Here is a 276,257-nt window from a genome sequence, read left to right on the forward strand (position 1 = left end):
GAGAAAACATGGTTGATCATGCTCAAGTTTCAGCTTTGGAAAGCAAACAACCCTGCAGCTAAGGCGGATGAGGGCGCTTACAGTGGAATAACTGTACTGTAATTAAGCTGCTAATTTTCTATCCTAAGCATCTTTTTGTTTATTTAGCCATATTTGATAAGTTTGAAAGGGTTAACAATTTATACACCCAAAGTGAGACACTTACAGAGAACCGCAGGCACCAAATTGTCTATCAAACGTGATTAATACAAATAAAAGGTGCCTCTGTAACACACGTCATTGAAAATGTGCTTATAATTTGTATACTACTAAACACTATCCAAAAGACGCAGCCCAAAAAGGGGTAAAAATAATTTCTTTCGGTGACTCCAGCAGGAATCTGGCACTGGAATGAAGGCGCTGCTTTCCTGCGCCCAGAGGGCCGACTGCAGGACCAGGAGCAAGGGGCAGAGCTGGGACGTGGGGCGCAACACGAGGTATGCGTGGCCGAGGCAGGCGAGTCCAGCCCAGCGCTGGCTGGGAGCGCACCACGGAACCCTCCGGAGGACCTGAAGCCTTTCCCCTGGAGCTCGCATGGCCGTTGGAGAGCCTCTCCCTCTCAAGGCATTTCTCCCCAGCCTGCGGCTGCCCCGTAAACCTCCGCCTCCAGGTCACCAGCACGGGGGTCCCAGGCTCCACCGCCCCCAAGCCAGGCCAGCCCACCCCTTGGGCAGCCACGCCACCCACGGCTGTGCCCGAACGGCAAAGCTGTCCGGTCGGACAGCATCCATTCTCGTCCCGCTCAGGTGCCCAGCCAGGAGACCTCCAGGCCCCACCTGCCACCACCCAGGGGCAGGTGGAGATCCCTGGCCAGCAGTGACCTTGAGAAGGTGGCACGACACCTTCTCCACAGGCACGAGTGCACCTGAAGCCAAACAGGAATTTGAAGGGAAGAGGTGACCATGTACAAGCGGCTGCTTCAGACCAGCCTCAAGCCTTCCCTGCCCTAAGGTTCAGCACACAGAGCCAAGGCAGGCGTTGGCACCTAGGACTTGGAAGATCCCTCTCTGGAGTGTTCCCTAGTATCAGAGAACCACAGAACGGTTCGGGCTGGAAGGGACCTTAAAGGCCATCCAGTCCTACCCCCCTGTCACGGGCAGGGACACCTCCCACCAGAGCAGGTCGCTCCCAGCCCCATCCAGCCCGGCCTTGAGCCCTGCCAGGGAGGGGGCAGCCACAGCTGCTCTGGGCAGCCTGTGCCAGAGCCTCACCACCCTCACGGTGAAGAACTTCTTCTCCCTATCTAACCTAAATCTACCCTCTTTCAGCTCAAAACAGTGACCCCTCGTCCTGTCGCCACACCCCCTGATCAGGAGTCCCTCCCCATCTTTCCTACAGCCCCCTTCAAGTACCAGAAGGCCGCTGTAAGGTCTCCCCAGACCCTCCTCTTCTCCAGGCTGAACCACCCCAAAAATCGCGCCACATCCTTACACTGGACAATGCAATACGCATGGACAGGAATTCCTACAGACAAAAGGGCTAAGAAAAAAGTCTGCTTTAAAGCAAGAAGACTGATGTTGCTTTTCCCCAAATCACTTCACGCAGGGACTGCAGTAACCTACACTCAGTTTTAGAAAGATGCACTCATCACTGACGGAGCCACGACGAACAGCCACGAGGCTTGGCTCTACACTCACAATGAATACTGTTGTTCCTGGACCCGCACCCTTCAGCCCTCTCCTGTGCAAGGAAGTTCACATACCACTGGAAATCTGTGACACCAAAATGCTGAGCGGCAGCAAACGGCTGCTTTCCAAACCGCTTTGTTACAGAATCGGCACAGCCACACCGCGGGGAGGGCACGGGCACGCTTCGCCCGGTGTGCGCCCTACATTCAACACAAACCACAGCGCGCCCTCACAAGCCAAAACATTTTGCTTGAGGACACCCTAAGTCAAGCCCTCCTGAGCCAGAACACACGCCCCGTGCTGGCAGCCCACCAGAGAGGAGCAGCAGCAGCTCATCTGCTCGACGAGGGCACCGTCAGCACGGCCTCTTCCGCAGAGCGAGGAGCCTGTGCGCCAGAGCTGCTGCTTCCAGAGGGACAGGTACAAAGTCCAGCCGGGCAGCACACACAGAGCAGACAGCGCTGGAGCTGGCAGCAATTTCCACCAGGAATTACGGGGAATACACAGAAAAAGAGCTACATTGCACACCATGGGATTGCAGAGGTTCAACTGCTTGTAACATCAGCTGCTGGAACAGCAGGACCTCCCACTCCCACTTTGTCCACACGGGAGCTCTAATGACCATTCTCACGCCCCCAATACAAATGTATTGAACTGGCGTTCAGCTAAAACGCCAATTTGGACGTGGCTTCAGATCTCCTTCAGTCCAGGCACGCAACACAGGAGCAAAACCACCTCAAAGACCACACACCAGCTTCCAGTTCAGACTTCTTCAGTGAATGATGGCATGAAAAGAAAATGTCATTTGATAAAAATAACCTTTCACAAATGTCCCATGGTAAAACGCACAGAAAACAGGTTCTGTCTATTAAAAGACAGCAAACCAAATTAGCACTAGCTACCAGAATTACATTCTTGCTGGAAGAGCTGTTACAAGAGAGGAGCTGACACAGTGCAAGACCTTAATACAGATAAAACCTTAAACAAATACTTCAACATCAACATTTCAGGGAGTAATTTAAGTACTACAACATGAAGCAAGTCTTATCTGCTCTGCTGGATATAGCAAAAAATAATCCAAGAATAATCCAAGTCATACATTTAAGAAGCAAGTAATGCAATCTGCTTCTTGTTGCTGCAATAAATGAGACTGAAACAATACCCGGGAGAAGAAATGCATCGAGATGGTGGTCACGTTCAAGTCTAAAAACAGAGTCCAGGGCACAGAGTCCAGCATATCGTTAAAACATGCAGGCTACCGGCATTGCTTCTGGGTTGCATGACAGTCATTGGGACAGAGGGAGGGTTCTACTGCAGGGGGGGCTCACGGTCACACTGACCAGAGCCCCGTGGACCCCCAGCTCAGCTCCACACACCCGCTGCCTTCTCTCCAAGGTGCCAGCTACCCCCAAGACACTTCTCTCCAAAGCTTGCTGCAGATGAAAAGCACTCGCGGAGCAGCAACGTGCCCAGCAGACCTTGGGGCAAGGCTTCTTGCAGGGTCACCAGCACATCAGCTCAAGAGAGGAGGTGGAACAGAGCAGCTCCGAGTCACTGCTCGTTTGAGGGCTGTCCGCTGCGGTGACAGACGTACAAACACGTCTGACCACGAGCCAAGCCTGGAGAAGCTTTGCCACACAAGACTGCACGACAGGCAGAGACCTCATCCAGCAGACAAGCGTGCCCAGCACACTGCCCAGCTGCTGCACGTCGTGACCTACACAGATTGCTGCTGGACGTAAAGGATATGCACCACATCAATAAAAACTCACGGAAACAAAATAAAAACATTACACCGCATGTATATAAAAGGACTTGAGGAATCCACCTTTTAAGAGGAATCTTAAAGAACTTGAGGAATCTCCCCTGTAAGAAGGGCATGTAAACAAAGACGTCACTAGATGTAGTGTTTCAACCCTGATAAGAGACTGTCGTCCAAACAAGAACGGGGATCGCTTCGCCAAGAGACGCGAGGCAGCCGGCCCCGCCAGGGCAGGCGACCAGCACGCCGAAGGGAGGGACGGAGCAGCGGTCCCGAGGGCGTGAAAGCTGCTCCGTGGTATCTCGGTACAGCCCCCCCGACCCGCACGAAGAGGCTTGTTCAAAGCATGCTCAGAGAAGGCGGAGAAGACAGGACGACACTCGGCTTATCTAAACATTACTCCTATAAATAACGGATGCTATAGTCACACCACTACGATTAAGCATCTGAGCACATTAGGAAATGCTTCTTCTCAGGAGTTTGAGCAGGGGTCCTACCAGCATCACCGCCCTTCAGGTGCGTGAAGACGGCTCTCCTACGGCACTGCAACCACCTCCTGCCTAGCACTTCCACAGGTACGAGCCGGCAACCAGCTGCTGCTTGGTGATTTCTTCTGTTGCTTAGTATAGCGTTTCAGAAGACAGAAAGTAATTAAAAGAGGATAGGGTAGAGGTCACCTTAGGTATGGACAGAGTAAAACTCCTCACAGACATAGCAACAAAAAACCACAGGTTACATTTCATGGAAAAAAACCAAGAACTTTCTGCTGTTGGAATGCAAAAATGAAATCTCTTACACAGACACGCGTACACACAGGTACCTTTCTGTCCATCCACTAATGCTAGTCCCTCCTATACTGGCTGAGTATATACCTGAGAAACAACATTAGTGTTGAAATATTGCCCTTTAGAAAGCTTGAAAAATGGAGGGGAGCAGGGAGAGAGGGTTGAGAGAGAGCATAAAGAAGCGGCAGTCTCTCCTTTCCAGTTTCCTTCGCATCCTCCACAGCTCAGAACAAGGCCATAGACCAGCGTGGCCACAGCCTGCTCAGAACCAGACCAAAGGAATATCAGTTCACAGCTCTACAAAGCACACCAGTGTCAGTACAACCAGGTTTCAGATTCCAGACCTCGAATCTGAAGAAAGTTGTTGCATTTTCTACAAAGAGACGCCTGTACAAGTGCTATGGGACGGCTGCATTCATGTTCAACGACTCCAGCTAGACTACTTGCATCAGTGCTGGCTGCCTGTGGCTATTTGGTTTGATGGCAGAATCAAAAGGCGCTTTAACAACTTGCAGTTAACTTCTCCTCAAAACATACATTAGGCACATGAACAAAAAAACAAGAGCTCAGAATAAATTAGCTTCTCAGCAGAAGAAAAGACACCTGGATTGCAGCATTTCACTGAGGTTCCAGAGAAGGCCATACAGACACCTGCATGCTGGAAGGTAATTTTTTCAGCGGCTTGTCAGCAGACTGCTTGCCACCGGCAGGAGGAGACTGGACTCTGGGATCTGGCTGGGAAGACTTAGACTTGCGACTGGAGAGCAGAGAATGTTTGTTGGGTGTGGCATCTTTTGGGACAAGTTTTTCTTTTGCAGTGACGTTGGCATTGGTTTGAGAGGCTGGTGGGACAACACCTTTCTCTGATTTGTCTTCCAGCACGTTTTTACTGCCTGACTTGGAACTGCCACTCCCTGTCTTTTTTGAGAGCATCGTTGTCTTGCCCAGGTCTGCTGACCTCCGGGTCTCCTTCTGCCTCAAGGCCGATTTAAAGAAAGACAATCCTTTCTCTTCTGACTTGCTGTCCCTCTTCAAACCAGAACGCACACCAACGTTTGGAGACCGCAGGTTGGCCATGGAGGAGCTCCGCACGTGCTTGCTGTCCGCCGCCCTGCTGTCGCTCCTGGAGTGGCTTATCCGCGGGGAGCTCGTTCTTGAGCTGCTGGTAACGCTCGCTTTATCCGACCCCAGGCTCATCTTAGAGCCCTCCCTGCTGAGGCTTCGGTCTGAAGTCCGGCTCTTCCCAGCAGAAGAGCCTTTAGTCAATGAGCCTGATGGGGTTTTCTTGGCAGCTGTGGAGGATGGAGAAGAACCTGACTTCTGCTTCTGTTGAGCCGACGGGACAGCCACCTCAAGGGGCTTCGTGCTATGGTCCTTCCTAGCTTGAGTGGGAGCAGGAGACCCGTGTCGCCCACTGGCCCTAGAGGAGTCCGCCTTACTTCTAGACCGGGAAACTTTCTGGGAACTCTTTAGAGGAGGAGAAGGGTGAGAGACTTTGGTCTCTTGGGTAGATAAGACTGTCCTTCCCTTCCTCAAACTTTTGTCTGGCTCAGAAACTCCCTTGGAGCTGTGAGCCTTCTTAGGGGTGCCATCTGCCTTCTCTGCAGCCAGCCCCGTCCCACTGGGGGCTTTCACCTCCTTGACCGGAGAGCTATCCACAGAATCACTCTGATCAACAAAGGCGATTTGATTGTTGTTGTCAAAAGGGTCCAAAGCAGGGCGATTCCTGTCTGGCTGCACAGAGCTTTTGCCATATCCATCTGAGAGATCCGAGCTCGATGTCCTTACCACAGACTCTTCCCTGAATGCCCCTTCCATGACAGCCAGAGGAGCTCTGCGAGCCGTCCTGTGCTCTCGCCGACTGCCATCACAGGGTTCCAAGTAGCTGCTGGAGAGATTCCTCAGGCTGCCGAAGCAAGAGGTGGAGACTTTATCATCAGCAGCCTCCCCAATCTTCTCCAGGGTGGAAGCAGAAGCATGTACAGGGGAATCTCCAGAGAAGCGCGACGGAGAGTTGGAGCGCAACTGCAGTTTGGCGGAGAGTGACCACGAGGGCCTGACACCGTTTTCACTCACTGCCAGTGGGCTGGTGACAGAAGATCTAGATGACAAGCTCTGACGCTGGACGCTTCTTACAAATGGCCGAGTTGAAAATCCTCCTGCAGAGAAAGCAAGCGACATCCTCAGGACAAAAGCCAAGCCTGCGGTCGGTTTATCCCACCCATCCCCAAGTCAGACAGCCACCTACACCACACTGCATGCCTATCTCTTCATGCCTGCTGCAGGCACAGCATCTTACATGAAAGTTGAGCAAGGAATTCAACAACTGTTGTTTGCTAGTGGTCACCCAGAAGTCATTCTCTGAAGCCTTAACTGAAAATCCAGATTTTCCTCTCATTCTTGAGCAGCAGGAGATCAAACACAAGTTTTGGACCTTGGAAGTCCTTGAAACCAGCAGCAAGTTCACCAACTATGATTATGCTCCCAGAAATACATTTTTCTGTATTAAAGAATATTTCCCATACCATCCTGTAAAAGGCAAAGTAGGATTACTACTCCTTTAGATAAAGCAATGCATTTCTATTTACAAAGACAAAGTACAATAAGCATTTTAGAAATGCAACTACCACGGCTAGATCTGACAGTTCTCACAACACTGCTGCAGGGACCTCTCTGTACCCACTTCAAAACGCTCAGACCGACCCGTAGAGCTCCACATTTTCAGAAGCTGTAAGTCACTACGTAGAGGAGCGGAACACTACGTGTTCAGGAACAGAACAGTTATTTGCACACTCAAGTGAATTTGTCTTCTCACATCCCTGGGAGCAGTCTACAGCACGACAGCAGACAATTAGTACCTATGCTAAGCTGCACTGATATGTCAGCCTCCCTGCTGCAGTGAAACCCAGAAAAATCACAAGCACAAGAAGTTCTTGAGAGGTTTCGTTGACCGTATTTCCTTTCTCTGAAAGGCTCCTTAAAGTCCCTGCCCTGCTCTTCTCCATCCTTTTGTACCAGAACCCATCTGCTCCTGCCGACACAGTGTCTGCCTCCCCAGCTGCTAGAGTAACTGTCCCTTGTAACTACGTATTTTGCAGCTATTTTAGCAGGGCTCTGGTAACAGAAAGACTAGCAGCCCAGTACTCCCCACGCACCGCAGTGTGGATACACACCATCATCTTCACTCCTTTCCCCCGTTAGCTCCACCGATTCCGAGAGCGAAGCCAGAGACGTGCGCCGCGACGATGCCGCCGAAGCGATGCTGGGCTGCTTGCTCCCGGGAAGACGGCTGACCCAGTGCTCACAGAGCGAGGAGCTTGTGGAGCCTGCAAGGGACGAGGCACAGCCATCAGGCAGCAGCACGCAGCTGCGGAACACACGAAACCTTGGGAGGCCACGGAGAGTTGGGTCCGTACTGCACTGGCTTCGAGAGACGCCTGGAGCCGGGCTGCACGGCCACTGCATCCAGACACTGCCAAGAGACTAAGTCTTTACTCTCACAAAATAGAGACCGAACTGCACTTGTCCCAGTATGCTGTGAATCAAAAGAATCAGTGTAACAGCCCGCAGGCAGAGGGCAGCGCTTGAGCTGCCCACAAACGCAGTGCAAATCCGACCCTTTCCAAAGGCGAGTCCCCAGCTGTCATTCAGCTGACACATTCACTGCTGGCTGCCCACCCGAGGGGTGGAGGGGGCTCCCCCATCTCCAGAGCCTCTCTGCCACCAGCAGCCTTTACAGAAGAGACAGCGTTTCCCACGGCCTCAGACACAGCAGCAGACTCGGACGAGCCTCGCTGAGTTCTGGGACAAAGAGCGGGGGCTTAAGCAGAGCTGGGCAGGAAATTCTTCAGAAGGACACACTGTCCATGAAAGACAAACTGCAACCGCTCCTTGAGAACGCCAGCAGGGCTTACCTGCCACAGAGCTGTTAGCAGACCATGATGGGATTGCTGTGCGTCTCTGGTAGAAAAGAATGTAAGCTGTCTGCTTGCAGACTTCGTTTTCAGAAAGCTGCTGAACATCACTGTCATCGAAGCAGTACCACTGGCCATCAACCGAGTTTTTGCAATATGCTGAGAGAAAATACATCACTATTAGACTTTCCTCACTCCTACACTCAGGTTTGCTCTATGACAACTTAAACATGACCTTATCTGCTATGCTGGACTCAGGGGAGAATGGAAGGAACAGATTTATTCATGTAACACATCCTCTTCCAGTCTGACTGGCAAGATGGGGGCCTGAGGCCACCACAATACAATCAACAGCTCGTGTTTCAGGACTTTCTTTGTCCCCCACACCACTGCTCCGAATGAACACCCTTTGGAGTGGCTCCATCCACTTCACTCCTGTTACTCGTGGCAGTCTGCCTCCATCAGCAAGTCTCCTTCCGACCGAGCCCACCAAGGACAACACAGCCCAGACACATACATCAGAGGGCAAAACCAGACACACACATTTTCTGGGTGGCTGTGTGAAGTTATACAGATCCTAAGAAACACCAAGCAACTCTGTCTACCTCTGGCTGCTCTGGGAGCTGCTGGAACAAGTAAAGAGGAGTTCCTAAACTGGCTGTGCACACAGACAATGTGCAAACACTTCCTACGTACAACAGCCTCTTGCAACTACAGCAGTTCTGTGTTGAGTGGCCAGGACCATTTCTGAAATATGAAAGGCGAGTTACATTACTCTGAAGGGGAAATAAAATAGCAGAGAAAGAAATGTACAGCAAGACATTTGGGGTCAACAGGTATTGTTCCATTCCTCAAAGTCACAAAAGTTACCCCTGCGTATTAGGCAGCCAGCCCTCGTTAGCTGGGTTAGGTCCTTTTGTCAAGAAAGATGAAGTAGTTATGGACACTCAATAGAAAAATACAACTATTTTCTTTCTGAAAGGATCCAATATACACAGCATTGCAGGATACTTGCCTGTATAGTGTCCCCCTTGCATGGTGCCGTGATGATTGCAGACAGCATACAGGTCATAGATATAGTCCTCAGGATCCCTCCCGAGGCCATAAGGTCTCCTCCAGGGTGACCAGTGAGATGGCAGACTCCAGCTGCTCTGACTGCGCTTAACAACATGAGGAGTCATGTCCAAGCCGCTGAGGGGGAATTTAACCATGTTCTGAAGTTTCATCCTTCGGTCTCCTTCCTGCGTAAACAGAGAACAGCACCAGCTGCAGCGAGGCCACCGTGCTTGGGGAAAACAAAAACGCACAGGGCTGAGCCACTTCTGAAGAGATGGTCTGGTCAGGTCACGCCCTGGCTGAGCAGCAGCCCTCCAGCGTCACTGCAGACACCCTTACCTGTCTAAACCTTTTGAGATGTATGATGAGAACATCAGGTAAGGTCCAGAGGCTCAGTGTGATGCTCCCCTGCTGCAGCTGCTTGCAGTGTGGGCACCGCCACGCGTCATCCGGGGCAAGCTGCGAGGAAGAGGCATGAGTGGGTGTTAGCATTCACATTCCCAGGCAGCTTTCACTGTTCCTCTGCTGCGCTGGGCCCACTGCAGACACTGACCCTGCACCCCATCTACCCCCAGCGTGCACCAAGCTCGTTGGAAGTGCAGGGTTCTCCATGATGCTTTTCAAAGCAGCGAGAAGCAGAGACACGAGCACCTCACGCAGGAGGCACCTCCACTGTGAGACAGAATTCAGCTGGTGCTGCTGTGCAGAGAAGCTATTCCCACCTTATAAACCCCTCACCCTTTGAAACGGGGGAGAAGAAAAAACAAAGGCAAAAAGCAGGTAGGCCTGGCACCCGCGTAAAAGCATCCTCACAAGAAAACCAGCAGCAAAGAAATAATCAGAACAGGAAGATGACAGGCGTGCTTCAATTTCATCTGACACCTCGCTGCCCTCTTCCTCCTCACGGCCCAACGGCACAGACTTTCAAACCGCAGAGAATTTCATTGTCCACCAAGGAGAACGTGTCTTTTCAAAGACGCAAACATGACATGAGTTTCCCTCCACAGCCCAGTGCTCAGAAAACTCTGAAGCCAGAGAGCTTTAATTTGTCAAACAACTTTTCCCTCACCTCTGAAAGAAGCGACAAGAGAGGCTCCAAAATTATTACAGCCCAATCACAGGTCCGCAGTCCACCTCTAGGACCATCCCTTTTTCCAGCAGGTTAAAGACCTCTGGCAAAGGAATGCAGATGCTTACACGTTCCAGGCAAGGGCCAGATCAGGCCCATCTCTCGCCTGCCCCGTGGCACACCTTCACTCCTGCCACTTCAACGTCCTCCCACCACGAGCAGAGCTGGAGGAGGAGAACGGCCACACCTCTGGAGAACTGAGCTGAGCGGTCCCTGTGCTGCCGTTCGGGGGGGTCCCACTCAGCGGGGGTTGCCTCGAGCCCACCCCAGCCCTGCTCAAGCTTGGAACCACAGAGCTGCTCCAGGACAGCAGTGAATTCCCACCAAGCAGCCACATTGCTCTCGGCCTTTAGAAAGTAGGCCAGCAAAAGACATCGCTACTCCACAGGGAGGAAACGGCAGAAAGAAGAGTAAGTCCTCACATCAACATTTAGGGGGGCAAAACCACCCAAAAGCGGTACCTCCCACAACTTTCTCCTCTGTCAGGACTGGTAACTAGTGCTGCGTTACAGATTTATTCTCCTGTCTCAACAGATCTGTCTCTCCAAAAACAGCTACTCTGCGGAGTACAGGAGTTCATGCAGCACGTGGACCCCAGACTTTTGAGTCCTGGCTGCTGCAGTGCTACCCCTACCTGTTCCTCTTTGGTGTACAGTTGGAAACACTGAGATAAAGTGCAGGTCTGAGGTTGATGATGAAGCTCTCTCTGCTGGCGGACGCTTTCAGAGTCTGGAATATACTCCTCTTCTGTATTCACAAACAAGCTGCATCAGGGGAGACAACACCTTTACCAGCACATCCACCCACTCCCCACACTGCCCAGGAGCCGTTCTGGAGGTAGGATCAGCAGCTCCTTCCTGGCTTTGTCCCATTACAGGTGAGCGAGAGCGGACTGGCAAGAGATCCTGCCAGGGCACCACAACTGAACACAGGGGCTAACGGCTTCAGTGGGCACCTGCTCCGGTTTCTCTCAGGCAGAAAAAGCTACTCACAGCCCACAAACTTTCCCACACGAATACGATTTGTGGGGGAAGGAGCCACAGGCGAGATGCCTACTCCACAGTGCAGAAGCCCAGTTACAGAGAAAAGGATTCCAACTGGGAGCAAGTCAGGGCACTGAGCCCCAGTCTGTCCCTGCGGACAGGGGCCAGGGCACAGGGCGGAGTTTGAGGGGGTCTCGTGTTTGCTGAAGGGTGCACAATTCACACAAGCCGCAAGCATCAGTCTCGAGGTGAACACGCTTTAAGGCTTTCTACTTCATACTTACTAATCTTTCGTTTCTTTGTCCCATTCTACCACTAATTTCACATGAGCAGTTCCCCCCTGTCCACATGACTTCAATGCCCTGGAGAGAGGAGCAGACAGCAGTTAGACCACCTTTCAATCTGAAGCCTCTTTTACCCTTTACATGCATCTAGCTTCTCTCCACTAGCCCTTCATCCTTCCTCCCCTCCCACAGCTCAAGTTTGCAAAGGAGTAAAAGGAATTCATACAGCAAAGAACACGGCAGAGCTGGCAAGCTGCCTTTACCCAAGTACATTAGTTCTGTAAATAAGAGTACTGTAAATAAGAGTACACTGATTTACAGAACTGGCATCAACCAAAATTTCTGAAGAACAACAGTCACTAAAAAAATATTAAATAAGAGGAGTAATACTTTCGTTCTGTTCTCCATTTCTGAGGAGGACAGACTCCAGCTGAGCATCCTCACACAGTTCTTGAGGATGCTCAGTCGTTTCCCTGCTCCTCAGGGAATGTCCATTCCACACATCCACTCTGAGACTGTCCCTTTCTGCACGGCTACACACGGAGGTCCCAGCTGACAAATCTCTCTCCGCTCCCAGGAACAGGGACCTACTCACCTTTCCACTGTTGGATGGCAGAGGGGTCGCTCCTCCTGAGGTAGCAAGTACGTTATGCCCACAACGCTGACCACTCGCAAGCTGAATGGGCAAACCTGCAACCAAGAGCAGAAGCCAACTTGGTGACCCGAACCCAACTCTCCTATGTGCGAACCCGCTCTCAGCGCGGGCAGACACATACTTTATCCTAGAATGTGTGCTTTACATGAGGAAGTAAAAGTGCAAGGTCTCAAACGTGCCTACATCAAGCAGCTAACAGAGGGGTGGAGAACAGCAACTGAGGCTTCATACCCAACAACTCCTCTACAGTGGCCAGAGAAGACCCCCCTCTTCACCCCTCTGCTCTCACAGGGGGCTCTCATCAGAAGCACCCAGCCCCTAAGCAAACCTTCCAGCTTTTCTTTTAGGCAAACACCACCAACCACTGGATTTCCAGTGCAGACAGCAGCACTAATCTCTCACATACTTCTTGGGGACAAGGAAAGAAGCGAAGCACGCGATTTCTTCACCCACCGAGTCTAACCTTACCTGCACCTTTCAGCAAACAGCAGACAAAAGCACCAAAGAGGTGCAATACCAGGCCTGGACATTATTGCACAAAGAAATATTGGGAAGCCATCAGTTCAGCGTGTTTATTGCTCCAAGTAACCGGCTTCCCCTTTAGCTCACACCCCACAGAACTGGAAGACTGAAAACAGACGAACCATTTGCCTCACCTGCAAGCAGGCAGCAGGCCGCAGGAAATACTGCATCTTCTCCAGAATTTCCTTCTGCAGAATATCCCAAGCAATTGTTTTTTCCAAATGCAACACAAAGGGCAAGCCAAACCTACAGGAGGAAGCAGCATTTGAGGGAGCAATTAAAAGATTATTCTGTTCAGCAAGCGGATCCCCAAACTCTGCCACTCTTCTCCTCGCTCAGCACCTACGGAGCTCAGCACGCTTCGGCTGAAACTCCCCAGAAACCAGGCATTGAAAAATTGGTCTCCAGAGGAGAGGTGCTTAACTTTGAGGAAAGGCTGTTCCAGCTGCAGAGGGCCCTTTGTAAGGGGCTGCAGCCCTGCTCTGTGCTCGAGCAGCTCGCTTCAGGCGGCAGAGCTTCGCAATCTGCCTGGGAAAACCTTTTGTGAAAAACTTCAGCAGCCCAAACAGTTCTCAGTCCGCGGTTGGTACAAATGCTTTTGCCATGGTCATTTCTCACCTCACACCCCCCCCCGCCCCCCCATTGTTTGCACTCCAAGATTTCCACACGTCACAAGCTCTGGTCAGACGTGCTTGCTGCTGCCTGAAACCAGACAGCTCTACAGAGGTGGTACGTCCTTCCAACCGGTCTGCATTCACCACCTTCCAGTAACACTGCGCTATTTGAAGTTCACCAAAATTAGGGATACTCTGCTGCATTCGTTCATGTTCAATGATCATGATCATGATCAACGTGTTCTTTAGCCCCTAACGCAAGCTAGGAAGCAAGCTGCCGCTCCTCCACCTTGTGCTTTCACTACACGGTGAGTAAAAGCCAGGTCAACTAAGGAAGCAGCCAGAAGAGTAACTAACTGTGAAGCTGCCAGTCACCTTTTGCTCTGCTGGCCAGTGCACGCTCTGTTACACACCAGCAAGACAATCTTGTCGTTGGCTGCTGGTTTAGTAGAGGACTGTTCCAGTTTTCCAGACTTCACTGTTCCTTGAGAGTAAGATATTGTTCGGGAGTGCTCAGTGCCATATTTCAAGTTATTCAGGTTATTGTTCACATTTATTCCTGAAAAATTAGGAGAAAGGAAACATTTTGTTATGTTATCTGCCTTTAGTGCCCTGATGCCCCCCTCAAGAAACCCTCCTTTGGCTGCAGAGGGGGTCGATACGGAATCAAGACCATTTTTATCACTTGTATGAAGGCTTCAAAGAGCAATTCTTCTCATAGTGACTGTTTCTTTACAGAAAGAATTTGTATGCAGGTGCTCACCTAACTGATCTTTCACAGCAATTTGCACAAGCACTCATAGCTTTGTCTACCAGTAAGAAAAGCTAAAGTGACAGAAACCCTACTTGTCACTTCCAATAATAAAATTGGCCTTTGATGACGCTCCACCTACCCAGGATGCAACTATTCCCTTTCACTGAGAGGGAGATGCAAAGAAGCTGAGGTCTTTGAGCTTTGAAAGTGTTTGTTCATTCCTGAGGTTGTTTATTCATCACTGGCAATCTGATTTTAAATAACACAATTTCAGTGGCTTCACCCAGTCCCTAGCAGGTCTTTAAATCAAGCCTGACAACAGCCTTCACATTAAGCCAGCCTGGTCTGCAGAAGTAGCCCCAGGAAGAGGAAGAAAGGAGTGTACATCGCTTCTTGATAACCTCCCAGCTGACAACACCATCAAGTCTGCTGGAACGAGTCTGGACAAAGTCAGAGTTGAAATCAATACTCCAAAACATCAACTGTTTGTGGGACTTTTATTCTCAAGTACATCCTTTTCCAAAACAAGCCTCCCTCACCTGTCACCTGAGGTGGGCATCAAGCGGAGTTATCAACTCACCTCTCTGGCTGAGTATACCCTCGGGCCGAAAGATCTCTGGGGTCTCAAAGGCAAAAATGCAGTCGCTTTCATGAATGGTGTCCAGGTCATCCGTATCACAGAAGGAACGATGAAACCCATCGTAGTACATCTCCGTCAGCACAATCTGGAGTCAGCAGAGGCAAACAGAACCCATTAAACCACCTGTGCCTGGTCCGGCTGAGCTGCTCCCGTCTCTCAGCTGGGATTCTCCTGCTAAGGGACGGCATCCCTCAAAACACCCTGGCATCGGCCAGGAGCAAGGAACAGGGAAAAGGACTGTGATGAAAGAGAAGCTGGGGAAAAGGTAGCAGATGGAGAGGTTTTGGTGGGATCCAACAGCTTTCCCGAAGCTCTTCCTACAGAGGAACTCCCCACAGGAGCCCGATGGTTCCCTCACTGCCAGCATGCAGGAATCACCATGTGATCAGGCAGAAGGCCTGCACGCTCCACTGATGGTTAACCCAACGTCAGCAGGTTTCAAAAAGCCAATGGACAGGGAAAAGCACGATCCAGATTACCGCTGCCCTGCTTCCCGTTCAATCACAGGCAGCAATTTCAACTCCTGCATACCCAGCACGGGATGAAAGCCTCCGCGCTCCCTCCCGCCGAAGGCAGGGCAGGAGGGTGGCGAGACCAGCCCGTTACCTGCTCCGTGGGAATCTTGGTTTCCGAGGAGACAGCCTCCCGCAGCCTGGCCACCGTTCCAGAGATGGGCACCGCCACCCCGATCCGCATGCAGTGGGAGCACTTCCCCTGGTACACCACGGTGACGTAGAGCGGCCTGCGGAGAGCACGGGGGGCACTGCTGGGGCTGGGCCGAGCACTTCTGGGCAGCGCCCTGAGCAGAGCCAGCCCAGCCCGGGGGCCTCCAGGCCGCCCATAAGCCACAGGGCCCTCGGGGCAGTCCGGAGCCACTGCACACTGGAGGGACACGCGGCTGCAGCCACGCGAGTACGCTGGATTTGCAAAGGCTCCTTTCTTACTGCGTGGACTGGTGGCGCTTGCTCCCACAAGCAGAACGCCTTCTCAAAAAGCCCCACGAAGTTCAAAACAAAACTCGCTCTGACAAGGCAATCGTCATTTCCCAACAAGGATCCTGTCACGCAGCTCCAGGGCGGCCCGAGGCAGCACCTTAAAGCACTCGGCGAGAGCTCTGCTGGCAACAGCCGCCCCGGGTTGCCTCTCGACCCTCAGTCCCGCCTCCGCCGGCAGCCAGAAGCACTGTCTCGGGAAGAGTGGGGCAGCCGGCCTGCCAGGGAAACCTCCCTGGAGAGCCCGCTCAGCCCGCACTCAGGTGTGGAGCAGGGACTTCTGACCCAAAGGTGACACAGTCATATTTACCATGGCCTTTCATTACTTTCTCCCATTGCTTCTTAAACCCCTACCAGTGTTCTGCACCCAAAACACCAGGTGAAGGAGTTGCTTATTTATACAATGGGTAGCTCTGCTGTGCGTCTCTAGCTTCATCCTGAACTTTTTACCCGCATGCCCCCCGCCCTGGAGCTTTTTCCTTTATTGGCAACAACTGTCTTTCAAAAAAAGCAAAACATTTTGCATGAAAGCTTTTAACTTTCTGAAATTGCAGTGATCAGTGAGACTGTCCTAAAGAAAGCAAAAACGAAAAAAGGGTTTCATCCTTTTCCCCTTTTTAAAGTGCTATAAATTAAATCAAAAGCAAAATATTTTGGTTACGTGAATCAAAGATTTTTTTCTCTCAAAAATTAATTCTATAGGAAGTTAAGGGTGGGGGCAGAGGGCCATTCTGAAACAAGTAAAAGGCTCAATTTTCCAATTTACCTGCAAAGCAAAAAATTAAAGCCCCATATGGTCCTATCTATCTTTTTTAAAGACTTAGCAGAGAGATTTTGCTGACACCTCTCTTCCTCCTGTAGCAAATTAAACAATACTACATGCACGGGAGGCAGCCAACGTTACGTGCAAGGCAGTTACATACCGTGTATGAGGCAAAGGAATCGGCAGAGAGATGCAGAGAAAAGGGTCAAAGGTGTTACTCTGCTTCTGGCAATGAGGGCACGTCAGAGAGGACCTAGTACAAATATCAATCATAGGACAGAGTTATTCCTCATTTCATCAGGAATGGATAAATCATTAAATCACAAATGAGTGCCTGTGCAAGTCAACCTGGCTGCCCCTTTCTACTCTTCTTTCTCCATACAAAGCAGCTCTGTGCAGCGGCTGTACAGACATAGCTGCTGTAAATGCTGGGCTCCTGATTGCTACATCCTTTTAAAGTAATTAGTCTCAAAGTTCATTAGAGGGCATGCCAGGAAAAGACTTCACTCCGGTCACTGAATTTGGCTCTTAATAAACATCAGATGGAGTCTCCATCCCTGGAGGTATTTAAAGACATGTAGAAGAGGCGTTCAGTAACATGGTTTCGTGTTGGACGTGGCAGTGTTGGGTTAATGGTTGGACTGGATGATCTTAAAGGTCTTTTCCAACCTAAATGATTCTGTGATTCTACGGCCACTGCAAAATTAATAATTCACCAACAGTAGCTCCAAGATGGAAGGCCTGGAAGGGTTTTGTCTTTGAAGAGAGGTGAAGTGATGGGAATGAGACAGCAACAGCCAGCACTGCAGGTGCACAGATCTCTCACTCAGAAGGGAAGAACTCCAGCCAACACACCTCTCATCCAGAATTAGCCTGCACCTTACACCGGCTTCGTTTTTACACCAGGCTTAAGGTTTGTCCTTTGCAAAGGAAGCCTTGGCAAATATCAGGGAGAAAGCCCAGCAATCACAATTCTTACAGCAGCACAGAGACAAGCCATCGAGGAACATGGGGAATTAGGCTGGTTTCTTGTGTTAGCTCTGAAATTAGAGAGTTCACTTCCCAGGAAGTATGGGAAATTCATGGGAAAGCCCCGAAGGGACAGTGAAAGATTCAGCTCAGAATTCTCAAGTGCCAGGTAAGAGGAACTCTGCAAGATGCCTGGGATCTGTAACTCCCCAGCAGCCTCCAGGCACCTCCAGATCTTGCCACAGGCTCTTGCCTCTGAACAGCCAGGGCTGTCCTGAGTCTCTGCTCCACGAGCACTGCCCTGCTTCCAGGGCAGGTGAAGAAGTGGTACACACCGCACATTTTCACAGAACATAACCAATTTGAAGTAATGAAATTCTCTCTCCGCTCTGGAGTTCAGATTTCATTCAGCAGGAATTCAGAAACAGCTGCTAACACAACGACACCAGTCTCAACTGTACTGGGAGCTAGCGTCAGGGTAGAATTATGCTGGGGTCACCAATACATGCAATAACGCCTCAAAATTCAGACTGTCATACCTGTACTGGGCTTGAAAGAGCTCCTGCACGAAAGTACTACTGATGGGAAAGGCCGGTCCCTCGAGCAGCACATCATCCTCCAGTGGTGGCTGAAAGAAGAATAAACCCTAGAAGCACACCCAGGCGTGGAGGTGCACCACACCAGACGGCTTCAGTACTCCTAGTCAAACGTGTGCCCTCCTTGCCCAAACCCACCAGAAAAACGTCACCAGATTTTTAAATAACAAGCGTGCTCTGCTCACACGGGGGGCTGTGCAGGAACCAGCCCGTTGTCCCCTGCAACACCTCCCAGCTGGCGCAGAGCAGTACGTGACCAGTCACAACGGTTGTACCGGGGAGCACTCGCCAGGGACTAGGGAAATGGCTAGTTACATTCACAGGGCCAGAAACAAACAGTACTTTAACCCAAGCTTGTTCCAGCCCAACTATGGGAGTTGAAAAGCCAACAGGGAGATCTGATTTAAAAAGACAGACTATATGCAAAGTTACAGCTACTCGCCCATGTCAGCTGCCAGCAAAACCCCTCACCTTGAGCGGAGGCACACCGCTGTAATTCACCACGTTGTTCAGATCTTCATGGACTCTGTCCAGAAGCCAGAGCAGGAACTCCTGCGCATCGTGCTGGGCATTCCCCCGGTACTGCATAGCATTCTTGGACACGATGTTCTGCAGAGAGACAGAGAGGGCGTCCAGCGAGAGCACAAGCATCGAGCTCTTCCCGTTGCCAAGCCCTCGCAGTCAGACAGGCAGAGCTGACCACGCACTCAAACCCAGAGCCTGCCGAAAGCTCCGGATGGGGCACTGCCGCCCCACGGCAGCTGGGGACAGGCCAGGACACCCCACCGCACGCGGGACCCACGCATGACCGGAGTTAAGGCAGCAGCTGGTGCCCTGCTGGCCAGAGCAACTGCCGCTGGCTCTCCGGACAGACCGGCAGGTTACGGCAGTGGTTATGGAGGAACTGCATCGTGGTTCAAACAGAAACTTAAAGTTTAAACTTGGGGCTCAATTCCAATGAGATGAGCACCAAAACGACCGGTCTACAGCTCTTTCATGCAAGTCAAGAGCGAGGCAAGCTCCCTGCAGCACACCGACAAGGGCCGGCAGTACTCGCCGTGCTGACAGAGCCGAGGCTGTTCGTAATCACACCTATCCACCTACCCCATGTCTGAAACTGTTCCACTCCTAAAATCTCTATTTGCTCAAGCTGATGCAAAACAACTAAGAGTCTCCTAATGCCCATCACCTGTCTAGCGCATTCCTGCTTCGGCAAGGTTTTTCCCAAAAACTAGACGCAGATGCTCAATACTAATATAGGCACACAGTTCCAGGAATCAGCCGAGATCAGTGCATCAAAACTGCGGATGCTTCTACGAGCTGATCATCCCAATAACATACAGGTAGAGCGGACTTACCCACAACAGACACCCTCTTAAGCACATCGGCAGTACAGTTGCCGTGTCATTTCCTCCACGAGGTGTCAAGTGTCCACTTTGCACAACTTCCTCACCCTAAATACCACCTTCTATTGCCACGACCCAAAACAGAAAGCTTGCTTAGGACGGGCGACCGAGCAGGAGGAAAAGCACAGTTTGCCCCGGCACCGCACACAGCCACGAACGACTGTCCCGGCCCGGCAGGCGCAGCTTCCCCTCCAGCTGGAGCGAGCACAAGGAACCCAAGGCCAGAGCAGTGCGGGACGGGTGCTGCTGGACCGGCCAACTCCAAACCAAGGAGGACTCGGCCAGCCACAGGTGCCATACGCTCAACAGGCACTGCTTCGGATCGTGCCGAGAGCCTGGGGAACACACCTGACTGACTCCTGAACGACCAGAAAAGCCGTCTCAGAAGGACACCAGCACACCCAAGGGGTTTGTTCAAATCTGTTGTTCTTCTGGACACAGACAGGAAGGGCTCGAAGCTCGCCAACAACCAAAATCTGTGCTTCGCAGATCTATCCTTGCCCTGCAGCTCTTTCACAACGTTGAAGCTTGCACTGAGCCCTCCAGCCAGGCCACACGCGTCCCTTCCTCAGGGCAACATCTCCTCCCCCTCGAAAAGCCAACGGGAGCCTACAGTAGGATTCGGAAGGGCATTTTGCTCACCAGTAACCAACATCAGGAAACACTTTCTCTGCTCCAGCTCCCTGACCTCGTCTTTACCTCCACAACACCACCCGAATGGCCGGCCAGCACTCGCTGCTGTGTACCAGGGGACATGGCACGGGCTTTGGAGGACAGCAGCCAGGCACCAGCTTCTGCGTTCAGCACCCCCAGCATGAATATTCCCTGGAGTAACGTGGAGCAGCGTGCTGTGGTGGGCTGACCCCAGCAGCTGAGCCAGGGCTCCTTCCCAAGCAGCAGACGCCGTCACTGCCATAGAAAAGCCAGCACGTTCTGCTTCTCCAAGGAGGCACCAGGCTGCGGCCAGCAGAGCCACACCACTCCTCCTACTGCTCAGGGACAGGCAGGACATTCACCTAACCCTTGGTCACGGGTCAGCCAGCCCCACGCTCCCACTCCACCCATTTTAACCGCAAAGTCCCTACCAGGCTTTTCTCTGTAAGAAAGAGGCTCACAGCAGAGCTCACGTCGGCCGCAGAGCAATTCCCCCACCTTCCTGCGCTGCGCACCACCGGGAAAAGCAATCCTGTTTGGGATGTGCCACGTTAGCACCCACACCTGCCCGTACACCCGCGGAGAGACAGAAAGAGCTTATGCAGGACTCAAACTTGTTTGAGGAGGGTCCTCAAAAAGGGGCAGTGGCACCAGGAGACCGGAGTGTACCGGCAGGGCAAGAACCCCCTGGGAAGGCTGCAGCAGACCAGCCGCCCCCAGGAGCCCCGAGGGGGACGAGGCAAGCTGCACACATGCACGGTACCGAGCTCCTCCATTTCTCTAATCAGACTTTGCAACAGATTTGAGAAATGAGGTTGGGCTGCTCGCTTTATCCCTCCAGAAAATGGGGTCACCAGAAGGGGGTGGGGGTGGTGATGAAAAAGACAGGAAAGGGCTGATAAACATATATTCTCTATCCTCTATAATCTGTCCACCTGCCTCAAGGCAGCAAAATAAGGGAAAACAGAAATAATCTGCTCTCATTACATATGTGCAAGCCCTTCTGACAACAGATTTACTGCCTTGCCTGCACAGCGACCAGCACCCTCCCACACAAAACGTGTAACCACAGTTTTAAACAAGTTCACAGCAAATGCTCACCTCTGCACCACACAGGCACGAGCCCAGCACACCCCTGCTTGGCGCTCAGCATAACATGAGCTCAGGCTGCAAGCCAATTTATTGGGGAGAAAAATCTGAAGTAGTCTGTAGGGACTCAAAGATTAAAGAGGACCAAACAACCTTCTCTGCTCCTCGCTCTCATTACGCAAAATAAGATCCATCACCAGGAAAAAAAATGACAAAACATGATCTAAAAAAATTATCTTAAGCCTCCTCAGCTATCAGTCTGATACCTCTTGCCTTCCTTCAAGCAGAAAGCCTAGTGAACTATTTGTGTGGCGCCCATTTATGAAATTTAACACTAACCCATGAAAATACAGTGAACGTACTTGCAGATCCTGGCCCGACACTTAAACACGCGACGTTCACCCAGGACAAGGCATCAGGACAAGATGGTAACGACCCAGGGAAACCTAGTTAGCTGTGCCAGAAACCCACCGCCCCCGAGTCCTGCCTAAAGACAGAGCCGTGTCGCTCCACTGGCTGACAGACAAGCCTCGGGCACAGGCGCTCTCACAACCCATCCCTCCTCCGCATCGCTGAACATCCCTCCCCTGAGCGCTGCAGCACAGGGTCCCGCTCCCACCAACACCATTACCATTCCTGGTCTTACACGGCTCCCAGGTGATTCACAGAACACCAGTTCCTGGATCAGAGCACCTCACATCCGTTTGTTCTCCAGAAAGCTCGGGCTGATCCATCTTAGGGCACTCACAGGGCAGCTCCTCGCTGCTGGGTACCAGCGGGGCCCAGCAGCAGGTCTCAAGGAGCATGGATCCGCAGACCCAGGCCCTGCCTCGAGCAGGGGCCTTGGAGCTGGTCACCATCCGGCCCCATGACACCGTGACTTCAGTCCGTGGTCCCAGCTAACAGCTAGCCCTTGCTGATGGGATTTAGTGGGTCATCTAGAATCAGGAAAAAATTAATATTCCAAAATATTCAAAACATGTGTAGCAAGGACAGAAGGACGATACTCACAGCTGCTGTGTTTAGCTGAACGCACCCAGACAATGGTGTAGGGAAGAATTGAAGACATCCATGTAGAGACTTCCTTTGCAAACATTGTCTTTGTTCAAAAAAATTACACGGAAAACTAAATTTAGCCCTTAAATTACTGTGTCAAGTTCCAAACTGAAAATCGATCACTGACATGTGAAGCGGAGATTTTAGTCCAGTCTTAAGTGGTTATCTCACTACACCTTTTCTCTAGAACTGCTACCTGTGCCTCCACAGCAACACATTTGCCGTTTAATGGCCTTATTCTTCCCTCCCATTCCCTCCTGCACCCAGCTCGGCACGCCAAGGTGGTAATGCCCATACCACCACTGAGGGAGGAGGGCCCCCGAGGCAGCATAGGTCACAGCAAGACCAACCTCATTCTTCTCCGCAGTGAGTTGACCGAAGAGGGCCAAGAGAAAAGAGAGGTGCTGAAACACACCCCCGCCACAGCAGCACACGGTCTTCCCTGCACTGAGATATAAAAAGGCACAACATCATCAGGCCAGCATTAACGCTCCCCAGTCGGCACGCTAAGAGCTGGCTGCCTTATCTGGTCGAGTTTGTTTTAGTGAAGTCAGCCAACGGGTGCTACCACCGCACTTTAAGTCCTAGTCCAGACAGAGTTGAAGATAAAAGGGTCTGCAGTATCTCTAGGCAGAAGTGAATCTGGTATTTCAAGTAAAAAAGGGAGTGTGGGGGGATTCTGTATGGAAACAGACCTAAGCGAGGACTTCAGAAATCCAGGCTAGTACTTCTTATCGCCTCTCTCGCAGTGTCACCAGCACATCACTCCAGTCTAGGCCCTCGCTGGCTTTTACGGACGTGTGGTCCTGGTGATGTGCCATCCTACAGCAAGCCACACAAGCCCCTAACAGCCCACAGCAGAGCGAACCCCAGGGATTCACAACCACCACATGCCTTGGGCTGTATCTGTGTCATTCCCCGTCTCAGAAGCATTTCCATGATAACTGTTCTGGTTTCCTCGACACTCTTACAGCCTGAGTGGACCAAGGATAAAGAGCTGCCTGTGGAGACAGATCACAAGACGCTGGAAGCGATTCAGGAAGCACTACAAAATATCAGATGCAATTCCCTCACAAGAGGCTCCGCTACAAAAACACTCCAGCAATCGCAGCGTGTTCCCAGCGCTACTCACGCTTCCTGCCATCGCTGCTCAAGAGGGTTTGTCGGTACTTAAACCTCTGCATCTGCTGCTCTGTGAAGAGCCATGTGCCTCCCTCCCAGCACACCGCGAGGTGCTGGGGCAGCAGAGCAACCCCAGACGGGCAAGGTGTAAAGGAGGAGCCAACAGACATGCAGTGCGGAGCAGTCAGAGCTGAGGAACACACACCCAAGCAAGAGACAGAGGTGCTGATTCAAACAATTTAACACTTTCAGATAAATACCAGGAGCTCCTCAAGTGCAGCCTCAGCTCTAGGACAGCCTGGCCATCGAACATGGCCCCTCCTGCTTCTCTGCCCCAAAGCCAGCCCTCTCGCTCAGGCTGGGGGCTGTATGAACAAGCGGTGGGGACCCTACAGCCCTGTGCAACCAAAGGGGAACTGACACCTCTTGGACAGCCAGACCAGCAATTCCTGAGCACCTCCAGTGACATCTGACAAGCCAGAAGATAGAGCGAGCAAGTATCTCGCCACTAAGCATCACCCATCCCGAACTGCTCCGCAGGTATTTTCTGAGACTCCCCTTCCAGCTCCTGTGCTGCAAAGCTGCCACCCGGGGCAGCGGCTCTCCGGCCCGTGACAGGGATGTGTTCTGGCCTCCTCCTGGCACCGGGTGAAGGTGGTTCAACCCGGCCGGTAACGGCGCGGTCCAGGGGACCTCCACACAGCTCAGGCAGTGACCTCGGTTTAGGCAAGGCCACAAGGGCAACGCCCCCTCCCCAAGACCCCTCTCAGCCACCCAGGCTGCAGAAAGATCACTGTACACAAAGACAGGTATAAGCCAAAACATAACCCCAAGCTTTCTCTTTCGCTCGTCGAGTCAGAGAAGACAACACCTCCTTTTGCTGGTCCTGCTTACACCGAACGTGCTGCAGTAAAGCAACTGCAACTGGCTGCAGGTACAGAGTTAAGAAGCAATTGGTTTAAAAAACACAGAAAAGCACATTAAACCCACCACATTTACCAACCCCCCATTGCATTTAATCCTCTGTCCCTAATCTGGCTTTGTTGCAAGTATAGGTGGTGCATCTGAACAGCCTCCATCCATCACCAGAGGGTATTGAGAACGGGTCAGGAGCAATTTTGGCATTTCAGATGCGAGACATCAGGAGTGGGTACAGACTCTGAAGCTCCCTCCCAACACCCTCCCACAACGGTACAGCCGTGCCCCTCCAGGCCCTTCCTCAGCCCAGCCCCTAAGAGCTCGGCAGGAGAAGGAACAGATCTTCCCTTCCCCCAGCACGCAGGCACCCTGAATGGAAGTGGCACCATCAGAAGAGATAAGAGGGGGAAAATCATAATTTCATATCCATCGCATACACTTATCTAACACCCTAATGCAGGGCCCTATAACCAAGCAAGTCCCTGTCCATCTATAAAGCAGATTTACAGCAAAGACGCATTATCATTTTTATCGGCCCACTGAAAGCTTAATAATCATTCATCTATCGCTCTAAATAGATGCAATAAATAAATCCAAACATAGCTGAACTAGTGGCCTCTCTTTTGCTGCTGTATTGTTCCAGATCACAAAGACAACTAAAGGAAAAATGTCAGTCTGCTATTTTCCAGTGTGCCTCTGGTAGGAAGCAGCTGTGGAAAGGTTTTTGTACACGAACGGATGAAGCCAGCTCGTCAGAGCCCTGACACAATGACACACGTGAGCAGGAAAGAAAGGCTATTCTTTATCTTTCACTGAACATCACCAAGTTACGCTCAACCAGATTTTTTTTTTCCTTTTTTAAACCCACAGACATAGTTCTATGTTTGGGCAACTTCTACAGCAGGTATCTCACAACGAGAGTTTAACCAGATGACTCCCTCCACTCACACAGAAATAGCAATTTCCCCTCTCTGAAGTGAGCTGTTCTTCTCTGGGGAAAGCAATACCTGGGGAGCAGTGCGGTTCAGCCCTTCTGTTCTTCCCCAGGCCTGGGGACAAAGCCAAGGCCAGCAGTGACCCTTCACCCAGCCGAAACTGCCAGCAGGGACCATGACACTCCTCCCTGGCCAGGGCCCTGCCGCTGGCTGCCGCCAACAGACCTGCACAGCTTCCACACTTGGGACACGTGGGCTCACACAACAGAAAAAAAGAAAACCAGGGAGACTCGGCACAAGGAGCCTCCCTGCTCTACAGAGGCTCGAGCAATGCCGGCTGCCTCCCCGCAGCAGCGCCGGCACAGCGGCACACCCGGCAGCCCACCCTGGCTGCCAGGAGCCGGGATTCGGTGGCAGAAAGCTCCCGCAGCATCGCCCTGCATGCGTAGAGCCCAGCGCTGCTGCAGAGGCACGGCTGGGCTCGTGGCCCCCCGAGCTCAGCACTGGCCTCGGGGTTCACCCACCTGCCTCCCACGTGGCACTGAGGATGAGGCGCTGGTCAAGCCCAGGACAGAAGAGATCTCTGCTGGCTGAGCTTTACCACAGCTCACCAAACAGGGGGAAAAGGGCGTTTTGAAGACAGCAGGTCTCTTGAAGCAGCCACGACAGGACAAAATGCTCCTTCTTTGCCCCGTGGGGCATCCCAGAGGTGCGGGGGCTCTGGAGGCAGGACCCCATGGGAGAGCACGGTGGCTCCATGGGCACCCAGCCATCACCAGGGCCAGCACAGAACACTCCCCTTGCCTGCCTCAGAGGGAAGTAAGCACAGCCATTTATTACCGCACTGCCAAAAGTAATAACAGGAGGAGCCTGGCAGAGCACGGCACGCCAGGACCAGAGCGGGTTCTCCGCTGCATTTAACAAGCCCGGACAAGAAGCATCACCCCACCGGCCCCTGCCTGACATCCTGCGGTAGCAGCTACTCTCACCCTCACAGGCTGAAGCCTTAGTTAATCCTGATTAACGACCTTTCTTCAACACATAAGGAGAGAGTGAAGTTTGTCAAGATGACTCCTTCCAGGGCGGCTGGGCGCACACGCGGTGCTCCCTCCTCCACGCAGGCACCGGTGGGCAGAGTCGCCGGCAGCTCCCCAGCGCTGCGGAGCACAGCAGGAGCGGGCAGAGGGCTCGCAGCCGGGGCCAGCACCCCTCACCTGCTTCTCCCACGTGGGAAAGGAACGCAGACACGAAGGTGGGTTGTTGGGTGCTGCACTCCCAAACAGGCGTGCAGCCACGCCTGCCGGAGGGCACTGCCAGGAACCGGTGCTGACTGCTGGGAGAATTCATCCTTACAAACAGCAGAAAGCCGATTTTGTTCTACAAAAAGACTTTGTTCTCTTACTACACTAGCAGAGAGATAGCAGGGATTCAAAAGAGCAAGGGATTAAGGAGCAGGGGAATGCCACACGTGTGAAGCAGTTGAGTAAAGGAGAGTCAAGAAATGCTGGTGCTGTGGACAGACTCAAGCTCGCGCTCCAGCTGCATGCCCGTGCCTCTCCCGCCCTCTCCAGGTTTTGCCTCAGGTACCAAGTGAGAGCACGGGCCCCTGAAATGGGGATCTGATCACTACTGCTCAGAGAAACGTCCCCGGACACTTCAAGGATGCTGCAAAACCAACGTTACCTTCACTGGCACAATCACATGCAGAAGAGCTCATTAAAGCGGCGCTTTGCAGCAGTCCCGCGTTCAGATGGAAGCACAAAAGGGGTTTACTCGCGACCAAGCGTGGCCGTTGACAAACGCCAGGGTGCAAAGCGGGGCAGGGAGCAATGCACAGGTCCAGCTGAGCTCCTAAGGACACGCGTTCCCTCACCCCTTCCCAAGTCGCCAGACACAACGCGGCTTCCGCACTTTCACCGTGCGCACTCCTGCGGAGGCAGTGTGGCAACAAGGACCCCGGGGCTCAGAAGACAGAGAACGTGTTCTGGCAGCGATTGCAATCACCCTGACAGCCCCAGAGAGGGTCCATCCAGCCCTCAGCCCCCAGGGCCACCTCGCAGTGGGGCTGCAGAGCTGCTCTACGCTGAGATCTCTTCCCCCGCCTCCCGCTCGCCCTTCCCTCTGCTCATCTCCAGCACTTCTGGAGAGGAGCAGCCCCACCACTTCTGCTTCCCCTCCAGCAGAACCCCCTCAGCAAACCAGCGTCCAGCCTCCGGACCCTGCAGCTCGGCTCTCTGCTGCCCGGGCACTTCAGAGTCCAAAGCATAACGCAGAAATCCCCAGAAAAGTCTTTGGAGCTGACAGGTAAATCAAACCGCTGCTTTAAGGCAACCAGGATCTTGCTGCAGCAAACTCTTCTCAGGGGGTTTATATGAGAGGGGGGTGGGGGAAGAAGTATAGAAATTGTAAGGAAATACACACAAAGAAAAAGGTAAAATGAAACAAAACCAACCAAAACCACCCTCACACAATAATGGACTTGCATCTTATTGATCATTAACATTAAAAAAGAAAAGTCTAACGTGGAAGGACTGCCAAAAGACCTTTGTGATCCCAGTGAAGAGAAACATGTTCCCACGATGTCAAGAAATGTCACAATAATAATGCAGAAAATTCATAACTTGCTTTTTGTTTCAAGTAAAGTGTGTCAATTCCAAATCCCAGAGCAGCTCTAGGACAAGTCCCGCAATGTCACCACTGGGAGCACCTGGACTGAACGGGAACAGGCACTTCAAGACCCCACGTTACCTGGCCCCACTCACAGCCTTCTCAGATGAACACAGGAACCAAATCACCAGGAACCAAGAGACAAGGGGCCAGGAGGGAATGGTGAAGGGTCTTGCATTTCTTCTTTCATGTCTGATTCTTCCAGCTCTTCCTGTAAAGGGCAGATGGTCTGCTCCCCACAGAAATACTTTAGGAATAAGCAGTTGACACTGTAAAGAATAAAATAACTGATCACTGTGCTAAGCAGAGAGCCAGATAATTAAAGCCAATCCAGGGGATCCCATTTCACACATAACTGGCCCCATTAGCAAAGCACAAGGGCTCTAACGAGCAGAAGAGCCCACGGCTAACAGCTCCGGGTGCACGACTGGAGGCTTCCAATGCCCAAACTGCACCAAGCAGCCCCACGCTGTGGACGGCTGTCATTTAATCTACAACAGGAGGCAAAGATGCTGAGCACATCAATACTTCACAGAGGCTCCTTCATAACTCAGAAGAGTTATTGATTAATTCACAAAGAAGTGACCCACACAGGTGACAGACTGCTTGTCCCAAGCACAGTATTTACACCAAGTGCATTTCCAAAACACGAGCACCTTGAAACTGTAAGAGTTACCTACAGCTACTACAAAATTTTACACTAAACACAGGCTTAAAAATAAATAAATAAAAATGAAAGCAGCACTATTAACCTGGCACAACAATCCCTGCTCTACTAACGGGGATTCATTCAACTCTGACAATCCAACTCAATCAAGTTGTTATGATTCTGCTGTATTTGCTGTACACCTGCAGGTCATAAAAATAAGGCAGTCTTCATCCTGTGGGACAAAAAGACCGCAATCAACAGTTCTGGCATACAAAGGGGCTTGTTAAACATCGACACGCTTCAGTGTGCAACTGGCTTAGCTACGAAGAAAGCCTCAAAAGAGAAAACAGCCTCATCATCATCACCCACAGAAGACCAGAAGTCCAAAAAAGGCAAAGATAGAGGCTTTGGATAAGCACATACAATTTTTCAAGCCCAATTAGTTTAAATAAAAATCCTTCTCGCTTAAGACCCCCATCATCACCTCTGATTGTCACAGACCAGTTCCCCATCACAAAGGGCGCTCTGTCCTCTTATCTAACACTCCCAGGAACTTTGCAGACAGAACGGGACAGCTCCCTGGAAAAAAACAAGCCCAAAGCACAGCTACACTTACACAATAGATGTTTGTCACCATTGTCACACCATCACAAAGGGGAAAGAGGAAGCACAAGCTGCAATATTGGCCCTTGTTGTGAAAGCAGCAGCTTTGTTCAGGCAGGAAAATAAAAGCCACCGAGCAATCGGAAGAAAAGGATTGTTAAAACAAACTGCAAATGAGCACAGGACCAATGGGCAAGTCCCCCAAAGCAGGGACAAAAAAACATCCATCACCTCCACCACGCACTGTCTCGCTGGGGAGGGCGGCCCGAGCTCCCCTCTGCTCCCAGCGCCAGGGCTGCCACCCGAGGAACCAAACCCTTCTGCTTCCATGTCCCAGTCTCCTCCTTCCCTGACTCTCTCCTACTGCACAGCCTTCTACACCGCCTGCTCCCCAGCCGCTTCCGACGTTCCTCCAGCTCTCGTGAAGACCTGCTGCCCCGCACCCTTCGCCTCCCGCACCCGCAGCGGCATCGCACGCACCCGTGGCAGGGACAGCGGGACACACACACCGCTTCCCCGGCACCTCCACCTCCACCACAGAGAGCAAGCGCTCCCGCAGTCTTCCTTGGCGCCCTTTCCACAGCAGATCCTTGCCCCGAGGGCAAGCCGTTGCAAGCACTTTAGACAGTGCTCTGCACGGAGCTGTGCTGCAGACCGGGAGGAAAAAATTATTTTAAAAAATTTCTTGTGGCAGCAAGAAATGTCAGGTTTAAAATGCAAAAACTGGCAGAGATCCTTGTGTTTCCCATGGATCCGACCAGAGAGGATGTGCTGGCCGGGCGAACACTTCACCTCCCCTCACCGTGCATTAGCTCTCTCTCTCGGCCCTACCATTACAAGATAAACCATTTTATACAAACCACTTGTTTTAATCACGTCTTTCTCATTTTCAGCAGCAGGACTACAGGATCCATGAACCTGTAGGATGGGTTATTTCTCGAAGACCAACCTAAAAAGGTAGAAAATACTACCAAGAAAAAACAGCTAAGGGTAAAGAGCATCTGAAAACTTGCCCCCTCAAAGGCCTCTGTCCACAAGGACTCAGGAGACACTCTCTTAGAAAAGTTTCCTCTCCCCCAAGAAAAAAGCCTACAGATATGAGAACAAACAAGAGGATGAGTGTTATCCTTTATCCTAAAATAGGCTTAGCGCCGGCAGATAAGTATTCAGGAATCAGGAAGTGTCTTTGCCCAATTATATTCAGTGTCAAAAGAGCAAAGAAAGCAAAAAACCCAACACACGAGGATTTCTGAGCACACTTACTCAAGAGCTTTTTGACTAGCCAATAAACGTTACTGTCAATAGCTATTACTGTTGGAGTGAAGGCATAAAATGACTGTCCTGAAAAATACTTTTTACCCTTAAAAAAAATTAAAGCCATGAAGATAGGGAATGTTCTACCTTCTATCCAAACCAAGCTTAAGGAGATGTTTTTCTTGTTTTGGGGAGAAGCAGCAGTTTCCAGAGTGAGAATGCCAATCTTCACCGTTCTCAAATCTAAGCCTGTTGTTTACATCTTTGAATTAACTGTGCAAATCTGCTGCTGAAAAAAATTTTCATGAAGAACACTGAATCTAACAGCAGGTTCAGGCTACTTAACTGTCTTTAGAGGCGTTAACTTACTATTAAAAGTAATTGACCCCTGTAAGGAAACAGCCGAGCACTTGACATAATGACAAAGTCGCTCCCAGTAAGGCACGGGCTGTTGACGCTGCGCAGCACTGAACAGGGCCTACTGGGACAAGATCCCCCGCAGCAAGATGCTTTTTAAAACCCCCGGGGGACCTGGCAGGCCGAAGATTGATGGGCTCCAGCTACATCAACAAGGAGTAGAAAAGCGTTGGCTTACCGTCAGTGACGCCTGCAAATAATCAAAGAAAGTTCCACTGTGAAAACCTCTGGGAACATGGCCTTGATTTAATCTACAGACCCGCTTCTCCTCCTCCTCCTGTCACTCTTCTCTGAACACCTCTACCACAGGCCTGTATAAACAGCACATCCTGGCCTAGAAAGTGGTCTGCGTTCCCCTTTGATTTTATCAGTTACGCTGGCAAAAGATAATTCTGCTTTCGCAGCCTTTTACTGCTGCTGTTACTCACGAGAAATTCACAATTTCTCCTCCTGCCAGAACGCCTCTAGAGCGGCGAAGGAGTAGGGTAAAGGCGAGTGCCCCGCAGTGCTGCCAGGACTGGACACGCCAACACCGCAGCCGAGCAGCTCGGCTCCCCAAGCGCTCTTCCATCAGCAAACACTTCCAAAACCACCGGAGTGGCACACGGTCCCTACCCAGCACCCGCACCGGGCATCCTCGAGAGAGAGAGCTGGCACCTTCACCCCAAGGACAAAGAGACAGGCTCCCCAGGGAACACTGCACCCAGCTGCAGGTGAGGGTGGACGCAACCGCCTGGAAACACAGAGGAGAAGCAAAGGGAGGAGGCGGTGGCCGCGTGTCATCCAAGTGACTGAGGGTGCCAAGGACCGCTGACACCTCAGGAGCCTCCCGGACATCCCACCACCCGACAGACACAGAGGGAGAGCAGACGCTGGTACCCACCACCTCCGCTTGCTGCCGCGCCCCACCTGAACTGGAGGCAGAGAGCCCGAGAACGCGCGAGCTACGTTCTTGCCATATTTTCGTGCCTCTGTGCATCCCCTCTCCAACTCACTCTGCAAGAAAAATTCTCTGAAAGCAAAGGTCTTCAAGTTAACGGCATGGAAGCTACCACCTACCCTCTCCTCCTTCCACACAGCCAAGCAGTTTTACGTGCCAGGGAATTGCTGTTACAACAAAACTTTACAACATTCTCTTCTGAGAAGCAACGTAGGCCTGGAGTGCTTTTAAAACAGTTGTGTCTTATTTCATCCAAAAGCACAGCACGGTGTTTTTAAACCATAGGCGCAACGACCACGTCCTCTGTCACAACGCTTCCCGGGGCGAGTGCATCGGCCGTGGCCGGGCCAGGCAGGAGCCAGCACTGCCGGATCACACCGCCCCAGCGGGGAGAACGCCACGGTGTTAAACACGAGTTCGTACAAGCAGGAGGTTACGATCTCATACTCCCACAACACGCTCCCCAAGTCACCCGAACTCCCAAGCGCTCGGGGAGACTGCAAGGCACGCCTCCCGACGGCCACCCCCTGTGCACACCCGCAGCTCCAGCGCCACAACCACGATTGGTCGCAACTTTTCTAACGGCAGCACCACAGAGGTATGAAACAGCAAAATGGACACTTTCACCAGGAAAAAGTGGCAGAGCCATCAGCTGGCTTTCAACGCTGTCAGTAGCGAAGGCAGCGGCAGTGCCCCGACCGCAGGCGCTCACCCCAGGGACAACGAGGGGTGGCCACCGTAGCTGACGGCGCGGGCACACGACACTGTCACTTGGCCAGACCGGGCGCGGCCGGGGGTCTGCTGCTCCAGAAGGGTGCCGGGAAGCCGGAGCAGCTCCCCAGAGCCACGGGCGAGGCCAGACGGCTCTTCACACCGCGGGGGCGCTTGGCCCAGCGACGAAGCCCCGCTGCGCCCCAACAGCCCGAGCATGCAGGCGGCCTGCGGCACCCATGGGGAACACACGTCTTCTGGCGTCGCCACCAGCGCAGGCCAGGTGGGCCTGTCCCGCCGGCCCCCGCGGTGACACACAGAGCCCAGCCCCAGCACGGCGGCCGGGCAAGGGGCACCGACGGGCCAGGCCGCCCCCGCACCGGGAAGGGCAGACGCTCGGGGGCCGGTCGCGGGCTGCTCCCGGGCGGACGAGGCCTGGGCCGTGCGGCCGCCTCACGCTCGGCCCTCCCGCCTCGAAGGGACGAGGCGGCCGCCCCTCCGGCTCAGGGCCCCGCCGGGCCCGGCCGCCCCGCTCACCTTGAAGTCGCGGCTGTGCTGCGGGGTGTACTCCAGCGTCCAGAGCGCCCGCACCAGCTGCGCCAGCTGCTCGGTGACCTCGCCGGGCGCGGGCGGCGGGCCGTCGGCGGCGGGGCTGGGGGCGGCGGGGGGCGGCCCGCCGCGGAACTGCTCCAGCGCCAGGAACTCGGCGAAGAGCTCGGTGTTGCTGAGGCACTGCAGGATGGCGTTCATGAAGCAGGTGTTGCCGTGGTTGCGCAGCCCCGCCACGCCGGGCACGGCCTCGGGGCCGCCGGCGGGCCGCGGCGGGGGCTCGGGGCTGCGCGGCGGGCCCGGCGGGAAGCAGCTGCCCAGGCCGCCGGCCGCCTGCGGCGGGGGCAGGCGCGGGGCGTGCGGGCCGCGGGGCTCGGGCTCGCTGCTGTAGTGCGAGAGGGTGGAGAGGGTCTTCAGCACGCGGCTCATGAACCCGCCGAGCGACCGGCCGGACGGGGCCGGGGCGGCGGCGGCGGTGGGGGCCGAGCCCGCGCCGCCGCCCGCCGCCCGCCCGCGGAAGAGCCGCTTGCTGAAGGACCGCTTCTCCTTGGCGCTGCCGGCCGGCCCGGGGCCGCTCACCCGCGACATGGCTGCGCGGCGCAGCGCGCATCCCCGCCCGGCCGCTCAGCCCGCCGGCCGCCGCATCCCGCCCGCCCGCCGGGCCGCAGCCGCCGGGGCTCGCCGCCTCACGGCGCCGCCATGCAGCGGGCGGGGCGGGGCGGCGCCGTCACGTGACCGCGCCGCCACCTTAGCGGCGGGCAGGCGCCATCGCGGCGCCGCCATCTTTGTTGCTGGCACGGCGGCGGGGCGGGGCGGGGGGCGGTCCAGGCCCCGCCCCGGCCCCGCCGCCGTCCCGGCCCCGCGGCGCGTGGGCGCGCGCTGGCACCGCGCCGTGACACCCGCGGCCACGCCCCGGGGCTCCCGCCGGCGCTTGCCGCGGCCCGCCAGGCCCCGCCGCCTCTGTCAGCCCCGGCGGCCGCCGTGGGGCGGCGCTGCGCGGCCGCGGAGCGGGGGCGGCGGGCGGCGGGCGGCGGCGGGGCGGGCCGGGGCGGGCCGGGCGGGGCGGGCGGCGGGGGTAGGTACCGGGGCGGCCGCCCGCCGCGCCATCAGCAGGGGCGCCGGGGCCGGGAGCGCAGCATGGCCCCGCCGGGCCCGGAGGGCGGCCGAGGTGAGGAGGGGCGGGGGCGCCGCTGCCAGGGGCTGCCTCGGCGGGCGCGATTTCCCCGGGAAAAGGCCGGTTTACGGCGTAGACACCCGCCGGGGAGGGGGGAGCGGGCTGACGGCATCGCGGCGCGGGGGCGGGCGGGGGCAGCTCGGGCGGTGAAGGGGGGGGGGGGCGGCGCTGGTCCCTCCGCCGCCCCCCGCCGCGCTGAGGCGCCCGGTCCGTGTCTCCGCAGCTGCCGCCGGTGCCATGGCCCCCGGGAAGAAGATCACGGCCCGGATCAAGAGGACGCTGCCGGTGAAGGGCCCGCAGGCGCCGACGCTGAGCGAGCTGATGCGGTGGTACTGCCTCAACACCAACACGCACGGCTGCCGCCGCATCGTGGTGTCCCGGGGCCGCCTGCGCCGGTTCCTCTGGATCCTGCTGACCCTGAGCGCCGTCGGGCTGATCCTCTGGCAGTGCGCCGAGCTCCTCATGAACTACTACAGCGCCTCGGTCTCTGTCACCGTCCAGTTCCAGAAGCTGCCCTTCCCCGCCGTCACCATCTGCAACATCAACCCCTACAAGTAAGGCGCTGGCGGGAGGAGAGGGTGGTCCCCAGCCGCCGGGGGCTCCAGGCGAAGCCACCGTCCCCTCACCAGCCCAGCCCCAAACCCCTTCCCGGGCTTAGCCTGCTGCTCCTCAGCAGTCTTTCCCAGCCGCGGGTTTTCCCTCCACCGCGTATCATCCACCTCTGTGCCGATGCTCTTCGGGCACATGTGGGTTACAATCACGCCCGTCACTTGCTGCCCGCTGAGCTGGACTCAGTCGGTTTAGCTTTTTTGCTCCAGACCGTCCCTGGTCGGCTCTGGGGTTCCCTTCAAATTCCCTTTTGCCCAGGACCAAAGTTTCAGGATTACAAATAGCGGTGTCTCCTGAAAAACAGAAAGGGAACAACTGTCACTGCTCTGTTGCCTCTTTTTTCCCTTATAGGACGCTTTGACATTACCAATCCACAATACTTTTTCTCCTGCCAAATTACACTTTACGCTGTTGTCTGTTCTGCTGCCAGCTATCCACCCTGGTCCCTGCCACCGATCCAGCTCTCTCTCGTCTCTTGGCACAGTGGCAGAAGTCTTATTTCCACATGCTCTGCCTCCTTGGGCTTGCTAACACAACCTTCAAGGAGCTTGGGACTCTGCGAGGGCTTTCTCTGTAGCTGCGTCTGCCTTGCTGGCCCTTGCTCTGAGATCTCTCTGGCAGCGTAGCTGTGTCTGCCCACGCTGGTGTAAACTGGTGTGGTAGTAAGAGAGATGGATGTGAGTCCGCGACTGAGGATTCTGTCCAGAGCGATGAGATTCGCTGTGCAGCAGGCGGAACGCTGCAGCTCGGCGGGAGGTGAGATGGGGTGTCACTCTCTGTCGCCTTGTCTCCAATGCAGGTACAGTTCCATGAAGGACTATTTGTCTGAGTTGGACAAAGAGACCAAAAAAGCTTTGGAGACTTTCTACGGATTTTCAGAGGGCAAGTCCAAGGTGCGCCGGTCGGTGGAGGAGTGGAACAGCACAGCGAGTGACTTCTTCACGCAGATCCCTCTGCTGAAGTTTGAGGACCTCTATAAGACAGCGACTGACCTTCGCAGTGGCCAGAAGAGGAAAATAGAGGGCAGTGTCTTTCACAAGGATTCGTCCATAGTGAACTCGGGGGATTCAAATATCATCGGCTTTCAGCTGGTGAGTGTCACTCTTCCTTGGCCAGCAAGTTCCTTGGGGGGGAACGAAGGGATGCTTTGGGTTGGTATCCTTCCGGCCAGTGTGGCTGCTCGCTTAGGTGGCTTTGCAGTGAGTAACGCTCCACCTGCTCTTTGGCACAATCTGCCGTGCCGCCGTGGCTGCCTGCAGATTCGCCTCCAGCTCTCTGGAAGAAAAACACCTTCCTCGAGTCTACCCAAACAGACGTAGTGCCTTCCGTGACCTTTCCTTTGGGCCTGAAACATTTGATCGCATCAGCCCCGAGTGAAAGGTCCTCGATGCCCCTTTGTGCCCCTACAGCTTCAGCACCATCACGCACACCTTCAGGGACACGTAATTTCATTTCAGCTGAAACGCTTTTCCCCTTTGTCATTATCAGTGCGATGCAAACAACAGCAGCGAGTGTGCACTTTACACGTTCAGCTCTGGTGTCAATGCTATCCAAGAGTGGTACAAGCTGCATTACATGAACATCATGGCACAAATTCCCCTGGAGACTAAAGAAAAATTGAGTTACTCCGCTGATGACCTTCTGCTGACATGTTTCTTTGATGGCCTATCTTGTGACAAAAGGTCAGTGCACAGAAAATACCTGCCAGCTTAACAGCTTGCTTCCAAACACATAGTATGTAGGAACTGAGTATTTGATGTTTGCTGAATTCCAGCAGGAACCGTTTCCATTTTTAATTGAAAGTAAACATTCGCGTCTTTGTGAGCTTTAATTACGCTCTTTAATTTGATCTGTGTCAGCGTTCTGCTGTCCACATTTCAGATAAACCCCTGGGTTTTGGCAGAATCAAAACTACCGGCAGATGATTGTGGCAGTGCAGTTCTGGCGTGTCTGGGCAGCGGGAGAGCCACCCCTTCATCCTGGGGACAACGGCAGAGCTCCCCCGTGCAGCGGTGGGGATAAGTGCGTGAGCGGGAGGGGACGTTCACAGAAAAGACGTGAATGTGCTTGAGTCACGAGGCTGCGTCCTCAGCCTGCCCTGGGTGACAGGGGCTGTGACATCTTTTCTGAAAAATGAAGATGTGCTGTAGACACTTGGCTGTCAAATGAAAGAGAACTCTGTGTCCCCCCCGCCACCTTCCTGCGAGTTCTGTAAATCTGCTTCCCCCATGCTCTCTGCCCCCATTCCCACACGAAAACCTCCTAAACTTTTCATTTCCTGATGCTGTTAAACCAGATCCTATTTCCATGTAGTTTCAGGATATTAAGAAAAAGACCCACGCTTTTCAGCAAAAGAAATTGCTTGCAAAAAAAAGTAAATCCAAAAGAAACGTCTAGTCCCGCCGTGTCTTTGCCAAGACGAAACAGCCCGAAACTGCTGATTTTCTCCCACAGACAGTTAAAACTGCAGAGGGCAACGTAACAGTATTTGGCTTCTTTCAGGCACTTCACTCGTTTCCATCACCCCCTGCACGGCAATTGCTATACCTTCAACAGTGGAGAGAACGGGACGATCCTGAGCACCTCCACGGGCGGCAGCGAGTACGGTGAGGAAACGGAGTTTGCAGAGGAACTATTAGATAACGAGTGGTTCAGCGAACTGGATCCTGCTGGAGAGTGATTGATGTGTTGGCTCTAGATGTGCAAGCTGATTGGGGAACTGCTTGTTTGAACTAGTGCAAACTGTTGCCAGAGAATACAAAGATAATATCGTTGCATCACTAATGTTTTCCATCTGCCATTACTGCTTCCCGCTTATATAACTCCTTGGAGTGAGTTTCAGCCACGTTCCACGGGGACATTGTTTGTTTGCCGGACTTGGGGCCGCGCAGGGACGTCGCTTGCTGCAAGTGTCTCAGTCCAGCACTGCACAGGCTTTGCTTGGTCCTTACAGTTCCGCTTAAGGCCAGGCGACTTGAAAGGAACCGTGCTGCCCTCCCTGACCAGGAAAACCAGCTCTGGCCTCTGGTGTAACTCTGCTCCTGCCTTGTCTCTGTTCTTCAGGCTTGCAGGTGGTTCTGTACATAGACGAGGCAGACTACAACCCCTTCCTGGTGACATCCACAGGAGCCAAGATCATCGTCCATGACCAGAATGAATATCCCTTCATTGAAGACATCGGCACGGAAATCGAGACTGCAGCGGCCACCTCCATCGGGATGCACTTTGTGAGTGACAGCCTTCTCCTTGCCAGGTGCACGGCACCGCGGCCTCGGAGCAGATGTAAATATGAACCCGTAGGATGTTTGAACGGTGCTGGAAGGCATCTCATACCTCACACTTGAGCAGCTGAAGTGCCCTGAGGAAAATCCTGTGATAGCACTTTTCTGAACAAAGTTTTCCTTTGCCCAGAGGCTGTTGGAAAATCAGGTCTTTATAAACCAAACAGCTACTGGGATTTTGTTTGTTCTCCCTTTTCTCCAACCCCTTGGCTTTCCAGGGGATTTTTTTGGTTTGTTTTCATAGCAAAACCCACAACCACAGAAACGTGTTGTCAAGTGCCTCGTTTCGCTTTAGCAATAAGCAGACGAGTTTGCATCCCACGCAGGTTCCAGGGGCGGAAGAGAGGGAGCTGGAGCTGCGGGTAACCCCCGTTCGGGTCGGGTCCGTAGAGACGGCTGCAGCGCAACCCACGTAACTGTTTTGTGGGTGTTAAGTCTCATTTTTCTGGGTTTCTTGCTATCCCAGCTGTAAAAAAAACAACCCTGGTGGGCAGTGAGTCTGCCTTTGCCAGCTCAGTGAAGCGGGTTGCCGTTGCTGTCAGGCAGGGCTGGGAGGGCGGCAGCTCCGCATTTCACCAGGCATTTGACCCAAGGGGCTGCTTTCGGTGGTAGAGCAGTGAAAGCAGTGCCACCGGGCAAGCCAGACTTTCCCCTTTCATCTGGATGGGCTGTTAAGTGAGCAGTTTAGTTCTGCCTTTTCTTCACCGATGGTTGGGTCAGACGCATCAGCCAGTCTGCTTATCTGTCCCGGCTGGGCGTGCCGATCTAGATAGCCTGTGCATTAGAAAAGACCTTAAAAACAGGGCTGGTGTTTTTAAAAGGTGCAGATAGTTAGCTGTCTTCCAGCCGTCTGGAAAACTGTGGCAGCAGCTGCTGGGTCTAACCAGCGGGATGAACGCCTCCTAATAAACAAAAAGTGGACAGGAGGAACCAGAGCCGTGTGAAGGGGGCAAAGCCTCGCAAGACTATTTCCTTTAGAACTCTTTCCCGCACAGCAGAAAGTCGCTGCAGGCAGCGGCTCAGTATTTCATGTGGTATTTTCCTGGCACAGTAGATCTGGACTGTTGTGTATGGTACAAAACCCAAGACTGGACCCCTCTCGGAGGTGGTGTTGAAAAGATTTGGCATGAGGAAGTGATCTGGTTGCATCCTAACGCAACAGCCGAAACAGAAGCTGGAACCATTTCTGGCCTCAGAACAAAGGCTGGTGATCGCTGTGCTGCCAGTAAAGGAAGGCTCCAGAGCGCCAGCCGAGGGGGGTCGCGATTGTCGGGGCAGGGCTGCGCCGCCGAGGTGCCGGATCGGTCCCTGTGCCGCGTCCAGGCACACGAAGGGGACACAGGGGACGTGGCCGCACCCAGCGCTGCTCGCACCAGGCTCGAGCGTGGCAATCGCTGTTTTCCAGCGCGAGCATCGGTGTCTGGGTATCGCTCGTGTATTTCTGCTGTGTACTAGGACTCCCCCCCCCCCCGCCTCCAAAAATATTCCAGGGTGTTTGGAATGCAAACAAGGCATTGCTCGGTAGGAGTTTCAGTGCTGTAGTTAAATATTTAGTTTGGAAATTATTTCAGTACCTGCATGAACAAGTAAGCTTTTGTAGGAGTATAAGCCATGACAAAAAAATTCTATGCAAAGGATCTATCATCTGCGAGAAGATAGAGCAGCGGGCTGAGGCAGGTGTCCTGACGTTTGATTGTCTGTGGAAGTTAAAAGCATATTAAAAGCTGATTTCATTCCGTTATCAGGAGCGATCCATCTCTGATATTGAAGTCGCATATTTCTGTGTTCCCTCCAGAGAGGGATGTCAGCGTCTTTCTAAAAGAGCTGACACACACCACGCCTCTTGCTGCAGACAAACCTGGTCGTGCTCGCCATCGGGGCTGACCTCAGTAACCTGTAGATCCATAGCCAGGGCCTTAGAGGTGATCAGGAATTTCTCAGGTTCCTACTAAATGGATCCTTTGGAGGATCAGCCCCTAATGTTAAACGCTGTAGAGAAAGATAGGTGAATGGACTCTTGAATGGATGACATTTCTTGTGGTTTCAGGCCACTTTCTTTGTTATAAAGCAGATAATTACTGGAGAAAGATAGTGAGAGTTTAGGGCTGAGCGAGGTAAGGCAGTCTGCAGGGAGCAGACGTTGTAGCCTGAGTCCGGTCTTGGGAGCTGGAGGGCTCCCAGCCCTGGTTTCAGCAGCCCTCGCAGGCACAGCACTTGGCACGTCAGAGCTCGTTTCTCTGATTGCAGATTGCAGAACAGGAAAAGGCGTTCGCATTCATCGGAGAGGAAGGGTCAAGGCAGGACCTGGAAAAAGTCCCGAAGGAGATACATTTGATTCAGAGCGATTTTAGAGAGGTGCTGTGGAGCACTAGCAGAGCCTGAAGTGCTGTTTTACCCACAGAACAGGAGCAGCCAGTGCAGCAGCAGCTCAGGAAGGTGTGGGTCCTCACAGAAAACAAAACAAAAAACCCAACCAACAGCCTCCCTTCGCTCAAAACGAACACACATCCAGGATAAACGATGCACAGCCTCTGGGACTTGGCAGTGAGGGAAAATATACATGTGAATTACTCTGCTTTGAAAAATCCTCACTGTTATGATCACACCGGCTCGGCATTCCTGCAGAGGTTTTCAGCTAAGACAGCAGATAATCCAGCCAGAGCAGTGCTTTGGGGAATGGGTGTTACAATCAAAAAACCCCTTGTTTTGACAAGTGATTGACAAGTCATTTGAGGTGGCAAAAGGTGACCATGCTGCTCAAACCTGCCCCATCTCTTACAGTTTCAGAACTGTGATGAACTGCTGCTAAATCTTTTGGTTTCCCCATGAACTCCAAAAACCAACATTTGGTCTTTTCTGGTTCTCAGACTCGGTCTCGCAAGCTGAGCAAACCCTACAGTGACTGTACGGAGACTGGTGCCGACATACCCGTAGAAAATCTCTATAACAAGAGCTACTCACTCCAGGTAAATCTGTTACATTTGGTTTTGTCAGTCGCTTGAAAACTACCTTCCTAAAAAGCTTTACAATATTCTGTAGTTCAGGACCCGAGATTGTGAAGAGTCCAGGCGTAGGGTCTCTGCTTTTAACCACAGCACTTTTTAAAATCCGAGTTTTATTCCTAAGTGGCTGATGTTTGAGGTTCCCTTAGGCGCCCTGCTAGATAAAGAGAGAACATTAGCTCACTAGGCAATTTTCAAGCAATGTGAGACTGGAAAATATTGGCCAAGTAAGTGTTGCAGCTTAGTAACCCTTGAAGCCAGAAATTGTGACCTTTAGGACTCCACGAATAACAGATACCATCTAATCAGTATCCAGATAGCAGGATGTTTGTTTACAGAGTAAGTTTCCACTAATTTTGCATGGTTTCTGTAATTGGGTCCTCTTGGAGAGTGTCAGTTGTTCTGGCACTCGCCACTTGAAGAATTGTAATTATATTAACTGCTGCCTACTGCAAAGCCTGTGCGAGGCTGGATTTTTAGTTCAGGGGTTATTATACCCTGAAATCTGCTGTGATGTGTTGCCACACAGACATTATCTCAGGTTTTTAATAACAGCACTGCACCAAAACTCAGTGCTCAGGAGGACTGGGACCAAAAGGCTTGACGGCTGGGATTTCAAAAAGAGAAGTTCAGTCCCTGCTTGCTCCATCTGATGAAGTGTTTTAGCACAAAACACTGACTCTACTGTTAATCCTTACAACTTCAGGTCTCCAAATATGCACCACCACAATTTGGTTGAAGGTGTGAACATTTTCACCAGTGAGGCCCTTCCCACACCCAGCTGTTGATTCACGGACCACGTGCCGTGGCAGACCGAAAACCTTGGCTGTGGAAAGAGCAACTGCAGCACTGAAGCTTTTTGATGGCTATAGGGGACGTGGGGGCACTCACAGAACACCCCCCTCAGAGAGGGTTATATTCACACTTTCTGCCTGTATTGGTATTCACTGGCAGCAGAGCCTGAAGGCGCAGGGAAAGGCCGTTCCCCTCTTACTGCTGCTGCCATAAACAGGATGGTTTTGGGTGTGTAGGAGCCTGGGCCTCGGTGCTGCAGAAGCGCAGCGGCCTGTGCTTCGCAGACACCAGCTCTTGGTGTGTCTCCCCCAGATCTGCCTGCACTCCTGCTTCCAGAAGGCCATGGTGGACTCGTGTGGCTGCGCCCAGTACGCGCAGCCCTTGCCCGCCGGGGCAGAGTACTGCAACTACAAGAAGAACCCCAACTGGAGTGAGTATTCAGACCCCTCCCGCACTGCCCGTCCCTCCGCAGCACCGTCCCCGGGGCAGCACGGCCCTGCCTGCACCCTGCACCTCCCCAGCCACGCAGCGCGCTGGGCAGAGGCGAATCTCCCTCAGCCCACGTAGGACCCCGTAGTGCAGAGAGCCCAAACCTGCCTCTCGTTTAGACTGACCTGTTTCTGACAGTTGTCCTCGTGGCTTGTCACCTGTGCACGCCACAGAGGTGTCGAGTGGAGGACTCGACCGGGTGAGGCAATTGTTCATGCCTGTAGCAAGTGCCAACCACTTCTCAGAGTGTTTTGCAATATTTATAGGGTAAATCTTTTTATCCCCACCACGCAGGTGGTGGCTACAAAGGCCACCTACACCCCAGAAGCCCCACTCCAGCACAGGTAGCAAAAGATCATTGCTTTTCTTTCTGGCTTCTCATACACGTCCTGCTCCCGTCTTGCAGTGTACTGCTACTACAGACTGCACGAGAAGTTCGTGAAGGAGCAGCTCGGCTGCCAGCAGATCTGCAAAGACGCCTGCAGGTAAGTCCTGCCCACGACCAGAGGTGGAACCCTGCGAGTGCGTGGGAGTTGGGGCTCACAACTGACAGCCTGCCTCTCTCCCCAGCTTCAAGGAGTGGGCGCTCACCACCAGCATCGCCCAGTGGCCGTCCGCCGTGTCAGAGGTCAGTTCCCAGTGCGCGCCACCATGACGGCAGCACAGCACAGGGCATTAAATAAACCCAGAGGTTCAGCACAGAAGCAGGGAGCCTCTGGGGTATTCGTTAGCACCTCAACTGTGCTCCTCCCACAGGCTCACTCCGCAGTGTCCGGGTCAGGGCTTCCCCTCCAGGAGTTCACCATTAAACTAAAATTTGGCTTATGGGCTGGGCAAGCCCCTCGGGGACAGCTGGCCCGTCACACGCATTCAATTCTGGCACCCAAGCTGGTCCCCGAGGAGGAGGTGTAGAGCATGAGCTGCCTTTTCAGGGGGTTTCTGCAGAAGCACACACGGCTGCAGCAGTATTTTCTTTTTCCCAGGACTGGATGCTTCGAGTTCTCTCTTGGGACAAAGGGCAAAAAATCAACAAGAAGCTGAACAAGTAAGTTTCCATGTATGTGTTTCTAGCTTGCACCTCCAGCTCAGATACCATCTCAGCAGCCCTAATGATGGCAATTGGGGAAAAAGCTCCCTTAGAGCGGCCCGGCCCTACTGGTCCAACTGGTTATTTGCATAGGTTTCCAGTATGTTTCATGTTATTGTTTTACTAAACCCTCAGCCTGCCTTCTGCTTCTCCTCTCAGGACGGACCTTGCAAACCTCATGGTGTTCTACAAGGACCTGAACGAGAGGTTCATTTCGGAGAATCCCGCCAACACGGTAAGCGAGCGCAGCCGTTCCCTGCTCAGCCCCGGGAAGACGCGGCTCCTCCTCCCGCACGGGCTGGCGGTTTTCACCTGGCCAGGGGAGCGGTGCCACCCGGGCAGGGGCAGGAGACCCTCCTCAGACGGTGCACCCAGGGGTGGTGCCCGCTCCTGCCCTTTGCAGCCCTTTGGTCTGGGGCCGCTTTTCAAACTGTCCCGTCCCAAGCCCTGCACCCGGGCAGCCTGCGGTGCGCAGCGCCGAGCTCCTGCTGAAGCAGAGCAGCAGAGGACAACGTGGGCAACAGAGGAAGGACCCACGGCGTTTGGGAGCGCTCACAGCAAACCCTGGGTGCCCCAGCCTGGCACGGCCTCCCCGCGTGCCGTAACGGTGCCGCGGACACATGTCCGGCACCCGCGGGAGCCGGTAACCGTGTGCTCTCTTCTCTTCCAGCTCGTCATCCTTCTCTCCAACTTCGGAGGCCAGCTGGGCCTTTGGATGAGCTGCTCAGTCGTTTGCGTCATCGAGATCGTCGAGGTCTTCTTCATCGACTCGCTGTCCATCGTCATGCGGCGCCAGTGGCAAAAGGCGAAGAAGTGGTGGAACGACCGACAAAGGGACCGGTCGGGGAAGGCTCCCCAGGGCGGCGATCCGGAGAGGCAGGGCCATGATAACCCCGTCTGCACCGATGAGGACCTGCCCACCTTCAACACCGCCCTCCGCCTGCCGCTGCCCCAGGACAACCCCTTGCCCAGGACTCCCCCCCCCAATTACAGCACTTTGCGGCTAGAGACTGCCTTCACGGAGCAGCTGCCCGACACGCTCGAGGTCGGGCAACACTGATGCTTGTTCACCCACCCATCCAGGTGCCAAAACGAGGGGTGGGTGCTGGACCCACGTGCCCGGGGTGAAAGGCACACATCCAGACGAGCACTGAAGGGCTGTCGGGTCAGACCCTCATTCAGGGATTGAGCTTGCAGTCAAAGCTTCTCTGAGCAAAGCTCAGACACAAAAGCCGAGGGCTCAGAGACATTCGGGGCTTCAGGCAACACCGACTCTCAAGTTAATCATTGCAGGAGGCTGGAGCAGGATGTGGCACCAACCTGGGGTGTCTTGCCAGCCAGAGGCACAACCCACCACACACGCCCCATTGTACGTGGGCAGGAGTTGCTCCACAGCAGCAGATTGATGCCACTTGGAGTGTCAATGCTAATTGCTGTCTGCCATGTGGCTTCACTGGTGGGAAAAACCCGGGGCTCTCAGGAATGCAGCACGGCATTTGTAGGAAGGGGCATGGCAGAGGTTTGGAAGAGCACAAAATGGATGAAAGGAAAGCTCTCGAGTTCTATGTTGATTAGGAACCTGATTCCGAAGGCGGCCTGAGGAGGTCTTTACTCAGAGGTGAAAAGTTAGGACAGCCATAGATGTGCTTGTAGGGCAAGTTGTTACACAGCTTGAGTAGGGGAACCCAAGTCATCCCAAAGGCATCGTCTGAAAAGGGCATGAAATCCACTTCAGACGGCGGTAACGAACTGCATAGTCCGCAGGCCCGTTCCGTTTCACACCGCTCAGTCCGGCCACTAAGTGCCACCTCAGAGGAGCTCGTGGCGCAGCACGTGACCTTGGCCAGACGTGACTTCCCAGAAGCCTCGAAGCGACCTTGCTGCTCTTTTCCTGCTCAACCCCAGGCCAGGGCTTCCCTCCTGCGGCCTCATTCACCGCCCCGGAGCTGGCAGTGCCTGGGGAGGTGACGGAGCCACGCGGGGCCAGAGCTGCCCTGGGCTCCGCACGCAGCCCTGACGGGAGGTGGCCAGAGGGTCCATCTGCCCCGCCGGTGTGTCGTCCGCCTCGCTTACGCCCCTTCCACTCCACAGTGCCACCTCAGCACCCCGCGTTCTGCCTCCTGTGCCCCGTGCCGGAGCCTCCCCGTGCCCTCACGGCTGCCGGGGGCTTGTGGGGAGCCCTCCGGGGCACCCAGCTGTGGCAGCAGCTCCCTTCCCCTTGCTCCCAGTCCTGCCCCCGACTCTTTCCTACCGTAGGTGATTGTCAGCTGCCTCGGGCACACGGCGTGGGTGTTGATGAGCACGGCCTGCACCGGGCTGGCTGCTGGGGGGTTTTGTGGAGCAGGAGTGATTCGGAGCGTGTGTGTGTGCGTGTGTGTAATAAAGTCTCTCTCTTCCTTTCTCTACATAAGCTTATTTTATACAGGACAGTGAGAATCCAGAAAGGTTCTTTAACGTGCAATAAAACATATTTTAACTGAATTATTTAAATAGCTGATGAACTAAAAAAAAATAAAGCTATATTTTTGAATAACTACTTTGCTTTTTTATTTTTTTAAATCAGCAGTAGGCAAGTTAGTTTCCTGCAGGCATCCTGAGAGATTATGGGACTTGCCTATGCCTGCCCCGGGGCCGCTGGGTGCTCAGCACCCCCAGCACCCCGGGTTCCTCCGCAGAGGTGGGGCTGTGCTGCAGAGTGCCACAAGACCCGGCTGGGAGCAGGCAGAGGAGAGCCAGGGGTGCAAGTGGGTGCCTGGTGAAAACGCCTTTCAGAAAGCGGCGTTAGCCAGCAAGGTGACCCAAAACGCTGGAACCCGAGGTGTCCCCAGAGAGCTCCACCCCTGGACAGTCCTTTGGGGACCATAGGAGAGGAGAGAACTGGGTTTGCCTCAGAGCCCCTGCTCGAGCGCACGAAGGTGGGGTGCTCAGAGCAAACCCCGCTTGTCCCCATCGCCTCTCACACGGCATCAAACCGCGGTGACACTCGTTACACTGGACTCGCCCCATTTGTGATGGTGGCAACAGGCCTAGAGAAGGACGGAGCAGCCCACGCGAGCCCCACGCGAGCCCCAGGGCCCCCTCCCCCTCGGCGCTGCAGGTGGGGGCTGCCGTGACCGCAGCAGCGGTGGCAACAACAGCAAACCAGAGCGAGACGACACAACAAGCTCCTTCCCCGCCAACTGGAGCCAAACCAGCTCCTACGTAGAGGAGGAACAGTTACACCCGGCTAAGGGCCTCTCTCCAGATGCAGGTAGTTGCTAGGGGCAGGTTTGCCCCCAGCTCCCACCGAGCACAGCCTCCGGCACCGGGGGAACCTCTCCCTGGGACAAAGCAAGCAGCCGCCGCAGAGCGGGACGTCCCGCAGCTCTGGCCCTCATCGGTACCTGCGCGTGAAGTCTCTCCGGTCGCCCGCTCCTGCTGGCCGAGGAGGGGCTGGGGGATGTCTCGGCTCCTTCCCCACAGCTCAGCCTGCTCACACAGGGACTCCTCTTCCCCTCAGGCTGCTTAAGTGGCTGCCCCGCTCCCAGCCAGCCCCCAGCCCCGGGAGCTGGGCTCAATCAGCAGGTGCTAATTGTGCGGTCAGCCCCTTGAAGGGAGGAAACCCCCCGCAGCTGCTGCCCGAGCATCGCAGGGGCTGGGGAAGCAGCTTGGGACGGGCTGAGGGGGCACAGCCTCGGAGGGGACCCGTGTCCCCGCTGCCCATCGGCGGGCACGCTTCCCGTCACGGTGGCAGCCAGAAGCTGTGTCAGGGGATGCCGCAGGCTGGGTCCCCGAGATTTCTCTGGGACACGTGGGAGCAGGCAAAGCCTTGCAGGAACAGGTTCGTCAGAGCAAAGCCAGACCTCGTTGAGAGCTGTGAAGCGGGGGATGCTTCAACTAGTGTTGTCTTTAGAAAGTTTGGTGTTTTTAAAGGCTTCCAAGAGAAAAAAAGACTTTTGAAATAAAAGCGGTGCCAATCCTGCAAGAAAGAGTTGTAGCAACTGATCAAACTTTATCCCCGATAGCTGCAGTTCTAGTACGGAAAATATCCTTTGGCAGAGAGCGGGGCTGCTGAGGCGCAGCATCCCCCTGCCGCCTGCCTGCAGGGCCTCCCTGCTCGGTAACGCGGGACGTGTGTCCTGCCGAGCGCTTTTTGGAAGGAACACTCACTTCGAAGTGTTCTGACAAGCACAGGTTTTCTGTGGGTGCTTCTCGCATGTACTTCTCAGGGCAGGCACAGCACCTTTTCTGCTTGTTTGAGTAATCCTCGGGAGGCAGAAAGCCACGGAGCAGCTACAGGAACATATTACTTCATCCTTCATTACTTCATGAGTTAAATACGGAACCCTACTGAACTCCTGAGTCACCTTAAACACAGAAAACTACCCAGGATGGTAAAAGAATCAGCTCTGACACACACTAAACATCATAAAGCGTTTTAGAAACTTGGCTTGGAATTTACAGGAACAAAAGGCAGCAAAATTGTGGTTCAGTGATATCCCCTCCTCTGCCGCCGCAGCCTCTGCTCCGAGGGCCAAGTGGGAGCCCTGGGCTCTTCCCAGTACTCCCAGGAGACTCGTGGTGCGCGGTGGGAGCCCGGCCAGCCCCAGGCAGCCCCCCACTCGCCAGCAGCCCCCGGCTTGTTCCTGGCCCTGGGAGGGACCCGCAGGAATCTCTCACTGCCAGACCTGGCTGCGGTCGTGGTGCCCAGGCTCTCGGGAGGGGATGGCGACGGCCCCAGCCCCACAGCCCCACGGCTTCGGCTCTGCAGCACCGCAGGGCTGCCGGGGAACAGCTGCAGCACCCGAAGGTGCAGGCAGCACCGCAGGCACAGCGCTGCCTCAGCGCTGGAGCGAAGGACGGGCTGGGAGAGGTGTCGAAGCAAACCTGCAGCGGGCAGGTGCCGGTGACTCACCGGGAAAGGCTGCCTGCACGCCGGGACCGGCCCTTGGGAGCCGAGGAGACGCAGTGGGTGAACCTCGCTCAGCTCTGCCCCGGCTCCCAGCAGCAGCCGCTGCCGGAGGGGAGAAAGTTGTGGGTGACAGAGGAGCTGCCGGGGGGCTGAGGAGGAGGAAAATCCGGCTGCACGGAGGTTTGCCGGACAGCAGGAATCCGCCGGTGCCTCTCCCAGCAAGTGGTGCCCAGACAGAAATGGGGTTTGAAAACACGGGGAGCCTGCTGGCCCTTCTCTGGGAAGTGGACACGTCCATGCTCCATGTCACGGAGGCTGCTGGCCACGGCCAGGACGAGCTTTGTCTTGTTTAACACACAACTGCCCCACAGCATCCATCAGGGGCATGGACCAAATCTGTTTTTTTCAGAGAAATCTTCCCAGCCAACCCTAACCCAAACGGCTCAGGCGTTTGGCTTGTGAGGGTGCCCGACCTCTGTAGCTGCCTGAGCTACCCCCAAAGGAGCACTGCGGGGGCTGCGCGGGCTCTCGTCCTGCCACGAGGAGTTGGGAGAGCGGTTTGTCCGAGCCTTGGTGGAAGCGCTTACAGAGCATCAGTCCCGCCGCTGGCCTCGCCTGCTGGCGGCTGCCCCAGTGCTCCCAGTTCCCTCAACACAAGTGTGCAAACATCTGCCATGAAAACTGCGGAGAGGGGCAGGTTTGCAGAGACACTGCAGTGGGACTGGCTGCTTCAGTGCTTTGGAGAGTCAAAACTGCTGGGCAAAGGCTTTTCCAGGGTGGAAACCAGGACTCTCACCCTGACTCTGCGTGTTCCACTGCTTGGCATGAACACCCAGCACAAAAGTGACCCAAGTGCGGGATGGATGTGCGGTTTCCCCAGCAGACAGAACTTCACCTGGTAATCCAGAGAAAAATGGGAGCATCCAACCTCCCAGTTGACTGGGATGAAAAACTTGCCCAGGATGTGACAATGAACAATAAGTCACAGATTCCTTGGAAAACGTGTCTGAGACGCAGCCCGGCCCCATCCCGACCCCAGCTGGCCGAGGCACCGCGTCCCCAGCCCCACAGGGTGCAGCAGCCCAGGGATGTCAGCCTGGAGGGGTGACGCAGAGTGAAGGGGTGGCTGCCCAAAGCTGCTCCCAACAGATGCAGCTGGGCAGCACCGACAGGGTTAAGGGCTGCCCGGGCCCCCTTCCACGCTGGGTGACATTGCAGTGGTCCACAAACAGGTTTGGGAGTTAAATGCCTCATTAATGTCAATGGGGCTGGGCTGGGGAAAGGCATCTCCAGCACATGCCTATGGAAAACCCTTTCAGGCTCTGAGCCTCTGCTGGTGCCCTGCCATAAGGCGCCACTGCTCTGGGGAGGCCGGGACAGGGCAGGAGATTGTGGATGTTTTAATTTTACTCTTTCACCTCCAGGGCAGGGTGAGCCAGCCCCACAACTGTCCGCATCGGGAGGTTTCTCCTCCAGATGCCCATGAAGGGGCTCGAAGGGAGGCAGCTCTGCTGTGGTGTTCTCCAGCCAGACCCCCCAGGAAGCCGCCAGGAGAGGGGCTCTGCCCGGCGAGAGCCCACCCTGAGCCCCCGGTGCCCCCCACCCAGCCAAAGCCCCACGGTCTGGGACATCGGTGCTACCTCACCAGAGCAGCCACCACCATATCCCAGTAGCCCACTCACAACCCACTAAAGCAGCGGGCGTCCTCGACACACAGCACCCACCTCCCTCTGCTTGGAGCCGCGGGCAGAGAGCCCCAGACCAGCGCTGCTCCCGCGGCCCAAACCGGGTTGGGAGGCAGTGGCCGGGTGTGCCCTACAGAGGGTGTGGGCAGGCGGGTACTTTATTGTACAAAATCGTTGCTTTGGCTTGGAAGCCCCACCGCCCGCGCGGCAGCGGTGAGCGCCACGCCGGGCAGCTCCCCGGAGCAACCCCACTGCCAGACGCCAGGTCTGAGCCGTCCCCACCAGCTCCGCCTGCGCCCGGTGCTTTGCGGATCCACCGGGAGCAGCCTCGGCCCCGGGAGGGCTGCCGGCCGCCGGAGCATCCCGAGCACAGGCCCGTGGCAGCACCGGGGCGGTTTCAGGCGACGTGAGTCAGAGGTTAACCTGGGACTGCGGCAGCCGCCCTCTGCAGCAACGTGCCGTGACGCGGCTCCGGCTCTAATCCTGACGCTGGCATCTCCCTGCAAACAGGACGGACTGGGAGGTGCGGAGTCATCGGCAATTCCCCACGCCGGCACATGTGGGGCTGGGCAGGCGGCGCTGGTTGCGGCTGACGAACCGCAGGAAGAGCAAGAGTCAGGGCTGAGTGTGACCGATGCCTAAGGAGGGGAAGGAGAGAAGAAATCCCAGGCCAGACTACGCAATCCCACCCGAAACCAGGCTTCCCTCCTCTGCAGGGGAGCCTGCTCAGCCACTCACTAGATTTACTCCTAAATCACACAATTGCTCCCAAAATGAGCGCTGGCCTGCAGCTCTCAGCACCCCACACACTCGATGCTTCCTGAAGCAACACCACAGTTACGAGCCACATCGCTCCCAAACAGCTTCTCTGTCGGGACTGACGCTGTCTGGCAGCAAGCGCATCCTGCTCCCTTGGGGTTTTTTTATGAAATCTCTTTCTCCATCAGCCCCTCTTCTTCCCAAAAGCAAAGGCTCTTCTCCCACATCCTGCTCACCCCGCTCATCCCTCTCCAGAGCACTGGGGGCTGAAGATGCCCTGGCCCTGGGAAGCTGGGGGTGGCACTGGGGGCAGTGAGGGGGAGGGGGTGGCATTGGGGGGGGTGGTGGCAGTGGCCAGCGGCTCTGCCGGCCGTCCCCGCGGTGCCGGGCGGGATGCCGCACGGTGAGTCCCTGCAGGGAACTCTTTGCTTTGGGAAAAGGGGCTCCCTTCCCTTCGGCCCAGGCAAGAGCAGCCGCAGGCTCGGGGCACTGACCCGGCAGCCGTGCCTGCCCCCCAGCCCGAGGTATGAACAGGGAAATGCACCCGCCCTCGGGGCCACGGGCAGCGTGCCCCTCGTGTTTCGTCCTCTCTTGTATCATCACCCGTGCTTTGGCACTTCCCTGTAACGCTTCCGCACCGCCTTGTCTCTCCCAGTCTTACGCTCCTGCCTCAGTTTCCCTTCCAGAAGGTGCTGGGTGAGAGCGTGTCCCCCGGCGGGCCGAGCCTCCCCGCGCTGTCGGCCCCACGCAGCCTTCCACGCGCTCCCCCAGCACCGTGCCGCAGCAGCCCTGCCCGCCGGCGGCGCTCCCAAAAGCAGCAGGCTGTGCAGCGCGGGAGGGGACACTCGCCAGCGAAGCCTTTGTCGGGACAGGTGACACGAACCCGTGTCACCCCCGACCTGCCTGCTCCTGCCCAGCTGAGAGCAAACCTCCAGGGTCTCCAACCACAATCCCAGCCCTGCTGGTATGGGGTCACTTCTGTCTCCTTCCACCCCTGTCCTTTGTCCGAATGTGGTTCTAGAGACAGAAAAACGTGTGTGTGTGTTCACTGGATTTATTCTAAGTCTAAAACGCGCCGCAGCCCCAGCGGAGATGCGATCGCGGCGAAGCGTGGCTGAATGCAGGTGCTGGCCGGAGCCACGGTGAATCACTGCTTTCACAACGCCTCTTGCTGCGGTACCTTCCTCACCGGCGTTTTAAGACCTTCTCACCCAAGTTTACATAACGAATCCTGAAAGGTACAAGCTGTTCCCCCGGATCGTCACACAGGGTAATCATCCCCGCTCTTGTTCTTGTTGTAAAAAGTGTTTGGTCACAAAATATCCACGTTTCCCACGGAACATGGGCGAGGACCATAAAGCACGGGCCCACGGGGATCTTTATGGTGCTCAGTCCCGGCCGGCGCCGCGCTGGCGCTCCCTGGCCTGTGCCACAGCCGCGTGGCATCCCTGGGGCCAGACCCCACCCGCAGCGGCCACATCCTTGGCCGCGGGAGTCAGGGCAGGCTGGCTGCTTTTTCCAGGAAATTTCTACGGCACAGAAGGCGAACGAGTGCGACTAATCCCCCGTCACACCGATGAGTTACGGAGCGGGTCTGGGGAAGCCCCACCGGTGACGGTCGGCTGCCTGAGCACGCAGCCTGCCGCGGCCCCGTGCCGAGAGCCCGCTCGGTTTCACGCCCCCGGAGGAGAGCGGCCTCGGTGATGGGTGTCCTCGATGCTCGGGCCGAAGGGAGCTGCGCCGGAGCTGGGCTTTGCCCCGTCCCTCCCGTTCCAGAGCCGACAGCTCCGGGGGTGGTGGTACCCGCGCCCCGGCAGCGCGAGCCCCGGCACGGACCGAGCCCCTCGGCCAGGCCGTGGCCACCGGCTGATCGCGCCGTGCCGGGCGTGCAGGAGCCGGGCCCGGGGGAGCCGCTTCCCTCCCCTCTTCTGCCGCTTGTAAAACCAAACCAGTCTCGGTTTTACTGCCTGATCTTTGTAACGCAAACAGAGGTCAGTTAAAAAGGTTTTATACGCAGCAGTTACCGGTGTAGGTTGGCTGGCGAGATGCTCACCGTCATTTGATTGTGACTTTACTGGTCACAACTAAATTACTGTGTTTTGTTTAGTGACAGTGTGTCTCCGAATAAACCGATAAACGGAGCAATTAAAGTGCTGAGTGAGCCTGTTTGCACCCTGCACGGGAACGGGTGATGCCCGGCTTCCCTCGGCAGAGCGGAGCAGGAGCAGACTCCCCACTGCCGGCCACCAAGACGGGGCGAGCGATGGCAGCGGGGACTGGTGTGCTCCTCCCGGGCAGCCGGGCTGCCTGCGAGCCCCAGAGCTGTTGGACTGGAAGCCGGGCTGCCGCAGACGTGACTAACAATTAGCATGTCCATCTCGCCGCTCCTGCTGAGTGTGGGTCTAATGAGCGGGTGCGGGGGCGCCGGCGGTGCCTGTGGCCAGCCACGGGCAGGGAGAGGGGGCTCCCGCAGCGGCCAGGCAGGTGACGTGGGGCAGCAAAGCCACCGCACCCCTCCCGTTTCTGGAGCCCGAAGAGCCTTTCCAAATCCTCACGGAATCCCGAGGAGTGACCTCGGGTCTGACAGCCACCACCATGGCTGTGCTGGGCTGGGACCCCCCGCCAGGACCTCACCCCCTCCACCCACCGAGCCAGAGGGTATAATTCGGCCAAAAGCAAAGCAGATTCACGCAGGACCGGATATGAACGAGTCATATGTTTTTTTCCGGTGACCTGAACTCAGGCCTACTAACGGGGTTGTAATTTTGGGGTGATTTCCTCCCCGCAGGGCTGCCCTCGGGTCTCTGCGTTGGGCTCCAGCACAAGCACCTCTGCTCTTTGTCTTTATACTCAGGCCTGAAAACCAGCCCAGAAACCTTTTCAGCCTCCTTTGTACCCACTCCAGCCACCGATAAAATATTTTCCTTTTACCAGACAAATTGAGGGCCAGCTGATGTTTTCGAAACACCACAGATCAGACCGACGGTGCCATTTTGGGGCTGTTTTGCCCCATGTATCCAGTTTCTCAGCTGTATTTAGCTGCTGTCAGTGGTGCATCACGCCAGCACAACAACCCGACTCTGAACACAATGCCCGGGGTGTAGAGGAGCTTTCCACAGTGTTTTTCAGCTGTATTTTTAGCAGGAGGTTTTTGCTTATGAAATAAACTTTCTGATGAAGTGACAACAGAAAGTCAAACCAAATTCAAGGTCATTTGGCTTCCCTGGCTTCACAGCCGATGTTTCAAACCGCTGGTGCTCTGTGCCGCCTGCCCTGTTTTCAGGGTTAGAGCTGCCAGTGGTGGCAGCAGACATTGTTCTCCGGGGAAATAGGCAGCGACAGAAGGGCAATTATTTTGACAGGACAGAGGTTAGAAACTGGGTAAGTCCTGGTGCTCCCCATCGAACCTGTTCGTTCTAGCTTCACGTGGAAATCCTGTTCAAACACAAGCCCGCATTCCACTTCTGGCATAATGGCAGGAGGTACGCTGGTGCCATTTGAAAATAAAAATCCCTTTTGTTCCCAAACAACCAAACACGGGGACATTTGGGAAAGTCTGACCCAGTCCTGATCGAACAAGAACCTGTGATTACTTTTCCTAGCAAGAGGCAATCGTTACCGTTTTACAATGCTTTGCTGTGATTTATAGTTCCAAGGAAGTTTATACACATGTACTGTTCTGTTGTGAGGAGTCAACGCCTCCACAAGCGCTCAAGATGCTCAAGGTTTTACCTCTAAACCGTGTTTGTGCAGCAGCGTCGGCCTTGGGGTTCCCACCCCACAGCACACGGCGTGCTGGCCCCAGTGTGGGAAAACGTGGAGAACAACTGGGGGGCACACGTCCCTCCAGCCCCCCGAGGGGTTAGTTGTGTGATCAGTGGGAACCTGTGTGCAGGACACGTAGGGTTGAGGTTAAGTCGTAAAATCCCAAAGTGCACGTGAAAGCTGCAGAAGTCGGGCTGTGAGGGGGCTCGTGGGGGCACCGGGGCTGTGAGGGGGCTCGTGGGGGCACCGGGGCTGTGAGGGGGCTCGGGAGGACACCCATCCCCAGCCCAGCCCCTCACCTTCCGCCCTTGGAGGCCAACAGCTGCCTTGTCTTTTCGGTTCATGGTCACATTGCGGGAGCAGAGCCCATTTCTCCCAGCAAGGGGTCATCCCTGTTCGGCCCCAGCCTGCCGGTGCCGCCGAGGCAGAGCTCGGCCCCTTCTGTCTAAGCACCAACATCTGCCTCCACGCTCCAGAGACGCGCCGTGTACAAAACACTCCCGGGAAAGCATGCCCAGCAGCGGTCTTGATAGTAAACACAGCTGCTGAGGGAGGCTTTTTATAGAAAAAAAGAAAGATCTTGTATTGCTTTTTTTAAAAAAAAAATACTATAAGATGTTTTTTTAAAAAAGATTGTAAGAACTTTTAAGAAAAGGATTATAAAACTGTTTTTAAACACCAGTGCAGTTCTCCCGCACTTATTTAATCCACGTCAAAGGCCTGTGATGGGGACACAAGGGAAGCCAAGCAGCGAGGGGATGTCCCGGCGCCCGGGCCATTCCAAACCAGACCGAGACACACACCCTAAAACCCCCAGGGCTGGCGTGGGGGCAGCGGCCACAGGACCTGGTGCTGCTCCCCGCACCTTCCAAGCGACTGCCCGCACGCCAGCTCAGACCCACGCCCGCTATTCTAATGGGATTTTGCCCTCTTTTGGGGGAAAAAAAAAAAAAAAGAAATACAAGGGCAGGGCTTGAGCAGCGGGGTGGAGGCACAGCTTCCTCGGCATCTGGGGCACAGAAGTAGGAGCAGCAGAAGCGGCTGCAATTCGTAGGGCGGGGAGAAAATTCAAATTACCGGGAGGAAAACAAACCAAAACAGAACAAAAAACCCCCAACAAAACAAACCCCCTAAAGCGAGATTTCCACCCAAGCCACCGCTCCGCTGGGAGAGACTCCAGCCGAAGGGAGGGTTCAGATGCACCGTCGGGGAAAGGAGAAGGGGCGGGTTGGGGCGGGACCGGCACCGGGGGGTGGGAGGCGGCGGGGCCGGGCTGAGGACGGGGAGAGCTGCCGGAGCCGAGCAGGTACGGGGTGGGGAGAGGGGTCGGCGGGGCTGGCCGGTCCTTTCGGCTCCGAGCCGCCGCCGGAGGGATGCCCGCGGGCGTTCGCCCGCGGGCATCCCTCCGGCGGCCGCTCGGAGCCGAAGGGACCGGCGCGGTGGTGCATCCCCCTCGCCGGGATGCTGGGGATGCTCCTTCTCCTGGCCGCCGGCCTCAGTGCAGGTTGAGAGAGCTGTGAGCAAGGCGGGAGCTGCTGGAGGGGGTGGTGCGGTTGGTTTTGGGTTTTTTTTTTTTGCTCCTTTGGACATGCCGGGGTTGCCCAAGCCGCAGAGTTTAACCCTCAGCTGGATGGCCCAGGAGGAGCGAGGGTTGGGCTGGGGAGGGGGGGGAACAAAGAGGCAGGGGGATGCCAGCTAAAACTTCCAGGCTGGGAATAACTCCTGGAGTGCTGCACGCATCGGGGGTAGAGCCACGGAGGAGGATCGGGGCGGCTGCGGGCGGCCAAGCTGGTGGCCACTCGCTCTGCAGCCCCGACAGCAAGGCGAAGCCTCTGCTGGGCACGCACTGACCCCAGGCTCGGGGGCTGCTCACCAGCACGTTACTGCTCCCTCGTTTGGTTTGGTTTTTTCCCAACTGCCAACCTGTGATGTAATAAAAAAAAAAAAAAAAACCAAAAAACCAACACTCTAATTTGCAAAAATACCACTAGATAGCGTAAGCGCTTGCGCTAGGAGAGCAAAGTCTTTTCGTCAGGCTCTGGAGAAGAAGGCAGGCGAGCAGCTGGTGATCAAAGAGGAATGACTGTTGTGTGTCCCAGCAGAGAAAGTACTGAATAATTGCAGTATCAGTGTTGAAGTGGTTTTGCAGCCGAGGTACCACCCTGGAGCTTCCAGGACTGTGCTGGGTTTTGCTTATGTCTTTATTTCCTTTAAGTGGCAATTGCCCCAGGCAAACCTCAGAGCAGATTCAACACAGTCAACACGATGATTTCGTAACGTGGGAGTCTGATCTCACCCGTAAGGTGGAGGAGTTTCACCCGGGATGATGCTGGGGTGATGCAGGGCTGGACTCGCGGCTGCTGGGGGAAGGTGAGGACACCTCCTGCGCAGCACAAAGCGAACCACACTAGAACCAGGAGCAGGTTGCTTTTAGGACGGCTTCAGTCATCACAGGGATGTGGGAGCTGCCAGGAGAGTGGCACCCTGTGCCCCACAGAGTGTCCCTGCGGTCAGCCCCTGGCAGGCGTTTGAGATGACACCGGTGTGCTGACAAGCGGCCGCCGAGAGCAAAGCGCGGCGTGGGGCGGTGGTGAGGGCAGCGGCGGTGGCTCCCCAGAGCCACCTGCGAAGGAGACAGAGTCAGTGCTCGTCTGCACATTAGAGACCAGCTCTGCTGGTGGAGCAACGTGGCAGTACGAAATGCCAAGGAGGGGGAGCCTGGGGGGCGCGGGGACCCCTTCCCTGGCCGGGGCCTTGGAACTGGAGCAGCCGAACACGACATAAACCCAGCGAGCGGCAGCCGGGAGCTGCCAAACGCCCAGGCCCTGGGGCTTCAGGCGCTGTGCAAGCCACGGGGGATTAGAGGGCGGCAGCAGGGACAGACTTTGGCACCGCGGCCTGCCCTGCAGGAGCCGGGCTGCGTGTCCGTCAAGGGGAAGCACCTTCGGGGTCCCCAGCCCTGGTGTCCTCCTCAGCTCCTGTCCCACCGCAGCCTCCACTCCCTTTCCCCAGGGGGGTTTTGGGAAGGGGTGACGGTCACTGTGTACCGACGGAGGGTGGGTCTTGTCCCTCATCTGTCACTTCTCTGCCCGAGGTACAGCCCACTGATGGGGGAGAGCAGGACAGGCGCCAGGCTGGCACCAAAACCGGTACCAAACCCCCTCCAAAGAGCTGCAGCATCCGAGCCCTGAACCAAGACATCTATTTGGAAACATTGTGGAAATAAAGGTAAGAAGAAAATTATTGAAGTGAGAAAAAAGATTGAAAAAACGTCATCCAAGTATGGCCAAGTGCAGCTTTTGCTTAATGCCATTTCTGTTATCAAATGACTTACTTAAAACCACAGCTTATGCCTAAAGGAAGAGGAAACCTGAGTCCTTCGCTCTGCTGCCGTGTTAAGGTGTCCCCACAAAACCCGGGACTGCCTGCTTGGCTGGATCGCCAGCAGCACTTGCTCAGCTGGGTTTTTAACTTCGGGATCTGTGTGTCTCCATGGCGGGGCGGGGATGCTGCAGGGACCCCGCCTGAGGATGCTCTTCCAGCCAACCCCATCCCCGTCCCTGTCCCCATCCGTCCCCGTGCCTGTGCTCCCGCTGGCTGGTGCCCCGTGGGGCCGCGGGATGGAGCAGCGCTTGCAAAGAACCGGTCCCATAGCTTTGACATTGGGGAGAAATCGATCTGAATCAGTTTAAAGCACATCTAAACACTTCTTTAATCTCATTTTCCACAGTGTGGCCTGAATTTAACTTAAAAATGTGAAAAGGCTGCCCTTCAGCACGGTGTTTTTATGGTTGGTGAGCTGAAGAGATAAGGCGAGGTAGAAGGCACTCTAGTCTGGGCTTAAAGCTGATTTGGAGCTGATCTTCCACTTCTAGCACAGCATCTTCCCCTTGCTATTGCTGGCAGCATGCTGTGACTTTAACTTAGGTGGTTAAATGGAAATAAATTCAAGGTGGAGAACAAGTGTATCGATGACTTCTGCAAAACCGTGAGCAAAGGTAAAGCAGCATCGAAATTAGCCGTTCAGAATCTTTAACTTCACTCGGTGATGAAAGCAGAGCTTTCACTCTGTGTGTGCTCCGCAGCCCATAAGTGTGTGTCTCAACATGGCCATCAGGAAGAAAAAAAAGTTTAAATTCAGCTTCAGGAAACAATATAGAAAGAGATAATTTCTTCCGGCAATGTCAGGTTGATGAGCAACCCTCAAAGATCCGTACGACAAACTGGGAGCCTTCAGTGGAACTGGGAGCCCTGGGACTCTCGGCAGGAGCCCATGCTCCGTCCCTGGCCGGCACGGTCTGCAGGCAGCAGAGCAAACAGGCTGCGGGGCGTGCGGCCAGTCAGGTCCAGCCGGGCTGGATTTTGCCCAGCGCCATGTAGTCGTGTTCTAAATTTTAATCTAATCTAAATCTTTCATTGGATTTCTTAAAACGTGGAAAATATTTACTAGTTTGCCTTGCTGGTCTCTCCGGGTAGAAGTGTGTTTCGACGAGACCGTTTCACAAAGCAGAGCCCCGTCCCGCGGCCGTGCCCGGGCGCTCGAGGTCCGGCGGGCGGCAGAGGGCTCGGGCAGCGCGGCCGCGTCTCACACCTTCCCCGCAGCCGGGGCGATTGCGCAGAGGCCGAGGTGGCGGCTCCTGGTTTCGTTACGGTCCTGCCCAAACGCCAGCCAGCGCCTGACACAACGTCAGCTCCTTCCACGGGCAAACCCTGCTGCGGGCAGCCGGGGGTGGGCACCTCTGGGGCACGGCGTCACGCAGGACGAGCCAACGATGCGCGGGTGGGTCGGGGGTCCGGGAGGTCCGGGAGGTCCCAGTCCCAAGATACATGTTTATTGGAGACCAAAACGCTTTCACACGGGGGTAGAGGCTGCCCTCGGATCTTGGAGGAGGCAGCGGGGGTTTCTTCTTGCCAAAGCGCCCTCCCGTCGAGACCTGACGGGGCTGGGCCACGTCTGACATCACAGGTAATGGGGTGCACAGTGAAAATCATCACCTCTCGTTGCATCACAGAGCGAGACACCACAAAATCTATTGGTTTTATCCTTTTGTCAAACACTGTCTGTACTACTCGGGATTTGGCAGATCTGGCCAATAAATCAATGAATCAGTATTACCTTTTTTTTCTTTTTTTGGGGAAGGCGGGCAGGACACAGCTGCTCCCACTCCCCAAGTGGCCTGTGCACACCCCTCACCTTCCCTTCGTGCCTGTGCTGGCCTGTCTAACAGTAACCCCGCGTTAATCTAGTTTCTGTCTTGCTGAGTACCGCTCGTTATTGAAATACTGCTGGATTATTTCAGCACTCTGTCTTCTGGGACGCTGAGTTGTATGCAGCATTAATCTTTAATTCTGTTCCCCTACAGCTTAAATTTGAAAAATGTTCTAAGCAGCTGTTTTGAAATCCTGCCTCGGGATATTAAGATTTAGTAACACAAATTCTCACCTTAAAATAGCAGCACAAAATGTTCTATTTACTCACAATATGAATGTAAAATATGCAGCATCCCTCACATGAGCAGTGGAAGCATACCGATAGTATCTGAAAGACAAAGGAATTTGGTGGAAAAAACCAATCCGTTGTCCTTCCTCCGTCGGGCAGCAGCACTGAACAGCACGCCTGGTCCTGGGAAAGGGGCTGCTGGTTCCAGGTCCTCTTCTGCTGCCCCCTCCGATAGCCTGGCGCTCTGCAATACTGTTTTCTCGTGAGAAAAATGATCTTAAGCCCTGTATTAGCTTGAGCACTAGACGCTGTTAGCCTGAATTCCACCCGAAACCAGCTCACGTGTGTACCGCTTGGTCCATCTAGCGTCGGCCGAGGTTTCGGAGGATGTTGCAGCCGAGGCGTTTGCACACAAAATACCGACGTCCTCAGGAGTGACCTGGCTGGTTATTGCAACACCCGCAGGGCCCGGGGGCCAGCGCCGGCTGAGTCACGCAGGCAGAGCCGTGGCCAGCAGGTCCGAGGCACTCGCCTCCCGCGGGGCCAGGAGGGACCCCAGAAGCGACGTGACACAAACGTTCGCCACTTTCGGAACGGCGAGGCACAACCCTCCCCCTGGCAGCCCCCCGGGAGGTGAGGGGCTCTGTGCCGTGTCACTGCCACGGCGTGGCCCTGCGGAACCTCTGCTCTGAGTTTCTCCTGGGGTGTAGCACCGCGCCGCGCCACCGGCTCCGCTCCGCTTGCTGACCACACCGGTGCGCGTGGCCTAACGCAAACCCTGCCGTGTCGATTCTGTCTCCCACCTGCAGACAGCAGCATGAACCTGAAGAAGTACTTCATTCGGGCGCTGCACCGCCTGCAGAAGGGCCCTGGCTACACCTACAAGGAGCTGCTGGTCTGGTACTGCGACAACACCAACACCCACGGCCCGAAGCGCATCATCAAGGAGGGGCCGAAGAAGAAATTAATCTGGTTCTTCCTAACGCTGCTCTTTGCGTCTCTGGTCTTCTGGCAGTGGGGCATCCTCATCAACACCTACCTCTCCTACAACGTCACCTCGTCTCTCTCTATTGGCTTCAAGACCATGAAGTTCCCGGCAGTCACGGTCTGCAATGCCAACCCTTTCAAGTAAGTTTTTCTTTGCCTAATTTACCCCGCCACGCTCTAACGCCCTCGGTTCTGCCGCTGGCATAAGGTGCTGTGACCTGTTCCCGTCCCGGCTATCGCATTAGAAGCATCAATGGACTCACGAAGTGTCACTAAAAACCAAGTAAAGGAGAACAGTATGAAGATGAACGGCTCAGGTCCAGAGGAGGGTTCGTGTGCCCGAGTTTGCCTGCGTCTCCCTACTGTATCCGTTAATCTAATGGTGGTCGTTGCCTCCCTGCAAACTTTCCCTGGCTCAGGGAAAACTCGAAGTTCAACTCACTTGTCACAACCAAAATCAGTCTCTCGATCTTTCCCCACAATTCCTTTCTTTCTCCTTCCTCACCGTGAACGTGCCTCTTATCGCTCACACTCTGGCCATTAAGAGCTGGTTAAACAGTGGTATCTGCTGGGAGCTGCAGTGATATCACTCGATCGTAATTTCAAAGGAGCGACTGATTTTTGTTGGAGTGCTTTGAATTTACATCCATGCAAGAGCGCAGCCCAAGGCAAGATGCTCTCCACCAACACACAGGCGTTACTTTGGGGTGGTTTTTTCTCTCTGCTTGGTAGAGACGTTTTGTGTAAACTGCAGTGAATTACTGAATTGCAGCCGGCTGGTGCTGCACTGGCAGGTTCACCACGGCAGCACTGTCTGTTTATCCCCCTGCAAGTTTCCCACCCGGTGGCAGGCTGCTGGGATGCCCACGTCCGAGCTGGTCGTGCTCTGCACGGAGGCTCCCATCATTCTCCAGTAAATCTTTAGGCAGCGATCCGAGGTCCCCAGGAAGGTCCAAGCCAGCTGTGTGGCAGACGAGCTGCTGCACGTCCCCCCGCCTCGACACCACCCGGTAACCTTCTCTGTCCTGCAGATACTCAGAGGTGAAGCATCTGCTGAAAGAACTGGACAGGCTCATCGAGGCGGCGCTGAAGAGGATCCTGCAGCCCACGCCAGGGAACAGCAGCGAGAACGCCTCCCCGCCGCTTGACCTGCGGCTCTGGCACCAGATACCCCTGGTCCTCATCGACGAGCACGACAAAGACAACCCCGTCATCCTGGACATCTTTGAGAGCGACCAGACTGCGGGGGGCAACCAGACTGCTGGGGGCAACCAAACCGCTGCGGGCAACCAGACTGCTGGGGGCAACGAAACCACTGCAGACAACCAAACCTCTGCAGACAACCAAACCTCTGCAGACAACCAAACCTCTGCAGACAACCAAACCACTGCAGACAACCAAACCTCTGCAGACAACCAAACCTCTGCGGGCAACCAAACCACTGCTCCACCTGCCCCAGCCAACATCATGTCGGAAGAAAAGAAGTACAAGCTGGCGGTGAAGCTGGTGAGAGGGACCTGTGGGAGGCAGCCGGGGAGGGGCGAGGGACGGGCAGCGCTGGGCGCCCCGGCAGCGATGCAGCACGGAGAGCGGCGTCTCTTCCCCCCCAGCTGCCCGCAGCCACGCTGCCTTGGGGCTCTGGTCCGGCTGTGCCGGGGCCGGGGGCTGCCTGTGCCGGCAGCACCCTCGGTACAGGGCACACGAGCCCGTGGGCAGTTTGCACGTTGCGGTGCGTTATTTCACTGCTGCAGCGCTGGTCGCTTGGGGTTTTGAGGATGGCAGCACAGAGGTATTTTTAAGGATTTTTAGAATTTCGGAGCAGGGTCTGACCCCCTGCAGGATCCCCCACCTGTGCGCAGCGCCGGTCGGTGGAGTCTGCCCACGGCGCCGAGGGCAATGCTCTACAGCCCGGGGGTCGCCCGGTGCAGCCCTGCTGCAGGGAGAGCCCGGGGCAGAGCCGGGGCAGAGGTGCTCCACGCGGTGCTGCCTTCACCTCTTCCTTGGGTCTGGCCCCCAAAATGCGGGAGAGGCTGCGGCCGCCGTCCCTGCTGCAGTCCTCACGGCAGAGGCACACGGTGGTCCCGCCACCCCCCACCCTCTGCTCCCACAGGGGCTTCAAGGACCGTGCCCGGCCAGCCTGTGGAAGCTGGGGCAGCTCCAGCCTTGAAGAATTGGCAAAAAAAGTGATGTTTTCTGTACGCTTGTGGCGGTAACGCTGGGACCGATGGAGAATCCACCCAGCTGGGGAGTCTCCCTGGGGAGGGACCCGCCGGGGGACACCGGCAGAGGTGCCAGCAGGGCAGGGCTGGCAGCAAGTCGAGCGCAGGGAGAGGGGGTCCGTGCCGTGCGCCCCTCCTGCCGTCCCCGCCGCGGGACGGGCTCCAACCTGCCGGCTCTGTGTCCCCAGTGCAGCCACCAGGGCTCCGACAACTGCACCTACAGGAACTTCACCAGCGCGGCGCAGGCGGTGACCGAGTGGTACATCCTGCAGTCCACCAGCATCCTCTCCAAAGTCCCGCTGCAAGAGAGGATCAGGATGGGCTACCAGGCAGAGGACATGATCCTGGCCTGTCTCTACGGGGCCGAACCCTGCAACTACAAGTAGGTGCCTGCCGAGCTCCCTGCCCTTTTCTGTCGCATCAGGAACGGCACAGGACACTGAAGGCAGGACAGCCTCGTTCTTTTCTCTCTCTAAGGTGTAGGTCAGCTAATGAAAGGGTTTCTGCTGGTTCTTAACTCTAACAACATTTGCCATGGAGGTTCTGGATGTGATCGTGGCTGAAAGGGGTTATTTTGGGGTAGTGCTGGCATGAGTTTTAGTTTTGGATGGGCCGTTTTGTTCATGACACATCGAGACTAACAGCATCCGTGGGACCTCCCCAGGGTATTTAGTGATAACCAGCTGCAAAGAGGGCAACAGAGAAAAGTTATCAAAGAACGAGATACAGCACCAGCCAAAACCTGTTACCGCAGTTCAGATCAAGCCATTCTTCCTCTCAGCTGTGTGACAGAGAATTCCTTTCTTTTCCAACAAAGCATTATCCCCAGTGGCTGCAGCTCAGTACACACCAGTACCTTGCTTTGCTTTTTTTTTTCAACAGCAGATTGATTGAAATTATATCAGCTGAAATTTCTGTGCAGGCATTCGACAAACGAAGCAATCTGAAGTGAATCCTCGATGTAGCTGCCAAGCACCGGTCCCACCGGGTGCATTATTGTATAACCCTTTAGTCCTTCCCGAGAGTCACAGTTTTATGTGCACGATTCTTCCAGGAATTTCACCCAAATCTATCACCCAGACCACGGTAACTGCTACATCTTTAACTGGGGCATGGACGAAGAGGCTTTGAATTCTTCCAACCCTGGAGCTGAGTTTGGTAAGAGAGAGCTCTGCTGGGGAGGAAGGGGCCGAAGGAGCAGGAGTGCCGGGAGTTACTCTGTCTCTGAGTACCCATTTCTGTCAGATATAACAGAGTTATGATTTCGGTGTCTCTGAAGCACTACGGCAGGGAGTAACAGTTTTCCAGGAGGGGATAAGCCCCCAAAAGGGAAACGTGCCACACAGAAACAAGTGATGTGACTGAAGATGTTACTTCACAGAGCTGTAACATCTGGATAGCCAAAGTACCTGAGGCAATGTCTGAATATTCACTCAGACATTTCCATCCTGTGCATTCACCATCACGTGTATTTATGCGCACACGAGGCTGCCGTGACAGCCAGACCCCGGCTCTTCCCCCAAGGATGGAGATTTTCATGCACAGCGGAAAGAAAATAGACTATATTTTCCAAAGACTCGTGTTTTGACACAATTCCTATTCTGAGTGTTTTGTCCCAGGGCTGAAGTTAATTCTGGACATCAGCCAGCAAGACTATATCCCCTACCTGTCATCCGCTGCCGGGGCCAGGCTCATGCTGCACCAACAGAAGAGCTTCCCCTTCCTCAAGGATCAGGGCATCTATGCGATGGCCGGGACGGAAACCTCCATCGGCGTGCTAGTGGTATGTGTGGCATTCCTCTCGAGCAGATTGTCTGAGAATAATGTTATCTGATGGGACTGCAACCAAGTTTGTTTTAAGTCTTGGCTGAACTGGCTCAAACCAAAAGAGTCAAGGTATACGCTAGCTGTGGGCTGGAACGGTTTATGGAGACTTTTATGTAACTGTCCTGGCAAAGCGCTTTATTGGAGCCAAAATACTGAGCTCGGGTCATTGTTCCCTCTTCCTTTGGCGTGTCAGAAGGCGCTTTGCTACAACGTGCTGCTCTTGAACACCCTCATCTGCCCTGATCCGCCCCAGGGAACGGGCTGCATCTCCTTCAGCTCGGCCGCCTGCGGTTCTCCGGTGGTTTTCAGAGCCAGGCGGGAACGCAGGAATGACAGTGTCTCATTGGCACCAGGGACCTGGGGAGGAGTGACAGCTACTGAAGTTTGCTGTTTTGGTTTTCTTTCAGGATGAACTGGAACGGATGGGCTATCCCTACAGTGACTGCACCAATAACGGCTCCGATGTCCCTGTGAAAAACCTCTATAGCCAGTACAACACTTCCTACTCCATACAGGTAACACACGTCTTTAAATCAAACAAGGCTGGCTAGGAAAAACTGTCAAAGCAGATAAAACCTTTGCTTAGCGTGCAGGGTTACGGGAGGATCAGCAATGCTGAAGTAGAAAGCATGACCTAGACACGAGAACCTTCTTTTCTGGTAATAAATCCGCACTCCAGTCTGAAAGTGCAGTAGCCCCAGGTTTGGGAAGGATCCCAGTGGATCCAGTGGAAATAACTGTGTATTGCAGGAGCAAGACCTGACGATGCAGGTATTAAAACTTGCACCAAAAGATACAGGACGTTGCTCCGGCAGGCAGCACAGATCAGCGCAATCTTTGGGTTTCCTTCTCACACCGAAACGGCTCGTACGGCCAGGAAAGGGATCAGCAGTCACTGTTCCCTTAGCCAGGCATGAGTTTTGTTTTGGTTTGAGAGGATGAAAATAGTAATTTCTGTAATTTTCCCAAAAGCCAAAACACAGCAGACCCCTGGGATCTCTGCGGCCGCAGGGCCCCGCTAGGAGCCTCCTACCAGCAAAGCGCCAGGTCACAGACAGAGACACGAACATTTCTGCCCCCGCACGTGAGCGCACTCCCATGCTGGTCCTCTCCTCCTACCCTGGCACCCCAAAGCAGAGCCTCTCATCCTGAAAACCAGGCAGGGTGAGAGCAGCCCAGGCCCTCGGTCCCTGGAAAACTGCCGCTCCTGCCGCTTTCCCCCTTCGGCTCCCGGAGCTGCCCCGGCTGCCGTCACCCCCAGCTCCGTTACCGCCTCGGCTCGGAGGGCAGAACCGCAGCGCCGGCCAGGGAGACCTCGCGCCCCCGTCCTGCCCAGCCATGGTCCATCCCTGCACTGGTTCCACCGGGAGTGCTGGGGACCGCTGGAGCCCTGGGGTGACAGGTCCGGGAGCCAGCCCCCTCCTCCGGTGCCGGGCAGAGGGTCTGGAACAGGCTGAAACCCCCGACAGCTCTGGCGAAAGGCAGGTCCTTATTATCATGGGAAACACTGGGAAAGCACCTCCTCCAGTGTGCCCAGTTGGGAGCACGGAGCTCCCTGTCCTCCCCGGGGACCCAGGTGGCCGCAGGCACAGCGTCAGCCCCCGGCACCCCCTGTCCACCCAGCCCCGGGCGCTGCAGAGCAGTTCTGCTCCTTCAAAAGGAGAAACTGCTCCTGCCGTGGCATTAGGGCAATTAACTCCCTTTCCAGCTGGAGAATGCCTTTTTTCCCCACGATTTCTGTGCTTGGCCGAAATCTTTCACTTGTAGGACGATCGGCCGGCGAGCGGTCGGCTCTGGTGGTCACCCGTGCCCAGCTGCCCCAGGACGGTTCTGAGCCGTCCCCGCCGCTCCGTGTCCTCGTGATAACCGGGGCGGCAGCGCCGCCCCGTCCCGCGGCGTGACCGGTCCCTGCGGCCCTGGGAAGCTTTCGCTGGGATGTTGGGGTGACGCCGCTTGTGAGGGTCGGGGGGCGGTGGGTGCCCCGAGAGCCAGCGGGCCCCGGGGCGCCCTGACGTGCAGAGAGCTCGCGTGCCGTGGGCACAGGGAACGTTCATCCCTGACAGGAGAGGAGCACACAGGGGGGGTTCCTCTCCTGAGCCCTCCTACGCTTTTTCATCCTTTTCTCTAAGGGAACTAAGTCATTTTTCACCCTGGAAATGCCTGCTTGTTTTGTATGGGAAGTGCAGACAGACCTTTGCCTTTTCTTCACTTTAACATCGGGATGAGAAAGTGGAGTGTTTGTAAACCTTGAATCTGTAGAAAAATAGAGTGTAAACATTAATAATCGCTGGTTAATTTGTAACCGGCCGTAAGAGAAGGGAGAAGCATTTCAGGAGGGTGAGATCTGGCAATAAGGAAAACATCAAAACCGTTTTGGGGGTTATTTACCAAAGCCTGAAGAACACACCCCGGACAGGTGGGAGGGCTTTGGTCTAGCAGGGGGTTTTATATTTCTGCCTTTATGTAATTGTAAGAGTTGGACCACTTTACCCTGCTTTTTAAGGTGCTTGTATAATGTTTAAGCAAATACTTGAAATGATTGCATTATTACTTAAAAGTTGCTAAATGCTGACGGGGGTTCTGTGTCCGCGTAACCCACGTCACTTCAGAGAATTCTCAGCAAAGCCAGGCGTTTCCACCACCTCCCGACTGCAGTTAACTCTGTAAGCATCTCATGTCACACCAATTCTCTGGTTGCTCTACCTAGCTGGAGCTGTTAAATTTAATCATCTTTTCATAGACTTTGTTATTGCTTTGTGCACTGTTTCATCCAGAATCCCACTCCCATCTCGGATGATTAACTTCATGCCTCGCTGCACTAATGGCAGCGCTGCAGCCCGGCTCGCAGGCTGCCAAAGCTGCGGCTGCAGTCCTTTCAAGGAGAGAAGCAGATGCACAGATAAGATGATTCAGATTTCTCAAACCTGCTCTTTATGTTGAAGTATTTTTAGAGTCCTGGCTTTAAAGTGGAAACCAGTCCTTTGTCAGTCTGCCGTGTAAAGCCTGGAGACAACAGCAGTGTCTGTGGGTGCAACAGAACATTTTAATTCCTTTTTGGAAACTCCACATTACTTCCATGAAGCCCTAAAATAGTTCAGAAATGAGCAGTTCTTGTGCGAGCAGGAGCAGGCACCGAGTTCCCTTCTGCTCCTGCGAGGTGACTGACCCAGGGCAGCCCACAGCCGGGACGTGCCTTAAAATCTCCAGGAGCGGCAGCGAAATCGCATCCTGAAGGGAACCGTCGCCGCGGTGCAGCTCTGCCCGTGGCAGCTCACCCACCCATTGCCGCTGCGAAGCCACCGTGGCTCGTGCCGGGCTCCCGGCGCGATGGCGATGCTCGGCGGGTGCCGGAGGAGGCATTTGGGCAGGGACAGGCTCTGGCAGCTTCAGCCTTCTCAGTGTGCAGCCCCAAACCCATCTGTTCTGTGCAAAAAGAGGGAAAATACCCCGGAGCCGAGGAAACCTCCCAGCCAGCGCAGCTCCAGCGGCACGGGGGTGGGCAGGGGGGGTCGGCCCATGTCCGAGCATCTCCTTCCCTTTCCCCAGGCTTGCCTGCGCTCCTGTTTCCAAAACCACATGGTTGAAACCTGTGGATGCGGCCACTACATGTTTCCTTTACCCGAAGGGGTGAATTACTGCAATAACGAGGACACCCCCGGCTGGGGTAAGGCCGTGAACAAAACCCATCGCACGCGGGAGGGCGGGAGCGGCCGCGCGCTCGATGCTGTTGAAAATCAACAGGCGACTGGCTTTTGCCTACGGAAGGGCTCCCCCGGGTCAGCGCCGGGAGAGGGGGCGAAATCTTGGTCCTGGCCACGGGCGGAGGGGCCCCAGCTCCCGCGGGAGCCTCTGGGGACCAAAGGGAGAGGAGACGGGGAACCGCTCCAGGCCGCCTCGCCTGAGGAGTTCGGGTCCTGACCCGAGCCGGGCCGGGGCGATGGGCTCCTGCGAGGGAGCAGGCGGGGGCCGGTGGCACGGCTCTGCACGGGCAGCCCCGGCGGCGGCCGCCCTCCCACCCCCGCAGCTGGGCCGAAACCCCTGCCACGGGCCAGCTGACTCCAGGGGAACTGTCTGCAGAAAATTAACGTTTATTTTTTATTTATCATGAAATTGTCTGACCGCTTTGCCCGAGCTTCTTAAGGAAGGGAAGGTTAGAGGGGAAGACAGCAGACTTGTGCAGCAGGCTCCTACCTAAATCTTTATTTTATTAAGTGAAACAGATACAGTCCAGTAAGCGGGGTCCTCATCTAAACAGATGCTTTGATCTTTTGTTTTCTCCAAACAGCATATTGCTATTCATCACTGAGATCAAGTATAAGGCACAGGCAGATTTGTATTGACTCTTGCAAGGAAACGTGCAAGTAAGTACCTGAGCCAGGGGCAGCCGTGGAGGTGGAGGGGATCCCGCCGGTCGGGTCCCATCAAACGGCAGCAAACCAGGGGGGCGCTTTTCTGCGAGAACTGAAGTTCCAGTGACTTCAGAGAAGGGGGAGCTTCTGTACCTACGCTCTCCTTTCCTCTCTCCAGCGACACGCAGTACAAGATGACCATCTCCATGGCAGACTGGCCGTCTGAAGCTTCGGAGGTAACGCTGATCGCTTGTTTTGAAGCATTCATTAGTAATTCCCTGTCCTTAACCATAGGAATCACTCAGTATTTTCAGAGCTAACGTCCGGGTAGCAAGTGCCTCTTTGCTAAATTACACATTTTCAGCGTGCAAACAGACAGTGGTGCCGGGGACACCCCCGTGGCAGCTCTTCCTCCCCCGGGATCCTGCGCCCAGTCCTGCAGCTCCCTCGGGTTCCTGCCCCAGCAGGCGCCCAGGGACGATGCTCCTGCTCCCTTCTGAATGAGTTCTGTTTTCCTAGGACTGGATTTTCCATATTCTGTCTTATGAGAGGGATATGTCAACAAATGTGACTCTGGACAGGTAAGGGAAAGGAACAATCCCTTTATCTTCTCTGCTGAGCCTGTTAACATTAGATTAACATGAGCCTTGGCGATGGGCCAGAGCACACGTGTGCTAATGCAATGGCAGGACAAGACTTGGCACATGTTTGCCTGGAAGATACATAAAGCAAACCTGAAAGGCAGTTCATGCACATCCACCACTCTCCATAGTGGCAAACTGGGTCAGACAAACTCAAACGTGCAGGTAATTAAAATCAGCGTTAATGGCAGCACCTCCGATCCGAGGCACGTAGGAGTCCGGCAGCTCTGAGGCTGTGAACTGCCAGGATCCAGCTCCTGGATCGTAACGTTCGTCCCTTCGTGCTTGCACCTCTGGATCTGCCAACAGCAGCAGCAGTAGGGAGGATGCAGCAAAATTAGGGTAACGGCTGAGTTACCCTTTGAGAACCCGAACCCTGAATTAGGGGGAAAAGGAGGAGGCTCTTCCCCAAGGAAACAAAAAACTAGAGAAGCAGGGAATGGTTTCCCAGATGGTGGCTGATCTGCACACGTTAAGCCCCTGTAACGCAGTCGGTCGTGATGCAGCCGCTCTGCCCGTGCCCACAGGGCACCAAGGAGGGGTGACGGCCCCTCCAGACCAACCAGGGGGATTGGGGAAAACAAAGCCAAGGGCCCCAAAGAAGCTTCCAGGTGCCCAAGCGCTTCTTCAGGAGGAGCTTCAGAACCACGTCTCTCGCCCCTTCGCAGTTGGGGGCACTTCTTGACTTCCTCCACGTGCCAGACAGAGGGTTCAGCAGCCACCCGTGAGCAGCTCCGGCCGGGCTGGGCGCAGCCCTTCCCGCAGCCCGCCTCTGCGCTGAGCTGCTGCCGTTTGTCCCTTACAGAAACGGGATCATCAAGCTGAACATTTACTTCCAGGAGTACAACTACCGCACCATCTCGGAGTCTGCCGCCACGACGGTGAGTGCTCGTCCCTGCCCTTCTGCCCCGTGCCGCCACGCGCTGCCAGCGCCCGCCGAGCAGACGCAGAAACAAGTCCCCCCCGGACACAGAGGCCGGGCTCAGCTCCTGGAGCCGATCAGCCCTGTCCGGAGATGCCCCTCGCTGGGACAGTCTGCCGAGCCCCTGGGTGCTGCCGCTTCACACACCTGCCGCAGGGAAGCTGCCTCTGCCAGCCTGTTCTTCCCCTCCACCTCCCATCGCTGGTCCCTGAGAAGCAGCAGCAGGGAGCACAGCCCCGCGGGGCAGCACCCGGGCGAGGGACCCGAAGGCAGGTCCCGGGGGCAGGAGGAGCAGGGGCATCACTCGGCTCGGCACCGGCACGCAGGGACAGGGGTCTACCGCCCCGGCTCACTCCGCTCTCCTCCCCACAGATCGTTTGGCTGCTGTCGAGCCTGGGAGGCCAGTTCGGGTTCTGGATGGGGGGCTCGGTGCTGTGCCTCATCGAGTTCGGGGAAATCATCATCGACTCGCTGTGGATCACCGTCATTAACATCATCGGCTGGTGCAAAGGCCTGAAGCAGAGGCGGGCGCAGGCGCGGTACCCGGACGCGCCCCCGACGGTGTCGGAGCTGGTGGAGGCTCACACCAACCCGGGCTTCCAGCATGAGGAGGGGGGCGCCCTCCCCAGGGACGAGGCGCTGCCCCCCGAGCCCGGCACCCCCCCGCCCAACTACGACTCGCTGCGGGTGCAGCCCCTCGACGCCCTCGGTCCCGACAGCGACGCAGAAGCCGAGTGAGCAGCGCGCCCCATCCCCTGCCAACAGCAGGCTGCCCTGGCCCTGCCCAGGCTGGCCCTTGCTGAGCCACCTTCTACCCTCTGTCAGAATCGGGAGGGAACTAAAACGCCCTGCCTGTCCTCCCCTCCCCTCCCGAGAAGCAGCTCTGTCTAATAAACCCTGTGATAAACCTCGTAGAGTCGGTGTCCGGCTCTGGCTTTAGCACGCGGCTCGTGTCCATCAGGACTGCTGCACAAACGTCCGTCACCGCTCGTTTCTGACGCGGGGGCAGTGGCGGCGGCGGGGGGCTGTGGCCGGGGCAGGTCTGGACATCCCGACGGTGGATGTTGGCTGCAGCCGGGCGATGCTCAGCGTGTGCTGCAGCTCTGCCGCCCCGCGGGTTGGACCTTCTTTCGGCTTCCGAGGTCCCAGCGTTTCCACCCCTCGACAACAGCAATGGAAAGAACGGAAAAAAAGCTCCCTTGGCCGGCGGGGGCCGCGGGTGCCCTGTCTGTGGTCGCCGTCAGGGTTTGCCAGGGCTCGCGCCGCGGGTGGGCACGGCTGTGAGCGCGCCGGAGAGAAATACTCCAGCCCCCACCGAGGTTCAGGTGGGGGAAGGAAGCGCCCGGCTGCTTAACAGCACCACTCTGGGCGATAAATAAATGAATTTACAAGTTGCCTCCGAGTTTCCTGTTGGCAGCGGGTGCAGTTCAGCGCTGGCAAGAGGCGGAGGGCAGCGGCTCGCCAGAAGGGGAGGTGCTGTGCTCGCCCCGAGGCAAGGGCGGCCAGGGGCTTCGGTGGTCCCCGCACGGGCAGCGAGCTCTCCCGGCCCCCAGCAGGTCCCGGCCCCCGCCTCTCCCAGGAGCCCCCCACGACCCACCGGGAGCTGCCTTGGTGAAGCACTTCTGCAACACCTCAAGAGGAAACACAACCGTGTGGTCACCCCACGTGACGGAGAACGCGATGTTCCGGGCAGGGTGCCCGAGCAGGGGGTGGCGGGGGCGGCAGTGAGGGGGGTCCCTGCTCCTTCTCCGCCCGAGGCACCCCGAGCACGGGGCGCGGGGGTGCGGAGCTGCCGGGGCAGAGCGTGGCGAGGGTCCCTCCATCTCCCCTCGGCGGCGGCGGAGGGCCGAGTTGCTGACGACCACCCCGAGCAGGACCGAGGAAGAGGGGGCAGCCTGCCAGACGAGATGCCGGCACGGCTGATGACACGGGGGAAATTCTGCGCTCAAAGTTCATTGAAAAAGTCAAACCCGTCACAACCGGCGGATAGCTGATCCAGCGCTGCTGCAGCACAGCTCCAAGATAATAATGCGTAGAGTATTTGCAGTCTTAATTTTAAGACTGGATTAATGAATTTTTAAAATTTTATGGTTACCTCCAAAAGTAATAGCAACCTAAAACAGAGTTTTCATTTTCTGTTACTTCTGATACCTGAGTTTTTACAGATATTTTCCAATCTCACTTGGTGATCATGAGAACAGGAAGCTTAACCACTTTTTTAAAATTAAATTCAGACTCTTAAACATCAAAACATTAAAATAATCACATTCTGAGCCTGTTTGGGTTTTCTGCTGCTGAGATGGAGGATCAGGAGAGCCGCCGTGGACCCGTGGTGAGCTCCTTCACATCCTCCCGGGTTCCAGCTCCGTGACTGCCATCCCAGCACCTCTCGCCCAACACCTGCGGGGTGCTCAAAAACGGGTGAGTTCACGGATCCTACAGAGCCAGAGCAGATCTAGAAACCGGAGCCGCAACGAGCAGCAAAGGCAGCGGCGGGTCTCGGGCTGCGGAGCTGGCCCGGCCGGCGGCACCTTCCCGAGCCTGCGGGGCTCGGCCTGTGAAAGGCGACAGCAGGAGGCAAAGGACAGCCCCGAAACTCCCCACCTTCCAGGGCCAAGGCAGGCGGGTGGGAGAGGCCCCAACGGCGAGATTCACCCGTCTCGCAGCGCCGGTAAATCAGAACGGCGTGTTCCCCGGCAGGACACGGACCGTTTGCTACAGCAGTTACGGCGGGTTTATAGAGGGCGTCTGACAGCTAATAAACTGGGAAGTGTCTCAGGTACCTGACTTCAGCTCTTTACCCGCGGGCGCTCTCCCCAAACGGACCGACTGCAGGTAAGTGCCTCTCCCTGCTGCGGCAGCAGCGCAGCCGCGGGAAGGCTCAGCCGAGCAGCGCGTGGGACCGGCACGGAGCTGGGCACGGAGCTGGGCACGGAGCTGGGCACGGAGCTGGGCGGGGGAAAGGCTTCACAAATCGCAGCCAAACGAGACACCTGAGACTCAGCACAGCAGCAAATTTCCAACTCACTTGGGGAGTTTTTTTAACACTTTTCATACTCTGAAACAAAACATCTAACTGAAAACCCTGCCAAGGAAAAACCCAAAACATTCCAGAAAACACATTTTACTTCCCTGCTCTGGAATTTCTTTTAGGTGCCAAAACTTGCAAAACCCAAAACCTGTTCATAAAGCACCTCTGCTCTCCTCACCGCCCCAAACTGCGGTTTTGGCAGCAAAACGTCACCAAAGCCCAGCTGAGAACAGCAAAGGAACCTCAATGTCACTCAAAACCCATCCTGCTGGTAAAACACAAGCCTGTACCAACACATCACATGTGCTACAAAACACAGAAAAGATGTTGATGTGGCAAAACCAGGCATGGGACTGCCCAGAAGAGAGGCAGCTCCGGCAGCCAAGCACGCAGTCACACTGGGAGAGGACATCAGGCTAACGAGTCCTGAGAGGAGGACAAGGAACAACGGCCGTCCAGGGGAAAAATGGCCAAAAAGCAAAGACAGCAGAGATGTGCGGATCGGGCTCAGCACTGACCAGAGCAGCCTGACCCAAGTGAAGGGAAGACGAGAGGAAGACGCGGGCACCCGGAAAAGCCTTAACCCCCTACGGCATCTGGGGGTGGATGAGCGGAGGAGAGACCCGCAGAGGCAGACAGAGGTGAGGGGCAGAGAGGTGTCCTTTCCCCGCCACAACAGCGGAGCTTCCACGGGGGTTTATCCAGCGGCCTCACAGCCGGCACGCCAGTTTGGGGACCTCTGCCTTCTGTCCCGTTTTCTCCCAGGAACGCAAACTTCGGCTAGACAGCTGTTTTACAAAGATCGATGTCCCGAGCTTTAATAAATTCTACAAGAAAGCAACACTTTCATTAAATTTCTTATAAATGTCGTAGCTTTCGGTAAATATATTGACCGCACAAGGAACAACCTACAAAACTGGTTTTACTCTCAGGGTTGAGCTTGATCATGCCTCATCTACTAATTAATGAGACTGTCTTCTTGCCTTTGTGAATAATGACAGACTTGAGCAATGACGACTGCCTCCAGGTAGGAGAGCTTCCAATCAGTCAATCTTTGTTGCACCTACCCCATAATTTTAGATTCAGAATTGATTAAATTTTCTGAAAAAGCCAGTCATCTCACCGCCATGAACTTCCCAGCAACCAGCAGAACATTTCTAGTCAGAAGCCAGCGCTGCTCAGCCTAGTCAGGGTCATCCAGACGGTTTTTGGCACACCGGGCTGTAGGACATCTTTCCTTATTTCTAAAGAAGGAAAAATGGAGCAAGCTTTTCCTAGACAAAGACATTTATTAAAAGTTATTCAGAATAAACTCCCCTAACCCCCAGAGAGATTTTCACTGTCCTGGCAAAGTTGATAGGGAAACAAAACCAGCCCTTGAGCAGCGTCCAGCAGCAGGGCCGCAGAGCTAACACTCCAGGCCTCTCATCGCAGCGATGCTGCTGGCCATTCGGCGGGGCACGCTTTTGGCAGCCTGACGGTAGTCCTCTGGCTTCGCCTTCAGCAGAGTTACGATATTCTGCAGTGTTCTTGACGGCTGAAGGCCGAGGGCATCCATCACGTTTATCAGATAATCTGTAAGTCGAAGGATAAACATGTGTTTGAGCAGGTGACACACACCGTGCAAATGGACGAAGTTACCTTCCTTCTCCACGACAGGCAGAATCCCATCACTGCTAGCTCAAATCCGCAAAAACCGGCAGTGGGTTTGGAATCTAACTGTGCTGACCGGTATTTTTGGCTTCCCGTACACCAGTTCGGACACCCGTCTGTTTTGCTGAGAGGACCCAGACACATTCTGCCACGTTTCGGTACCTGCACAGGCCACCCTCGGGGTGGTCAGTCGCGGCGGTCACAGATGCAGGATCACAATCGCACTTTCAAAGGCAAAGAGCCTGCAATGCAGCTGGGAAGTCCTGCAGGGGTGAAGGGCTCTCAAGGCAGGAGGGAGTTCCAGCTCACTGATTCACAGTCAGCTGGGGAATTAAGGATGGCAGGGAGAATGCCGAGCAACCAGCCCCTAATCCACGGGCTTGATTTTAAGCAATGCCAAAGCAAAAAACAAAACCCAAAACGATTCAGGCTGAGGTCGCTGGCATTCAAGCACACTTGCAGGCGAGCTGAGGAGATACTGTCTGTCCCCTTATCTCTGAGCTTGGCCAAGGGGAAGTCAGCATCCATGATCTACAGCAAAGAAAGGACTAACTGGTGTTTACAACAGCTGTCGTGGTCTCGAGGTGACACTTTTATCTGCTTTGGGCAAGAAAACCCCATCTTTCCCATATCCTGCAGAAATGCCCTCCCCAACACTCTCCAACAGCCTCCCTCCGTCACGCCGCAGGGAGATGCCCAACACGGGCCAGCGATCTCCCAGCACACGCTGCGTACCCCCGCAGGGCCGACACGGGCAGCGCAGAGCACGCGAGATGGCAAAGAGCAGCGCCACCTCCAAACGCTTGTACCCAGATCTGTCCTGCCAAGGCTGGCTCGTGAGGGGCTCCTGTCTGTCCCCAAGGACTTTGTGCTTCTGCCTCTGGAAGTCAAAGCCGTGAGGAAGCAGGAGCACCTGCCGCAACCTCACGCTCCCCCCGGAGAGGGCTGCGGCAGAGCGCCCAGCTGCGAAGCACCCCCACGCCGGGGGTGGGACCCCCACGCTCCCGACTGCAGGACAAACCCGGCCGCAGCGCCTTCGGATCCAACGGGACGGCAGCGCGGCTCAGGACAGCGCGGGCGCCGAGCTCACCCATGTCCGTGGCGAGCTGCTTCGCCGAGTGCCCCGTCAGCTCCGGGATCTGCAGGACGACCTCGCAGTACGTCTGCATCGTGGCTCTGGCGATGGAGCCCAGCCAGTAGTCAGCCATGTTGTCCAGCTCCGGCAGTTCATCTCCTGGACAGCAAATGCTCATTAGCTGCCGGGCCTCACCTGCCTCTGCTGGTTTTGTAACAAAACAACTCATAAATGGGTCACTTTCTTCCACAGGACATGGGGGCGTTCGGAGTTTATCAGCTGGTTTTGGGGTAACCAAGGCAGTTACAGATCCTCCCTCGTACTCCACAACACCGTGAGTTAGCTCAAGGCCAGAACACCTCACTTCCCTCTGTTACGTCTCCGGGCAAGTCATTTCCAAAGGGCTGGCCGGTGATCAGGCTGGGATCAGGGGCGCTGCCTGGCACGTTCTATAGGATCACCTTCCAGGAACACGTTACAAACTGCTGCGATGACAAGGATTCACAGGGGGTTTTTCAAGCCCTAAAGGCGTTCTGTGTTCACCAGTGGTTTGAAAATTAGCAAGCTATGAAACACGGAAATGCTTCCAGATGACAAAATAAGTAATGCAAAAAGCTAAACTAAAGAGCGCGCTCTCAGAAGGCTGCAGGAAGACTGTAAATACCAAGCTCTGCACTTCCTTGAGTATCAGTGGAAACAAACACCGAGCAGAGATTAACCACAGCAAAGCGCCGTGCGCTGCCAGCCTGCTGGGAAGCGAGATGCAGCTACTGCTGTTCACGGCAGCAGGAGCGACGACACGACAGGTAAGCGCTGTCGAACGAACGTGAGCCAAAACCCAGCCTGCTGCACCAAACGAAGGAACAACCCGCAGAAAGACCTCCTTGGCGAGTTCTGGGGAGAAAGAGGCACCGGGGCTGTCTCAGACAGCAGCTGCCTGCAGCACCCAACGCACTGCCCTCAGCACCGGGGGTTTAATCATTGCGGTATTCAACCCCCACAGACCTGAGTGGCATTGGTGGTAGCGGCGGAGCTCCAATGATTTTTCCGCTGGAGTTAACATAGGATGAGAAAGGAATGTGAATGAAGCAGTCAGCATTCCAGAACCTGTCCTTACTGAGCAAGAACCTGGCTACGGAGCCTCGAACACGTGGCTGGACCCTTAAGAAAAGAAATTCCCCAAGATGCAAAACCCGTCCAAACCAAGACAGACAGCAGACCAGTCTCTGACCACGGGCTCCTCACCTTTGTAAGAGATGGGCATAGGGTTGCACGTCACACAGGGTCTAACTACTTTTTCCTGGATTTACAGCGAAAAGAGGCAGAGGAAAAAGCTGTTTACAAGTAAACAGCATTACTATCCTGCTTGAGAAACTATCTATTCCTGAATAAAGGAACCCAGTGGCTCCTCTTTTTCTAGCAACAAATTCAGGGCTGTGGTTCTCAGCAAGGCCACAGAGGCCTGCCTATTTTACACTACAAGTGACTGGAGTAAAATTAAGCTTACGGGACATTCTCTCCAGATTTCACTCGGGCCTGAAGCTGGAAGCTTCATACCAGGTTAGCTCCCGGCAGCAGCTGTTGCAAGCATCCCAGCTCAGATGCTGCCTGGGAATGAGAACACCCTGTATGATCCCGACGCAGGGCCGTTTTCTTCAGCAGATGGGGACATCACACGAGCGGGGCGGCCACCCAACAGCTCACCACTCTAAACACGGTCAGAGGCTGCCTCTTTGCCTGGGCCTTGCTGTGCCCTCCTGCCAGCTCCGTTGCACAGCAGACCTCTGAGAAAGTTGATTTAAATCACGTTGCTGACACATTTTTGAGAGACACTAGGCCAGAAAAAAAAAGGAATACCTTTCTGTGGGGTTAATGAATGGAAATGGCCCTACCGTGGAGCCAGCAGGAAGGAGAGGGCAGGGGGGCAGAGCTGGAGCAAGACGCCCCCTTGGGCAAGCTGTCGGGCAGCCCACGCCTCTCGGCAACTGCACTCCAAGGGACAGGCTGACGAGCAGCAGAAGCCACAAAGGCTAACTTGAGAAGTCTTTCAGGCTAGATGGTCCAGCGGTTCCCTTCAGAGTTTGGGAACTGACCTCACGTACCTCCTGTTCACTCCCTGCACCTAGGACATTAAACACAGCTGCAAATCTGAAACTAACACTTCAGACCCTGCACCCAACCATGGTTTTAATGAACACTAAACTTAGACAGACCAAGCTAAAGCTTCTGATTTGATCAAAACTGAACACTCATGACTTAAGAGGCTCCTCCTGCGCATTACCAAGAGACTCTTGGAAGAAACGGCGTGACTGGACGATAGGAAATGGATCTCCAGTAGCTTTGTCATCATAACACATCACACCCACGTAATGTCAAACGGGAAAGCTTTCCCCCAGACACTTCAAGTCTTTGGTTTCACCCTACCTTGTTCTGGGGGGTAGGGCAGTTTTCCAGCATGTAACGCCAGTTCCAAAGCAGAATCCTCTTGAGTGACAAATGGCTCAAGGTGGAGAGGAAGCGACATAATATATTGCCCAATCTAGAATAAAAGCACAAAGAGCTGAGTCACTGAACAAATGTGAAGCAAGTACTTTGCTACAGAAAAAAAGTCAACTGCAGTAATCCCCACCCGAAAGCAGAAAGCTGAGCTTGACAGCAGCTCACTAACCCACCCTGGCTCAGACACAAATTGGCACTTGCTCATCAATACGCTCTGTACAACAAAAGATTTTTCACAAGGTCAGAGGACCAGTCATTGAAACAACCGTGTGGAGAAAAAACCTGTACAGGGAACTGTTACTCCAAGCAAATCTTTGATCTCTGGATCTTCCTGGCAATTTGTTTCCTAGGGCAGAATCTAAGAGACTGAACCACACAAAAACACTAAGGAAGAAACACATACTCAGGTGACAATATAATAATGAATTACAGAAACGTACCACTCCCGAAAAGGGACCACGCTTGCAAACCCGCACACGTGAGCTACGCGACTTTAGGCCCGCGGCAAACACCGCACTGCTTATAAACCCTCAGCTGCTGCTACAGGGAACTGCCCAGGGGCAGGCGCAGTTCAGAGCACTCTGACTCCCCACCAGTGCACGGTCATTAATAGCTTTTTCCTGAGCTCACATCACCTGCCTTTCCTTCTACGCACCACGAACGCCACATGGATTTGTTTCTAAACTCGAGTTTTTTCAGTTTTCAACTTTACTGCACAATGCAGCAGTGCTATGCCAAGACTGCCCAAGAGAAAGCCTTGGCTCAGCCTTGGCCCACCTATCACCCAGCAGCAGGGTGAAGGGTAGATCTGAAAAGATGTCAGAAAACCAACGCTTTGTAGCTGAAATTTTCCAAAGTTCCCCTTCGCCTTGGACAGGCAGAGATGTCCTTCGATTCCGCGCAGAATCAAGTAACGATCACACACATCTCAGGTTTAACTTCCAGCTGAAGGGGCAGGGGAGCAGATTCAGCCTCTCACCAACCATGCATGTGTTTCTTGGCGAACTGCGTTATCACAAAGCTGCTTAGAATTCCGTAGCAACCTGCCCTTGAAGTTTTACCTTATACACTGCCCATGAGCTTTCTAAACCTCATAAAAGTCTCTCCGATAGCTAAATTCAAACTACTCACGATAAAATTCTCCCACAAATTGACTGACTACCCACTCCTATACTTTTTTTTTGGCTCTAAAAGCAGAGTATAACAGTTTGTAGGCCATAAGTCAGAGGAAACCAAAATATGAAAAGCTTTTGGCTGCAGCCTGTCCTTGGAAAATCCATTTCCTGTGCGATACACAGAATGACAGTAACATAAAAAACTTACTTATCAAATTGTACTTTCTGTTGAGATTATAGTAGCAGCTAATATTAATATCTGAACTACAAATCTGCAGCCACTTGAAACACCAGCCAGGGGAACGGGAGAGCAATTTGGATGCCATTCAGCAGCACGGAACTGAGGGTGCCTCGTCAGCAGAGATGAACAGCTCGCGCTCCTTCTCCACGCAGACACTCCACTGCCAGGAAGGCTTCATCGTTATTCCATCAGAAAGAGAAACCAGGGAGTCACACGGGGATCACACGGGTCAGAGCTCAAGACATTCTTAACTCCATAGCACGATTAAATCACTCTGACACACGGTGCAGGAACTCCTCTGCTACGTGAGCTGCACTACAAAGACACGCTCAGCATCCTCCCCTACAAACACCAGTTGGCATCTCCCATCCCATGACAGGCGGTAACAGCGTGAACGGTGCAGCTCCCTGGGGAAGAACCTCTCCTTGTGCTCCCAACCTTCTTCCGCTATTCCAGAACTTGGCAGGGACTTCACAAAAGCCACAATGAATGGCACAACCCAGCTGATGAGGGCCGGACCACCGAGAGCATCTCTCACCAGCATGTAACCATTTTAACAAATACTACGATTTCTCAAAAAATTGGGGAAACGCAGAAGAGATTCCCCCAGCACTGGGCTTCCAGTAAGTACCCCTGGATGCTCTTACATTGCTGATATATTCCAGAGGAGTCAGGCTGAAGGTTGGCAGGTCATCTGTCAGGGTCTCACCAATGCCACCAGAACTCCAGCCCTGTAAGGCAGAAAGCGCAGAACGAACCCGTGACCTTCTGGAGCCCGACGTCTATCGGTGTTCCAGCAAGGGGCCACCCAGCGACACGAACTGCGACTACCCAGGGACTTCTAGAAAGCAGAACATGGACAGCCAGAAAACAGCTTCCCTTGTCCTCCCTCAGGCCCAAACCCCACACGCCCTCTCCACACACCTCCCTGTGGGAAACACACGCTCACACCGGCTGGAAGAGCAACACCTCAAACAAACACCAGACTCTGCAAACAGAGCTGTCTGTTGTGAACGCTGCGGGTGAAGGGAGGGAAACTTTGCCACTGCCTGTGGCTCAGGGAGGAAACGTGATACCAGCAGGAACCATTCTGAAAGGGAGAAAGGTGAGCGACACCGAGCTGGGCTTCACCCGAAGGGATCCCACGGGTGAACCCTGCAAACCTCGCCAGTTCAGATCAGCTCGATGTACCCACTGCTCACCTCCATCTTTGGAACGAGCAAGAGCTGTTGCTTGATGCGAAGAAAAACAGAATCGAAAGCCAAGTGGTGTGCCAGCTGGTTGAGGCGGCTCAGGGCAGATCGCGAGGAAGACAAGAGGTTGTGGTTGCTCGTACCTTTTTCCTAACACAGAGACACAGAAAAATGTTCACATACAGAAGCCATTAAAGTGACCACAGAGAAGCTATGTTAATAACCTTAAAGAGGTCTTTATTAGGCCATCCTCATACAAAAGAGCTTTCCTCTGCAATGGCACAGCTTGTCTCCTTTGGGATGCCCTATGCCCACCAGTTACTCAAGACAGAAACTGCGCACTGCTCCCTGAAATGTGAAACAAAGCATCAGCATCACCCTGGCCATGCCAGGCTCCAGTACAGGCTAGATACTGAGAAACTTGCAGAGGAGATGGCAAAACTGCCTGTTATTCAAAGGGCAAAACTGATTCCCTGCAGGGAATTAAGCGGAAGTTTTACCCGAAGGGTTCCTACGGAACTTGACTATTTAGCAAAGGTTTGAAGCCAAACACGTAACACTGAAGGCAGAGCTGCACAAGCTGCAGGTAAATTAAGTGCAGAAGAAATCAAAACATTCTGTGGAAATAAGAGAGAACTCATAACCTTGACTTCACTACTACATGTGACCAACGATGGCAAACATAACTTAGATCCACAGGAAGATAACTGGAGTCATTCTACCCTGATCATGCATGAATGATCTTGCAGAATTATGTTTCAGAATGGATATGGCAGCAGAGCATAAGTGGCAAAGAAAGTCTTGATAAGGCAGCATGGGGGCTCCGGGATTTGAGACGGCGCTAACACAACCTTCCCGATGCGTTCTGTGACAAAGTCTCCCCCATCTGAACTGATAAGGGCCTGTTCACAAGACACAGCCAGGATCTGGGGGTGATGGAATGAGCCCAGACTTCCTGGGTTTGGACATTTCATCCTTCCACAGATGAACCGGTGTTCCCGTGGAAGACTCAGAACATAGCCCATTGAAAGGCCAGCGCTCCAAGGGAAGGGTGATCAGGCTGTAGGGGGAATCCAGGTCTCATCGACCAAATGTGGGCCCAACAGCACCCTGGGACAGAGGCAGGCTCTCCCAGGCCTCAGAGCTACCTTCAGAGTGTAAAGTGTTTCCATAAGGCTGGCATACTCAGATGGATTCTCCTTCAAAAGATAATTGTATTCCTGCCAGGGATTCTTTGCAGAGCTCTTCTTTTCTGCAGAACTGGTATCCTGAAAGCCAGAAAAACTACAAGGGCTGTAGGAGTCCGAGAGATACTTCCCAGCAGTTGATAAAATCCTGAAAACAAGTACATAAGTCACTTTATGTTACCTTCAAGGCAGACACTAATTACAGCCAAATCTCGCGTCTACTGCGCAACTCAAAACCCACAAAAATACCGAGATGAAAGAGAGAGGACTGTGCTCTCAGAACGTCTAGCTGAGAGGAACAAACCCAGCCTCCCGTGCACTGCAGGCCACCGTGTCCTACACACAGCACGGGCACCAAAGCACTTCAACGCACGAGAGGCCGAGCAGCGCGCCGCTCGCGAGCCAACAAGGGATCTACGTGCTGCCTGTGCCTGGCGCTCCTCAGGTTACAAGGAATCGATCAGTTAAGGCACACCTATATTCATTTCAGCAAGTGATTCATGTCCCATGTCACAGGGGGGGTGAGAATCTTGCCAATTTGATCTGGTGGAAAATTCCTTCCTGACCCCAACCTGGCAGTCCATTTGGTGGCCAGCCAGGTAGCCGAGAAAAGGGATTCTTGTGACTGCCTCAGGGCCCACGACCGAGGGGAACAGTCTGTGACCCATCTCTGCCATTTCAAAAGATGGGGAGGGGCGGTGGGGTGAAATGGCAGTGGCTCTGCTTTCCCTCCATGGTCTCCGCATCGAAAGCATCTTGGGGTTTGTTTTCTTTCAACTCGGTACCTATGTTGACAGCTCATGAATTAAGTTCTGCAACGCTCACCTGTTGGCCAGCTGCTGCTCAAAGTCTCCACACTGACGAAGGAGCTCACCACAAGTAGTAATTATCCTGGGAAAGAACAAGACAAAACACACATGTTGCGAGATTTGAGGCAGATAATGCCAGACCCCCCCTCAGACACGTGTCACGCAATTGTAAAATGCCACAACCAACCCACAGCCCACAGGGGACACATCTGTCAACAGCTGATTTGCGGCCATTTGATAACACACTGAATTTTTTTGCCCAACGGCCTCATCCACATGCTCCTTCTTGTCATCATGGCGAAGGCCAGCTCAGTGTCACTGGGAAAAATTCTAAGAGCTGCTGCTATTTCAGGTGATACGACATACAGCCTTGCTCCAGACAGGGTGGGGAGCCTCACAGCACTTACCGTGCCAGCAGCAACCTGAAACCCAGTCACTGACACTACTGGTCCCAGCAGCGCTGCAGCTAAGTGAGCGCAGCCCTGCACTCTGCACCAACAACCTGTGTAAACTGACCCAAGTAATTCCCTTCCAACTTGGACATGAAAACCAGTTCTGAGCCGGGCAAAAAGAAATCCCCTTTACCGGACAGAGTTTTGGAATGCAGTCCAGTCCTCCTGGAAAAGGGAATCTGACAGGACATCATCCAGTTTACATTTCTTTCGTATAGACTGCAACGTGTTGGTGAAGTCAGATGTGTACCTGCAACGGGAAACAGAGACGAGAGAAGCACCAGCGTAAGAGAACAGGCTGGAGAGCACCGTAACTGCACGTCCTGCGATTCGCTCACTCAGTCCTCTACAAGGGCCAACGGAGAACCAGAAATACTAGAAGAAGAGGAGTTCAGAAGAGACACTTGTTCCTGTCCAAACACATGGATGGGAAGAATTGATCAGCCACAGCCCTCTCCGGCCTACACTAGAAGACAGGGAGAAGCCCAGAGTAACCACCACTGTGTGGCCACCTCAATTTCCTGCACATGGGTTACGAGGATCTCTCCACTCCCCTGAGAAGGTGTGAGTAAGACATTTGTGTTACCACTACACTAATCACATCTCCTAGGAAAGAAAAAGTTTATAAGGCTACTGCTACTCCAACATCACTTGGCCCTTACTCCAGGAACACAGTGACAATAATCTCATGAATTTGTTTTCTCAGCTACTCCCCAGATGAGAACATGGATAAAAAGGAGAACACTTTGTTTTCCACACCCCCCTTTTTTTTTTTTAAATAATGCCCATAAGCCAAAGGCACGCACACTGCTATGTAATTGCCTATAAAGAAGGTGAGATCTGCCAAGCGTGCTTTCCTCTTCCCTCTTCCCCACAGGGCACCCAGGTAACAGTTTGATTTATACCCTGTGAGCAGCTCTTTCGATATCGGGAAAGAATAAGGCGGTGATCAGTGCTGGAATACTACCCAAGTGGGCTGCCAGTGATACTTCAAGACAAAAACTTACAGTGAATCCCTCGCCAGGGTATCTCGCGCTTACAGGCAGATTCTGTTTGTGAGGTCACTTGTCCCAGTAAGTACGTATCTTCCCACTGAGATCGACTTTCATCAGCTCAATCTGCCTTTGTCTTATTCTGTTTTGGGAAATATTTTCCCCTCCTAAAGTATGTATTAAAAATCAAAATTCAGCCCTACCAGAAGAGAAAACAGCTGAGAAGTCTTCGATTCAGCCGTAAAAAGCTTCCATTTTTCCCCAAAGAAATAGTTTCTGCCTGAACGCAGAGGTAGGAGGGGACACCAGATGATTCATATTGTGGTTATAGATAATTTCCACTCTCAGACGTTCTTCATAAACTACAAAGTCCTTGGCCACAAACCGAACGCTTGCTACTCCCTTAGGATGAATGCAGCAACGTAACTACAAGCACCTTACTTTGAGAACAGAGCTTTCAGGGCCTTGAGGAGCCCACACACTCCCAGCCCATCCGTGAGTTTGATGCAGTTGTCGATGGCCCCAGACGCCAGAATGAAGAGTTTGTTGACCGAATGGTTCAGCTCCTGGACGCAGTCGATTACTTCCCAGTGCTCCTAAAGAACAACAACAGCACCACAGGTGAGCCTGACTCTTCTTTCAGTGAGTGTCCAGGCATCAAAGACCAGACCCCTGGTGTAACACATCATTCTCTCAGTGTCCTCCAACCTTGAGAAACACTTAAGGGAGAAGAACAACGCTGGTTGCTTCCAGCCTCCTGCACAGTGACTGCCAACAACAGTCGGGCTGCCAAATCCTGTGTTTACAAGGTCTTCAAGGAAAAACAGTTCTGCCAACAACAGAATCTTCTACTAAAAGGACTTTCCTCCCCCAGATCCTGTTCTTAATAAATTCTATCGAACCTGAAGCAGGCTCTTGGTTGGCGGGAATATTTTGGTAAAGGCTTTCTCCAGCAGACCCACACAGTGCCCGTTATGGGTGAAGGAGAACAAGAAAGGTACCTCCGATCTGACAGGGCTGCTGAAATTAACTTTATTTCTTAAATAAAATTTACTTAACAGTAAAAAATATACTGCAAACAGGAAATATTACCAAAAAATTACAGGAGGAAAGAGAGCAACAACTACAACAAAGACCCTTGTGTTTAGTAGAAGCTTCAAGCCTCTCCACGTAGTTGAGCAAAGACTGCTGCATTACCAAGGGCACTGCACTGATCTGAATGAGGAGGTTTTCTTCTTCCAGGTCTCCATACTCAAGCTGATAGGGCTTGTATGGACCATACACCGCTTCCACCAGTTCCATCACTTTCACCAGGTTCTGCTCCTCTACAAAGAATCAGATGTTTAGTCTACAAACAGATGCACACGCTACTAAAAACCTTGTTTCAAGCAACACACAGCAGCTCTTCCATTAGAGCGTGCTGCCTACACAGGCTTGGAATGTTGCCCAACAGCTTTATGTCTCAACTACACAGATTATTATTTTTTTAAAAAAACAAAGTTATTATCTCCACCTGCTTCCTAAACCCAAGATGTTCTACTTCTTCACGTGCCTCAAGAAAATTATCACTCACTGCTCCAAAACAGCCTGGGTGACAAGAATCTATTCAACATTCCAACCTACAGCAGAAGGGAAGTATTGAAACCACTCGAGAGTGAACCACATTACTCCCACAGCTTAGCCTGGATCATACTTAAAATAACTGACACTCACTCAATTCACCTAGCACTACTGCTTCACAGCGCTCATCAACCAGAGCTGACCGTGAACCGTGAGCTCGGCAGGGCAGTGCCATCCCGTTGAGCACGGAGCTGCCAACCCAAGCAAGAACCAGGTCTGAATGATTATTTCTCAAACCAGAACTGGACACCAGCTGTTATCGGGAAGCTTCGCCGAACTCAAACTGTGATTACTTGAATCCTGTATGATGTAAGAAAAAACTTTTACACCCTAAGGACAGACAAGCAATGGAGCAGCTTGTCCAAAGCCTGGGCTACCTCCACACTTGGACGTTTTCAAGACGAGACTGGACAACACACTGAGTAACATGGTCTGACTTCATAGCAGACCTTGCTTGGAGCAGGAGGTCGGACTAGATCATGCCACGAGGTCCCTTCCAACCTGAATTATCCTGTGAATCATAACTGAACCCTCCCCTCCTATACACATTTGTAGGAACTGGTTTGAGATTGTTCTGCTGAGTCACCTGGTCTTTTCATTCTTGAGATAGTTCTCTTCCCAAGCATCTTACCCGACAGCAAAAGAAATGGAAATAAATTTTTTGGTGGTTTGTTAACACACTCAGGTAACTGTTCAGCAGCTGTCTTCCTGTTCCATCATCTTCAACAATTTGACATCGTTTTTCCAAGTGCTTTTTAATCATTTCTGTTACAAACCACAAATCAAGCTAAGCCAGAAAATGACTGACAAGAGTACACAATCACAAAGACAACAAAAACAGTCACACTCCCTGAAATTGCCCAGCAATCATAATTTACACGGTCAAGTAAGAATCTGGGTGTAAGCAGCTCAAGACAACGTTATGAGGTACCAAACACAGGAAAGCAGCAGTAGGAATGCTCCATTAGCTTTAATTTAGGATTTTCCCTTACCCAGTCTTTGAAGGGGCCCTACCAGGTTAACAGAGGACTATAAATAGCCAAAAGTTCAAGTCAGGCAGAAACCTGTGCAAACACAGCACCTCACTACTTTGTGGTTTGCAGGAATTATTCCTCCAGTCATGACCAAAATGCAATGACAAACATCACAGGGTAAGGAAAGCATAGGTTAGATTTTGACCGAAACACTGAGGATGCTGCTGGGGAATAAACTACCAACGGTTCAGAAATAGTATTCGGCCCTGCATTTTTACTTGGTTAAAACATGAGGCTGTAGACAACAGAAAAACTACAAAATAAGATTTAAGCATCCAATGGATGCAGCTTTCAAGCAGGTTTTCTCCTGTTTAGTAAGGTGTGACTTAATTCCAGGAAACTCCTCAACTTTTATGCTTTGTGAGCTTTCACAATGGGTTTCACAGATAGCTTCCCTGGAGACATTTCCTCATCCGTTAGCCAGAAGAAACAGTAATGCTTGTAAAAGGAAAAATGCTAAATATTATTTACCCTAGACAGCAAGCATGCTCAGAACAGGTCTGCTTCAGTAAACTCGTTCAGCACTGTGTCAATATCTTTAGTGTAAGATATACACATATATGTACACACAAAGGTGCAAATGCCACCTAACTGGTCAATACTGTAGAAGAGAGAATCCCTCCCTCCCTGTAAAACTAAACAAAATCCCACAGTGGAGCTTTACAAAGGAGCTGACAGAACAGAATGACAAAATTCAGCGCGAGAGCCTTACTCAGGTTTGGCAGCATTGCTACTTCCAGCCCTTTGGCGAAGTGGATGGTGGCATCATAGAGCTCCAGCAGCTTATTCAGCTTGGTTTCTTGGCCCGTTCTCTCCATGGCAGTGCTGAGGCAGACGGGGATGGAAGGCACCAACGCTCCCAGAGTTTGAATCAACAATACAGTTACAATTTCATGGGGGTTCTTGAAAACCTGCGGTAGCAGAAAAGCTACTGGCAAAAGCACGTTATCGCAGCGGAACACGACAGGCAGCAGAGAGCAGCAGGTTCCAGAGAGCCCCACAACGTACAAGCCACAAGCCACTGCCTCAGCAAAGACACTGACAGACTGTCCCGCTCCAACCTGAGCGGGTCCCACCCGTCCAGGGGCTGCCACCTTCTCCAGCCCTCCCGAACGCGCGCTGCTGCCCTGCTGGCAGAAGCAGCTTCACACAAGCAGCACCACTCCCCAGGGGCCATCGTGCCCACTGCAGCCTGCCTTACGCCCTCCTCACAGAGACCTGGGCTCCTGAAACAGAGGGACAGAAGAGGCAGAACAGACGGGTTCTGCTTTACTGGGGAGTGAAGAGCTGGGAGAGAACACAGCAGCCCGACCTGGACTTTTTCATGCCCACAGAAAACTGTGCTGGGCGTGTGCCTCTTGCTATTAAGGGATGGATGTAAATTTACCTATTGGTGAGAGACAGCAATATCAGATCAAGAAGACATTCCGTGCACTAATAAATCACAAGAGTCCTCAGATGACATCAGCTCCCAACCAAAGGGGAACAAGAAAAACCTCACAAGGGGTGAAAAAACTAAAAGAGGTTTGCTAAGAGTGCACGAACCTCACCGACCCAACACATGGGGCAGCCCGATTACAAAAGTCTGGGTCAGTACACATTTACTGCTGAAACTGTGCTTTGAATACAGCACCAAGGAACGGGAAGGCAGGTAGAGGTCAAAACCTGAGCTCAGCAGAACAGACACCACAGTAATTCGAAAAACCACCTGGTAGAAAAAGGCACCTGAAAACAGCACTCAGTTTAGACAGGCGTGTTGGGAAAAACCACATATATCGGTGAAACATGAAGAAACAGTAGGGTATCACGAGCCAAATTACTGATCAGATAGGCAGAAGGCAGTACTGGAAAGGCCAGAAAGACTGTGATCAGCTGAGAACTTCTGTTTACATGCCCACCCTCAATTCCACTAGCATAAAATGCGTCTCAGCCTTTTACTGTGACTTTTTTTGTCAGCTATTCTCGCTTGTCTGCTTTGAAAGCCGCAATCACCATGAAAAAGGCCCAAGAATTCCTTCAAGAAAGCAGAAGCAACACCGGAGACTGAGTGACAGGAGCTTTGCCCCACGTGCCTCTTCTCCCTCACAATCCCGGTTCAAAGGGTATCTGCTAAAATGTAAACTGACATCTGACCTGTAATCCACATCGAATCATTAGGCAGAAAAAATACATTTCAAGGAAACACCGAGCTCCTTTGCAATGCAGGCCTAGTGCTTGCACCAGGCTTTGTAACGTGAAGATAAGAATCTCTTACCCTTCATGGATGAAAAACTCTTACAGGCTCAACAATATGAACTTATTTCTTCTCTTCACTAAAGGACAACAACTTTTTGGGATCCTACGTTATTCCTGGCAGGAAGAACAAGCTCACAGACTGCAAGGGATGACAGGAGAAGCTCTCAGATATCCTACCCAAAGTGACACGAATCAACTCAATACAACCTTGAGGGCTTCCTCCAGGCCAAGTGATAAAGGAATTCAGGCATTTCAAATGTCTTGCAACAGAACCCATTTGCAACACCAACAAATTAGATTTAACTTAAGATAGAGATGAAAGTGATAGAGCAGCTTTAATGTCAATAACATAGCAACCTTGCTGTTGGTAGAACACCAGAAATCAGATCTTGTCTGCAAGGGCTGGACAAGAAACAGAAAGTGGGTCACAAGCCCTGTCTTGCACTGATAAGGCACAGAGCGTAACTCAAAGAGCGAGCACTGACAAACTGCTCTGGGCTTTACGGAAATCAAGGGAGCGCGCTCAACCTCATCCTCTCCCACGCGCTGCACCGGTACCGAACAGCCGCCGCACCTGTGTGGCCCACTGGAGTTGGGAGTGCCAGGTCCCGAGGAGCGTGTCGTACAGCTCGGTCAGCTGGCGATTTAAGCTTACGTCGCTCTGGCAAAGATCCTGCCACGCTGCCACCAGCTGCACCTGCAGGGGTCAGAGGAACCGTTCTGAGAGGAGAACCGACAGTCCGCAGGTCCAGCTTTGGTCGTGTCAAACCAAGAACTTCCCAGGCAAAGCACTTCCGCTAAAACACGCTGCCCACCCTTACCCCTCTCTCCGGATTTCAGCATAACATTTTACTATAATTCAGCACCACAGAAGGAAAAGACTTTCAGCATGAAGCTCGAGGCTTCTTAGTTGATTCCAAGATTTAATTAACATCGGTATTTTACTCATAAAATGAGACTGTAACGGATACCCCCACATAATAGTTGAAATACTTGGCAAGCCCCAGCCTTGAACTTAATCCTCAGAAGTCACAGTCATGAGAGAGATCTGAGGATCAGGTTATGGCTACAGAACTGTCTGGAATTCCAACTTTTAATCTTACCTGAAAAGAGTTTACAGAAGTCAGCAGCTGGCAAGCTGCAGCGCTAACGTTATTGCTGACATAGCCACATGCAAGAAAAGCAAAGCAAAACAGCAAGGCCCAGAGAAACCAAGCAGCACGCACATATCCTATGTCTACTGCAGGAAGAAACACAAAGCCCTGAATGGAGAATTGCTCCTGAAACATGGGGAGTAACCAAAGCTGTTACGAGCCAGAAAGAGCAGCCAGAGAGTGAAACATGGGGAAGAGCAGGTTCCATCCCCCTGAACAGGAAAGGTGACATCCATGATGTAGCAGCTCCCTCTACAGTCCAAGCCAAACAAGAACTCGAATTTTCATTCCTCCCCATTAAAGTATTATCAAAATACTTACCTTGTGACATTTGTAATAATAAGCAAGAAGCTGGGGCATCCGATCAATTTCGGTGAAGACTTTAACAAACGTTTTTGCCTGATCTGAACAAAACAAAGTAACAGGCAGTTAGCAGTCAGTCTCAAGGCTGAGGGTGAGACATCAGTCTGAGCATGAGAACTCTCTTACGGGAGCACGCAGAACGGCCTAGGCAGAAAGACACGCTTTCACCTCCTGTTTGCTTATCTCACCGAACAGGAGCAGGACTGCCCAAAGCCCACACTCAAACAAGAACAGGCAGCAGACACGAGGATTTCATTTAACTTCTTAAATTTAACTTCTTAGCCAGCAAATGTATCCAGTAGTTAAGACACATAAAAGCAGAGCATTTCCTAGAAGGAAATAATTATTTTCCAGAAACAGCATGATCTTTTCACCCAATTTTTAAAATCCAAGCCAAAAATAACTCCCATAATATAATTATCAATGGCACTCATCTTTTATTTCAAAGGGCAACATTATATGTATATTTTTTTTCCTCCAGGTTCTAGTAGAGATCGACCAAGTGAAATCTAGAATGCAGTTTCCTTCCTAGAAGGAAATAATTATTTTCCAGAACTGACACCTAAGCCAGCTGCCTCCAGACTGACTGACGGGGCAGTTCGCTCCTACACAAAGCTTTGAAATCCAAGTTCCTCAAACGTCCGCTCTGTACTGTAAGGGGGGTGACTGTAGTGCTGCCCACAAAACACATCTGGGGTTAGAGAACTTAGTAACAAGACCTCACTTTTCAAACAGGACCCATAAGGCAGAGAAACTAGAACACGGAGTGTCCTGAAGTGCTTTCAGCGTGGGAGTCACCAAACACAGATTCTCCAGGGACAGGTTTATGGACTTGCGTGATGTTTGCAGGAGCTGAGCTTCAGGAAGAAACACGACTTCACAGTAAACAGAGAAACTCTCCTCAACAGGAAAAAAGCCCACGTCTCCACATGCCCAGCAGGGATTCTGAAGGACAATGCAAACCATGCCCACGGCGAACTGCCCGAGCAAGCGACCTCGTACCAGCAGACCTGCTGCCAGCAGCTTTCTTGCCCCTATACGTTTTCTTTGGTGCAGAACTCATAGAACACACGAATATTCAATTCACTTCCATCCTAAGCAGAGAAAACATTCCAAAACATCCTCCTTTATCTTGAATTTGTCTGTAAAGAGTAATGCACCGCAACAGGAACAAAAAGGCCTGGGACCTACTGTGAAGGTGATGAGCACAGCCCAAGAGAAAAAGGAAGCCGTGCAAAGAAGCAAAGCCAGAAGAGAGATCTGTGCAAAGGATTAAACACACTTGTTAGAAGCCCAGCACACGGAGCTTCTTCCCCCCTCCGCCCCCTCAGCTGCCTGCAGCCGCACGCTGCCGCGCCTCATCTTTATGTAGAGGAGAACCCCAGAGCAGCAACAGCACCACAGCCCCAGATCCCCACTGGGACCTCCGGGTGCACGCAGAGAGGCAACAACCAGAACAAGTACTTTTCAGAAGTGCTGTGACAGCAGGAGAGGGAAGCAGGACCAGAAACAACAGTCCAGGAAGTGACATTTTCTAAAGAAGAGTTTATAAAACAGCTTTTACAAGGTAGTAAGGAGTCAAGAATGTTTCCAAACAGATTCCCTTCTTGATGACACCACCAGGCTGTAACAGAAATGCCCAGCTGCACTACGACAATGCAAACCAGAGGCCTTCTCTTACCTGAGCAGCACTTCCCACTTGGAGAGCATCCACGGCACAACCGAACTATGACGGCAGGGCAGCCCTGCCTCAGCACCCCCATGCCGCACACAGACAGGGCTCACATGATCCTGAGCTCCCATAGGGGCCACAGGCACGCAAACTGTGGGAGACCCAAAGACGCACCAGACCGCAGGAGCCGCGGAGCACGTAACGTTTCATGGCATCTGGCTCCGCCAGCAAGCGCAGACAACCCAGCGCCAGCAGCCTCCAGGAGACCAACCCCGCACCCCGACCGCGCTTCCCTTCCAAAGACAACAAGCTCTGCACCAAGACTTACTGACCTACAGACTGGGAGTTGAAAGCTGCGACAATCTGAGGGCTGGCCATGGCCTCAAGTCGGTTCTTCAGGGCCTCAAGGTGCACGCACTTCTCGGAGTAATCCGGCGTGTCCACGAGCATGGCCAGGCTGCTCTGCATGCTCGTTAGCTTGGCCGAAATCACGGACACATCCTGCCGCCAGGGAAAGGCAACCCCGTTACCCAGCGTGACCTCAGAAAGCATCGCTGCCTGTTTCGTGATGGCGTTTGCAAACACACACGTGTTTCAGAGTCGCTTCAAAAACCTACTTTTTTTTCCTTGAAAAGCTGAAGGCGCAAAGACCAAAAAGAGTAACAGGATACCTACCTGTGTTTTAAGGGTCTCTTCGATATCTGCACTTAATGTGCTCCACTTGTCTGCTTCCTGAAGTGACTCGGCAGCCAACTGCATTCTGGATTTCACTCGGTCAATCTCCACCAGAACCTGGAGGAAAAAAAAATAAAATATAATGTTGCCCTTTGAAATAAAAGATGACTGCCATAGATACTTACACTACAGGAGTTACTTTTGGCTTGGATTTTAAAAGTTGGGTGAAAAGCTCATGCTGTTATAAGGAGGAAAGAGTTGGCTGACAGAGCTAGAGATGTTAAATCAACTTCCAAAGCGAAACAACAGAAGGTCAGTTTGAATTCTGGATTTGTACTTTTAGTATCCATTTTGTCTGAAAAATGCACCCTAGCTAACAACAGGCAGAAATCTGGGAAGAAATCAGAGATCCTGTTAAAGATAACACGAAATCTGAAGAAGACATAGCTCAGTCAACGCAGGTGGGTCCTTGTCTTAAGAAGCAACTCTGAACCAAAACATGATCAGCTGTTCAAAGGAAATGCAGATTGCACCACTCTGTGTCACACACAATTTTCTACAATTAATGTTAAAATAAGTGTTTTTGTCTATCTTGAGCTCATGAGATTGTTTGATATGAACAAGCCCGGAAACTCCAATTTCACAAGTTGCAGCTAAATACAAAGACAAGGACCCACCTGCATTGACTGGGCTGTGTCTTCTTCAAATTTCTTGATATCTTCTTTAACAAGGATCATTTGCTCCTTCAGGAATGTTGCCTCCTGTTTCAAGACTTCCACCTCCCGGAGGACTCTGGGCATGTTCTGGAGGGCCTGGTGGCTTGTTTCTACAGAAACACCAAGCAGGACAGTGAGGGGGTCTGAGAACCCTTGCAGGAAAGGGGGAGGTTTTCAGTAACCTCATGCAATCTTCAACACTTAAAAAAACACACCGAAAATACCAAACAATGAAACTTTTAAGATCTTAAAGAAACATTTAATTTTTAAAATTTAAATATGTACTTTATCATAGAACCGTTTAAGTTGGAAAAGACCTTTAAGCTCATTGAGTCCAACCATTGACCCAGCACTGCCAAGGCCACCACTAAACCACGTCCCCAAGCACCACATCCACACGACTTCTAAAGCCCTCCAGGGCTGGTGACTCCACCGCCTCCCCGGGCAGCCTAGTCCAGCGCTTGACAACCCCTTCAGTGAAGAGATTTCCCCCAACATCCACCCTAAACCTCCCCTGCCAGGGGCAGCCGTTTCTCAGCGTTTAGAACAGCCCTGCCAGCACACAGGGGCTACCGCCGCACTCGGGCCAGCGCCGCAGCAGGAGAGAGGGTCACCCCAAGCCACAAAACCCTCGTCGGACCCAGCCCCGCACATTGACGCGGCAGCGAAGGGGAACCCCCGGCCCCGGCCCCGCCGCACCTTCCACGGCGTTGTTGACCTCCTGGATGAAGAGCTGCAGCTTCATCACCAGGGTGGCGGCGTGGGCGTCCACCTTCCCGGGGGCCTCCTGCTGCACGGCGCGGAAGGCCGCGTTCACCCAGCTCTTCACCTCGAAGTCATCCGAAAGGAACCGGGAGAAATCCATCGCCGCCGCCTCACCGCCGGGGCCCGCGGCGGGGCACCTGCGGGGGCGAGCAGGGCGGGGGTCCGAGCAGGCCGGGGGGCGAGCAGGCCAGGGGCGGGGGGGGGGCGAGCAGGCCGGGGTGGGGGCGAGCAGGCCGGGGGGGGGGCGAGCAGGCCGGTGGGGGGGGCGAGCAGGCCGGTGGGGGGGGCGAGCAGGCCGGGGGGCGAGCAGGCCGGGGGCGGGGGGGGGCGAGCAGGCCGGCCACAGCGGCGGCCCCGCAGCGCACCAGGAAACGCGCCGCCAGGCCCCGCCGGCCACCGTACCCGCCGTCCGCGGGGCGTTCCCCGGCGGGGGGGGAGCTGGGGCGGAGGCGGCGGGGCCCGGCCTGCCCGCCGCGGCTGCAAGGGGGCGAGACGCGGCCCTCGGCGGGGAACGACCGGCCGGGGCCGGGGCCGGGGCCGGGGCCGGGCGAACGCGCACCGACACAGCGGCCGGAGGAAGGGCCCGCGGAGGGTCCTCCGGGACCCCGCCGCCCCGGGGGCACCCCCAGCGCCCCCATCCTCCCGGCTCAGCGCACCTGGCCCGGTGACACCGAGCACTAACACAGACCGGTTCTCCTCCGGCACAGCTGGGAGCGCAGCGGGTCCCACAGAACACCATGGCGAGGGGGGGCTCGGCCCGGCCGTGGGGTGAGGCGGGCACGGGGGGCGCTCTCTCAGCTGAACCCCCCCGGACGGACCATCAGCCGGTACGAGACAGGCTGCGGGGCCTGGGCACGGGCGAGCTGGGGGCGCTTGGTTGTTTTTTTCTCGCAGACGGGCCCAAAGCCCTGCCCGTCCTTCCTCTCTTCACTCCGTTTGTACCCCCCGTCCCTCTCAGCCGCCTCCCCCGAGCCCAGGTAGCCCAACTCCCCACTCCTCACGTTCTCGCCTGCACACCGGCACGCAGGCCCCGCTGAAAAGAGGGCGGTAGGTGCCTGGAACAGATCCTGCCCCAGCTCCAAGCAGTCTGGCACAAGGGCTGATTGCTGGTACAGGTTTGCTTTTTTTAATCCAAAAAGAAAAAATAATGGGGAAAAAGAGAAAAGTGGCCCAGAAAGCAGCAAGAAACACTTGTGTAGAAGAAGCATTAAGGCTCGGGGGCTCTACAGCAGTCTCCTGTAAAGCAGGGTCAGGTACAGAGACAGGCCGTGGCAGAAGCAGCCAGTTTACACCCCTCCTGCCAGACACCTGCACAGAAACCAGGAGGAGGCAGGAGCTGGCAGATCCCAAGGAAAGGAGCCATTACAGAGCACAGGCCGGTGTTGTTGGCACGCAGTCCCTCCCCATCCACCGCTAAGGCAACGTGGCAATGTCCAAGCCTGCTGAACTTCAGCTCCTGCCCCAGAGCTCTGCTTCTGGGAAGCCAGTCACCTCTCCCGCCTCACTGAAGGGCTGCACGCCTTGCGTGAACACCAGTTTGTATCTCAGTCGGATGGGATCCTGTGAGAAAGGAGCAGAGGGGGGCACATCATGGCTGCAGGTTCCCGGGCCCCCTTCAGCCTCACCCCTCACAGCCTTGCTGCAGCAAATCGCCCTCAGAAAGGGCAGAGTAATGCTTCAGCCACATGGAACCTCTGCACAGAACAAGACCTGGATCATCATAAGATACATAATGAGTGACTGGGAGTGACTGGGAGACCAGTGCAAGCCACCGAGGGCATGCTTGGCGGCCTGGCCAACCTTCTGAGTGACAGAGCGTTCCTTACACCAATCTTCAGTCTCATAATCGTTCACCAACGCACAGAACTGCCACCCATCGCTTGTGCCTTGGGTGGCCTCATGCGCCATCAGCTGCAAACATCTGCACAGCATCTACCAGCAGCCACCTCTGCAGGCAGACTGAAGCAGAACTGTGCAGGCCCTGCAGGAACTGCCCATGCGATCCTTCAGATTACAGCTCTGAAAAGCTGTTTCAGTGGGAAAAATGTCTTCCCAGCACAGCCCAGGCTGCTCTGTCTCTCCCCTGAACCTCCCCACTAGTAGTACTCTCCCCATCCTTCATGCAAACACCCCTGGAGTGACCTCCAGGGCATTCCACCAGCAGACTCCATCACCTTGTGCGGATTGGCGAGCAGCAGGACCTGGGATACCACCACGGGGGGGAGGAGAGGGCTGAAGGCAGGCAGCTCAGAACCAGATGCTGGCTGCAACTTTATTTTCATGGTCTGAAACAGAAAACACAAGGAATGCGAGCCATGCCATTTCCAATAAGCAAGGCAAATCCTAAGCCAGAAATGGCAAACCTTCTCCTTGGGACATTTCTGAGTGGTCCCACTCTCTGCTGCTCATGACAGACTTCTCACCTTCGGGACTGCAGCCTGGAACGCTATGTCCTTAATTGGTTGAGCTGACGTGCTCAGCATGGAAAGGACCATCACCAGCACATCTGGTCGGCCAGGAGCCGGGTCTCTGGAGAAGTGGAGCATAGCCTTGAAACCATTCCTATCATACACAGTAAGCGGACAGATGCGGCCTGCCGGAGACAAAAGGAGAATTGGAAACAAAGCATGGATCCCCCTCGCTTCTGAGGGCAGAACAGCCAATGCTGGATAAGGAACAGCAAAAAAGAAACACACACACAAACTTTTACTTCCTGCAGCAAACTGACAGACCAAGCAGCACAGAGCACCTGCCTGTGGTTTACATTTCGCCTCTAAGGCAAATAAAGGAATCTGAATGTCTAAGTTAGAGATGGGGAGACTAGCAGGTCAGATTTTAAAAGTCAGACAGAGATTTCAGGTATGAATCCAATACAGATACAATGGGAAAGGTAAAATATAACCTTCAGCCCATACAAGACTTAGCCTCTTATCACCATGGACTGGTAAATCCACACCTGGCTATCACCATCCAGCCCTTCCAAACTCTGGTAAAACCTTCACCTGAGAGACTGAAGGCAGGAGACAATCCGGTCAGAATGTCTTTCCGCCTGTCCTCGTCCAAAAGCAGCGACGGCCGAGGCTCTGCAGTCCTCTTAACAGGACGTGCCCTGCTCCGAGACACGGGGGTACCACGTACCCAGGGCAGCACCCCATGAGGTGGTTGCAGGGCCGGGCCGACAGCGCTGAATCAGAAAGCAGAGGTGGAGAGAACAGCTCTGCTTCAGGAAGCGGGACAACTCCCACCCACAGGTATCTTTTAAGCCTCTGGAAAAGAGCAGCTTGAAGCTTCATTAAAGGTGCTGAGGCCACAGTACAATCCCTAGCGCTTGCTCCAATTCTCAGATACATTTAGTCCTTCATAGAACGGTCATTACTCTTCTCCAGCCGACCCAAACAGCATGAAGCTACTTTGGCTTGCTCCCCTGGAAAAACCACAGAAGAGCTCTAGTAAGCCTCTAGCAAGCAGAGCTGGGGCACAGAAATCATTGCACTTACTCAGTGTAATTGAAATTAAAGGGACAAAAAGGTTTTCTAGAGAAGCATCATGGGAAGCTGGATGCAAAGAGGCAGCAGGCTTCAGCTCGTAGCCTAGGCTGGAGAATGAAGTGTCTGCCATTGAGCTATTTGGAAGATCTGGAAAGGGCAATTTCATTGGTGATAAATCCCTGGAAAGAAAAGCACGTAGAAAGCTTAAATTAACTGGGGAGACTACGAGGTATGTACCATCTTCTGCTGTGTCCATTTGTGTTCCAAATCCCTCATCCCTTTTAGGTATAAAGAAAGTACAAGCTTACACTCTCCGAGTTCTTGAGAAATTCAAAAACTGTCTCTATTTTATAAGTTTCAGCATTCATTAAGGCAGACTCTAATTTCTGTTACTATCACGAAACTGTTTCAGGGCTTTGGAAGTCTACTCTCCCTACGCACGGCCTCTCTGGAGCTCTAGTCAGTGGCATTGAAGTAAATTCTAGCTCAAAGACAATGCACAAAGCTGGGAATCTCCAGCAAACTTTCTTGCCTTGTACTGTGGCAGACTGGATATGTATATCGTAATGGTCACCTGCTCTGAAGATCTGTGGGTGATTAATTCGGTTCACGAACTGTTAGGCTTCCACTGCGTGCCTGGAACCTACTTTGTCACACCCTGCATAAAGCTGGGGAAAGTATTTTTTGAGTCACAGGTTATTATAAAAGACCTGACTGTAAGGGTTTTGCTGCTTTAGCTCAAGCTGACCTTGTACCTAAGTCATGGCATTTGTCTCCCCAAGTTTCTGGCCCTTGGAGGGTCCTAGTGTGCAATTACAAAGTGCAATTAGCAGGTGCATAACTGCTGCTTAAGAGCCAATGCGCGGGTGGATCTTGCCATCACTAACCGGTTGTAGTTGAAAGGTTTTCCTAAACCTCACTGCTGTAAAACAGCATCCCTCATCTCCAAAGTCAGACTGAATTACACAGAGTTTCCTTACAAGGACGATTTCTTGGTCCTGGGTGGTGGGGAGAGCTGATCAACCAGGCCCTGAACTTCATTCCTCTCCGAACAGCTGTCTTCCCCGCGCTCCTGCAGTCCCAGCCTTTGCACACCATGTCCGTTGTGTACAGCAGTCTGAAAAACAAGGCACTTCTGGTTCACACTATAGAACATCAGCAAAAAACAGACCTGTCCTGTGGGAAAGAACCTCGTTTTTAATAACACTACTTAAAGTAGAAATAAATATGAGTAATCTGTTTGCAAACTGCAACTGAGAAATTCATTGCAGAGCAGGAAGATTCCAGTTCCCCTTCAGAACAGAGCGGTGTAAAAAAAGGCTGCCAGAGAAAGCTAGATCAAGAATCACGTCTGATTTTTGTCCTTTGTACCTGATGGACTAAAGTAGCTGAGGCTCACTCACCTCTGCTAATCCAAAGTCAGGTGGTGGTTTCTGTACAACAGGTGAGCTGCTGAGATCTAAGAAAGATGCCAAAATGCCACAGATCAATTAGAGAAAACAAGAGTTTTCCATAAGTTCTTCCTTTCTTGTCTAACAGCAGTTTGACTAGCCTAACACCATCAAAGAAACAACATTCTTGGAAACTTATGACACAGGCTGAAAGGATTTCCTTTCTCTTAGGACCCACATTAAAGTCCAAGTTCTCCTAACTTCATTAAACGCCACGAGCTCTAGTAACAAGGGTAACGCTGCACTGAATGGCCCATACAAACCTAACGTCTGTAACTCCTCGTCGAGCAGACAGGCAGAGCTCGTGCTGCTGTGCCGGGAGGCGCTGGTTATGTTTGCAGATTGGTCTGTAGGAGCCTGGGATGTCGCCTCCAGCTCAGAGAAGTCAATCAGTGTATAGCTCTTCATGCGTCTTGGGGCTGGCCGGCACGCTTTGGGAACAGCAGAAGGAATTAGAGGGAAACCTCCCGAAAGGAGCAGGGTGTTCATGGGTACAGGTGTCCCCAGAAGGACTCACAGGTGAAGAACTTCAGGAATATTTTCTATCAACCATATGTAAAACCAAATGATGGTTACACAATAGCTTTCCTGTGTCATTTTCTCCACATTTGTTCTCCGAGAAGCACTTCCCTTCCAAACTCCACTCACGCACGACACGCAGGAGCAGAGCTGTTGAGGAAGGCTGCAGGACGCCCTTTACCTGGCGCATCAGCCGAGCCGGTGGCTGAACCTCCTCCACCACCGTTTTCATGGCTGGCTACAGCCTGCCTGTACTGTGCGAGCGCCTGCGTGAGCTTGTCGTTGGCCTGAAATATCTCAGCTGGAAAACAAGAGAAAACCAAAATATTGATGTTCTAACACGAGGGGCAGTTCCACGGCGCTCTCCAAACGGCTCCTGACAACAGGACAGTGCATCTAAGGACCTCCCTGGAGCAGTGTGGCGGGGCAATCTGCCTTAAGCTCCTGACCGGTTTTCCCTCCCATTTTCTGAAGCGCAGCATTTTGCACACATACCTGCTGATTTCAGGTTCTCTCTCATTTATCAAGATGACTTTGAAATCTGATCCTATCTCTAAAGCACTTTCGGTTCCTGACATCTTTGGTGCACGTTGTGGTTCCCCACAAGTTTTCCAAGTGTACTCCGGCCTATAATCCAGCATTCCACAGCTGAAGAACCCTGGCATTCATGGGTATGAATGAATGAGGCACAGCTGAGCTCTTACAGTAGCTGTTTAAGATGTCTATTCAGCAAGGCACCACCTCAGTCAGGTTTTCACGGCATATGGGTGAGACTGGGAAATGCAGTCCTCTGGGAAGGGCTGAATTTCACAACTGTGGAATTCAAAGGTTCTGCTCATATAACCCTCCTCAAAATATTACTTAAATTCAAAAATTATTCTCCCTTTTGTGTTGATAGACAGGGAGAATTTCAATCTCTGCAGAGGAAAGACCTCAAACACCAGAACTCCACAAACTCTGAAAACCACTTTGGCTGGAAGAAACTGGATTCACTATTCAACTTTGGGCTCCAAGTGAAAATTTATAGCTTCCTTGGAGAGGAGTGGGAGGACACTTACGCCACCTCCCATGGGCATGGTTTGAAGGTGAATGTGGAAAGCTTTGCCAGAAGGGTAGCAAGTGCCTAAGCATTCCCCCTCTCAGAGGAAGGGCACACCCCACTTGTCAAAGCACAGGCAGACGAACTCAACTGCAAACAAGTCCAAGGACAGCGTCGGCTCTTACCTAGAGCCTCATCGTCATCAACTGTCTCGCTGGCGAGGCGAAAGAGCAGCGGCCTGAGCTTCTCACAGCGTTGAAACAGAGTCTATGGAAGGAAATGTTTCACGTCATTGCTCAGGAGATCCCAGACACTCTCATGCTTCTCTGTCTCCGTGATCACCTGTAAGCGATGCTCCCTCTAGAAGAGGAAGATGCCCAGGTCCAGACAAAGGGTATCAATGCTGCATCTCGCTGCACTCTTAAAAATCCACAGTGGCCTGGAAGTACAGCCACGGGAACAAGGAGGCTGTGCTGGTATCTCCTCAGCAACCACATCCTCTCTATGCACACGGGTGTAAGACAGATCAGTGTAAAGTTACTCGATTTAAAAGAAAAAGTATCCAGGCACGAAGAGATCGATCACCGGGGGAAGTATTATGACCGTCAGTTGCAACTACCGCTGGCCAATGCAAAGCCGCTTACGGCTCTCTTCTTGGTGCTTTAGGAAGCGAGGAGACATGGAGGCAGCCACTTCAGGAGGCACGGAGGCAGCCACTTTTTCAGTCTGAAAGCAGGGTCTCTTCCACCTACAGCAGCAGCCCTCCCAACAGCAGCTAACTCCAAACTCTGCTGCCACACATAGCCAAGGAATAGTTCTTACCTACAAAAATTCAGTTGTCTAAAGTTTGGGGTTTTTTTAATTTGAGAGTCTGGCAGGCATCCTAGTGGAGTTTCAGGTATTTGGAGGCCATAAAGCTATTCTGACAGCCCTGTTAGCGTTTCCTCAGTTCACTGATGCTTACGAGCAGCAGCAGACCAGTGAACTCTGGGCAGAAAAGAGGGAATCACAGAAACCATAGCACAAACTGAAGAACCCGCAGCTGTGAGCTTCTCTGGTCAGATCTCATCACAACCGCCTAAGCATGCCCGGGCTCATGGGGATTCCCGTGTGTCACGTCACGGAGGAGGAAGAACCATTTCCCCATAAGATGCCACTAGAAGAGCAGCTAACCTGGACAGAAACTCACAGCAGCACAGCAGAGGATGGTTCCAGTCCAACTTCCACGACACTGATGGGAGGGACCGTTATTCATCAGGTAGGTCAGAAACCTTTTCTGCCGTGGTAATGCCGCTTCCCTGGCAGAGGCTGAGTGCACCGTGCTGCCCCTTGAGTCCTGTTGCCCTGGGCCCTCCCAGGCATAGCCAGACAAAAGAGCCTCTTATACAGGAAAAAGAGCATTTACCTGTAGGGTCTCCTGGTCAGATCTGGATAATTCTTGTCGCTTGTAGTTTTCTACTAATTCGTCCATACGTTGAACATTCTCAGAAACCTCCCTGATGGTATTCACTCTTCTGGATATCTTAGCTGACTTTTCTTGTTCCTTTGATGAAAAATGAAGCAAAAGTAGATGAGGACTTGGTTAATTCAGCAAGGGCACGTGCTTGGCTGGGGCATTGTGGATCACACTTCCTACGAACATCTTATTGCAGGTAGAGGAGGCACAAGGCAGCACAGGTAAGGACTCGCCCCCCAGCAGCTCCAGTATCAGTGCTGCACCACACCTCCCTGTTGTGGTGCCTGGAGAAGGGCGCCCTGGCCAGGTGCTGGTGCATATGGAATTCATTTCACCACAAGCACAAGTAAGATGTCAATTAGAGTTGGGAGTTGGTGGCTTCTGCCATACAGGACTCTTTCAACACGACCGCAAGGATTTTGTTAAACCAGACCAAAGCCCCTATTTACGCAGGGAAGTGGGGTGCTCTTTCAGATGGAAAAGGAAAACAGACATGCCAGACATGCACACACACACTGTGTGCTGAAAAGAGGCAGATCTGCACAGATGTGGCTTTTTTCCACCTGGGAACCGAGTTTATTTTTGGAAATTTTCTATCACTAGTGCTGTACTACTGCCAGATCCCACTAACGTGGAAGCGTCCCATCACACAGGCTCCTGGGTAGGCATGCTCCCTCTTCCTGGCAACAGCGTATTTTAGGGAAACAAAACAAAACAAAACAATCCCACACTGTAACTTTGGAATATCAAATACGGAAAATCGTCCCTCCTCTGGGGCAGCGTTATGGAGATCGGCAATCACGGGCCCCTGTCAAAAACTGAATTGCCCAGCGCCCTCCCGGCTGCAAGCGCAGCTTCTGCCCCAGGAGCTCCCTACCTCTTTGATCATGCTCTTGATCAGACGGTTGGCAGCCTGCAGGTCGTCAGAGCGGCTGCTCTTCAGAAGCCTTGCTAAGAGCTGTGGAGGGGAGAGCACCGGACAGCAGTGAGCAGCAGTCCCTCGGCACTGTGCTACAGGCACCCAGCGCCTAAGGGCAGGTATTGAGAGACACCCACTGTCACAACGCTTTCTGTAATCCTGGCAACATGCGGGCTCACGTCCCATCATCTAATCCAGATTATATTGCTGCCTGCTACAGCTGCCTGCACACGCTGTCTGGGAATAGGAACTGTCTGGCTCTGCAGAACTTCAGTAAGACCAGGAGAAACCGTCCCTCAGGAAAGTTTAATAGAAACCAATGGTTTTGTGTAAAAAAGTTTCACTTTTTACTAAGCAAAAATTTCTGACAAAGCATCAAATGATTCTCTAGCTGTTGTACAGAAGTATTAGCATTGTTCTGAAGATACTCTGTCTGAAACAGCAGAAGCTCCCAAAACATTCCTAAGCCTGTTTTCTCATCAGTACAAATCGGGGGGGGGATAGGCATGAAAACCCTAAGGTTTACCTTGGATTTCTCTTCATCTGTGTCAAAAATAGAATTCTGAGGTCTTGGAGAAGGGGGAGGTAAAATTTTGTCTTCTGGCAATTTGGGGTCTTCTTTTACAATCCCTGGAATGGGCAACAGTATTTGTTGAGTGATGCCTGAGCAGTTAACACACCGACACTCAAGAGTGCATGGTGGTCTGCCCTCATTCCCCCACTCCCTGGAACTTTGCAAAACAAGGTGGAGAAGCAAGGAGGAGAGGCAGGGATGGGGAGGAAGCTTTCCACTGCAGGACTGGAGGGAAGGCTTGCAAAGCCCTTTGATGCTCAACGACGTACAAACCAAACCTGGTGGGAAGCATCTAAACAAATTCCCTGATTCCCCTGAACTTCCACAGAAAGTATTGTGGAACTTTCTTAGTTAAGCTGTGATACTTATTACCTGGGATATCAAGATGGGACTGGACAAATTTCTGGATTACAGTTACCACTAAAGACTACTAAATATGATGGAATGGATGAAAAATCCAGCTCAGGATCTCTCTGAGCCCATCCCTCACAATCCTGGGAGAGAATTCCAGGGCAAAGATCGCTCGGAGCTTGTCCTGCACCTTCTCCCTGCCCAGCAGCAGTGAGCATTGTGTGCAGAGGCCACGAGGCTGGCTGACCTTCGACTCATCAAGGCTGTGCTTTGGTAAACCTCTTTAAAGAGTTACACACAACCTGGAGTACCCAACAGCCTCCTAAGCGTGGCCTTCATCCTCTCCTCCTCCCACACAGTTTTTTATGCAAAAAGCTGAGTCACAAGTTAGAGGACAGATATCTGTGGTCTGAAACCATGTGACTTGGGAAGGCTAAAAAGGAAACTGAAATAACAGAACTAAACCTTGTTTCTTCAGCATCTGATAAGCATCCCGGATTTTAACTTCCTCAGGAAACCAGACCGTCCAACTGAATATTACTTCTGTGACTCTTGACTTGACTTTTTCTGAAGACCAGGTTCCATAGTACTGAAACCAAAACACAACAGAAAAGTAAAGTAAGACAAAAAAATATTAACCGCAAAGAATTAGTGCCAGATATGGCGTATGGGTCTAGCCCCAAGTTGTTTGGGTGCAGAGACCAAGTAGCAAATGGGTTCCTGACACTTTATTCACAGTGTCGGCAACTGTGTGCCTTGCAGTATAGGAAACAGCGTGTACAGCTGGGCTGTAAATACAAGGAATGCTATTAAGTGTATGATAATTACATAAATATTACATGACAATCAAATGAAACCATTTCAGAACTTCTCTGATCAGTTATTGAAGCTGAAACCTAAAGCAGGTTGCTTTATTTCAGTGAAAACAGTTGTGCTTGACTTTAAATACTTCCCTTAACTGCCCACAATGCAAATAGCACCGTCGGCCCCAGCCAGACCCAGACACGTGAAAACAGAACAAAATGAGAAATGGAAGTTATTGTCTTTTTTTTCCAACATCTGGATGTTTTCTCTGATGTCTCTCATTATTGCCTACAACCACTCACTTTAATGTATTATAAAAACATCAGGAAGAACGATAAAAGCCACACCCCTCCCTCCAAAACACTAGGTGTTTGGAACTCATTAAACGATACCTGTTCTGTCAAAACAGCAACCAAAACCCTCTGCAGTGGTATAAACTTTGTTGTTTCACTGAAATACCTTCACCAAACCTGGGACTGAGAGAAAAGGTTTTGCTGTTTGGTTAAACATTTCTCTGAAACCAGCTTTTTGCACCTCTGCCATCGAGGTGACGTAACGGAAAAGGGAGGCTGTACAAGCGGTAAACGTGTGCAGGACCCACTAAAAAGAGGAATCGATCACCGAGTTGCTGAGCATGGTATTTAAGAAAGTCCCAGGCCTGCTGTTGGACGCCGAGAGGAGCAAGGCGTGGAGACCAGGCAGTCTCTGATAAAACAGGCTTCCATTTTTCATCCCGAGAGGCACTGCCGGGGGACCCAGCGCATCCCTCTGAACTCACAGCTCACGCAGCTTCTCAGACTAAACTTCTCATTTCTGATGGCTGCTTCTCTTCTCAGGAGGCAGCGATTGCCCTCAGAAGCAAAGTGCTCCTCAGCAGGGAGCAGGAATGAACATATTGAATACCTTGAGTTAATATAGCGTGAGCCGGGGAAGTGGAGCAGCAGGAAGGGACTTTGCAGCTTCCACGTTAGCGCGGCTGATCCCTTCCAGCTGACTGGGGCCGTCGCTGCCGGGGGGCTGGGAGCCCTCTGCCCGGCGGTCAGGACACCTTCGGCAGGACCCCAGGGGGCTGCAGGAACGCACGGCTGCCCGGCGACGGGGGCTGCGGAAGGCCAGGCCCCCCTGCCGCTACCCAGGCTGATCCTGCCCCGTGAACAGGGCCCAAACCCTGGCTCCCCTCTGGCAGGGGAAAGCGAGGAGAGCAGCCTGAGCACAAGGGGCTGAGCACAGAGCATAAGAAATCCTCGTGGGAGAGGCTCTGGGCAGCTCCTGGCATCTCTGTCCTCTGCCACTTCCCCGATCAAAGTTCTGTAAATCACTGAGAGGCAAAAAGGCCACAGGCTGAGGGGCCCCACCAACAATTTCAAGCTCCTCTAGAGCCCCTGACTGTCCCAGCAGAGTTGGGAGAAACCACAAGGAAAAAGCTTTTCGCAGAAAGAGCCCCTGGCTTACATTTTTACAGGGGGTTTCACATCCAGTCCTTACGCTTGGAGGCACAGAATGAATTCTGCTCTGCTCCTATGTGAGATTAATTCCAAGTTTTCGTATTTGGTGTGAAATAAACAGTGTGTCCCACCTGCAATGTCCAGCACAACCACGGCCACCTACCTTTGGGGAAAGCACTTTAATCAGCTCATTCAGAAACCTGAATTTTGCTATTTCGTTGTGAAATCTTTCACCGCAGTTATTCACACAGGTCTCCAGCACCTGCAGAAAATAAAACAGTACCAAACAGAAACCGTACACGCAGGTCCTGGGGAATTTTTAAAAACATTACCATTATAATACTAAATCTGAGGCTTTCCGGCACTGCATTCACAAACACAAGATACTGAGAAAGTTGTGCAGCAAGAACATGTGTTTTTCCTTCATCCAACCTTCTTAAGCAGCAAATTTAAGACCATTTGCTCTGTTCTACCCATCACTAATAACTTTTGGGCCACTGACCCAGTGGTGGGACCACAGGCCGAGCAGCAAGAGCTGCAGACCCCTGAAACACCTCAGCAGAGCAACGTGGGGAGGAACAGCAGCAGTTACTCCCTGGTTATACCCTGGTTTCTGTATTTCTCGTGTAATGGAAAGTTAAAAGGAAGAGACATCTAAGAGAAAAGGAAAGGGAGAGACATCTAAGAGAAGAGACAGCTACACTGTCTCTACTCCCCAAACTCTATTTCCAAATTACTGCTGCCTCTCTTTGCGTGCGGATGAAAGCACTTACTGTGAGAGCATGGAGAGCTTCCGTCTCCTGAGGTGACTGTATTTTATGTGCCAGCAGCCTCGGTGCAAGCGATGGGCTGGGGAGTAGCAGAAGCAAGTCAGACAACGCGCAAGTTCCCAAGAAAAGCAAACGCTGCTGATTTTGCCCTGCAGAGACGAGCAACTGCCGGATTCACAGCCTGCTACAGGACAGACCCCCTTCCTCTGCCGGAGTGCTGGCCTGAGGCACTCACACACGCACAAGGGGCAAGAGATGAATTGAAGCAGCTTGTGTGGCCCCAGTGCCGTCCTCAGCCGTGTCCAGAGGCTGGGAGGGAGCCGACTCTGTGCAGTCGCAGGAGCTCTGGTGCCCAGCCCGAGCCGGCTGCCTGCTCCTGTGCACGGACACTGCTGGGGAGGTGGGTGCCTCTGAAGGCACAGGCGTCTGCTCTGAAGAAAGAGGTGATCGCTAAGCTTTGACACGGCATTTGCTTAATTAGTCCCCGCTCCTTCCCACAGAGCCCAGACTGTCAGCTGGAAGGCGGGGGAGTCCCAGCAGAGGTCTCCCACCTCTCTGAATGGAAAAGCTGAGGCTGAGCTCACTCAGGGCTTCCCTGCAGGACCCCACAGCAGGAATCCTGGGCCAGTCTCCCAAGAGGCTGCTGAGGGCTGAGCAGGCAGGACCTGCTGCCTCGTGGGTTGCAGCAAGGGATGTCGGAGCCCGTTCCTAGACATCGACCTCCACCGCATTGGCAACTCACTGAGACTCTCCGGAGCAGCGGAGCCCAGCGAGCACTCGCTCCCAGCTGCCTCTGCAGGCTCCCCACACCACAGCTTACAGGTCCCGTTCCCCAGCAGCCACGAGAGCAGCGCGGAGCCAGACACCCAGCCCAGAGCGAGCACAAAGAGCCGTCTGTCTGCCTTACCCTTCTATGTCGGCATTCACCCCGTCACAGAACCGCTGGATGCATTCCCAGTTTTCCTCGGGGATACTTGGGTCAGTGGCCTTATCTTACACAGGAAAATAAAATAATCAAGAAAGAAAGAAAAACCAGCCTCAGTGCGAGAGGTGGCACAAGGCAGGAAGCGGCTCAGACCTCACGCTGCCACGAGCTGCTTTGGGGCTTTTTGTAAAAGAGGCAGAAATGGAAGATGCAGGACAAGCAGGAAACAGCTGTTACTGAAATCTGCCTAAAAACACAGCCCCGCGTACACACTCCTAAAGAGTCAGAGTCCGGCACAAGCGGGGGTGCTGAGAGCAGCGACAGCACGATGTCGCTTTTAGCACAGAGCCCGAGAAACTGTCAAAAAGCATTGACGGGCAGCTCCCCCAGGACCGACGGCAGACCCCGCTGTGCTGGAACACAGGTTTACCCTTTTGCAACAGGGCTGCACCAGTGCCCATCCCAAAGCTCTGCCTGCACGGCTGAATTGAGGAAAACACTTTTTTTTGGCTTTATCCACTCAAACAGGTTTGGCAGGACTGGGGACGAGGACGGACAGGTTAAGACAGCACCCATGAATATCATCACCCTAAAGGGGCTCCGCGGAGGAGACAGACCCTTCCCCATGGAGCTGAACCTGCTCCAGTGCCCACCCAGTCAGGGCTGGCTTTGCCGATCCGCCCCAGCCCCCCGGCCTGCAGCCCCACTCACTGAGCCACTGCTCCAGCTCCCCAGCGCCAGCCATGGGCTCTCGCTCCGCTCCGCCCCGAGCAGGAAGCAGATCCACCCGCCGCCGCTCCTTGCCCGCCACCGCTCGGCCCCGTGGGAAGCCCACGCGATTTTTCGCGGCGTGGAAGCGGCCGCTGTGGGCGTGGGTAAAACATCCGCCACCCCCACCCACCCCGGCTGCTCCTCCCCTCGTGGCGCGCAGAGCGAGCACGCACTGGTGAGAGCGGAATGAAAAGTCACGACGTTAATTTAATAGTTAAAAGGTCGTCATCCAAAAGAGGAAAGATCCATCCCAGTCTCCTGGCTGGGGTACTTTTAGCAGAACCACGCGCGTGACGCAGTAGATGGTTCCCCCTCTCCGAGCAGCTCGCTCAGCCCAGTAGGACACTGGGGCAGCCAAGAAGGCAGCAGCTATAATACACGTATTACACCATATATGTGTATTTGTACATACAAAAACACCCTCCCCACAGTATTTGGTGGGGCTCTGTGTAGTCGTAGCTGCAGGTACCCCGACGGTGAGGCCCTCTCCAAAAAGAGACCGGTTGCTTGAGACGAACCATGCTGGTACCAGAAATAACATTACTTTCTGTCCACGTGATCTGAGTTTAAATTCTGATAAACACCTCTTTCTCCCAACCTGGAAACCAGGCTATTTGCCCGAGATGAAAGTGGGAAAGACCTAAATCTGTATTTGGTTCCTCTCCCAAAGTGGCTTATGCTTAGTGTAGGTACATCAACCTGGAAATACCTCGGCGACACCTGCCTGGCCTAAAGCCCAGCTCATCTGATCAAAGATAATCACACAGAGATCAAAAAACACAGGTCTAGGACAACGACTGTCACTGCCTACACCATCTGAGTCCGTGGGCTGGCTGTCGGTGCTGTTTCTCTCGTATTAGCTAGATAGTGCTCTGTGTATTCGTCCACACACTTCTTTGGGTCCCAAAGTCACCATCATCTCAGCAACGCTCGGTCCATGCTGCAAACACAGAAGAAGTCATTGTACAAATGGAAACTTACACTTTTCAGCCCGTGTTTATGCGTCACCATGACGGAAGTGACAGAGTGATTAGCTATCAGATTGCTGTTAGACCACGGGTGGGGGTTTTGTTAGCAATCTCAAAACAAGGGTTTGGGTTTTTTTTCTCCTCCTGAAGTAAAATGCTAAGAATGGTCAAACCGACCCAGAAGGGTTGATGCCAGAGCGTGAGCCAGGTTTAGGCTTTGAAGAACTTGTGTAAAACTTGGGTTTGAACTTTGTCACAGCAGATTGCACATAAAATCCTAGTTTTGCCCAAAACCTACAAGCCGGCCAACACTCCCTACAGCTGCTCCAGAGGTTTTTCTGCCTTCAGATTTGTGACCAGCATATTCACGCTTCGGCAACTGCTGCCCTTTGGCACTTTCAGAACAGCTTTCTTCCTCAACGGCTGTGGAACGGTACCTTCGCTCACAACAGAAACTGCTGTCAGTTCTGGCGAGACGTCCAAATGCCACTATCTTCCTACCAGAGAGGAGGTAGCTGTTAAAACCCAAAAAGGTCGCAGAATTTTTATTTTTTACCTGCTGCCCACTGAGAGCCAAGCGAAGGAGCTGCATGATGCTGCTGTACTTGGTCTCTTTGGTTTGCTTCTGGAGGCTTCTCAGGTCTTTGTTCAACTCCTCCATGGTCAAAACAGCTGCCTGCCTCGTCAGGAGCCTTTAGGAGAGAAGATGTCCTCACAGCCTAGGGACGTACAAACGCAGGATTCCTACCCAGAAATTACTAATGACCTCAATGACTGCCAGCTACCTCGGACTGGTTTTGCAAAATCTCCTGGCCACAGCAGCAGCTCAGGGTGAGCTCCCCTGCCCGTCAACCCTGCCCTGTGCCAGGGCACTCCCTGCTCACTGCGGCATCGGCCGTGTACACGGCTGCCCTCCCGGGCTGGCAGGCAGGACTGCTTTGCCTCGACGCTGCTGCAAAACCACACCTTTCATCTACTTCAGCAGCACCAGAAGCAGAGTTTGTTCAGAAAAGCAAACATCAAGTTTAAATTAAGCCAAGGACCTGGAAAACCACAGGAAAAGCAATAATTCCGATTTCATTGTTAATTATAAGATTTTTAGAGATGCAGGAGGCGTCACTGCGTTTCAGAGCAGACAGAACTGCAGACTGCAAGCTTGGGACAAAGACATGGAAGCAGGAAAACCCCCCCAGGGATGAGCTTTCCAGAAGTGACAGTGATTCCGGCTGGACACGCACTGTTTTCGTTCCAGAGACCCAGACACCTCCTCACATAATCTGAATACACGTTGACCAAAACCACCTTGCACTTCTCCAGTTCGATGGACAAAAGACAAAAGCACGGGTGATCAGGTGGCACGGGAAAACCCTGCCAACGCCACGGCCTCACTAGCACCACGCTGTGCTTGGTGCTTCACAAAACCCAGGTGTGACAACTCTTGCTTGAGAGCACTGGTGTGAGCTTTCTCACTGGCAAGCAGCCCTTCCATTAAAAACATGGAACTTCTCACCAGTTATTAACTACAGCACATTTCCAAGTAGAGCAAATTAAATACGAGCTGTGAGCACGTCCAACATCAATGTAGCAGCCAAGAGCAACGCTCTGGGGTGGGCAGGGGGCTGTGTACAGAGCTGGGAAGAGACACTTACCCTAAGACTCGTTTTCCTATTTCATCTGCTTCTGCAGAAATCGTTTGGAGCTGCTCTCGGGACACCGAGGGCCTAACCCAGAGGTAAGAATAATCACCCGACACCAGATTCTTCAGGAAGCTTATGTGACCCTGCAGAAAGAGCAAGGCTGAGGGTTAAGCTGTGGGGGAGCAAACTCATTCGGTCTGGACTTCACAAACAGTTAAAGAGGGTCCCAACACCCCACTGCCTCGTACTTTGACTGCTCAGAGGAAACATGAAGCGCTGATGTTTAGGGACCGAGTTTCTCGCCCCCGTAACCACCTGGTGCCAGCAGGGACGCAGCGGCAGCCCCGAGGGCCGGGGCCGGACCCGCGCCGCGGGGCCGCGCAGCCTGACTCAGCGTCAGCCCGGGGAAGCGGCTCGCTGCGCTCATCTGCGGCGCTCGGCAGACGGCGGGAAGTCACGAGTCCCCCGTCCCGCTGCCACAGCGCAGCCTTCGCACTGGAGTGCTTGGTTCCTTCCTGCCCCTACAGAGGCGGCTTTATTCCTCACAAGGAATCCCCCAGACACTGCAGCAGCATCCCAGGGGCTGGCTGGGAAGCAGCTGGGCCCGTCCTGCTTCCCGGCACTGGGAAGAGCCACGGTACCGCAGCGGCACTCCGCCACTTGACCGAGACCAGGGCTCCCACAGCACAAACCCCACTGGTTTAGCCAAGAGCTTCGCCTTCCTCTGCAAACAGACAGCTTTGACTTTGCTTCCAGGGCACGGGGCAGCAGCGAAGCAGCAGCGCCTTACGCTGCCCAGTCAGCAAGGCTCGGGGCAAGCCATCTCCTAGCCCGAGGGGCCCCGGGGGCTGGAGCTTCCCACCAGAAGGCAGCTGCATCCCAGGCTGCAGGAGAAGCACAGCCTGGAGGTTGTCCGCTCCTCTAGACAAAGCCACAGCTGACCTGATCCAGCACTACTGACAGGCCTGCTCTGAGCAGGAACCAGAGAGGTCTTCCAAGACATGTCCTACAGTTCCTTGATTCGCCTCCACGGCAGGGCCACGTCCTCCCTCTGCCGAGGGAGCTCTCTGCTGGCTTGGCAAAGTACGGATGAGCTTATGGCTCTGAAAAGGCCACCAAGACCTTCACCGTGCCTGTTCCTATGGGCCAGCTAACTCCACCATGGGATGCGGGCAGTCAGCACGCACACGACCACTTGAGCTGGCAGTGACAGCCAGTGGCCGTTGGCAGGCTGCGGAGCTTCAGAGCTCAGATCAAAGCAGTGCCCAGCACTCAGCTGAGTCTTCACCCAGGAATCCCCCAGAACCGCAGCTCACCAAGACGGTGACACAATGCCAGCACTGCCCATACTTTTCTCAGCAGGAGGACTCGCTCCACGTATTCCTTTTCTAGAACCTCTGGATCCACCTGTTGATCCCCATAGACGTGTTCCACCAGCAACTGCAACTCTCTAATTAGCTTCTGCCGCAGCCCGTCGTTCTCAATATGACGGGTGAGATGAATCCTGTAACAAAGAAAACCGCCTGTGGACTGCTTTGGGTCAGACTGAATCTAACCATCCCAGCCTCACAACATCTACCATTTAAAACCGTAGAACTGTTAGAAAAGCAACATCAAACTGCAGACAGACATTCTACCACAAAGCATTTGGCTCTAATGCACCACAGCGAATGGAAGACGCAACTCTCAGCAGCACAACGTCCCTGTAGCACAGGGCTGCACTCGCCGAAGGACCTTCTGGAAGCGTTGCCTCTTTTTAGATGCTATTTTGAAACTAAACTTAAAACCTTGCATCCTTCTACCTACGCCCACCATCTGCCTAGGTTTTACAGGGCTCCCGAGCACAGGATGGGAGAGGAGGCAGGAACGGTGCAAGCAGAAACTTGCACTTGGCTGTAGCACAGCTAAAAAGCCGCTGCGCTGGGACCACGCTTGATCCAATGAACAAAATCTCCTGACAAAGCCAAGTGCTAGGAATACATTCTCACTCACGTACAGATTATTCATTTTAAAGTTACCACTGATGTTTATACCTGTTGAATTCTGGCAGTTTTTCAAGATCCAGGAGGGCAGAGTGGGTTGTAATTCTGCCTATTTCAAACTGCGAGACCAGCTCCTCCAAAGTCCTCCCCATCTGTTTCTCTGCAAAATAACCCCACAAGGGAATAATACACATGCACTCTCCTGCAGAGAACAAGGGTCACTGCGTCCCACTGCAAGCCTCAGGCGCGGGGCTGGGGCAGCAGCACAGCCAAGGAAGAAGGGACGCAGGAGAGCCGCGTTTCACAGCGCTAACCAGGAGGGAACCTGTAGCAGGCACCCGCGGGAAGCTGCCCTCTCCCTGAGAGCAGGCTCTGCCAACTACTGGCAAGGACCTGGAAACTGGGACGTTCTGCTTGGCTCCTCAGCGGAACACCCCTTGCATCAGTCAGCCAAAAAGAAGTAACACTCAGCTGGGAGGCTCTGCTGCCCAAGAAGGGTTTTGATCCCAAGCAGAGTTCGCGAAACACAACTTAATTTGTGATCCCCACACAGCAAGAGCAACAAAAGGAGTCATTGACTCAACTTCTCACGGTCTTTCAGGTTAAACGAGAAGTGTGACCAATGTAACACACAACACTGCCATTATTAACCACAGAACACAAGCTTTCCCAAGAGTTCACAGACAGTTTCTTCACCCCGAGATGAATGTTGTCCCAGGTGGGAACCCATTAAGCATCAGACTCCATTTAAATGGCTGCACAGAGGCAGAAAGATTCCCACCATTCCCACACACCGCCCAGTCTTTCACAGGAGCTCTGCAGAAGCCCTGGTCGCCTAACACCCATTTCGTGACCCCTTCCAACACGGCCAAAGCGCTGCTTACCTGCGAACCCGGAGCCGCAGTTGGTTATGATGTCCAGGAGGGCCTCTGGCAAGTAGCCATCCCGAGCAAAGCGCTCCAGGAAGATGTCCCCCTGCCTTTTCGACAGCTTGCCGCCGTCTTTGTTCAGAAGCAGCGGGAGGTGACCAAACTGAGGGGGGTCCCAGCCAAAGGCCTTGTAGAGAAGGAGGTGCTTGGATGTTGAGGTCAGCCACTCGGTTCCGCGCAGAACGTGGCTGATGCCCATGTGGTGGTCATCCACCACGTTTGCCAGGTGGTAGGTGGGGAAGCCGTCCCCCTTGAGAATCACCGGGTCGCCTTCCACGTCAGCCACCTCGTGCTTGTTCCAGCCATAGACCAGGTCCCAAAAGGGTTCCACCCCCTTCTCCAGCCGGAAGCGGACCACCCACTCGAGGCCCTGCGACAGCTTCTCAGACACTTCGGTGGGCGTCAGGTGCCGACACCGGTTGTCGTACCTTTGAGAAAGGAGAACCAAGGTCTCCGTTCAACGCAGGCCACGCCCATCAGCCATTTTTACGTTCCCAAAACTCTAAACTGACCCCTGAACCTTAGCTGTAATCGGCCCCCTACGTGTCCAGTCAAACCGCCCCATCTCTGGAGGTCACCTGCCTAAGCCTCACCCCTGGCGTCTCCCGCTATGGGCAGTGAGATTACAATCCTCTTGCCACGTATGTTGCCACAAGTTTTTGCAAGCGTGCGGCACAGGGAACCACCCAAGGGACGAGGAATCCGTACCGCGGGGTCTGCTGGCTCCGCAAAGCCTCCTTCTTCAGCAGCTCCAGGCGCTGAGGGGTGCAGAAGCAGCGGTACGCCGCGCCTCGCTCCAACAGCACCTCGCTGGCTCTCCTGTAGAGGTCAAGTCTGTGTGACTGCTGGTAGGGTCCAAAGGAACCACCGCGGCGAGGACTCTCGTCAGGGGGAACACCTGGAATATCGGTATGACGGGACTCAAACACCCAGTAAAGAGGCAGAGCGAACCCCGCCACCGGGCACGCTGAATGAAGGTGAAACAGCAGGTTCTAGAGAGCATCCAAAGGTGGTTTCTGCTCCAGGACAGGCAGCTAACGGCATCTGTCTAGCCCAGGAGTCAGATTCCCTGAGACTCAGAAGATAAATGGCAGCCAACATCACCAGGGTTTAGAGTACTGTGTGTGAAGCAGAGAGCAGAAACAGAGCCCAGAACCCAGTAAACAGCTGAGCAGCCCTGATGCACTGCCTAGAGCAAAATTAGTGCCCACCCTTCGTACAGTAAAGGACACTCGTACCACAGAAATACCGTTGAGACCATAGACGATTATTTTACCTGCTGCAAAGTTACTACTCAACAGGAAAGCCCTACTCCCTCAGAGCTTACCTGCCCATTAATGGCAGCATCGGTGGGATCCGCTCTGTCACAAGTTCTAAAATCACCCTTGCTTCTCGTCCTCAAACTCAAAAAGCAGCAGCAGATTCAAAATGAAAACGGACGCCTCCGGATCCCCTTTAGCCCATCCTCCGTACACAAACAGTTTATAAATTCACAGGGAGGTCTGCGAGCTCCAGCTGCTCACCTGCCCGTCACCTCTCTCGTGCACAACCTCTGTTACAACTCCACATTGGGCCACTTCCACAGATTTGGATCTTTCTGTGTGTCAGACAAGGCAGCCAACAGAAACCGAGCCTAACCAGCTATTTCTGCTATAAAACATGCTTCCAGTAGGACTTTCCTGACTCCTAGCCGTAGAAATAACAACATTTCTACTACTTCATCATGTAAAGCACTGCCCTATTGCTCTCACGCAAAACACCCTCAATTTGGGTACTGCCAACCTCTAAAAAGAAGAGAATCTTTCCGTAAGCAAAACCCAAAAGGTGTCTGTACCTGCCCAGTCCAGCATGTCCTCTATCCCTTCTGCAGCGCCGGGCACCACGCGGGTTTGGTCCGTGTCCTCCACCCGCAAAACAAAGGTCCCTCCGTGCTTTTTGGCAAAAATATAATTGTACAAAGCCGTCCGGAGGCCGCCCAAATGCAGAAAACCTGTTACCGGGGGAAGTCAGAGATGACGACAATTGAGGCCCAATAAGGAGACTTTTGGACACGAGCGGGAGGGGCAGCGCTGCCTGTAACGGGAGCGGACGGGAACGGCGCCGGGGCTGGGAGCCGCGCCGCACGGAGACCCTCACTACCGAACTAAGCTACCGTGAACGGCTTTCCCAGGGCATATTCCCTGAACCGGCCGGGAAACCGCTCACGAGCCGGCGCGGGCTCGGAAACGCATTTCCGCTGCCTCCCCCGCGGCCCGGCCCGGCCCGGCCCGGCCTCACCCCGCCCCGTACACGCTCCTCAAGTGTTTGAATTCACGTTTTCCAACCCAAAGCGCCGTCCCCGCCCGCTGCGAAGCCCGCCGGGGGCGGGAGGGACGGGCCTAGCGAGGGGCCGGCGTTACCTGTGGGGCTGGGCCCAAACCGCACCCGCGGCCCCCGCACCGGGCCCAGCCCCGGGCCCCGCACCGGCCCCGCCGCGCTCCGCAGCGCTCGCGCCATCCCTCCGCGCCGCCCACGTGGCCGCGGGCGCCGCTTCCGCTCGGGAGCGGCCAGCCAATCCCCTGGCCCGCAGCGGCCGGGGGGCGGGGCTTGCCCCGCAAAGGCGCCGCCCTCCTCCTCCTCCCGCCGTGCCGCACCGGCAGCGCGGGGGGCGGGGGGGGAGGGGCAGGGCCGCCGCCACGACCCCCGGCAGCGCAGGGCCCCGCCGCCCGGGCCGGGGAGCGCCGGGAGGAGGGTCGGATCGCTCCTGCCCGCGTCCCCGGGAGGCGCGGTCGGAGGGGCTCGCCCCGCCCACCGGGCTGGGAAGGGGGCGGGCTACGGGAGCCGGCGCGGCCCAGCAGGCAGCGGCGGGCATTTCCCGGCGTGCCCCGCGGCGGATTGTACACAATCATCATGGCCGCCGCCGCCTCTGCCGCCGCCGATGGTAGGAGCCCGCGGTGCCGGCGGCGGGGCGAGGCGGCGGGCGGCGGGGCGGGGTGAGGCGGGGAGGCGCCGGCGGTGGGAGCCGGCCCTGGGCGGGCGGGGCCGGGGCGCGGGCGGGCCGGGGCGGGCCGGGGCCGGTTCCCGCTGTCCGGGCGCTTCCTGTCCGCTCGCCCCCAGGTGCCGAGGAGCCGGGCATGGAGGCGGAGGCGCAGGAGCTACCGCTGGGCTGCGGCGGAGAGGGCGGCTCGGCGGCGGCGGCGGGGAGGCCTCCGGAGGGCGAGGAGCGGCGGGATCCCCCGCAGGCGTCTGTCAGCAACGGCGGCGAGGCGGAGAGCGGGAAGGAGCTGGTGGAGCTCAAGGTGATCTGGAACAAGAACAAGTACGACGTGAAGTTCTGCCTGGACAGCACGGGGGCCGAGCTGAAGCAGAAGATCCACTCGCTCACAGGTCTGTCGGGGCTGCCGCCGCCGCCTCCACCCGCCCCGCCGCCGCCCGGCGCTCTCTTAACCGCTCTTCTTGCCTCTTAGGCCTTCCGCCTGCCATGCAGAAAGTTATGTTCAAGGGACTGCTGCCGGAGGAGAAAACGTTGCGGGAAATCAAAGTAACGAACGGAGCAAAAATCATGGTCGTTGGCTCTACTATCAATGATGTTTTAGCGGTAAATACACCCAAAGAAGCTGCTCAACAGGAGGTCAAAGCTGAAGAAAACAAAAAGGAGCCGCTTTGCAGGCAAAAGGTTGTTGATGTCTCAGTAATTCCTGGCGTGGGGGAGCTGTAGGGTTTACGCGGTTTCTTGTAACCCTCTGCCGTCCCCTTTGGGTCCTGTTCCTCCCTAAAGCAGGCTGGGGCTGAGCGGCAGGAGGGCTCTGTGCGGTCCTGGCAGCAGAAAACGTTTGGCTGAGCGAGGCTGGGGCTGTGCAAGACACTGCATGTGCCGGTGCCGGGCACAGCCTAGCGTTTCAGACCAGAAATGGTAAATAGCAGAAATATTTCATGGTGGTTAGCTCAAACGCGGTCTAAATTAATTATATCTAAAAACTAACTAAATTTTTGTTAGCATAAAAAGAGTTTGATCTCCAAAAGCTGCCGCTAAAATGAGCACCAAGAGAGCAGTTCCTGCGGCTGTCCCAGCACGGGAGGGGACATGGGTGTTGAATGCGCCTCTGGCATCTTGGCCTCCAAACAGGGAGTGAAGTCCAGTGCGGTGAGGCTGGGTTTGGTGGCGGTGTGGTGTCTGGTGGGGCTGATAAAGGACTTTCGGCTCAAGGTATTGCCGCCCTCGTACCTTCCTCAAAATAAATTTGATTAAAAATTTAGTGTGTCGTCAAACCGCAACCCTTCTGAAACGTGCTGTTGTTTTTCTGTAGCTTGCCGTAGTTCGCGTTCACAGCGAGTTCCGTCGTTGTTTAACGGTGCTCAGCAGCTGCCGAGCTGCCAGCGTGGTTTTCTGGGTTGCTGCTGCCCGACTCTGTTCTGGTTCGTGCTGTGTTGCGTATGTGGCGCTCGCAGATGCGGAGGGTTCTCTGCCGTTCGCTGGATGTAACCTTGACTGTTAAAAACCGCCTTGCCCACGGCCAGCTGCGCGGTTCAGCGTGTACGGCGTCACGGTGGGACTCGGGGTGTTTTAGTTCTTTTATGGATATAAATATACATGTGTGTTCTAGAAGGGACGTTGCCCTTTGCGTTATATCGGGGTTGCGTTCATTTATATGATTTCTCTAGACTGCCGCAGCAAGTGCTGGGTTAGCTTTGAAAATGAACAGTTTCCCGTGTGATAAATGACTGTGAGCAGTCCTGAACCGTCTCTTAGTGCTACTGGGCTATGGTCAAGGCTGCAGCTGGAAGTAAACTGAAAAGCTCTGTTGTGTTCCTGTAAATTCTAATTTCTGTTTTTGTATTGCAGCAACACAGAAAAGTATTGGATAAAGGAAAACCTGACGATGTGATGCCTTCTGTTAAAGGTGTTCAGGTGAGTAAACAAGGGCTTGAGACACTGTGGGAATCAGAAGAGACACTTTTTTTTTTGTGGTTTGAGACCTTTCTGGGCTGGTTTGATCGTTCTTTGCTATCTTAGCAGAAAACTGGAAAGATGGATCATCCTTGTACTTAAAAGGTTAAGAGCATGTGGCTTTCCTGTTGAAGTCCTTCACCGTGACTTTCTGTGTTGTGTCTTTGTAGGAGCGCCTGCCAACAGTGCCGTTGTCCGGCATGTACAACAAGTCAGGGGGGAAAGTGAGATTGACCTTTAAACTTGAGCAAGACCAGTTATGGATTGGTACAAAAGGTGAGCAACTCTCAAACTCTGCGGTGAATAATCGGTAATTGGGGCATAAGTGTATTGTGTGACCCAGAAATGGCCTCTGGAGTGACTGGATTGTGTTTAGGAGTTAATGTTGGTGTTGTGATACTTCAGAACTGAATCTTGCTTCCTCTTCTCAAATGCCATCCTCCCGGATGGTTGGGTGTTAGTGGGTGTCTTACCGCTGTTCTTGAAACACTTGAGCTCAGCTGTGCCAGTAGAGCGATGTTCCAGTCTGGTGTCCATAGCTCCAGATGTAAATCACAGCGTCGGGCACTTCCAGCCCAGCTCAAAAGCTCTTCCTAAGCGTTGGGTCGATGCCAGCACCAGAGAGGCTCAGCGCCTTGGCTGCGGCTCGCAAGGGAGTCTTGGGCCTGGCCCTAAAAGCAGGAGCGCTGGTGTCTTGTCGTTATCCGTCCTTCCGACCCAAATTAGGTGGGTGTCTTGTTTCAGCGGCGTGCGGCTGCAGGAACGGGCGCGCGTTGCTGGGCAGAGGAGTCAGCTTTCCGCCTTGAGCGCTGCCAGGAGGAGCTGGCGGTGCTGTGGTGATAACGGGCGTTGCTGGGGACGCCTCCGATGACCCGCGCCTCCAAAGGAAGCTGTGCTCCTTGGGTCTGACCAGGATGGGGCAATATTAGTGATGAGCAAGAGGAACAAAGGGCTTGCTTGCTGTCCCAGTAGAGTAACCTAGTTGGATGGTAATGGTAGCTTTGGGTGGCGCCTCCAGCTGCTGCGTTATTTCCAAAGCAAGCAGAAATCTGGGAAGTTTTTGACCTTTCCTTTGCAGGACAGACTTGACTGTGAAGATTTTCCTGGCTTTAAAACCTCCACTGGTACCAGTTGCAGTGATTTTCCTCCTGGGCTAAGTGACAGAGCGAGACATTGGGGTGGTTTTTCCTCTGTAGGTTGGGCAGCCAGATCTTTTTGTTACTGACTCTGTGTTCTGAAGACGTGCTTAGTATTTAGATGATTAATCCTGTTGCTTCACCTTCTAGGCAAGTTTCAAGTTTAGTATTTTAGTGTTTCTGAGGTGTTCTAGATTAGTGTTTCTTAAGCTGTGAAATTTCATTCTTCTAGTTGTCTGTCTTTCACGTAACCTATTTCCCTGCTTCCCAAAATGAGCAGCAGCTTGCTTCCTCTAAGGAATGGTTGTAATTACTGGCTGTTGTTGGGGGAAAAAATCCTTCCTGCTCTGAGAAATGGATGGCAGATGCCGGCACATAAGGGCTAGGATGAAACCAGCTGGGTGTTACGTGGTTTTCACTTGCTAGGCCTGGAAAGCTGAAACTGGTTCTTCCCCCACGCAGCCTCCCTGTGTGTCACGGGTCTCTGTGCAGTTCTGGAGCCTGAGGTTGGTACGGGTGGGTGTTTCTGAGTTGCTCTGCCATCTTCAGAGACGTTTGTTATACGGATTTGTCTGGTGCCGAGATACTGAGAGGGGTGATTGAGTTACAGGACGCTAAACGAGGGCAAAGGAAGGTTTTACTCGATGAGTGAATGTCGTGAGTCCGAGTGGGCTGGTTTGGGGTCAGCACCACTGAGTTTAACTCCCTGGGTGCCCTTTTTGGGCGGGTGCCTTTTTTGGGGGTCTCACAAATTGGGTGTATCTAAGGCACTCACAGTTCAGTTTCTCCTTGGCAGGGTGTCTGTGGTTTTCTCTGCCTTGTATCCAAGAAGATAGTTTTAGGCTGGCACTGAAAGCTGGGACTGGAAGGAAGGATCTTGGGGTTAAGTCTTCAGAAAGAAGTGAGGACAGACCTGAGGCAGAAAAAGTCTGCCATGAACCAGGATCTCTGTCATCCTTGTGGGTTACCTCTGGCTGACGGACTTTACTCTGTCGTGTAGTTATAGTCACCCTTTTTTTCAGCTTTTTTTTTGTTTTGTTTCTTTCCCTATTTGCTCATTAGTGTTTCCCTCCCTGTGCTTTTACAGCAGCAGTTGCACACTGTCTCAGGGTGAGAGCAGGACTAGGCTTTCGAAGAGTTGGTTAGCCTGTCTTTCAGCTTTTTCAGCCTCCTCATTTCTGCAGAGCTTAGGATAATCCTTGGCACTCAGTCCTGAGTGTTCTTGCACCTCGACCAGTTTTCACTGTGGCGAGTAATCCTGCTGCTCCGAGTGTTCCTCATGGGGAAGCATTAAGGTTTTCCCATCTCTGGGTTTAGGCCCGAATCGGGTGCGCTGAAGTACGTAATGTGGAGAACTGTGTGATCCCGTTCTGGGTCTCTTGAAATTATTGACGTGCCGGCGGTGGGGAGTGTGGTAATGTGGAAGGCAAAATGCGGTGTCCAAAGTTCACCCAAAGAGGAGACTGCTGACATGAGGAGCTTTTGGAAGCAATGGAGGTGGTATTTGAAGTTAATGTGCAATGCTGCTTCCTCGTACGTCAGAAATAATACTTTGATCAATTTTAATGTAGAGAGAACAGAAAAGTTACCCATGGGGTCCATTAAAAATGTGGTGAGTGAACCTATTGAAGGACACGAGGATTATCACATGATGGTAAGTAATGTCTCTCCTTCAATAATACCCAGTCTCATTACTTCATGCCATACTGAGAAGTAAGGCTTTCACGTGGAGGTGGGTGGCAGCACCAGCCTCGTGTGTGGGGAAGATGGGGATGTGGAAACGTTTTGGGTGACACATTGAGTGTCCGCTGCTGTGTGGAAGTCTGGGCTGGTTCCACGTAAACATTAAGTGCTTAAGTGTTATTTCACATCGTCCGTCTTGTGATGGTGTTAAAACAGGTAAAAATACTCACAATATAGCCCATGATTTCTAATGTTAGTGATGTTTTCCTATGTCTAGTTTGCTTTCTAGTTTCTGTTATGTTTATATGAGCACAACAGAAACTGTTGACGGTTTCTGAAGGTTAAAAATAAGTCATTTGGTGATGTAATATTTTTTTTTCTGTATGTAATTTTCTGAAAAACTGGTATTTGGTCTAGAAAAGCAGCACATTTAAGAGAGCTGGGCTAATTCCACTGAATTTTTGGCTGTTTCTTTTAATGTATGGGGTGATTTGAGGTCCTGCTTTCCAAAGTACAGTTACTAACTTTTACTGCTGAAGTGAGTTCCTTCTACAAGTCTGTTTCCTCCTTTAAGGGAAGAGTGGGGAAATGTTATACCTTAAAATTACTGTCCACAGGAGGGCGTTGATCTAGGCTTCGTCCAAACACTTGAGTTTTGATCACCCATGTAAGATGTTCTCTTCAGACTATGCTGCAATAAACTCTGAGCCTAAAGCAAGGCTAGAGGTTATCGGCATGCCACGGTGCTCCTCCCCTGTGTGAGCTGGCCTGCGTTGGGAATAGGACGTTATGTCTAAATAGGAAGTTCTGTGACCCTGAGAACGTGGTCGTTGTCTGCCTTAGCTTCTGTTTGGCTTCTCAGCTTTGTGCAGTCTGGTCATTCCTTCAGAGACTTGGAGGTGCGCTTCAGATTCTGCCGTCCAGAATGGTTCCCTCACGTTCTGGGCACTGGCCGCGAGTTTTCGCCGCTGCTGTGCCAGCGTGAAAGGGAAGAGCTCGGCAGTTAGTTGGTGCTTCCCAGCTCTTGTTCCTCTGAGGGATGCTCTCGTGACTGCTCCCCCAGAACCGTGGTGTGCACGGGGGGCTGGCAGGAGGCAGTAGGTGCCACGGCCCTGTCTGAGCTGGGGGATGAGCTGTGTCTGTCCGCCGGTGTAAGCTGTGCTGTTTCCCCTGTGTAAACGCTGTCGTTTTTAACTTTGCAGGCATTTCAGCTGGGCCCAACAGAAGCGTCTTACTACTGGGTCTATTGGGTACCCACTCAATATGTTGATGCAATCAAAGACACGGTGCTGGGCAAGTGGCAGTATTTTTGAAAGCACGCTCACCTCTGGCACGGGAAAATGACACAAAACTAAGGACACTGCTGGGAGAGGCCTCCAACATCCCTGGATGTGATAGTCCTGGAACTTGTTAATAAAATATGATAAACGAGGCACTGACGGAAGCCAGAGGTGATGTTCTTTCACCATTAGTTTACTTTTAACTTAAAAATTTCACCATCCTTTTTCTGCAGTCAGCTTCAACCATATTTAAAGCAAATACAATGGAAATCAATAAATCTGAATTCACAAAATATCGTGTGTAATACACTTAAATCTGCTGAGAGTTGATCTTCCAATTTAGTTTTAAAAAGAAAATATTACAATGTATTATTGAGGATTTTTTACATGGTTTGAACAAAAACAAGTATTTTCATAATCTTTCCGTTACAAGCGTTAGACTTAATTTAGTTACTTGGTTGTGACTGAGAATTTCAGAAACAGTTTTTTAGAAATAAACTTTACACAGTATGCAAAATGGATGTTCAGTAAGCCATATCCTGCTGGCCCTTTTGTTTCAGGTTTGCCTCTTTGGTAGCAAAACTAATTTTTTTTTTTTTTTTTTTTTAACCCAAAGATGCCCTGCTTTTACTTGGGTTTCTCACTTTATTTTGATGTGGTCCCAGAAGCTCTGGGTTGTGCTCTGAGGCACGTTCAGAGCAGATGAACACCGCTGTGGATGCTTTGTCATGGCCATTGACCCAGTGCTGCTCCCTGTCCCCTTGGTGCCACCTTGGTTGCTCCCCTCCCACCTGCACCCCTGCTCCTGTTCCGCCTCCTGCCCCGGGGTGCGACCTTGGAGGAGCCTTTTCTCCATCCGGAGCCGTTTTGCAGCTGTGGCCGTGACACTCACCTGCTCGCTGGGGAACGCCGGCTGGCACGGGCGGGTCTGGCAAAGGGAGCGAACCAAAGAGACCTTCCTGCCTCCCGTGGGGTGGGGGGAGCGGGGGAGAGAAGCTCAGGAGCTGCCTGGGATCCTGAATAATTGCAGTCGTCTTTTGTGACCTGGACTTGAGAATTGATAGCGATGTCGCTCGCGGAGTCTTGCCAAACTTAGAGTCTGTCCAGCAGCTGATCTTTGGAAATTTACATCACCTTTCGGCTTTTCCCTTGCTCAAGTTTACGGAAGTTCTTGCATCTCGTCCTGTCTGCAATAATGCTCCTCGCCTTGGCTTTGGGACGTTCCTGCGTGTCATCTCAGCCGTTCACGTGCCATTTACCTCAGGATTCCTGAACGGGCCTCTCGGTCCCGAGAAGGTGCACACCCGTAACAGGCTGCACGGTGCGGTCAGACTGAACCAGTCCTGCGCTGTCCGAAACCTGCGCCTGACAGATCGCTGTCCTTCCACACCGTGGGCTCCATCTTGCTCGGTGCCAGTAGCCCCACACTTCGTGAGGCTCCTGCAGAAAAGCCGTGCAGGAATAGCTGATCGTAACGTAGCCCGTGTCCATTTTTCACTCTCCTTGAAACAGCCCAGTCGAAACTCAGCAGGTGCAAATTCCCAAATGAGTATTTATTTTATTTCTACTTGATTTTACTTGAGGTACTGGGAAAAGCGTTCGCTTTCTGGTGTGTGTTAAGGTGACGTGTTTACCTGTAGGCTCTTGCTAGCAACCTAGGCAGCTTTTGGGTTGTATTTTCCGCTGGAACGCTCATGCAGTGTGAACTTTAAAGGTGTTTCATATCCTCCATATAAACTAGTGATGTGCTTGTCCCTCCTGGAGCTGGAGGCATTTCCTTTCCGCGTGCAGGCCACCAGCAGCGGGTCTGGGCAGGAGCTCTCCCTGCGGCGGTGCTGTGTCACCTCCCCGGAACAGCCCCTGCGACGCGGGGAGCGAGCGAGGGCCGGTTGGTGGGAGAGAACGTTACAGACCGACGGCGGCTGTCACACCTCCGGGGTTCTGATTGCCGGTGCTGGTGCTAAGGCTCGAATTTAGCACTCAGCCCCCGGGGGAGGGCGTGCGCGCCAGCAAACGGGTGACGTGAGCTGCCTCTGTCACCCGGGGTCACCTGTGCCCTCGCCGGCCGGTCGGTTCGTGGTTATCGGCTCCCGCTTGCTCCTTGCCTTGCTCGGACCTGTCCCCTTGTGCTTCCCTCGCCTGTCCCGTTCCTGCCCAGGGCGCCTGTCCCAGCGCCAGCTTCTCCCCAGCGGTCCTGCCTCTCTGTGCCGGCCGCGGCCACCCGGGGGAGGCAGGTACCTGGGCAGGGGGGCTCCCTGGGCTTGGGGTGCGGGGCCGCCTTCACCACCCCGGGCTGCTGCTTTCCAAGGGCACAGTTGCTCTGCGGCCCGTGCCTGCTGCAGTCCATCACCTCAAAAGGAACAGAATCCATAAACGGTTACAAAGCGGTTTTAAACGTGGAGAAGAAAATATAAACTAAGAAAATGTGATCCTGTCGAGGCGCTGCTTTTCAAGTTGGATTTGATTTGAGGAAGGAAATGGCTTCACTTTTTTGTTCTGTGTTCAAAGATTGAGTTAAAATGCGGGAGAGCGATACTTGCATCCAGTGCTTTAGTTGGTGTTTGGCCTAATGTAGTGGCTTTCTTGGGAGTTCTTCGACATGAGTACTCCATGAGCTTGGCAACACCACTCTGAAGAGCCTTTCTCTTTCAGAATGATGTGGAGCTTTATCTTCTGGTAGATACCAGTTTATCCAAGGCAATTATTGACACTAACTAATGATCAGTGACATCTAAGAAAACACCATCTCTAGCTCAGTAGTGTCACAGCGTGCCTGACTGGGGAGCCGTTCGCTCGCCTCTTTCTTGAGTCGGGATCTCTGCGGTCGTCTCCAGGGCAGATTCAGCGTAACAAATGGTCCTGTGGAGGAATTTGGCCACTGGTCCTCAGTGAGACGCAAGAGTTGTGAGTAAAGTGCAAATGTAGTCAGTGTTTTGAGTTGGCTGATGACATCTTGGATCTCAAAACAATCTTTGTCTTTTGTAGGAAGTTTGTGGCAATGCCTGGTGATTCTTGTGCAAAAGTTCATTTCGGGTAAATCACAATTTAACAGTGTCTGCTCAACGGAGACGGGTTCCCTGCTGGATAGATCTGTCATTCCCGGTGAGCGTTTTGGGGTGCAGCTCCTTATGAAGTTGTATTAAGTGCTTTGCTGGGTTTACTGACTGGGAGTTAAAGCATCCGTCGTGCAAGCGTGGGTTTCCCCAGAACAAGACCGGGGTTTCCCACGCCTGGGCAGCGTCTCCCCCCTCGCAGGGGTCCCGCCACAGCCCCCGAGCTCTCCGTGCGCGGGGCGGCTGCAGCTCCCTGCCTGCCCTCCCTTTGCCCTCTCCATGCCCAGCCCTGTATGTCTCTGCTTCCCACCTTGTCCTGACTTCAGTGTCCCTTCCTTCTCCGTCGGTGCGTCCCAGGCGTACACAGGTCCTGGGTTGGGATTGCATCGGGAATGCAGGAGTGTGTCCTGGGCTGGGTGTGAGCAGAGACCCACCTTGCGTGAGAATCTCCTGTTACTCGCAAGTTTTTCATACCGAGACTAAAGTAGATCATTAATCTCCATTAACGATCCTGTTTGATGAGAAATGTGTGACCTGAGGCTGTTGTGATGCTGGGGGAGACCTGAACGATCTGAACTCAGCACAAGATGAGAGACCGCCGGCCCCACGGTACGTTATCCCCGGTAACGCACAGGGCCTGCTCAGCGTGGACGCAGTTCGTGTGCCTCGCGTCTTCCTACCTTCAGGGCCAAAGAGAAACGATCCCCTTGCAGTGACGCTCCCGAGGTCCGTGCTGTGCCCGTCTGCCCGTGCTCTCCCCAACAGCAGCGCCCCCTCGGCCCTGGGCCGGGTGCTCCCCGGGCCGGCCCGGCCAGGCGAGGTTTGTTTCCAGACTTTCCTCCTTTCGTTTGCTTTTTCTGCCTCTGTAACTCGAGTTTCCCAATGGAACTGTTTTCGTTGAGGTTTGTACTCCAGCTTTCGCCGCCCCGTAGGATGAGGTCGTTAGTGTCTTGTTTTGTTAATTCGTGGTCACTGGGGGGAGGGAGGAGGGGGACCAGGAGAGCCAGGGCAAGTCCCGTGTGGAGCATACGGCCCTTTTACCTTCTAGCCAAGGATTCGCTCTCTGTGGCTCATGGAAGTTCTCTATGTCTTATCCGTATTCTAAGCAATTCATTCTTTGGTTTTATATTAAAAAAAGTCTTCGATATTTGTGTCCGCTGCAGATTTATTTTAAATGGAATATGTAAGTACCATGTATTATGGTATTTTTAAATAATCTATTGCCTATTTTAGGGGAGGGGGACGTGACAAATATTTAGTCTTAGATTTGCACTGCTGGATTTTTTAAGTGTAACCTTGACTGGTTATCCTATTATTTTATTCTGTAAGATTAGTCTTATGAATTAAAGTTTGATAATTAAGTATTTCTGTGTGTGAGTGTTTCAGTGTTCTGCACATACTGTATGAACAACTGTTGGCAAAGGGCTCGTGGTTCGTTTCTTTGCAGGAAGAGGGGTGCAGGCAGATAGTGGGGCCCGGTGCGCGCTGTCACCTCTGGCACCATCGGTCCCTCTCTCCCGGGGGGGGGTTTTGGGTCAACCGCTGCTGTACACCACTTCGTACAAAAAGGCTGTGAATTACGGCGCGGTTCTCCCCTTGCTCCCTCTCCAAAACCCGGGGTTAATCTCGTTTTAAACCGTAGCTGTCCTTGTTTTAAACCTCAGCGTGTCCTCCAGCCCCCGGAGCCGGGGAGCGGCTGGTGGCACCGGGGCTGGCACCGGGCCGGGCTCTGTGACACCGGGCAGCTGCTGCCGGTGCCCCGGTGCTGCTGGCGTGGGAAACGTCCCCTCCCCGCCCTCCCTTTATTAAAAAAAAGAGAGTTCACTACCGTTCTCCTTGAAATAAAGTTCAAAATCTCTGGCACAGCGTCCCCCGAGCCTGCAGGGGGGGGAAAGTCCTTCCCCAGCCTGAACTCCGAGGGGCAACTGCAGAATTCGGGGAGGGGGGGGAGTTGAACCCCCCTGAAAGCCCCTCTCGCCCCCCGCGGGTCGCTTTGGGCAAGGCTCCTCCGGGAGCGTCGTGCCCGACCCCCGCTAAAGGGGGTTCAGGGCGGCTTGGCCGGGCGGAGACCCCCCCTTCCCGCACGGCCGGGGCCGCCGAACGCGCCGTGAGGGGTCCCGGTGCCGGTGCAAAGGAGCCGGGGGGGGGTGCGGCGGGGCCGGGCCGGGAGCGGAGGGGGGGGCGGGCGGGAGCCGCGTCCTGGTCCCGCCCCGGCCCCGCTGACTCACGGCGCGGCGATAAGCGCGGCCCGGCCCGGCCCTGAGCGCCCGGCGGGTGCGGAGATGGGCGGCCCCGCCGCGCCGCTGGGCCCGGGGCTGCTCCGGGGGCTGCTCCCGCTCCCGCTGCTGCTGCTGCTGCTGCCGCCGCCGCCCCCGGCACAGGTACGGCCCGCGGGCAGGCGTGAGCGGCGTCCCCTGGGTGCGGGGGGGGCGAAGGGGGCGGTTGCGGCGGGGTCGGTGGCGTTGGCAGGGGCGCGGGGGCGACCCGCTCGGCCCGGCGAGGGGCCACACAACCGCCCAGGGCGGAGGTGGTTCATCTCCGCTCGGGAAACCCCCCCAGCGCTGGGCCTGGCCCGGGCCAGAGCCGAGCCCCCTGCCCGGAGCCCTCGGCCCCTCCCGCCCGCGGGGCGGCTGCCGGGCACCGGGGCGCCCCGGGGGCCCGACGGCGGCTGCCGCGGCCGGTGCTCTTCCGGCGGAGAGGGCGGCGATGCCGGGGCGGGCTGGGCCGCCGTTGGCAGCGCTGCTCCGGCGGAGGAAGCGGCGGACACCGGCGCCGTGTCTCTGCCCGCGCCTGGCCGCCCCCCTCTGCCGCCGGGACCGAGCGTGCCCCCGGCCCACGGCTGAGCTCCGGCATCGCCGCAGGCTCCCGGCTGGTGCGGTGGGAGCCTGGGGGAAGGACGGGTCCTGCGGGTCCCCCCAGCTTCTGGGCTGGGGCTGGCCAGAACGGCCGGTGCGGCAGCCGGGAGGGAAGGGCGGCAGCTCCCGGGCACCCAGTTCTGCCCACGGTGGTGTGTGGGGAGCGGGCTGGGCAGCCTGGCCTTTGCTCGAGTGCCCTGCCACCGAGAAAACAGCAGTTGCAGAAGAGACGGAAGAAACTTCGAGGCATCAGGGGGAGGGAGAGCAGAGCCCACGGGCCGGGAGGGCTCGGCGGTCTCGGTTCCGTTTCCCCCGTGCAGGTGGCCGCACCGCAAGAGCTCCGGGTCTGCTGGCCTGGCTCGCCCCGGCAGCCGGCGGTGAGCCTGCCTGCGTGGCCGCTCGGCGCTGGGGGAGCGGCGGCGGGAGCGATCGCCCTTCTCCACCTGCCCCACTGCATCCTCTGGACAAAGCGAGAGCTGGGAAACTCGCTGTGACCTCACGTAAAAATTAAGCAAGGGGAAGGGCAAATGAAAGAGTTGGGCTCAAAGCAGAAGGGTTGCTGTGAGGTGCATTGGGTTTGAGGTGGTGTGTGCTCCTGGCAGGAGGTACGGACAAGAACAGGTGACCCAACGCCCATCGGGGCTGCTGACTGTTGTTGGAGCTGGAGGAATTTCAGTGACTCAAGGGAGAACGTGTCTCATGGCCCCACCATGCCGAGCCATCAGGTTCTGCTCCGCAGGCGGGCACACATTCACACGTACAGCACGTCTTGGCACGGGCCGTCAGCCGGTCCCCGCTCCTTAGTCCGGCTGGGTCCCTAGGCCGGGCTCTCTGCCTGGCTCAGGCTCCGGGAGCTGGTACAGAGCAGGGGAGAGGCAGTGAGGGGGCTGCCGGGGGTGGCGTGCCGGGCCCAAGGGATGTCCTTTGGCCACACCACATGAGTGACTGGGGCAGCAACTTGCTCCATCGGCTTCTGCACCGCAGCCAGCGGTGAGCCCGGGCGCTGCTCTGCTCCCTGGCATCGGGGTCGGCCCTGCCTCTGCCTGGAGCCCTCTGGGTCCCCGCGCTGTTTGCTGAGCCCTGTTTGCCAACGGGGCGAGGCTGGCATGTGTGCCACCGGCTAAGCTGGCGCTTGCTGAACCGACACCGTACACGGAAGCAGCAGCTCCTCTTCCCAGCCTGGATTTGCAATTACATCCTCAACGTCAGGGTACCTGAAATCAGTAGCTTTGAAAGCCTGGACGAGCATTAATTGCGTTTCTGGCATGAAAAGTCACCCAACTCGTTTGTTTCTGGAAGGAGCCGGTAGTCGGGCTGTTTGTGTCACCTGTAGGAAGGCACTCAGGAGTTGTGGCTGGGAACAGCCGCGCTGCAGCTCATCCCTGCCACCTCCGGGGCTGCACTGGTGGGACATGACCGGGGCTGCAGGAGCCAGGGGCTGTGGGTGCTGCTCGCTGCTGGTGCCACCACCTCAGTGCCAGGGCTTCATGCCGTGGGTTTGTAAAACACAGCACCTCCCAACAGCCGTCGGCAGATGCCATTCTGCAGGTGTCCTGCACGGGAGGAGCTGGAGGAACAAGCAGATTTAATACGCTGGTGCAAGGAAAGAAATTATTTTCCTTCACTGTGGATGAGAAGGGACCTTGGGGCTCTGCCCTGCAGCGTGCTGGGTGCAGGGGGGGGAGCCTGCTGAGCTGCCTGAGATGGCCCAGGCCACAGGTGCTCGTCCCCAAGTCTGGCCCTGCTCTCTAAGGACGGTGTTTCTGTCCGTAGTGCCTCAAAAGCGGTGCCGTGACTGTCCCAGAAACGCTGCTCTTTGTATCCACTCTGGATGGAAACCTTCACGCAGTGAGTAAGAGCACAGGTGACATCAAGTGGACCCTGAAGGATGGTGAGTACGACCCACGGGGTGCTCGCTCACGGCCTGGCTCCCTGGGCTTGGTGCTAGCTGGGGGTTGGGGACTTGCTGGCCGTGCTCTGGGCCAGCAGCTCCTCCAGCCCCAGGGGACGCTGCCAGCTGCACCTGCAGCCCCAGGCACGGCCGCGAGCATCTGGGGGGGCCAGACCCCCGCTGCCCGCGGTGCCTATTCTGGGTCTGAAATGCAAATAGCTGCGGACGCGGGCAGGGCAGCGCGCGGCTGCGCTGGGTAAACACTGCCACGTTGTCCCGCTGCAGGGCGAGGCTGCTGACGCCCGCGTTGCGCTCTCTCTTTTCCAGATCCCATTCTGCAGGTGCCGGTTTATGTGGCAGAGTGAGTGTCACCCCCTGCGGGCAGGGTGCCTGTTGCGGGGCTGTGCGGGAGCCTTCCGGAGGTGCACGACTGCCCTCGTGAGCCAACGGATTCGCAGCCAGAAAGGGGAACCTCGGCGGAATGAGCCTCCCAGCCCGCGCCTTAAACCTCCCCTTTGTGCCAGCGCTTGGCGCGCGGCGATGGGGAGTAGCTGCTCCCTGCTGCTGCGCTGCAGCCGTTCTGCAGAGAGACGGGGAGCTCTCGGCACCCCCGCGCACAAAAGCGTAGGAGAGAAATGGAGGAAAGTCCACCCGAAGGCACCGGGGCAAGGCGGGACGGCAGAGAGCTCCCCTGGGGCGGGCAGGGCTGGGAGCCAGCACGGCTGGTGGGTGCAGGGCGGCCGTATGGAGTTATGGTGATGACCTGGGGCGGGAGTTCATCTCCCGCCAAATCCAGTGCTGGAGGTTTCCAGGGAAGGTCAAGCCCTGTAGTGAATCACCCCAGAGCAAACTGCTGAAGGGGTTTCTCTGGTGCAGCTCCCCTTTAGCCCTCGCTGTGTTCCCAGTTTTCACCCATTTCACCCTCCTCTCTCCTCCTTTCCAGACCAGCATTCCTTCCAGACCCCAATGATGGCAGCCTGTATATCCTGGGAGGAAAAAACAAAGAAGGCTTGATGGTCAGTGGGGCTTCAGGCATCCCGCCCGCCCGCACCCAGGGCTTCGCCGGGCTGGGGGACTGGGCGGACCCGCTGGACAGGGCGAGCGGGGCCTTTGGTCGCTCCAGCTTGTCCTCGGCACCGGGAAGGTGTCAGCCGAGGGGGTGTGGGGCAGACGCAGCTGGGACCCTTTCCTGCCCCCCGCTCTGTCCTGCTTTGGGGTTGAGCACTGAAGGCAGGGGAGGAGGAGGGGGCTGTCCCGGAGGACCTCTCCTTCCCACCCTGCTCCTGCAGGCAGGAACGCCGCTGCTCGGGGAGGCGTTTCTCTGGCCCCGCAGCCACGCTGACGTCTGTGTTGCAGAAGCTCCCGTTCACCATCCCGGAGCTGGTCCAGTCCTCGCCGTGCCGCAGTTCGGACGGTGTGCTCTACACCGGTACGGAGAGCCCGGCCGCGCCGCCGGACCGGGGCCAGGGGCAGGAGGAGAGGCCGCACAGGGACCTCCCGGGAGGGGAGGGACAGGAGGAAGCCTGGCGGGCGGCTCTCGGGGGTGGACAGCAGGGGCTGCGGAGACTCACAGAAAGTGTTTGTTCATTCTCAGGGAAGAAGCAGGACACCTGGTTCATCGTGGACCCCAAGTCAGGAGAGAAGCAGACCACCCTCTCCACAGAGGCCTGGGATGGTCTGTGCCCCTCGAGTCCCCTGCTCTACATCGGCCGTACCCGTAAGCCGGTCCCGCTCCCCGTCCGTCTGTCTAGTCCCAGGCACGGGGTGCTGGGCGGTGACGTCGTGCCCTGCCATCGTCCCCAGAGTACGTCATCACCATGTACGACACCAAGTCGCGGGAGCTGCGCTGGAACGCCACCTTCTCCGACTACTCGGCGCCGCTCTGCGAGGAGTCCTGCCACTACAGTGAGTGACTGCCGTGGGGGCCAGCCCCCCCATCGCCCTGCTCGCGGCGGGACCCTGGCTCTGTGGGGACCCCGGGGTGGTGCAGCCGCGGCCGGCGGGTCTCGGCTGTGCCGACCGCTGGGGAAAACGGCTGCTGCACCAGCCACAGCTCTCGCGGGAGCAGAGCAGCAGGCAACAGCCCACGGCAGGGCTGGGGGGGACAGAGGGGGACAAAGCCCCACGGCCAGCACCGCCGCATCGCCCCCTCCTTCTGGCTCTGCCTAGAGATGGCACACCTTGCCTCGAGCGGGGACGGGTTGGTGGTGACGCTGGACAAGGAGAGCGGGGAGGTCCTGTGGGCGCAGAACTATGGCTCACCCGTGGTCGGCATCTACGTGTGGCACCAGGACGGCCTCCGCCGCGTCCCCCACCTCAACCTGGCCATGGAGACCCTGCGCTACCTGACCTTCCACTCGCAGGACATCCACCTCCTCAAGTGGAGCTACCAGTCCATGAAGGACTTCACCACCACCAAGACCCAGCTGCTGTACGTGGTTCCTGTGCCGTGGCAGCCGGCGGCATTCGCCTTGCCTGTGCTCGGCCGCCCTGAGCCGTGACGGGTGCAAGGCTGATGCTCGTCCCTGCCTTGCAGGCCAGCGCTCTACGTGGGGAAGTACGCGGCCAGCTTCTACGCCTTGACCTCCCTGGTCCACGGCAGCGTGGCTCTGGTGGTGAGTCCCTCCGCTGGCCCGTTTTGGGGTGCGGCGCGGCGGGCGCCCGTCCCGGCTGCGCGGCGCTCCACGAGCTGTCGGGCCCCCAGCCGCAGGGCATCACGCTGGCCAGGATCGACGGCCCCACCACGGACGATGTGACCATGAGAGAGTCGGGGGAGTGTGAGATCACGCCCAGCACCGACGTCAAGTACCCGCAGGGCAGCATCACCTCGCTCCACAACCAGTGGCTCCTAATAGGTGCGGACCCGCGACAGGCCCGGGCTTTCCCCGTGTCCCCGCTCCCAGGGGGTGCCCCGGGGAGGGGCAGCCCGAGCTGCCGGTGTGTTTTGGGGTGGCGGCCCGACCTGCTTTGCTCAGGGGGGTAAATGGGACGGAGGCTGTGAGCTGCCCTCAGGGACTGCGGTGGCTCTGAAGCTGGTTGTAGCCCATCCTTGTCCCCTCCCCAGGAGGGGACGCTTTGAAGTGGGGTCACAATTGCCGGTGCTGGGTGTCCCGTGGCACAGCGAGCCCTGCCCTGCTCGGGGTTAATGGTCTGCTCCACCATGGCTGTCACCAGTGCGATGGCTGCACTGGCACATTTGGCAATCGGGGTGGTGTCTCGGGGTCATGGCAGGGGAGGCACAGAGGAGCAGCGTCAGCCCCCGCTGCGTGCTGAGAGCAGGGGACCTCGCCCTCTGCTTTTCTCTGCGGGCTGTTGCCGCTCCAGGTCCCCCTCTCGGGGCGGGGGGGGGGATGTGTGACGGATTTTGTGCCTCCGATCAGAGGTGACAGCCCTTCTCCAGGAGAGCCAGAGCTGTCTGGCGGGTCCGTGTCGGTGCTGGGGAGATGAGGGACTGATGCTGTGACCAGAGACCAGCTGACGGTTCTCTCTGTTCTCCTCCCACCGCAGGGCACCACGAGCTGCCTCCCGTGGTCCACACTACGATGCTGCGCACCTTCCCGGAGAACCTGAGGAAGACAACGGAAACCATCATCCCCAGGGCTCCTCCTGCCAGGACCGTGTTCGATGACGTGAGTGGCAGAGCTCTGCCGGGTGCCCCCTCTGCTGCGGGAGCCTCGGGCAGTGCTGGGTCACTGAAGCGGCTGGGGCTGAGCGGTGGGTCCCCACCGTGGGGTGGCAGAGGGAGGGGGTCCCAAACCCGAGTGCCCAGCGGTCTGTCCCTCTGGTCTCACCCAGCCCCGGGCGTGTGTTGCAGTTCCTGGCCCCGAGCAGCCCGGAGGAGCCGGCTGTCCGCGGCGAGGGGCACTTCCAGCCGGACGCCGCGCCGAGGGAGCAGGCGGAGGTCTACCCCGAGGCTGGCACCTGGGACCTGGTGATGGCTGGCGTCGGCACGGCTCTGCTGGGCGGGGGAGTCCTGTTCCTCCTGCTGACGGTGAGCAGTGGCCCTGGAAGAGCCCGCTGCCCGCCGCAGGAACGCTGCCTCTGACGGGCCGGGGACGACCTTTCTCCGGTCCCCGTGGCACAAGCAGCGGTGCTGTGGCTGCAGTGAGCCCGGCTCTGCCCTGGGGCGCAGGAGCTGAGCCCTCCCGTGGTTTGTGCTCCAGAAACTGCAGAAGCAGCACGCGGTGCGGCAGCAGCAGCTGGAGAAGCAGATTCAGCTCCTGCAGCAGCAGCAGCAGGAGATGCTGCTCCCGGGCCGGGTCTCCGAGGAGGGCGTCCCTGCGGAGCCCAGGGAGCCGGGGCTGAGCCGAGGAAACGCATCGCAGCCCTCACAGAGCTCCGGCCCCTCGGCCAACCCGAAGGAGGTGGCTAATGGGATGGTCAGCCTGGATCCCGCTGTCCCGGCGGCTGCTGAAGGTGTGTGCGGGTGGGAACGGGCGCGGTGTGCGGGGCTCTGTCCGCAGATGTCACCCAAAGCAGGAGCAGAGATGCCCCACAGATGAGAGGGCTGCAGCCCAGCTGAGATGGGAGGAGGTGCAAGATCTGCTCCTGGATAAGCGTGGGCTACAAAAGCAATTGCGGGAGCAGGGCTGAGGAAACATCCAGTTGGTTAAAGGACTGGATGTCCTTTGTAGGGGACTAGGACTGATAGCCTGAAGGGTGGCTGTCTCCCTCTTCCTCTGCAGATGCAGAACCAGACGTGATTGTGGTTGGAAAAATTTCCTTTAACCCCAAGGATGTGCTGGGCCACGGAGCTGGAGGAACCTTTGTCTTCAGGTGGGTGGCACCTCAGGGTGCCTGCCCTCGTTCCGCCCTCAATGTCCTGGGAGCCACAAGGACAGCCCCAAGGCAGCTCCTTCCCTGGGAGGCAGCTGCTGGTTTGGGGGGTTTTGCAAATGGGTTGCCACCCTCCCCGTCTCATGGTCCTCAACAAACCCACCTGGGGAGCTGGGCTCGTGGTCTTCGGCAGGTCCCCCCCCTCACACAGTGCCTTGTGCTCCCCTTCCCCTCCTGCCTGCGCAGCGGCAGGTCTGGCCCCTCGTACGGTTCCCCTGGCTCTGGCTGAGCCCCTTTCCCCAGCACTAAACCCAGCAAAAAGCGAGGGACGTCCTTTTCCTACAAAAAGGGGAACCTGAGCCCTGAGTTTCCAGATTGCTGCAGAGAATTCTGCCTGTCCGTGGCTGTCACAAGTCTTTGGGAGTCACTCCCAGGTGACCCATCCTGAGGACCCCCAGGGGCGAGTTTCCAGCATCGTCCAGAGCGCGCCTGGGCTCTGCTCTGGCTGGCGAGGGCCGTGCATGGACGCTGCCATCGCCTCTCCGCGCAGGGGACAGTTTGATGGCCGGAACGTGGCCGTGAAGCGCCTCCTGCCCGAGTGTTTCCATCTCGTGGACCGCGAGGTCCAGCTGCTCCGGGAGTCGGATGAGCACCCCCACGTCGTCCGCTACTTCTGCACCGAGAAGGACAAGCAGTTCCACTACATCGCCATCGAGCTCTGCTCCGCCACGCTGCAGGAGGTGAGCCCGCCGCCGCGGGGCACGGGGCTGGCCGCAGGGGGCTGCTGCTGGGGGGCTGCCGACCGGTCCTGGACGCTCCCATCCCCGTGTTTGCCGGTTGGTCCCCAGGGCTTTCGTCTGTGCTGTCAGGGGGGTCCCGCAGCAGCAGGGTGCTCCCCAGGGCAGGGGGGGCAGCCAGCGGCTCCCGGGTTCGGAGCCCTCCTTGGGCTCCTGACCCGCTGCCAGCAGCGGGGGCACAGGGGTCAGCTCGGGCCTGGCCAGGCTGGAGGTGCCGCGGGAGGCAGGGCAGCCAGCAGCAGCGCTCCTGCGGCCGTCAAGCCCCTGCCCTTGCTCTCTGGCTGATTTGCCCTCTTGGGAGGGACGGGGCAGCTCCGAGCCTCGGCACCGGTCGGGGCAGTTGTTCACCTGCTGGGAAGAGTCTCGGCCTGGCGAGGAGCAGCATCCCTTTACCGCTCCATAAACCAGGAGTGTTGCTGAGGCTGGGGAGGTCCAAGGACACAAGCGAGGGCAGTTTTCTGCAGGGGGAATAGATGCCGACTGGTAGACCTGGAAACAGCAAGCCTTGGCCACAAGTGGCCTCCACGTGGGCTTGTCTCCTTCCGCCTCTGCCAGCCTAGCGAGAAGCCTCTCTCCCAGCAAGCCTCCCCTTCTTTGCCCCAGTAAATCAGGCCTCAGTTCATCGCTTTCTACCTCTGTGTGGTTCCAGTACGTGGAAAGCCCCAGCTTCGATCGTCGCAGCCTGGACCCGGTGTCTCTGCTGCGTCAGACCATGTCCGGGCTGGCCCACCTCCACGCCCTCAGCATCGGTACAAGGGCGGCGGGCGGGAGGGCGGCGGGTCCCGTCTCGGTCCCGTCCCCAGCCGAGGCTGCGGGGTCAGGGCAGCGCGCGGGGCGGCGGGCAGAGCAGGTGACGCTGTGCTCTCTCTCTCCCAGTCCATCGGGACCTGAAGCCCTGTAACATCCTCATCTCCGTCCCGAACCGCCACGGGCAGATCCGAGCCGTCATCTCCGACTTCGGCCTCTGCAAAAAGCTTCAGGGAGGACGACAGAGCTTCAGCCTCCGCTCCGGCATCCCTGGCACCGAGGGCTGGATCGCGCCCGAGGTGTTGCAGGAGGCCCCGAAGGAGAACCCCGTCAGTGAGCCGTGGATGCCTCCCCCCACCTAGGGTCCTCCTTGAGCCCCCCATGACAGTCCCCCGTGCTGGCAGCGGCCTCGCAGCATGCTGCTGAAATGCACAATAGAGACCAAAGCTCCGAGAGCCCGAGCCAGCCCAGCTGCAGAGCACTGGTGCCCCTCGCCAGGACCACCCCAGGCAGCGGCTGCCCCTGCTCTCCTGCCCTGGCGGGGACGGTGCCGGCTGTGGTCACCACAGGGCGTCTCATCTGGCTACAGTCCTTGGAAATTCAGGGTGGGGAGGCCGGAGGGGGCCGTGGCTCGCTGCAAAGGTTACGCTTCTGCTCCTCTGTTTAGCCCAAGGAATCCCGTTCCTGCTGGAAGCCCATTGCTGTGCTGGTCCCTAGCAGGGCACATACTGGTGCTGGCAGCACGCTCCACCTGACCTTGTACTGGGGCCAGTTTGCACAGTGGGGTGAGACACCAGCAGCCCTGGAGTGTCCGTCTGGCCATAACGTCCTGACCTCTGTCTGTGCCTCCAAAACCCCCTTCCCTGGCAGGGCCCCGGCGCGATGGCTGCTTCGCTGGCTGCAGAGAGCAGGGCAGGCAGGGCCCTGCCGCAGCGCGTTTCCCAGCAGCTCTGCAGCGAATGGCCGAGTGTTCACAGAAAAGAAAGGAGAAGGGGAGGCAAAAGCTTTCCTCGCCCTTTGCTGCGTGGGTCCCATCTCCCCCTTCGTGTTTTGCAGACGTGCGCCGTGGACATCTTCTCGGCCGGCTGCGTCTTCTACTACGTGGTGTCGGGAGGGCAGCACCCGTTCGGGGACAGCTTGCGGCGACAGGCCAACATCTTGTCGGGCTCTTACCAGCTGAGCTGCCTGCAGGAGGAAACTCACGGTGAGACCCTTCCCCGCAGGGTCGTCCCCACAGGGAAGCCATGAGCCGAGGGGCGCAGCTCCCGGTCCTTCTCGGGGGGGTTAGTTCTCCGTTGCGTTGTTTCCCCTACAGACAAGCTCGTTGCACGAGAGCTGATTGCGGCAATGATCAGCCCCGAGCCCCAGCGCCGGCCCTCGGCGCCCGTCGTCCTTTTACACCCCTTTTTCTGGAGTCCAGAGAAGCAGCTGCAGTTCTTCCAGGTGAGCACACGCTGTGCCCCTGGGCAGCGAACGGAGGTGCGCTCTGAAAAACAAGAGCGTTGAGGTCAATGTGCTCGTTTTGAGCTACTTGTGCCAGGGGTGGGGGGTCCCTGGGTTGGGGTCAGGGCCAAACCCTCTTCGCCTCCCCTCGGTGCCGGCTCTGGTCCCTAGCGCTGGATGGGGTGTCCCGGGGCGAGGGCCAGCGCCGTAACCACCCCGGTCCCTGCTCTTGGGGGCGCAGGACGTCAGCGACCGCGTTGAGAAGGAGCCTGCCGAGGGGCCCATCGTCTCGGCGCTGGAGGCCGGGGGGCGGTCGGTGGTGAGGACCAACTGGAGGATGCACATCTCCCTCCCGCTGCAGACAGGTGAGCATGGAGGGCCAGGCTGGCCGCTGCAGCCCGAGCCCACTGCCGCCTTTCGTGCAGAATCGGGCGGGGGACGGGGTTCCCAGGGCCGGTGCCCTTTCCTGGGGCAGGAGGCACCCTGGGTGCCCAGGGTGGGTAAACGTGCCAGCCCTTCCCTGGGAGAGCAGAGCAGTGCCCGGGTTGCTGTGTGCGCCCCGGGGCAGCCCCTCGCCCTGGTCGCATCCCACCTCGCTCAGCGTCTCTCCTGCTCTCCCCAGACCTGAGGAAGTTCCGCACCTACAAGGGGGGCTCTGTGCGTGACCTCCTGCGGGCCATGAGGAACAAGGTACGGCCGCCCCAGCTCCCCCGCGTCCCCCCCGCCTGCCCGCCCCCGCTCACCTCGCCCTCTCCCCCGCAGAAGCACCACTACCACGAGCTGCCGGCCGACGTCCGGGCGGCCCTGGGCTCCGTCCCCGATGGCTTTGTCCAGTACTTCACCTCCCGCTTCCCCCGGCTGCTGCTGCACACGCACGGGGCCATGAGGGTCTGCGCCCACGAGCGGCTCTTCCACCCCTACTACTGCCAGGAGCCGGGAGGCAGCGGCAAGTGAGCGGGGACACAGGCGGGGATGGCACCCACAGTGCGAGGCTCCTCCCTGCCCGTACCCACGCCCCAGCTGGGAGCAGCCCCAGGGGCTCTCCCGTGTCCTTCTCCCTCTCCCCAGGGAAAGGTGGGGCCCCAGGACGGGCTGGTCGCCCAGCGTACACGTGGGTCACAAGCAGCCTGGTCCAGAGGAGATGAGCACAGGGTGGCACTGGGCTCTCGTCTGGGGTCACCTGAGCCCAAGAGGGACCCTCTGGGCACCCACCTTTGCAAATGCTCGCGGTCAGACGCAGCAGCTTGAAGGCATTTGTGTCGAGAGAACAAAAGCCATCTCTGCGGTGGACGTGGTGCTTGGAGAGGAAAGAAGAAAACGCGCGTGGGCTTTTCCTGCAGGCGGCTGGCGGGGGTGCACGGGCCGAGCGATGCAGCCAGGCTGGGCCAGGTCCCGGGGGGGTTCAGGGGGATGGGCGAGCTTCATCCCCTGCATCCTCCCGCACGCCCAACGCGGCTTTGAGCGTGTGTCCACCCTGGCTGTGACCAGGACCGACACAGCGGTTCTTGATGCTGCAGATGATCCTTCGGCCCAGGGCTGAGGCACAGCGGGGCAGCAGCTTCTAGCAGCCCCCCCCCGGGCTTGGACCCGCTGTTTGCATCAGGGCTCCCCCGAGGGAGGTGCGGGGCCTCCAGCACAATCCCGATAACGAAGGTTTTATTCTCAGCTGGGCTGAGAACAAGGACTTTTTCCCTTTTGGTCACCGGAGCCCTGTGCCCTGGAGCAGTTTTGGCAGCAGTGCAGGCGCTGGGGAGCAGGTGTCTGGGGACACTAAGGCAGGGAAGCCCCTTCTCCCCAGGGCTCCCGAACACCCAGCCGTGCCTGCAGCTCCCACGGCCTCTCCTGCTGCCCCAGGGCAGGCGTCCCATGTCCCCATGGGGGTGCATGTCACAGGAGCCAGCCTCCAGCACCCACCTGTTGTGGAAGAGCAATGATTTTGTACAGGCTGATCCCTCTGCATGCTGGGGGGCTTGTTACACAGGTAACAAGGGGTTTGTACCGGGTTTGTTTATGGAATACGGTACAGCCTGGAGCATTTTATATAGAACAAAAAAAATAAAAAAACAAAAAGCTTGTCCTGCTTAAAAATAAACCGGCCTGAAAATGCCAGCAGTGGGCAATGGTGGGAGAAGAGCCCAGGAGCTTACTGGGCTCCTGAGAGAGCCTCTTGCAGTAGATGATGTCTTTTGCCAATTCCGTAGTTGCGTTTGTGGCAAAAAGAGCCACTGAGAGGGGAGAGGGGAAGGCAGGGCTGGCAGCCTGCGGGTTAGAGCGCAGCTCCTGCGGCAGCCCCCGGGTCCCCTCTCCTGCAGCACAGTTGGGGAGACCAGCACAGCCAGTCCTAACAGCTCACAGACCCTCCTTTGCTTGCAAAATCTCCCAAAACAGCTTTGCCCCCTCCCAGCACAGCAGCTGGTGTCCCCAGTGCCGCCTGGTGGAGCAGAGCTAGGAGCAAGGCCAGGGCTGTCAGTCAGGACAAGCAGACGGCAGGAGTTGTGAAGGGGTCAGCTCTTGCTGGGAGGGGAAGCCAGAGGCAAAGCCAGAGGCAAAGCGCTGCTCCCTTCCTCACGGCAAGCCAGAGGGAACCACGCCAGGCTGGACACTGCAGCGAACAATCTTTAATCAAGTTATGCAACATACAAAAGTTTAACTTCCATGGAAATTAATTTCCGTATTAAAAGGCTGATTGCTCAGTCTCACCCTGGGCCTGTTAAATACCTTACCTGAATTTTTACAAGAGGAAACAAAAGCCTAGAGCATCTGCAGAGACATGTACAAATAACTTACATGATAGTTCTGCTCTCCCGGTACTTTGTTCTCTCAAGAAGGCTCAGGAACCTCAAACAAGAGGGTTGTTTTTTGAGTCAGGCTTTTGGCTTTGGGAGGTTAGACAAAAAAAGACTAGGTACGCAATTAAAAAACAGACTATGAGGAGTGGGGAGCAAGAAACCTTTGGGTACCAGTCAGAGTGAACAACGTTGTTCCCACAGCATCAGGGGCTTCCTTGGGGCAACTAGACTGTACCCAGGAGTGGGAGCCCAGCCCTGTGACAGGAGGTTCCAGTGTGGGCAGGGATGCTGCTGGACCTCCCCCTCCACAGCTGGGACAGTTTGGCACAGATGTTGAGTCCACGGAGAACGAGGTCTAAGCAGAGGCTTTCACACGGGCCGAGCCAGACTTTGAACTGAGGAGCTTCTCCACCATGGTGCGAGCATAGCGCAGGCGGCTGGCCAGCTCCTTGCAGCACCCGTGTTCCTCGATGAGGCTCAGCTTGTAGGTGCGGAAGTCCCGTTTCTCATCTATGTACGTGACAGCAGCCATGAGAGGGCACAAGATGACTTTGGTGTGGTCCTGCGGGGAGAGAACACACCGTCACCCTGAGCGCTGCATCTTCTCAGGACGAACCCTCCGGGCAGGGGCTGGGGCGCCCCGACAGCGCCGCGCTGCCGCGTGCGTTCATAGACCGCAGCAACAGGAAACAAACCGCTGTGGCCAGGCAGCTCCAGACCCCCGTGCCCAAGGCTGCGCAGCAGCCTCCCTCCCTCCCTCCCTCCCGCTGAAGGACACGGCCCCTTCGCAAGCCAGGAGCCTCCCGGTGGCTCCCGTGGCAGCCAGGAGCCTCCCAGGCTCAGCTCGGGTCCTACCCTCCCGCCCCACACGCAGTGGGGCTCCCCCGGCCCTGGCAGGGGCAGCCTCACCTGGAAGAAGTTGATCTGCACCGTGCCGTTGCTGAGGTGCAGGATGATGGCGCTGCGGGTGCGGAACCACGTGCAGAGGTAGGGCAGACGGGCCAGCTCGTCTCCTTCCCGCGGCGTGATGTTGGCCCCCGCCTTCAGCAGGTGCTCGCTCATGTAGTTGCGGAAGTACTTCAGTAGTGTTATCTGCAGAGGGGGAGGGCCGTGAGCGGACAGGCTCGAGGGTGACCCCCGCTCTCTGGGGAGGGCAGGGGCTGCATCAGTCCCAGAGCCTCCCCCCTGCATCTTTTGGGGCTCGAGGCGCGACCGCACGAAGCCGTGCAAATTCTCCCACTCCAAGTTAATTCGGTCCGTGGGGCTCGAGGCTCGCTTTGCTGAACGCTTCAGCACACACAGGGCTTGCGAGCGCTCACTCCGGTGAGGCTGCTCTAAGTGAGCCCAGAGCAGCTAGGCACAGTCAGAGCTGCTAGCGTCTCTCCTCGGGGCCAGGTTTTACCGGCCGAGAGGAAGCCTGCAGAATGCCAGTGAGCCCAGGTTACAGATGTTTCTCCCCAGAACCAACCCTGCCAACAAAGCCCAACAGGGCTGGCAGAAGCCTCCCCAGGAGCGGCCACCCCCCAGCGAGGGCTCCTGTCCCCAGGACTGACCTTCTTGTTCAGGGCGGAGGGGTAGGACCTCACAGTGAAGTAGGACTCGGTGCTGTTTTGCTCGATGTACTGCAGGCTGTCCCCGTCGTTGTACATAATAAGACGAGTGGAGTCGTTGAAGAGCACTCCCACGCTGTTGTCACACAGCTGGTAACCTGGGCAAGAGGGAGCCCGTCAGACCTCAAGCACAAAAGCGCCACTGGCGTCGCCCAGGGGTTCCTGCCAGGTCTAGAGAGTCTCCCCTTTGCGGGGGTCTGGGTGGCACTTTTCCTCCCCCGGATTTGTCATCCTCCCTCGTTGCATCACCGGCTGCGGAGGCGGCTGCGATGCCGCAGCGGGAACACGCGCTCCCTGCGGAGCGAGGGCAGGCAGGCCGCGCACCTCACACGTTCTCCACCTCGCAGCGGCCAGGGCTGCTGTTCGGGGACCACTGCTCTGGGTCCACTGGGTATTTGGGAACGCTCCTGGTGGTGGTCTTGGACACACACACACACACTGGAATGCTGCGATTAAAGAACCAGACCTGTGCAATGCCTGGATCAACACTTCCCCCAGCCTCTTCAGAGCCTAGGAAAGGCTGAAGCCCTGCCCCCATGTTATTTACCTAGACCATATTTATCCGAGTAGTCCACCCATTTGCTAACCCAGAAGATGGGAATGCAGGCTGGGTCTTCAGCTTCTTCTGCAAAGAGGAAAGCAGTTGTTAGCAGACATTTCACAGCATCCCGCACACCCCAGCAAGGCCAAAGGGAAGCAGCTACTACGTCGCTTCTCAGCCTCCCCATTCAGAACGGGGGGAGCTGGTCTCTCAAGTCAGACAGCAGCACCAGAGCGAGGGAGAAGCGAGTGACCCAGCAAGGCCCGCGGGATCGTCCCCAGACTCACCTTGTCTCACTGCCGCTCGCTCCGAGGGCTTGGCCGAGTTGACTGCAGTGAGTTGCTGTAACATGTCAGCCAGGTGACAGTCCACAGCATCGCCCAGCTCCCGCAGCCCAGCCACGTCTTCCTTCTCAGGCAAGTTCTCTTGCGCAGGGCTGCCTGGGCCTGGGCCGGGAAAGAAGAGTGCGGAGGTGTGACCAGGGAGCAGGTTTCCAAAGGCACCGGGTTTACCTTCCCCCCTCGCTATAGGGAACACCTTATACACCACGGAGCTACAGCTGGGGCTGGCCCTTTCTCCCTGCCGTGGTTCTGGGCACGGAGTGAGGAGGAGATGATCTCTGCCTCACTGCCCGAACGCTCCCGGTTCTCATAGGAATTGGGAGAAGAGGGGAGGCAGCACCACGCTCCCCGCTGACGGCTCTGGACGCTGCTGGAGGCCAGGCAGGCTCTCACCAGCATGGCAGCCCCGTCCTGCCTCCGGACCCTCGCTCCTACCTTTGTTGAGTGCGGTCAGAGGCTTCCGCCCATTCAGCTCAAGTCCGCTGGGAGCAATGGAGAATCTGGGGGCGACGGTGAGGCAGGTGGTGGGCAGGCGGCTGGGGATGTACCCCGACGTGAAGAACTCGTCGTTCAGTAACTCGTCGATGGTTGGGCGCGTGGCGGGGTCGGACCTCAGCATCTTCTGGATGAGGTTGGCAGCGACGGGGTTGATGTGCTGAGGGGAGAGGGGCAGAGCGCGCGGGCAGGGGTCAGGGCACAACGCGCACCGGTGGCAAACGCGCCGGACGCACCACCCGGGGGAAGTTCTGGCGGGACAGAGCTCCGGCGCTGCGGGCGAGCAGGATGCCAGCCTGGGCAAAGAGCCCCGGGCCGGTACGGAGAGCTGCCTCCTGGCGGCGCGCAGAGCCTGCGGTCGGCTGGGCTTTAGCAAGGCCGAACCAACAGCAGCGGGGCAAGCTGGGGACGCGGCCCAGACCTCACAGGCTTGAGCGTATCCACGTAACCCCACGTGCCGACTGCCCAGCTGGGATTTGTGCTGGGTTACAGGGGAGCTGCTGGCTCCTCAGGAGGAAGCTGGCCCTGCAGGCTCCCTCCAGCACCGACTGGGACACCCCCTTCCTGGCCCTCTGCAGCAAGAGCCATCTCACCACCACGTGAGGGCCCAGAAGCGCCAGGAACAGGGTGGTGCGGCAGGAGGGTGGCCGAGCCCTGCTGCGAGCTGAACGGGCCCACCCCCGGGAAGCACCATACCTTGGGAATGGTGTACTCGTTCTTCTTGATTCGGATGTACGTCTCCTTTAGACAAGAAGTCTCAAAAGGCGGTTTCCCCACCAGCAGAGTGTACCTGCGTGTTTACAGACAAGAGGGGGTCAGTTTTGCATGAGGCAGTTCGCAGAAGAGACTTGTGTGCAGAAGTGATCCCATCCTAAGTGCACCCTGGGACTTTCCTGCCGGAGGGAACACATTTGGCATTGGACATGCAGCAGTACAGACACCTACATGCACTGTGCCTGGTGCCCGCCCCCCGAAAAGTGAAGCTGGGATCTAGGACCCACTGGGGAAATTTCCAGTTCAGAAGCGTGGGCTTTTCAGGAAATGCCTCGGGACAGCCATGCTGCACCGCAGATCGCTCTGCAGACACACGTGTGCTGGCTGGCAGCAGGGCTGAGCCAGGGCAGCATGCCCACAGCTTTGGCTCCCACCAAAACCCAACGGGGGCCAACGAGACCGGGCCCACAGGGACCGCCTGGCCCCACAGCCACGCCAGAGGCATTTTTACTCACATGATGCAGCCGATGGACCAGATGTCCACCTCAAAGCTGTGCCCCTTCTTGCCCAGCACCTCTGGGGCGATGTAGTTGGGGGTCCCACACAGGGTCTTCTTGCGCTCGCCATCGTACTCCACTTTGGTGGCCAGGCCAAAGTCACCTGAGAGAGACGGGCAGATGGGCCGTGACCGGAGATGGCCGGTCCCTGGGGCTGGGGTCCCTGCCGTGGGGCAGCTATGGGCGGGGAGGCGGGGGGGCTGTCGGGACATGACATCACAAGCACCTACCGATCTTCACCTCCATGTCGTCGCTGAGGAAGAGGTTGCCCAGCTTGAGGTCGCGGTGGATGACGCGGTGGCTGTGCAGGTACTGGCAGCCCAGGATGGTCTGGCGCAGGTAGTAGCGCACCTCGGGTTCGCTCAGCGCCTTCCGCCGCTTGTGCAGCTCCAGCAGCGACTGCGGGGGACGGACGGTCGGTCCCGGGGGACACGCTCGGTCCCCGCCGCCACCCCCCCCCCCCCGCGCCCCGGCCCCGACCCCTCACCCTGCGGCGGCAAAGCTCCAGCACGACGTAGACGAAGTCGGCGTCCTCGAAGAAGCCCTGGAAGCCGACGACGTGGCGGTGGGACAGGCTGCGGTGGATGGCGATCTCCATGGACATCTTCTCCTTCTGGTGCGGCTTCACCAGCAGCGACTTGGGCACCACCTTGCCCGCGAACACCTCCCGGCTCTCCGCCTCCGCCAGCTCGTAGCACCGCGCGAAGCCGCCCTTCCCCAGGAACCGCCCGCGGACGAAGCTGCGCCGGGTCCGCGGGTCCACCAGCACCTTCGGTACCTCCTTCCCGCCCGTCGCCGCCGCCACACCGCCCGCCCGGGCCGGCTCCGCCATGGCCGCCGCCGGCCGCGCCGCCTTCCCGCCCGCCGCGCTCATGCTGGGCCGGGCCTGCGGGTGCTGGGAGCGGGAGCCGCACCGGGAGCCGCACCGGGAGCCGCACCGGGAGCGCAGGCAGGAGCGGGCAGGCGCTGCCCGATTCAAACGCGGCCCCGGAACGTTACGCGCCCGCGGCCGCTCCCCATTGGCCGAGAGGATTTAAAATCCACGCCGCCCGCCGCGGGGCACCATGGGAGCGCCCCGCTCTTAAAGAGACAGGCGCCGCGCCGCGCCCCGCCCACGCGGGACCGGGCCGGGAGGGGCGGGGCTCGCACGGCGCGTGTTCCGGCGGCCGTTGGCGGCGGCAGGGAGCGGCCGCGGGGCGCTGGGGGGGGGGTGGGGGGGCTCGGGGAGGGCGGGGGGGGGTGTCCCACAGGCGGTTGCGCCCGTTTGTCCGCGCCCACGGGCCGCTCCCGGGGCGGCGGGGAGTCCCGAGCGCGGGGCGGGGGGTGCTCGGTGACGGGAAGCTCGCGTCGGGGTTCGTGCGCGACGTGGTGGGTTTTTTTTTTTTTTTTTTTCCGGGAGAGAGATGGCAACGGAGCCCTTTTCCGGCAGGTTTTGGGGCCGCCCCGCCCAGCCCCGACGCCGCCCGTTTGCACGTCGCCGCCACGGCCCAGGAACCCGGTCCCTTCGCTGGGTTTCGTTCTGCGGGATCCCCCTCCCCCGCTCCCGGCGCCTCTCGGTCACCCCGGGGGGACATGTGCCAGTCGCTGTGCTCGGCCTCGGTCGCGGTTTCTCTTCGCTCCCCTCTCCCACGGCATCGCCTGCCCCGGGGCCCGCAGAGCTGCCCCCCCCCCTCCCAGCGCCACTCGCAGAACAAAACACCGATGAAAAATAACCAAAATCAGCCCAAAAAGCAGCCGCAGCACCTCACCCGCCAGCCTGCGGGCACGCAGGGTCCCCGGTGACATTACCCGGCGGGGCCTCCCTTCCCCGGCAGCGGCGGCTGCTTCTTCCAGCCCTGGCTACCAAACAGACGGGCCTGGCCAGCAGGGCCTGCAGCCACCGCAGGTGACACCCAGCCAGCCCCGACCCGCTGACACGGGCCATCGGTTGCTCCAAGGTGGCTTGGAGAGTCCAGCACACAGGACCAAGCCGCGAGCCCCGTGGCAGCTGACGGTCAAGCCGTTATTCCCCCGGCAAAGCCGGATCACCCGGGGAATTCTGCCCCACACCGAGCAGGCCCGGCCTCGGCTCCGTCGGTGGCTTCATCACCCTCCTGCCCAGCCCCTCGCGGGCAGCGGCTCTTCGCTGCCCCTTACACCGAGCGGCCGCAATTCCAGCACCGGCACCTCGCGCAGCCGGCATGGGGCGAAGGGGAGGGTGGGCGAAGGGGAGGGTGGGGGGGTGTGTGTTGCCGAGGGCTCCAAACGCCTCGAGGTAGGAGCAGCGCGGATGGCCAGCCCTGGTCAGGGCAGAGCAGGCAGGACCAGACACAGCAGCGACTCGGGGTTCGAAGCAATCGCTGCTGGCACAGGACCCCTGAAAAGGGACGAGGGACGTGCTCCCCCACGCACCCGCGGCTCCGCTCCGGCTACGCCGCACAGCCCTCCCTTGGGATCACCTTTATTGCACCGCGCTGCGCCGCGTGTTGCCGTCACACTCGTGCTTCCCGGGGCTGCCCTCGCCCGCTGCAGCCCGCCGGCGCTCCGTCCTTCCAGAGCTGGCGGAGGCGTAGAGGTGAGCCCAGGTCAAGGGGTGCTTCGGAGGGCAGGAGGAAAAAGTGGCCAAATCTAAGGGATGTTAACAGTGCTGGGTGTTTGAGATCTTCAGTGGCGGCTTGGTTTTAGACCCTGGCAGAGGCCACCTTAACAGAGACAATAAAAGAGGTTTTAATTAAGGCAGAAGCGCCGGCCTAGCCTGCTGGAAGGAAGAGCAGCCGGGGAACCCCTGCGCAGTGACCTGCCCCTCCACACGGATGCTGCGCTGCTCAGGCGGCGCTGGGACAGGCTCAGGCTCTTCCCGCTCCCACTCTCCAACTCGCACCTCGCCATTTGGCAGCCACCTCTCCCCCCCGCCCTCCCACGCCAGCAGCCTTGCTTCACGCTGCCCAGCTGCGGCCGGTGATCAAGCGATCCCGGTGAAACGGCCTGCGTGGTGTTGAAACTTTGCGGGGGACACGAGGGCGACACAGCACACACAGCCCCCTCCCGACCCGGCGCAGGGCGGCTTCCCGCGCCTCGAGAGAGCCGAGGGCAAGTCAACGGGGCGAAGCAGCGCTCGCGAGCGGCAGCACGAACCCCTGAACGTCTGACTCGCAGGAAATCTTGCAAGAATCCCTCTTGCGATGGGGGAGGTCTCCTAGACGCCTCTGCCAACGGCTTCTGCAAGGGCTACTCGGACTCTGGGCCGCAGGAACTCCACCTCTTTGGGAGCTGAAGCCGGTTTGGAAGCTCCCTGTAGCCCAAACCCAAGGAACACCCAATACTTGTTCACGTGGGCAGCAAAAGTGGCGAGCCTGGGCCGTTCACATGGACCCCCCCCGAACCCGCTGGGAGAACGCAGCCGCCCCCTGCGCCTGCCTCCGCTCCCACTTCAGGGGCACCCGAGGAACCAGCTGCCGTCGGACGGGCGCTGGTACCACAGTGCAGTAAAACACCGGGCGGACACGACCTAACGGACCCCCGGCAGCGCCAGCCCGGCTGCTGCAGCTTCAGCAGAGACCCTCAGGGAGGGGCTGCGCCCCCCGCCACAAAGACCTGGCGCCTTGTTACCGGGGGACGAGAGGAGCCCTGCCAGCCGGGAGGGCTCGGCCCGGCAAGCGGGCCGTTTCCAAGCGCGTGAAGCCACGCGACCGGGGCTGCTGCTGCCCCATCCAGGCGCGCCCAACCCCTCAGGGCTCGCGAGGGGACTCTGCAGTCGCCCTGGCGGCTTCAGGATTCTCGCTTCAGGACGAAGAACGGAAGCAAAGACACTCTGTGTCGGAGCCACCGTGAAACAACAAAGCTGGAATCCTCTGCGGGTGAAAGCCGCCAGCTCAGAGGCCGAAGCAGCAGCTGTTTCACACTGTGCTTCACTTTTTTAATGCTCTGAGGCCGCAACGGTCAGCAATGGCCTGACCTATGGCTTCACCGCCGCGCAGCCAGAGCAGGCAGACTCCTCTTCAGCCGGCTGCCTGGTGCTGGGTCAGGTACACACATGTGTCAGCTGTCCCCAGCTTGCACAGAGCTGCTCCCAGCAAGACCTCCTCCTGCTCTATCCCATGTCCAAAATGAAAGGTTCACTCTTTCCAAGAAGTCTGAATCTCTTTCTGAAGTTTTATTATGCAGGAAGCACCAAAGAGCTTTCTGCAAATACACATACTGAGTAATAAACGGGGACAATCGCAGCATTCCCTCACCCACCTCCGGTTTTCTCCCTTTAAATACCCACTTTGTGCTGCACTGAATCCTGTCAGTGACACAGCAATCCCCTTCCCAAAGCCCTTTGGCTCTTTAAGGTCTGCGATGTTCAGGAAGCAGAACCCGCCTTGGCCACGAGAACGCTGACCCTGCGTGAGAGCACAGGGCTGAGGGCTGCTGCGGGAGCCACAAGCTACGTGTCCTCCCAGGCAAGGCAGAGAAAGACGGGTTTCAATGTCAGCCACAAGTCCTAAAGCCAGTCCCTGGATGATGAGCGATATCCTGTCGCTACAGGAGACAATCTCAGCCCGCAGGGAGGAAAGGAAGAGCCCACCCACCTCGACACGCCGCCCTACAGGGCAGCGAACGTTTTCCAAAGGAAAGCAGCGGGTCTAAGGAAGCCCGGGACGTCACTGCCCGTGACACACACTGCAGCACACAGCGCTTCTGCTCTAGGAGGGGGATCTGCTTCTAGCAAACGCAAACCCCCTTGCTGGGGGGCAGGAGCAGAGCTGACAGGAGAGACAGGCTGAGGCTGCGGAGCACGTGCTGTCAACTCGGCCTCGCTCCCCGGCTGCCGGGCGGAGGTGCCGCCCTGAAGGGATTTGTACCAGCTTTCCCAGCTCCAGAACATTTAATGGCACGACTTGGACGACATGGAATGAGCTACACTCAGATGAACACACAAAGTTTAACAGGACGCAGCAGCGTTCACGAGGGACTGCTTGGCCAGACCGTCAGCGCGGAGGAACGCTCGGGGGCAGCGCAGGGCCGTGCCCTGGTCTCACCGAACAACATCCCTCTCCCCGCCCCGAGAACTCCTGCGTGCCTTGACGGCTCTGAAACACGGTAAATGGGCTACTAGACCTGAGTGAGCGGCAAGAACTTCTGGTAATAGCTCTTTGTGACGTCGATCATGAGCTCCTGGGTACATTCTGGGAGTTCCCCAGAGAAGAGTCCTGGAAGAGCAAGAGAGTGTGGCCGTCAGTGCCCTTGCAGGGGAAAGCAGAAATAACTGACACTCAACATTCCAAGCAGTGACTTTGACGGAATGGTGGGTGCACACGGACAGAACAGCCACGGGCTCTCCTCTCGCATCCAGCAGCTCGGAGGCATCGATCCCATCGCAGCCCCGGGGCAGGCGGCCGGGTCTGCAGCAGCTTCCGCTGCTCCCCGTGAGACACCCCCAGAGGGCAAAGGACGGAGCGTGCAGCGTGCACAACGCCTTCTTCAGCACAGCCCGGCCCACGGGCAGGGACTGAACGCTCCTACAGCTCACTCTGAGGAACCCACCTCCCGTTAACGGCTGAACAACGGGCAAGCGGAGTGCCGGCAGCCTGAGCCACTGAGACACTCCAGGAGGAGGAGAGGAGGGCTCCCGCTGCCAGAGCCCAACGCCTGTTGGGTTCCAGGGGCCTGAAAAGCTCTGCTACTGTACAGGATGGACACCCCAGAAATACTGTTCTGAGGAAACATGTGCCACCTGCCCCAAGGACACTAACGCCATGGGCTTCACAAGGTAAAACTGTTACTTTCCAGCCCACCGAGTGCCCTACCCCTTCATTTTTAGGCACTAAATGCTAATGGGCAACTTTGTCACAGCAACCTCACTTCTAAGCAAGAATATCCACATTACCCTCACTTCTGGGCACGTACAGTTCGAGGGAGCGTACCTGGGCAGCCCGAGAAGACTGTGAAAGGCGGGACTACTGTTTCAGGAGGTAGTACTGTGTTGTCCAAGATTTTGCAGCAGTCCTTCAAAACGCATCTACGACCCTAAAACAGAGATTAGGAAAAGGTTAGACTTAAAACACCGTGTGCTGTTGCTTATTACTGCGTAGCGACCTAAAGTGCAACAAGTTTAACTGCTCAAACACGTGCTGCGTAAGAGATCGCAGGAATAAACCTTGGCCCCGACTGAACGCTCATCCCAACAGAATTCACTTCTTTTCTTTTTTGAGGGAAAACATCCGTTTGCTCTCGACTAACACACGTACAGGCAGGGCACACCAACACGTGTCGACATGCAAAGCAGCGCCTAAAACCCGAGTCGTGCCGTAACGTAGCAAGGCCTCAGCCGAGAGCACCCTTGCTTATTTTGTGTTATTTGCGCAGAAACACGGCTCCCCCTGTACCCTGCGGAAAGGCTGCCCTCCCCGGGCAGCCCTGTCAGCCACAGGGACCACAGTGCTGGGACAGATTTTGCAACCAGGGCTCAGCTGAACCCGCCACCCTCAGAAAAGCCAAAGCTTTCTGTGGCGGAGGAAGAGGAGGAGAAGGGAACGGCCCCGAGTAAGCGCGCTTGCTCCAGCCAGCCGGCGCAGGCACCTCCCCGCTGCGGTCACAAAGCCTCGGCAGCGCTCGGGAGGTGAACGAGGAGCCCGAGAGGCAGCACTCACAATGACGCAGTTCTTGCCTATGTGGACATAGGAGCCGATCTGGGCGGCGTTGACCACGCAGTCCTCTTCTATGAAGACGTGATCGCCGATGTGGAGAGGGAAAAAGGCCACCCTGTGACAGGAGAGACAACAGACAGACCGATCCGCGACACGGCTAGACCCGGAATTGCACTGCAGGGTCACCCGTCCCCAGCCAGGTACCAGGGGCAGATCTGATGCTAAGGAAGCAGAACAGTCACGGGTCTTTCTCACCTCTACGGGATGGCCCGAATGAGCGACAGGAAGATGCTGTGACTAAAAAACGAGCTGAGGAAACACGTTCTCCCCTTCACTATTTTAACAGACCCCAGCCTTTCCATGTGATGGCCTGAAGGGAACGCTGACCCTCAGGGCAAAGCTAAAGGTCTGAGGGAAAGGCAGGTTTGGAGGGAGGTATTTCTGCAAATACACGACCCTTTGATCTCAGACCTCAGCCAAGCCAACGTCTCTTTGCAGGCAGACAGATGTTAACTGCAGTCTCCCTCAGCGAGGGGACTCCTTACCCTTTGCTGAACTTCTTGAAGGGTGGTCTGATGACACTGCGGCTTTTCACCACGCAGTGCCGGCCAACCCGCACGTTCGCCAGGTCCCCGCGGATGATGCAGTCGTTCATCACGATTGTCTGGAGAAGGAGAGTGACATGAATGAGCTCAAACTTCCACCCGTGTTAGCAGGTGTTATACAGGCTCCGGCAGACGTCAGACCACTCCAGCGAGATCACGTTACCTTACAGACGATTCTTTTAGTCAAAAGAAAAGGGAGAACAAAGCAAATGCGCAGGACCCGGAGCCACCGGTTGGGCTCCCATCGCGCCAGCGAGCTGCAGACAGGGAGCTGAGACCCAGCGCGACGCTCAAGCACGAACAGAAACGCGTTCCTCCGCGGACAGAAGCATCCCGGAGGGAGCTCCGTTTGCGTTCTCGGCGAGCAGAGCACCGGCCCCGCGGGGCGGACAGCGGACGGGTGCTGCTGCGGTGCCGCCAGGGACCCCGCGGCCCGGCCCCGCTCCCCTCCCACCCAGCCGAGCCGCCGGGCAGAGCGAGGCACCGGCCCGGGGGGACCCCGCAGCCCCTCCCCGCCGCCTACCTTGCCGTTGAGGACGATGTTCTGGCTGCCGCACAGCACGGACTGCCGGCTCACCTTATTGCCGGACGCCTGCGGGGAGAAGGGGCGAGTCACCGCGGCCGCTCGGGGCCCGCCGCCGCCCGCGCCCCGCCGCCGCGACACCCCAGCAGGCCGAGGCGGCCCCCCCGGCCCCCCCTCACCGTCTCGATGTACTCGGACTTGTTGTAGAGCATCTCGCTCAGCTCCATGGCGGCCACACCGCTTCCGCCCAGCCGCGCCCGGCTTCCCCTACGTCACTTCCGTCCTCCGGGGAGCGCTTCCGCCGCCAGCGCGGCCTATGGCGGCCCGGTTGCCATGGGCACGCACCGCCCCCCGCGCCGCGCGCTTCCCGCCGGCGGCGGCCACGGAAGGACCGGCGGGCGCCATGGAGGGACCGGCGGGCGCCATGGAAGGACTGGCGGGCGCCATGGAAGGACTGGCGGGCGCGGGGGAGGCGGCGGGCGGAGGAGCCCTCAGCGGCGCCGAGAAGGAGAAGGTGCGGGGCCGGGCGGGACCGAGCGAGGCCCGGGGCGGCGGGCGCGGCGCGGCGGTGCCAGCCCGGTGCGTTGTGTCTTGCAGCTGCGGGAGAAGCTGGCGCTGCTGAGGAGGGAGTACAGCGAGACCGTCAGCCGGCTGCGGGTGAGCGGGCCGGGCCGGGGCCGGCGGCGGCGGCGGGGGGGGCGCTCGGTGCGGCCGGGCGCGGCGGGAGGTGGCGGGGGGCCGGTCCCAGCCCTGCGCCGGTGTTGTCTCCGCAGCGGGCGCGGCGAGCCGAGCGAGCCAGGAGCCACGGCCGGGGCACGGCGGCGGAAGGAGGCCGGCGGGAGCAGAGCCCCGCAGGTAGGAACCGGCAGTGTGCTGCCCCGGGTCCGGGCGGGGGATGGCGGGGGGCGGCCCGGCCCGGCCACCAGCGCCCTGCTGCGCCCGCCGGGCTCCCGGCCCCGCTGTCCCCTCCCTGCGGCTGCTGCCCCGTCCGCTGCCCCCACACCCGCCCGGCCCCGGCAGCGCTGCCGAGCCGTCACCCGCCATAACCTCTCCTCTCCTCCGCACCAGCCTGCGGCGCTCCCTGGTGCCCGCTGTAGGATCCCAGGCGCTTTCGCTCCTAACGAAGTCGCCTAGTCTTGCTGCGTGATGTTCTTCTCGGACGGGACTTTGCTGGGGGTGCTTTACACGTGTGGCATTTTCCCCACAGGTTCCAGAGATGACATATCTCCTGGTGCTGACAAACATGAAACCTTTCAGTTACAGACTAAAACCTGCTCTGATCTTGACACAGAGAAGAAAACATCCCTCGCGTTTAAACATGTTCCCGAATTCTCCGGTAACGAAGGCAGCCTGCCGGACAGCTCACGGGCAGAAAGTGTACCGGCTAGCCAGGAAAACCTGTGCTGGGTTGGACCTGCCCCTGAGGAGAGAAAACCCCGAGCCTCCAGAAGCTTGATGAAGCTGAGGAGGCGGACAAAGGCTCTGGTATTGGAGGAAGGGGAATCGGTGAGTGATGTGCATCTAGTCAACGCCGATGAAACGGGGAAAAGTCAACTCGCCAGCGCAGAGGAACTTCAGTCGCCGGTCTTCAGGCGAAGCAGCCCCTCCAACCCTGAGGAAAGTGCCCAAGGAATGTCCAGCCCAGCGCTTGTGCGGAGACAAGGAAACAGTTCCGCTCCTCCCAACGCAGCGTTAGGAGTCGTCCGAGACACGCCTGGAGCCAGTGCCCCTCCGGGAGCGCCCACGCTGCTCCCGTGGGCGCGGGGGGACAGCAGCCATGGTGGGCAGCCGGGGTCCCCGCGTGCCGTGGCCGCAGCTGGTGACCGTGAGCCTGCACGGCCGCGTGCAGAGAACGGCGACTCTGCTGTGCCTGGCGCCAGCGGTGATGGAGGAGAAGAACCCTCCGGTGTAAAGAAACCGAGGGACGGTGAGAGCTTGTGTGAGGCTCGGGGGGAATCACCTGGGCTTCTGGGTTTGGCCTCAGAAAGTGAAGTACTGCCTGCCGACGGGAACAGCGCTGTAACTAGTGAGAGCAAAAGCCACGCAGGAAATCAAAGTGACTCTACCAGCTTAAACCCCTTTCCTGCAGATCTTGCTCTGGGCAATGCTGAACAACGGTTGGAGAACCAACAGCTCGACGTTCAGCCAGGACTTTCTCATCCAGAAGAGGCGGCAGCTCCTGAAAGCGCCCTGAACTCTTGCACGGTGGTTGAGGGGCTTCTCTTTCCGGTTGAGTACTATGTCAGGACAACTCGCCGTATGGCGAATTGCCAGAGGAAAGTCGACCTTGACGCTGTCATTCTCAGCCAGCTGGGCAGAAGCAAGAGAGGGCAGCGAAGCAGGCGCAAGCAGAAAGCTGCAAATTCAGATCGGCCCTCCCAAGAAAGAGCTGAAAATGATTTGGAGTCAGGGGACGTGCCCTTCCCTTTTCTGGGTGCAGAAAACGATCCAGCAAATTCAGGCAGTCCTCAGAAATCTCTTCCTGCGTCCAGCAGCAGCAGCACTTCACCCAGGTCGATTTCTCAAAGCAGTATCCCTGGCACAAAGGCGGATCAGAGGCGATCACAGAGGAAACAAAAGGGGAGAAGAAAGCCGACCTGCAGACCCGCCGTGCATCAAGTGTCCCAGGAACTGCTCGAGAGCCTGGATCTGATAACCCCGAGGGAAAGCAGGAGTCTGCTGCCAAGTGAGTGTCGGAGTGAAAAGGAAAACTGTGAGGCTGCTCTTGAAAAATCACCTTCAGGTGAGAGAAGGTTGGCTGCTGCTGCTGCAGCGCTTGGGTCTGGAGAGACAGAGCCAGCAGATGCTGATCCTCCTCCCGGCACATGCTGTGAGCCTCTGTTAGGGCAGGTTCAAAACCCGCCTCAGAACAGCGATTCTCTGAACCCGGGGAGGGAAACTCTTGCCGGCCATATGGGATGTCTGGAAGCCCACCTACCTGTGTGCCAGGCCGGTGAAGGCCCGGCGGAGCGCGCTCAGACTCGGCACGTGCGAGGAGCCGGCAGGGCTGAGCAGCTCCCGGCCATCGACGTCCCTCCGCGCCGCTCCCCGCGTTCTTCTGTGCGACAGAGGGCCGGCCGGGTCCCAAAAGGTACCGCAGCAAATGCAGGCGCTCCCTGAAACGGCAGCCTGGGGGCGAGGCGGGGAACGTCCCGGTGAGGGCGTGCGCTGCTGTTCATGCCCTGCCACCTTTTTTTATTCCAGAAAACCTGATAGGGGTTAACTATTGGGGGTTTTTTAAACAGGAGAGGGTTTTTTTAAAAACGTAGATCATTGTGGTGCCCATGTTCCTTGGACAATTCCTGCTTCAGCACAGTGGTGGGGAGAGACCAGCGGGGCGTGGGTGAGGAGCGGGGCTGAGAACTTCTTCAGCTGCCTCTGCTGTTGGAGCAAATGTTGCGCACACCGGACCTGATTTTCCAGCAAATGGGTGTAAATCTGTTCCCCAGCTAAGTCTGCCTGTTGATGAGTGATGGTATTTTTTTAGTGAAACACAAGGAGCAGCATTACAGTCTGAGGGTCTGTCAATATTGTGGAAAGTGTTGGGAGAAAACCAAAGCCAGCAGGCTGGCCAAGCCCTCGGTCAGTCCTGGCAGCCCAGGGCAAGGATGCTGTGGCCGCAGGTCGATGCAGTCGCGGCGTGTAACGTCTTTCAGAAAAGTGCCGCTTCCTGCGTTAGGATGGCCACGGCTTTGGGGGCGGGGAGGGGTCCGAGCGGCGCTCTGGGGGAGAGATTCCGAGCAGGCTGGTTGCTGGTGGTTCTGTGACGTGATGTCCTCTCTTGTGTTCTGGCGTTTGTCGTTGTCTAGATGAGCGCGACAGAGGACGCAGCTGTCCGATGGGCTCCGAGCGTCCTGCTCCTCTCGGCCTCGCTCCTGTGGACCCCGATACTTGCGGCTCGCTCTCCTCCTTCCGCAGTCTCCAGGGGCTGGCCTCCACGCTGGGTGTCCGAGACTTTCACCTGCCAGATGAGGAATTTGGACTGCTGAAACTCGAGAAATTAGGATCTTCCCCCGTGAATGACTTGGAGATTTTTGCTCCTAGTGTGTTAGGAGATGGCGTGGCTTCAGAGGGCGCGCGAGACGCACAGATGAACCCAGAAGAAAGAAGTCTCACAAGTAATTTGATTTCACCTGTCAAAAACGGATCGCCCAAGTCACCTCACGTAGAAAGCCCAGCTTCCAGGAAGGACCTTTCCACCCATGAATTGCTGTTTACTCCCATGGGGACTGTCTTGGCTGGTGCTGCCACTCAGCCCGAGTCTGAGATTTGCTCGTTCCCTGTCGTGGGGGCAACCCCAGCCGTTTTGCCAGCAGGACGCAGTGAGGGCTTCCCCAATTCGCCTTCTGCACACCCCGTGCGAGCAAGCCCCCCTTCCTCCAGAGGAGCCTCTGCCCAGGTCGGGGCTGAGGGGGGACGCGAAGGCTCTGCCGACCCCCTGCGCTTGGGCAGCTGCGGCGCGGGAGCTGCTAGAAAAGAGGAGGAACGAGGTGTGACGTTTCCTTCAGAAGCTGAAGGGGATCCCGACAGCAAATCTGAGGAGGCTGCGACCTTGGAGAAGCGTCAGCAGTCAGAGAGCAACCAGCAGAGATCCTGCAGAGCTGCTCCTGAACAGGTGACGGGCTGGGCTCTTTGCCGGGGTACTAAGCGGTGGGTTTGTGGGCGAATCCCCTCTTCCAGAGTCTCACCCGACTGCAGGGGGAAGACCTCGTGGCGTGCCAGCCCTGCATGCTGTCTTTTAGCTGACTGAGGAAATGTTTGGTTCTTGTCTGTTGCCTCAGGTCTTTTGACCTCCAGAGCAAGTTCTTTAAAACTCTGCTTGATGGAGCCAGAGGTGTCACCGCAGGGTGCGTGTTTGAAATGGGTAGACCAAAAAGTTTCTGGTACCCACGTCGTGTTGGTCTTACCCTAAGGAAAATTTTCAGCTAGGATAAAGGAGATTAAATAACTTGCATGTGGGATGGGTACTGAGAGAACTTGTCTCTGAAGGCTGAGAGATGCCAAGTGGTGGTAAAAGACAATTTTCAGGTGAAACCAGGAGATAACCTGGCTGGGAGATCTTGTTTTGCAAAGACATGCAAGTGCAAAAGACGTGCTCCTACCACAGCTCTCCAGCAACGGCACGCAGAGCGAATTCACGCTCCTGCTTTCTTCTTGCAGGTGCTGAATGTAATTTCAAAGTCGAATTATCCTCTTTCTTTACTTGTTTGTGCAGAAAAAAGATGTAGCGGAACAGTTGACTCCGGAGCTTCTCGATGGCCTGAGAGAAGAGAACTTGGAGCTTGTGTCGAAGCTAAAGGTGGGACGACATTGGGTAATTGTTTCCTGAGCAGTAGCAGCTCTTCAATACCAAGTTTAACAAAAATGCAGTGCAAAGTGCAGAAGGGCTAGCTGAACAAAACAGATTGCTGCCCAGTTCGATCCGTTCTGTCTTCACTCGTGTAAAGCACGCTGAAGGGTCAGACTGCTGCGTGCCTCCTCCTGACTGATGCAGGATCGCAGCGTGTTTCTGAATCATGAATGTCTAAACACCTGCAGATGTCGAAACACACAGCACTGCTGCGTTTGTCTTCAGCCCCGGGTAAAGTGATCTCAGCCCTCGTAGCCCTGTTGCCTGCCCTGGGGCTCCTGAGGCCTCCTGTCGCCGTTTCAGGCCCTGACTAACCCCGTAAGGAGCAGATTTCCTGGGGCACGGCAGCACTGCAGGGACACGTGTTGCCCTTCGCACCCTCCTGGAGCGGAGCCGTGATCGCACGTGCCATGACCTTGTCCTTGCACTGTCCCCTGTCTCGGAGCGAGACGTGGGCAGGCGAGGAGGTGCCATCTGTGGCAGAGCCCGTGGAACGCGCTCGGGGCTGGGTCCCCTCCAGCTTTGCCAAACCCAAGTGCAAAGCTCTGCTCCAGAAGCCAGCCTGGGGGGTCGGTATAACCAGCCCACAAGAGGGCTGAAGCTGGAAACTCCCTTAGGAGGGAGAAGGCCCCTGCTTTGTTCCGTTTGTGCAGCCGGGGCAGCGAGCGCCCGGCCGCAGGCAGGTGGCCCACGGGCTTTGGTGGGGCTGTGCCATGGGGCCCCCGGCCCTGTCCCAGCTCTGGGCTCTGCCGGGTCCCTCTTGTTTCAAACAACAAGTGATTTTTGTGGAGGAGCCACCCTCACTCTGAGGGTGAAGCCCACCAGGTTTGTTTTCCTTGGTGCCCTGCTGCCACTTCACCCGAAATCAAACACCCTAAACGTTAAGTTTTAGCCTCCAATTCTCATCGCACCGAATACCAGACCCTCTTGGGCTGAACCTCCAGGTGAGGTAACCGTGGCTGTCGGAAGAAGACCAAAAGTGCTGCTTTGTTTCGGGCAGGATCCTTCAAGCTCCTGCGCCGTGGACGTGAGCACCGTGTGGTGGGGAGCCGCTGGCCGCAGGGAGCTGCGCGTGGTGACGGCCTGCGAGAGCTCGGTCTCCCTGTGGGAGCCTCTGGCACCCGACCGCTGGGGCAAGGTCCATACTTGGCAGCTCGGAGAGGTACGAACACAGTCCTGATTTCTGGAATTCAGGGCAACCCTCTTGTGTTAGTTCCCAAGACACAAGGAGCTTCCAGCCTTGGGTGCAAGGTAGGTCCTTTGGGTGGCAAAAATTCTTCATGCCATCAGGTGACAGAGAACGATTTGCACTGCTGACGAGGAGGCCAGAGGAGGCCAGCAGCTCGTGTGGGGGTGTGTTACCCGCTGGCGTCTGACCCTCCACGTACCCAACGGGGGCTGCAGCCACTGGCTTACGTTTACGCTCCCTGGAGACACTTTTTGTCTCGTATATCGACAGGGACTGTTAATCTAAGTGTGCTTCTTCAGAGGGATCTGAAAATTAGTCCTGCTCCATATCATTTTACTTGAAACGCTTTAGAAAATGGAAATAAAGTCAAAGGGACGTTGTGGGTGACACTGAATTCTCGTGCTGTCCTAGGTTCCTGTAATACAGATCGTTCCTCTGCCGGACACCTGTAATCTCGTGTGTATAGCGCTGGGAGACTTGGAGATTGGAGAAATAAGGTGGTGTGTTTATTTCTTACTAGCGCTTTGCACCCTGGATTGCTGCAGCTTCCCTCTTGTGTAGTGGTTGAAATGATTTCTTATTAATGTGTCATTTTCTCAGTTGCTTTAACTGTTGGAAAATATGGAAGGGATTGCTAAAAATCAGCTGTAAAGACTTGCTTATTCACCCCTAGAGGTGGCAGACTTTTAAACACCGGCTTATTTTTGTACGCTATGGCATGTTTGAGTTCTGCTTCCTTCAGTCGTCAGGCGTGCTTTTCTCTTAATTTAGGCTCTTGCTTTATTCCTCTGAGAATGACTCATTCAAGCAATCAGTGGTAAAAACTGGAAATATAAAAGCTGTTCTTGGGCTGAAGGACAGGAGGCTGGTCAGCAGCAGCAGGACCGTGCAGGAGCAGCACGTGGAGATGGTGTCGCTGTCGGAGACAGGCCGGTGAGTCTGCTGGGTGCGGGGTGGTTCAGCGTGGCAGGTGGAGGAAAAGTGAGGAATCGTCTCGGGTGTAGAAAAGTGTCGGGTTCCTGTTCTTTCTGGAGCTGGGCCGAGCGCGGAACACGTTGCTCTGACTGCCCTTCCCTGCCGCTCAGGGCCAAGGACGGACAGACGTTGATGCCCCCTGAGGAAACCGTGACAGCTTTTGCCGAAGTAGAAGGAATGAGGGACGCCTTGGTCGGCACCACGGCGGTGAACAGCGTTGCCGTTTGGTCAGTGTTTCCTCTGCGCTCGGACGATGGGGCCGGCCGGTGTCGGCGCGGGCTGGCCAGCCGCGGCCGCCGGTGTGCCTGGGAGGTGGCGGTTGCCAAAGGGCCGGGGGTCTGCGCGCAGCCGGGGATGGGGAATGAACTGAGCTGCTGCGGTTCTGCCGGCGGCACGTTCCTTCTGCCTCTTCCTGCGGGCTCGTGTCTGACTTTGCTTCGGGCGGAACCAGAACCGTGTCCCTCTCGCACAGGGGCGCAACTGTGATCAGAAAACGACCGGCAGAGGATGGAAAAGCACTCAGAATTTGTGTTTTCCCCAACTGCAGGAATCTGACAACAGGCCAGCTCCTGAAGAAGATGCACGTCGGTTATTCCTACCCAGCTTCCATCTGCCACCGAGCGTATTCCGACTCGGTACGTACGGAACAGGACGCGCAGTTTGTACAGGAACCGCACGGGCCAACGCTGGCGGGGACTGAGGGTGAGGGTTTCTAGAGCGGGTTGAGCTCTGTTTCGATACCCTGGAGATAGTTCAAAGGCAGATGGGTTAAGCTGGGAGAACTAAACCCCACGGGCTGCCTTGGATTCGTGGCTTCCTGCAGCGCAGTAACAAAAGGAGCGCGATGCGCCCAGGCGTGTTCCGAAGCGGCAGCTTCTCGCCCGCGGGAAGGAGAAGTTCTGTTGCCCCAGGGCTGGTGCTTGCCGAGACTCCACCGCTTCACAGGTGGGTGGCTGCCGGCGTGGCGATGGCACGCTGCCGCTGTCGGAAGACCGGTGGGAAGGGCTTGTTACGTGCACGTACCCCGGGGGACATCAACTGTTTAAACCCAAGATTCTACTAATGAGTCTTTCCCCCCTGCTTCCACCTGTGCTGTGGTTCCCGATGGATTTTTGTGGTTTATGGAGGATTTGATTGTTTGCAGTGAGCATTGAACCTTTTGGGACAAGAACGTCTTGTCCAATAGAGGTGGCTTGAGTCACCCTCTGTGGGGACTTCCTCGGAATATCTGTCCCAGGGAGCTCCATGCCGGCCTGTGGCTGCGCCGAGAGCCACTGTTCTCAGCTGTGCTGGTTTGCGTGGGATTCTTGTTGAATTTTAAGCTCCCAGGGATCCAAATGAGGCCCAGAAATTTTACTTTAAATGTCACCTCATCCTATGGCAGGTTTGGCAGACAGGAAGGTAAGTGGGCAAACCCGCTGGGTCACCGAGCTGGGTTCTCTGCACTGCGTCAGCCCTTAGCGGGTAGCAGCTGCTCTGGTTCTTATCTCATTGGACAGGAAAAGTAAACCAGTGCTATTTTATTCAGGAAAAATAATGCATCACTGTCCATGGGGCTTTGGTTATGAAGAGAAGCAATTAGTTTTTGGAAAATTCTTTGGGTTTTTTCCTCTCTTGCTGCTGTTTTTAGTGATGTATTTTTCCTCTGTCTATCAGGGGCTTCTGTTTGTTGTTTTAAGCCACCCCCATGCCAAAGAGAGCGAGTCCTGTGGAAACCCCGCGTTCCGCGTGATTGCGTTCAACCCCAAGACAGCCAGGAGCAGGGGGGTGGTGGTCTCCTCCCTCCCACCCGGGCAGGCCGGAAGGCAAGTACCCCGGGGACTGCGCGCTGGCTGCACGGTGGTTTGGGGGGGAACCACCCGGCGAGCGGGGGCACGGTGCTGGTGGGGCTCCACTTGCCGTCTCGCTGGGGACACAGAGGTGCGTCCGTCGCTGCTGTCTGTCCCGCGCAGGGGCCGGGACGGGGCGAGGGTGTGGGCAGTTTCCTGCCCGCTGCCCGCGCCCGGCTGCGCCCTGACCCCCGCGCTCCCTGGCCCGGCTGCGTGCGGGCGCTTTCACCCGTGTCCCCCGCCCCCCGCGGCTGCGGAAATGCTGTCCCTGGGTTCATCAGGATGGGGAACCCTCCACAAGCGAGGCGCCGGGGCCATTGTGCCGTTGGCAGCGCGGCGCCGGGGCTGTGGGCGCTGAGCAGCTCCCTGCAGCCCCGTGACCTCCTCCTTCCCCTGCCTCGCCTCCTGCAGTCAGCCCGCTCGGGCTCGGGCTTGCGCTGGCGGAGGAAACGCGGTGATGGATGCGCACAAACGCTGGCGGGCCGAGGTCCTGGCGGATGGAAGAGCTTTCACTCGTGCGCTGGGGCTGCGGGAGGGTTGTCTGGAGGCCCTTCCTGCCCGGGGGGGCTGGTCACGGCCCGTCACCTGCCGTCCTGCCTCGGCTGGGGTCGGCCTCTGGGTTCTGCTCCTCAAACAGCAGCTACGGGTGGGCCTGGAGCAGCCTGTGCTGGCGGGAGGTGGCCCTGCTCCTGGCAGCCGGCTGGACTGGGTGGTCTGCAAGGTCCCTTCCAGCCCACACCGTTCCGTGATGGTGTTCTCACAACCGTGACCCGTCTGTCCACGTCCGCAGGTACCTGGAGGGCGACGTCAAGGACGCTTCGGCCGCGGCCGTGCTGACATCGGGCGCCATCGCCGTCTGGGACCTGCTCCGGGGACACTGCACCGCCCTGCTGCCCCCGGGCCCGGCGGGGAGCTGGGCGCTGGCCCGCTGGGCCACCACCACCGCCTGCCTGCTGGCCGGGCGGCGGGACGGCACCGTCTGCCTCTACCGGTACCGGCAGCCCCAGCCGGGAGCGGCCTGACGGAGAACCGGGGGGGGGGGGGGCGGTAAGGGGCTGGGGGGCCGGGAAGGGGCTGGGGGGTCTGTGCGTGCCTCGGGCTCCCCGCTGTGCGCGATGCCATTAAACCTGTTGCCTGTGGAACGGCTCCGTGACTCCTGCTGCCGCCGGGACCGGGGGCCGCCCGCCCGCCAGGGGGCGCTGCCGCCGCCGCCGCCCCTCACGGCCCCGCGCGGGGGCTGCCGGGAGCGGCGCGGTGCCCGCTGGGATCAGGTCACCATGGCGGCCCGTGTCCTCTCGGCCTCTGTCCGCCGCCTCCTGCCCCGGCCGCCGCCGCCCGCCAACCCGCGGCCCGCCGCCATCGCCACCCTCTGCCCCCGCCGCCCCCCGGGAGCGGCCCCGCCGCTGCCGCGGCCGCTGGCGCAGGTGAGGCCCGAGGCGGGGCGGGCGGGCGGGCGGGCAGGGGGCGGCGGGCGGCCCGGGGCTGCCCGCTGCTGCCCGGTCTCTTGCAGGTGCCGCGGGCGGCCTGGCCGCCGTGCCGCCGGTTCTCCGAGCTGCCACCCCTGACCTTGGCGGACATCAAGGACCGCGTCCTCTACGTCCTCAAGCTGTACGACAAGATCGACCCGGAGAAGGCGAGTGGGGCCGGGGGGGGTCGGGGGGGGGGGGGGGGGGCCGCCGGCAGCTCCGTGCGCCCCCCGGGCAGCCGCTGTCCACAGGCGGGGCGCGGGTTTGCGGGGGAGGGAGAGGCGGCGCCGGCCCCTCTGGTGGCGGGGAGGAGGGCCAAAGGCTCCGGTTTAACGCGGGGGTTTTGCTCCCGGCTCTGTCGTACCGCAGCGGCTGCAGCCAAACGCCGTTCGGTTTTCCCTCCCCTAGCTGACCGCCGAGTCTCACTTCATGAAGGACCTGGGTCTGGACAGTTTGGACCAAGTGGAGATCATCATGGCTATGGAAGATGAATTTGGTAAATCCGCGCTGGGATTCGTCGCTGCCTTTTTTCGGCTCATCCTTAGGTGCAGCCGTAGTGAAGAGCGTTAGTTCTGTCTGTCCGTAGTCCCCTGGCTGCCCTCTGACGTCACTCGCAGAAGACCGTGCCCGTCCCGGTCAGTCAGGACGGGTGCTGGGGCAGGCAGGAGCAGGCGTCGGTCCATCCGCTGCAGGGCTCAGTCCTACGGGAGCACTGGCGGCTTTTCTCCTGGCGTGTGGCTGGGGAGGGGGCAGTGGGGACAGCGGCGTGTAGCGAGGGCAGCAGTGCCACGTTTAGCGCAGCGGCTGCAGCTCCTGCTTGTGCAAGTGCAGGTGCTCTGGGCTTTTCTTCGCAAGAATTGATTTTCATCCTCAGTACTTGATGCTGCTAGGGGAAAAAAGGTGGTTTTCAGTTATTAGTTTATATTCCAAGGTTTTTTTACTTGGTTTTGGACTTCTTCATGCTTTCACTTAAAGCTCTTGAATCCTGGCGTATGTGCCCAGTCTGTCCTATCAGGCCCTGGATATCCCCGGGGTTTGGTCTCGCTCTCTAAAACCCCAGCAGGTATTTCACTGCCGAGGGGTTGCTGAGGCCGCGTGTTTAATCCACGTCCTGTGAACCCTGGGTGGAGCGTCACTGGGGAGCCACGAGGGCTGGAAAGACAGACGTCACTTTTCTGAGGGGTATTTCTGACAGGCTGCGCCGCCAAGAGCCCCCGAGCTCCTGCCCCGGTTCCGTGGCTGTGCGAGCACCGCAGAGCGGGCTGAACGCCGAGGGGCTTCAGGCCCCAGCTCGCCTGCAGCCACCGAGAACGGCCCCTCCCGTCGCACACCGGCGGCAGGGGGAGCTCTGGGAAGGCGGCGGTGGCTTTATCGAGGCACGAGGGGCACTGGCCGCCTGGCTTGGCCGCCAGCTGCTGTCCCCTCTGCCTTGTCCCCTCTGCCAGAGCGATGTCACACCGGGCCGCTTGCACCGTGAAGCGCTGGCCCCTGCCTGCCTGTCCCCTGCCGAGCTGCGGGCGCCGGAGCCAGCAGGAATTGCTTCCCCTGCCCGGGGCTGAGCACGTGCCTGCGCTTTCTTCCAGGCTTCGAAATTCCTGACGGAGACGCAGAGAAGTTGATGTGCCCGCAGGAGATCGTCGATTACATCGCAGATAAGAAGGATGTGTATGAGTAGAAGCGGTGCTGCGAGGCCGGGTGAGCGGGAGCCCGCAGGTAAGGGCAGCACAGGCCGGGCACCCGTGCAGGGCAGCGCCTGGCGGGGTGACAGTGCCGTAGGGCTGCGAGCGGGGCGGGAGCCGGCAGGTCTGGGGGGAGCGAGCAGGAGGAGGGGGTGTCCGTGGCTCCCTGAGGCATCTGCCGTGGGGCTCGGCCCCCTTCCACCCACCCTGCCCGGGCGTCCCCAGGTCTGTAGCAGGGGGCGAGCTCCCCCCAGTCACGACAGTCCGTGTTTTTGGCGCTGGCGGGGTGGGCACCTCACGGGGGGCACATGACAGCCCAGCTCCCCCCCCTGCCCGTGGCGGCTGTTTCCTCCCCACCAGCCGGAGCCAGGAGCAGGAAAGGAAACGGGCAGGAAAGGGTTCTGGGAGCGACCGCCCCGAGGGGCGCTGGGGCTGCGGGGGAAATGAGCCCTGGCCTCGGGCCAGCCCGGCAGCAGCTCCCTCGTTCCTGTTTGTTCCTGTGCGCCGCTGGCCTCCCCCTGCGCGCCCCCGGGCAGGGCGTCTGTGCCCCTTCGCTGCTCCCCGAGCCGAGGGGAGGCTCAGCGCCGCAAAAGACCCGGGCGCTCCTCACCGGCCTTTTGGCGTTCAGCTCGTCTCGTCTCTGCCTGACCCACTTCTGTGCCTCGGCGTGGCAGTTCTGGGTTGATGAAATATTAAATATCTGGATTTTTATTGGGTTTTTTGACAGGAGGCGACTCCCCCACCAGGACTGGGCTGGTGTCAGCGGCTGTGCCTGTAAGTGCACGCGCTGCTGTGCCGCTGCTGCTTTCGTCGGAAAGTTGTACTTGGCCGTTGTATTTAAAGCTGTCTGAATGTGTTGTCCTCTAAAAACAAGAAAAAAAAAAAAAAGGAATAAATGTGTAAGACCAGGGTGGTGTTGCTGGCTTTTCCCTTTCACACTGTCCCTGGCCCCCAGTGTCAGTGCTCAGCGTGAAGGACGCTGCGGAGGTGAGTGACCGACCTCCTCGGCAGCGCCCCGCTCCACCCCGGGCTGGGACCGGCCATGGGTCTGCCCCACAGCCGGAGGTGGCTGTGGGGCTGGCAGCTCCCCCCGTGTCTCGCCGGCAGCCTCATGCCCTTCCTGCTCCCCACGGGGGTGGAAGCGCGGCAGCACCGGGAGGGCTCGGGCAGAGGCGCGGGGTGCTCTGCCCCTGGCCTCGCCGCTCTTCCCCGTCCCGCTGCCTGCTCCTGCCCGTGACCCGCCTCTGCTGTTGGTGTCCTCAGCGCTGGGAACAACAGCCGAGTTCCGGTGGAAAGGCTTCTGCCTTCCTGATGGAAAATGAACGGGGGGATGACTTTCCTGCCGCTGGAAAGCGGAACCACGGGGCTGGGGCTGGAAGCCCGGCTAATCTCGGTGCGGGAGGCTCGCTTGAAATCTCTCCCGAGACGGAAGCAAGTTATTTCTGGACACGACACAGTTTTTCCTCTGAGCCAAAAAACACTTTCCTATGTCAGAGGCACCGCAGGGCTGTGAGCCAAGAAAGGGTCCCTGGGTACCGCATTCCCCCGGCATCGGGGTGGCGGAGGGTGGGGAATAGCCCCGGGTCTGCTGGTGCGGCACAGGGTGCCTGGGCCCAGCGTGGGGGTTCTGGGGGCTTCTGCTTTTAACACCGCGCAGGGCCGAGGGCCTGGGCACCCCCTGCCTTGGGGGCCCGGGTTTCGCCCTCGCCCCGTGGGAGGCCGGTGCCTCTGGAAGCGCCTTAGTCGCTCCCTCGCCCCGACGGCTGCTGGCGCGGGGTCTGAGCAGGCTGGGGGGGGGGGGGGGGGCAGCAACTGGGGGGGGACACAGCTTGGCCACCGCCTCCGTGGGGTTCTCCCGGTGCTGGCTTGCAGGCAGCAGTGACGGTGGCCGCAGAACCGGCCCGGCCGTGCCGGTGCGGCCCCGGGTGATCCGGTAACGGAGCCAGACGCCACCTGAGGCGCCCCCGAGGAGCCGCTGCCCGCAGCCGTCCCCGAGGCCGAGCCGCGGGGGGGGCCCTGGGGACAACCGGGGGGGGGGGGGCCGCGCAGACCCCTGGTAGTTCCCAACGGCGGCGCTTCTGGAATAACCCCGGTTGTCAGCGCGGGGCAGGCGGACGGCGGGGGCCATCCCCGGAGCTCGCCCCGGGCACCCGCACGGCCTCGCAGTCCGCGGCGGGGCCCTGCGGGGGTCCCGGCCCCGCAGTCCGTCCCGGGGGGGGGGGTCCCGCAGCCCCCGCTCAGCCCTGCCGCGGACGAGCCCCGCGTCTGCCGAGCCCCGTCCCGCCCCCCCCGGGGCTCCCCCGAGTCCCCGCACACGCTGAGGGGCGGGGGTGGAGCGGCGGCGCCGGTGCCGGTGGGGCGGGACCGTGGCCGGGGGCTGCGGCTCCCCGGCGCCTCCGCCCCGCCGCAGCGGGGACGGGCGGGGGCTTCCTGCCTCGGCAGCGCCGCCGCGCCATGGAGCGGCCCCGGCTCCCGCCGCTCCCGCCGCTCCCGCGGCTCCCGCCGCTCCTGGCGGCCGCAGGTGAGCGCCGGTGCCGCCGCTGCTCCCCCTCGGCGGGGGGCGCCGTGCTCGGGGGGGCGGGGCCGGTGCAGCCCGGCGGGCTCGGGGGGGGCCGCGGCGGTGGCGGGGCCGGGGCCGGTACCGGGCGGGTATGGGCCGCCTCCCCCCAGCCCGCCGGTTGCCCTGGGGAGGGACGTGGGGGCTGCTCGGGTGCCACCGGGACCCCCCCTGGGGCGGGCTCGGCCGCGGTGTCCGCTGGCGGGAGCGGCGGTCGTTGTGCGTCGAGGGCAGCGGGAGCCCCAGCGAGGGGCCGAGGGGGTCGCGGGGACCCCCCGGCCCCAGCGAGGCGGCTGAGCCGCCGCAGCGGGGACCCAGCGTCCGTCCCGGGGCACCGGCCTGGCGCTGGCGCAGTGTCTGCCCGGGGGACGCGGTGGTGCCAGCGGTGGCACATGGCGCCTGTGCTGGGGGGTGGGTGGGTTCAGGGCAGCACATGGCAGAGCGTGGCCGGGTGTGGCGGGATCCGGCTTCGTCTGCCGAGAGCGAGGCAGGGGGTTTCCAGCGGGTTTGGGTCATCCCGAGCATCTCCTTCGGCCCGGCTGCCCGCGGGTCGGAGCGGAGCCCCCCTGCCTGCACCAGCAGCTCCCGGTGCTGACGCCCAGCGCCGGTGTGCGGTGCTCGCCCCGGTGCGCGCTGCTCTCGTCCCTCTCTCCCCAGTGATCGTGGAGTGCTGCGCACAGCTCTGCTCCGGCCTCGGCGGTGGGACCGGCTCCACGCTGGGCACCGCCGTCCCCTGCGCCCACCTGGGGACCGCGGCGGGGGAGCGCTGCCGCACAGGTACCACTGGGATGGGCACTGTCCCGCTCGCGGCCCTTCGTCCGTGGCACCGCATGCCGGCCACGTGCGTCAGTGCCGCGCTGGGGCCCGGCGTGCCGAGCTGTTGGCCGTGGGTCAGCCCTGCTCGACGCCCCCCGGCTTCTGCCTCTGCCCATAGATCCGGAGAGAGGAGCTGGCATGGGGCAGGCGCCGACGCCGGAGGCCGTGGGGCCACTGTGGACAGAAGCTGAGCTGCCACCCTTCCCCGGGACCCCCGCCGGGACTGCCGAGCCTCCCAGCGCCCAGGGGAGCCCCGGAGGGCCCCGTGCAGGCGCGGAGGGGACAGGGCCGGTGGTACAGGATGGAGCGGCCACGGGGCACCTGGGGGTCCTGCTCTCTGCGGGCCCCACCGAGCAGGGGGCTGCAGGCAGCAGGCGGCTGTCTCCTGCCCCAGCGCCTGCAGAGCCGGACACAGCCCTGACCCCCGGGCCGACCCCCGGGACTGAACCTGTAGGAAACGTGACGGCAGAAGGTGCCAAGACCCTGCAGGGGACCCCCTCGCGTTCACCATCCTCCACCACGATACCCGACTCTGCTGGGGGGCAGTGGGGGTCCCCCAGCACCCTGCCGGGATGGAGCCCCATGGGGACAGGGCTTGTGCAGAGGCAGGGGGGCTCACACAGCCCCTCGTCCCCGGAGCCGTGGGCTGGGGAGGGCCCGAGTGCCACCGTCCCACTGGGTGCCAGCAGCCCAGGGACCCGCCTGAGCATCGCGTCAGCCACAGGCAGCCCTGCACCAGGGACGGTGGGGACATCGCCCTTTGGGGGGGGGCTGCAGAGGCTGCTGAGCCCCACGGGGACACTGCGGAGGACGTGGCAGGGGCCATCAGGAGGATGGGGCTCTGACTCCCATCCGTGGCACAGGGAGGACATGGCCTGGCGGGATCCCCGCTCTGCCCCTCGCCCCTCTCCACTGTCCCTGGGGGCTCGTGGCCATGGGGGCCTCGTGGCCAGCACAGCCCAGCCGGCCACGGGGATGGGCCCAACCTCACAGCCTAGTGGGGAGGGGTCAGGTCTGCCTGTCCCCACTGCCATGGCCAGCACCCCAGGGGTGACATCCCCTGGCCTGAGGGGAACCCTGAATCCAACCGCAGGGGTGCTGGGGCCACACGACACAGAGGGTCCCCCTGAGCACAGCCATGCCCCCCTGGACCAGTCCTGGCACCTGCCAGCTGTGAGAGGGCAGCCCCCCACCTCGGTGGCCCCTGGCGGCACCACCGCGGCACAGAGCAAGGTGCCCCACACCAGCCCAGGGCCCCCCCGCGTCCCCCCGTCCCAACAGCCTGTCCCAGCCGGCGTCTCTGCAGCGCCCACGTCACCGACCCTGCCGCCCACCCTGGGGTCCAGCCGGGGTGTCCTGAGGCTCAGCCCCACTGCGGGCACCCCCCTGGCAGGCCTGTCCCTGGGGCACCAGCTGCACCATGCTGGCTCGGCGGGGAATCCTGCTGAGAGCCCCCAAATCCTGGGAGGGACCCCGGTGGGGGTGGGCGATGCCGAACGCTGGGCAGTGACTGCTCTGCCGAGCTGGCAGCCGGGTGGCCCGGCCCCCCCCTCAGACCCTGGGCCCCCCCGGCAGCCGGCTCCATCCCAGCCTGCATCTTCCCTGGGGCCGACCACTGCCACCGCTGTCACCGTCACCACCGCAGCTGCCACCGCCAGCCCGGCACTGCTCGGGGACGTGGGGACGGTCACGCCAGAGCCTGGTGCTGCTGTGTTGCAGAGGGATGTGGTGGGGCTGCCGCAGGGGCCCCCAACTCATCTGCCCACCATGATGCCAGGGCCCACCCAGCAGCCCCCCGATCCCCCTGGGACCCTGGACCATCGTGGGGGCCCCGTGCACCCCCCAGATTCTGGGGACACAGCCCTGGTCCAGCCATCGAGCAGCCCCGGAGGGTGGCTGGATGCTGATGCCCCCCGAGCGACGCCGGCCGCAGCAGGCAGGGCTCCCCGGGTGTTCATCGTGGAGGATCAGCCGCCCCTCCTGAGAGGTGGGTCTGGGGCGGGGTGGGACCCTCTGCCGGGGCACGGCAGGAGGAGGAGAGACCCCAGGAGCCATCAGCATGGCGGGGGGGTCAGTGGTGGTGGCCCCCTGGGGTGGGCAGTGCAGGTCCACGTCGTGCTGATCCCCCTCTCTCCTCCTGCAGCATCCCTCCTCCGCATCCCCTGCGAGCTGGTGCTGGACATGGGGTTCATCCCCGCCCTGCGGGACCCCGAGTCCCAGGAGCACCGGGGTCTCCTGCGCAGCTTCAACCGGACGGTGAGCGGGGGCCGGGGCTGGCCGGGGCGGGGGCTGCAGCTGGGGCCCATCCTGCATCGTGCTCAGCTTCTGCCCGGCACAGGTCGCGCCTCTCTTCATGTCGGTGCCCGGGTTCCTGCGGCTGGAGGTGACGGGGATCAGGTGGGTGCTCCCCGGCATGGGGGGGACACGGGGAGCGTCACGTGCTGCGGGGCCACGGCGGTGCCAGGCCACAGGGCTGGACACGGGGGTCTGAGCCACCCCTGGCCTCGCCGTGGGGTGTCCCCGCAGGGAGGGCAGCGTGGTGCTGGACTACGACGCGCTGTTTGCGGCGGAGCGGGTGCAGGTGCTGGGGCTGGGAGCGCTCCTCGACGCCGTGCTGGGCTCTGGGGGTCCCCGGCCGGGGCTGGCGGTGGGTGCTGCCCCTGTCCTGCGCAACGTGGCTCTGGGTGAGTGCGGGGCGTGCGCGGGGCAGCGCGGTCACCGGGCCCTCCTGCCGCCGCCGGGGTCAGGGCTGGTCGCAGGGTGGGCCCACGCGTGGCCCCGGCTCTCTGCTCGGTGGGGAAGGGGGTGGCACAGCCGGACCCCCGTCTCTGCAGAGCGGGCGCTGGACCCCTGCGCCGTGCTCTTCACCTGCCGGACCGGCTTCGCCTGCGTGGCCGGGGCGGACGGGAATGCCACCTGCACCTCCCTGTGCCACCGCGACTACTGCAAGAACCACGGCATCTGCACCCACGCCCGGGACCGCGAGCCCCTCTGCCAGTGAGTGCCCGGGACCAGCCCTGGGGTGGCGGGTGCTGTCCCCCCCGGCGGCTGATGGCCCCCCCCTTGCCGCAGGTGCCCCGTCGGCAGCGATTTCTGGTTCATGGGGCTGCGCTGCGACTACCGGGTGACGCAGCAGAGCCTGCTGGGCATGGCCGCGGGGGTCCTGCTCAGCATTGTCCTCCTGGGCGCCGTCGTCGCCGCCGTCGCCATCCGTCGCTTCAAGGCGCTGCTGCTGGAGGCCAGGGCTGACCAGACCCGCAGCAGGTGGGGTGCGCGGGGCCGGTGGGGGGGGGCAGTCCCCGGGGCTGGGGTGCAGGGTGGCCCTGGAGGGAGGAGGGGTGCTCCTGCTGCGGGGCTGCTGCCCCTGCCCCTCCCTGGGGGTGCTGAGGGTCGCCGGGCAGCAGCTCGGGCCCCATCCGGGGTCAGGGGGGCAGGGTTGGGCTCGGGCTGAGCTCTGCCAAGAAAAACACTCTGCGGCAGCTGATAGCGGCGGGCGGGAGGTGTCGGGGCGGGGGGGGGAGCACGTGCAGGGCCCGGGAGCGGCTGGTCCCAGCACCCCGCGGAGCCACGGCGGTGCCCCCCCGGCTGGGCGCGGGGGTCCGTGGGCGTGTGGCCGTGCCAGCGGTCCCCGGGGGATGCTCGCAGCCCCACGGCGAGTGGGCAGGGGAGGCCTGCTGGAGGCTGGACGGGGCCGCAGTTGCACCAAAGTGCTGGGGGCTGTGGTGGAGACACGTGAGATGTGGTGAATGGCACCCCAATAACGGGGGCCAAGGGCCCCCCGTGGGGACCAGGAGGGCCCATGCGCCCCACGGTGTCCTGGCTGCCCGGGCCGGGCTCACCCGGCGGGGCCGCGGGTGGGGAGCGGGGCTCCGGCACGGCCCCCCCAGCACCGCTCGGCTGGGAGCAGGGGGGTGTCCGTGCTGTCCTGGCCCCGCTGCCCTCCCGGACAGGGTGTCGTCATGCGGCCGCAGGGGATTGTTCGGAGGAAACCACCCCAGCAGCTGCGGGGCTGCGGCCAGATGTTGTTGGGTGTCACGGGCTCTGCCCCCACCCAGGGCGTGGGGCTGGACCCTGTCCCGGTGCCGTGAAATTCGGGTGGAAACCTGCCATCTGCGCTTGCAGCGCAGTCACTGGGGTCGTGCGTGTGCCCGTGCCCGCCCCCGGGGTGCCGCAGCCGCCCTGCCTTGCCCCGCAGCTACCGGCGGTTCTGCCGTCTGGACGACGTCTCGGCCCAGTACTGGTCCCGCTCCTGGCTGCCCTCGGCCAGCTCGCTGGACAACCCGGCCTTCAGCAACTCGGAGGAGCTGCTCCACTTGCAGATCCTGGACAACGGCTGCTGCAGCTGCCGGGAGGACTCGGGCATCACCGACAGCACCGCGCAGTGCCCCGTGCCGCCCGCCCGCCCGCCGTGCCGGCCCAGGTAAAGGGCGGTTTGCCGAGCCCTCCAGCAAGGTCTTGTCCTTCATTTGCTCAGTAGGCAGTGGTGAAGCAGAGAAGTGGGGCGTTTTGGGGCACCGCAGCCTGCCCTGGCACCTCCGCTTTGCAGCCAATGCCCGGCCACCCTGTGCCGGTCAACAGCACCGGGGAGCTTTGACACCGCAGCATCCTTCGGTGTCCAAGGAGAAATAAGTGGTTTCTTTCCCCCCTGCCACGTAAGGAGCCTTGTGTGATGCAGACAGGAGAAGGGGTCACGTCTGCAGGAAACAGCGTGGCTGCGTGTGCGTATGAGAAAGCCTTATAATCAGCTTCCAGGGGTGTAAATGGAAAAAGGGCCGGGGAAGTTTCCAGTTTCACGAGCAAAGGGCACCACAGCCGGGGACACCCCACCCAGCAGCCCTGGGGCCGGGAGCTCAGCCACAGCTCGGGAGCGACTCCCGTGCTGGAGCTCGGCCGCAGCCCGGGGCGCACAGCGCCCGCCGGAGCAAAGCACCGGAGCAGGATCCTGCTCCTGCGCTCCCCAGGCTCCCCGGCGGCAGCAGCAGCACCTCGCCTTCCACCCCCTCCTCCCCCTTAATTCCCAATGACTTTCCTCCCCAGTTTCCACTACGACTGGGACACCAGCTCGAGCAGCGTGAACGACCCCATGGTGGACTCGGGAAAGGCCAGCGACATCTCGGTGTCGAGCTGGCCCCTGGAGCCCATCCAGTGGACGCCCTTTCCCCCGCTCCAGCAGCTCTCCAGGCAGCGCCCGGTGAGCAGAGCGGGCCCTGGCAGCGCCGCCGGGGTTGGGCTGGGGGCGGTGGGAGCGCCGAAGGGGCCGTGCCCGCTGCCGGGCAGGGCTGGGCAGGGGGGGCGTGGAGGGGCCCCGGGCAGCGGCGGAGCCTGCGAGGGAAGCGCCGGAGCCCTGGGCCCCTCGGCGGGCGGGGAGCAGCGGGCGAAGGGGCTCTCTCCACAGCGCCGCGCCGGGCGGCCGCACTCGTGCTGCGAGGGGACGGAGCTGGTCAGCCTGGAGAGGAGCTGGACGGCCTGAAGGCCACAGAGCGAGACGCAGGCGAGGAGGTTCAGCTTTTAAAACCAACCACATTTTATTTCCACGTAACAAGCTCAGTGAAGGAATTTCAAACACTTTGACGATACAATCAAGGCAGGTGCGATGTCAGTTCCACTCGAGGCAGAGTCCCGGACGGTTCTCTGCCCGCGTTTTCACCACTGCTTCGGACCAGACTGGGGAAGCCAGCTTTGGCTTGGGACAGCGTGTTTCACCGTCAGTCGTTACAGAGAAGGGTCTAGGAACACACAATGCTGGCATCCAACAGAGTCAATGACTTACATCCGGCCATTTGAGAATAAAGTCTAACAGGTTTGTGAAGTCACGTCATCCTATGTACACGGACGGGCTGCCCTAGAGCCCCTTCAGAACAAGCTAAGCCACTGTGAAAAGTGAAATACAAATTAAGCGCTGCTGCATTGTTCATCATGATTAATGTAAATGAGGTATAAATTTAAACACCAGTACGTCTGAAGCATTAAAGTTTATTTTCCAAAATGCTCTCCTTATTCGCAAGTGTCCTCTAGAGCATCTAGCTGGGCACAAATGGTGGGGTCGTTTGAAAATGGGGCATCTGAAGTCTACCGAGGATGAGGGCAACGGGATCCCAAAGGTGCTCGAATAGAAAAGGAAAAAGCAAGCTGCAGTTTTCTACACTTATATTCTCATCTCATAGTGGGCACGTCGAGGGAGATTTTTGCTAGAATAAAATGCAGATCTGTTCATAAAAAAATCAGTTTGCTAAAAGAAAAATCAAACTATGGGAATACAGAGCTATCATATCGTCCGATACTCTCATTGTATAGAAAACAGCCTACAAATAAAGTCACAAAAAATAGACAGTTATATGCTGAGCAGCCAAAAACATCATGATTTATTAATATCTGGAGAAACTTCATAATTCAAACACAACCAAACTGTACATTTTACAATCACATTCTATTTGTAAACAGTTAAAAGCCACTGACTTCTTTTGCATCTTCGGACACAAACAGTTAGAATCAAGGCAATGAAATGATGGCGATTTCTGCACTGTTAAAATTTTTACCCTTGCCTAGTCTTTAATTCATCGACCAAACAAGCTTTATATAATACCTTTTGTGGCAAAAAGATGTAACTCGTTACTTTTGCAAGAAAGTATCTGCGAGAACTTTTTAAACATTTAAAACTTTTATACAACAAACAATTCTGTAAGCCCAAGACCTTGGTTACAGTATGCATAGTTACTCAGTTCGGCTTTAAGGTACGACAGTTAAACGTTAACACAGTCACAAGAGCAGAAACGGAGCCACTCGATGGGATTACAAAAAAATCGTATAACTACGGATTATCAGCAAACCACCACCACTCACTAATAAAAAGACAGCGTCAGAAAGCGGTATGTCCAACTCCAGCTTGAAGCGTTTTTTTTTTGGCAGAGAAAAGTCTTACAGAGCAATAAGTATTATCAGTGCTAAAAGTTGAGTTTTTTTTTTCCTATAAGAAACTACAAGGAGTTTTTACTGGGGAACTGGTTTTCCTGAGAGCCATGCTCTTTGATTTAGGATACAGGAATAGAAAACAAAAGGACATGGCCAAACACTGTTCGTTATTCCCAGAGATAGAAAGCATCTTTTTCATTCTCAATTTTTTTTTTTTGTCTTTTTAAAAATTTTTAAAATGATGGAAGAGTAAACATTTTTCTCAAAAAACAAAAAAAATATTCTGTAAACAAGAAGGTCCCAACACGGGCACCCCCAAAACAAAATTGAAAGCCTATTGAAAGTGCAGGACCCCCCTGGCTTGCAGGCTGGGTTGCAAGTCACAGCTGTGGCCACAGTTTTTTAAACTGTAGAGCTAAATTCTTTAGTTTTATACATGAAAAACTGGTGCAATACTTTCATTCATAATCCTAAGTCAGTATCCTAACTCGATCTTTAAACGCCACAATACCACGATAAGGTAGGCATACATCAAGGCATAGTAGAGAGCGCACACGGTTTGTTAAGAACATCCTTGAGTAAACATTTACACGTGAACTGCTGCCTCCCCGATATTGCCGATTAGACAGAGAGAACACCATTCAGTGCAAAGTTAAAAAAGCTCATACTCCAACATTATCAGCAAAATGCAAAAAAAAAAAATGGAATTCAAAGAATAAACATGATGAATATACACAAATGAGCTCATTCCAAGCAGTTTTATATGGATAGCACTATCTGGAAGTGTAAATATATACTTTTTCACATTATAATATTGGCCTGCATGATTCAAGTATTCAAACTGATATGTTTTGGGCTAAAACAAAGTGGAAAATGTGCAGAAAGTAACTGTTTCCACAGGTGACCCCCTCGCTGTAGGTGAAAAGTCCAAATTAGTGCTGCTTTGTTACATCTTGAGGTCACAGTTTATTAGTTGAAAAAAGTAAAAGGTTACATGGACTCTCCACCTCCACCCAGGTGGTCAACAGAAAGGAAAGCGTTGATGGGGGATGGGCTGCTAATTCCCCTGGTGTCATTGCTGCTCGGGGTGCCCCACAGGCTCGTGGAATAGTTGGGGCTCCCCCAAAGTGAAGTGCCATGAAGGTCTCCACTGCTAGTTCCCGACAGCCCAGCACCATTCCAGTGATTTAGATCATTACGGTTTGAGAACGAATGGGAACCGTCAATGGATCCGAGTCGGTTCTGGCTGGATCCCAGAGATTGCCAGCCAGGAGACGGAGTCAGAGACTGGCCTTGTGCAAAGAAGCGACTAATCTCCTCTTCACTGGCAAACTCAGCGAGAATAGTAGTGTTCCCTAATACACACCTGCGGGGGACGAGAAGAGCACGTTTTACACGGGGGCCGCGCCGCCGCCGTGCCGCTGACCGCTCCGGCCCCCTGCCGTAAGCCCCTCGGGGCCGCGCTGGCACCGAGCACCCCGGCACCCGCGAGGCAACTCAAACCCAGCGGAACACTGTCTGAAATTCAGGCAAAAAAAGAAAACCCACTTACATGTGCAGAGATTTTTGTGCCTTCACTACCTCTTCTTTTGAACTGTAACGGACCAAAGCATTACCGTGTGGGAGGTTCAGGTGGAATGTGATCAGCGGGCCGTGCTGCATGCACAGCGTGCGCAGGGTTGAGCCATCGATCTGCCGGCGAAACCGGGGCACAACGTCAGCGCCGCCCGGACACAGCCCCGAGCCCCCCGCGCCGCGCCGCGCCCCCCAGCCTCACCTGAGGTGTAAGGTTTTTTAGAACAAGCCAATTTGTTATTCTCCCTGAGCTGCTCTCACCCCAGCTCGAACCTAGAGGAGGGAAAACAGAGGAGTCAGTGCCGCCGCACGAGCCCCGGGGTATCGGGAGGAGCGCGAGAAGCTGCGTGGCAGCCAGACACGCTCACGAACAGGAACAACCTCACGTAGCGCGGATCTTTTCCGGGCTCAAAACCACCAGAAGGCTACTTGGGGATGGTACAGGACTTACTGTCTGTTTCCGCTGCTTTTATTTACTTTCTGAAGCATTTTGATCACGTCAATACAGTCCTAAGTAGCTACGTTGCTGTCAGATAACCCCAACTGAAGCAAAAATTCAAAGACCTTTGTTTTGTCTCTTGCTGCGAGCTCAGAGCAGTTTGCAGCCTGGCCGAACACCCCCTGCACCATCTAATTTAATTCATGACAGCACGAGCCACTCTGAAAACGCTTAACAGGCAACTGCATTCAGCCGCCCGGATCTCCAACTCGGACAGCGCTTGGGGAGAGGGGTCGTACTAAGGACACGGGACACCCGCGCCACCCGTGTTAGCGCTGCCGACCACAGCTCGCCCTTCCCCGCTCGGCCTCGGGAGGAAGCCTGCTGCCAGGCAGCGTGGGATACACAGACCAGCCTCTGCTTTTGGCAAGCCAGATGGCACAGAAGCTGGCTCAGTGACAGGCTCTCTCACCAAACGCACGGGAGGCTCCCTAGCTTGGTAACGGGACAAAAACCCTCCGTACACAAAAGCGTCTCCTTACCAGGGGTATATCTGGCATCAGAATTTCCCCATCCTCCACCCAAACGAAGGGAATTATCCCAAGTGGACAACGGTGGTTTCTGGCCTGTTAGCCCTGGAGGTGGGCGGGACGGAGCAGTGATGCTTTTAGGTGGCAAAGGGACCTTCCACAGCTCATGAGCCAGAGAGGTGTTAGTGACTGATCCAGGAGACCACGTTGATTTGGAATCACTGTTTCTGGCTACTGAAAAGACACACAAAGACAACGAGAGAATCACTACGCTGCTGGAACTGTCACCTTGCTACAAATAAAAGCTGCTGAATTGCAGTAACATCAGATTAGCTACTTCGAGAATGAGCGAAGTTACCGCTCGGACGAGACCTCGGGACTACTTTTCATGAGCGCTGGTGTCCCCCTGAAGCGCGTGAAGGGGAAGAAACACCAGCTCAGAGCAACGTAAGCAGACATCACCTGAAGTGCTTTGTGCTGTACTGCTGAGGGAAACATTGTAGTTGGAGGCACGAATGGATGACCAGGCACTAGTTGAAGGCAGCGTGGTGTTCAGAGATGAGGATGACCCTGTAACAGAGGCAGAGGTCAGTCACGGCACAGCGCATCCCTGAGGCGGCAAGACTAGAAGGCACGACTGCAAGTCCCGTCTCAAGGGCGGGAGGGACCCCCTCTCCGCTCTCCTCCGTCCTCGATGCAAAGGCGCGGTGGCAGGCACGGCCCGCGGCGGGAAGCGCCCGGCGCTCACCCAGAGCAAAGGCAGCCGGGGTACGGCAGGGGCTGGGCTGCCAGGCTTTGCTGGCTGCTCCCAAACACACCGCCTCCCTGCGCAGGGTGACATCAGAGTGCAGATCAGCAGCGCTGCTCGCTCTGCCCGCATTCCTGGAATATCTGCTGCCTTGCATCAAGCAGCAGCGCTCGAGCCAGAGATGAGCTTTTCAGCCGTGACACCCACGCTACTACAGAGAAGCGAGGGGACGGGCAAGTGGCAAACGCATCTCCGAGCAAACAGCCGCTCCCTGGCTGAAGGCAGAAGGGCACCCCGCGAGCCAGCAGCCGCAGCACCTGAACGTACCACTGTTCCTGTCCCTGAGGTGGTCAACTTCCCGCACAGTATTAATTGACAGATTGTTTATGACACTGCCAGGAGTGACGTAAGGGTCAGTTTCAGGGTCGATGTTTGGATAACCTTTCCATGGCTCGCCAGGACGAAACTCTAGGAAGAGAGATTCAGAAAGAAGCTTGGTTTGGTTTGGTTTTGGTTGGTTTTGGTTTTTTACAGGAAACAGCTGCCTAAACAATACATCTCTTAATGACTGAAAATCCCTAATCTTTTAAGCATTCCACTTAATTTAGTCTTCTTTCCGCTTTATTCACTTCTAGCTCTTCTGGTCCCGCCTCAAAAGCGGGGAGAGCGGCTTCTCTTTGTGCAGAGAACTACTGCTCCGGATTTCCACCTGCTGAAACACCCCCACAACGCTTTCCCGGGGGGGTGTCTCCCCGCCCCTCCGCCCGTAGCGACCCACAACCCAGGGGAAAGGCAGCCGGACGCTGCTGGCCTACCTGGCGGCCAGTTACCACTGCTAGAGCCGTTAGGCGATTTGGCACGGGGCCAGCCGTCCCCAATGGATCCAGGAGGACTGGCTGGTGAATTACTGCTGTTCATAAAGTCATATGGAACAAATGGAGACTCTTCCAGCCTAAAACCACTTGAAATAGCACCTAATTTAAAAAAAAAAAACCAAAACAAAACACAACAACAAAAGAAAGTTGTCAAGTATTTTTCATAGCCTATTTTTATAAACGTATAGATATAAAACCATTCATGAAAAATATATAGATATAAAAACATTCATGAAATATAAGGCAGCATACTGTCATCTTATGATGTGAGGTTATGTAGGAAGCCATACAGGGTTATCTAATCTAAAAGGAAATGTCTCTGAAAAATTCGGGAGAAAATCGTAAGAATAATCTCCCATGAAATCATCCACTAAAACAGTATACTCATTAAATTTAAGTAGAAGATTAATTCAAGAGGGTAAGAGCATTCTGTGAGACCCCAACTGGATAACGGGGGCGGTGAATGTATTCCGTGATGGGAGGGCTCTTGGAAGAAACATCTATGAAATCTGGAGGATTTCCAGCTACTGCAAAGCTCTAAATTCTAGCCATATTCCCGGGAGGGGGAAAAAAAATAAACCCCCCAAATCACTGGAGGCAGAGCAAGGAACGAAAGCCCTGTACACAATCGAGTTGATCCCGTGCAAGTCCTGTAAGGAGAAGTTTAAAAGTCATTACACAGCAAAGCCAGAGACGTTCTGCAGTTCTGAGACACAAATGACTTTCACTCGTGACTCAATGCAACACGGAGTTCAAATGACCAAACTCCCAACACTACTCAGAAAACATCACCTACAGACAAAGTAGCACCCCGGCTTCTGACTTCTGTTCCCCTGTAACAATCACACAGAGTCCAGAAGCGCAGTACAGGGTATCTCCACTAGATGCTTAAGGCAGCAAGTCATTTCACTGTAGTAAAACAGCTGACAAATCTAAAAATACCCAAACGATCTGAAGACTAAACAGTAACAGGAGACTGGAGACATTTTATAACTATCTTTAGATGCAGAACCTTTGTGCTATAGACTCAAATTTTAACTGGATGAGATTTCAAGCAACTGAAACAGCTGAAATGTCAGATGAATCCCAATTACTGGAATGAAATACGAAGCAACCAAGTCCGCCTCCTCTAAACGAAGAACAGCAATGGTACTAGTCTGTCGCTTCTAGGCTCGCCCCAGTTTTAGAAGGCAAACACAGGCATTCATAACCAAAACCTGTAACTAAAAACATCAGACGTGAGCAGAATGCGGGACACAGAATCAAATCCCCATAAATCACCTTAAGACGGGGCGAAAGCAAGCCAGAAAATCTAAAGCTTTTGGTTTAAATGTATACGAAGCATTCCGACCCAGGTTAAGGTGAAACCATAGTGACCCTGGGAGGAAAGGCTGGTTAAAGAAGGAATGCTGTACTACGCTTCTAACTCTCACCACAAGCTCGCTTCTGTGAGTACCGACGCTGAAGGAAGCTCTGGGCTGCCGTGCGAGCCGAGCCGCAGGCTGGGCACCGGCAGCACAACGCGCGCCGGCAGCCACGAGCCACACAACAGCAGCACTCACAGCTACAGGCCTAAGTACAGCAAACCTGCATTTCACACACACAAGGGCACAATCCGATGGGCAATGTCAAACGCTGCTGAACGACACGTTGAACGTACCATGTTTGCTGGAGTTTTGATCTAAGGATGTGTTCACAGAAATGCTGTCTACTGTAGTCCATTTCCTCAGTCGAGATTGTGGCTCTTTAATACTGCTCATATCCATGTTTACATTCAAGTTTGAGTTCATTCCTAAAAACATACACAGCTTATGAAACACAGACTACATGGTTTTCTTCTGCTAATTACCACTAGTATCCCAATAAACACTTCAGAGCATGTTACTACAGTTATCTCATGCTTCCAAGTCTCCATTTTCCAGAAGCATTCTAGCGCTCAATACAGTGGCCTTGCTACAGACAGCAGCTAAGCTAAGCAATGCAAAGCACTCTGAAGTTCTCAGCTGGTGTCTCATGCAAAGATGTCAGTGGAAGAAGCCATTAGGAAGTCAGAGGAACTGAAATGCAAACCTCTAACCCCTGTGCCTTTTCTAACACCAGCCCAGCACCAGCACAACCACCGACCCCTCTGTACCAGTCCCGGCCTTTGAAGAGCTCCGCTCGGTGCAGGAGGCACGTTTCTCAGCAGGAGGGCGCGTCTGTCCCATCCCTGTTCAGCAGAAGTTCTGTACTGCTGTCTGCAGCTACAACCCCGGTCCTGCTCTTACGGGCCGTTAAGAGGACACCTCGCCAGCTTCCGAACCGCGCCAGCACAGACAAGCGCTCCCCTCCTCCATTTATCCCGCTCACGCTGCACTAGAACCTCAGTAAGAGAAAACAAACAAACTTGTCTTCCCTGTTCTAAGCTGTTGTCTCTATTTCAAAGTGTTTATCTGCCAGGGAATCCACACAATGCTGACCCAAACCAATCCAAACACCGGTGAGAACCAGCCACTCTGGGCTTGGACCACGCGCCCACGCGTTTGACTTTGGCACGCCTGCTCTTTCCAGGTCGGTAAGGATCCTTAATTCACAACCATACCTGGTTACATTTCCACCCCTTCAGATCCAGTTCCTTCCTTTCTACACCACTTGAACTCGGGGCCAGAGACACACAGGGAATTTCTCAAACCTCTACTAGAAACACCTTCATTCCGCACTGGAAACTAGCGCTCAAGTTTGTTCCTAACTTGGTATTCATTGCCATGCAGAAGCTGGGTTGGGTTTTTGGTCGGGTTTTGTTTTTTCCACTTGTTTTTCTTAAAGGCACGAGCCATTCTGATGCCAGAAAAGCAGCCCCTTGAAAAGCCTCAGAGCAAGCGCCTTGGACCAGGACAGCCAAGTTTTAAGAACAAGCCCACCTATCAATAGCTGAATCAGGAGAAAGGAAAAGCCCGACCTGGTTCCGACACCTCACCCTCCAGCGTTTTGCTGGTGCCAGAACACACACCTCTGCCCGGCAAACACCTCGCTTCTCACTCTGCAGCGGCTGCGGAGGACAGACCGCTGCAAGGGGTCAGAGCGCTGCCAGCTGGCAGACAGGCACCTCGAGCCCTCGGCTAGTGCCGGCCCCCTGGAGGCAGGGAACTGTCCACAGCTCCGAATGCGAAACCTGGGGACTGAGGGACGAACGTCAGTCCCTGGACGTAACCTGTAATTTCAACAGTCTCCCCAGAAGTAATTTTTCGCATCCAATTGTGGAAGACTGAATATTGTTCAGCTATACGCACTATTTGGCAGAAAAGGGTATTTTTAATATTGGAAATACCTAATTCTGTAAGTGGATCAGGATGTGACTGCAGTGCTGGTCAACCAGAGAGGACAACCCTCCCCACCCCCATCTCTGCTTTTGATGAACAAGTGAATCTCGGCCACTTCAGCTCCCCAGGGCGCACGCAGACCCCTGCCTTCGTGGCTGCGTCTCCCGAGGCTGACACGCACGCCGACATCTCAACAGGGAGAAAGGAACACACCTGCAGGGTTTTCCAGACAACATCTTGGCAAGTTCAGCTCCTCCGCACACGACTATGCCACTGCATTTTGTGCGCTTGGGGGAGGCTACCAACACTCCTCTGGACTCAATTTTTCACTAAGGGCTGAAGACATTCCAGCAACCTATTTCTACCCTTAAGCTTTTATTTGCGGGCTGAGCGTGGCTCCCCTTGCTTGCATCACTCCACAGTGCTACTCCACAGGGATCCCAAAGAATTCCTACGCACACTGCAGCAGACTCCTGCGGGATCTCAAAGCAATCTTACAGACACTGCCGGTTCCTGAAACGTGGCAACGATTAAGGTGAGGAAGCAGATAGCTGACAACAGCCTACACAACTCAACTCCAGAAGTGAGCCAGAAGGGAACCCAGCGCAGGCAGGATGCAATTACTCAGGATAAAGATGGGCAAGAAAGATAAATATTCCTTTCGTTACACCTAACCCGCGCCTCTAACAGCTAAACAAACCCCATTTTTACGCCTTGCCCTTTGAACGACAGCAGTAGTTAGACCTTGATGCCAACCATCAGCAGCAACTATTAATCGGCAGCCTGGACTTCAGACTGGCCACACGCAAAACCCCAGCGTGCCACATGCAGTGCAACAGCACGGCCTGCGCCGCCCCACTGGCTCCGTAACGCTCCACTAGAAGCACAAGGGTTTCAGCAGCAGTCTCTAGGAAACAAACTTGTCTACAAAGGGCAATGAGAATGCAAAGGAGATCAGCCCAACAGAAACGACCAGATTAGAATAACGTAGAAGAAAAGCAAACTGAAGAGGAGGAAAGAAATAGGGATAAGGAACAAGGGGTAAATGGTGTACAGTTGTAGGAAGTATAAGATAGCATTAAAAAGGGACCTAAAGTAAGGAGAAAATATACAAGCCTGGAATTTCTGAAGTAGAAATTGGACAGAAGCCTGGAAACGTAGGGAGAGAGAAACAGGAGATGTTTTATTTATAAATGTTCAGACATTTTGCCTGAAACGAGAATTCTTTAAAAATGCAGAGCTAAAAGTTTTCTTCCCTGGACAAAACCACTAAAAGGGAAACTAATATTTTGTTCTACCTATGCAATTCCAGATTCATTGAAAACGTTTTTAAAATCTACAGAAACGAGACCACATCAATGGATTCTTTGCGTGGATTCTACTTCTAAAAGTCCTTTAGCTCCAGGAATCTTAACTGCAAAAGGACTTTGTATCATCCTTGGGACCCAGATAAAAAGGAGGATAAAAAAGAAATAAAAGGAGACAGACAGTAAAACATTTGGCACTGGAATACAGACAGTGACTGCTGGGAACGAGTGCACTTGGGGGAAAAGCTCTTTGGTGAACCTAGGTAGCGGGACAAGCCCCAGGAAGGATTCCTACTCCCACTAACACCTGGGTGCTACAGGACGAGTCCCCGCCGTTTCCAGCGGCAGCGGGCCACGCGAGGAGGAAGGCTGCCAGGCACGCGCTGACTGGCTGCGAAAGGAGCCCGGAGCAACGCACCGATGGGGAAGCTGCTGAACGCGTTGATGGGCGACGGCCCTTTCTGCAGCTCAGGAGTAGCGTGGGGCAGGACATTCTCAAGGAAGGATTTCATGGTGGGCTGATGGAGTGACTGCTGTTGGGAGGGTGGCGTTTGCTGCTTCATTAACAGGTTTGGATCAAGCTGGCGGGACTGTTGCATCATCTGTTGCTGCATACTGAGAGATCGACCCTTAAAAAAACAGAGCGGTTACAATATAAATAGGCAAGAGCTTTTGCACCTTTACAGAAGGATAATGAAGCACATCTCTGGGTTCCGTGCACCTGGGCACAGCAAAACCCCAGCATTAAGCTACGTCACTCCCTCAAAGCTTGACAAAACCCCACTCGCTCTTGCACATGTCAAGACTATTTAGAACAAGAAATGCAGCTCAGGACGAAAATCCGTTTTTAAAGATAGTTCAAAAAGTGAATAATAAACGTGTTTACTTACCTGCTGCTCCTGCTGTTGACGACCACCAGAAGGCATGCTTCGATTCTGCGCTTTTTGCTGCTGAGCCAACAACCGCTAGGAGACAGTGTTTTGTGGTGGTTTTTTTAAGAACAGTTCACAGCCAACATAAGTCTCTACTTAGACTTTCAAACCGAACACAGAGCGACTGGCTTTGTTAGCTTACCTGTAACTGGGAGATCTGAGAAAGCTGGTTTAACTGGGACAGTTGATTCAACATGGCTACCTGTTGTGGGCCAAAAAGTGGGCTCAGGCCACCGTTGTTTGGTGCATACTTCAGTAATGATACTGGAACCTGCAAAACGGACCAGCACGACCAGTGACTGACAGGAAGGTGCAGCCAGTTACACCAGAGGTACAGTACTATAACCTCTGGTCAGCAGTGGCCCAGTTTCTGAAACACTCACCAAGCCAATGTATGTTTCCAAAACATTTACAGACTAAATATCAGCAACAGCAACCAACAAAACACAATTTTCTGAAGCAGCATTTTGGTAGTTTATACTCAGCATGTTCTATGCACTCAGTTACCTGAGGGGATAGTAATGGAGGAGGCACTTGAGCACGTGGATTAGGCTGAGATGAATTAAGAGGTTGTGCTGGAGGCTGCTGCATGCTCCTGGGCTGTGCTGCTATATTACCAACACCAAACATACTGGGATTGCCATTCTGGGGAAAGGAGGGACAGTCAGTGACAATAAACCCCCTCTGCTGCCTCTCCCACCCCCGCCATTTGAATTAGAAGTTAAACAGCTATCAATCACACAGGCAGCTAGGACGTTACATCAAAAGGTATTAAATGCTGTCAAGTAACATGCCAAGGATACGCGCACAGCCTTACCTGTCTAACAGAATTCAAGTTTTGCATACCCAGCCCTGCTAGGGAGCCAAGGGCTTGGTTAGGTAGTGCATTATTTGAAGGGGGAAGCTTCATGTTTTGATTGGACATAAACTGCATGTTTTGGGACTCGTCTGCTACAATGCCATCCTGATTGGACAGACAAACAACCAGCCAGCAAGCAAGCAGAGGGAGAAACCATTGCCAGGAACAGAAGGGAAGAGTCACATGACAGTCCAGCACCAGCAGGAAATAGGCAGAAAACAAAAGAGATCAGGTTAGTCATTTGCACTGCCAACGGGCTACAGAAAGTGCTTGTTATTATACATCAGTAAGTTACAGAGAACAAAACTATCTCAGGGATTAACGAGGAAGCCCTAACTTTCCGCTCCACTAGAGGCAGAAAGCTAAGGAGCACACAGGTAACTACTTCGAATGCAGTCAAAGAAGCTGAGAAGTGTCCCCCAGTAAGACACCTACGAACCTTATCGAAGTAAGGACCGCGATCCATGGAAGACTCTTTGGAAATTTGAGGACGAGAACCGGGGCCTTTTCCAACCACACGATTGTAATCTCCCACGCTGAGGCCGTGCTTGTCCATCTCCATCCGCTTATCTTGCAATAACCCTACGGAGAGGCGAGACGTGACTGCGACAGTGAAGGATTATGCAGGTTTCCAGACAGGCTAGAAACCAGGTTGTGCCTGGGAAGAGCCGAACGAATGCTGCTCTCGAGCTCGATACTAATACAAGAAAACCTCAGTTTAGCTCTAAGCTCTCTGGGCTCTACTGAAAAGGGAGCGGGAACTCTATGAGCCAACGGCTACCGACAACTTCAAACCTGGAATCGGCAAAGCACCAGCACATTTTGCTAGGCTTCACAAAAATATTATTCCTAGCTTGCTCTTAAAACCAGGGAAGTATAATTGTTTAAACTTCAGTTTAAACATTTCTGTTCGCATGCAGCGAAGGTGTCCAGAAGGCAATCCAGATAATTGCCAGAAACAAACCCACCACACCCCGAAAACACTCTTTCACGTCAGCTTAACGCAGGTGAGCTCAGCCTGACTGCTGGTAACGGCACTGGAGCAGCCAGCAGATTCGGGTGTGCAGCACGACTCACGTGCTCCAAGTTTTTTCTCTACAGAGTAATTCCTTTTCTTTAGGGAAACATATATTTAACTACTTATAGCTGTAACTATATATATTACATATAGTTTTTAAGAAGTGCTTTACAGAAGGGTATAAACTAGAAGAGAGGCTGGAAAGGAAAGCAATAAACCCCAGCTAGGTCCTCCTATCCTTACCTCCAGACATGTCCATCTTATTGCTCTGTATGGTTTCTTCTGGCGATTCTCTCTGAAGTAATACAAAGAATCGTAATTATTTAATAATAATATTTTTAAAAGCTAAAGCAAAGAGATTCCTATATACTATTTCAATTCAAACCTGCAAGAAAAAAAAAAATCAGACAAATCAGATGCTATTTTAAGGCATTTTCCCCCTTTAGTTGTGACCCAACTGAAAAGAGGTATTTTCACCAAAATATGTATGAAACATTAAGTAAAACATCAGACCACTGGATGAATACCTGGGTAGTGTTTACAAAAACATTTTTCATCAACAAATAGGTCTTCTTATAACGAGGATGCAGAGAGAAGGGATGGGTGAGAGTGGGAGACAAATGGAAGCAGAGACACAAATGCCGTGGCCATGAACACCAGGAGTTAAGGGTGTTAATCCTCGTGCGCTGCCAGCAGCGCTGCAGGGCAGCAGCACAGCCAGGGAAAGGTAAATACTTACCGAAAAACTGAGATTTGTGAATTGCTTAATGAATGGATTGATCCATGCTTCATCTTGCTTATTTCCACCTTTCATCATTCCCTTAAAAACAGAAAGGAATTCCTGTGACACCCACAAGACGTTACCACCTACGGCTTCAACTTCGTCACCAAATGCTACGAGTGAAGACTAAAGCGCAAGGGCCTCAGCGCAGCAACCCGTGCTGACGTGGCTTTTAGAAGGGACAACAGTGCAAAAACCTTGACTCAACCTCCTCGTTACCTTTGTGGGCATTTTTTTCATATACGGTGGCCAGTTTAAGGATGGGTTAGCTTCTTGTGAAGAACTGCTGTTCCACATTCCAATCTCTACATCCTCCTCTTCCTCCCAGCTGGTCTGACGACTGCCTGTCAACGGCATATCATCTCCACACCAACTATCTTGCATAGATTTAGGCCCTGGTTGTGAAAAAAATCCAGCACATGAACACTGCAGCAGCAACTGACTGCCCTTAACACAGACATCAGCTTGATGTCTGCTTCCAGACAAACCCCCCCTCGAAACCGTAAAGCTTCTATGGAAGTATTTCACCCTCCTCAAACAGCTCTAGTCCAAGATGATGCAGAAAGCACTCACCAGGTTTATTCGAAGCCTGTTGACCAAGAGAAGCGTTTCCCCAGCCAGAGGTGCCTGCTGCATCGCTGATGGGTTCTCCCCAGCTAGTACCAGTATCCATGGGTTTACCCCACGCTGAAGTTCCATTATCTACAGTAGTGGCTGGAGTAGAAGGCTCTCCCCAACCTTTTTAAAGCAGTAGGAGTTATTGGCATGTTTGCAAACAGGATTTAAAAAGCTATCTAAAGAGACTCAAGTGTTTTGCCTTTTCTAGATCCATAACATACAATGAAAAGCATATTAGTACACATTTACATCTCGTATGAAAGTAATTATTACAACTGTAAGCTGTTCCATGAAGAAAAATAATCACAAAAAATACAAATTTCATATGTAAAGAATTACATTTTGGTAATAGAAATTTTTAAGATACTAAGTTCCTAAGAGCTGCTCGTTTTATTTAAGCTACTCCTCTTTGCACTCGAAAGAGAAGAGCACAAAACACTTCATCAACACCACGCACGCTCATCTGCAAGTATCATTACTCACTGCTCCCAAAACGGCAAGATCAGAAAGTCTGATCTTGAGTCCACACAAAACCATCACCCTTCATCCTGTCTTGTAGCAGCTCAAAGCTTTCTTGGGGGGCTCTTTGGCAACACTAAGTTTTAGCCGTTTTAGAATCAAATGAAGAAAAATAGTTTTGTCCCTCAGATACTATTTAAAATATTTCCTCTGTGCTCCCACAATCCAGCACTCAAGCAGAGCTGTCTAGTCTTTATTACTCCAGCTATTTAAAACTAGAACAGATCTTCCAATCTGTATAAAAATATCTAAAATCTGAGCATTGCTGTTACTTTTTTTTTTTTAATAAATAAAAATAGCAAGTACTTCATTGGCACCTCCCTCTTTCCACTTTGAAACTGAAATAGGTTTATACGAAGCAAGAATAAAAGAACCGTCTTACAATGAACAGAGAACACAAATTTGCGTAAAACCAAGTCTTACCAGAACCCGAACTGCTCTCCTTGCTAGACATGGCACTTGAAGACAGTAGCTGCTGATGTACCTGTGCTTGCTGGTCTGAACTGCTGCTACTGTTTGGGACATTTTTATTCCACATATTCACATTTTTGTAGTTGTATTTGCTTGGATCACCCCAAGCAGAAGTTCCATCATCAATTTCCATTTTACGGCGTATTGATTCAGGGGATGGCTCCTCCCAGCCAGTGGGTTCTTCCTCCTTCGCTGGTGCCGGCATCGGTCCACCCAGCCAGCCTGACCCTGGGGGTTTGTTTGTGGCAGACGGCGCTCCCCACGAGCCAACGTCTTGTTTGTTCCATTCTGGAGAGTTGATTGGCTTTGATGAATCCCCCCAGACTTGAGGCTGATTGGATTTAGGAGGGTCTCCCCAGCCCTGGTTCTGATTAGACTTTGCAGGTTCATCCCATCCTGAAGAATTATTTGGGTTTGTATTGTTACCTCCCCAAGAAACAGAATTTGATTTACCTGGCTCGTTCCAACCAGATACTGATCTGTCACTGTCGCTACCTCCTGAACTGGACTTCTTAGCCTCACCCCAATGGTTACTTCTTGAATTTTCACCCCAGCTATCACCGGCAGAAACTGCCCAACCCTGGCTGGCCTTTTGTCCGTCTACCCATCCCTGTTTGATCTTCTGTGCGTCATTCCAAGACGACTTCTCCTCTTTGCCACTTCCCCATGATTGATTGCTCTTGACCATTACTGTAGCAGCAGAATCTTCTTCCCACCCCCCTTGGCTGTTTGACCCTTTGGAGTCTCCCCACCTTGTAGCAGACTTTGGATCTCCCCACCCTGATACAGATGAGGTATCATTATTATTAGGGCTAGGTCTATCCACACACCCCCCTGAGCTGGAAGTCTGTGTCACAGAGCCTCCCCAGGCCTCTGTCCCATTGTCAGTTTTTCTTTCACCCCTCGGTGATGTTTCGGTATCCCAGGCAGTGTTCTGTTTGATTGGAGTCTGTCCCCAACCAGAGTTGGAAAGGACGCGTGGATCTAAGTCAGTTCTGTTCACTATACTTTGGAGTAATGCATGCTGGTCGACTTTCCTTCTCTCTCGATTCTGTCCTTCTGTAGTTACTCTGTCTTCATGGCATCCAGTGCTCTCCGAACTACCTTCGCTGTCCCCCGTACCTGTTTTGGCCCATGCGCTGCTCTGCTCAGTCAGCTGCGAAGCAGCAGAACTCTGGCTGTTAAGGTCATCCTCCTCAGTAGATTTCCATCCATTTGTAAACTTCCTGCTGTTGCCGTTCACGCTTTCGCTGGAATGCTGATTACTAGGCAGTTTACTCCATTCCCCGTTTGAAATGTTAGTGCCAGTGTTTTGTGCAGGGTTGCCCCATCCTCTTCTGCTCCCGCCAGCACTTGCACCATTTCCACTTCCCCACGGCATGTTCTGGGAGTTGACTGTCCCTGCCTCCCACACCCCTCCTCCTTTATTCCCATTGATTTGAAAGTTAGTGCTGCCAGGCCCGCTAATGCCTGGCTGCATTAGAGTTGCATTCACAGTGTCACCATTAGCTTGGCTGTTTGGGCCTGAACATTTGTCTCCAGAGTAATTAGAACCATAGGCACCCCATGTAGTACCATAAGATCCACCATTTTTCGCCTCACCGTTGCTAAGATGAGAAATGGAAGTGCCATTTGTAACTGGAGAGGCCTGAATCTGAGAATGATTCATTGTGCTCACACGCCAGGCCCCGTGCCCTGTATTATTAGGCAGTTCGTTAATCTGCACCGAACCAGCAGAGTTTGGTAAACTAGAGGTCATAAAGTTAGTAGTGTTATTTGGTCCATTCATTTCAGTGTTAAGGTTTTGAGGTTGCCCACTGAATGAAACCTTCCTTGTACCATTGACTTCAGAATCACAATTTTCCTGAAGGCTTCCCCAGGAACCATGGGCTGAACCACCCACTTTAGAGTTAATACTCTGACTAGTAGACATCTGACCTATGGTACTGCACTGGATACTTGTGCCAGGATTACCACTCCCTACAGACCCTTTCAGGGCATGTCCATTGTTCTCCAATACAGGCCAGGCACCATGGTTGCCATTTGAATTCAAAGTGCTTGGATTTAACCCTCCATTTGATGAAGAGTTTATGGTGCCCCAAGCATTCATTCTATTGTTGCTACTTTCAGATTTGCTGTCAGGAGCATCCACAGAAACTTGACATGTGCTTATTATGGCTCCATGGGATAAACCCCACGGCCCATTAATACTTCCATTGCCCACATTATTGCTGTTGCTACCAACCACAAACTTATTCTGAGAACCATGTCCAATGCCATTCCGAATGCCATCGTTTTCACCACCTGTGCTCCCTGAAGCCATTATAACGAGGTTTCTCTCTGACCCAGAGCTAGAGGCAGAGTCAGTGTCCATACATTCTGATGTCAACTCCGGGTCACTGCCAGTGATTGATGGCCATGCTTCTTTGTCAGAGCCGTCTACAATAACTTTATCCCAGTTTGTGCTGGAGTCACTATTTGAAGAAACTGGTCCCCAGTGAGAATTTTCATAATGGGATCCTAGACCACTGTGGTTCAGATCTAAAGGGAAGAAGGAAAGTCCAAGAGCATTATTATAAATTTAGTATTATTACTTCGTTAAGCAGAAGAGGGGAAAAAAGTATAAAGATACTAAGCCAAGACTTATTTTGCTTATTTTAGTACTCCAGTCACTGAAGATACCAGAGAAAGCTGCCAGGCACAGCTGCTCAGGACACTGCCACACGCAGGGCCTGGAGCACTTCTCACACATGCAAAGCTGCACTCTCACAGGCGGCACGAAGCAGCACTCTCAAAGGTACAGTTCTTTTTTTTTCACAGAAAGAGGGTTTTTTTTTAAAAATACCCTATAACAGGGTATTAAACTGACCCCGTAGCACCAATTGCTATGTGACAACAGCCAGAGAAAAAAACACCTTCCCGCTCCCATTAGAAGACATTACATAGGAATTCTTAAGTACAAGTAACTGAAGAACTTTTATACAACAACAATCCGACACAAACACCACAAGATCAACGGAAAGTTCTGCTGCTGCTGCAGTCCAGATTACGCACAGCAGCTGAGCTGACACTTCCCACTTCCATTCACGTAAGAACTACTGTAGAACATGTAGATGAGGCGCTTAGTGACAGGGTTTAGGGGGGCACTTGGCAGTGTTGGGTTGGACTTGATGATCTTAAAGGTTTTTTCCAACCCAAATGATTCTAGGATTCTAGTGCTCCTGTTTCAATACGTAACTGATCACGCCTGGGATCACGAAGAGATACATCCTAAGTCACCTCTGAACTTTTCATGGTTAGATACAAGCACCACAGAGTATCAGCTAAACCTAAGTGCTGTCAGTTTTCGTCTGGTACCTCTAAGGCTTCAGCGCAGGGACCTCCCCCCAGCTGTTAAATCAAAACATAGTCAGGCAGGTGCGCCAGAAGACAAGCTACAGAAGTGTGAAGCACGTGCAGCAGTAATGAAGTTGGCAACAGAACGCAAGTACAAAACGTCAGGGATTAGTATCCACCTGCACGGACAGAACACCCACACCGGCGCGCGCTCAACGGCTGCGTACGCAGCAAACTACGCCTCTGCCCACTGAACAGCCAGGTTTTTAAAAAAAGAAACGGTCAACTTTTCTTTGTAGCTTCTCTTTTTTTTGCCTTTACTTAGAATATTCAACATGTACGTACCCGAAACAAGAGAAAACAGGTTTTATAGCTCTTGCTCATTCGCAACAGATTTTCACAGCACATGCCTTACATCTGACTAGAAAAGGTGCAGTGCAGAAAAGTGCCTGAATACCTTCATGAAGTCATACCTGGTCACCTTCAGAGCTCACAGTAACAAAATGCTACAACTACCAATCCTTCCTTTTCTCAAAACTATTCACAGAACATTTATGGACTGGCTACTTGAAAAATATAACACTAATTTACAAGCCTCTTGTGTTTCCAAGAAATAGACGTTAATCGTGAAGTCTGAAAGGAACCTGCCAGTCTCACCAGCTTCTCCCTCCTGCTACGAGGAGCGCCAGTTCTGCACCAGCACCCACGCCCCAAACCTGGCTGCCCACCAACCCCTACCTACTGCTCAGCCACAAGTAACCGAGTTGCATCTACTCTATTAAAAATGTTAGTCACAATAGCTTACATTTATGTTACTATGGACAGTTTACTCAGTATTACACTGATGTACAACAAGTTTTGGTCTGTTTTTAATTAATTTTTCATCAAATCAACATTAGTGATCCTACAGTGAAAAAAAATCTAGGCAAAGACCCTGCCTCCAAGAGTACGCAGCTTGGAGCAGCAGAGAGCAGGGATCACGCACGGCTCCTCCAGCGACCAGGGTGGTGGAGCTTGAGAGAGTCCAAGCAAGCAGTTAAGCTTCGCCTGGTAACTCCAATGTGAGAAACAAGGATGCTGGCACAGCAACCTGGAACAGGGAGCAGCGGAAAGAGACCTGCAGCAGGTCAAAACAGCGCTGCAGTAGTTCCAAGTGCCCGGCAGCTCCACAGTCCTGAAGAAGAGAACCACACAGCATCCTTGGGAGAACTGGAAGACATTTGTCCAGCTGAACATAACCCAGCACTTGCCTATTAATGTGTTACTAGGAAAAACCCCTGTAGTATCTGAGCAGTTGTCCAACAAAACCCAAGATTTCCAATCTCACACTGATATTTAAAAAAAAAAAAAAAAAGACATTTAACCTATATTAAAAGACTAATCAAAGCTAAGAGTTGCCTGCACTCTCACGAATGAGGGAATCAACAGCATCAAAAGCTGCCCTAACAAAATAAAATCTTGACTAGCTAAACATCATCCCAATAACGTGATCAACTTAAAAACAACACGACAGCGTGCAGATGGCAAACAGCCCGAATTCAGAGTGGAGAGAGGGACACAGGTTATGACGGCAAGCCAGAGGGAAATGGTAAACAAACCCTAATTTGCACAACAATAGAATACATAAAAAGAAAGCTTCTATTAAAATTCTATTATACTAATTTAGATGCAAGGCACAGTTTGTAACAAGCCAATACACAAACAGCATATAATGATTAATTTCCAGTCATCCAGAATTTTATCCTATTACATACACAACTACCTCGACTAACCGTCTTTTTCCTGGACAGAAATGTGTTTTAGTGATTTCTGGTATGAGCCACTGTTCTGAAGTACTTCTATCTGAAACTCCACAACCCAGGAACTTCTGAGATTACGTATACAAATACTGAATAAGCAAGGTATTATCTCTGATTTTTCATATCTGGAAGATACTGCAAAAAAACCCTCAAAATTGAAAAACTGCAGCTGACCACATCCTACATTTGGTGCACAGCAGAACGAGCCAGTTAACAGCCCACTGTTTTCTCTCCAAAACTATTTAGAAGTCGCAATTGAAATTTTGCTGCTTAAATCCTGGACAAAAAACAAATTACACAGATCTGAGTTGCTTAAAATTCAGTAACCTGAGATTTTTTTTTTTCAATAATTTGTAATTTAATGTTTTCTAGCGATGAGCTACCCCTGCAGGAAATGTCTGAGGAAACTGTGTGTGTTTTCTCAAGTAGTTTGTTTGTTTTAAAGTACCATCACATGGTCTAAAATAAACAGTAGGACTCAGAAGTGTAAATTAAGAAATACCTGAATCTTGCTCCCTCTCCTTTTCCAGTGCCAGTACACACTGGTACCCACAGACTGCCAATACTACACCCTGCCAACTATTGTACCTTTGGTCCTTATGCATTTTAGTAAACGAGCTAAAAAGCACCTTTGTTGCGAAATGACAAAACGTGCCCCTGTATCTGTTTCCCCGCGGTACAGAAGAGGGCCCGGCAGCCTGTTTGGGCCTGAAGCACTCCCAGCTCAAGCACCAGCAGCTGTGGCTGCTCGCCCCCACCACACTGCCTCACGGTGAACGCACGGCAGGAAAGCTGCCGGGACCAGGACCGGGGTCCCCCCGCGGCACCCAGCCGGTGGCTCTCCCCACGGGCCCAGCCCCGCACACCTCCTCTGTCCCCTCCTACCCCCGCAGGGGCTCTGGCCCCGGCTCCGGCTGGACCCAGCACCCCTGCAGCACGGCCGGCTCGTGAAGGGCCCGAATTCAACGCGAGGGAAGAGCGGCGGGCAGAGGAGAGGAGGCTGACCTGACGGGAGAGCGCTCCTCAAGGCGAACATGACCCGTGCCCCGCGCCCCGTGCCCACAGCAGCCCGGGGGGGACGCGGCACAGGCAGCAACCGAGCCCGCCCCAGCCACCCCCCAGCACGGCCTGGCTGCTCCACAGCGTTTCACATGGCACGGCCCCAAGTCCTCACACGGCACATTCGCTCCAAAAATATGGCTTAAAAACAAAACAGCAAGTGCTCTTCACAACCGCGTCCAGTGAACACCCCACGCAGCCGCGGGCCTCCACCTCCGCGCCACCCCGGCATGAGCTCAGCATGCCGAGCAAGGCCCCAGCCCGGACTTCCTCCACCGTGCTGTGAAACCTCTCTGCTATACAGCGCAGGCTTGCACAGCTTTCACACCACAGAGAGGCAATTCAGCATGAAAGCATAAAGGTTAAAGAAAAAAAAAAAAGACACTTAGTGTTTTAAAGCTAAGGTGCCACACGGTCGAAACATTTGTTTTGGTATGAATTCTGATGTTACTGTAGAAAATTAAAACTGTTTAACCAAATGTAGTATGTAACGGCACAGAGAAAGTACACTGAAGTCAGTCATTCACACAGGACATGCTACTGAAAAACATAAGCCAAATGATAAAAAAAATTAAAAAAAAAAAATCAGACACAACTGTGTGAAACACGTAACTACTACAAACACACGTAGTGCAAAAAAAAAGGTGAGATTTAAATAGCTAACCTGACTGGTTAGGGGAGTGGCTCACCAAGTCCCGAATGGGAGGCATGCCTACAAAAAAAAAAAAGCAAGAAAATTACAGAAGTGTTACTCAAGTAAACTACCCCTTTGAGAACAGTCCCCAAACGACTCATTACTGTAAACCCATTTATCAGCACCCCTTTTGCAGGAAAGGTTTCTCTTACGATCCATCTCTCAGTCTTACTGACCGTGCTGGCGACAAGCCAGCTGCAAACTGCTTCACCCACAGCACTGAACACCCCACGGGGAGGAAGGATGCCGACAGCAAACCCAGCTTCCTACATGCAGCATTTACAGTTCATTTTTGGCAATTCTGCTGATTTTACTAAATATTTCCACTACTAGTTATTTTTTATACATTTGGCATTTAATTACCCAATTTAACATATCCTTTATTTTAAAAGCTTGATTTACATAAAAAAACGTAGTCATTGAAACCAAAACCAATTAGTTTTTGGCTGCACTAACTTAGAATTTCAGAGGTCAGCCCTGAAACTTCAGCAAGTTCAGATCACTTCTAGGGATGGCACACTTCCTCCACCTGAAGGTCATTATTTTGCTACCTGATTTAGCAAACAGAAATAACTATTATGGTCCAACTCTGATTTAACCTAAGCGTGTGCAAACAAACTTCCCTTTGCCACTCTTCCATGGCTTCTTCCTCCCAAGTGTCCTATAGGCAGTACATGAAATCAAAGTTAATGTTTCAAATTCACAAATTTTATGGTTGGAGACCGAAATTGCTACATTTAAGGCAATGTTTCCTAAATTAAGTCCACCTCCATCACCCTAACTGCAAATCCCAACTGCTCACTTCTTCCCTGGCTCCTGCAATAACACAAAACGCCCTCAAATTGAGGAACAAGCCTTTGTTTCCAAGGGCTCCGGCTGTAACATCACTTTGCAGCTCCGCTGCACGATGCACAGGGATCAAGTGAGACCCACTCACGTCACAGGAGGAATCAGGTAACGGGACTAACGCCAGGAGCCTGACGGTGCTCGTGTTTTGTTCTGTCCCACAGTTGTAAGCAATTGCTGACAGCAAATATTTTAGTACACTATATAGATCATGTAACTGTGGAATAACCACCTGGCTATTCTGACGTGTTACAGAGCACAGAGGCAAACACACACACCAGGGCAGCATCCCCGACCTCCCTTCCGTGTGAAGTTTCTGCATTGGGGAAAATTTCAGTAAAGCAAATAACTGAACTGGGTATGAAAACGTTCTGATAAAGAGCTACTTATGTAGATTTCTTAAAATAACCACCTTGGTACAAGACTGGATCTGTTTCAGAAGTACCACATGGCATGAGCTTCACTTATGTGTCCTTATCAAAAAGGATGTGCCAAGTGTCCTAAAAACAGCAGAAAAAAGGCAACCCACAGGACTACCCCTTCTTAAGCTTTCCTTCTAAGCAAAGCAGGTTAATTTTCAGAAGAGATGATGACTGGCCACACAAAACACAAGAGGGTTTTTTTTTTTAACCATCGATACAATTACAATATTCTCCAATACCAAAGACTTAAAAACTTTACTGTGGCCAGGGCGACTCAAGGAAGACTTTAAATTCAGCATTACTGGTGCCCCTGGCATTTACAAAGCACCTACCAAGCACAGTTATAACACAGCTGGAACTGCGCGAGACTCTGCCCTGGTCTGTCAGGAACGACAGGTAAAACAACGGGAGCCATTACCGATGCCAGCAATTCTGACTGCAACACTTCAAGCTACAGTTTTTCTTTTAGCCCTAAAATACAGACTGATCCCAATGTCCATTAAATAATGCTTTAAAAAAATAAAAAGTCAAGAACTTAACAATCTTCAAAGATACTCCGTTAAGGTATAAAATTTGTTAACCCAAATGGCCTGTACATGGATATTCTTTCTACAGGTATGTCAGAGAGAACAACAAGGGGAGCACCTAGAAGTTGCCACTGGAGGGTAAAAGAGGAACGAGGGAGAGGGCGTGAGGAAGCCAGACAGGCAATCGACAGCAGCATTTCCTTTTAGCCACACAGGTGTCAGAAGACACGCCGACACTCGTGCGGGCTGCTGGACTATGGCCGCCTCCCCGCTACCTCACAGGCAAGTCATTAGACGAGATTTCAAAACCATTACAAAAATCCCGCACTGAAAAACTATTTTCCTTTACATTATGATCTCACCTACATTTCTCTAAGAACACGACAAAACGTCCAAACCAGTGACACCAGGGGAAAGCGACCTTTCAGGCACGCAGACCCACGGCACCAAGAGGTGAGGCCCTGGCTGCCCTGTCGCTTCCGACGCGTTTGCCTCGGACACACGGGCACGCCCCGAGCACAGCACACAGGGAACAGAGACCTGGCAGGATGCTACAGACAACACAAAGGGTTTCTCAAGATGAGGAAGCGATCTGGCCAACCTTGCTCGCCCCGAAAGGCTCTCAGAACCTTTTCGTTACCAGCTGGACGTGTAGCAAACATTAGTCAAATAATGAACACACTATCCAAACAGCGGAACGGCTCCCAGCAGAGCAGCTGCCTCGGACCCTCCGTACGGCATCGTGGCAGTACCGCACAGGGAGACATGGAATGTCCCAGCCTAAAGGCTGCCCAGCCACACCAGCATCAGGCAAACTGAGCAAAACTGGGAAGAAGGCAACACACGAACGGGAACCCAGCGAATTAAATATTGGGCTGGCGTCCACAGAAAAGTGAACTGAAGGACACCACACTCAAAAACTCCTCTGGAAACAACTAGGAGGTTTAACAGGTTGTATAAAGAGGAATACTTCTTAAATTAGTTTACATGCAAGTTTTTACTTAAATCACTACGTGCTACCATACCATTTGACCACTAGAGGATATATCTGGGGAAAATGTTTCACCTTAGAAGCAAGTATATGAAACGTTCCCTTAAACCTGACTATAGAGAGGAACAAAATTATACAGGTGAAGTAAAAAAAAAAATGAACTACTTAAAAATTACTTCTTGGAATGGTAAAGAGCTCTATTGGTATGTTAAAAAATAATACCAGAAAAATTCCAAGGGGCACGTGGATAAACTGATGCCAACGCTTTCATTGTTTACTTTCATCTAAATATGGCTTCTTCAAGATTCATCAATCAGAACAGCTCAAAATTTAAGTAAAACTTGAAATATTAAGGCTATTTTCCAGAAATCATCTTTTTAACTGAAGGGGCTAGGAGTCACATCCCTTGTGTTGTATAAAACACTGATTTTGAGAAACACTGGGAATTCAGTGAAGTTTCAGGAGAAGCTATCTGTGAGCACAAGTTACATCATCACTGCTGTGTGCACGTTGAAAAATGAAGTATAAAAATAAGAAAGTATTTGTCTAACATATTAAGCGTTAGCATGCATTAATGCCAAATCCCTTTGAAAATCTAGACCTACAAAGAAAGTTACTTTTTTTCCAGCCAAAAAGAGACTGCCCTTATTGTCCCCAAAAATCCGGTGAACTGCACGCCAGTACATTCACTGAACGGCAAATTATGCACATGTAACAGGTAAGTTTGCTACTCTCAAAAGGGCATTTGAAGAGAATGCATAACTAGCCAAAATAACAAAGGATAACTGTACTTAAATAGTAATAAAGGCAGAGCTCGATTCATTTCGTAAGACAACCAAGCTTCAGGTAGATGAATGAAGAAAAACTCTGACCTAACAACAAAAAGCAATTCTGATATTCTAAACAAGCTGTGCCCTCGCTCTGCCTCTAGATCTGAATAAAAAAGCCTGGAGATGCTGCTCAGAACGCTCTGGGAACTGCCTGGAAGCCCCTTCCCTGTGAGATCTGTGTATGAAAACTGGATGCAAAAAGATGCTTCGGACCATGACCACGCCTGGATCAGTTACGAGGACAAAGACCGGACGTTCAGAACACAGCAGGGCTCGGGTCGCCTTCAAGGCCTGTTCACACCAGCCGGGTCTACTGCACATCCCTAGCAGCGGTGAGCAACGAAGGCGTCTTAAGCTTCAGCACAACGATGGCGGAAACCATCCTGCAATGGTTAACGTTAAGTACGACACAGGAAAATATCTCGTCATGCTACAGGTTGCATTTAAAGTTTAAATAATATTAGTTCAAATATTTCACTGGCAACTGAATTTAAACTCTTTGACTTTAGTTAAAGGAAAACAAGGTACCTCCCCCTCACCTGGCTGTTTTTTGCTGCTGTTCGGCACTTCTCCGTTGGTCACTGGCTGTTTATTTGTGACAGTGCTGCCTCCTGACTGGCCGTTTAATACTTTAGGAGTAGATCCCAGGTTTGCAGCTATAACTGGTAACTGCTGACCTCGTTTCAGAAGCTGTTTCTGTTCCTGGTGTCGAAAGCGCGGTGGTACTTCACGAGGAGGGTATCGAGGCAAGGTCTGCTGCTGCTGACTGTTGGCTGTGGCCCGCTTGGCATTATTATTAGTGCTGGTTACTGTGGAAGTGCCGTTAGAGGTGACAGGCTGAGGCTGGCTTACACTTGTCTTTGTTTGTTCTGGCACTACCCCCACCCCCAAAAAAAAAGAAAGTTGGACAAAGTTATTCATAAGAACAGCAACCGAAAAAATTGAAGACTCAGTCAATATTCTTAGATGTGTTCACATATTACATAGCAGCAGCATTTCTGTCTGATTCAAGTTGTAACTCGTTCCCCATTAAAAGCTCTATTCGCCCATAACCCCACAGCTTTAACAACAGCACAGGTCTGGAAGCAGAAATAGGTCTTGCTATCACTCCCAACAAAGTTATCTCAGTTAAGGGATGCTACTACTAGCAAGCTTTTACAGCTTTTTCTGGCAAATCAGCACTGTGCCAGCTTCCTTTAGCATTTAAACTTTATTTTTTAAAACATTTAAGTACTAAAAAAAACCCCAACAACCCCCCCCCAAAAAAACTTACTCCAATGGAAAGCTTCAGTGTTACATACAGAAAAATGTTACGGTCTTGCCCGACAAGACCAGGAGGTGAATAGGACAGACAGAACGCTTTGTGAAGACTTGCCTGCTTTATCAGCCCTAACACCCGGAGGGAAATACATCAATACCCTGAAGTCAACCTGTTGCCAGCAGGACAGGCCAATAGCACAGGTATCCCCCCCACGCAGCTGGGCAGGACGGTGCAACTGCAGCTCCACATTATCTTTCAGTCGTGGCAGCACGGCCGCTTCAAGGCAAGGTGAAGGTCAAATAACTTGCAGAGCTCAACTGCGAGCGAACACACCAAACTCGGATGCTGAGTGAAGGGGAAACCACAACATCCTCAGCTCAACCCCTCCACCCATCCCGTGCAAAGGCAAAGCTGGTGAGTGCGGGGGCGTTCAGGGGTAGGTAACGGCTGAGCAAACCAGGCTCAGACAGAAAGGAACACCACGAGCTACTGGACGTGTGTTCCCTGGTGCTGCCGCCGTCCATCCCAACCACTCAACAGGTGAGCTGTACTTCCAACCCCTGGCGTTACCGATATGTTAACGCACTGTCCAAATCCCTCGGACGAGGTATCCGTAAAGCATGCTCACGCTCACTGTGGACCCCTCTGAGACACCTCAACACTCGACCGTGACCTCCCTACAGGGGCAAGTCACCATCTCTGCTCAGAACCTCACGACATGAAACTGGCAGTTTCAGAAGTTACCAAAGGAGAACAGTTTAATCCCTGCGGCATTCCTGCTGATCGCAGCAAGGGCACAGCTCGGTAATGCAGCTTCTCCGGTGACAAACACTTAAAGACGTTCCTCCTAGCGACAGGTCACTCCTTCCCAGCACATAACCCCTTCTGGGCCTGGACAGCCAACAGAGGGGAGAAGTGGCCCAGGTGAAAGACACCTCCACATTTTTTTCATGGAGATCCTACAAGAGAAGAGTTCAGGCTACAGCTCCATCAACCTGCTCCAACGGCATCTCCGAGGTGGTGGCAGGCTATGGAAGAGGACCGACCTTGTGTGCTGGCAGAGAGGGAAACTGAGGCAGGCACTGCTGCTGGGGACCAGCAAGGGCTCTCGCTCTGCACTGCCGGGTGAGCTGGCGCCCATTTACAAACCAGGTTTCAGTTCCTTCAAGGCTGTATTTATTTTCAAGAGTTGTTTTGCACATTGGCAGCATCTGAACGCACAGGAGCTGAAGCTTCAGGGCCGCATCCTCAAACCTTCCGCCTCCTGCGTTCCCTTTAACAATCTCCCGGCACGTCAGCAACAGGAATATTGCTGCTACATGGCTGGAAATGTAGTTTCCTGGGGCTTTTTAATTTTTTTTAAATGCATTTAAAGACCATTGTACCATTCACTTTTGGGAACCAATTCATGTGACTACAACATAAAAAAATAAATGAAAACAAACTTCTTAAGCTTTTGTTTAAAGAACCAGATTGAATGCTGTCAACGTTACTTATAACTTCCTTTTATTTCTACTATAATACAGAGTTTATTTGGAAAAAGACAAGCATGAAGGCCTCCAGAATAAAATGTCACCTAAGAATCAGCATTTAAGTTGTGTTTCAATGGAGTATGACATTTAGGCTACTTAAGAAAAACAGAAAAGGAGAATTTGAGAGACCTCCTTATCTCACAGGTGGCCCGACAGGGGCCTTTGCCAGCAGTCCCAAGGGGGGAGGAGGAGGACCCAGCTCCGGCTGCTCACCAGACTCTCCCTCCACAGCCCTATCTCCCCTGCTCTGACACCACAGTGACCCAGCGCTCTCTATTTCACAGCTGACTGGAGAAGGACAGAACTAAGGAGAGGAACAGCCAAGACAGTCAATTTAACGTACAGAGCACGGGGAATAGAAGGTATTCAAAAGCTATTAGATAAATTGGCAAGTTGATAAAAATCACCAACACCATACCAGATTCCATCAGTTTAAGTTGTTACCTATATTAAAAAAGTCGGTAACTCGGATCAGATTCCTTGCACCATATTTTGATGCATATAATGCAACAACAAATTATGATCAAAACTGAATTTCACAAATACAAAGAAATCAAACAAATCTGTTTCCATTTATTCCTTTTCACATTTCCTGGTTTAAAAATAACTAAAATAACTGGAAATGACTAAGCCCTTGGAGGGGGGGGGCTATTTTAGCAAATCGCTAAGAATTTGTCAAGTTTAATGCATAAGCATTTAGCACATTCCTGCAGTCTAAATACTGCAACAATCTTTGAAATAGAGAAAATAAATTAAATTCTTCACATACCACAATCTGCGTAACTACTGCCCAAATCTCAACTTTCTGATCTATTGATATGCCTTCTGCTGCCGCCGACTCACGCCAGTGACTCTTTCCAGCTGAAAGCACAGCTCAGCCTACGCCTGAGGTGTGCTGACAGCCACCCGCAGGAAACAGCCCCTTTCTGCAGCCAGGCTGTCATTACCAAGCCAACAAAGTAGTCGTACAGCTATGGCACCGCTGGGGGACACATCCATCCTTCTGCCTTCCGCACACTGTGTTTAGGCTTTCTGTTCGGTTGTTTTTTACTGTCAGCCTAAGTGGAAAGTACACCTTGCTTGAAGAGACTTCTAATCCGACACAGAACACCCCATCACACGGTCAGTGAAGGGGATTCAGTTCTCCGACACGACTACTTTCATTCACGTACAATTTCTCCTCCCAGACAAAGTACAATCATTTCTATCTGACACGGCACAAGACGTCCAGCAGAGTTACAAGTAGCGTGCTTAGGGCAGGACTGCAACGCAGCGACATTAATACTGTTCTTTCCTAATTGCAGCTACTTTAAGACAAAGTGTGTATTATAACAGAGTCCAATGCACTCGCAGGCAACCGAATCACTTTCGACTATAAAAGAGCGCAACTAATAAACAAGCCGCTTTCTGCCAAGCCAGCCGCTAAACTACGACATGGACGAGACTTCACAGATTAAGAAAACTGTATTTCTCCTATCTTCTATGCATTCATGTCCTTAGCAAACATGGTAATTCTTGCTACTATTATCAGCAAACTAACAGAAATCTACCAGAGGATTATAGTAAGGAATACACAGTGTACACTTGTATGCTAATTTCAAACCAAAATCAATCAGAAGTGCAACAGAATTCCCTTGCCTTCGCTTCCCTAAGTACCACAGAGAAGTTTTAAGCTATACAATTTATCCCGCCCAACATTTTCTGCTCCACAACTTCTCAGAAGTCTAAATAACACACTAACGTTCCAATATGGCTACTATAAATTCCAACACCCCTTAATCATTATCTTAACATTTAAATTTGTTACAAACAAGTTGCTTCTTTAATAAAAGTCTGTTCTGCACACCAGTATTTTATTCTGAAACCTATTAAGGCAGACAGATAATATTAAGAGACTTACAGTCTATCGCAGTTAATTCACCTGACTAGTAACAGCAAGTTTACAGAAACGACTATTAAAAACGACAGATTTTCATAAAGAACAAACCTGCTGTAAACCCACAGAGCAGGGGATGGTGAAGTTACAGTTTACAGAGAGATTCCAAAGAGAGACGCTTCCAACTTGTGTTGCTTTCCCACTCTGCAGATTTCATTAGAAAATGGAGGAGAAGCATGGTGTCATTTTACTGCTCCAGGAGTGCTGCCTGCCAACTCCTCTGGAGCAGGGGCCCAGTGACTTAAACTCCCCCTCCAATAAAAAAATGGCAGCTGTTTGAATAACTTTCATGCAGACGGAAAACAGTTTCTCGCTCGCACAAACCAGCGCACAAAGATCAAATCGTCTACTAAACCACACAAAGAACAGCACCAGGCTGTCACTTAAACGTTTCTTCTTGCTGCTGCTGAAGCTGACCTCTTAAAAATGTATTGTACTGCGCTCTCCCTGCGTGTCATGCCCCAAAGAGTTGTCAGTGCTGGAATGCTGAAGGGCAAACAGAGGAAGTCTGGCTTTCAAGCTGACACACGTAAGATGTAGTGCTAGAATTTTCGTGGTGGAAAAATGGCCGCAGCTGTAAGCTCAGCTAGCTGATCTGGAAAATATCTAACTGTTTGCCAATTCGTTAACCCCTGAGGATCCGCACAAAGGTAAGTTGTGTGCCATTCCTGCGGGTAATTTTAACAGCAAGCATCTGGGAGTCTGTTCGGGTTTGCTGTTCGCTTTCAAGATTCAAAAGCGAACGTAACAGTTTTTGCAATCAGGAAAAGCACAGTTAGGTGAGTGAAAAAAAAACTCCGACAAAAAACAGAAGAGTTAGTGTATTCGGGCAAGTCTGCTTCACAGAGAAGAAAATGAATAAGAAGTTTCCAAGGTGGGAAATATGAGTCAAAGATTTCAATTCCACACCCAGCTATTTTTAAAAGCACTCTCCATTTCAGTGGCTGATTCAAAGTTTACTCTGCTCTGCAACAGAAGCAGTACTTTATGCCTCTGCCTGCGACAAAGCAGGGGAATTCAGAACTGAAGATTGACAGATGTTTTGAGCTCCAGCTTGTACTGTTTTGCACAGCACAAAAGCATTCAGAACAACTAACCACAACACTAACGTTGCTGCTCAAATTAATAAATCACTTCACTAGGGTATTAGGAATGTACATTAAAGTGTGTGCAAAAAGAGCTCATCTCGCAATGAAATCTCATCCTGCACAAGCACACCATGATTACTGAAGTGAGCACACACAACAAAACTCAAACATTCCTCTTAAACAGCATCCACTTTAGTGCTTGGCTTATCATTAGCTACTCGTGGTCACAGCGCGGTTTGCAGAGTCCCATTTTAGGAGGAATTCAGGGCAAACGGATTGATTTGTCTGTCTTTAATAGCACTGACATTAAACACAGCAAAAATATTTATTTTGCCAAGCCAGAAGGAATACCACAACAACTGACGATTCTACAGTATTCTCAACTAATAAGGACTTTCAAATGATACTTATTTTTTCCTAAAATACCTGGTACAAGAGCACTTGGAGGGCACTTGTCGATACACGGATGTGTTGTGCTAGCTGCTGCACAAATCGAGAAACCTGCCACTTAGCAACTAAATAATACATTCATCTCTAGCTCCTGCGAAGTTCCTCTTCCCTCTTTTAATAAAAACAGCTGTACAAAACTAGACAGGTTGCAATATTTGAAATGCACAGAACGACAAACATGCATTTTTAATGATGATACTAGAGTACTAAAATGCTACTTGTACCAGAAACGATTTATATCACCATCATCTTCATTACTGCCATTCCTAACCCTAAACAGGAAGAAAATCAGCACTACTAACTCCCTCAGAAGGTAGTCCTGTCATTCTGCCTGCACCCTGGTAGCTCCTTCAGCTGGTACAAAAGCCATTTCTGCCTTAGCTAAACAACATTTTGGAGCCATCCAAACTACGCTTAAAAACAAGACATAACCTCCCTACCCACCCCCACCACTTAACCAGCTACTTTTCTGAAAGAAGAAACATAATTCTGAATAATTTAGAGATCCTATACTCTTGTATTTTATCTTCAGCTCATGCACAGAATAAATTATTTAAGACATTAACGCGATGGAAACTTGGAAACTAATGAAACATTAATTTGCATCCTGAATACAAGTAGGCAAAACTGTTGAAACAATGAGAGCGCCATGTGCAACACAAGCTACCAATTTTGCTCCTATAGAAACCGTTGCAAAAAGTTGCGTATGCGAATCTCATGTCTGTTCTTCTTCAGAAGGACTGCCGGCTTGCATTTCTTTGACAATTCTACATTCCTGCTAAACTTCCTGAAATTCCCTTTTAATAATAATGTCACATTAAAGTTGGAACTTAATATAACCATCAGGAAACATTAGGTCTCCATGGCCAGGGGGAAAAAAAAGAATAAAAAAAAAAAGAAAAAATTTACTCTGTCCTCCAAAAGAAAGGCTTTTTCTTTCAATTTGAAGATTACCATCAGGTACCTACTGAGCAGAATTACTGCCCTCCTGTCTTCACGCTATTTTTAGCCATTTGCTTTTGCAGCCTCGTCCCTGATGTGATGCATGGACGCCAGCGCAGCAGAAGTACATAGGTCAAATGTTCATTCAAAATGGACGTCATTATTTACAGCAAAGTATTTCACAATTTTCTTTCTTCGCTTTCTTTTCAGATATATTTTATTACTTCAGAATAAAACCAAACACTTTCACAACTCATTAAACCTTGTATATTATCTCAGAAGCCTTATGGCAGGAATATACAGAAGAAAACAAATGCTCAGCCTGCACTTCAAACGCAATTCCATGCACTGCTTGGAAAAGGGTGCTTTAGAAAACAAATGAAGAGTATTTGCTCATTATCATACTCTTCCAGCAATATTAAGTATTCAGTCCTGTGCCTGGAGACAGACACAGACTCCCCAGCCGACTGCAGTGGCCTGACTCAGGTCGGGGGGCCAGGACCCCCAGGCAGCCCGATGCGACCCGCGGGACGGCTGCACGCACAGCCCCCGAGCGGCCGTGAGCGCCGGCAACCGGAGCGATGCACCAACACCCCTGCAGCCGCCGGGCCCGGGCAGCTCCCTCCGCCCCAGCGCTCCGCAGCCCGTCGCAGGCGCCAGCCCTCCCGGAGCGCGGAGCAGAGCTCCCCAAGCCGCGGAGCCCAGGCCGCCCTCGCTGCCTCCACAGAGCACCAGCAGACACTGAAAACCCACCGGTCCTACTCAATCTATTTTTTAAATTTTTTTTCATTTGAACACACACACTAAAGCATGCATTGCACTATAAACTAGACACAAACGTGTCTCCTGATACCTGGTAATTGGTGCTGCAGTCCTCAGCAGGAGAGTCAGCGCATCTTTTATGTGGGGAACCTGCCTCCTCCATTTCAACCGCACACAAACTAGGATGCTCCTTCAAACGCACACCTCGGTAATGGACACTTTCATTTGTTTCTCTGCCTCTTCTCAAGCACAGTATGTCCTTTTCCATTTTACTACCTTCATGCCAGAACAGCACTTCAAACGCTTTTTGATTTTTCCAACAGTAATTGCATCTCTGCTTAAGCAGGGCTTCTGAGCCCGTTTCTGCCACTGCTGGGGTAAGCATTCAATTAAATCCAACGTTCCCAGAAAACAGGGATTCAGCAAGCACTCCACATGATCACTTATGCAATTACTACCCACTTCCCAACTAACCGGTTAGGAGCTAGAATCAAGGAGAAAGTGAAAAGACTTCCCCCCGCCCCCCTTCATAGAAGCCGGTTGGAATGGAGATCTGTACCAAACCCACGAACATGCAGAGTAACTCCAGAGCTCCCAGCCTGCCCCTGAACACCAAAATTACAGCTTTCAGATACTGTCACCTTGATCATCGTGTCAGGATGAACCCTCCACATCCAATACGTAAAAAACTAGATGTAGCAGCTGCTTGTCTATCAAGTGTTCCCAACCCCAGTTGCACTTAGAACATTTGGAAATGAAGTTTCAACAGATCCAGGACGTGGATGTATACATGGTCACACCTTAAGTGTTTGAGTGTCTCTACGCTTTTCAATCAAAGGAAAAAAGCAAATAAGGAAAAAGAACTCAAGGTATTATGTATATGCCTGGTGCTGTGTAAGTAACTAAGAGTGGAGAACAGGAAAAGTAGAAGACGCCAACCCCTGGAATAAGCCCTCAGCTATCACTGCCAGCCTGTTGTGGTCACGCTTTGAAAAAGTCCAACTGAAGTTTCAAGGATCCTACCTGTTAGTTTTGAGAAGAGCTTCCAGGCGACCCATTTGATTCAACATATTTTAAAACGCAGCAATAATATACAGAATAGAAATAACTCTAAAGAAACTTACCTTTGATTTTTTGTTCAATGGCCTAGAACAAGAAAAAAGGAGTGTCAGTGATTTGTGCAGATAAGAGAAAAACCACACGTGCACGTGCCACTTCATAAAGCAACATTAGCTTTTGACTTTCCTCTTTTAAAGTGTTTTAAAGTTATTTAATTATCTACTTCAGAAGTGTTTCTCTAACCAACCCATGCCTATTATGGCCTATGCCTAGAAAGCTGTTTAAATGTTACAGAAGGCAAAATTAATTTGAAAGATAACTACATGAAACAGATTGAATTAAACTTGCAAATTAAGATGTTTGAAAGTCAGTTAAAAACTGTGCCTGGAAGCAAGAACCGCCACCACTTTTATTGCAGAATATGGCAGGGGAAGGGGGAAGACCTAGAGATTTAAAGGAAGTAAGAAAGTAAATGCAAAAGCGTTAAGTCTTTAATTTCCAAGATTCAACCAGTTACACACCTGTGATATGGCCAAGATGAGAGATCTATCGGAATACAATTTTATCATAGGATAAAAACAGGGAGAGAAACATTTCTCGTATGGACGGGCACCTTAATTGCGCGGTTTTAACTATACGACATAGCGGAACTGCCTGCATAAAGGACATCTCAACAGCACAAATCATAGTTCTTCCTATCTGAAACTACAGTTGTCTTAACTCTCACCTTTAAAATGCACTATTGCCAAAGCAAAACGAGATTTAATTTGATATGGTCACTTTGGTAGCTGTATACAACCCCTTTTAGTTAAGATATTGCATACATTCATAGCATGCAATAAATCTGTGCTAATACTAAGCTACAATTGTCTATAATTAAAACTGTGAGGAGAAGAGTGCCTGTGAATGCAAGACAAATTTATTGATTCCCTGATCTGATGTAAGACTTGGCTAGATCCAGCCATCAGCACTGCTAGGGCTGACTACCAAAACTTTATAAATAACTCTTCAGCGCCACAGCCGCACTTCCCTTAAAGAACTCAAGAGTACATTAACAGAAAAATCCTCCTTTTCAACTTCTTAAGCTGAGAAAGGCAAGGATACATAAAAAAAAATTTACGTTATACTGTCCATTAGTTCAAAATGCAGCCTCTTGCTCCCAAGGAACTTTGAGCATAAGCTTTTCTTTTTTTTTTTACATTTTTTTATTTATACTCTTTAGAGATTGCTAAAAATAGCTAAAGGCTAAGATGCCTGCAAAATCTCTTCCGAAGAAAATCCACTCTACTAACAGCAACGTGTCAGCCCCTGGAATTAAGAAAGCAGAAATCAAGCCAATGGCCACTCACCCAAGCACATCAAACCCGCCCCACCCCCCGGCTCATTTCAGTTCTGCCTCTCTCAGCCCTCCTCCCCAACTCCCAACACCATCGCCCCTCTTCCTCGTCTTCCACAAGGCAGCTCCTGTGCTGGGGGCCACTACGTAACGCCACAACTTTTCATTGTGCTCTTTGTTCAACAAATCTGGTTAAAAAAGTTATTTTGAAGACTTGGGAAGTTTTGTCTGCCTTTCGAACGCCCGGTACTGTACGCGCACAGCTGGCGTAGGACTCTGCCCCACACACGTTTTCACACTGTCCTAACAAGGCAAACGCCACATCACAGCTGGTGTCCCACGAAAGCTGCCCAGCGTCAGGAGGCAAGCACAGAACATTCCTGCCCCAAGCCCAGGGTCACTGCTCTGTGACTGCTGCTGTCCTCCTACCACTCCTTTTAGTTCCAACCACTACAAAGCTACAAAACCCAAACCAAAGCGTTAGCTTTTCCTTCCACAGCACGAGTACGTGATGCCTCCTTAGTTCTTGTCATGCCTGTGCACATGTTTAGAGCTTACTCTGGAGAGTTTGTAATTTCCCCTCCCCACCTGTGACTGGAGTTAAAAATCAATTCATCACCTTAGCACTTGACCCGTGAATAGGCAAATGAGACAACTGAGAATTTTTCAAGAATTTCGTTTGCTGTTTCTGCCTATCCACAGCACCCAAAGAGATCAGCAAAGAGAAAGAATCGTAGGACGAGGCTACTGACTGCTTTTCTAACACTAAGGTGTTATTCTCTAAAAGAAAAAAAAAATTTGAACATATTTCAGCTAGGGACTTCCAAACCAGATCAGCACTTGGTGCACGGGTAAACACCTTAACGGTTTTGCTGGAGAGCAAACCAAGCATACCAAGCAGTATGTCCTTAAGAGATCAAAGTCAGCTTACAAAACCAGAAGAGTAGTTTGGCCCAACCTGAAACTACTCATGAATATTAACAGAACAGAAACGGGATTCTCCCTTCCTTGTGACCTACATTAACAAGTTTTCATTTTAATCTAGAATCAAGCCCCTGTACCAGCATGCCAGGACTTTTTTTTTTTTTTTTAACCAGCTAAATTATCTGGCAGTTGTTTGTTACCATGGTTTTTCAGAGGCAGCTTCTTTATAATCTAGGTTAAATTTAAGCTTCTCCAGGAATGCACATGAGCATCCTTGTGGCATCCTACTCCTTTGTCCATAGAAGTTGCATAAGTTCCTGGTAAATGAAGCCCACACACAACATTCTGCTACTCCAGCACATCAATAGACATGCGACTTCTGAAGAACAGAGACTAGCAGGTGTCCACAGCACGAAGAAAGTGTAAGCAAAACTTTCAATTTTAGGCAAAGTTCTGGTCTCTCCACTTTCAAAAAATATTTATGCTATTTCTTCTACAAATTTCACTCTCAAACATGCCTTTCAAGCTCATGAAAAAAATGAATTTTGAAGGAGAAGATCAGCTGCGAAGAACCACTTATTTAGAAGTTTCAGTTCTACAAGTAAACCAGCTCCTTTCCTGTTACATCTTCTGATTAAAAGAAGAATTCCAAGAGGAAAAAGAGTTATAAGTTTACAACTGAGGTCCAAAAATTATTATGCAGCTTTGTTGTCAGCTACTGAAAAGAACCTCTCATTCTGAAATACGAGCAAATACCTCTTCTAGGAGCATCCCTCCAGCACCATGCCATCTAGGTTTGCTGCAAGATTAGACATACCTAATTCTGTACAGATGCACAACACCTTTATTTAGACCAAAACACAGGGACAGCTGACTACTGATTTTTTGACTATATAATAAATATCTAGCATTAGTCAATGGAATCAAAGAAAAACTGTTAAGCTGGTTCACTTTGCTCCCACCAGTCAGCAAACAGACCTGAACTGGACAAGTTTTTAAAAACTGATCTGCAAGCTCTGCTCAAGCTTAGGGTCAATATTTAGAATCAATGGCCATGATTAACATCTTGACAGTAAACAGGAATTCTGAAGCGTTTACAAGCATTTCTGCGATGTTTCCATCCCAAAACACCTCTGCTGTCAATATTTTTGTTTTTACCCACCTTCCCTAATACAAATTGTCTTGCAACACGTGTTTCCATACTGAAGGACAAGAAGATATATTAAGGATACAGCTGAAAGCCACTATCTTAAAAAATTGGTAATTGTATTCTATGACTACCGCGCTAACACTGAGGACATTTTCTAACTTGAAAGCACTTCAACTGACAATCGGGAAAAAGAACGGTCACGTCAGAATAATATTTAATCTCTGAAGAAACTGTACGCAACGCCAATTAAGATGTTCAATATGTCAGTTACCACTAAGTCACTGACAGTACATTTAAGCTTAAAACATTGAATTAAAAAGAAAACACTTCTGAATAACAACAGCTAAACCAGCATTTACTAGCAGTGGAACAAAAGTAACCCATAAGCACGGGGTTTTATCTTTCAACATACCTTTTTTTGAGCAGCTTCCTTCTTCTTCTTGTCTTCTTTTCTCTTTTTCCTTTCTTCCATCAACTGTTCTTCCTCTTCTTGCACTAAATCCCTGAACCACACAGTTTGTAATTAACTCTCCCAAAATACAATCTGTACACACTTAGATTCATTTTAGAACAATTATTTCACAGTGACACAAAAGGAACTGGGGAATTTTACTTCTAATTGGATGGTATTTCTACGGGGACTATGTCCTTCCACTGCAAATCGCAAGTGACCACACTTTAAGCGCAGATGCAGCGTCAAGCTACAACTAAGATTTTCTTTTTTCCAAAACTTACAACGAAGGTTTAGACACTAATTTGATTCAAAAGCCAGTGTAAATTCAGGTGTTATTCATCTCTACCTGCTATTGTGAATTCGCATGCCTGAGCTCCCCCAGGTCAGTTCCCCCGCCACAGGCAGCCAGCTCTGACCGAGCACGGAGCTGGCCCACGCTCAGCCCAAGCCGCGCTGGGTTCCCTTTCGCCCCCACACCGGTGCCTCGCAGCCGTGCGGGAATCGCCACCAGCTCACTGACCTTAACCACCCCCTCTGCCCAGAAACCACCCATCTGTAACACCCCCCTGCCGGGGCAGCGCGCGCATCCAGCTGCCCGCGCGTCCGGACGGACGGTACTGCCGGCGGAAAGGACACAGGAACTAGAAGGGGCAGGAACTGAAGGGCATGGTCAGACCAGAGCAGTCACAGCAGAGCAACTTTAGAGCACCTTAAACGAGTGACAAAACTGAACTTGACAAGAGGGAAAACAAACCCTATTCCATTAATTTCCATTCACTTAATACAAAAGTTTCACATGCTAAAACAGGAGGCTTAGCAGCGACACCGCCTTCCACATCACGCTGCTTAAAACCAGACTCCAGCAAAGGCAAGACAAAAGGGAGAACATGGAGAGCACAAAAAGCAGAAAGAACTGAGGACATGCAAGCACACGTGCAAGCTACCAGGGTCAGCAGGAACTAATAGCCAAGTTTCAGGATAATGAAAGTAACTTCTTTAAGGCCATGCTTGGAGAGATGCAGTGACTCTTGGTAAGGATGAGAACGAACTCCACAGAAACACAACGGGCAGAAAAGACTGTGGTAATGGGCAGACAGAAAAGCATTTGGGCTAATGGTACAAAAAGCTCACAACAACACAGAATGTGCAACTGAAAATCAGTTCGTTGTTTCATACATGAGAATGAAAACAATTGCTCACAGAAAGAAGGATTCTGAAGTTTAGAAAGTAACAATAAAGCTGAATACAAAAACAAAACAGTGGCAGCGGTTTGCTTTTGTTAGAACACTGTAAGACAGAGGGAGAGCAAACATACCAATTCCAGTTACTTCAAAGTCCGAGACTTGGAGAATAAAGCACTTTTCTGCACTAAAAAGCCTACTTGCAAGACTCTTCTTTGCCCTTTCAGGGTCAGGAATGTTTCTAACTTCAAAAGCCTGGAAGTTTTTGGCCCACAAGCCCTAACCATATAGTCAAGTAGACAAGATTGAAAAAAAATTGGTTGAAAATGTTTTCCCAGACCTCTTTCTGAAGCACATACCTAGGTTACACCACACATGCCTCCCATGTCCTGACTCTCAACACCTGCTCCACCACACATCCACCCTCTCACTGGGCAAACCACGTCCTTCAGACAAGTCCTAACTCCTGTGATAATTTGAATGGGATGTGGGAACAAACTCTACACATGTTGGGTAAGTAATGGAAAAAGACACCAAATTTAGTCTTTGAATAACCTTCAACAACTAGCAGAAGTCCTCTCTTTTAAACCAATGTTTCCTATGTGACTGGTGTTCCCCCAAAGCTGTACGTGCCTTCCAGCCGACCAGCTGCAGCTGAAGTAACAAGAGGTGCTCAGGTTCAAAGCTGCTGTGGACGTCTCTGGACAGTAAAACTGATTGGAGTCACGTCGGCTATTTACTGCGGCAAACAAAAAGCTGAGAAACAACTGATGGAGGGAATCTGCATCCCTGCTTGCGACAAGTGGTCTTGTCTGGTGTCTACCCCCAAAATTCAGCTCCAAGCATGAAAAGCACTGGTTTTGTCTTTGCCATGCTTTTCACGTACTACGCAAAGCAAAACAGGAGCAGGGATTTTTAATTACACAATTACTTAGAACATACTAAAATCTCCCTTAAAAACAGTCACCCTCCTTTGATGACACGTGGTTGCACAAACTCACGTTATCGAAAAAAAAGACAACTTTGCTACACAAAACTTTGAGGGGGGGAATGAACTACCAGTGACAACAGCAGGCAGTCACTAAGTGGTTTACTTCTGCCTGGAAACACTGGGCTCCTTTTTAACCCCCAACTACCTACAAGAGAACTATCACAGCTACAAGAAGGTAATTTTAGATACCTACGTATGTCAGAAGCAATGCCAATGGAATACAGTCAAACACAAGATACTCCACAAGCATTAAAACTTTCACTGCTTATTTAGATGTATAAATAATCGGTTAATTCTACTTTTAACACAGCTCAAGTCCCTTTCAAAACGAGCGCAGGCATCAGATCTGGTTTTGCTTTGGAGTTATTTTTTTTAAATCCACACATGACTTCCAGCTCCCTGTTGCCCAGTTCCACTGTGGCAAATTCACACAACTTCCTCACTTTTTAATTAGAGAACCCAGCACTCTGTCTCACTGTAGTGCTGCCAATGTCAGTAATACTAGACAGCAGCTCATCAGGTCTCCTCCTTCGGGTAGCCAGCAGCTTACGACATCGTGCATTCTGCGTCACACTGCGGCTCTTTTGCGGGAGGCGAGTACCACGTTATTGCTGCCCATTTGAGTTCCACCTTCAAACTTCAAAACTGTTCTTTTGTCCTGTTGTGAGATTCTTCAGCAAGATGTTGGAAGCGGTTCTTCTCCCAGGAAGGATGATGCCGCAATAACGATACTTGTATTTAAATTTCAAAGCTTGTGGCCACTTGGCTAGTATTAATATTAGTTTCAAACAAGAAGAGATGCGGCAGTATTTTCACAGGACAGTCATTGTGGAAGAAAAAAGCCAGCAACACAAAGTATTTATAGGGCACAGAAACTTCTGAGACTATTAACATTAGCATACAAGGCAAAAAAAATCATATGATTGCATTTTGGGTAACCGAAGCAGTTTTATCAAATCTATTTTTATTACTATTAATACTGCCAGACCACAGCTATACTTTATCTAGATAGTAAAAATCAATCTGTCTGGAGGGAGGAAAGTTTTATATTCACAAAATTAACAAGTATTTCTTCACTTAATTACCAATCTTTTCTGATTCCTCTCTGTAAACAGAAAACCTTTGGAGCATGGTTACATGTGTCTGTAGAGCAGCTAATACAAACAGAAATCAGTTTTCACCCCTGCTCACAGAGATCTTTGTTCTCATTGCAAATCCGATTTCATCCTCTACTTGTTTCTTTCCCCAGTCCTCCTGTTGGAATAACACCAATTTACGGTATATCCAGCATCCCTTTCATCCTCTACCACTTCCAGGGTGACTGTTCTAAGTGCCCACCAGCTCACGCTGCCTGTGTTCACAAAAGCAGTCTGACACTGCAGGTACTGCCAGAGGTAGAGCGGCAGCACGCTTTGACCACGAGCAGCCCGCCAATAACAGTGTTCTTCCCAGTCCCGTACTACAGCCAGCCTACTGCTCTAAAGCTTCCACAGACCAAATTCTGTCTTTTAAGATTTTCTAAGAACAGAGAGCAAGCATTAGTTATTTCTTTAAAAGAACTGCTTCTGATGTTTTAACATATGCAAAAAAAAAAATGATTTCTGAGTCCCTCTGTATTTCAGCTGCGCTGCAAGACAAATCACAAACCATCAAACACAACGTGGCTATTTTGCATTTTATCACAGTTTTATCATCTGGCTGCAAGATTCGTTGAGGACTGCCTTACCACAAAAAGCAATCTTGCATTTGCAATTGGGCCTCAAAAATTATTTCACGGACAACTAAGAGGTTAGTCACGTAACTACAGAAAACAATTACAGTTGGCCAGCTTCATTTAAAGCCTTCCCCCAGATGCTTTGCAAATCTGAGGTAACGATTAACCTGCAGTGACATCTGTGCATTGCAAGGGCGACGCGTAAGGCAGCTGTGTCCCTCGCTGCCTCGCATCCTGAGCGTCTGTAACCCACCCAAGGTTGGTAACACTGACCCCAGCACGAGTGAATTCGGAATCGTCCCGTTTTTAACGGGCAGTTTCAATCGGTAAGCAACACAAGCAGCATGTAGGTCTGAAACCAGTCTAGAAAAAATAGCTTCTATCTATCCCAGTTCGTTCTCGACTGAATACACGATTCAGCTACAGTTGACCAAGAAGAGTCACCGATTCCCTGTTCAGGAAGATGGGGCTTCCTGAAGGACCACTGAGAAGAGACACTAATCCAAGCACTGTTTCTTCCCCCCACAGCCAGGAAAAGCCGTGTCCACAGCCCTTCTCCTCTCACAATCTCGCTGCCTCTGGGCAGACCGCACAGCTACCCTGCACGTGTGCTGCTGGGCTGACCCCCCGGGAGCAGTTCTCTGCCCACCCTGGCCCAAGAGCACCCCAGGAAAAAGCACCGTCGCAGGCAGACTGTGCAAGGGGAGGTCCTGTCCCCTTCCCATGGCATCCTCTTTCCCGAAGGCTACTTAGATGCGAGGAGGGAGCAAGCTATGAGCCAGAGTCATCCTTCTGAGGCATCAGCTTATTGCGGTTGCTGGCCCTCCAGGAGTCCCATGTCCCCAGGGGTCCCATGTCCCCAGGGCCACCCAGCACTTGTAATGTGAGAGGGGATGAGCTGCCAGACCTTAGCAGGAGATGACACCCGGGGAACAGGCTGTTGCTGTCAGATGCAGTCAACCAGTGCGAAACTGGCCTCTGCAAGGCTGTGGAGCCCGAGGGAAACAGCCCGGCTCCCTCTCGACCGCCACCCGAAGCAGCTGCCCTAGCGAGCCCAACAAGGTCTGCGGGCACAGGTCAAACACCTTGGATGCAGTAAGTGTATCAACGCTGCAGGATGATACGTGACCGAGGGCTGTCTGCTGGAAAAAAAGGCTATTTGCAGGATTTCTAATAACCTGAGAAGAATTCTAAGAGTTAAAACAGCCACTAGCACCTTCTTTTGTAATTTCAGTGTGTAACATGTGAAAACCACAGTAACTGAAAAATCGTTCTGCTTTTAGAAGAAAGTCATAGCACTCAAGAGCCAGCGGAATGCAAAATAGTATTTTCACAGGAAAAAAAAAAAAAAAAGGAACTCATCAATCCTGCTACAGCAAAATCAACAAGATCACATTTTATTTTTAGAATACAGATGCTAACAACTAACACACCACTACCCCTGGAATATTCTACCACAGTCGTTTTCCTGTTTACACAGAGGACTAACAGACCTCCTAAATTATGACACTACGACTATTCTATTTTCATGTATTTAAGAAGAATTTCAGATTTCAGATTACAAAGCCAGCTTAGAACACAAAAAAACCTGCTATGATTAGTGCCAGGACCCTAGGCAACCCCTGAAAACAAATTACCCACCTATAGTTCACGACAAGTTTTTAAAGGAGTATTGGATTACCATTATAACGTTAAATCTCGGGGGCTGGAAAGCAAAACTAACCCATTGTACAATGAAATAACAACCACAGTAAGGCCATTACTGCCCTTGCTCTTCACTGAAAACTAAATCTTCCAAGGCAGCCCTATTCCCACTACCCTCGTACATAAACATAAACCCGAGATACAAATTCAGCTTTGCTTATTAAGTCATCACAGTCTAAAGCAGAACTCCTGAATTTCCATCTCTGACAGCTGGAAGTGCAAGTGTCCTTTAATCTTTCTAACACGGCCCCCTCAACAGACAGCACGTGACAGGATTTATGCACCCGATTCCAACACCCATTAGAACACAGAACAAACAAGCTTCACTTTTAATGCTGCTCCTCGAGAAACAGAAGTGTTACGTAGCGTTTCCCGTTTATCACCTCAGACCTCAACAGCTACCTGTTCCTGCTGCACTACCCTGTGCGGGCAGCCCAGCAGCAGCTTCACGTGACTTCGCAGCACATAACAAGAAACACCGTAGGAACCCGCTCGCATAGTAACGAGGCAAAGCCAAAAATTCACACGTTCTTTTGCTGGGCTTTTTCCTACGTGTGGGTAGAGTTAATCCATCGACCTTGTACGGTGAACGTGTTTGAGGCAGCACGCCTGGTCCGTCAGCTGGCCAAATGAAAAGCAATGACTGAGAATTCCGATTCCTAACATGAATACCTAAACAGAGCTCTATTATTTCCCCTATCAGCCATCCAGCCTTCACTGAAACACATGTACAGGGAATTCCCTTTTCCTCCTATGTAATTGGATTAGCTTGCTCAAGGTTAAATGGTCTGAGCAGAAATGCAAACCTTATTTTTCAATTTAGATCAACTGACAATAAAATAGCCACACCATCCGAAATTCACATTTGAGACTGGAACAAAGACCTTCAGTTTAAATAGCTTAACTTGAAAGGTGCTTTAAAGTGAGACCAAATGAAAATGGATCTTGATCTCAGGAGAGACTGCACATTACACGGCTCTGGGAACATACAAGTAGAAGCTGCTATTATCTGCATAGTTTCAAACAGCGTCAGATAAATATTTACCCTTATTTATTTACAAAGATTTTCTTTCTCCAATTCTGCGTACCTCAACACAATTCTTGTTTTATAAGGGCAAAAACCCCAGCAAACTACCAAAATGCTTTCCTCAATTAAGCTATTTAAAAAAAAATTAAAAAACAGAAAAAAAACCACTTTTAATTTTCTAGGACAGGTATTGCTTTGGCAAGACGGAAAGTGCCTTGTGATTATGGGTGATTTTTTTATGTGAAGTCTTCATTATGATCACAATGACAAGTCACTCAACGAAGAGCAGCTACGTTCTTACTCCTACAGTCAGTACCTGTTACTACCTCTTTGTCTTCACTTTGACGGTGTTAACTTCATTTGTGTGGCTCGACTCGTTATTTGGCTTGTGAACTGGAAAAAAGCTGTAATGCTCAAACCGTAAACATTTCAGGAAGTATTTATATCCAATCAGATTTTACTTACTACTTAAATTCTTGGAAAAAGTTCTATTAATCCTTAATTTCAAAAGCTCCCTCTTAGCACCGTAAAAAGATCTGGGCTGAAATAGACATATTTAACCTTTATTCTTACATTAGAGGAGAATCAAGTATACCCCTATTTTCCCTGGAAGACCTTCAGAGGATGCAGTAATCAATGCTCGTGCAGCACTGTCTGTGCTGGAACAATATATGAAAGGGGAATACGTTAGGCCACACCAAAATTACAATTCTAGTCAACTCACTGAGGAAATTATGGTTACCAGAAGAATCCTGACACAAATTACAAGCTAAGACCCACCCCCCATTACTGTGATCTGAACTCAGTATTTCACCTCCGAGTGAAAGCGTACTGTATGACCTGCACACAGTAAATTCCAGCACCAAAACGAAACCGGTTGCCATTCACCATTAACACCAGTGAGCCAGCATTCACCAAAGCTGGACTGCCGGCACCACAGAACCGCACTCGTTGGGTCTCCAGATTCTTCAAGCCAGCGGTAACGGTCAGAACCGCCTCCCCAACGCCGCCGAGAGGCCAGCACCGCTCCAGGCGCTCCCGCAGAGCGTCTGCCGGCTGGACCAACGCCTCCCAAAACCCCGGCCCAGGGACAGCGACGTGGCGCTGCCCCACGAGATGGTGCTGGCCCGCTGGCCACCCCGCTCCCACCAACACGCGCTTTCAGAGGCCTCACGAGGAGCCCTGCACAGCCTCGGCCGCCGCGCGGCACGGCACGGGCCTCCAGGGCACCGGGGCTGCTGGCGGCACGGCGCAGGGCGGGCAGGGGGTCACGCCAGGGAAGCACTGTGCTGCTGGACGAAAGAGACCAGTTACACAACTGGGCAGCCTCTTGCTGGCCCTCGGCTGCTAACTGAAGGTGAAGAGGGAACTACGGCTACTTACCCTCTACCCACATACCACATGGAGTGAACATAAAAGTAAGAATTAGGAGCGATTACACGCAGTGGCTGTTGAAACCACTCTAACATTTCCAGTGACAAACATATAAAATAAATTTGGGGGCAAATAAATAAACCAATCAATCCTTTCCACTATTTGCTTTTCTTCTAGTTACCAATTAACTTGCAATGAAAGCCACAGGTGGAACGCTGCCAGGTAACTACAGTTAAGTATCCGGAATTCAAAGATCTTTTACGATTCTGCAAAGGCAGTAAACACGTTCACATGCACGTGCTCCGTCTTCAAACTATGTCAGATATTCCACACAGACTTTCAAATATACTGCTGAGACTTTAAGTTTTGATAATTTTTCTGTATTCTGACCTGCAACTTCCCTAGCCTTTACTTTTTTTTGAAATTATGCAATTACATACAACTGTCAATAAAAATTATTTCTCAGTTTCTATAAAACCCCTCAACAGCTGGCTTTTCTACTGAACTACTATTATACAAGAATCAATTATAAAATGTGTATTTTGATTAAAAATGGATCCTCCAATTCCTTTATCAATGCCTCCCACAAAAAAGCGTACGACACCAAAAAGAGCACTCTTCAAGCTTATGGAACAGAAACCAGTACTTTGAAGTTAAAAAAAACCCCATAAAACCCACTGGTGCCTTAAATGGAAACGCTCTGGTAACTAAAACCACTCGGCACATTACACAGGAGCAAAGCAAGCCTCAGGCGCCGATAACAAAACAAACCCACTTATTTACAGATGTCGTGTACGCGTGTAAATTCCTTACAGCTATTAACGTACAGAAGAGTTCTGCCAAGCTAAAAATTGAGACAGTCACTTCAATGAATAATTAATTAGTAGACGTGTGTCAGCTACTTTCTTTTCTGCTTTTAAATACCTCAGTCTTTAAATTATCACCCTAAAAGTGAAGCCACAGAATTCTAACCACCACATCTACCACTACCAAGTACTTGGAATACGCTCATCTTTCCCATTTTCCTAATGCAGGAGCTGGCCCAACAGAACCAAACTACAAGCACTACGAAACGCCTCACAGCCCTGGAATAATATTTGTGTTACAGTTTTGCCCTGAAGTTTCATCTGAGGTGTTCGCTGCTACAAAAGACAAATCTCTTTCCCAAGAAGTTTATCACCTAAACACACAAGACTTCGGTAGCAGCAACAAACAATCCCTATCTCCGTTTAACAAACGGGGAACTGAAGAATATAGATTAAACTGCTTCTCCATAATCGCTCTGGTCAGACAGGACATCTGTAACAGAGGCATAAACCCAAACAAGTGCTCAAGTGCAGCATCCGAACCACAGACTGCTTCAGCGTTACTAGGGCAGGGTCAGGAATTGCGCTGCACAAGGGTTTGCTCCAGGGCCAGGAAGAGAGAAGTCAGCGCAAGTCACCTTATGGGGACCACCTGACAGCTACGCATGACCTGAAAAAGCGTGCGTAGAGGAGAAAGGAATGCATCATTCTGCCTAAGCGTCTCTGAAGGCCTTGAAAGGCATGAATAGAATGCTGTCTCTTTGCAATAAACTCTGCCCATTTGACAGCAGATGTCTTCCCCCAAGAAGTTTATCAGAAAAAAAGTCACATCCCCAAAAACCCAACAAAAAAGTGAAGTGCTTAAGTATCACCAACTACATCTCTCACTGTTTCTCTATCCCTCTATCATTAAGCCTTCTCTTTTTTTTTTTTTCCTACAGCAAATAAGGAAAGCCTCATGGAAATATGGTAGTTATTCTAAAATGGAAGAGTAAAAAAAAAAAAAGTAAATTTGTACAGTAGCAACTTAGTAGGATACACGGATGAATGATTTTAGTTAAAAGGTTTGCTCTCCTAGAACATGGACGGTCTGCAACCAATACAGGTGGAACCTCTGGAGTAGAAACATGGGTGAGAGAAAGCAGGGTGTGTGAATCTTCCCTATCATTCCCATGCTTGTGAAGTAAGAGTCAAACCCTGTGTTTGGAAAAAGAAATTGTAAACGTATTTCAGATATTTACCTTCTCTCAGTTCCACATAAATGAGGCAGGAAAGCCCTGTTTACCAAACAGAATTAAAAAGTTATTTCTTAAATCAGAACTAAATGGTGATTTTTACTGGTCCTAATTTTTTACCAAATTTAACTCTTACCTTTCTCCAGTTAATAACGGACGGTTCTTGTTCAGCAGGAGACTGAACCGTGACATTGAAGTTGTGACATTACGCCCCAATACAGTGTGTGACAGATCTATTTGAACTACTGTCACAAATCATGCACTATGCTTGTTTTTGAGACCAGGCATATTTGCACAGGACTAGGCACGAATGCATTTAAAGACCAAATGAAGATTCTCTTCCAAACGGCCAAACAAACCAAATTACTAATCCTGAGTTTAAAACAGTAATCTCTCTGACTGCATAAGCAAGCTGTAGAAGAAGCTGTAATACTTATCCTAGCACAAACCCACAGTCCAGGCCAATATTCCCAGTAAGATAAACAAGAATATTTACTACCCATTAATTTATAAGCATAAACTCCAAAGGTGACTTCAGAACATAAATGAAGCAATGCCAACATCCCCTGGAGTTTACAGTCTACATTCACACCATGCAATTTTAGATTAAGAAAAACTGTAGCACAGGTCTATTTGCCTTTCCCAGGAAAAGATATTTGCTCTTTTACAATTTGACTAGGTCACTGCAAATTTAATAAGATCGTAAATAATGACATTAGAGAAAGAACGAGGACTATCTGTTGAGTTCTACAATAGTAAAACAATTAATCAGGCCTCTCCAGAGCAGGCATGCCACAGTTTTATCAGGCTGTGTGCTCACATGATGAAAACTCCCTCACTAAACATAAACCTCCTGGAACACGGGTTTCTGAAAACAACTGGTATATTAATGTTAACTTCAAACCAGCTCTGATCTTCTACATGATTAAAATACACCTGTGTGTCAGAAAACACGGAGACCCATTTCCTCAGCGAGCCTGGTCTGTCCCCATCCCCCAGAAGCAGGGAGTTTAGGCAGCTCTACAGTCCACTTTGGCCTCTTGTGGCTGTCCACCACGCCTGCCAGCAGGACAGGAGATCTCTCTTAAGGTCACAAAAATGTGAAGATCTACCAACTTACTAAGACTTGCACCAGAACATAGTTTTGAACTTAGTGCTCTGTCCATCTAAACCATACAGTTCTGAAACCGCTGCTGCCATCATGTATGCTCTGAGTGCTTTCCACAGAACCCTATTTTTTTATTTATTATTTATTTATTTATTTAAAACACAGCATTCTGGTACCTTTTGTGGACAGGTTACTTAAATAATTTGAAATCATGCTCTTCAAGTAAAGTCCATTTAACAATGACCTTGAGGTTGTGTTTAAAAGCAATATGCTAAGCGTATCTTAAAGATTCTATGTTTTTCAACAACAAAAGGGGAAAAATTATTCATGCTTAAGCATATTACCCAAAAAAGGAAGACACACACTGACAGAAGGGGAAAGCCAATCAGATTTCACAGTGTAACCATAAATCAATCTGGAAGTTGGAGATTGATTAGGCACGGTAAATAAGAAAAAAACCCAAGGTACCAGAAACTAACATTCTATCAGTTCTATTTGGGGTTTCAGCATGTTTCAAGTGCCCTCGCAGAAGTCCCTGTAAAAGCTGGCTAGCAAAAGCGCCTTTAAGGTCTAATTGAAAACCACAAACTGTTCTAATGGAAGAACACAAAAAGAAAGTAGGACAAAAGTCTAAAACAAAGAATGTAAAGATATTGGCAAGAAAGTCACCACACTAAAAATAAACAGTAAATACAAAATTAAATACAAAAGTGATGTATATATACTGGCACAGAATTCTTAATTCAACATAACTCTTTACTCTTGAGCTAAGTAACTGAAAAAAGGAACTGCCCATTCTACAAAGTTCTCAAACAAAACCTACATGTTAGTGGGAAATCCACTGTCTTCAACTCTTCATGGAAAGAGAGGCAAAGACCTAATAGTTATATGGCAGCACACAGCCTAGTTCAGTTCCAAGCAAGTTTCTTGCCAAAACCAATTATTTCTTGCCTCCCAACAATATTTGACTGAACTGTATAGGAAAAAACCAAACAAACCCTTCATTAATCTTTTAGCTACTGTACTAAGGACAGAAAAGTTCTTCAAGAACCTACCCTACTAAAGGAACTCTATTATAGAACCCGACATCGTTATTATGCAAAAGAAACGATGCTAAAAAAAGTGTTTAGTCTATAGGATTAACTAAAATCGCAGAGATTTCTCTATGCAATAGGGAACGTTTCCATATTCACGGGTTTTTTATCCTTACAATTAACGTGAGATTAAAGCTCCAGATAAAGCCCACAAAGATTTCTAGCCCAAGGCTAACTCTTGTTCTAAACTGTAGGAGTGAATTTAAATGAGTATCTTACCTGCTTAGTTTTCTTTCGACTTCTTTGGTAGCTTTAGCTTCCAATTCTCTGGAACAGAAAGTGGTGTTGGTTTCCATGTCAACAGTAATGCAGCACAAAGCAAAATATAAAACCGGAGCAGGGTTAAGAAACACACCGAGCTCCATACGTGGGTTTGCCAGGAGGAAACGGGGAGACCACAGATTGCCGAGTAATCAAATGCCGTGTTTACCCAAGCGGCGCACCACCAGAGCCAGCCACCCCTCGCTCCTGCACCCCCTCTGCGCGCTCGCTCCAGGCACTCGAAGGAAAACAATCCTGCTGCATCACTTCAGCCCCAGAGCCCGTTTGAAACGCAGCGCCGCGAAAGCCCTCCCGGCCTCACCGACCTGCGAAGATCGGCGGCTACAAAGGGCTGCCGGCTCCGCGGGAGCAAACAATACCGAGCACGGCAGGTCAAAGCTCAGCTCCGCAGGGAAAACATCGCTTTCGGGCAGCGCCGCGGCCCCGCCGGGGGCCGGCCCCTCCCGCCGTCCCGCCGGCTCCCGCCCGGGCGGGCACCGCTCCCGCCCGCGTCCCCGTCCCTCTCCAACGGCGCCGCCGGCCCGGCCCGCGGCTCCCCCCCTCGCCGCGGCAGGGCCGCCCCGGGGCGCGGAGGGGCTCCCCCGCCGCCCGGCCCCTCCCCCGCCCGCGGCGGCCGGGCCCCCCGCTGGCGCCTCGGCTCGGCGGCGCCCGCCCTTCCCGCCGCCCGGCCCCGCCCGCTACCTCATGTATGTAAAGTGCTCGGAGTCCGGCCCGGCGTGGCTGCGGCCCGGGCCCGGCGCTGGCGCGGCGGCTCTAGGCGGCCTGGGCCCGGCACTGCGGAGCGGGAGGGCCCGGCAGCTGCTGCTGCAGCACCGCCGCCATTTCCTGCCTCCTAACCCGGCCGGGTCCGGCCCCGCCGCACAGGAAGGGCAACCCCGCCCCGGGCAGCACTTCCGGGTCATCGCCCCCCCCCCCCCCCCCCCCCAACATGGCGCCGCAGCAACCGCCCTAGCAACGGGGTGGGGGAAGCGAAGCACCGTCGCCCTGACATTGAGGCCGACCCCGAGGAAGGCCGAGCCCGCTCGCCAGGCCGGCGGCAACCCCTTCCCGAGGGCTGCTTGGCGAAGGCCAGGCCGGGGCTCGGCAAGGGCAGCCCTGGCGGCACATGGGGACAGGGTGACCTTTTGCAGGGCGCCGTCCCTCTGGGCAGGCGGTCCCTTTTGGGTTTAGCGTCCCGCCCTAGCTCCAGTTATCCCGAAAACAGACGGGGTTCCAAGTGCTGTCTCATCAAACGTCCCCCAGACAAGGTTTCCCTGGGCGGTGCAGACACGGCGCAGGCAGGAGCGTAACAAACATTCCCACACATTTTTTTTCCCCATGTGGGGCAGCTCTCTCAGGGCCTGGGCGCTGCCGGCACACTCAGCTCTGTCCCGAACTTGGGGGCGTCAGTAACTACTGAGGCTGATGGAAAAGGAACTGTTAGTGTGTAAATACCCACCGTAGAGTCAGACAGGCTCTCTCTTACCCTTCCAGTGGCTCTGTTAGGTTGAGAGAGGGAACGGAAAAGTACCTGGCGCTTGCAAACCTAGCTAGAGATTGATTTATGTGAACAGATAGCTTAATCCAAAAAGTACACGGAGATATCCCAACTTCAAATGCATAAAACAGAGAGCAAAGTATCTATGAGCCACACTCCGTGTTACTGTACTTGACTTCAGTAAAAATATCCCAGAAATTAATTTAGAAAAATCAAACCAGTCAAAGGACCGACAGGGAAGAATGGAAGATAATTTAGAACAGTAACATCAAGAAAGAGCAAAGCTGAGAGCAGATGAAAATTCACAGTAAACAGTTCTGCATTCCTACAGGCACTTCCCCGTGGAGAAGGTGGAGCTGGCATTGCGATGGGGCCTTCCTCGCCCAAACCCTGCAAAAGTGAGAACCGGAAAATTCCTCAAAATGAAAGTGAAACCATTTTGTTTTCATCATCCCAAGTTCATGGAATAAATAGTGGCAAGAAAGTCTTTTTTAATATTTTAAACTGTTATCACTGGCATCAATAAGAAACATAGAATAAGCATCTTGCTAACAATGCTACTTTAAACTCGGGGGTCCGTTTAACATAGCTGCATTTGAAAACGTTATGGCTAATTTCTACTTCCGATTTGCAAAGCCCATGGGACAAAGTTAGAAAGACGCAGAAGCACGGCTCTTAGCAAGCTGATAACAGGAGGGTGAATACAGGTAATGGGCTTCTGCTTAGAAATTGAGCTGTGAAGGAGTCGGTGCCGTACCACGTACCCTGGCAGTGAGCATGCGTCACACTTGTAGCTACATCTCTGCACAACAATCCTAAAAACCCGACTGAGCTGTGTTAGCTCTCGCTGTGCGTTCTGGCCGCGGGGCTGGGCTGCTCTGGGGCACAGCAGAACTGCCACTGCGCTGGCTGGTTGCTGGCATTCCTGCGCTGGGTTCTGACGCACCGGTTGAAAACACCCCAGCAGGCTGCACAGCTACTGTCCAAGGGAATAATTGTGGTGGTGTGTGCCTACAGCACCGTTCTCCGCTCCCTTCCACTGTTCACACGGGAATAAGCATCACCCTGTGTGCTCCAAGAGCTCCTGAGAAGAGTGGGTGTTGGGAAGCTCTTGGTCTCTTTTTGCATCCCGCTTGCACTTTATCACAAGCATTTACCAGCCCAGTTTCAGCTGGCCTTCACCATTCCTACCAGTGCTAGTGGAAAAATGAATGCTGTTTCATTCACCTGTGAAATAAATGGATGCCCTGGACAAAGGAGCAATTGTTTCTGGAAATCTGCTGCAGCATCCACTGTCTTTCTGCCAACATGAATGGAGCAAAGTATTTTCAGCTGAAGAATATCCTACATTATTAAAGATGAGCGTTTATGACAACGCAGCATAGCCTGTGAGGGTATTTTTGTCCTCCTCTTAGAGGCTTAATAATACAGTGTGCATTGCTGTGAGCTGAGCACGCACATGCATAAAGCGATTGTGTTCTCCTCGAGGTACTGAAAAGGGCACTGACAATTTGAAATCGGTTTCTCAGCTTCTATTAATAACTTGTAAGTTAATTTGGTCTTGTTTATTGTTCTTCACATGAAACAGTTTGGATTGTCATGTAGCAGTGTGTAACTGAAAGCCATTATTTCCTGACGCCTGGTTCAGCTCCCTGTCGCTGTTCCATTCACAGCAGTCCTGTGTTGTCTGTCTGGAAAGGCACTACATGACGTGGGAGGGCTGCTGTTGAGTCTGTCCTCAGCTAGGAAGGCCAATAAACACATTATGTACTCCCGTTGTGTCATTTTGTTAACTGTGTTATGCCACTGTCAATAAAATTCACAGTCAAGGTCGGTAGCTTGCTTTATTATTTTAGATTGTTCTCTAATTTGGTTTATGCGCATGCTCCTAGCGACTGGACCGCTGCAGCGAGGGCTTCCATTCTGCCTTGTAGATACTGCAGCTGGTTACACGTGGTCAGCAAACCCGCTGTGTTAACTAACCCTCTCCTACTTATCCCACCATCTTCCTGCATCAACATCACGATCCCTCCTCTTTCGCCCTCATAGGTGACACTTTCTTTCAGCAAAGTTCTTACACAAACGGAACTGGCTCGTGAGCTCCTGGATACAAGAGAGAAACTCCTCAAATAGAGGAACATTTTCTTTAAGAAGAGACAGGGGGTTGGACTTCAGCTGGGCGGGAGCAGCACTGGACAGCCTCTCCTTGTTTTACACCCCTCCGGAGGTGCAGAACTGCACGTGGATAGGCCCTCTGCTCTGAAGTCGGGCTGCACCAGGCCACTTGTCACCTCACACGTGCAGCATGCACTCCAGCCCACCACGGCACACACCTGAACCGTGCTGGCTGCCCCCACTTCCTAACAGAAGCAAGGGAGGGAGGTGGTGAGCAGCTCCAGGAGCTGACCACCGAGGACCTGTTCTGAGGCCCATGCTGTAGCTACGTCTTCTGAGCTCCTGCTGTCCCTTCTGATTTCCACGCTGCTCCTAAGAGCAAGGCAATCCCACCAGGTCACCTCCAGAAAGTGTCCAGTGTTAACCACCCGCTCTTGGCTTGAGCTTTAATGTTTGTTGAGCATAAGGTTATTTGGGAGCCAAGGTCTGGGTCACCTTCTCTCCTGCTTGCTACATTTTTTTAGTTCATTCTTTGTTCTTTTGTGTTTATTGGAGCTCGGACCTCTGGACTTCTTTGCTGAGGTCCTAGTTTCTGGTTCTGCCAGCAAAGGGACAGGAAAGTAACACCTCTGTGCTTAAAAAGACAGACGTAACCCTCTGGGTTGGGAGCAGCTCTCAGCTGAAGGGTAAATAAATCCTCAACACCCATCTCTTCCTCAGGGGCTCACTGTCCCTAGGGAGCCACCATCCTCCCAAGCGGGGAAGGAGCGCTCTGGGTACCGTACGCAGCGGGGAACCCAGTTACCGCCACTGGTGACCCTTCCTCCGCACCCTGTCACTGCTGTCCTTGGAAAGGCGGCGCGTTCCCCTGCCTTACAGCCTGTCCACAGGCATCGCCCGACGCCCCCCAGGCTAACGCCCCGGGCGCGTTTCACTGGGGCAGAAGGCGACTCGCTCAGGAGATGTTTGCCAGCTGGAGACTTCCATCCGTCCCCCCTTCCCTTCGCTGCAGAGAGGAGGGAATTTAGAAGCTGTGGCTGCAGCTCCTGGTCTCTCCCACGTCTGGTGGCAGAAGCCGGGCTCTGGCTGGTGCAGCGGCCGCCTTCCCAGCCTGCCTGTGCCTCTGCCCCTCCTGCCTGCGCCTCTGCCCCTCCTGCCTGCGCCTCTGCCCGCTGGTGGGAGCGGGAGGACGAGCGGCGGAGCCGTGGGGTGTAGGGACCACAGGGAAAAGCCCTACTGCCTGCAGCGAGCCAGGGGCTGACCCTGCTGCTGGGAAGGGGTGGAAGTGGAAGCTCCCGGTGCGGTTGGGAGCCTTCTGGCACTGGTCAGCACGTCTCCCAGTGCAGGTGTGGGCTCTGCTGCTCCCTGGTCTGACCGCTCTGGCCTCAGCAAAACAGTGGAGGTTCGGGATTTGGGAAGCGTTGTATCTGGGGGCGTTGGCGCTGCGGTGAGACTGTCAGCAGCTCTTCTGTTGTGCGTTCGAGTGGCTCCAAGGCACTGCGGTCATACATGAAATCAGAAATAATGGAAACAACTATTCAAGGGCAAACAACCTGCCCTGCATTCAGGCAGCTGCCAAGGATGGATCTCTGCTGTTACATTTTCACCACTCGGTAAACATGCCCTTCTGGGCAGTGGCTCCCACATATCTTTTCCACCATCTGCACCCTGCCAGCCTGGCACACACGTGGGTCCTCCCATCTCCAGATCCCCATTAACTTTTTCATCACGATTTTCATATAACCAGAGCGACCAAATAAACGGCAGGAGACAGGGAAATGTACTGACTGAAAACAGTTAAACACGAGCTGGCGCCATTTCAGTGTTTCCCATCCCCTCCACCCTTCCCCTTTATCTGCAGTTTCTGTCAAGGTTCCACGCAAAAGGCAGGCTCCAGCGTGGAGCTGGAAAGCCGACATGTTAGGGAATACTTTCTGCTTGATGTCTGGGGAAAATAAAGCAAGGGGCTGCTTTTTTAAGGTGACGTGAGAAGTGCGGCCCTGGGAAAGTGGAGAATTTGCCATCAATAACCCTTTGCCGCTTGTTACATTCAGCATCGTTATACAGAACGAAGACGCTGTCACGAGCAAAACAGATTGTTTTCAAAATTGCACTTGACTTAAATAATCTAAATGAGCTGATCTGACAGGGAAAACAGTCGTCTTGTTAACACAGGGGCTCTGTGTGTTACTCTGCTAGGAGGCTCCTTTCCTTGTTCATTGTAGAGGCTTTATTTACAGGGTTTAAAAATAGCTCAGCCAAAGGTAAGAGGTGGCGATATAAAGGTGCCGAACAGACAGTGCTTACTCATAAAAACAATGCCTGCCCACGAGTCGCTCAGTTCAGTCATCCGGACTATTTATGTTGGGGAGGAACGTTTGGGTCTCGGTAGGACCTGTAATTAGGGGGAAAACACACCAACGACAAAGATGGCAGTTGCTAACAGCAAGCGTTCAGCTTGCCTTACTGACAGACCTGGGAAACAGCTCGCGAAACCTTCTGCTGAGGCTCGTGATTAAACAGTCGGCGCCCGTTTCGCAGGCTGCAGCAGCAAACAATCATTAGATCTGCGCTCGGAAGAAAACTCACTGCCTCGCCTCCAGGCTCCCAGCGCCTCGCCAGCATTATCGCCGTTACACAGAGTGATCAGAGCAGGGGAGAGCAGGCACTTGGGGTTATTAAATGAGAATTTAATCCTACCCTTTAAATCGGCAAAAAATTATAAAAGATAAAGAATTTCCCTGTGTTTTAAAGCTAGTCCAACTTGCTTTCCCTGATCGGCTTTTGGGAAGGCTGCCAACTGCAAAATGGAATCGCTGAGCCTGGATTTCACTCTGCATCCAGCCAATTATGCCGTCCTCACATCCCCGGTCTCTTAAGTGGTGCAGTGCAATAGACGTTCCCAGCCTTTATTTATTTACCAGGGCTGCATTGCACTGCAAAGGGAAGTCACCCCGATGGGCACGTTGTGTGTTTCCCTTTTTGCCAGTCCCTGCACTCTGCACTGCCAGGGCATTAGCCAACACAGCCCGGTCCCCATTGCTCATGGAGGCTGGCAGGAGAGGCTCCCCCGGCCCCAGAGGTTCCCCCCAGACGCTGCCGCAGCAGACGGGCCCGGCCACCGCGTCCCCGGGGCGTCACCTGCGCTCGCTGCAGCGGCTCAGCCGGTTCTCCCCGCGCGAAGCCTGCCGGGTCACTGCGTGGGGTGGCATGGTTCTTTCTAGCTTGTTTCTGGGATTTTGCTACATAAAAAGACAATTTCAGAACGTAACGGGGCACTATTTGGAGAGCTTGCAGAGCTACAAACGACCGCCCTCCATCACCAGCAAGACTTGGACAACGCATGCAGGGAAAAGTGCTCCCCCCCCTTCTTACACCCTCCAGTCCCAATAATTTGCCATGGGCTCATGCGAATGCTGACGTTCATGGAGGAAATGGCTCCCCCCACCTTGAACCCCCCAGCTACCCCCATGGCAGAGCTCAGGCCCTTTCACCAAGATTAATCCCAAGAGAGACATGACCCAGTTCTCCAGAGAAACCACTGGAACCAGGGAGAGGGACGCGAGTCACTGGAGTAGGGAGTGGTCACCAACATGGAAGGACCCTCGAGGGGCGATGCGGGGGGCTGCGGTGCCCTGGGGCAACGGCCAGGCACAGGCTGCACCCCCAGCGGCCGCTCTCGCCTTCGCCCCGGGGACGCACGCCCTGCCTGGCCGGGTGCTGTTGTTTATGTATGTTTGTTCTGCCCTCCGAGGTGTTTAACAGGAGTGAGCCTCTCTGTAATCAATGCTTATTGATCGCCTAACTCAACAACTGCCCTTTCTCAACACGGTACCAGATTAACAGCAGAGCTCCCCTATTTCTTTCACGCTCCTCACCGACAATAGCACAAGCAATTTCTGCTCTGCCACAGGCTGTTTCTTTTTGTGCCGGCAATATTCTCTGGTTTAGGCTTCAGGAAGCAATTCATCAGCTGAATTTCCTAATTACAGAGAATAAAATGGGGCCAGGACACACTTTATCGAGCAGCACCATAGACCACAGCGTGATCTCTGGCACTTGTTACCTCCTGGGATTGTCTCCAGGTGGGGAAGTGTCCTCCTACAAAGTCACGTCAGTGCTGCCAGGGAGTCACTTCCAGCAGTCATCGTGCCTGGGCCACGACTGGCACCTGCCTGGATCTTTCTGTGCAACTGTGAGCTCCTGTTTCTCCCAGCTGTGCATGGTCCTAGTCAACCACAATTCATAAACCCATGATGCACCTTGATTTGTTAAGGTTTACAAAGGTCACTGTGTGTCCTGAAGGGAAAAAAAAAAATCATTACATGTGCCTTAAAGTTTTACTATACAGCTTATTTCCTCTACTATATAATTAGCTAACTTTCTCTAGTCACCTTTCCAAGCAGGAGACATGCAAACAACTTTAAGCTTTAGGAAAAGTGACTTTAATCCTCAGGTCTACGCAAAATCTAGGCTCTGGTCCTACTGGCCTGAGCTTGCTTCTCTCCATCTGTACAAATCCAGAGCAGCTTTTCCCACCTGAAAAAACAGCGGCTGAGGTGTGAGGCATCAATGCAGCAGTTTTTTTGGCCATCAAATGAAAAGCAAGATTTTGCATTGTGCTTTTGAATACCAGCCAGCTAATTCCTTACCTAGTCAGACACTGAGACAATTCTTTAAAGGCAGCAGTTAACGTTAAAAAAAACCTGCTTTAATTTATCCTCATTATTATTTATTAATCAGTGCAGCAATGACCCGATATTGTGCATCTTCCACAGCAGGTAGGATCAGCTGTGAAGCTCTGGGGTGTGAGACGATGCACTGTACAACAGGCTGCGATGATTAAATTCAATCACTTACAGTGTCTGGAATGATAAACAAATGCACCCAGAAGTAGCACGGTGCAGTTATTTATACAGAACTGGCTCACTGCTGGCTCTGTAAAATGTCTCCCTGTTCCAGACATACATATGCATATCAGTGGCTCTGCTGAGGTGTGGCTGCTTTGCTCTGCTTCTCTTCCACTTAAAAGCGTTTCTGTATTTAGGAATCTGGGGGGGGGAAAAAAAATCCCAAGAGCCCACATTTTAGTTACCTATTCCAATTGACTTTTCCAGGTTTGTCCCTGCTGCCCCCAGCCCTGTTTGCAGTGTGCTGCCGGCCACAGCCGGACAGGGTTCCCCTCCGGCATCCCCTGCACAGCCACTGCCTCCGTGGCAGGACCCCGGTGATGGCATCGCTCCAGCCCAGAGCCGTGAGCCTCAGCCCCAGCCCAGCGCCCTCCTCCAGAGCAGCGAGGGAAAGGAGGCAGCGATACCCAGACCCTGCGGTGCAGACTCTGGTACCTGCCAGGCTGACAGACCAGAGACCTGAAATGCGGCTGCTTTTTTAAATGAGTGATAGGCACCAACTGCCCAGCAGAGACCTTTGTTGGTGTAACTAATTTATTAAGAATTATGATTTTTCTCAGGCTTCCCTTTAAAGATGACCTTCAAACCCTGGATTCATCTTGGCCGTCGTTAAGAAACAGCCATGCCTGCACACGTTACCTGGGGGCTCAGCCCTGCCTCTGCCTCCTTCCCGACTTCTCACACCCACCGCCCCATCGGAGCGGTCCAGCCAGCAGCACCTCTGTCAGACAGGCTCTTCTCCTGCTGTTAGAGACGGGCAGTCCTGGGTGAGACTTCAGCTGGAAGCCAAACCAAGGCTGCCTCGCACGCGTGCTCTGGGAAGTAGCCACCCAGCCTCTCTGGCAGTCGCTCGGGGCAGTCTGGGCTACCGAGGAGCTGAGCTGTCCCTGCAGGTGCCTCTCTGCCCTGACCCTGCGGGGAGGCTGACCTGCTCCCCGCCTGCTCCACGTGCCTGAGAGGGGAGTCACGGGCCGGGCAGGACGAGCACGCAGCACTCCCTTCAATTATTCATACGCAGAGCCGGATCGCAGGCAATTTCCCAAGCTGGGACGTAGGAAACATCTAGGCTGACACCAGGACTCCAGCGAAATGTGTCACGGGAGCTGTAATGCTAGGGTGGTTTATATCTCACCATAATGATGCAGTAATTTACTTGGAAGACTGTCTGAGGTTTAACAAGATGAAAGGTCTTTCCTGCGAGACCTTTGAGGCCGACAGCTTCATGCCCACTTCCAGCGGCAGCGCCGCTCCGCAGCAGCCAGGCTGTGGATGGTGGGGCCCAAGGCTGGAGAAGCCCCTGTCCCACCTGCTCCCCGTAGCAGCAGGGCAGAAGACTCAGCGTGACCGCATGAGCTTTGGACAGGCAGAGCTAGCTGCTCCCCTGCAGTTTGTCTGGTATTTTGGCTTGCAGTGAAGAGATCAAGCCCCAAACGCTGCACTTTACAGATCAGGCATATGCAAATCTCCCCAATTCCTTGGGGCTGGAGGGATGTTTCGCTCCAGGCATCCAATGCATTAAAAAGCTGCATCATGCTACTGATGTGCACATCAGCTGAGGACACAAGCTCCCTGGAGATTAGTTTTCAAAGAACACTAATTTTAAAGTGTTCTTGTCATGATTATTTAAATTGCTCCTAAACACACCTGAAAAATATCTGTTTGGTATGTCCATGTGTCAGCGCAGCACAGCAGAGGTTCACGGGATAAAACAGGCTCCAGAATTACTCTGATAATAGAGAAGAGACGTGAGGTCTGCTGGACTGCCACTGACACCTCTGCCTTCCCTGTTACCAGATGTGCCATGCATGAATCTGATTCATCCCAAGTCTGTTGACTTGACAAAAATTGCAGGGTATATCCCAAGTATTTAATTCATTTTTGTCTATTTTCATTTACATCTCTTACAAAAGGCTTTTCTTTTTTTTTTCACTTGGGCTTTTTTTAAAGAAGCTGCTCTTGGTTTTCCCTTTCAGTTTGGTTCTGCATTACAGACTTTCCAAGATCAAAACTGAAGAGCTCTTCCTTTTCCACCACACTGCAAAGCGAACACATTGCTTAGAGACAGGCTGATGTGGGTTTTTGAGAAGTGCACTTTCAGTTAGCTGTAAGTGCTGTACTTTCACAAGAACAGAGCAGTTTTACCTTCCTAAGACTATTCACCTTAAACCATTGAAACTACACAAAAACTAAAGACTTCTCTTAAATTCATGGGGGTTTTTTGATAACACTAGTGCAATTCTGGCCCATTCCCCATGGATCATGCCCCCAGCACTTCAGGCTCCTCTCCCAGGGCTGGCAGCCACCTGCAGCACTCCAGCTGCTGTGCCTATCACTGGCCCTGTGCTCCCAGACGCTCCTCCGAGCCCTCCCAGGGCTGGAAGCCTTCCTCCTCCTCCTCCTGCTGCTCTGGATAAACTCCCCACAGCCGCTATCACTGACTGGCTGCCCAGCTCCTACAGCCTTCCAAGGACACCTTTGTCAGCGGACAGGCTGCTCCTAGAGATGTTTTATTTCTGGACAAGGCTAAGATACAGGGCTTCTGCCCTTAACAGAGCCTTCATTGTTCTCCAGTCACTCCCTTCTCTTCCTCCTGCCTCACTTCATCATCTGAGAGCGTGCGGGGAGGCCCTGGGGCATGCCAGGACCTCAGCAATGACACACTGTCTGCCCCACACCAGGGCTAAACCATAGCAGTGATTCTATCACCCAGTAACCCCTCCCCAGCTGAGAAGGGGAATCAGGGAAAGGAGAGGAGAGCTGAAGGTTGAAGCAAGGACAGATTTAATGAAACAGCAGAACAAATAAAGCACACAAAGTTGTACTCAGCCTAGGATGTCTGGTCATCACAGTCCTCGGGAGCAGGATGGGACGAGGAGGAGCAGGATGGGACGAGGAGGAGCAGGAGGGATCCCAGCCAGAACTCCCCCAGGAGCTCCCCTTCCTCAGCAAACCTCCCCCCTTTATAACGACCATGACATTATGGTCTGGGCTACACCTGAAGCTCACTCAGCTCAGCTGCCCTGGCTGCTGACGGCCTGCCTGGCATGGCTGGGCTGCGGCTCTACCCCAGCCAAACCAGGGCACACACCATTGCCCCCTTTTGGGGCTACTTTTTGTGTCCCCTCCTGGCTGCCTCCCTGCACCCCAGGGAAGATCCTCTAAGGAACAGCTTGACCAGAGCCAAGGACCACAGTGCCTGGAAACCAGGGTCTCCACTAAAGCGGCATCAATATACCGACGTACACACATGCATAGTTCTGCGTGTATCTTAGCAGATGTGTAATACCATCACGTTTTCCGAGCCTTGAACCCCCCTAGAAACAAGGATGGATACTGCAATTAACGGATCACACCCTCCAGCAAGCTGGCTTCAACCCTGCCTCCCCCGGCAGGAGCAGGCAGCCGCAGGGGGGAAGAAGCCGTGAGCTGGTGGCAGGGTCCTGGCTTTGGGCTCCTCTTTCACTCCAAGCAGCTTTTTCCCCTGCCCAGGGACTGGGGTCTCGGCTACTGGGCTTTGCGGTTCAGCAAATCTGGCTGTATCTGAACCTCGTGGACAGGGTTGCTTTGAAAATGACACGTCTGACTGTGAAAGAGAATCTCAGATACGCCTGGGTAGCGGGAGAGAGAAAGAAAATGTCTCCCCCCTGCTTGCTCCTGCCCGTCCGACACACTGCAGCTGGCGCAGACCCGTTTTCGGAGGCTCTTTGCGGGGCCATCGCCTGTCTGCAGGGCTTTCCCCCGGCGCAGGTGATGGCCAGCTCCAGCAGCCACAGCACCTTGGCTGGGAGGGGAGAAGAAAAGCAAAGGAACAGAGTGTTCTCGCCCCGATTAAATCACATATATTTCTGACCAGCTATTTCACCAATAAAACAAAGGCTGCTTTGAAATGGATGCCTGGCCTGGCCGGCTGCCAGCGCCGAGCGGGAGACAAAGGCTGGGAATACAAATGCAGCGCTGGAAGTGGGGAGACGAGGATGCCGCTGCGGCGGGGAGAGCGCATTGCCATGGAGACACGGCGGCCAAACTGGGGAAAGAAAGTACCTGCACTGGGATGGACTGGGAGCCACCGGAGCTGAGAGGTGGGCAGCGGTCCCTCCAACAGCCGGCTGAACCCCCCAGAGAGGGGGTTGCGCCCAGGAGGCAGGACCAGATGCCGGCTCTTGGTCCCACCGGTGCCTGGGACCTGGGCAGTCCTGGCGGGCGAGGATGGAGAAGGGGGTTCTTGGAAAGCGTCGCACTTTAACCAGAAAGGTGGAAACGGGGGGGTCTCGTACAGCTGCCAAGCGCCGGGCTGGCCCCACGGCGTGCCCCGTCATGGTCCTTGTCCGTGCTGCCTGGGCCAAGGGACCAGGCAGGAGAACAGGGAGGCTTGTCTATGAATAGGCTGGTCATAAAGGACCGACAGCAGCTCTCACCTGGGCAGAACAAAGCAGAGTCTCAGCTTGGAGGAACAGCACTTTCTCCAAACCCCCTGCAGTCTGTGGGTGCAGAGCGGAGCAGCGAGGCTGCTGGGTGCCCACAGGGAGCTGCAGTGGGGGGGGCTCCCCGAAGACGAGAGCCGTAGGATGGGGCAGTGAGGGCAGGTCAGGCGGGAGGGGGGCCGTCATCCAGGGAAGCCCGATCTCAGAGTGTCCGAGTGTGGGTGGAAAAGCTACGTGAAATGGAAGGCAAGACCTGAGCCCCCTGAGGATTGCGGCCAAATCTGAGTGTTACACATCCACATCATTAGAAAGGCAGCTTCAGCCGCTGCTGTAGCCGTGGGTTAGGGGGTTATTAACTTTCCCCCACTGCCACAGCCGTACGAACACACCCTTTGACTGGGTACATGGATACCCTGGGGAGAAGTAAAGAGGGCGGCATCCTTACAGACTGACCGAGGGAGAGCGTCCCAAGGGTGAAGGCTGAAGCAGCAGAAAGTGTTTAAAGGTGAGGCAGAAATCCTACAGAGGACTTTCTAGAGTTGAGAAGGGAGCTTTTCCAAAAACTTCATGGAGCCCCCAAGGCCCCTGCCCCGCTGGTCTGACCCGGGTGGGAGGGAGGGAGGGAGGGATGCTGCAGCACAGGGGTGTGACCGGCACAGCCAGGGGGCTGCATGGGCTGGAGGGGGGGTTGGCCGCAGAGCCCTGCAAATGGGTCTCAGTGGCAAAATCACAGTCTCTCTCAAACATGGCAGAATTTGTCAGAGCATTGTCAGTGCCGTCTTCGTCTGCTAAGGAGAGCTTTATGCTGCCTAAGCAAATTAGAGCCAGTCTGTGGCCGGCAGATACGTGTGCACCTACGGCTTCTGCAGCTGCCGAGGGTATTTGCTAGTCTAAGGAAAGGACAAGCAGAACAAATGGCATCCTTCAAGCTGACGGTGAAAACGAAGGGGGGAATTCTCTTCCCTCCTCATTTCATCAGTGCAAAAGCTGTCTGTAGCAGGGAGGAATTGCTTTAGTCGGTTAATGCAGCAGGCACAAACCCCGCTGGACTGGGCTGGGCGGCGACACAGACTGAGCAACCCATTCACACATCCAGCCCCTGCAGAGCTCTCAGATTGTCTGCAGAAAGATCTAACAGTCTCCATGCAGAATTATTCCACCAGATTTTAGCCGGTGGGCTGCTCATGGACGGTTTGTGGTGTGGAACACGTCCTGTGGGCCTGTTAGCGGGGCAGGGTGATGTGTCGGTCAAAGCACAGGAACTGCTCCCGTGTCCCGTCCCAACAGCCTCCAAGTCCGCATGAACGGCCCCTGCGTCCTGCAGGGGTGTGGGCTGCGGCGCTGGCTGGGCAGGGAAAACTCAGGGTTCCCCCGCTGCGGGCTGGAAGCACCCCCTGCCCTCGCTTTCTGCCTGCCCGAGGCCCGCATCAGGCAGGGGCTAACGCCAGCAAAGACCGACGTGGTGGGGGGATGCCAGGGCCACCTGGAGGTCTCTGCTCCGTGGCGGCGCCCACCACCAAAGCTGTGACAGCAGCGTCCCAGGCAGTGGGGAGAGCTCCTGGACATCACCCTGCTGAGCCCTCAGAGCCAGACCCCCCCTCTGCCGTGGGCACTTCACTGCTGGTAACTTGGAAGTGAACGGGCAAAGGAATCCCGTGCACTTTTCGTAAACGCCGAAGCCCTCGCCGGCTTCGCAGAGTGGGTGAGGGAGTGGGAGACAAAACAGCGTTTTTTAAGCAATGGGAAGCACTGAGGTGCTGCCGTGACGAGGGCTATATAAATAGCTGGAAAGACAGATTAGACAGGACAGAGCACACTGTCAGCACACGACAAATAATAAACGAAGGATAAGAATCCCCGGGGAGGCACTTTTCTAATAAATGACATTTTGATCTATAGCTTTAACAACTCATCCCGAGCCATCATGTACTGAGTTAGGAAAAGAAAACCCGTAACCTGCCCTGTCAGTGCTGGAGAGGGTCAGAGAGGCACAAATACGGCTGCGTGGAAGGTAATGAAGACATTTACTGCACTTGCAGAGTGCCCAATTTGCCAGAATTCCTTGTCAGCTTTACTGCTGATAAACATAACCAGCCAGTTTTCTGTTTTCAATATTGAGTCACTAACGCTGCTGTGGCCGCCGTGGGCGGAGGAGCCAGCTCAGCCCGGCCCCACGCTCCCTTCCACTCCTGCCCCTGAGGTCTCGGCAACACGCGGTGAAGCCAGAGCAACAGCAACCAGAGCGTCTTCCCAGTTTAAGTGTAATTAACTCCTTCTGGCAGGCTAAAATCTCAGGGCAGGTATTTTTCCATTTAAATTAAGTCCATGCTGTCTCTGCAAACGTGCTGGAAGTCACCATCGTTTCCAGGCGGTTGCGACAAACCAGGATGTGGCTGCAACGGCTCTGGAGGCCAAAGAGCCCCGTCCCCACCAAATCAATTAGCGGGCGCCTTCTCCCAGCCCTCTCAGCAGCAGCCTGTGATCGGCCATCTCGGGGGTGCGTTTGTTCTCGTGTAGCTCTCAAAACTTTGTTTATCTTATTTTAATTAAAGCTGAAAAATTCAGTAGCCTTCCATTTCTCTCATTGCTTTGCAGGGGGAAAAAAAAACCCAAACCAAGCCAGGAGAATAAAGTGGCAGGATGGAAAGAAAGGCCTTTGAAATAAACATGTGCCAGTTCTGTTGGCTTTTATTTAATATGTAGCCCTTTTCCTAAAAGAAATAATTACGTTTCAAAACCTCCTTCCCCTGTTCAGAGAGCTGCCTCTTTCCGCTTTAATGCTATTTGCATGCGCCATCTCCTCCTACCCTTCAATAATTTAAACCTTCATTTTTTATTCACTCAGTTGTCAGATTCATTTACATATCATATATCTATATTTAACACTGAGTTCACTTGCCTTTTTTTTTTAAAACAGGAAATAGATTTCCCTTCTAATTTAACAACATCTCGGGGAGCGGCTGGCTGTGAGGAGAACGTTACTTACATCTGTGCCAGTTAGCAGAGATGCTAAACTCCCGCTTGACGGGAGGCAGCGATGCTGGCCGGGGCTCGCAGCCTCCCGTAGCTGGCCCGTACCTTCACCTTCTCCTCGGGAGCTGGGCTACAAGCGCCTCCTCTCCGGGTGCACGGAGAGAAAATGCCCGGGACCGCGTTGGCAGGGGCTTGCTCCAGGCTTCCACTCAAATATTTGCTGTGGTTTGACAGCTCTGCCTTCATTAATAGCTCGGTGCAATTAACGGGATTGCTGTTAACGCTTTTTATTAATTGTCGGGTTTGTTGCACGCGTGGCTGCAGGCGGGGTGGAGGGAGGCGCGCCGGGAGCCTGCCCTGCAACGCCGGCTGGAGCGAGAGCGTCTGCACCCGTGAGCCCTAAAACCCCCGGTACGGGTGCGGGTCCAGCCCCGGCTGCAGCCTCGGGGGCTCCGGGAGGGCTCACGCCGGCGGCTCCTGCCTCTGCCCTTACTCAGGGAAGGCGGTGGGTGCTCAGCCCGACCTTCCAGGGAGTTCGGCCGGATCCGGCAGGGGTTTGTGCGCCAGCAGGCACAGGGGGGATGAGGAGTGGGGCTGCTGACAGCCTGCCTTGCCCATGGGCAGAGCTCGAGCCGGAGGAGCCTGGCAGCAAGCCCCCGTGTGGGGCGAGCCTCGGGAGGCAGCCGGGGGTCTGCGGGGAATTCGGCATCTGCAGAGCTCGGGGGTGGCCGCCCTTCGATGGCAGGGGGCTGTCCTTCAGCTGGCTGTGAGTGAATTCCCTCAGAAAACCAAGGGGAATCACCAGGCAAGGGCTGAGCTGACGTTACAGCCTCTGGCACCTCCCTGCGCGAGCGGTCGTGCCGGAGCTCTGGGACCCACCGCCTCTGGTGTTTCGGAGTGGGCTCTGCCCATGACCCCGGGGAACGAGGGGGACACAAACCAGGCTCCTGCAGAAAACCAGGGTGCGAGCCCGTAGGGCAGCACCCCGCAGCGGCTGCCACACCAAGACCACGGTGGACGGTGGCATCCACCATGGTGAGAGCGGGGCTGTGACAGGGTCAGGAGCCCTGAACCCACCATCGCTGGCCCGCCGACAGGGGCCTTTGCTTGCTGAGACAGGTCGAGAGCCAAAAGCCCCTTTCTCCATCCTGCCAGGCTTTGCCCTTGGACTGCCCTGGCCTGACCAGGACAGTGTCACGGGCCCCTTAGGAAGCATCCCTGCGGTGCGAGGGTGAAAAGACGTGTGGCAGCATCTGATCTGTCCTGTAAACACAGCATCGTGGGAGCAAAGGGCTATATTCCACACGGACAGGCTTAAGACCTCTGGCAGATAAACAGTATTAAAGGCAATTTGAAAGAGGGGACATGAATGAGAAAGGGGTAAATCAAAGGGTCGGTCACTGGGAAGAAGCTCAGATCCCCCTCCCTCATTTTCCACATTACTAGAAAAAACAGCGAATTGATATCAGACAAATGAGCCCTCTGGACCCGATTTTTCAAGTTAATGAGCTCCCCTTGCAGCTCTTCCCCGGAACAGAGACTCCCAGCACCTACCCTTTGCCACAGCCTCTAATGAGCAAAGCCACCATCATCTGTCTCAATATCTGCAGAGGAGATGGCTTCCGTCTGATGCTCAGGATTTACGTGCCGCCCTCGGCACGGGCAGGGCGAGGGCAGCGGGGAGAGACGCCCTCACCCCCTGTCCCGTGGCAGGCAGTGCTGGCAGGGCAGGCAGGCGCAGCCGGGCTCTGCAGCCTTGGCTCTGCACGGAGGGACCCGCAGCACCTCCGGATGGGAGCCAGCACCCTGGCCCTACCCCAGGGACCGCATTTCGGGGGGTGGAGGGGTGCGCTGCCCTGGGCAGCTCTGCAAAGGGTGGTGAAGGGCCCTGGTGCTGCTGGCATTTTAAAAGCCGGGATGGTTTGGTGGTGGCTACCTTCTGGGTGAGCTTGGCAAGCCCGGTGTGCTCCTGCCTCTTCCAGGCTTCCAGCAGCAGCCCTGAGCTGAATCGGCGTGTTTGCCTGGTTCAAAATAACCTCTTGTTTCAGGAGGAAATTGCTTTTCCTGCCCCCAGGAACCTCTTTGCAGTCTTCGTCAGGAGATTTCAAATGGACTTCAGTGTATTATTAAAATTCTCCCTCATAATTGCCCTTTGCAAGGCTGCGGAGAGGGAGGAGCGAGAGGTGCAGGACGGGGCTCCCACACTCACATCACTCTCCTACTATTATGCTTGAATTAACAGGGATATTTTTGTAAATTGAAGGCTAATTTTCTCTTGGGAATAGATCATTAAATTACAGAATACTAATGAAAATTTACAGCATCTGGAGAGGGGGCGGGGGAAGGGGCAGAGGGAGTATTTTGTTGGGTTTTTTCCCTTTTTCTCCTGGCTCGGCTGGCCATGGCCACAGCCAGAGGAGGGGAGCTGCCGCGTCCCGGGCCAGGAGCACAGCAGCCGGGAGCAGAGACGGACACATCCCCGGGGGCTTGGAGGACGGGACCAACAACCCCCCGGCCCACGGAGGAACGCAGGGGGATGCGCAGCGAGGCCGGAGCTGCCGTTCTGCAGACCCTGAGGAAGGCGGTGGTGGGGAATGAGACCCCTCCATCCCCTTGTGCCGGCGGCCAGAGCTCGGCTGCCCACCGCCGTCCTCCCCGGCGGGACCTTTACTTCCCCGGCCACTGCTGCCGGCAGCGGGGGGCTGCCCGCGCTGGGGGCTCCTTCGCTCCGCGCCGTGCCCGTCACCCCTCCCCAGGCCTGCCCTGCGGCGGCAGCAATGGCCATCGCCCTGGCAACGGCGCTGGCTGGAGATGCGATGCATCACGGATTTATTAAAGAACAGCGGTTGCACTTGACGGCCGTATTTTTCCAGTCGAGCTCAATTTCTGTGGAGCGCTGAGGCTCCATAGATCTGGGAGTGTGGAAGCGAGGAGCTGCCTTTTGGGGAGGGGACACTTGGGAGCGTTCTGTCTGGGGGGCTCGGAGTGAGGAAATGCAGATTTCTTTATTGCTTTGATCATACATAATTTAAATATTCAAACTACTCTGGAATTCATTGAATTATACATGAATTGCACAGGCAGCATTTTTGTAACTCCTGAAAGGCATTAATTTTTTTTCTCTCTCCCTTCAGAACCTTGTCTAACCTTATTTTTTTTTTTTTTTAAATTTTTTTAAAATCCCAATCAGTTGCATCCCAAATCACCTTGAGAACAGTGCCCACACCAGCCGGTAATCCCACCGAATTAATGAGTGATTTGGTCGTCACAGTTTGCTATTGGCTGTAACGTAATGTATTTTATAGCAGTGTTTGGGGGCAGTCTGGCACGGTGAGACAGCTCCCCCGAGCTTTACCTCCCTCACCTCCCTGTGGATCCCGCTCCGGCAGCGGGGCTGCACCCCCGAGTGTGCCCCGGCTCTCTGACCCCCCACCTTTGGGCTTGTTCCAGGACCCAAAGCTCGTGGAGCCCTGGTCATGCAGGAGGCTGAGCACCAGGGCTGGGTATCCTGGGTGGTGCTGAGCCCCTGCCCTGGCCGGCAAGGCCAGAGAGCAGACCCCAAAGGGGAGGAGGTTCTCTCCCAGTCAGTGACCACGAAAGTAAAACCCTTCCCATTCTGGGAGTCAGAGCCAGAGCTGGATCAGCTAATCCCAGGGCTGGGCGTGGATTAATTTCTGCCCGTACCAATAGGAAAAACGTGGCTGTCTAAAAGTAACCGAGGCCAGAAGCATTTAAGATGGGCTCACAGGGCTGCTGCGGCTCTGGTTGGTTCTTCACGCTGCACTGACAGCCATGAAGGGACCCAAAATCGTGCCGCTGCCCCCACCACCGCTGCGGCAGAGCCTTTGGCTGGGCGGGAGGGCAAGGGCGCAGCCTCGCTGTCACAGCCTGGGGGACAGGAGAGACTCTGGGACGTCGGAGTGACTGAGCCTCCCCGCACACACCATCCCTCCTTCCTGGCCCCATTTTCCGGGGCACTTTAAACCAGGAGGCGGGATGTGCTGCGTGCGCCCGGCCCTGGGACGGCAGCTTGTACCTGTTAGCCAGCCAGGCGGGCAGATGTTTCGGGGAGAGGAGGAACACCAGCAGATGTTGCTCTGCAGATTGCCGCGAACATGCTGCGCGGCTGGCAACAGAGGCACGGCAGAGCCGCGAGAGCCGCTGACGGGCAGCCCTGTGCCGTCAACAGGCAGGGAGGGACGCGGGGCTGGGAGAGCTCCGGGGTCCCACCAGCAGCCGGGTCCCAGCCCGCTGCTTCTCCTCCAGACCAGAGCTGGATCCACTCACGTGGGGAAAGCAACGCTGCTCTGAAAACCATCCAGGGCCTGGTGAGCACTAGTTCTACAGAGAACTTTCCCTCTTTCCCGGGAGGTGCTGACACGCGGATGCTGGACCAGGCATCGTTTTTCCTTTCGCACCTTGTTTTGCTTCCACAGGTCCCCCCCTGGTCCATCGCTGTGCAGCTGCTTCCCGGGAGAGTTTCATGGGAAGCGGTTACAGGTCCTGTTCAGCTGGGACTGAACTGGGACGCGTGTTCGCTGGCTGGGAAACCACAAGGTTGGCAGCACAACGAGCCAAAACCTGCCCTGCCTCCACCTGGGTTTAAGACACATTGATTAAAGCCTGAATGAGAAGCGCTTTCCCTCCACGGCTGGACTGGGAGCGCTCCCTCTTGTTTCCATCAGACCCAGTGACGAACCTCCCAGGCAGGGCTGAAGCCAGGCAGCGCTTCTGGGTCACCCAGGATGATTGCTTCCAGGGAGAACATTTTCCAGCCCTGGCAAGTTCTCTGGGGAGCAAGCGAGAGCCTGGAAGAGAAGCAGGGATATGCACAGCCCTGTTTGCAGTCTCTCCCTAGTTAGCTCATTCTTCATTATCCTTCTCTACCCTCTTAATTTCTCTCTAAACTCAACCAGCTATTGCTGTTCAAACCGAAATAATTAATTGGAACAAAATTGCCACTGTAGGAGAAAAGAATGATTAAACCCATCCAGCGGACAATGGGGCAATCACAGCCTAAGCATCTAATTACAGGGTGAGAGAGTGGGGATAATAACAGAGCCTTTTGTAAACTGCGTGGCTGGATGAGCTGGGAGGAGGGTCTGCGCTTGACTTCGCTCCAGGTTTAGTGCATGATTCCTGGAGCAAAGATACAAATGCAAGAATAAAAGATCATTAGGGAGTGAATAGCCACAGAAGTCTGCTGGAGAAACAAGAGCAGCGGGAAGCACAAACACCTCCCCGCACAGCTCCACGTCTGCCGTGCGCGTGGTTGTGGCTCAAGGTGCGAGCCATGGCGGGATGCCCGGGGAGATCCATCACCCAGACTCGTATTGGTAGGAGCGCAAATAACGGCGTGTTTCACTGAGTAAATTATTAAAGCACATTGCACACACGTGTATCCATGTACAGAGGGGCACTCATTAGGAGAGACCGCCAGGAATCACCCAGTCAGGAGGTCCAGGCGGAGCGCAGCAGCCCGGCGAGCCCACGACCACCACCAGGGCTTGTGCCAAAAGGCACGCTCTCTCCAAAACCGGGAGGCACCCACCCCAAAATTGCACAACTGCAGGGGAGCGACCGTGTGAGGTGGGGGTTTGCCCTCCCTGGTAACACAGCCCCAGCGCTTCTGGATGTGTCCCTACGACCCCATCGGGTGACAGCGAGGAGAAGCGTCACCAGCAAGGGCTTCCCAAGCAGGTTTTCCTCTCTGTGTTTACAGCTTTTGTAAGCATTTGCATCCTGCCTGGTTTGGATCCCACCAGTAAAGACCCCTGTTCCTACTGACACCCATCCTGCTGTTCGGTCGGTGTGGTTTGGATGAACTGGTACCAGCAAGGTGCAGCTCAGCCGGAGGTGGGGCAAAGCGGGGCTGCGGCAACTCGAGATGCTCCAACACGTGAAGAAACAAACAATTGCTGCGGGATATTCTCTGCTGTCCCTGCAGAAAAGGGCGCTCCTGGTCTGGGAGACCTCCCTGCAGAGCAGCTGGACAAGTACCGGGGCAGGGGAACAGGGGGGAGCGTTAGGATGGGACTGCCGGGGATTTACGGACAAGGAACGCACAGAGCCGCCAAAGAAGGGAACAGGAACGCCTGCGACACCGCACGGGTGCTGGGGTGCATGCCTGAGTCCTGACCCGAGCCCTGCGCTCTTCCCGACATCCCCCTAAAGGGGTCCATAAGAAAGATGGGGGCAATCTTTTTAGCAGGGCCTGTTGTGACAGCACAAAGAATAGTGGTTTTAAACTAAAAGAGGGCAGATTTAGACTAGACAGAAGGGAGAAATTTTTTACAACGAGGGTAGTGAAACACTGGCACAGGCTGCCTGGGGAGATGGTAGAAGCTCCATCCCTGGAAACATTCAAGGTCAGGTTGGACGGGGCTCTGAGCAGCCTGATCCAGCTAAAGATGTCCTTGCTCACTGCAGGGGGGTTGGACTGGATGAGCTTTAAAGGTCCCTTCCAGCCCAAACCAGTCCATGATTCTACGTTGTACAGCTCTGCGTTGAACCCAGCACGTCGGCTGCAGAGCGAGGGCACCTCCTCCCGCACCTGCTGAAACGTGGGGCGATGGAGAGTCCGACAAGACACCTTGCTGGCCCAGAGAAAATGCCACCAACCCCCTCGAGATGGTCAAAGCAGCAGGAAAACCAAAGAGAAATCCTTTGTTTGGAGTTGCTGTGCCCTGCCAGGCTCCCACGGGAGCTCAGTGACCAACGTGGCTTCCCCTCCCCGCTCACATTAGAGCACACTTAGCAGCCAATCAGGGACCTGTGACTTCCCTTAATAAAGACATTTTTCATCTCCCCAATCTCAATGAGAGCGAGTTTAAAGCGGTGTGAAATTGCAAACGGTCACGGTGCGCTAGTGGCGGAGGCTTCCCCAGGTATCCCGGCAAATGGAGCTCCAGCTGCCCAAAGCATATAAATCTTGAGCAACTCCGAGTCACTTTGAGTAATAGTTCATTTTCTGATTTAAATTTGACTGTGACCGGAGCTTCTAAAAGGCATTTTCAGCGCTGGGCTTGTCCCAGGGGGAGGGGAGGCAGTCCCAAGAACTACACGTAGAGTAAAGGAGGCTCCTCCCTGGCTTATGGCTGAATCCCCGGGGCAGGACCATCTCGGGAAGGTTTCTCTTGATGCCGAGTTGCCCAGTGCCTTCCCGGCAGAGCTGGGGAGGAGGACAGGGGGATCACCTTCACCATGACCCCAGCACTGTGCTCTGATATGGGGCAGGGCACACACATCCATCCAAACTCAGCCCAGGTTGCCCAGCCAGGGAAGGGCTCCTGGTTGCATTATTTCCCTCCTGGTGAGTCCTGGTGTCAGGGAAGAGGTGCAGGGCTCACAGACAGCATGAGCCACTTCAGAGACCTGATGAGAAACCCAAATGCTGCTTTTCTCCGCTGGCGACGCTGTGTCCCTAATTGGGAAAGGCTCTTGTGGCCACAGAAGGTGCCCTTCGGGGCTTCCCCTGCACCCCACGGCCGCTCCCCGTGCACGGGGCAGGGCTGGCACCTCTGGGCTCGGTCCCGCTTGCACCAGCCACCCCGGCCAGAAAGAACGGGCAAGCCCTGGGGCCAGGCGGCTGATGGAAACCCCTGGAGCGGCGCAGAGCCCTGGGCTGTGGCACCACCAGTGCCTGCCCCTGCCCTTGGCTGCTGGGGAGGGGGTTCACACTCCCCACAGCTCCGGCACAAACAAGCAAATGCGCAGCAGGACCTGAAGAGAGACCTGGGAGAGCTCGTCGGTGACGAGCCTGGCTCCCGTGTCCCAGCCTGCCCTCCTTGTGCCTAATCTACGGCTGACTCCGCTCCATCTCCCAGCCGCGCCGTTGCTGCTGGGGCAGCTGCCGGCAGCTGTGGCACGGTGCCACCGCGCTTCTCCCGGGCGTCCTGCACCCCCTGCCCTGGTGCAGGGGGACGGGGGCAGTGGCTGCAGCGCAGGACCAGTGCGGGCGGCCTTCGGCAGCGCCAGGCGATCCCACCACCCCCTGCCTGCTGCGCCCGTCCTGCCATCGCGTTACAGCCACGCCGCGGCACGTTTCTGCACGCCGGTGCCCGCGACAGCCAACCCTGCCTAGCGCGCAGAGGGTGTGTGCACCATCCCCGGAGCTGCCGGCAGGGTCTCTTCCCGTCTCCCACGGGGGACCAGCGATCCCAGCTATCGCAGGGGTTTGCCAGTCCAGCAGCCCCTGCGCCGGGGCCTTTGCTGGCCGTGCCGAGGCGGAGGCGCTGAGCCTCCCCGGCACCGCGGGGCTGGGAAGCGTGGGGACTGACGGCACAGTCTGAACGACGGCTGCAGGGAGCCGCAGAGAGACGGCGCTTCTGGGGAGCCGTAGCGGCGATCTGGAAGGGACGGCACACGTCGGGCTGGGAGCCAACTGCGACCCGCGGCATAATTAAATCGCGGTCCCGCGCAGCCGAACAGCCGCAGCTGACCCGCTGCGTGTCTGCGCCGCTCGCCGCCTTTGTGTGAATCCGCGCAGCCAAACCTGCCCTTGCTGCCCCCTCGGCTCCGCGCCAGCCCGCGGTGGGGCCCTGCCGCCCTCCCGCACGGGGCAGCCGGCCGGGGACACGGGGACCGGGGCTCTGCCTCCGGCAGTGTCCGCCAGGGCACTGGGGAAGCTTTGGGGTGGTGCAAGACGAGAGCTCTGGAGACGTCAGAAACTTTAACCGATCACACACTGCTTCCCTCTGCGGGCGGGGATGCAAGGGCACCACCTGGAGAAGCTTCTGCCCACCTTAATTTCTCTGGGTTTGATCCTGCACCCTGCCAGCTCGCTGTCCTCTGTCCCCAAGGCGCGTGAGTCACCCCCTTCCAGTGGGACAGTAAAACCACGCAGAGCTGGGGTCCCCCTGCCTGCTGGCTGCCCTGGCCCTGGCACCAACTGCCCTGAGCCCCAGGCTGGGTTCTCGCAGCGCCCCCGGTCAATGGAGCTGCGGTTCAGCCCTTGCCTCTGCAGGAAGGGCTCCCAGATGTTCTCAGAGGGGCCAGTGAGGCTCTGGAGAAGCCAGGACTGCCGTCCCCAGCTCCAAGGCCAGGTCTATCCTCCCCCGGCTCCTGCTGTTCCCGCCGAGGGAACAACTTGATGGGAAAATTGCAACTCAAGGTCTCGAAGCATCACTGGGAGGACAGGACAATACCCCATCACCGATGTGATTGTTTGTGTGAATACCAGGGCTAAATCGTGTGAAAAAGCAAAGAAACAAACCCTTGCAATCAAACTCGTGACAAGAAGGAAAAAACCGGCCAGGCCAAAATCAATGTACATGCACTCAAGCAGCAACCACTCGGGAAGAAAAAGCAGCTGCCTTACTGTTCAAAGTCTTCTTGCACCAGAGGGTGGAAGGCCTCTTCTTGGCACTTAAAGGACGATGACTCTTCCTTGACCTTTATGGAGACAAAAGACAGAAGAGGATTCAGCTCCGCTGTGACGCCCGGAGCAGAGCTCTGAGAGCGAGAGGCAGAAAACAAGGCGCAGGTTCCTGGAGCCCCGCGGGAAGCCGGGCAGAGCTGGGCTCCAGCCGGGCAGAGCTGGGCTCCAGCCGGGCAGCACTGCACTCTGCAGAGGCTTGGTGGTGCTGAGCTGGGGCACCGCGGACTTCCCAGGTCCCAGTGCCGGCTGTGACACGGCGAGGGACACAGGTCGCGGGCTGCCAGGGAGGCTGAAGCCCCGACACCGAGCAAACACGCCCGGCCAGCTGGGGAGGCTGCTGCTTTTGTCACAAAACTGGTTTTCTGTGAGTATTTTCACACGGCAGCAAAGCTGCAAACACTTTGTCCTGTCTTCACACCGTGCAGACCCACAGCAGCTTATCAGGGTATCGCCTGCTGATGAAGTGAAATGTTCTGTTTCTGTATGAATTTTGGTTTTGCGAGCATTTGAATTAGGGGTCATGAAACTGTGTGAAACTTTGGGTCCTGAAACTCTGCATAGCCTGTTTGCTGATGAAGGAGGAGTGTAGGGACACTGCAGGAACCACAGGAGCTCCCTCAAAGCTATCTATACATACCAGATATCAAGGAGACATTAAGGAGACATTAAGGAGCCATCAAGGAGCCATCAAGGAGACAAAGCTATCTACACTTGGCAGATGTTAAGGGGACGCCAAGGAGACGCCTAGCAAACATCTACAGGACGTTATGGCTGCAGAACAAACAAGAGGTTGCATCAGAACAGGGGCCCTGGCTTGTGCTCAAGAGGGAGGATTCAACTAGAGGACACTGGAGGAAGAACTGTGGATAGCCACTAGAGACCCTCGAGAGACCCCCGACCCCTTTAGTTCTGCTTGCTAGAGCAGGCGCAAGTGGGAAGGACCCTGTGCAAACCATTTCTGGGAAATCATTGGAATCACACCGCCTTTTTGGGGAAAGGTGATGAATGTGTAATGAGAAAGGTCTGCAAAGGCTGTCACCATGCGACCAGAAAGCGCGCCCACCTCTGCGAAAGGATCCGCGTGCGCGCCCAGCGCCGCAGTACGAGACCGCCGTGCTCTCTGGTACCTACGGGCTGCTCTTGGGGTCACTCCTCGGTAACGCCGCGGCAGGTTAAAGCCCCTTCGTGGAGCCGAGCCCTGCCGGTGTCGTAAGTGGGTTGGATCCCGCGCTTTGAGCGTGTAAAAGGAAAATAAACACGAGTTCCAGGAACAGGGAGAGCAGAGGAGTCCCCGTGACCCATCCGAAGTGCCGTTCGCCCCGGCAGTGCTAAAAGCGAGGCCAGCGCGGCGCTGGGTGCTGAGATGCCGGCGGGAGCAGCTGGGTGCCGCGACCCTGACTACCCCGTGCATGGGGCGCTGCGGGCAGCTCCGGGGCAGGAATCCCACCGGGGCTCCTCCGGCCCCTTCAGCATCTCCCTCCTCGTCCTGCCGCCGTGAAGGGTTTGCTGGGTCCCTGGGAGTGGGCACTGCCGCCCGGCAGCCAGCCCTGGGCAGCAGCTCCGGGGCCAGCCAGGAGAGCCCCGGCAGTGCCCGTCCCTTCCCGGGACCAAGCGCCCTGTGACCGCGGCCGGAGGCAGCCCCGCTCTCCTCTCCCCGCTGCCTCGTGGCTCCCTGGCACGCAAAGTGCAGCGTACGGCTTTGTATTTTTCCCCTGAACGCTCTGGAAGAGCAGGAACGAGACCGAGCCCAAGCTACAGATTTGCTGCCTGCTCTCTGAGCCAGCCGCCTCCGCCCGAGAACAAACACAGCAACAGGGCAGGCCTGCAACTGTAACATGCACAGCCTAATTAATCACATTACTCATGAAAATATATTGGTATAATTAATAACACGAGGCATCTATATTGGCCTCTGTGGCGCAGCAAATTATGAGGCACTAATACTTGGACGTGTTGACCTGGATTTCATACATAATCCATCAAGCCATTCCCGCCAGATCGGGTCTCCGGAGACACAAACAACACAAAAATTATAATTAAACAAAAGCAAGATGGACGGCAATAGCACCACATTAATCACTCCCAATATTGCGGGGAAGGGATGGGACACCCAGATTTTGTCCTGGCTATTCTTGCACTTTTCTCTGTGCAGGTTTTGGTATTTAATAGGCCAAGAAGGGGCTCGATTGCTGTTTGTTCTGGGTGAGAACAGGTTACGGTTTGGCGAGCGCAAGCACACTGCAGTGTCGTCATCCAGGAGCAGCAGGGAGGAGAGGCTGCCGCTTCCCGCAGGGAATGGGTGACATGTGGGGACAGGGCCATCACCGGTGAGGACAGTCTTTAGAGCAAAGGGAAGAGAGACCAGCTCAGGGAGAGAAGGGCGAGCAAAGCGCTGGGTTAAGGGAGGAAGGCGGCGGGCAGCCATGCGTCCTCAGGGTCTGCGCCGGAGCCTGAGGTGTTCCCGAAGTCACCGGGGCTGAGCCAGGAGAGGAGCGGCTGCGAGCACCCGGAATTGCAGGTGGCACAAGGTAACACGCAGGACTGGCTGAACGCAGCCCTCCTCCTCCTGGGGTGCCGTGAGCGCAGCCTGGCTGGTTCGCCGCGACGGCCGAGGGAAATCCAGCCGCCGCAGCTGGGAAGCTTCGTAAACCGGCAGCAGCGGCCAGAGGGAAAGGAAAGCAGGAAAAGACGAGGGCAGCGGCTGCGGGAAAGCCAGCGAGCACCCCTGGGAGCAGCGGGGCAGGGGCCGGCGTCCTGCGCAGGAGGGTGCTGCAGGGGCAGGGGCGGCAGCAGGAGCGATGCGAGGCCGGGGAAGGCGCCTGGGCGAGGGCTGGAGGCTGGCGTGTGCCTGACGGGGAGGTGGCGGGGACAGGGCAGGGCAGAGACACGCAGTAAAGCGCAGCAGAGGCGGCCAGAGGAGCTCCCCCGTTGTCCCTGTCCTGGCAAAGGGGACGCCGGGTTTCCTGCTAACCCCGCTGCGGGGCAGGAGGCTGCTCCCAGCACACAGCTCACCCCGAGCATCTCATTCCCGGCGTCAAACGTATTGACGCCACGGGACTCCACCGCAGATGCTGCAAGTGCCACCTGAAGTCTTCACTGCTGACACACACGTGTTCTGTACTAACGTCCTTCCCCGCCGTCCTGCTGCAAACGAGCTGTCCCCGTCGAGGCGATCCCGGCCGCGGCGATGCCACCGGCCAGCCGGAGCTGCCTCCTGCCCTGTGCCCGCGTGTGGACTGAGAAGGGTGGGCACCGAAACAAAGCCACCCCTGGCACCAGAGCTGAGCAGAGTCGTGCCGCGCTGGCTGGGGGCAGCAGGCAGTCCTGACGGAGGAGAAACGCACCGAGGGACGCGAGGCCCCGCCGAGCCACGGGCGCTGCTAGTCGGGCCAACCTGTTTGACTCGAGGGCAGCACAGCAGCCGGGACGTACTTTTTACAAACATTTCACAGATTGTAGGTAGTTTATGCTCTCTAGACCCAGAGAATGGCCTGCTGGAGGCCTGGAGCACGGGAAAGCACCGCAGCTGCCCAAGGCCACAACAGGAGGTCGTCTCAAGCGTCGTTCAAGTGGAGCCTGAATTCAAACCCCGTCACCATCTTGATCTGTCACATGCATCATCCCTGGCCTCACATGGGCCTTGCGAGACTCTTGCTGTGCCAGGAGATGACCAGGAAGGGGAGAATTTGCACCCAAAGCCGCACCGCGGCGGTGAGTGCTGCAGAGCAGACCCGGTGCTGCCCTGAGCTCCCACCTGCAGCCGCTGCTCCGGCAGCCGCAGGGCGCCCGGGCTTGCCCAGGGACCGCAGGGCCGTGCCCAGGGACCGCAGGGCTCTGCCCAGGGACCGCAGCGTTGTGCCCAGGGACCGCAGGGCCGTGCCCAGGGACCCCAGCATTGTGCCCAGGGACCGCAGGGCCGTGCCCAGGGACCGCAGCGTTGTGCCCAGGGACCGCAGGGCCGTGCCCAGGGACCCCAGCGTTGTGCCCAGGGACCGCAGGGCTCTGCCCAGGGACCGCAGGGCTCTGCCCAGGGACCCCAGCGTTGTGCCCAGGGACCGCAGGGCTCTGCCCGCTCGATGCCCGCTCCCCGCACGGCCCGGCGCTGCGGTCGTGCTTTATCCGAAAGCAACGGGAGGAGTTCAGCCGTCCTGCGCCTGGCACCGCGGCGTCCCACGACAGGTTTCCAGAGCCGAAGGCATCTTCTTTGGAGAGGCCCTCAGACACGTTTCATTGACTTTGTCTTTCATTGCTGTGATCAGTTCTTGAAAGACAAACGCGTGTTCAGAGGGAACGCTTTGATGAGAGGGACTGGATGAGGTATGAGCGGGCTATTAAGTGAATCTGGATTAGTATCCCATTAGTGATTAGCTTATATTTGGCAGTGGTAGGTAAAAGGTTTGCAAAAAAGAGATGAAAATATTTTCAATAAAAAAGGGGAATTCTCTGGTCAAAACAAAACAAAAAATAATGAGTGTGCTTCATTCAAGTATGACAACAAAGAGGTCTGCATTTGCAGCACGGAGAGTCAGCGCACAGTCCCCAAGGCTATACCTGGGTTTGGGAGGGCTCCCATCAAAGCTTCACCTACTAAATTAGTTCAATCATGTCTGTCATTAGTCAGCTTTTTTCCGAGCCCTCATTTGGAGGCCATTTAAAGGGGATTAGAGAAAAGTCTCGTCTCTTTATGCCCATACAATAGCGATTAACTCTCAGGACTCACAAGGCATTTTCATATTGATGGAAAGAAGCAAAATGAACTCAGAACCACAAAAGCCAGCACCCTCCGCCGTGAACCAGGACTCAAAGCCAGCATTAGAGGAGGAATTATCGGGATGACACCTGGGGTGCTAATTTATACACAGGGGAGCCACCAGTACAGGGCTGGAGATTAGAGGGCTCGGAGAAGGGCCGGCGCAGCTCAGCACGACTGTGGATGATGCCGGGCAGGATCCTGCGCTCCGGCCGGCTAGTGCTGGGGGCAGCATCTGGGGAAATGCCCCACTGTCCCCTGGGAAGGGCCACCCCGGTGTCACCCGCGCCCGTTATCCGCCCCACGGCCCCTTGGTGCCGGTGTGAGCAGCTGTGCTTGTGCAGGGGCGTGCGTGTGTGTGCGTGGAAGAAAATGGTTCTTGCTGGCAAGTCGAAAAGACAGGAAACGTTTTTTTTTTTTAAATCTGATAAGCAGAAAGGTATGAAAAATATAATTCAGGATGAATCTGACTACAGGTCCTCCAAAATCCACTAACTGCTCTGAATGACACAGAGGAAAGCCTTTCCCTGCAGAAGGCAATTTGTGCTTTTCCAACAAGTGGGAAGCTCTGCAGAGGAATCCTTTCCCTGCGGGGGGGACGCGGCTCCCCAGAGGCCCCCGCAGGGCACTGAGCCAGTATTGTCTCATGCAAACCAATGCAAACCAACCCGTAACAAACTGTTCCGAGGCAGATCAGGTACTCGGAAAGCCAGCAGGCTGGGAGGACAGGGACGCTACGGGCCAGGGCAAGAGGCCTTTGAATCGGGCTGGTTCCTTTCCTCGTCCTGCCCCCGCCTCGCCTGCTCCTGCCCGGCAAAGCCCGAGCGACCCCAGCCCGGCCGGCACCCCTGCTGCCCGGGCCCGGCTCTCCTGCCTCCACACAAACACCGCTGACACCAACAGCCTTCTAACACCGTTTACAGAACCACTGGCACAACGTGCATTTGCCTCTTTGCCCCTCGCCACGGTGCTCCCGGGAGCCCTCCGGCCCCAGCTGAGCTTGTGCCGGCATCTCCGGCATGGCAGAGCCCTGGCTGCGGCACGGCGATCCCTTCCTCCGGCGGAGAGGAATGCGCAGCGCTGCAAACAGCCCAGCGCACAGAAGGGACCCTTGTTTAGAAAGCTCATTAATCTTTAACGGAGCGTTTGGGTTAATTTGAAAGGTTACTCACCCGTCAGTGTGAAGGGATCCCGACGGGAGCGCTCCTCCAGCGAGCACCGCAGCCTTCGTGGGGAAGAGAGACGGGCAAATGAACCCTCTGACGAGAGGACAGTGCCATTTGCAGCCTTCGCCCTAAAACCGGGAGCAGCCGGCGGCGTGCCCGGCCCAGCGGCCAGGGGAGCATCCTGCTGCCCCGCAGCCAGACCCCGCCGGCCCGAGAGCAAACCCCCCCGGCGCTCGATCCCCCCTCCCGGGGCACGATACTGACCTTGCCTCGGCTCCGCTCCGCCGGCGAGCGAGCAGGGGGCCGTCGGCGCAGGGCCGAGCGAGGGGCACATGGCGGGGGGCCCGCAGGCGACGGCGGCCGGGGCGGCTGGCTCAGCGAGGCTGCCGCCGGCTCTTCCCCGCCAACACGCAGCCGGCGGCGGCAGTGGGGGTCCCCGGCAGCACCGCGGCTCCCCGGGCTGCCGGCAGCAGCTCTGCCGGCTTTCTGCCTGCGCTGGCCCTTGCCATCGCGCCGCCCGGCCGTCCCGGCACGCTGCGGCGGCCGCTCGCCGAGGGTGTCTCAAACAAAAGCGACCGCCCGTGCCGGCGTCTGAGCCGCTTTTCTGGCTTGGGCGACGGCTCCGGGTTTGGATTTAGCATCTACTGAGACAAGTCCTCGGTGCATTCTGTGTTAAATAACTAAGGTTAATTTGATTTGATGCACCACTTCATTATCATAAACAGCTCACAGTATGTCAGTCCTCTGTAATTACAGTTTCCTACAGCCGGCATCTTGTTCATTTTCTGTCATTGATGGTGCTTCCCTGTGATCACCTCTCAGCCAAGCACTTCGGCGTGAACTTCCCCGAACAGTAATTAGGTGTCATTTATTCTGTAGCTGACGGTTATACTAATTTACAAATACAGGGGCGAGGATATTAAATTTACTTTTCATTACAGCCACACTTGCCTCTGATGATTGGGCTGAGGCTGCGTGTGCAGGAGGGCAGGCGGGGAGGAGAAGGGACGTTCAGAAGGAGAGATGCTTCTGGCGAGGGGATGCCCCTGCCGGGGGCTCCTGGGCTCTGCCACCGGCACATGGGCACCCAAGAGCCGCCGGGAGCCCCGGTGGGTCGGGCTCAGCAGTCCCTGCAGAGCAGCAGAGGGCAAAGCACGGTGCCAGTCACCGCACCAGGCTGCTGGGCTCCCCGGCGGGATTTCTGCCAACCCGGCGAAGCGGCGCTGCTCGTGCCCACACCCCCGGCTGCCAGGGAGAGAGGTGCTTTGCCACCACCGACGGCACAGCCAGGCACCAGCACGTAGCAAGCTAAACACACAAAGCCACAGTCAACGCCCTTCTCCCAGTTGGCCCCTTTTGGCAGCCGGTCCCTTTGGCAAGTCGGGCACCACCAGACCGAGGGCAGCAGCACCCGCCTGCCAGCGGGCGCTCACAGAGGATTTCATTTCCCCCAAACCCCACGGTCCTGTGAACAAACCTGCCACCCTGCTGCCCCTCGCCTGCATCCCCATAGAGCCCCGGCTGTGGGCCCTTCCTCTCCCACCTAATTTGGATATGGGCCCCCGGCCACGGCACCTTGTGAGCAGCACCGCCCGCAGCGGCAGCGCTGGGCAGGGAAAGCAGCTCTTTCCATCAAAGCCCCCGTCCCTGCGGGTGTCGTGCCGCTGCAGTGCCCGCTGCTCCCGCTGCAGAAGCCGGGGACCACCAGCCTCCCCTGCTCATGGCTGTCCAGGGACCAGGCTCTGGGGTGCCCCAAAACTCCTCCAGCCGCTTCCCCGGCTGTGGCAGCCACAGTCACGCAGCCCTGCACCGAAGCCTTCATCCCAGCGAGGCTTCCCAGCCGGCTCCCCTCCGCACGGACCTGCAGCCCGAGCAGGCACAAAGCCAGCCGGGGGGGCTGCTGACCCACCCTCCAAATCAGGGGTGTTTCCTCATTATCTCAAATTTAATTATGTCCTCGTACCGGCGGTGCAAGGCTGGAGATGGTTGCCGTTGATTTTATCTGACAAATGACTCTGGTGTCTGGTATCTTCCTTCGCTGCAGCTACAGAAACACGACCGCGATGGCCCATCCCACATCAGAGCAAAGCAGTTGGTGGGACGAATCCCGCAGCACCACGTGGTCGAAACAACACTGGCCTGCTGGGACACGGAGGAGGTTTGTTAAGCGTGAATTAACAGCGCAGAAAAATGTAAAAGCAGCACGCTGTGGCTGTGGGTAGAGCTGCAGATGCCATGAACTGCCTGACCCCACGATGGCAAAGGCTGGAAACCCTAATGATAAAGCTGCTGCCTTGCCCCAGGCTGAGTAAAGCTGCTCCCAGTGCCAGCAAAGTGGTGCACAGTGTGCAGTGGGAATAGCCAGTATAGGAGAGGAACACCCAGTACACAAGAGGAATACCCGGTAAATGAGAGGAATACCCAGTACGCCACGGAATACCCAGCACACAAGAGGAAAACCCAGCACACAAGACGACTGCCCAGCACAAAAGAACACCCCGGGAGAGCCCCGTCCCCCGTTCCCGGGCTGCAGGCTGGGCTCTGGCTGCTCCCACGGACCCGTCCCCAGCGGCCCGGCAGCAGCGGGCAGGTTCCCGTGGAGCCACCCCCCAGCCTGGCCGCCCACCACCGCTCCTCTGTGCCGGGCCCCGCCGCAGGCTCCGTCCCTCCTCACTGAGCCGTGCTCCGCGCCGGGATGCTCCGCGCGCAGGTCCCTGCTCACCGGAGAGCAAACAAAGAGCTCAGCCGGCAAAAGCTGCTCTCGGTTATCATTTCTGGGGTTTTTAATTGAAATATCCACGGAGCTGAACTGATGGTGTTCGCACTGACTGCGGAATTAGCAGGGCGCTAGCCTGTAACAATATAAAATATATATTGTTAAAAGCCACTTAAGACTTTCTCTGGAAGGGTTTGCTGAACCTTTGAACAAGCGCCCAGGGGACAGCCCTTTATTACCACTGTGACCAGGTCAATTACTCTAGAACTGAGCAAATTATTTATGAGGTGGTCAGCCTATTAAAACATTAACACATCCATCACTTAGCTGCTGATCTGGCTCCTGTCTTTATTGCACCAGTGTTGGGCTTGGGGATTTACTGGCATTTCATTTGGTTCAAAGCTACGTTTACAAGAAAAAGAAACAAACCAACCCACAGCTCCTACTTTCACAGAGCCCGAGTTACCAGAGGGACCCTCTGGCTCCTCCAAACTCATTTAAACAATTTTTCATTTTGGTGTTTGTCTTTGATCCTGCTGCCTTGTTGCATGGTCTAAACAAAGGCACAAAGTGCAGGTCTTTAATTTGCAGAGATACTTCAGAGAGTCAAAAATCAAATTTAGTTATTACCATCAGAATCTCTATCTGCCCGTTAAGTGCAAGTGCTTGCGGTGGGAATGCATGATGAACTAGCCGAGCTGCTCCTTTGAAAGTGATAAAGCAGCAGATCTTGAGAATAAATGGGCTGTTACAGCTGTGGGCACCCCGTGGTTACAATACAGCAAGGAGAGGCAGATAGTGCTTCGCAGGAAGAGGGGGCATTTATTTCTGTCTGTCAAGACAGAGGGAAGATGGAGAACATACAAGGGATGGGAATTAGTGTCTTAATCTACTGCGTTTACACTCTTCCCTATTTTAAATGCCTTTTGGCTAGTCATTTTCCTGCATCTGATATTTTATTATCACGTCTTTTATGACATTTCCAGATACTTATTAAATCAAGATGGAGAGCTCCGCTTTGTGTGCCGGATGTCTGAGGGGGAACCTGGAGAACCTGGAGAGGACGGGGATGGCGGCAGATGAGGGTCCGGATCCGGCCGTCCCCCCGGCTGGCAGGGAGCTGGGGGGGCAGCGCGTGCCCCAGCCCTGTGCCTGGGGTGCGCAGGGGCTGGGGCTGTGGGGCTGGGCTGTGGCTCCAAAGGGGGGGGGGGCGAGGGCACCGGACTCAGGAATGAAGCAAGAGCCCGTCAGAAGGCTCCGGGGGTGACCATGGGCCGGGGCTCGGCCGTGTCCTGCGGGTGTGGAATGGGCGGGTGCGGCAGGACGCGCTGCCGTGGGGCTCTGCCTTCCCGCTCCGCTCAGCGCCGCAGCGTGAGCAGCTTCGGAGAACGCACGTCCAGGACGTGGGCAGCGCAGAGGGGGCCGAGGGGAGCCGAGGGCGGTTGGAGTGTGGGGAACGGGGTGTGAGGAACAACCAGGGAGCTGGGCTCGTTTGGTGGAGAGGAGCAGGAGGAGAAGTAAAACCACAGTCCAGGAGGTGCCAGGCAGACCCTTGGCTGTGAAACCGCCTTCGGCACGGCCTGCTCCTGCCTGCCGCTCATCTCCGCAGCAGCACAGCCCGCTCCTCTCACCACAGCTCCTCCTGCTCCAGCCTGGGGTCCTGCCCAGCCCCGTCCCATGTGGGGGGGGGGGCAAAGGCCATACGGACCATCCCCAGAACCGGCTGCTATCCCAAGGGCTGCTCAACCCTCTGCCGTGGACAAGGAGCTGCTGCAAAGAGGGAAGGAAGAAGCTGCTTTTCATATCCCTGTCGACAGGACGGGCAGCAGCAGGCGCGGGGCTCTGTGGGAAAATTCAGCTTTAGCTGAACGGGCTGTGCCGACCCTGGGACCTCCATCACGGCACGTCTTCCCGAGGCATAAGCCATGGTGGGGCTGCCCATCCCACGGACTCCTTCCCTCCCGCCAGCACCCCAGCGGCACCCCTGCCGCGGCAGGACACACAGCACAGGGACGCCTCCCGCTCACCCTGACGCCCCGCCAGCCTCCCCGGGGGGCTGCATCCAGCAAACTCTCCATTTGCTGGCGGCCGCCTTAATTACTGACCGTTTGTTAACAGCCTTTGATGAATCCATTCTTAATTCCTCGTGCTAAAGGTGGAGGGCTGCTCCGGCGGTTCCTGCTGCTCTCAGCTCCAGGCAGTGCCTGGCTCCCCAGCCAGAGCCACCCGGCCCATGCAGCGTTGCCTGGATTTTGGAAGGGCTGGGAAACTCCGGGGCTCGGACAGGTCCTGGTGTCCTGAGGGGTTTCAGCTCTTGCGCAGGAAATGTTAATGTTGGTGGCACCCGCAGGTATGAAGTCAAGTCAGGAGCAGAGCCAGCTGCGGCACCCGCGCTGCACAAGGTCCGTGTGGACGGAGCGCCTGGGCGAATCGGGGTGTAACAGTTGGGAAGGTCCTGGGGAAGGTCCTGGGGAAAGGTCCCTGGTCCTGGGGGAAGTCCTGGAGGAAGGTCCTTGGTGCTGGCGCCCAGGTGGCTCCTGGAGGGTGGCTGTGTCCCCGCTTTGCATGGGGTTTCTCTGCTGATCTGCACGCTTAGGAGAGCGATCTGCACGTGAACCGCTCTGGAAGGCAGCGATAGAGCCTGGAGGAGAAGCGCCCTGGGCAGCCCATCCTCCCTGGGGAGCTGGGCACAGCGGGAGCAGGAGCGGAGCACAGAGTGCAAGAGCTGGTCCCAGCCCCCCGACAGCCCCACAGCTGGGAGGGAGGGAGGTGATGGGGACGAGGAGAAGGAGAAGGGAGGAAGGCTCCCTGTATGGGGGGGGGGCTGGGGAGGACCCACAGCCCTGCGGCTCTGGGTGCTGGGCCAGCCCGTGTCTGGCTGCGGTTTGGGGTGTTGCTGCAGTGGGATTCGGCTCTTGTAGATTAAAAACCAGCTGAACACGACTTCGCTCGTCCTCTGTCTTTGCGGGGCTGGCAGCAGCAGCCTCGTGATCCTTACAGCAAGCGCAACTTTTTCCCTGAAACCGTGGGTTTCCCTAAAACCGTGGGTGTCGGCAGCCTGTCGCACCCCTGTGCCGGCAGAGAGCACGGCCGGGGCGGCAGTGCCGCACACGCCTGCGCCAGGGCCCATGCAGCTGAGGGGATCAATTTTCCTCATTCCTTATCTCCCTTGTACCCCAGGGAAACGTTCACATGAGCAGGTTTTGATGGGAGCAGAACTGCTTGCCACGAAACTATGACGGAGCCAATTAAACCAAATAAAAATACAGGGTGTGAGCAAACTGCTACAGGGAGAGGAGAAATGAGCCGGGGGACGGCGCGGCACGGCGGGGCCTGGGTCACTTGGTTTAAGCGCTCGTTCACAGGGACAGCTGGCTGCAAGTCAAAAAAAATCCATACGAGCAGCAGAGAAAAATTATTCTCAAGCAGCGACGCCGCGGAAGCCGCTTCCCTCCGATCGAATTAAAAAAGAGTTAGACTTGGGAGAGCCAGCAAATGTGAGAAAGGGGCAGGGCAGACATTCGTGCCAATTAAAAGCTGGCATAGCTCATTCCCCCAGACAGCAAATCCCGACTACAAACACGAGCCCGTATTTACCAAAGCCGCCGCTGCTGCCTCGCATTCCAGGCGAGCACAAGGCAGCCGGCGCGGGATGCCGGGTGATTGGCAGCCGCATTCAGTAACACACAGAAATCCCCGGTTTTGTTGTTTCTGCAAGCGCCTTTGAAGATGCCTCTGAAACATATGGCCTCCTTCAGCGGCACAAAGGGGCGAACGATTGCCCGGGAGTGCCCTGAGCATGAAACACGGGATCGCTAGAGCTACAACGCCACGCCAGAACGGCGATTCACATTGGCTGTCAGCGCAAAAGAGCTTTTGTGGATCATTTGTTCAAGGACCAAAAAAAAAATAAAAATAAATTGTTCCTGATGCTTAAACCCGCGGTGGCTGCTGCGGCGCGGTCCGGTCTGCGAGCCGGGCTCGGCCCATTGTCTGCCCGGCCTCGCGGGCTGCGCCTGAGCCGTTTGACTCCTCTCTCCCGTCTCGCTGCTGACAATGCGCGGGGAACAAAGGCTTGTGCCTCAACAGGGGCGGTAATTCATCCGCGCCCTTCAGCGCCGGCACGCAGCTGCCCTCTTCCCAGCACGGCTGCCAGCCGTACCAGACACCGCTTCGCCCAGCCCTCCTTTCCCATCGTCTCCAGGGAGATGGTGATGGACCTGCATCCTAATGATGGGCGGCCGGCTTCGCCCGCGCCCGGCTCCCTCCGGCCCCTTCCCGGCTGGGGCCGGGCGGTACCGGCACCGGTGCTCCCGGCATGACGGATTCAGCCCCAGTTCCTGCCCGGCGGCTCGTGAGTGAGAGCGAGTGGCCCCACTCCTGCCGTGGACATCACCGGGGAGTGCCGAGGCACCGGCTGAGCGCCGCAATAAAACCCGCATTGTCTGAGAGCCGCCACTTCGGCACCGGCAGCCCAGCACCGGCGGCGGGCGCGGATCTCCAGCGCTGCGAGCGCCCGGCACCAACCGCCCCTCGGCTGCGGAAGGGAAGGGAAGCAGCACCCCCCACCCACCCCACTCAGGACACGTCATTTCATCTGTCCCAGCACGGAGGCAGCCAAAGCCGGCGGCCGCGGGGGCGCCCCGACCCCCGCCCGCGAGGAGCCCTTTGTGGAGCATCGCCACGTTCGCACGGAGACGGGCGTCGGGATGCGCCGGGCGGGAGGACGGAGACGCCAACATGCGCCAGCGAGCCCACGCGCGCCTCGGCGCCTGCCCCCCGCCCCGAGCCCCCCACGCGGGGCAGCGCCGTGGGCCGTCGGGGCCGGCGAGCGGATCCCGCGGGGCGGCGGCACGAGGCTGCACGCGGCGGAGCGCCCGCTCGTGCCCCGCATGCTAATGAGCGGCGCCAATTAATTGCTGGAAGCCTCTGTTCACTTACCGAGCGGGGAGCCGGGGCGCCAAACGGGAGGGCAGCGTTTGCAGCGTGGCGGCACGGAGCTCCCTGTGCCCGCCGGTCTCCGGGCGGCAGGTACGGCTCAGCTACAGCAGGGCAGGTGAAGGCAGGAGACAGACCTGCTTATATTTTTGTATTTAATTTTTTTTTTTTTTTTTTTTTTTTTTTTTAAGCTCACGTAGCATTTAGGGTCACATGCTGCCGTGAGCATCGGTCGGCGGCGTCACGTGCTGGGGGTCAGGCCTCACGTGATGAGCAAACCTGATGAAGTGCCACTACAACCCATTTTGCGTTGACCCTAAAAAACTTAGTTGTAAAAAATCTAATTTATAACGGGTTAATGAAATAATTAATTGTGGAAGTAGGCTTCTAACCTTTAGAACCAAATAATTTTGGGGGGAGGGGGCGGGAGAGCAAGAGACGGGAACAAAATGCCAAGATTTCGATGAATATTTAATACACCCTCCGCGCTCCTCATGAGCTCCGGCGCCTTGGAGCCGTGCCAGCGCCGTTTCAATACCAGCCTTTGTTAATAACTAAATTGGCGCCTCTGTTGCTATTCGGCGTTCGCGGCTCGATCAAGCTGTAACCTGTCACGGTGAGGACGGGGGAACGCGTAACTCAGCGAGCGCCCGCCCGTCCCTGCTGTGCTGCCCGGACAAAGCCCGGGGCTGGTCCCGCAGCCCGGCAGCACCGTGGTGCGCAGGGCGCTCCCCCACCCTTCCACCCCTATAAAACCCCTAATACATATGTACACACACACACGTGTACAGATGAAAATACAGATTTTTTCTTTTCCAGCCAGCATTAGCAGCAGGAAGCTTCAGAAGGCTTACTCCTGCCAGATAAGTGGAGAATTTTGCATTATTTGACTTTTTCTTAATTTGAAGCAGAAAGTAACAGGGCACACAACATTTCTGCAAGTCCACAAACAAACATCTCTCCCCGCCTGCCTGACACGACCTCCCCCTTGACGCCTGCTCACGCTGTCGGCGAGGACAGCAGCAGCCGCGACATCCCCAGCACGAAGGGGACCACGACCACCCAGGGGCCAGACCCGGCAACGGGGGATGTGGCACTCGGTAAAAGGACCCGGTTACAAACCAGCCACAGCCCTGCTGGGCAGCCACGGGCTGAATTGAACAATCTGGTTCTGTGTGCACCCAGACGCACAAATCGGATAAATAAACAAATAAGCAAATGTTCCCCATGAAAACCGAGCAGCGCGGCAAAGCCTGAAACCTGCGGAGAGCACTCGGGTACGGCGCCGTTCTGGGTCTGCGTGCCGACAGGGACACCGCGGCTGCCACGGGGTGCCTGGATGCCGCGTCCCTGGTAGCCCTCCTTACTTCGCAATTAGTTTAACTAATTGGGCAACAGCTCCAGCATAATTCGCTTGATTCCCCTAAACCATTAATTATTCTGCATTCAGGACAAACACGCTCTGCAGTTTGCTGCGCGCCGGCAGCTTCATTGGCATTCCCGGCACACGGCAGCTGCTGGAAACGGGGGGTCTGCGGCTGTGCCGGGCTCTAACGAACCGCGGCGAGGGAGCACTCGATTGGCCACACGCCGGAGGAAAGGGGGGGAAAAAAAAAAAGAGAGAAAAACAAACCCAATTTTCATTTCGTATTAAATCAGCTGCATGTGTGGCAGCAAAACGGTGGCTCCCGTGCTGGGGTGCCGGGCGGCTGCGGCTCCCACTCCCAGCACCGGCACGCTGCTGGCATGGCGTGTGGGCAGAGCACCGGTGGCCATGCCAGCACCTTCCACGCATGGAGGGGCTGGTGCCTCATTTCCATCGGTGGGGCGTGCTCAGTTCTGGTGGTTAATTCGGCGTGTGCCGCTGCCGTAACAGGGGCTGGCTGCGGGTCCCCGAGCGTCACGAGGGCTCTGGGCTGGTGCAAGAGGAGGCGGCTCAGCCGACGGGGAGGGGGATCAATGCCAGCACCATCCCACCTTGGGGGGCCAAAAGGGGTAGAAAACCACCGGGATCAGGCAAGTGGCAGCTCTCGGTGCCCACGGGCTGGTGCCAGCCTGGCCCGTTGTCCAGTGGTAGGTCCCTCCCTGAGACACCTTTGTCACTGAACGGGTGACCCGTGGCCACAGCTCCCACCCAAGAGCAGCTCATTCCTGCGTTCTCCCGCTCAGCGTCGGGCTGCTCCTGTCCCCACGTCATCTTCTCCCCGCTGGCTCCCGCCAGCCAACGCCTGGAATAAACTCAGCCGGGGGAGGACACAGCCGGTCTCACGGCTGTGCTGCTGGCACGGGTGGGAAGGACGTGCACCTCCTCCCTCCCTCTGGCGCACTGGGAAACCCCCCGCACCCACCTGCACTCGTGGCACAAGTGCAGCAAAGCGCTTCTCCGGTTGTCCCCAACCCCCCCGAGCTGTCCCAGACGCTGCCACCCGCTGAGATCCCACGTGAGTGTCCCCTCGATGCTCGAAGGCCCAGGAGAACAGGATTTGACAACTCTGGTGCTGTCAGCGTGGGAGCGAGGCGGTGCGGGGGGAACAAGAGCCCACGGCCTGGGCTCCCTGGGGTGCTGCTCACGGCCTCCCTCCCTGCACAGGCTGTGGATGGTGAGGGAGCTCCTGCGCCCTGCAGGTTCGCAGCCCCCCTCCCCGCGCTGCTGCTGCTGGGATGCTCAGGACGTGGTGGGCGCAACTGAAAACAAACCCACGGGCTCCTGCGCAGCCCGAGCCCCGGGCAGCCACGCCAGCTCCCCGGCTCCAGCCTCTGCCCCGCACCCAGCTGCTGGGCTGACGTCCTGCGCCGCTCCCTGGCCTTTTGCTGGAGACCCACGGCACCGCGGGGCCCCCCGCGCCTGCTGGGCCCCCCGCTCTGCCTTCAGCTCAGCGCAGGGCGAGGGCAGGGGCCGCCCTCCCCGGGGAGCGGCGACACCTTCCCATGCCTGCCTGCGCGCTGCGGGCACGTGGACGCGGGCCACGGCAGGGACGACGCCGGGACACGGCGGGCGGGCGGTGGCAGGGGCACGGCAGGGACGGTGGGGACGCCTCACCTACCTGCTCTGCCAGCAGAAGGGGAAGGAGCCCAGCGCACCCTCTCCTCCGTGGGGAGAGGGGACCCCGCGTGCTCGGCCGGCGCTGCCCCCGCACGAAGCCACCCAGGCGGCCGCCGGGTACCGGCTCATCCGCGGAGGCGAAAGGGAGCGGCCGGCTGGAGATCCGGCATGTTCGGGAGCTTTTCTTCCCTCTCGGCAGAGACGAAGGAGCGCCCCGGCTTCATCTGTCACTCCCGCGCTGCTGCGCGAGCCGTAGGCGCCGTGTTATGTCCTTGAGACACAGACCGATGCCATCTGGGCAAAATGCCACGAGATCCCTGGAGACCGGGGAGCACCGCGCTGCATCCGAGCGCCGCGCCGAGCGCCGAGCACGCCGCTGCCATCAAGGGTTTTTAACTGCTTTGTGGCTGGGGCGAAGGGTGGGAGCAGGGGGTGCGTGGGGGGACGGCTGGGCAGGGAGCCGGGGGCTGGCACGCTGTTAACCCCACGCCGGGTGCCCCCCCGGCGAGGGCAGCTCCCACGGGCGGGCTGGGGGGCAGCGGGCAGCTCTCAGTGGCACTGGCAGGACACGGGGCACCCATGTGTCTCGAGGCTATAGGACACGGATGCTTGGAGGGCTCCATCGCCAGCAGCACTCGTGGATGCTCTGCCCTGGGGGGTTTCCCAGCTCTCCCCCTTACGAGGCCGTCTGGGCACACGGGGCTGCCTGAGCATCCCCTCCCCACAGCTGCCCCACGGGTGGTGGCCACAGGACCACCACGGAGGGCAAGTCATCCAAGGGATGCGTGCACCGGTCGTGTTGTCACGGGGGGAATCAAAACACCCCGACCTGCCCAGATGAGAGCAGGAGCAAGGGGGCACCCAGAGGGTTTGGCCCCACCCGTGGGGGTGTCCCTGAGCCTCAGGCAGCAGCGGAAGGGCTGGTACCCACCCCCTGCTCCTCCTCACCTTCACGTGGCAGATGTCCCGCACGTGGTGCCAGCCGAGCGCTGCCACAGAGCACCAGGGGCACTGGTGACCAGCAGGCACGGCCATAAACAAGCAGCTCCGGCACACGGGTCCCCATCGGCATCGCAGCCACGGAGAGGTTGAAAGAAAACAAAACGAAGCACCAAAACCGAAGGTGGAGCGAAGCCATTGAGCACGGAGGGATCACGGAGGGATCACGGGTGCCTTTCCCAGGGCAGGGGGCAGCGCCAGCCGCTCTGCCAGCGTCCCCAGCCCTGGCTGTGCCCTGCACCGGCACAGGGCGGGCAGCAGCCGGAGCCGGGGAGCCGTGCGCTGCATGAGGCAGGGTGGCTCTGCATGGACACCCCACTCCCTTTCTCCCAGGAGACAGCCAGGAAGAGCGATCTTCCCGAATTCAGGGAGGGTAAAACCTTCCTTGTCCCAGCTCCGGAGCAGCCACCGGTGCGAGGCCAGAGGCTGTGCTGCCGTGCGCTGAGAACTGTTCCTGACAGAGATGTCTACTTGTTGTTGCTTGGCTCCTGCTTCAGCAGGAGATTTTTATGGACGTCGCATCCTCCCCACTCTTTGGGGAGAAAAAGCTCCGGAGAAAAACCCACTCCCAGTGCACCGATGAGCAGACTCAAATCCCCATCACCCGGCAAAGCAGAGCAGAGGCGGTGAGAGCCGGGACCAGGGCGAGCCGTGGGCTCATCCCACACGCCCTCCTGCACAACGGGACAACCCCCCCGGAACAAACCAGCCCCAAGTGACGACGCTTCGCAGGAAATCGCACCTCCAGCCTCTCCTGGGCCAACCCTCGGACACCGTTTGTGCCGACCAGGGGCCTGCAGCCCACCGAAGGGGGAGACCAGGGCAGAAACGGCCCGACCCGCTCGGCCGCTGGAGCCCGACGCTGCCCGACTGCAGCCAGTGTCCCCGCAGCGCCCGCTCCCTGCCCGCAGCCACGGGTGCAGGAGGCGCCCGGCAGCGCCCGCCCAGCCCGGCGGTGCAGCAGGAGGCACGTTGTGTCCATATTTTATAAAGGAGAAAAATCAATACCAGGGGGGGAAACAGCACTGCAAGGTAAGTGATAGTCCTGGCCACCCTGAGGACGCCCTCAGGCTCCAGGAGGGCCGTGGTTCAGAGCAGGCTGGTGGGACGCCAGCAGTGCTGAGACAGACCCAGCTTGTCCTTTTAACAAGTTCATTCATTTTTATGGCTTGATTTGGATCAGTTTACAAATTTGGCCCCTCCCTGGGAGCAGACGACATCCTCTGCACAGAACCTCCCCAGAGCCGCGGGTCCGGCTGCCTTCACCCAGGGACCGAAGGAGCACGAGTGTCTGGCACGGGGGTGCCCGCAGGAGCGACCTCAGCCCCTGCGACACCGGAGCCAGCTGCACCCGAAACCCAGAGCGTTCCGTTTCTTCGTCACAGCTGACACCCGCCCAACGGCCTTCGCGCGAGACCAACTTTAAAATCAGACTTCAAACCACCTGCAGCCGAAGAAGCCCTGTGCCATCCCTCACCGCAGAATTCCTCTCCTCCCTCCCTCAGCGCCCCACACACGGGAGGTAGAAACCAGTCCCCCAGCAGGCGAGGGGCAGAGGAGCGGGGCGCAGCTCGGCGCAACGGGGACCTGGGTCTGCCTGGGGTGAGAAATCCCCGGGGGGAGCCCAGGGCCACCCGCGCCTGGCTGAGACCCTAAGCAATGGGGACTCTTGTTCTTTGCGGTGGGAATGAGCTGGGAGGGGAAAACGTCTGATAAAGCCAAGGCTGAACACGGGAAGGGAACCGCAGCCTTCTCGTCTCTGCAGTCCTCCCGCCTGCTCTTGCCGTGGCCGGCGGGCTCAGCTCTCGGGGAGCTGCTCCCCAGCAGCACTGCGCTCCCCCGCTGCCTCCGCCCAGGGACCCTTTGTGCCCCTCGGTCCCAAGGGGTCTCGGTGGAGGCAGAGCCGCGGGTCGGCACCTCTTACCTGTTCCTCTCTGCTCCCGAGATCCCCGGTTACATTCTCCTGGGCGCGATTTGACAATTCTTCCATTACCTACATCGAAACACAACACAAGCTCACTCAGCTGCAGAGTGCCGGGTCTCTCCTCGCCGCCAGCCGCCCCGGTGGCCCTGCAGCCAGCGAAGCAGCCAGAGGGTCTCGCAGGGGTGCAGAGCACCAGCCCCACCAGCTGCCCCCAGCCTCGGGCACCCAGACCCCCTTGCCCGGGGGTGAGGGGGAAGAGCAGCAGCAACGCCCCAAAGCCCCTCACCTCCGTAGCTCGCTGGCCAGTGACAGTGCAGCTCTGAGCTGCCCGAAATCTGGCAAGGTGAGAAAAACATTTTCTGACCAACCCCGGGCATTTACGGGTGCTCTGGGGTGTGGGAAGCCCCGTCTGCTCTGAGCAGCTCGGGCTGAGGACAGGCTCAGATGGCACCTGGCTGTGGCCAGCACAGGGCACCCAGCCGAGCCCCCGTATCCCCTGCCTACCCAGGCCCTGCAAGAAGCGAGATGCTGATGGATGGGATTTCACTGAATCTCCCTAAATTAGAAGCCAAGTAGTTCCACACTTACTCTCAAGAACGGCACTTGAGGTGGGAGGTTTCCTTGCCCTTGCTCGGCACTTTAAATCCCGGCGTTATCCGCTGAGACAGAAAAAGGGAAACGTTAAGATCCCGCTCGAGGGACGGGGACACGCGCCCTGCACGGAGCCAGGAGCTGCTGGGGGAGCGGGCAGCGCCAGCACGGGGGGGCTGGGCACGGGCCCCCTCGCTCCCGCTGCATGCAGGTGTGTGTCCATCCGTCTGTCTGTCCAGAGGCCCCGCTGTCCTGCTCCACCATCTCCCTGGCGCGGGGCCCGCTCCTCCCCACCTCTCGCACTTCGTTAGTGGCTGCGGCTCCGAACAGGGCACATGGAAGGCTTGCTGCAGCCCAGGAAAGAACCACTGCATATAATTAAAACGTACATCCAGTTAATTACTGTTAATCATGTATTTCCCTCTCCAATACAGGCTTCTAGCAAAGCTTTTGCTGAGGACAGCAAAGCAAAACGCTTTGTTTCCATTAGTTTTTTCAAATGAAAAAGCCTAATTTGTCTTAACATGACACCAAAAGCCAGCAAAACATTCCTCGGCTCCAGCCTGCGCTCACTAACAATATCTTTGCAGTCACATACCGCGGAGAATCAATTATCTGGCAGAACATGTCCCAGAGGCATTTAGATAATTGCAAACATAAGTACAAAATCTGCCACTAATTATTAAAGAAATACCAAATAAGGAGGCCAAATGATGGAGAAGTAGCGTTACTGGGTGCAAAAACCATTCACTCCTGCTGGAAGGGACGGTGTTGTCACAGGGGCGCGTCCCCGTGATGCTGGGAAAGCCCGAACCCTTCAGAGCTGGGGGAGAGGCAGCACCGCAGCCCTCGCCCAGCCTCAGCCCCTCGCCCAGCCCCAGCAGGGCCGGGGGGCAGCGGGGGGCTGCGAGGGGCTGCAATGCTTATTGCCACGGAGGAAGCCAGGCCACCCTCTTCCTGCACAAAACCGGCTGAGCCGAGTAAACGGGGAAAATGGTCCGAGGGGCAAAGGGAGGGGCAGGGGCTGAGGTTCCCTGGCACCAGCCCCGCAGCCTGAAACACACCGTCGGGTGAAGCCCAAACCCCCGGCCCCGGGGCAGCCCCCGGCTCGGCTGCTGCCAGGCACAGGGCTCCTCCACACGCCCAGCACCGCGGTGGGATCTGTCGCTTCTCACACTTGGATTTACTTTGTGTTTTCTTCAGACCTGCGCGGTCTTTACATCCAGATCAGGGGAAGCAAGAGCTCCCTGAGGGGAGATGCAGGAGCAGGGAGACGCTGGCAAAGCGGCCGGAGGCTGCGGCACCGTTGCTGCCTCCTTCCCCTTCCCCACTGCCTCTCGCACAACGCGATGCAGAGACAAGACCCACGGTCCGTGGCACTTGCGCTGACATTTCCGTCACCTACCCTGCAATGACAGCAATTACGCTGAATGTGGGTCACAAACTATTTTTGTTGAACATCCAGCAGCAGCTTGAATCAGAAAACAGCCACATACAAACGGGAGGTTTTTGCTATCCCCTCCGTGTAACAGCTGCAGGTTTCCTCCCAGCACGCCAGGCAGCAATAGCAGAATCACACGAGACGCTCGTTAGACAACACCAAGACACACACCAGGGCTTTAACGTATCCCGCACTGAAGAGCGAGCCTGCCCAGGGAGGAGAGCGCTGCTTCCCTGCAGGCACGCGCCCATCCCAGGCTCCAGCTTTCCTGGCGGCTTTTAGAAGGGCTGTTTCCATAACCTAACGCAGGGCTGCTGGGCTGAGTCCTCCAAGATGCCCAGGGCCTTCCTACCGGCACCCTCCCTTCAGCCAGCCCGGGCTGCCGGGGCCTCACGGTCCTTGGGGGACCTGGAAAGGGCCCCGGTGATGAAGAAGGATCCCCAACGTAACCCTGGCCCCTCTCAAGTCAACCCGAGTTTGGACGCTGAGCTGAGCAGGGGCAGGATCTCAGGCCGTCCTGCTGCCCTGCCCGCGGCACAGCGGAGGAACCCCGAAGCCCAGCGGACGCCCCGCTCGCCCAGCCCAGCGGCAGCGCCGGGGGTCGGGGTGCCAGAGCCGGGTCCCCGTGGAGCATCGGCTGCTGGGCTCTGTCCCGAACCGGGAGATGGCAAAGCGTCAGTGGCAGGTGGGAAGGGGCAGCAGCCGGGAGTTGGTATTTGCAGCTCCAAGCAGCTGGATGCTCCTTAACTGTGATTAAAAAAGAAAAAAGAGAACCAAGAAAAAAAAAAAAAAGGAATGGAAACCTGAAAACCAACCCCACACTATGATTTGAAATGAGAATGAATCTGCTTATAATTCAGTGAAACTGCTGGTTGTTGTCACTGTCCATAATCAGGGACTGCTTTTCATCTCCTGACGTTCAGCTTTCTTCCCCCCGGTCTTCTGAGCTCAGTTATTTGCCCTTCCCGTGCTTGCAGATGCGCTTGGATCTGTTCTCCCTTCGCCTCACAAACCCCTCCAGCCACGCCGGGATCTGACCGCCCGCAGGACGTTCACAGCCCGGACCGTCAGCCCTGCTGGGCTCCAACAAGGAACGCTAAGACAGCACAAAGCCCCCATTTCGCCCCCTGCGCGGCTGGGAGAGCCGTCCCTGGGCACAGAGCTGCGCTCCCAGCCGGGGAAGGAGCAGGAGCACAAGGCAGGATGCTCCACGCGCCGCCGAGCCGAGGGGCTTGGAAGGAAGCCCATGTTTGAGGGCTCCTAACAGGAAAGCAGCTTCTCCGTGACAGCGTTTTGGCAAAAACAGTGTTATTTAAATACAACAGTTTCTTCAGTCAAAGCAAATAATAATTAAGTAAACCCAATTAAAATCAGCAATGCTCCAAAATATTCTCAGAAGCGTCTGAGCGTTTGACTCGGCTCCTCGTGGGAGGAGCACGGGCTCATCCCAGAGCCGGAGGACTCGGGGTGCCGGGGACGTGGCCAGCAACTGCCGAGCACCGGGGCTGGGCACGGGGTGCACGAGCGGCCGGAGGGTCGGGGCTGCTGCAGGCGGGAGGGGAGGGGACGGGGAGGCCTCTGCCTCCTCCCCACCCCAGGACAGCTGCGTGGCAGCCCGTCTCGGCTTCCAAGGCTTGTTCCCAGCCCTTGGGGTCGAGGACACATCCCGGCACCGACAGCCAGAGGAGCAGCTCTGGGGGCACAGCCCACCCCTGGCACCCAGCTTCCAGCCTGGCCCAGCCCATGGGGCAGAGCAGGAGCTGCCCTCGCTGTCCCCCCGGGGCCGGAGGGGTCCCCACCCCGTGCCCTGGGTGAGGAAAGCTGGGAGAGGTTTATGGGAATCGCCAGAGCAGCCGGGGAGGAATCCCGAACGCATCCATAGACGGACCCATGTGCGTC

At 54.7% G+C, this 276,257-nt stretch overlaps 14 protein-coding genes across 20 annotated transcripts; 7 read left to right on the plus strand and 7 right to left on the minus strand.

Annotated features, from left to right (window-relative positions):
* Nucleotides 1-4,817: 4,817 nt before the first annotated feature.
* Nucleotides 4,818-33,643, minus strand: USP31 (ubiquitin specific peptidase 31). 2 transcript variants are annotated; one of them, XM_086472984.1, is made up of 16 exons: nt 33,044-33,643; nt 18,557-18,694; nt 18,029-18,117; nt 16,681-16,773; nt 15,372-15,507; nt 14,706-14,850; nt 13,747-13,930; nt 12,892-13,003; nt 12,176-12,270; nt 11,581-11,658; nt 10,948-11,077; nt 9,524-9,643; nt 9,144-9,369; nt 8,129-8,287; nt 7,388-7,540; nt 4,818-6,373 (listed from the first exon to the last, which is right to left on the minus strand). In XM_086472984.1, the coding sequence occupies exons 1-16, from the start codon at nt 33,641-33,643 to the stop codon at nt 4,833-4,835; spliced, it is 3,999 nt and encodes a 1,332-aa protein (XP_086329110.1). In that variant the 3' UTR covers nt 4,818-4,832. The 2 variants fall into 2 exon arrangements, with proteins under 2 accessions (XP_086329110.1, XP_086329111.1); XM_086472985.1 differs by lacking the exon at nt 9,524-9,643.
* A 549-nt stretch (nt 33,644-34,192) lies between these two features.
* Nucleotides 34,193-44,556, plus strand: SCNN1G (sodium channel epithelial 1 subunit gamma). The gene is made up of 13 exons (XM_086473046.1): nt 34,193-34,223; nt 34,453-34,783; nt 35,638-35,929; nt 36,327-36,520; nt 37,341-37,444; nt 37,902-38,065; nt 40,987-41,085; nt 42,229-42,346; nt 42,812-42,890; nt 42,976-43,033; nt 43,389-43,450; nt 43,652-43,727; nt 44,163-44,556. The coding sequence occupies exons 1-13, from the start codon at nt 34,193-34,195 to the stop codon at nt 44,550-44,552; spliced, it is 1,998 nt and encodes a 665-aa protein (XP_086329172.1). The 3' UTR covers nt 44,553-44,556.
* A 16,293-nt stretch (nt 44,557-60,849) lies between these two features.
* SCNN1B (sodium channel epithelial 1 subunit beta) lies at nt 60,850-71,715 on the plus strand. Of its 2 annotated transcripts, XM_086473042.1 has the most exons (13): nt 60,850-61,160; nt 62,051-62,322; nt 62,377-62,525; nt 63,427-63,620; nt 64,293-64,396; nt 64,858-65,021; nt 65,473-65,580; nt 68,612-68,729; nt 69,351-69,426; nt 69,593-69,650; nt 69,934-69,995; nt 70,861-70,936; nt 71,350-71,715. In XM_086473042.1, exons 1-13 carry the CDS (start codon nt 60,850-60,852, stop codon nt 71,713-71,715), a joined length of 2,058 nt encoding a protein of 685 aa, XP_086329168.1. The 2 variants fall into 2 exon arrangements, with proteins under 2 accessions (XP_086329168.1, XP_086329167.1); XM_086473041.1 differs by having other exon boundaries at nt 62,051-62,525.
* A 3,568-nt stretch (nt 71,716-75,283) lies between these two features.
* On the minus strand, nt 75,284-95,558 carry COG7 (component of oligomeric golgi complex 7). The gene is made up of 17 exons (XM_086472978.1): nt 95,393-95,558; nt 94,655-94,803; nt 93,978-94,094; nt 93,635-93,803; nt 91,589-91,671; nt 90,688-90,810; nt 88,591-88,789; nt 86,422-86,549; nt 85,666-85,820; nt 84,366-84,482; nt 83,797-83,862; nt 82,933-83,119; nt 81,794-81,934; nt 81,239-81,322; nt 79,161-79,275; nt 76,752-76,895; nt 75,284-75,583 (listed from the first exon to the last, which is right to left on the minus strand). Exons 1-17 carry the CDS (start codon nt 95,556-95,558, stop codon nt 75,417-75,419), a joined length of 2,310 nt encoding a protein of 769 aa, XP_086329104.1. The 3' UTR covers nt 75,284-75,416.
* A 1,190-nt stretch (nt 95,559-96,748) lies between these two features.
* Nucleotides 96,749-109,944, minus strand: GGA2 (golgi associated, gamma adaptin ear containing, ARF binding protein 2). Of its 3 annotated transcripts, none has more exons than XM_009954195.2 (17): nt 109,911-109,944; nt 109,182-109,266; nt 108,278-108,353; nt 107,668-107,766; nt 105,721-105,844; nt 104,857-104,960; nt 104,289-104,369; nt 103,361-103,498; nt 102,141-102,222; nt 101,098-101,217; nt 100,661-100,828; nt 100,350-100,405; nt 99,927-100,063; nt 98,956-99,125; nt 97,882-98,051; nt 97,633-97,743; nt 96,749-97,018 (listed from the first exon to the last, which is right to left on the minus strand). In XM_009954195.2, exons 1-17 carry the CDS (start codon nt 109,942-109,944, stop codon nt 96,908-96,910), a joined length of 1,866 nt encoding a protein of 621 aa, XP_009952497.2. In that variant the 3' UTR covers nt 96,749-96,907. The 3 variants fall into 3 exon arrangements, with proteins under 3 accessions (XP_009952497.2, XP_086329084.1, XP_086329082.1); XM_086472958.1 differs by having other exon boundaries at nt 97,621-97,743; XM_086472956.1 differs by having other exon boundaries at nt 97,882-98,054; nt 99,927-100,091; nt 100,327-100,405.
* Nucleotides 109,945-110,783: 839 nt separating this feature from the next.
* EARS2 (glutamyl-tRNA synthetase 2, mitochondrial) lies at nt 110,784-117,982 on the minus strand. Its single transcript, XM_086473107.1, has 9 exons — nt 117,886-117,982; nt 117,321-117,476; nt 116,195-116,384; nt 115,442-115,914; nt 114,609-114,717; nt 113,926-114,079; nt 112,588-112,718; nt 111,495-111,630; nt 110,784-110,910 (listed from the first exon to the last, which is right to left on the minus strand). The coding sequence occupies exons 1-9, from the start codon at nt 117,980-117,982 to the stop codon at nt 110,827-110,829; spliced, it is 1,530 nt and encodes a 509-aa protein (XP_086329233.1). The 3' UTR covers nt 110,784-110,826.
* A 393-nt stretch (nt 117,983-118,375) lies between these two features.
* Nucleotides 118,376-124,845, plus strand: UBFD1 (ubiquitin family domain containing 1). The gene is made up of 7 exons (XM_086472855.1): nt 118,376-118,406; nt 118,583-118,852; nt 118,933-119,141; nt 120,309-120,374; nt 120,584-120,689; nt 123,121-123,203; nt 124,435-124,845. The coding sequence occupies exons 1-7, from the start codon at nt 118,376-118,378 to the stop codon at nt 124,543-124,545; spliced, it is 876 nt and encodes a 291-aa protein (XP_086328981.1). The 3' UTR covers nt 124,546-124,845.
* A 5,002-nt stretch (nt 124,846-129,847) lies between these two features.
* Nucleotides 129,848-141,446, plus strand: ERN2 (endoplasmic reticulum to nucleus signaling 2). Its single transcript, XM_086472853.1, has 22 exons — nt 129,848-129,946; nt 132,194-132,311; nt 132,639-132,672; nt 133,255-133,327; nt 133,668-133,740; nt 133,906-134,028; nt 134,115-134,216; nt 134,481-134,742; nt 134,848-134,926; nt 135,016-135,166; nt 135,819-135,940; nt 136,126-136,302; nt 136,475-136,727; nt 136,997-137,087; nt 137,638-137,827; nt 138,534-138,633; nt 138,761-138,960; nt 139,688-139,835; nt 139,947-140,074; nt 140,316-140,439; nt 140,697-140,764; nt 140,837-141,446. The coding sequence occupies exons 1-22, from the start codon at nt 129,848-129,850 to the stop codon at nt 141,026-141,028; spliced, it is 2,907 nt and encodes a 968-aa protein (XP_086328979.1). The 3' UTR covers nt 141,029-141,446.
* A 1,772-nt stretch (nt 141,447-143,218) lies between these two features.
* PLK1 (polo like kinase 1) lies at nt 143,219-147,995 on the minus strand. The gene is made up of 10 exons (XM_086473138.1): nt 147,609-147,995; nt 147,352-147,520; nt 147,080-147,224; nt 146,547-146,640; nt 145,791-146,010; nt 145,302-145,460; nt 145,021-145,098; nt 144,417-144,571; nt 143,773-143,955; nt 143,219-143,425 (listed from the first exon to the last, which is right to left on the minus strand). Exons 1-10 carry the CDS (start codon nt 147,993-147,995, stop codon nt 143,219-143,221), a joined length of 1,797 nt encoding a protein of 598 aa, XP_086329264.1.
* A 1,624-nt stretch (nt 147,996-149,619) lies between these two features.
* Nucleotides 149,620-155,093, minus strand: DCTN5 (dynactin subunit 5). The gene is made up of 7 exons (XM_086472952.1): nt 155,040-155,093; nt 154,861-154,929; nt 154,278-154,396; nt 153,736-153,847; nt 153,010-153,112; nt 152,204-152,295; nt 149,620-149,802 (listed from the first exon to the last, which is right to left on the minus strand). The coding sequence occupies exons 1-7, from the start codon at nt 155,085-155,087 to the stop codon at nt 149,782-149,784; spliced, it is 564 nt and encodes a 187-aa protein (XP_086329078.1). The 5' UTR covers nt 155,088-155,093; the 3' UTR covers nt 149,620-149,781.
* Nucleotides 155,094-155,176: 83 nt separating this feature from the next.
* On the plus strand, nt 155,177-165,225 carry PALB2 (partner and localizer of BRCA2). Its single transcript, XM_086473230.1, has 13 exons — nt 155,177-155,374; nt 155,458-155,517; nt 155,634-155,715; nt 156,068-157,951; nt 158,670-159,475; nt 160,076-160,159; nt 161,211-161,372; nt 161,811-161,896; nt 162,171-162,332; nt 162,485-162,601; nt 162,922-163,009; nt 164,031-164,179; nt 164,994-165,225. Exons 1-13 carry the CDS (start codon nt 155,177-155,179, stop codon nt 165,223-165,225), a joined length of 4,110 nt encoding a protein of 1,369 aa, XP_086329356.1.
* Nucleotides 165,226-165,480: 255 nt separating this feature from the next.
* Nucleotides 165,481-168,256, plus strand: NDUFAB1 (NADH:ubiquinone oxidoreductase subunit AB1). The gene is made up of 5 exons (XM_086473145.1): nt 165,481-165,605; nt 165,665-165,836; nt 166,078-166,165; nt 167,253-167,382; nt 168,076-168,256. Exons 1-4 carry the CDS (start codon nt 165,481-165,483, stop codon nt 167,342-167,344), a joined length of 477 nt encoding a protein of 158 aa, XP_086329271.1. The 3' UTR covers nt 167,345-167,382; nt 168,076-168,256.
* A 422-nt stretch (nt 168,257-168,678) lies between these two features.
* On the plus strand, nt 168,679-176,191 carry LOC147414466 (uncharacterized). The gene is given in 15 exon segments (XM_086473231.1): nt 168,679-168,779; nt 169,006-169,070; nt 169,671-169,791; nt 169,793-169,869; nt 170,563-170,682; nt 170,840-172,203; nt 172,252-172,708; nt 172,865-172,977; nt 173,060-173,118; nt 173,248-173,405; nt 173,556-173,718; nt 173,794-173,985; nt 174,917-175,141; nt 175,759-175,912; nt 176,117-176,191. Coding segments are annotated over 15 exon segments (3,444 nt in total).
* Nucleotides 176,192-176,221: 30 nt separating this feature from the next.
* Nucleotides 176,222-227,598, minus strand: TNRC6A (trinucleotide repeat containing adaptor 6A). Of its 3 annotated transcripts, XM_086473226.1 has the most exons (25): nt 227,453-227,529; nt 225,038-225,073; nt 214,958-215,048; nt 211,201-211,222; nt 202,645-202,980; nt 198,460-198,507; nt 191,554-194,142; nt 190,567-190,731; nt 190,213-190,388; nt 189,952-190,032; nt 189,456-189,507; nt 188,634-188,776; nt 188,153-188,299; nt 187,843-187,980; nt 187,478-187,606; nt 187,294-187,368; nt 186,822-187,032; nt 183,458-183,589; nt 181,738-181,896; nt 181,250-181,390; nt 180,637-180,744; nt 180,187-180,408; nt 179,408-179,478; nt 179,183-179,322; nt 176,222-178,996 (listed from the first exon to the last, which is right to left on the minus strand). In XM_086473226.1, the coding sequence occupies exons 1-25, from the start codon at nt 227,527-227,529 to the stop codon at nt 178,621-178,623; spliced, it is 5,865 nt and encodes a 1,954-aa protein (XP_086329352.1). In that variant the 3' UTR covers nt 176,222-178,620. The 3 variants fall into 3 exon arrangements, with proteins under 3 accessions (XP_086329352.1, XP_086329351.1, XP_009954198.2); XM_086473225.1 differs by lacking the exon at nt 188,153-188,299; XM_009955896.2 differs by lacking the exons at nt 188,153-188,299; nt 225,038-225,073 and having other exon boundaries at nt 227,453-227,598.
* Nucleotides 227,599-276,257: the final 48,659 nt, after the last annotated feature.

This window comes from Leptosomus discolor, chromosome 14, assembly GCF_034619465.1.
Source record: "Leptosomus discolor isolate bLepDis1 chromosome 14, bLepDis1.hap2, whole genome shotgun sequence".
Classification (NCBI taxonomy): Eukaryota; Metazoa; Chordata; class Aves; order Leptosomiformes; family Leptosomidae; genus Leptosomus; species Leptosomus discolor.

Coding starts and splice junctions, on each gene's coding strand:
- SCNN1G (XM_086473046.1), top strand. CDS start 34,193: ATGGCCCCGCCGGGCCCGGAGGGCGGCCGAG. Junction 37,445..37,901: donor CACGGGCGGCAGCGAGTACG/GTGAGGAAACGG, acceptor TCTGTTCTTCAG/GCTTGCAGGTGGTTCTGTAC. Junction 42,347..42,811: donor CAAGAAGAACCCCAACTGGA/GTGAGTATTCAG, acceptor CCCGTCTTGCAG/TGTACTGCTACTACAGACTG.
- GGA2 (XM_086472956.1), bottom strand. CDS start 109,944: ATGGCTGGCGCTGGGGAGCTGGAGCAGTGGCTCA. Junction 101,218..102,140: donor TGATGACGATGAGGCTCTAG/GTAAGAGCCGAC, acceptor CTTGTTTTCCAG/CTGAGATATTTCAGGCCAAC. Junction 100,406..100,660: donor CGAGGAGTTACAGACGTTAG/GTTTGTATGGGC, acceptor CATCTTTCTTAG/ATCTCAGCAGCTCACCTGTT.
- TNRC6A (XM_086473226.1), bottom strand. CDS start 227,529: ATGGAAACCAACACCACTTTCTGTTCCAGAGAATTGGAAGCTAAAGCT. Junction 198,508..202,644: donor CAGCAGCAAAAAACAGCCAG/GTGAGGGGGAGG, acceptor TTTTTTTTGTAG/GCATGCCTCCCATTCGGGAC. Junction 194,143..198,459: donor CCACTCCCCTAACCAGTCAG/GTTAGCTATTTA, acceptor TCTTCCCTTTAG/ATCTGAACCACAGTGGTCTA.
- USP31 (XM_086472984.1), bottom strand. CDS start 33,643: ATGTCGCGGGTGAGCGGCCCCGGGCCGGCCGGCAGCGCCAAGGAGAAG. Junction 15,508..16,680: donor ATTCCTTTGCCTCATACACG/GTATGTAACTGC, acceptor TGCTCTCCGCAG/GCCGCTCTACGTCACCGTGG. Junction 14,851..15,371: donor CCAAGATTCCCACGGAGCAG/GTAACGGGCTGG, acceptor TGCTGACTCCAG/ATTGTGCTGACGGAGATGTA.
- ERN2 (XM_086472853.1), top strand. CDS start 129,848: ATGGGCGGCCCCGCCGCGCCGCTGGGCCCGGGGCTGCTCCGGGGGCTG. Junction 135,941..136,125: donor CCAGGACCGTGTTCGATGAC/GTGAGTGGCAGA, acceptor CGTGTGTTGCAG/TTCCTGGCCCCGAGCAGCCC. Junction 137,828..138,533: donor GCTCCGCCACGCTGCAGGAG/GTGAGCCCGCCG, acceptor GTGTGGTTCCAG/TACGTGGAAAGCCCCAGCTT.
- SCNN1B (XM_086473041.1), top strand. CDS start 60,850: ATGAACCTGAAGAAGTACTTCATTCGGGCGCTGCACCGCCTGCAGAAG. Junction 64,397..64,857: donor CAACCCTGGAGCTGAGTTTG/GTAAGAGAGAGC, acceptor GTTTTGTCCCAG/GGCTGAAGTTAATTCTGGAC. Junction 65,022..65,472: donor CCTCCATCGGCGTGCTAGTG/GTATGTGTGGCA, acceptor GTTTTCTTTCAG/GATGAACTGGAACGGATGGG.
- PALB2 (XM_086473230.1), top strand. CDS start 155,177: ATGGCGGCCCGGTTGCCATGGGCACGCACCGCCCCCCGCGCCGCGCGC. Junction 155,375..155,457: donor GCGGCGCCGAGAAGGAGAAG/GTGCGGGGCCGG, acceptor TGTGTCTTGCAG/CTGCGGGAGAAGCTGGCGCT. Junction 162,333..162,484: donor TCGCTGTCGGAGACAGGCCG/GTGAGTCTGCTG, acceptor CCTGCCGCTCAG/GGCCAAGGACGGACAGACGT.
- DCTN5 (XM_086472952.1), bottom strand. CDS start 155,087: ATGGAGCTGAGCGAGATGCTCTACAACAAGTCCGAGTACATCGAGACG. Junction 154,397..154,860: donor ACATCGTCCTCAACGGCAAG/GTAGGCGGCGGG, acceptor CTCCTTCTCCAG/ACAATCGTGATGAACGACTG. Junction 152,296..153,009: donor AGTCTTCTCGGGCTGCCCAG/GTACGCTCCCTC, acceptor TTGCTCTTCCAG/GACTCTTCTCTGGGGAACTC.
- PLK1 (XM_086473138.1), bottom strand. CDS start 147,995: ATGAGCGCGGCGGGCGGGAAGGCGGCGCGGCCGGCGGCGGCCATGGCG. Junction 147,521..147,608: donor TGGAGCTTTGCCGCCGCAGG/GTGAGGGGTCGG, acceptor CGTCCCCCGCAG/TCGCTGCTGGAGCTGCACAA. Junction 143,426..143,772: donor TGCAGATCAACTTCTTCCAG/GTGAGGCTGCCC, acceptor CTCTCCCCGCAG/GACCACACCAAAGTCATCTT.
- EARS2 (XM_086473107.1), bottom strand. CDS start 117,982: ATGGCGCGAGCGCTGCGGAGCGCGGCGGGGCCGGTGCGGGGCCCGGGG. Junction 117,477..117,885: donor GTTTGGGCCCAGCCCCACAG/GTAACGCCGGCC, acceptor CCCCGGTAACAG/GTTTTCTGCATTTGGGCGGC. Junction 115,915..116,194: donor CGGAGCCAGCAGACCCCGCG/GTACGGATTCCT, acceptor CCTTTCTCAAAG/GTACGACAACCGGTGTCGGC.
- COG7 (XM_086472978.1), bottom strand. CDS start 95,558: ATGGATTTCTCCCGGTTCCTTTCGGATGACTTCGAGGTGAAGAGCTGG. Junction 91,672..93,634: donor TTTCAACTCCCAGTCTGTAG/GTCAGTAAGTCT, acceptor TGTTTTGTTCAG/ATCAGGCAAAAACGTTTGTT. Junction 81,935..82,932: donor AAACACTTTACACTCTGAAG/GTAGCTCTGAGG, acceptor TCTCTGTGTTAG/GAAAAAGGTACGAGCAACCA.
- UBFD1 (XM_086472855.1), top strand. CDS start 118,376: ATGGCCGCCGCCGCCTCTGCCGCCGCCGATG. Junction 118,407..118,582: donor CGCCTCTGCCGCCGCCGATG/GTAGGAGCCCGC, acceptor GCTCGCCCCCAG/GTGCCGAGGAGCCGGGCATG. Junction 123,204..124,434: donor ACGAGGATTATCACATGATG/GTAAGTAATGTC, acceptor TTAACTTTGCAG/GCATTTCAGCTGGGCCCAAC.
- NDUFAB1 (XM_086473145.1), top strand. CDS start 165,481: ATGGCGGCCCGTGTCCTCTCGGCCTCTGTCCGCCGCCTCCTGCCCCGG. Junction 165,606..165,664: donor CCCCCGGGAGCGGCCCCGCC/GCTGCCGCGGCC, acceptor GCGGGCGGGCAG/GGGGCGGCGGGCGGCCCGGG. Junction 165,837..166,077: donor ACAAGATCGACCCGGAGAAG/GCGAGTGGGGCC, acceptor TCCCTCCCCTAG/CTGACCGCCGAGTCTCACTT.